A 288,358-nucleotide genomic window follows, 5' to 3' on the forward strand; every position below is an offset into this window, starting at 1 on the left:
GGAGCGAGCAGACGTGGCAGCAGAGGAAGGGGTCGAGGCAGCAGTATTCGCAGCCAGAGGCCAGTGCTCCCGGTGTCATCCAGCGGTCGTGTCTCCACCGACAACCCTGCCGTCATTGATTGGTTGGCTCGGTCGTCTTCCTCTTCCCAGGTCACCTCTGACACCTACAGCCAACGGTCGGTGGGTACGTCAGACACAACCGTTAGTTGGCATGGCCCGGGACCAAGCCCACTGAAATCACGTGTCCTCTACCTGCCCCTGTCCTTTGCTGTTCCCTCACCAAGCGAAGTATCGCATGCTGTGGGCTCAGCCCCACTGTACAGTGAGGAAGAGCTAACAGAGGGCGGTCAGGAACGGGGGGAGACATCGGCCTTTTCAGCAGCCAAGCGAACAAGTACTGGCGAGGAGAGTGGCTCGGTAGCCGGTCTAGAGACAGGTCTGTCTCCTGACCCAGACGCAGCCGAGGGGGCTAGTAGTGAGGCGGAGACCCTACTTGATGATGAGGAGGTTGATCGCACTTGGCAGCCTCGTCGTCATCAGGCAATTTCTTCCGCATCATCAGGAGAAGAGGGTGGCAGCTTGGCAGCGAGCAAAACAGTCGGTGGGTTGCCCAGGAGACAGCAGCAGGGTCGCATCAGTGTCAGTGGAGCCAAACGTCCACGGAGTAGAGCACCAGCTCCACTGCAGCCTACCACCACGGCCAGTAGTGGTGCCGGTGCGCACGGAGGAAGTAGCAGTCAGCCAGTGAAGAGTAGCGGGGGCAAAGTTTCCTACTCGGTGGTGTGGCAATTTTTCCTCAAGCCGCCCGAGGAAGTAAATGTAGCCGTATGTCGACTATGTGGCCAGAAATGCAAGCGTGGCCAGGGGGCCCATGTTGGGACTACAGCGTTGCGTCAGCATATGCAGCGTCACCATTCGGTGGCCTGGGAAAACCGTGATAAACATACGGCGGTTCTGCCTGCCCCAGCCCCCGCTCCATCACCCGCTCCGTTACTTGCTCCGTCACCCGACGTCGTCAATCGCCCTCTATCAGCCAGTCAAGGCTCCAACACCTCTGCTGAGGGGAGTTGTCGCTCATTGGCATCTTCCGCTCGTTCAGATGCTCCTTCTCCTGCTACTCCTCTTCTCGGATTCCGTCAACAGTCTTTCTTGGAATCCGTATCCAAGAGACAACAGTTTGCGAGCACGCACCCGACGGTGCAAAAGCTGAACGTCCTCCTGTCCAAGTTGCTGGTGCTGCAGTCCCTCCCTTTCCAACTGGTGGACTCAGCACCTTTCCGAGAAATGATGGCTTGTGCCGCGCCGCGGTGGAGAGTGCCAAGCCGTCATTTCTTTGCCCAAAAGGCAGTGCCAGCCCTGCATTCACATGTAGAAGAGATGGTGGGCCAGTCTTTGAGCATGTCGGTCTCTGCCAAAGTGCACGGCAGCGCCGACGTGTGGAGCTGTAACTACGGTCAGGGACAGTACATGTCATTTACGGCCCACTGGGTGAACGTGGTGCCGGCACAGCCGCACCAGCAACTTGGACAGGTCACGACGCTTTTGCCTCCACGTTTGCACGTCCTTGGTCCAGCAAGCATGTCCGCCTCTACCACCTCTTTTTCCGCCGTGTCCTCAGCCGCCACCCCCGTGCCAAGTCCCATTACCCGACCGGCATATCACATGTGCAGGGCGCAACGGTGTCACGCTGTGCTGCACCTGGTATGCCTTGGCGAACGTAGTCACACAGGGGAGGAACTGCTGAGTGTAATGAACAGAGAAATCGACAGATGGCTGTCTCCGCGCAAACTAAAAATCGGAACCATGTTGACTGACAACGGAAAGAACATGGTGTCTGCTCTGCGTCAAGGAAGGTTGTGCCATGCGCCATGCATGGCTCACGTGTTCAATCTGGTTGTCAAGCGGTTCCTAAAATCCACCATCCCACTGCAAGACATCCTTAAAATGTCACGTAAACTGTGCATGCATTTCAGCCATTCCTACACCGCAAAGAACACCCTCATTGAGCTGCAGCGGCAGAACGGAATTCCACAGCATCGCCTGATCTGCGACGTTGCAACAAGGTGGAATTCAACCCTACACATGTTAGACCGCCTTTACGAGCAGCGAAAGGCCATCACCGATTTCCTGATGTTACAAGCGGATAAAGGTACTCCCCTGTGTAACTTAGATGTCAGCCATTGGCAGCTCATGCGTGACACCTGCCGCTTGCTCAGGCCCTTTGAGGAGGCCACGCTATTCGTGAGTCGGCAGGACTATGGGATGAACGACGTCATTCCTCTGTTGCACGTCCTGGAACAAATGCTGTTAACAATGGCTGGTCAGGGTGCGGTAGACGTGGCGCACAGATCTCAACGCCACATGACCCCTGTGGGGGCAGGACAGGAAGAAGAGGAGGAGGTAGAGGAGGACATTTGTGCTCAGGAATTATTGAGTGAAATGGGTGGTTTTTCCACTCAGCGGACAGGAGTGGAGGAGCAGGAGCATCTGGTAGAGGAGGAGGAGGAGGAGACAGAGGACCCAGACGCACCGTGGCAGTATGCTGTGGAGATGGAGGCAGGGAGTCCCTCGCATTCCTTGGCACAAATGGCCCATAGCATGCTCGGTTGCTTGCGTAGCGACAGCCGAATAATAACCATCAGACAGAGGGATGACTTTTGGCTGTCCACCTTGTTGGACCCTCGCTACCGGTCCAAAATGGTGGCCTTTTTCACACCTGCTGAGAGGGAGGCCAAAATTACGTACTATAAAAACCACCTATGTAGTCAGTTGGTCTCTGCCTTTGTGCGCCATCGTCCATCCTCAGACACTGTGGGCCCTGTGCGCTCGCGTTCCGCTGGCATGGCAGCAGGGGAGGGGTGGGGTGGTAGGAGCAGTGGCAGCTCCACCAGCAGCGGCTGCCTCAGTCTGCAGTCGATGATGAGTAGCTTTCTTCACCAGCGCAGTGAGGAAACTACTAACCAGCCGCAGCAGCAGCAGCAGCATCAGGTGGACCTGGAGCAGGAGCTCAAACAACAGGCTTGGGCCTACTTGGACAGCACCCTGCCAACCGAGGTAGACAATCCCCTTGACTACTGGGCAACGAAACTTGACCTTTGGCCCCAACTAGCTGAATTTGCCCTTGAAAGGCTGTCATGCCCGGCCAGTAGCGTGGCATCGGAGCGCGTGTTTAGTGCGGCAGGAGGTATTGTAACTCCGCGGAGGACACGACTGTCCACCCAAAGTGTGGAGAGACTCACGTTTGTGAAAATGAATCAGGCGTGGATTAGTCTGGATTTCAAACCACCAGTTCCTGACACAACTGACTAAATCCGCCATGAATCATGCCTCAAACATGTGCCACTTTCAGGTCTCCTCACACTGCTGGTGTGTTGAATTTTTTGACATAGGGTGCTGGCAGATTACGGGCCTCCTATAGCTGCTGCCAGGCCCCTAATCTGCCATAGGCCCCTATATACCACCTCCTCCTGCTGCTGCCAGGTCCAGAGTCTCTCATGGGTCCCTGTACGGCCTCCCATTGCTGCTGTCTCCATCGCCACACTCTGCTGCCATGTGCCACTTTCAGGTCTCTTCACACTGCTGGTGTGTTAAATTTTTTGACATAGGGTGCAGGCAGATTACGGGCCTCACATAGCTGCTGCCAGGCCCCTAATCTGCCATGGGCCCCTATATACCACCTCCTCCTGCTGCTGCCAGGTCCAGAGTCTCTCATGGGTCCCTGTACGGCCTCCCATTGCTGCTGTCTCCATCGCCACACTCTGCTGCCATGTGCCACTTTCAGGTCTCTTCACACTGCTGGTGTGTTAAATTTTTTGACATAGGGTGCTGCAAGATAACGGGCCTCACATAGCTGCTGCCAGGCCCCTAATCAGCCATGGGCCCCTATACCGCCTCCTCCTGCTGCTGCCAGGTCCAGAGTCTCTCATGCCATGTGCCACTTTCAGGTCTCTTCACACTGCTGGTGTGTTAAATTTTTTGACATAGGGTGCAGGCAGATTACGGGCCTCACATAGCTGCTGCCAGGCCCCTAATCTGCCATAGGCCCCTATATACCGCCTCCTCATGCTGCTGCCAGGTCCAGAGTCTCTCATGGGTCCCTGTACGGCCTCCCATTGCTGCTTTCTCCATCGCCACACTCTGCTGCCATGTGCCACTTTCAGGTCTCTTCACACTGCTGGTGTGTTAAATTTTTTGACATAGGGTGCAGGCAGATTACGGGCCTCACATAGCTGCTGCCAGGCCCCTAATCTGCCATGGGCCCCTATATACCGCCTCCTCATGCTGCTGCCAAGTCCAGAGTCTGTCATGGTCCCTGTACGGCCTCCCATTGCTGCTGTCTCCATCGCCACACTCTGCTGCCATGTGCCACTTTCAGGTCTCTTCACACTGCTGGTGTGTTAAATTTTTTGACATAGGGTGCAGGCAGATTACGGGCCTCACATAGCTGCTGCCAGGCCCCTAATCTGCCATGGGCCCCTATATACCGCCTCCTCATGCTGCTGCCAAGTCCAGAGTCTGTCATGGTCCCTGTACGGCCTCCCATTGCTGCTGTCTCCATCGCCACACTCTGCTGCCATGTGCCACTTTCAGGTCTCTTCACACTGCTGGTGTGTTTAATTTTTTGACATAGGGTGCAGGCAGATTACGGGCCTCACATAGCTGCTGCCAGGCCCCTAATCTGCCATGGGCCCCTATATACCGCCTCCTCATGCTGCTGCCAAGTCCAGAGTCTGTCATGGTCCCTGTACGGCCTCCCATTGCTGCTGTCTCCATCGCCACACTCTGCTGCCATGTGCCACTTTCAGGTCTCTTCACACTGCTGGTGTGTTAAATTTTTTGACATAGGGTGCAGGCAGATTACGGGCCTCACATAGCTGCTGCCAGGCCCCTAATCTGCCATGGGCCCCTATATACCGCCTCCTCATGCTGCTGCCAAGTCCAGAGTCTGTCATGGTCCCTGTACGGCCTCCCATTGCTGCTGTCTCCATCGCCACACTCTGCTGCCATGTGCCACTTTCAGGTCTCTTCACACTGCTGGTGTGTTAAATTTTTTGACATAGGGTGCAGGCAGATTACGGGCCTCACATAGCTGCTGCCAGGCCCCTAATCTGCCATGGGCCCCTATATACCGCCTCCTCATGCTGCTGCCAAGTCCAGAGTCTGTCATGGTCCCTGTACGGCCTCCCATTGCTGCTGTCTCCATCGCCACACTCTGCCATGTGCCACTTTCAGGTCTCTTCACACTGCTGGTGTGTTTAATTTTTTGACATAGGGTGCAGGCAGATTACGGGCCTCACATAGCTGCTGCCAGGCCCCTAATCTGCCATGGGCCCCTATATACCGCCTCCTCATGCTGCTGCCAAGTCCAGAGTCTGTCATGGTCCCTGTACGGCCTCCCATTGCTGCTGTCTCCATCGCCACACTCTGCTGCCATGTGCCACTTTCAGGTCTCTTCACACTGCTGGTGTGTTAAATTTTTTGACATAGGGTGCAGGCAGATTACGGGCCTCACATAGCTGCTGCCAGGCCCCTAATCTGCCATGGGCCCCTATATACCGCCTCCTCATGCTGCTGCCAAGTCCAGAGTCTGTCATGGTCCCTGTACGGCCTCCCATTGCTGCTGTCTCCATCGCCACACTCTGCTGCCATGTGCCACTTTCAGGTCTCTTCACACTGCTGGTGTGTTTAATTTTTTGACATAGGGTGCAGGCAGATTACGGGCCTCACATAGCTGCTGCCAGGCCCCTAATCTGCCATGGGCCCCTATATACCGCCTCCTCATGCTGCTGCCAAGTCCAGAGTCTGTCATGGTCCCTGTACGGCCTCCCATTGCTGCTGTCTCCATCGCCACACTCTGCTGCCATGTGCCACTTTCAGGTCTCTTCACACTGCTGGTGTGTTAAATTTTTTGACATAGGGTGCAGGCAGATTACGGGCCTCACATAGCTGCTGCCAGGCCCCTAATCTGCCATGGGCCCCTATATACCGCCTCCTCATGCTGCTGCCAAGTCCAGAGTCTGTCATGGTCCCTGTACGGCCTCCCATTGCTGCTGTCTCCATCGCCACACTCTGCTGCCATGTGCCACTTTCAGGTCTCTTCACACTGCTGGTGTGTTAAATTTTTTGACATAGGGTGCAGGCAGATTACGGGCCTCACATAGCTGCTGCCAGGCCCCTAATCTGCCATGGGCCCCTATATACCGCCTCCTCATGCTGCTGCCAAGTCCAGAGTCTGTCATGGTCCCTGTACGGCCTCCCATTGCTGCTGTCTCCATCGCCACACTCTGCTGCCATGTGCCACTTTCAGGTCTCTTCACACTGCTGGTGTGTTAAATTTTTTGACATAGGGTGCAGGCAGATTACGGGCCTCACATAGCTGCTGCCAGGCCCCTAATCTGCCATAGGCCCCTATATACCGCCTCCTCATGCTGCTGCCAAGTCCAGAGTCTGTCATGGTCCCTGTACGGCCTCCCATTGCTGCTGTCTCCATCGCCACACTCTGCTGCCATGTGCCACTTTCAGGTCTCTTCACACTGCTGGTGTGTTAAATTTTTTGACATAGGGTGCAGGCAGATTACGGGCCTCACATAGCTGCTGCCAGGCCCCTAATCTGCCATAGGCCCCTATATACCGCCTCCTCATGCTGCTGCCAAGTCCAGAGTCTGTCATGGTCCCTGTACGGCCTCCCATTGCTGCTGTCTCCATCGCCACACTCTGCTGCCATGTGCCACTTTCAGGTCTCTTCACACTGCTGGTGTGTTAAATTTTTTGACATAGGGTGCAGGCAGATTACGGGCCTCACATAGCTGCTGCCAGGCCCCTAATCTGCCATGGGCCCCTATATACCACCTCCTCCTGCTGCTGCCAGGTCCAGAGTCTCTCATGGGTCCCTGTACGGCCTCCCATTGCTGCTGTCTCCATCGCCACACTCTGCTGCCATGTGCCACTTTCAGGTCTCTTCACACTGCTGGTGTGTTAAATTTTTTGACATAGGGTGCTGCAAGATAACGGGCCTCACATAGCTGCTGCCAGGCCCCTAATCAGCCATGGGCCCCTATACCGCCTCCTCCTGCTGCTGCCAGGTCCAGAGTCTCTCATGCCATGTGCCACTTTCAGGTCTCTTCACACTGCTGGTGTGTTTAATTTTTTGACATAGGGTGCAGGCAGATTACGGGCCTCACATAGCTGCTGCCAGGCCCCTAATCTGCCATGGGCCCCTATATACCGCCTCCTCATGCTGCTGCCAAGTCCAGAGTCTGTCATGGTCCCTGTACGGCCTCCCATTGCTGCTGTCTCCATCGCCACACTCTGCTGCCATGTGCCACTTTCAGGTCTCTTCACACTGCTGGTGTGTTAAATTTTTTGACATAGGGTGCAGGCAGATTACGGGCCTCACATAGCTGCTGCCAGGCCCCTAATCTGCCATGGGCCCCTATATACCGCCTCCTCATGCTGCTGCCAAGTCCAGAGTCTGTCATGGTCCCTGTACGGCCTCCCATTGCTGCTGTCTCCATCGCCACACTCTGCCATGTGCCACTTTCAGGTCTCTTCACACTGCTGGTGTGTTTAATTTTTTGACATAGGGTGCAGGCAGATTACGGGCCTCACATAGCTGCTGCCAGGCCCCTAATCTGCCATAGGCCCCTATATACCGCCTCCTCATGCTGCTGCCAGGTCCAGAGTCTCTCATGGGTCCCTGTACGGCCTCCCATTGCTGCTTTCTCCATCGCCACACTCTGCCATGTGCCACTTTCAGGTCTCCTCACACACTGCTGGTGTGTTGAATTTTTTGACATAGGGTGCTGGCAGATTACGGGCCTCCCATAGCTGCTGCCAGGCCCCTAATCTGCCATGGGCCCCTATATACCGCCTCCTCATGCTGCTGCCAAGTCCAGAGTCTGTCATGGGTCCCTGTACGGCCTCCCATTGCTGCTGTCTCCATCGCCACACTCTGCCATGTGCCACTTTCAGGTCTCCTCACACACTGCTGGTGTGTAGAATTTTTTGACATAGGGTGCTGGCAGATTACGGGCCTCCCATAGCTGCTGCCAGGCCCCTAATCTGCCATGGGCCCCTATATACCGCCTCCTCATGCTGCTGCCAAGTCCAGAGTCTGTCATGGGTCCCTGTACGGCCTCCCATTGCTGCTGTCTCCATCGCCACACTCTGCCATGTGCCACTTTCAGGTCTCCTCACACTGCTGGTGTGTTGAATTTTTTGACATAGGGTGCTGGCAGATTACGGGCCTCCTATAGCTGCTGCCAGGCCCCTAATCTGCCATGGGCCCCTATATACCGCCTCCTCATGCTGCTGCCAAGTTCAGAGTCTGTCATGGGTCCCTGTACGGCCTCCCATTGCTGCTGTCTCCATCGCCACACTCTGCCATGTGCCACTTTCAGGTCTCCTCACACTGCTGGTGTGTTGAATTTTTTGACATAGGGTGCTGGCAGATTACGGGCCTCCTATAGCTGCTGCCAGGCCCCTAATCTGCCATAAGCCCCTATATACCGCCTCCTCATGCTGCTGCCAAGTCCAGAGTCTGTCATGGGTCCCTGTACGGCCTCCCATTGCTGCTGTCTCCATCGCCACACTCTGCCATGTGCCACTTTCAGGTCTCCTCACACACTGCTGGTGTGTTGAATTTTTTGACATAGGGTGCTGGCAGATTACGGGCCTCCTATAGCTGCTGCCAGGCCCCTAATCTGCCGTAGGCCCCTATATACCGCCTCCTCATGCTGCTGCCAGGTCCAGAGTCTCTCATGGGTCCCTGTACGGCCTCCCATTGCTGCTGTCTCCATCGCCACACTCTGCCATGTGCCACTTTCAGGTCTCCTCACACTGCTGGTGTGTTCCATTTTTTGTCATAGGGTGCTGGCAGATTATGGGCCTCCCATAACTGCTGCCAGGCCCCTAATCTGCCATGGGCCCCTATACCGACTCCTCATGCTGTGACGTTGCAACAAGGTGGAATTCAACCCTACATATGTTAGACCGCCTTTACGAACAGCAAAAGGCCATCACAGATTTCCTGATGTTAAAAGCAGATAAAGGTACTCCCTGTGTAACTTAGATGTCAGCCATTGGCAGCTCATGCGTGACACCTGCGCTTGCTCAGGCCCTTTGAGGAGGCCACGCTATTCGTGAGTCGGCAGGACTATGGGATGAACGACGTCATTCCTCTGTTGCACGTCCTGGAACAAATGCTGTTAACAATGGCTGGTCAGGGTGCGGTAGACGTGGCGCACAGATCTCAACGCCACATGGCCCCTGTGGGGGCAGGACTGGAAGAAGAGGAGGAGGTAGAGGAGGACATTGGTGCTCAGGAATTATTGAGTGAAATGGGTGGTTTTTCCACTCAGCGGACAGGAGTGGAGGAGCAGGAGCATCTGGTAGAGGAGGAGGAAGAGGAGACAGAGGACCTAGACGCACCGTGGCAGTATGCTGTGGAGATGGAGGCAGGGAGTCCCTCGCATTCCTTGGCACAAATGGCCCATAGCATGCTCGCTTGCTTGCGTAGCGACAGCCGAATAATAACCATCAGACAGAGGGATGACTTTTGGCTGTCCACCTTGTTGGACCCTCGCTACCGTTCAAAAATGGTGGCCTTTTTCACACCTGCTGAGAGGGAGGCCAAAATAACGTACTATAAAAAACACCTATGTAGTCAGCTGGTCTCTGCCTGTCTGCGCCAACGTCCATCCTCAGACACTGTGGGCCCTGTGCGCTCGTGTTCCGCTGCCATGGCAGCAGGGGAGGGGTGGGGTGGTAGGAGCAGTGGCAGCTCCACCAGCAGCGGCTGCCTCAGTCTGCAGTCGATGATGAGTAGCTTTCTTCACCAGCGCAGTGAGGAAACTACTAACCAGCCGCAGCAGCAGCAGCAGCATCAGGTGGACCTGGAGCAGGACCTCAAACAACAGGCTTAGGCCTACTTGGACAGCACCCTGCCAACCGAGGTAGACAATCCCCTTGACTACTGGGCAACGAAACTTGACCTTTGGCCCCAACTAGCTGAATTTGCCCTTGAAAGGCTGTCATGCCCGGCCAGTAGCGTGGCATCGGAGCGCGTGTTTAGTGCGGCAGGAGGTATTGCAACTCCGCGGAGGACACGACTGTCCACCCAAAGTGTGGAGAGACTCACGTTTGTGAAAATGAATCAGGCGTGGATTAGTCTGGATTTCAAACCACCAGTTCCTGACACAACTGACTAAATCCGCCATGAATCATGCCCCAAACATGTGCCACTTTCAGGTCTCCTCACACTGCTGGTGTGTTCCATTTTTTGTCATAGGGTGCTGGCAGATTACGGGCCTCCCATAGCTGCTGCCAGGCCCCTAATCTGCCATGGGCCCCTATACCGCCTCCTCATGCTGCTGCCAAGTCCAGAGTCTCTCATGGGTCCCTGTACGGCCTCCCATTGCTGCTGCCTCCATCGCCACACTCTGCCATGTGCCACTTTCAGGTCTCCTCACACTGCTGGTGTGTTCCATTTTTTGTCATAGGGTGCTGGCAGATTACGGGCCTCCCATAGCTGCTGCCAGGCCCCTAATCTGCCATGGGCCCCTATACCGCCTCCTCATGCTGCTGCCAGGTCCAGAGTCTCTCATGGGTCCCTGTACGGCCTCCCATTGCTGCTGTCTCCATCGCCACACTCTGCCATGTGCCACTTTCAGGTCTCCTCACACTGCTGGTGGGTTCCATTTTTTGTCATAGGGTGCTGGCAGATTACGGGCCTCCCATAGCTGCTGCCAGGCCCGTAATCTGCCATGGGCCCCCGTACCGACTCCTCATGCTGCTGCCAGGCCCGTAATCTGTCATGGGCCACTGTTGTCGCTTGTTGGCATATTCCGCTCGTTCAGATGCTCCTTCTCCTGCTACTCCTCTTCACGGATTCCGTCAGCAGTCTTTCTTGGAATCCGTTTCCAAGAGACAACAGTTTGCGAGCACGCACCCGACGGTGCAGAAGCTGAACGTCCTCCTGTCCAAGTTGCTGCTGCCAGGCTCGTAATCTGTCATGCGCCCCTGTACCGCCTCCTCATGCTGCTGCCAGGTCCAGAGTGTGTCATGGGCCCCCGTACCGACTCCTCATGCTGCTGCCAGGCCCGTAATCTGTCATGGGCCCCTGTACCGCCTCCCCATGCTGCTGCCAGGTCCAGAGTGTGTCATGGGTCCCTGTACGGCCTCCCATTGCTGCTGCCAGGCCCGTAATCTGCCATGGGCCCCTGTACCGACTCCTCATGCTGCTGCCAGGCCCGTAATCTGTCATGGGCCCCTGTACCGCCTCCTCATGCTGCTGCCAGGTCCAGAGTGTGTCATGGGTCCCTGTACGGCCTCCCATTGCTGCTGTCTCTATCGCCACACTCTGCCATGTGCCACTTTCAGGTCTCCTCACACTGCTGGTGGTTTCCATTTTTGTCATAGGGTGCTGTATGGCCTCCCATTGCTGCTGCCTCCACCGCCACACTGTGGCTCCACACTCTGGTTTTGGCCCCGTGACTGCCCAAATGAGTGAAGTGTGCGGTGATTCTAAGATCGACGGCACTCATCTGCATGTCATACTGACTGACAGTATTATTTCTCTTCCCCAGCAGACTCCAAGGGCATTTAAATTAAAGGTACAGTGTTCTGCACTAATATTAAGTCTCTCTGAAGCCTAGAAACACCCTTTTTTAAGTTAAATTCACAGCGAATTTATTCGACTCGAATCGAATATTGTCCACGAATTCGCCGAATCAGTCGAATCGAATTTTTCATTTCTTCGCTCATCTCTACTGACAATAAATACAGTGATCAGTAATAATACTATACATTATCACTGTATTACTGACACCAATGCCTAACTATGTGTAATGTCTGTAACGTGTGCTAATTTTATTACTGTAAAATCGCTCTCTCTGTACAGAGCTCTGTGTTGTTTACCAACACAGAGCTCTGGGTTTGTTATTGCACACAGCTGATCAGCAGGTCCTGACTGTGATTCATTGGCCGGGACTTGTTGACAAGCTCCCGCTGTGTATAAGCACAGCAGTTGCCAGGCAGGAGCGCAAGTGCGCATGCCCTAAACCCCAGAAGCAGCGAGGTACAGTTATGTTGCTTTGCCTATAGTGGCCGCCCATACGCAGTACATTGCAGGCAGGCGGTCGCCAAGTCCTTAAGCTGCAAAACAGCACTTCTGTAACACACCTAGGTAAGACTTTCTCACTACCCATGCGCATTTGCAGATGTGCTGCAGGGCTCAGGCCAGAGTTCTGTAGTACAACGCATGTGCTGAGTTTCCTGCGCATGCGCTAAAGACTGTTACCAGTGAAGTCCAAATTCTTGTCTTTGCACATGTGCGGGAAATTCCTTGTGCATGCACAGACCCCCATGGGCACATCTGCACATGCACCATAATGGTGGTGCCCACGGTGGTGGAGCCAAGTGGAAGACGGACTGAAGTTCTGCTATAAGGCCATGTAACACCTTTTGTGGATAAATAAGGCATTTGTATAGATGGTGTGGGAACTCGCTTCAAAGTGGTAGAGCTTTTAAACGCACACAGCAACTCGCTTGCTTTTTTAAGGCCTTTTTTTAGCCCACTTTTATTTAAATGAAAGTTCAAAACAGAAGTTTCCCACACAGGGGTATCGATCATCCACAAAACAACGGTTCAGCCTCCTGGCTTATACTCAGCTTGCTGTCTGTCTCCTGCAGACTTCTTCAAGAATTATGGCTCATGCACACAGCTGGCCATTAGCACACAGCTAGTCTCTAGCAGCCCCTTGCTGCTTTTGGCTTCCACCTCTCCTAGGTGAAGCCCACCTGACTTCCAGGCAGTGCCCTCCTGTCTTCCAAGTGGAGCCCTCCTGACTCCTATCTGCCGGGGTGGAGCCCTCCTGACTCCTATCTGCCGGGGTGGAGCCCAGAACCCTGGTCCTGACTCTCTCTAAAGGCCTGCACACACCTGTGCAATCAGTCTCCTGGCCTATTCCAACACCTGGTCCCAGGATTGGAGATTTCATCCCTCCCAGATCTCTTTGAAATCTTCAGGCTCCAGATCCCAAAATGGACCTTACAAACAAAAGACGAAAGTGAAAAGCCGCTTTCCTCCATATCAAACACTTACCCTGGAGCCCCTCAACCTGCCTTGTTGAGAATCCTGGGTGACAGATTGCCACACTGTCACAATCGCTACACATCAGACCCAAACAAGGACCACAGAAAAGGAAAAGACAGGAAGCTTTTGTCCCATGGACAGTAAGGGCTCATGTACACTGCAGCTGATAAACTCACGTTTAGGAGCTTTTCTGCATTTTTTTCAGGAGCCCCTGAACTCTCCCTAATGTTTTCCTATGTGTCCATGTACACTATGTTGTTTACAGGCAGTTGAGTTTAGTCGTTTTTTTGAACGCACCAAACTTGCGTTCAGGAGTAGATTGTATCAGTGTTTCAAACGCTTGTAAACGCAGCTAACCGCGTTTAGAAGCGTTTTTTTAACTGTTCCATATCCAAATGCTGTCCAGAGCCTTATTTCCTCATCAGAAATGCATGCAAAGCGTTTCCCATGTATTCAAATGGACCGAGCACACCAGCGCAGTTCAAGGTTTTGGGATAAGGAAAAAATAGTAGAACGTGCTGCATTATGCTCATGATGGGATCCATAGTGAATACAACCAGAAAAGACAGGTCATCTCAACACATGCTGCTCTCTCTGCTTCTGCTCTCTTTATTTCTCTCAAGATGTCTGAAATAGTTATTTTTTTACTGTTTTTTAGTGCATTCTGGGCATTTTGGAACGTCTCCTGAGGTTATCCGTAACCTCTTGGATATGGCCGAACGCAAATGTGCGGCCTCCTGGCATCTGGGCCTAGACGCCGAGCGGCCGCACATTTGCGTTCTATTAAGAAAAAACATATGTGCCGAGAGCATGCGCCCTGCGCGCTCCCAGCACACATGTCTGATACTCATGGAAAGGTCCCAGTCTCCTCTTTCGATCGGGACCTTTCCCGATCATGTGACCGCCGTGACGACGTGTCACATGATCCCTAAACCCCGACCCACCTCCCGGCTTCTGAAACGCTTAAAGGGCCAGCGCCGGCGTGAAGGGGTTAAAAAACGCTTCTAAATGCTAACACACATAAACGCGGCATGCAAACGCGGCTAAACAGATGTTTTTTAACATACGCTTTCCATTGTTCAGAAGTGTTTTCCAAACGTCCCGTGTACATGAGCCCTTAGGCGGAATAATAATTCTATCACTTTTTTCTCGTCATGTAACTGAATCATTTCAGAATTACCATTCATCTTACAATAAACTGGTAGCTGCAACAGAGACTGTTACAGCAATACGTCGTGCAAAAATATTGTTTCCAGATGAAAACTGCTTCGTTTATTGTATATTTTTCTGCCCAAGACACACCAGTCAGGTCACCCACTTGCCATTAACAAAAATGGCGTCCGCCGCCCCGTTGCCAGCAGTTCAAATGGCCGCCCGCATACTTCTGTTCTTCCGGGTGTGCGGCGTTCTATCGCCAGTATGGAAGCGGCTACGGGGCATGTAGTGTCCCAGGCTATGTCCGAGCTGTCCTCCTGCCTCGGGCGCTCTATCGTCATTCCTCGTACCCCGGCCGGTTACGCGGAGCTCTTCCAGGCGGTGGTGGTATGGGCAGCACCGGGATCGGACCCGGTCAGTCAGCAGAAAACGTCTGACAGAGCAAGCGCTGCCGCCAGAGCGGTCCTCTGTGTGCTGGATGCTTTAAGAACCACATCACGTGACAACCTTACTACCGCAGGGGCGGGGTCGGCGTCTTTAGAGAAAACTGGGGACCAAATACTGAACAAGGAGGTGCAGCTTCAGAGTGGGAAAGGAAATGTTCCTGAATTGCCAGTGGATGTGGCTTCTAAACCTGATAAAGGAGCATGTAGTTCCTCTGGGAGTACATTGGATTCCTTGGGGGTGGGATCTGTGGATCTTCAGCGTGTCCTGGCCTGTGTTACCGCCCCGCTCCTCCTGCTGTGTGGGGCGCACATTCAGGAGAAACCATGGACGGATTCATGTTCCCGGTCTTTGGCTGAACAGTTGCTGCAGACATTACTGCAGATGTCGGACTGTGACTCTGTAGCTGACCTTCTGAAGGGACCCAATCGTCGCGAGCCAGACTATGTTATTTTCAGGGAGGCGTTGGGGCTTCTTGGACTGCGTCTACGCAAGTGAGATCTTGGTTGTGTAATGGCTGCCATTTTTATGGAGATTGTCCAAGTCTGGTCCTAATCCTGCGGACCTGCAGGAGGTGGCCAATGGCCTTACCGTATAGAAGAAATCTCATTTCTTCTTTTATCACAGTGTTCTGTACCCCAGGGACTACTTTGTCCCATCTTCCTGTTTGTGGTGGAACGCTAGCTTCATGATTGGACAGGGCGCCACCCTTCCTCCATGGCTGACCGACAACGTAGTTGGGCAAGGGAAAAGAAAATCTTGTCTTTAGATACGTTTTAAAGGAAAAGTCTATTTGTTTTAATTGCAGTCTTCTCTATGTTGTACTCTGTCCCATCTCTCTACCTGCCATGGAAGACTAACTGCATGGTTATGCAGGCCATACATGGTTCGAATTCCCAACGATTTTTCATCTGAAAATCGGAAACGTAGTTTGCTCGGTAATCCATTGGTGCCATCATTGATTTCAAAAATCAGCTGACCAAGTCATAAAGTTCACCTCATAAAACATACAAAACTTCTGTTCCTTCCAGGTCACGGCTTATGCACATATTTTTGGAAAAACGATCGTAGGATTTCACCATCATTGAGCTGAAAATCTGTCGTTTTTCACAAATTTTCCAACATGCCCGATCACCGAAAAGGGAAGGAACCACGAAAATCATCCGGTGCCATTGACTGACTAACAGCGCCAAAATTGGCTGATTATTCTTAGGTCTGATTTTCGGACAAAAATCGGTTGATTTTTGACCCATGTATGGACGGCCTTAGACGGGGTTCCCCCTCCACCTCCCACGGCTGTCCAACAACGCAGCTAGGAAGGAGACACCTGTCTCTGTCGCCAAGCACCAACAAGAGGAAAGCAGAGGCTGACATGATTCCCCCACCATCTTCCTTCCTCTTGCTGATGCTTGTTTTGGAAAGTACTTGGAGACAGACAGGTATCTCCTTGGTAGCTGTGTTGTCGGACAGCCTTGGAAGGTGGAGGTGGCACCTTGGCCAACTATGTAGTTAGGTTTCCATAGCATGTAGGAAGATGGGACAAATTGCTATATACAGAACACTAAAAAAAAAAAATTGAAAGAAAAGCAACTTCTTTAGGGCTCATCCACATTGGTGGTTTGGAGGGGAGGGGGAGGTGCTAAAATCCTTCCTTTGTGTCACACTTTTACCACCCTCCAATTGCTACCACCTTTAGGCTACGTTCACACTAGCTTTGTTGACAGGCGTTTGGGAAGCGTTAACGTTTCTCAAACACCTATGAAAATCCTGCACATGGCAGAACACAGTGCTGTTCACACTGAAGCGTTAGTGTTGCGTCCTGGCAAAACTGGCGCCTCATGTCGAGTCAAGAGGAGTTGAAGCCTCCCATTCAAGGCTATGGTGCCGCTCCTCAAATGCCTGGCAGGCGTTTGCGGTGCGCTTGCGACGCGTTTGAGAGTCGTTATTACCATTTAACTTAATTATAACTTAATTATAGGGGTTTGTGGTGCAGTTTTAACGTTTGGCAAACGCCTCAAAACCGCGCATAGGGCGTTTGATGAGTGTTAAAAACGCTTCCCAAACGCCTGTCAAACGCTATAGGGGCGTTTGGCAAGAGTTAGAAATAAAGACGAGTGTGAACGAGCCCTTAGTTGCAGAGGCAGCGGCTGGAAATGTACTCCAGGAATTCTGCCCGTCACTTTCAGCAGATGTGGCACCCATTGAACGTGACCCATTCAAGTGAAAGGGGCTGCTCTGCAACAATGAAATGCATGGGGTTGTGGCTTGCTAGTGTAGGGGTTAAAACAGGCGGTGAGGAGGCGATACAAAACTTCCTCACTGGCTGTGTCAAATGCTCTCTAAAGAGTGATCTGAATGCGGATTGATCATCAAAGAACACTGCAAGTTCGACCGAGTCTAGGTTCACACCTAAGTATTTTGCGGTGCGTTTTGCATTTTACAAAAACGTGCTACAGTTCATTTAACATGATTTTCTATGGGACAGGTTCACAGCTCCGTGGTTTCACCCAGTGCATTTTTTGGAAAGGGTCAGGGACTTTTTTTAAAAGCAAAATGTTACGTTTTGGTTCAATAGACTTCAGCGGAGACACTGCAGAAATGCATGTAGTGAGTTTTTTAATGCGTTTTGTGTTTTAATCTGCCCAGCAACAAGTTGTCAAAAAACCCCAAAACGCATCAAAAACACATGTGCAAAAACGCACCACAAAAAGCACTGCAGAAGCGGATCAAATGCAAACTACATAGGTGTGAACCTAGCCTAACAGTGTCTCTAGAAACAAGGCGGATTTTTTGGATATACTGTAGTAGGGAACAGTTAAAGCATCTGTGGTTATTTTTGTGAACTGTATCCTTTCTGGGGAAAATTGCCTTCCACTTCCTGGTTTACTCATTAGGCTGCGTTTTTAAGCCCCCCACCCTATTAAGCTGCAGAGACAGCCGGACAAGATTGTAAATGTACCTTTAAAAAAAAAAAAAAAAAATGGCCACAGGGAAACCGCATGTTCTTTTTTGACCATGCGGTTCCTGCACCTGCAATCGCACTGCAGGCTGAGATGCGTGGGGGGGTTCTATTCAGAATGAATGGCAGCCATGTGACTCTTGCAAGAGCAGCATGACTCAGCTATGGGGGAACCAATGTGATTCCTGCACCCGCAAACAGGACTGCCAGTGCGGGCTAGTGTGACCCTAGCCTTAGTCTAGGTTCACACTTATGCAGGTTGTGTTTGAGGCGTTTCTGCATTGCGTTTTTGCCACATTTTTCTTATGCGTTTTGTGTTTTTTTTTTTTTTTCATTTTTTAAAATATTTCTTATTGGCAGATTTAAAATGCAAAATGCAGCAAAAACGCAATTCATGCTTTTCTGACCCTTTCCAAAAACGCACCGGGTAAAAACGCGGAGATGTAAACCTGTCCCATAAGAAATCATGTAAATGGATTGTACTGCGTTTTCTGCAAAACTCGGCAGAGAACGCTTAGGTGTGAACCTAGGGATAGAGTGTGTTCATCAGGTGTCTCCATGTTCTGGTGACAACTTAAATTAGATTTTTTTCCATCACTTTCTGAGGTTGAATTTCCCCAGTGAGCCAGCAATACAAAACCCTGCAGGCATTCCCTCTCCACGCTATTGAAAACTAAAAAAAAACATTTTGCTTTAAAGTAGAAGGGTTAAACAATATACACCCCCCCCCCCCTCGCTTTCAGTGAGGAGGCAAATATACACATTCAGGATAATTCAAAGCGCACTATAACAGGTTAAAGGGAAATTCCACGTTTTGTCTAGAATTGAATATTCTTTAATGGGAGCTGAACTAGGAGGCTCTACCCCAAAAAGAAGGCATGCAGAATTCAAAGGAGGAGTCATCAGTACTGTCTGTATGCTCTCTGCAGTGATACAATAGTAACATCACCAGATCTTGCTTCATATCTCCTGAGACTAACAGTCATGGGCAGCAGTGCCTTAGATCTCACACTGCAGGTATTCAGCTATGAGTCTGTTGACACATGACTGTCTATGTACCTTCACATACCAGAAAGAGAGTTTTTTTTAGTTTTTTGTTTTTTTCTTTTAAGGAGGAATCCCAGACACAAGGCAGATGTTTAATTTTTCTTCTTGAGCACCATTATCTCATAACTTTCCCATAATATGGCAAATTGTCACTTTTTGAGCTTAGTTCTTATTTAACCACTTCAAGTCCGGACACTTTTACCCCCTTCCTGTCCAGGCCAATTTTCAACTTTCAGTGCTATCACAGTTTGACAATTACACGGTCATGCAACATTGTACCCATATGAATTTTTTAGCATTTTTTTGAGACAGAAACTTCATTTTGGTGGTATTTATTCACCACTGGGATTTTTATTTGTTTTGCTATATAAATGAAATAGTCCAAAAATTTCGGGGGAAAAAAAAGTTTTTCTTATAAAATTTTGCAAATAATCTTTCTTCATAAATCTTGGCCAAAATGTATTCCGTTATCTTTTTAGTAAAAAAAAAATAACACTAATTAGTTTATAACCAAAAGTTATAACAATTTTAATATATATACATATATATATATTTTAACATACTGTCACCCTAGCAGTACAGTAGTATAAGTACTACTTGTGGGGGGGTGATGATTTTTTTTTTTTTTTTTTTACACCCATAAAGGCTGTAAAAGCAATCATTTCTCCTTGTCTCTGACTGCATTCTTGCAGCCATTGAGAAATACTGTGAGAGCTGTGATTGGTCACAGCTTGTCACATGGTACAAGGCTGTTGTGAATAGCCTTGTACAATGTGAGCTCTGTGGCCATTCACAGATTTCACTAGTAGTAAGCAGTGATGTCAGGAAGTGACATCTTGCTTACTACTATTCATGTGATCACTGATTGGCCAATCGGTAATCACATGATCGGGACCTCACAAAGAGGTCCCGTACAGTGATCCTGACCGGAGGACACAGCGGGCACCGGATTGTGGTGCCACGCGTTCCCAGGGAGCGCGCACAGGTAAATGCGGGCGCTGTTTATGAATGGCAACCTGCTCCTGCATTGCTCCTGTCCAGCCATTTATGTACATGGGTCAGATGGGAAGTGGTTAATAAACTGCATAGCTAACAATTCAGGTAGTAAGAACTTGCTTTGTGGCCTTAAAGGAGAACAGTGGCCAAAGCTCTTTTGGCCCTTCTCCTCCTGTGGGTCACAGGAGTGCACTTAGTTCTGCACTCCTGTGACTTATTTTCAGCTGCCAGTAGGCAAAAGTCCGCTGTCAGCTGATGTCACTCTCACGCTCTGAATCGATTCTGACTTAAATGCCAGGATCCACCCAGATGCCTGGACCAGCAGCTGGATCAGCCTGTCAGCGAGCCATTGAGAGCCTGAGCCAGCCGCTCCCAATCCTTCCACAGTGCAGAGAGCCAATGCCTGATACCGTTGATTGCTCAGTTCTCGTTTTTATGCCTGGTATACATGTTATGTTTTTTTTTTTCATTCAACCCAGCGGGCTGAACGAAATAAAACTGAGAGATCGCTGTACTAAACAGGCAATGTCAGTACAGTAATCTCTCCTGCTATGCCTTTGTGTTCTTGAGGACAGATGCAGCATCTGCATCCACTTAGGTGTGTATAATTGATTTTTTTTGTTTTTGTTTTTTCAATTCCTGGACATCTTTTAATATTCTTGAAAAAAGTAATTTAACATTGTTGCATATTTAATTTTAGAGACACATGGGAATTACACCCAGATGCAAAGCTGGTCTTCTCCTGGATGCTGTATCAGGTTCCCCGACCTTGGCTTTCTGACTTCCTTGGTAGAGTTATGCCACCATCGCTCCTCTTCTCTGATGACTACAAGCCGGAGAACAAAGTGCTGGGAGTACAGTGCCTGCATCACATCATCAAGAATGTGGTAAGATGGCCATCAAATCATTGTACTGCAAATCATCATTGAGGAGATGCCTTTCAGCCTTTGTTATATTGAGGTTAATAAGAAATCCTTTTTGGATAAATGGCCTTGAACCTATTGTAAAAATTCAGGCCACGTTTCCTCGTTCCGGGCTGTCTTTGAGATCTGATGGGCATTATGGAAGGGCTTTGTTAGGTAATGAATTGGCTTCATAGAAAGCTCCATAGTTTCCCCTGATCTGCTGCCAGAGTATCCCCAAATCTATGTGTAACTTGTGAAAACCATTATAGGGCTCAGCTAATTTCTCCCCACCCCTTTAATGAAATACTGGGCCCTGGTGATTGACTGCTTGAACATCCAACACTGCATTATAGGGAGGCTGGAGTAGTGTTCCCCAGGTTCCTGCTATTTTGCCAATACTGCAGATGTAGGTTTGTTGTAAGTCCACACGAGTGGACTTTACCACTGGCAGTGTTTCAATGATAACATTAGAACTTTAGGGAGACCCTTTTTATTTGTTGCACTTTAAAAAAACAATTTTAGCAAATTTTTGCTTTGCATGGAGTATGAACAAGAAGCAAGTTGAACACCAGAGAAAAAAGAGGCAGACAGCAATTAAAACACGACAGCTGTTCTAACCCTCCCTCCTCTAACCTGAAAAGCCTGAGGAAATCAAGGGAAATTACTCCTTAGGTGGGACAAACTGCAGTATAAACTCCAGAGGTTCTAACCCCATCACACTCTATCCAAAGCTATCTTTTGTGTAGATTTAGGATGACTGGCATTTTGATGACAATTGTGTGTGGTGCTGCTTTAATGCCCTATATACTGAACAGTTGGTTCTGGCCAGCTCAGAGGATTGCTTTAAAAAAGGCCTGGATTCTTTCTTAGAAACACAGGATATACAGTTGTGGCCAAAATTATTCAACCCCCAATGCTGTAAAGGGGTTTAGGGACTATAGTGTACATTTGGAATTGTATTCAGAATCAAATCCTACAAGGACGTTGTAACTACCCAAATGCAACTAAAATGACATCAATTGTTTATGTAATACAGTAGTAAATGGTTCTTATGTGGTTTCTTCATTGCCACAATTATTCAACCCCTTAAAGACTACCACTCTGAAGAACAGAGGTTCATACAGGTGCTTTCCATCAGGTATTGAAAACACCTGTGGATGTCACCGAGCAGCAATCAAGCATAATAAGCACCAATTAGGCAGCTTTAAAATGACTGTGATACTCAGCTCCTTCTAGACATTTACTGGTGTGGTTACAAACATGGTGAAGGCAAGAGAATGGTCCAGGAAGACAAGAGAAGAGGTGATTTCTCTTCACAGGAAGGGCAATGGCTATAAGAAGATTGCAAAGATGTTAAACATACCAAGAGACACCTTAGGAAGCATCATTCGCAAATTCAAGGCAAAGGGCACTGTTGAAACGCTACCTGGTCGTGGCAGAAAGAAGATGCTGACTTCGACTGCTGTGCGCTACCTGAAGCGTAGAGTGGAGAGAAGTCCCCGTGTGACTGCTGAGGAACTGAGAAAAGATTTGTCAGATGTGGGTACAGAAGTTTCAGCCCAGACAATAAGACGCACACTGCGTAATGAAGGCCTCCGTGCCAGAACTCCCAGGCGTACCCCCTTGCTGTCTCCAAAGAATAAGAAGAGTCGACTGCAGTATGCCAAAAGCCATGTGGACAAACCACAAAAGTTGTGGGATAGTGTTCTGTGGACTGATGAAACAAAATTAGAACTGTTTGGGCCCATGGATCAACGCTATGTTTGGAGGAGGAAGAACAAGGCCTATGATGAAAAGAACACCTTGCCTACTGTGAAGCATGGTGGAGGGTCAATCATGCTTTGGGGCTGTTTTGCTTCTGCAGGTACAGGGAAGCTTCAGCGTGTGCAAGGTACCATGAATTCTCTTCAGTACCAGGAGATATTGGATGGAAACGTGATGCAGTCCGTCACACACCTGAGGCTTGGGAGACGTTGGACCTTTCAACAGGACAATGATCCCAAGCATACCTCCAAGTCCACTAGAGCATGGTTGCAGAGGAAAGGCTGGAACATTTTGGAGTGGCCATCGCAGTCACCAGACTTAAATCCGATTGAGAACCTCTGGTGGGACTTAAAGAAAGCAGTTGCAGTGCGCAAGCCTAAGAATGTGACTGAACTGGAGGCCTTTGCCCATGAAGAATGGGCGAAGATACCCGTAGATCGCTGCAAGACACTTGTGTCAAGCTATGCTTCACGTTTAAAAGCTGTTATAACTGTAAAAGGATGCTGTACTAAGTACTAAGATTGAATGTCACTTGGGGGTTGAATAAAACTGATAATGCTGTGAGCACAGAAAAGACATTTGTGGTTATTTCATTATAACTGTTATGTTATATTTGTCTGACCTACAAGTGCCTCTTTAATGTAAATGTAAGCAAGATGACTGAATGATCAAAAGCAATGTCAAACTGGCCAAAACACTCAATTTCAGTGGGGGTTGAATAATTTTGGCCACAACTGTACAGTCAGGTCCATAAATATTCGGACATCGACACAATTCTAACATTTTTGGCTCTATACACCACCACAATGGATTTGAAATGAAACGAACAAGATGTGCTTTAACTGCAGTCTGTCAGCTTTAATTTGAGGGTATTTACATCCAAATCAGGTGAACGGTGTAGGAATTACAACAGTTTGCATATGTGCCTCCCTCTTGTTAAGGGACAAAAAGTAATGGGACAATTGACTTCTCAGCTGTTCCATGGCCAGGTGCATGTTATTCCCTCATTATCCCAATTACAATGAGCAGATATAAGGTCCAGAGTTCATTTCAAGTGTGCTATTTGCATTTGGAATCTGTTGCTGTCAACTCTCAAGATGAGACCCAAAGAGCTGTCACTATCAGTGAAGCAAGCCATCATTAAGCTGAAAAAACAAAACAAACCCATCAGAGAAATAGCAAAAACATTAGGCGTGGCCAAAACAACTGTTTGGAACATTCTTAAAAAGAAGGAATGCATCGGTGAGCTCAGCAACACCAAAAGACCCGGAAGACCACGGAAAACAACTGTGGTGGATGACCGAAGAATTCTTTCCCTGGTGAAGAAAATACCCTTCACAACAGTTGGCCAGATCAAGAACACTCTCCAGGACTTAGGTGTATGTGTGTCAAAGTCAACAATCAAGAGAAGACTTCACCAGAGTGAATACAGAGGGTTCACCACAAGATGTAAACCATTGGTGAGCCTCAAAAACAGGAAGGCCAGATTAGAGTTTGCCAAACGACATCTAAAAAAGCCTTCACAGTTCTGGAACAACATCCTATGGACAGATGAGACCAAGATCAACTTGGACCAGAGTGATGGGAAGAGAAGAGTATGGAGAAGGAAAGGAACTGCTCATGATCCTAAGCATACCACCTCATCAGTGAAGCATGGTGGTGGTAGTGTCATGGTGTGGGCATGTATGGCTGCCAATTGAACTGCTTCTCTTGTATTTATTGATGATGTGACTGCTGACAAAAGCAGCAGGATGAATTCTGAAGTGTTTCGGGCAATATTATCTGCTCATATTCAGCCAAATGCTTCAGAACTCATTGGACGCCGCTTCACAGTGCAGATGGACAATGACCCAAAGCAGACTGCAAAAGCAACCAAAGAGTTTTTTTAAGGGAAAGAAGTGGAATGTTATGCAATGGCCAAGTCAATCACCTGACCTGAATCCGATTGAGCATGCATTTCACTTGCTGAAGACAAAACTGAAGGGAAAATGCCCCAAGAACAAGCAGGAACTGAAGACAGTTGCAGTAGAGGCCTGGCAGAGCATCACCAGGGATGAAACCCAGCGTCTGGTGATGTCTATGCGTTCCAGACTTCAGGCTGTAATTGACTGCAAAGGATTTGCAACCAAGTATTAAAAAGTGAAAGTTTGATTTATGATTATTATTCTGTCCCATTACTTTTGGTCCCTTAACAAGTGGGAGGCACATATGCAAACTGTTGTAATTCCTACACTGTTCACCTGATTTGGATGTAAATACCCTCAAATTAAAGCTGACAGTCTGCAGTTAAAGCACATCTTGTTCGTTTCATTTCAAATCCATTGTGGTGGTGTATAGGGACAAAAATGTTAGAATTGTGTCAATGTCTCAATATTTCTGGACCTGACTGTAACTGGATACTAACATTTATAGGTAAAGTTGATCCAGGGAATATCCGATTGCCTCTCGGGGGATCAGGAAGGAATTGTTTCCCTTGCAGGAGCAAATTGGATCATACTTTGCTGGGTTTTTTGCCTTCCTCTGGATCAACTGTGGGTATAGGATTATAACTTTTTTTTTTAGTTGAACTGGATGCACTTTTGTCTTTTTTCAGCCAGACTAACTATGTAACAGAAGTGTTATGCTGCAGAGAGCAAGCCATCTTAGATCATGCTCTTGTATTTTCAGTATAAGCAGGAAAAGTGGATTGCATCTACTGTGCTGGGCACCTATAGAAGTCCTTTAGTGCTAACTGTATGGTGCAAGCAGTAACTTCAGCACTTCACAGGAAAGAATAAAGGTAACTGCTGTAAACTGCCTCACAGGATTGAATGAATTAGCATTGCTAGTAGCTAAGGCCATTAGGTTGGATGTCAAGAGACATAAACAAAAAATTGACCAACCTACAGTGCCTTGAAAAACTGTTCATACCCCTTGACATTTTCCACATTTTGTCATGTTACAACCAAAAACATAAATGTTTTTTATTGGGATTTTATGTGATAGACCAACACAAAGTGGCACATAATTGTGAAGTGGAAGGAAAATGATAAATGGTTTTCAAAATTGTTTACAAATAAATATGTGAAAAGTGTGGAGTGCATTTGTATTCAGCCCCCCTGAGTCAATACTTTGTAGAATCACCTTTTGCTGCAATTACAGCTGTAAGTCTTTTTGGGGATGTCTCTACCAGCTTTGCACATCTAGAGAGTGAAACGTTTGCCATTCATCTTTGCAAAATAGCTCAAGCTCTGTCAGATTGGATGGAGAGCATCTGTGAACAGCAATTTTTAAGTCTTGCCATAGATCCTCAATTGGATTTAGGACTAGACTTTGACTGGGTCATTCTAACACATGAATATGCTTTGATCTAAACATTCCATTGTAGCTCTGGCTGTATGTTTAGGGTCGTTGTCCTGCTGGAAGGTGAACCTCCGCCCCAGTCTTAAGCCTTTTGCAGACTCTAGCAGGTTTTCTTCTAAGATTGCCTTGTATTTGGCTCCATCCATCTTCCCATCAACTCTGACCAGATTCCCTGTCCCTGCTGAATAAAAGTATCTCCACAACATGATGCTACCACCACCATGTTTCACGGCAGGGATGGTGTGTTCAGGGTGATGTGCAGTGTTAGTTTTCCGCCACACTTCGCATTTTGCTTTCAAGCCAAAACAATTAGTTTTGGTCTAATCTGACCAGAGCACCTTCTTCCACATGTTTGCTGTGTTCCCCACATGACTTCTCTCAAACTTATGGCTTTCTTTCAACAATGGCTTTCTTCTTGCCACTCTTACATAAAGGCCAGATTTGTGGAGTGCACGACTAATAGTTGTCCTGTGGACAGATTCTCTCATCTGAGCTGTGGATCTCTTCAGCTCCTCCAGAGTTCGCATGGGCCTCTTGGCTGCTTCTCTGATTAATGCTCTCCTCGCCCGGCCTGTCACTTTAGGTGGACGGTCATGTCTTGGTAGGTTTGCAGTTGTGTCATGCTATTTCCATTTTCGGATGATGAATTGAACAGTGCTCCGTAAGATGTTCAAAGCTTGGGATATCTTTTATAACCTAACCCTGCTTTAAACTTCTCCACAACTTTATCCCTGACCTGCCTGGTGTGTTCCTTAGCCTTCTTGATGCTGTTTGTTTACTAGTGTTTTCTAACAAACCTCTGAGGGCTTCACAGAACAGCTGTATTTATACTGAGACTAAATTACACAAGTGGATTCTATTTGCTAATAAGGTGAAGTCTGAAGGCAATTAGTTCCACTAGATTTTAGTTAGGGGTATCCAAGTAAAGGGGGCTGACTATAAATGCATGCCACACTTTTCACATATTTAATTGTAAAAAATTTTGAAAACAATTTGTTATTTTCACTTCACAACTATGTGCCACTTTGCGTTGGTCTATCACATAAAATTTACGTTTTTGATTGTAACATGACAAAATGTAGAAAATATCAAGGGGTATGAATGCTTTTTCAAGGCACTGTATCTTCATCCTTTTTTTTTTTTTTTCTTCTATTCATAGAGGCAATGGTAGCTTAAAGGCTACATTCACCTTTGTAATAAAATGTACTATGCAGTCCAGGGGCCTCAGTACTTTTAAAAACCACTACAGTTTAGAAAATTGGACCTTCGTTTAAATGCCATGTCTTATTGGCCAAGCTTCGCTTCCTCACAGCCTGGCCAAAAAAACTATCATTGGGAGCGATCCATCCTCATTCGGGACATACTGTGTGTTAGGCACACCCCCAGCATCACAAGAAGGAACACTCTCTCTCTTTTGAGACCAATGCATGTGGGGTACCGTCTCTGTCTCCTTGGGGACAGAGGGAGTACTCAAGGGAGAGTACTTGTTCCTGTTAGGCTGGTCAGCTGGGGGCGAGCTTAATGGTCAGAGCTTCCCAGCTTCTATTCCAGGAAAAGAGTGGACTAACAGGATGGTACTTTATTGGACAGGCTTGGGGAAGCAAAGATTGGCTTATAGGTATGGCATGTAAACTAAGCTAGATAATGTTTCTTACACTGCCTGGACCATTTAAATTCATTGTAATTTTTTTTTTTTTTTTTTTTAAGTTGAAATTAACTTTTATATGTATCTGATGTTGGTCTGAAGTGTCCTAGGTGCAGGTATACCTCTGCGCTGGCATACTCTAATGTCAAGTTAGTCCTGCTTATGGGGTTGGGCTGAATTCATAATCGATGTCTGTCTCCAGAATCAATAGACTACTTTTTCCAGTGAGATTTTGAATGTCATTATGAAGCTAATACACATATTTTGCTTTGTGTAGCCAGCAGCAGACTTGAGGCAGTACAATCGGGCAATGGTTGTTTATCATGCATTGCGTAACCACCTATATACAACAGAGGCTGAGGTTATTGAGGTAAGGAATTAAACTTTTTTTTTTTTCGTGCAAATTCTAAAAAGCAATTCTGTCCTCTGAAGCCTCCCCTCTTTTGCTTACTGACCTCTGATCCAAAAACCTATTCCAGTCAATTGAAAACTGTTATAAGCTCAAATGATGTTTGATATACTTTTCTGCCCTTGTCTAGTTCTTGTTTTTTTTTTTGTTTTCCCCCTTTTTTTTAACCACTTCCAACTTCGGACACTTTCACCCCATTCCAGTCCAGGCCACTTTTCAGCTTTTAGCACTGTCACACTTTGACAAATTTGCAAATAAATAATCTTTCTTCAGAAATCTTGGCCAAAATGTATTTTGCTACCTTTTTGGTAAAAAAAACCCCAAATCAATTTCTAGAAAAATAATTATAATTTTTTAAAAAAACCATTTTTTTACATTTTTGTTTCTTTAAGTTATTTTACGTCTTTTTTATTTTTACATACCTACACCCTAGCAGTATAGTGACACTGTACTACTTGAGAAGGGCGATCAAGATTTTTTTTTTTTTTTTTTTTTAACACTGTGATTGTTTTTACACCCATAAAAGCATTCCAGCAGCCATTGAGAAATGCTGTGAGAAGCTGTAATTGGTCACAGCTTATCACATGGTACAAGGCTGCTGTGAATGGCCTTGTATTATGTGACCTCTGTGATCATTCAGAGAATTCACAAGTAGTAAACAATGATGTCAGGATGTGACATTTTTACTACTGTTCATGTGATCACTGATTGGTCAATCAGTGATCACATGAATCCAGATCTCACACAGCGGCCCCATACAGTCCGGTTAACACAGTGGCCACAGATCGCGGTTCTGTGCGTTCCCATGGAGCATGCACAGGCAATGGATGTGGGGGGACGTTTAGAAAAGTCCTCCTGCATCGGCACTGCTCCTGTCTGACCGTTTATCGGCATGGGCCAGACGGGAAGAAGTTAAAGCTAACCTGTGGGACCCAATGACATTTCAAAGTGACAATTAACTAATCTTTTTAATCAATCTCTTCTAACTGGAGAAGTTTTCAGTAACTGATAGGGTGTGCATGTTACAGGTATAACATGTTCAGAAAGGTGAACTTGGCTTTTAAGGATGCCCTGTACAGCAACTGAGGATCTCTGAAACCTAGGGTCATCTGTTATGGACACAGCCGTGGTTCTTGACTCGGTGCCGCCTGCGTCTCATACCTGACTTTACTACCTGGGGCCCATGTGCTCAGAGCAGAAATATAATGCTGTGTTACCTTACTGGAATTAGAACTTTACCTACAATTCTGTAAAAAAAAAAAAAAAAAAAAAAAAATATATATATATATATATATATATATATATATATATATATATATATATATATATATATATATATATATACACAGTTGCAAGAAAAAGTATGTGAACCCCTTGGGATTACGTGGAGTTTTGCATGAATTGGGCATAAAATGTGCTCTGAACGTCATCTAAGTCACAACAACAGAAGAACACAGTCTGCTGAACATAATACTACACAAACATTAGATGTTGCCATGGTTTAATTGCACATAACATGTAAACATTCACAGTGCAGGGAGGAAAAAGTATGTGAAGCTTTGGACTTAATAACTGGTTGACCCTCCTTTGGCAGCAATAACCTCAACCAAATGTTTCCTGTAGTTGCAGATCAGACTTGTACAACGATCTGGAGTAATTTTGGACCACAAAACTGTTTCAGTGTAGCAATATTCTTGGGATGTCTGGTGTGAATCGCTCTCTTAAGGTCATGCCACAGCATTTCAATCGGGTTGAGGTCAGGACTCTGACTGGGCCACTCCAGAAGGCGTATTCTGTGCTGTTGCAGCCATTGTTTTGTTGAATTACTTGTATGCTTTGGGTCATTGTCCTGTTGCATCACCCATCCTCTGCGGAGCTTTAGTTGGCGGACAGATGGTCGTACGTTTTCCTGCAAAATGTCTTGATAAACTCTGGAATTCATTTTCCCATCAATGACAACAATCCGTCCAGGGCCTGAGGCAGCAAAGCAGCCCCAAACCATGATGCTCCCTCCGCCATGTTTTACGGTGGGGATGAGGTTTTGATGTTGGTGTGCTGTGCCTTTTTTTCTCCACACATAGTGTTGTGTGTTCTTCCCAAACAACTCAATCTTGGTTTCATCTGTCCACAGTATATTTTTCCAGTAGTGCTGTGGAACATCCAGGTACTCTTTTTCAAACTTCAAACGTGCTGCAATATTCTTTTTGGACAGCAATGGCTTCCTCCGTGGTGTCCTCCCATGTACTCCATTCTTGTTTAATGTTTTCCTTATTGTAGATTTGTCAACAAAAATGTTAGCATGTTCCAGAGATTTCTGTAGGTCTTTAGCTGACACTCTGGGATTCTTCTTTACCTCATGCAGCATTCTGCGCTGTGCTCTTGCAGTCATTTTTACAGGATGACCACGCCTAGGGAGAGTAGCAACAGTGCTAAACTTTCTCCATTTGTAGACAGTCTGTCTTACTGTGGACACATGAACATCAAGGCTTTTGGAGATACTTTTGTAACCCTTTCCAGCTTCATGCAAGTCAACAATTCTCGATCGTAGGTCTTCTGAGAGCTCTTTTCTGCGAGGCATGGTTCACATCAGACAGTGTTTCTTGAAACCAGTAAACCCAAAACAGGTGTGTGTTTTTTAAGGGCAGGACAGCTGTCAGCAACACATCCAATATCATCACACTGATTGGAGTCAAGGTTGGCTCACTCCTGGCTCCAATTAGCTCTGGGAGAAGTCATTAAGCTAGGGCCTCACATACTTTTTCCTCCCTGCACTGTGAATGTTTACATGTTATGTGCAATTAAACCATGGCAACATCTAATGTTTGTGTAGTATTATGTTCAGCAGACTGTGTTCTTCTATTGTTGTGACTTAGATGACGTTCAGAGCACATTTTATGCCCAATTCATGCAAAACTCCACGTAATCCCAAGGGGTTCACATACTTTTTCTTGCAACTGTATGTGTATATATATATATATATATATATATATATATATATCTCTATCAGGGAGTCTGGAACATATTATTTCAAATCTGGGATCTGAAACACACCATTTAAATACTCAAGTCCATGAACCATACCTGAGCTGCTTACCTGCAATCCTGTCATATGGATTACTAAGGATCAGAAGATAAGCGAGTAGAACAAAAAATTAGTCTGCAAAACCTTTTTTTTTTTTTTCTTTTTATCGCAGAGGTTTTATTGAGAAAAGACAAATATCAAACTGTTACAGATTCCAGAATAAGAACATTATGAACATACAGGAGATGGCACCATCATACAGCAAATCCACAGCACTGTATATAATCATATTAACATTTTCAGCACTATTCCTTAAATCCACACTGGTATCTGAGGGCAGCATAACATCAACTACTCATACATTCAGAGGATATATTCCACTGATTAGTTCACAATAGCCTGTCTAAAATTAGATCTGTCAGGGACAACCCAGGTGTGTCCAGCCCACGGGTACCATATGGTATGGAATTTACCATGGCACCCAATGTGTTGGTAAATATACTTTCCAAGACGTATTGTGTCGCCCATTTAAGTTACCCATTCTTCCAGCGTGGGTGGGTCAGCTGATTTCCAGTGTCTTACGGGCTATGGGCTTGAAAGAGAGCCCTAGCAATGCCTTGTTTTAGAGTCTACAAAACTTTGACAGGATTGTGGATAAGTGTTTTTGGTGTTACCTCTGCAATATGTGAATGAGTCCATTGTGGGCCTCTAATATAGTTCCACCAGTGTCCTGGACACGATTATTTTTTTGCTGGATTGGATCTTTCTACAAAATTGATGCTGACATATGTAAGTAATTCAGTTTTCTGTTGTATCAGGTAGTCCTGCCATGCCTGATGGACTTGTTTCCTGTCCTACACAAACCTCCACCAGCCATGGGCTTATTTCAGAAAGATGGAGAGAACCCGACAGACCAGGTGATGCAGCTGATCCTCACACACATGGAGATGGAGCATAAGATAGCCCTGCGGCGCCTGTATGCCCGCAACCTACCTGCCCTCCAAGAAAGGTTCATATACATGTTTACTTTGGAAAAGATTAAAGTAATGATACTGATAGTCACTCCACTGGCACAATACATCTGGGCTATAAACTTTTGGGAGAACCATATCTATGTGGGGGGAACCATATCCACGTGGGTGTTTGCTTTTATTTAGTAAAAGTTGAAATGCTGGTAAGTTGGTTGCCTAAGCAACCTAAGGAACTTTCTTCATAACATAGTTAGAGGTGCGTCTTATTATGGAGAAGGACAGTGGGAAGTCAGGGTAATTGCTCATTATTTATCTCAGTGCTGTTCTTTTCCAACATACAGCACTTTGCAATAACCATTACAGGAGTGCAGCTGAGCTGTGCTGTTCAGTGCTTATGGTCCATGTCCTCTAAAACGGCAGAGACTGCAAGTATTACGTTGATTGTGCAATTGTGACAGAGGGAGAGCTATATCTTGGAAAGAACAGCTTGGAGATAACTGTAATTAACATGTTAGTTGAATTGATAGCAAGGGATTTTAAGGCAAGTACACAAACCTTTTTTTTTTCTTCTAGCTTGGATAGAGTGGGAAAGGATTCTGTCTGTGGGAAATTCATTCTCTACTGCTACTGGTTGTGGTGACCATAGCCACCGGTATTGAAAGAGAAGGAAAATCTAACATTTTTGAGTTGTCCTATAAACAGTACTTTGGAGAGATGTCCTCCTACTTCCTGCTGTGCTTCTGGCTTAGGTAGTGTAAGAAAACCTCCCTGATGGGATATAGAGAGGATACAACCTGGGGTCTTAACTCTACTCTGTCTAAAACGTAGGAAAAAAAAACTTTGGCCTTTGCAGATCTTGCAACAAAATGCAAGGTCTACCTATTATGTCCAGCCATCCCCGTGTGTGTAAAAAAAAAAAAAAAAAAAACTCATGACAATATTTGTCGAAAACAAACATATATATATATATATATATATATATATATATATATATATATAGGTTTTATATTCCCTAATCCCTAACTTATGCTCATGGCTCCTAGGGGAGGAGAGCAATGCCCTTTTTCTGGAGAGGCCTGGGGGAATACAGCGCAGCCTATATTTTTTGATAGGATACTCCCCCAGTGTACTGAAGTGACTTGAGTTTTGGTGTGCACTGCATTCCCCAGAAATCTTCTGATGTCACAACATGGAAAACTGGGGCAAGGTGTGTGTGTGTAAAATCTAACCTCTTCTGAGTGTTTTAAAAAAAAAAAAAGGGGGGGGGGTGGAGATTGGTAATTATTGTGTACTGATTATGTTTTAGATCCGGGAAGGTTAAATTGCTATGTCTTACAGTTAGAATCTAGATAAACTTCAAAAAATACTGTTGAAACAGAATCTAGATCAATGTAGGGTTGATTTAATGTTAGAGAGAATTTTTTTATGTCTGGGGCATGGATGCACATTTTTGTGTATTTCTTTAGCACTGAAAGTTGTACACCAAAATATCCTGCACTGGTTCCTGATCCTGTTGGCGGAAAATAGCACACACCGGTCTGTAGTACCATTCAATTTGTGGTATTAGACATAAAAATGTAGTGCCAGTTATAACTATTTTCTTGCTGCAGAAACATTGAACCATCAAATGATTGCTGTATTGAGGGTAACCAGTCCTCAGGTGACTCACAAATCTTTCACTGTCAGAATTGGTGGCTATCACCTGTAGAAGATCATGGAAACTAATACTATATACACTGCTAAAAAAATGAAATGAACACTTTTTTTAATCAGAGTGTAGCATCAAGTCAGTTAAACTCCTGGGATATTGATCTGGTCAGTTAAGTAGCAGAGGGGGTTGTTAATCGGTTTCATCTGCTTTGGTGTTAATGAAATTAACAGGTGCACTAGATGGGCAACAATGAGACGACCCCTAAAACCGGAATGGTTTTAGAGGTGGAGGCCACTGACTTTTTTTTTCCCTACTCATCTTTTCTGACTGTTTTTCGCTTGTTTTGCATTTGGCTAGGGTCAGTGTCACTACTGGTAGCATGAGGCGATACCTGGACCCTACAGAGGTTGCACAGGCAGTCCAACTCCTCCAGGATGGCACATCAATACGTGCCATTTCCAGAATGTTTGCTGTGTCACCCAGCACAGTCTCAAGAGCATGGAGGAGATGCCAGGAGACAGGCAGTTACTCTAGGAGAGCTGGACAGGCCCGTGGAGGGTCTTTAACCCATCAGCAAGACCATTTGTGCAAGGAGGAACCAGATGAGCACTGCCAGAGTCCTACAAAATGACCTCCAGCAGGCCACTGGGGTGAATGACTCTGACCAAAAAATCAGAAACAGACTTCATGAGGGTTGCCTGAGGGCCCAACGTCCTCTAGTGGGCCCTGTGCTCACTGCCTGGCACCATAGAGCTTGACTGGCATTTGCCATTGAACACCAGAAATGGCAGGTCCACCAATGGCACCCTGTCCTTTTCACAGATAAGAGAATGTTCACCCTGAGCACGTGACAGACGTGAGTCTGGAGAAGCTGTGGAGAACGTTATACTGCCTGTAACATTGTTCAACATGACCGTTTTGGTGGTGGGTCAGTGATGCTCTGGGGAAGCATATCTATGGAGGGACGCACAGACCTCTACAGGCTAGACAATGGCACCCTGACTGCCATTATGTATCAGGATGAAATCCTTGGACCCATTGTCAGACCCTACGCTGATGCAGTGGGTCCTGGGTTCCTCCTAGAACACGACAATGCCCGGCCTCATGTGGTGAGAGTATGCAGGCAGTTCCTGGAGGATGAAGGAATTGATACCATTGAATGGCCCCCACGCTCGCCTGACCTAAATTCAGTGGAACACTTTTTGGGTTATCATGTTTCGGTCCATCCGATGTTGCCAGGTTGCACTTCAGACTGTCCAGGAGCTCAGTGATGCCCTGGTCCAGATCTGGGAGGAAATACCCCAGGACACCATCCATCGTCTCATTACGAGCATGCCTGACATTGCCAGGCATGCATACAAGCACGTGGAGGCCATACATACTACGGAGTACCATTTTGAGTTGCTGCAATGAAATTTCAGCAAAATAGACTAGCCTGCTGCATCATTTTTTCACTTTGATTTTTGGGGTGTTTTTGAATTCAGTCCTCTGTAGGTTGATCCTTTTCATTTCCATCAAACGATGGGGCATCATTACGTTCCTAACACATTACCCAGTCCATATCAGTAAGACATCCAGCATGATATTTTTCCCCATTGAGATCTGATGTGTTTTCAAAGTGTTCCTTTCATTTTTTGAGCAGTGTATTAAGATTATTATTAATAATGAGCAGATGTTTGCCCTCCTCCCTCCCCCTTGGATGCCAGTGCACACTAAGCCAGTCCTGGGCCCGCAGGCGGGCAAGCACAGCCCGGGGCACTTGGCGGGTGGGGGGAGGAGCTTCACACTGGGCGGGGGGGGTACTGAGGCTGGCTGGGTGGAAGCAATCAAATGCTTCCACCTGACAGGGCTAAAGGATAAAAATAATCTACCTGCCTGGAAACTACATGTCCCAGGTGTTTGGGTGATACAAATTCAACATCCCATGTATGTATGTATGTATAAAATAAAGTGTGTACATTTTCCCTCCTATTTCACACCTTTTTGTCTCTAATCTCACTTCTTCTTGCAGGCTAGGTGTAAGGGTAGTCCGCCACATGAAAAGGCTGCTGCGTGTCATAGTTGGTTATCTGGAGGTCTATGATGGACCAGAAGAAACTGTCCGGCTATGTATCCTGGATACCTTACAGGGGACCATCAAGTATGCATGGCCTAGGTGAGCTTATTGATGAGCTTGGCACCCTTTCAGAAAAACAAATAAAACCCTGCAAGGCAATGGCACAATGTATACATATCTCTAGTATGCTTTAGAACGAAGCCCTCAGTGGTGCACTGTTACTGCTGACAGGGCTTCCATCTTCCCCTGGTCTTCCTTCGGGGTTTACTGGCTCCAGTTCTTTGTTGAATGATGACACCACTCCCACACTGGAGTCACGGTTTATGGCACAGAGCTCTGAAGGGACGGTATATCCATGCATGCACTAGTGACATCACTGACTGCAGTGTGAATATCTCCTAAACACAGCATGTTTAGGAGATAATCACCCTATCTACAGGTAAGCCATATAATAGGCTTTTCTGTAGGTACAAGTTCAAAAGTGGTGTTTACTACAAAGCTGCTTCCCAGATTAAGGTGCCTACAGATCATTCACCCTAACTGGCAAGTTACATTCAGACTAGGGAATCTTCAAATGTTGGCAGGGCCCTCTCACCCTGGCTGATGGGGAAGGCTTGGGGAAAGGAGGGTGTTAATTGGTCAGGTTGAATTTTCTTTGCTTGTCTATTGTTCCCATTGAGCCATCTGGTTCCTGCAGCACACCCCCTGCTTCCCTCATAGGCACATACAAGCAGGTTATGGCACTGCAAATTTCATATTTGTAGGTGATATTTATTGAAAATTTTTAAAACCATCTAATGTCCTTAGGAAGCTTACAGCTTATCTCTGGTCTGCATTTAAAAAAAATGAAATGTGCGTATATATGAGCTATAATAGGAGTTTAGTCTAGAAGCATTCTTACCTTACTCCATGTTCCCGTGACAGCCAGAGGTCTGGTCTCCTCTCTCACCCCAGAATGTGAACAACCCTCAATATCATAATGCAGAACCAGCAGTGGTTTTTTATAATACAATATTCAATTTCTCTACAAAGTGGCCTTTTGCTTTCATCTTTCAATAACACACCCTTGTTTGTTTCCTAGAATCCCACCCAGAATACCACTGCTAGTGAAGGCACTACTGAAACTGATGTATGATGTCTCCGCTGACCCAGCCCAGCATTCTGAGCCAGTTCGGGAAGCTTTACTGCACAGTGCCACAGAGTGTCTGGTGCTTCTAGACTGTTGTTCCAACGGACAAGTCAAGGTGAGCTGGCAGACTACACATAGTTATGTCGTAAAGCTGGCTAAAAATAGAAACAGAAAAATTACGTCAAAAAAAGAACCGAGTGGTCCATCGTCATCCTTTTTTTTTTTTTTTTTTTTTTTTTTTTCTTTTTTTTCTCGTTAATGTTTTTGAGTATAGATCTATGTATGTCCCAAGCATGTTTGAAGCCATTTACTGTTGACTGGCTCACTACTTCTGATGGAAGTTTATTGCAAGCATCAACTACCCTTTCAGTAAAAAACTTTCTAAGATTAGTTTGGAACGTTCCTCTAGTTAGTTTGAGGTCCTGTCCCCGTGTTCTTGATCTTGGTTTTATATTGAAAATACTGCCCTCCTGAATGTTATTTACCCCCTTGATATATTTAAAGATTTCAATCATGTCTCCTCTTTCCCTTCTTTCCTCCAGACTACGTATTTGGTTCCTGAAGTTGCTCTTGATATGTTTTATCCCCCAGACCTTTTACTATTTTTGTTGAATAAGGAAAACTCTCAGAAGGGGAGCAATAGTTTTTATCCAGCCAAAACCCTTTTTTTTTTTTTTTTTTTCTAATTTTGAATAAAGTGGGTAAGGTTTATAAACTTCCACTGGATAATTAATCTGCGACTAAGACTATATCCAGTGTTGGGACAATGTCATCTGGCAGCCAAAACAAGGATTCCAACACACTCCCTGTTAAAAATTCACCCACCGACCCCTAAATTGTGACTGACGAGAGAAGGAGAGCAGTGAGAAATCTTGTGTTTTTTGAGCTGCAAAGTAAATTCTCACACACATGTACACACACAAAAAAAAATTTAGTGTGCGGCTTAAGATTTTAAAATTTTTTCTGGGCTGACTTTTTAACTACTCCTGTTTACTTAAAAAACATAGTAACCACTGTCTGGATTGTGGATCATAATGTGTATGGTTTTTATTTATTTTCCCCCATTTTCTGCAGACTGCACTGGAAGGAGTCAACACGATTTGTAAGGATCATGACATGGAGAAGTACATTAACAGAGTGCTACAGGATGCACACCAGTGACAAAAATAAACTTGGACTGATATTCTATTTTTTAAATACATGATTTCTTTATTGTCCTGTCAGTTGATTTTTTTTTTTTTTTCTTTCAAACCAAAATATTTGACACTTTGTAGTCACTGTCCCTAAAAATGGATTGTATTGTCACTTGTCATAGAATCACAGATGTAAGCACTAGTGACCTATTCCATTTCATAGCAATCTAAAGGTCTTCCTATCACTTGTCTCCTGAGAGCATGGACATTTTTTTTTCCCTCATTGCTTTTACTGGGAACACCGAGCTACATCTGGGTTATTAACATGCCTATAGGAGGTTGGATATGAAAACGTTGCTACTTTGTGTTAATCTCATGCATTAGGCACAGCATTTTCAGTCTATACAGCAAGCAGTGAAAGGACAAAGCTTGACTGGAACAACAAGAGTAGAAGGGGGGGCTAGAAACATTGGCAAGATCTGTGTCTTTCAGCAAATCAATAGCTAAATTCCAGGAACATTAGTAAATACAACATTGAAATAGATATTGGAGCTGTTTATGTGAAATGGTGTTTATATATCTGTACATCCAATTTTGTGATTTTGTTTTTTTTTTTTTTTTTTTTTTTTCACAGCAAGTCAGCTTTTTTCTGTTGTAGTTTAGTAACACAGACCCCTCCCTATAACTTTTCTGTGACTGGACAGTGTAAGATCAGCAGCACATTGATGAGATTATCTTTTGCTCTCCCCTCCTGCCAGCACAGGAATAGCGGGGGGACATTTCATTGGCTGCTAGCGCTGCCTCTCCCTCTATCAGTCTCAGTGCTGCTGTACGTTGGAAAAGTAGGCTGAAATCATGTCAAATTCAATAGACACAAGTTGCACTGAAACAAGAACTCCAGCCTTATGCCCTAGAACACACAATGAGAAAATAGGATGAAAAACAGCTCTTGGAGAAATCGGCTGATATCTGATCATTCGTACACCGCTTTTGAAAGACTATTATGACAGTTCATGAGAAATTATGCAAGCATGAAAATGTTTCTCGTACAATACCATAATAAACTATTTTTGTTTAATCTGTACAGTATTTGTCTGAAAAAATTGAGTAACCAAAACTGTGCATGCTTAGAAACGAAAGAATACATTACAGTACAATGCATTACATCACTTCCAAAGTTGTATTCTGTCATACCAGAACTTTCATAACTTTAGTAACCTCTTCATTTTCGATATGAGACTAACATGCAAAAAACAGACAATTATTTGTTCAATAATTTCATTGTGTGTGTGAGGCTTTAGCTGTTTCTCTTCCATTTGCTTCTCCCTCTGGTGTTTGGTGGAAAACTATACAGTGGGTATAGAAAAGAATTTCCCCTTTAAAATAATCACACTTTGTTGCTTTGCAGCCTGAAATGCAGACAAACACCATTTTTGTTTTATCCAGCTGTATTTACTCAATTTAGTGCAATTTATAACATCCAAGTGAAAGATATAACACCAATATGTCAGAAAAAAAAATGTAGACAAATCAAAAACAGAATCGTTGAGTTGGAAAAAAAGTTCACCCCCCTCCTAAAAATGACTTGTAAACTCAATCAGGTGTAGCCAATCATGTTCTCAATGCCACACAAAGCCATTTGACTTTCAGTTGTGATCAGCTGTGGTCATTTTGATTAGCTCAGCATGAAAAGAGCTTTCCTGGATAGTGCAACTGAAGCAAACAAATAACTACGGCTACGTTCACACTAGCCTTGTGTGCAGGCGGCAGAGAGGCGTTTGGGAAGCGTTTTTACCGCTTCCCAAACGCCTCTGCCAATTCTGCACATTACAGCACATGGTGCTGTTCTAACAGGAGCGTTTGCGTCGCGTCGCGGCAAAACGGATGCCTCTGGTCGAGTCAGGAGGCTTTGAAGCCTCCTATTCTCGTCTATGGTGCCGCTCCGCAAATGCCCGGCCGGCGTTTGCGGTGCGGTTGCGGGGCGTTTGCGGAGCGGTAACACCACTCAAATGCATTATAGGCGTTTGTGGGGCGTTATTAACGCTCGGCAAACGCCTAGCAACTGCCGCTAAACCGCGCATGCGGCGTTTGCGGAGCGTTTGCCGAGCGTTAAAAACGCTCCGCAAACACCGGACCAACGCTTGCCAAACGCTATAGGGGCGTTTGGCAAGCGTTGGCAAAACAGCCTAGTGTGAACGAGCCCTACGGGTGGCAAAGCGCTGTCAAAAGATCACTGGGATAAGGTTTTGGAAAGACACAAGTCAGGAGATGGATATAAAAAAAAATTCAAAGGCTTTATTAATGCCTAGAAGCACAGAGAAGTCTGTTATTAAGAAGTGGAAAGTATTTGGTACAACACAGACCAACCCTGGATCAGAACTTCACTCCAAACTGGATAAAAGAGCCAGGAAGAAACTGTTTAGAGAGCCTTATAGCAACTCTAAAGCAGTTGCAGGAATTTATGATAGAGTGGTCATTGTGTGCATGTGACAACAATATCACACATTCTTCACAGTTATGACTTGTATTGGAGGGTTGCAAGAAAAACCTACTCAAGAAAGGCCATATGCAGTCACGACTGAGCTTGGCCAAAACTCACCTAAAAGATTCTGAGGCCACATGGAAAATGGTGTTCTGGTCAGATGAGACGAAAATTTAATTATTTGACCAACACTAAACAATATGGTGGAAATCCAATACAGCTCACCATCCAAATAACAGCATTCCTACAATAAAGCATGGAGGTGGTAATATCCTGTTATGGGGGGGGGGGGGTTCTCGGCAGCAGGGACTGGAGCACTTGTCAGGATAGAAGGAAAAATGGATGGGGCAAAATACTGTCAAATTCTTGAGGAAAATCTGCCCTCTGCCAGAAAGTTGTCAGTGGGAAAAAGGTTTACCTTTTAACATTGACGCAAAACACACAACAAAAATGACCACACAGTGGTTGGAGGAGAAAAAGGTGAATGTCCTTGCATGGCCTAGTCAGTTCAGACGTAAACACCATTGAAAATCTGTGAAATGACTTGAAGACTGCAGTTTAACTGAACTTGAGCAGTTCTGCAGAGTGGGCAAATATTGCAAAGTCTAGATGTGTAAAGTTAGTAGAGACATACCTCAACAGATTAAAGGCTGGAATTAAAGCAAAAGGTGGGTCAACAAAATACTGACACAAGGGGGTGATCCTTTTTCCAACTTGGTGATTCTGTGTTTTAACTTTATTTTTTTTTCTGACATGTTGGTGTTCTAACTTTCACTTGGATGGTATAAGTAGCACTGAATGAATACAGCTGGATAAAACAAAAACTTTGCCTGTCTTCATTTCAGGCTGAAAAGCAAAGTGTGATCATTTTAAAGATGGGTAAATCTTTCCTATACTCACTGTAGTTCTATCCTTTCTTCCCCTTCATGCTGTATGTCTGAATTTTCATTTAACTACTTCACAACCATGCTATAGCCAAATGATGGCTACGGCGTGTTTGTCCAGTTCTGGGAGGACCTCATATGACATCCCCCTAGAATGCACCCTCCTGCGCACCCGCAGCAACGTCCACCCGGTGCTGTGTCCTACGGACACATCTGCTTACATGATGAGGAAAAAGGCCAATCAGAGCAGACTTTCACCACGTGATCAGCTGTGTCCAATGACACAGCAGATTACTAAGTAAATACAGTTGCTGGTTATCAGCAGCACTTTCCTCACACTGTTACAGCATGAGGAAAGTGCTGCCGATAACCAACAAATGTAACAGAGCAGATTGGCACTGAGCAGTGCTGTCAGTGCAGCATCATCAGTGCCTTCTCATCAATGCCCGCCAGTGTAGCCTATCTGTGCCACTTCATCAGTACCGCCTATCAGTGCAGCCCCATCAACACACATCAATGAAGGAGAAAAATTACCTGTTTGCAAAATTTTATAATAGAAACAAAGAAAAACTTTTTTTTTGTTCTTTATTTTGTTTATAGTACAAAAAAATAAAACGCCCAGTGGCTATTAAAAACCACCAAATGGGTACAGTGTTGCATGACCACGCAATTGACATTTAAAGTGTGAGAGTGCTGAAAGCTGAAAATTGGTCTGGACACGAAGGGAGTAAAAGTGCCTGGTAGGCAAGTGGTTAAAGGGCATTACAGCAGGCCCACTTCTTGTTGGTAGACACCCAGTCTCTCATAAGACTCATGGACTGTCTTAAGCTGTATATGACATACTTTCTTGTCTTTGGGGGGGTGGACATCACTGCTGCTGTGTCCTATGTGGTGCACAACTTCCATAGGGCCAGTTTCAACAAAAGTACTGCATAGCTTGCTTCCCCTGCTCACTGCATCATAGGGCTCGGAGACAGCAGCCTATATTGTACTATAAGTTTTGTTGCTCTTCATATATGAATGCCGGTTTGCTTATTCGTAAGTAGAGCTGTGTTGTTTTTTTTTCTTAATTGTGTTGGGTGATCATGTGGGCTATATAATCCACTTATACAGAGAAAATAAGGCGTATGGAACAGGAGCAGACTAGTGTCTATGTAGTTATTTGGATTGTAAAGACATGTAACACTTAGAATTACTGACCTACTATATTCAGGTTGAACTGGTGTCTTCAACTTTAACAGCTATGTACTATTCACATTTAGGGAAAGCTACAGTTGTGTTCAAAATAATAGCAGTGTGTTGAAAAAAGTGAATAAAGCTCAAAATCCTTCTAATAGCTTTTATTTCCATACACACAAATGCATTGGGAACACTACACATTCTATTCCAAATCAAAACATGAAGAAAAATATATCAAATTTGTGTTGTTCCTCTAAAGAAATTGAAGAAAAGTGAATATTAGACTGTTCAAAAAAATAGCAGTGTTTGTATTCTTCTTTACAAACTCAAACATTCACTATATAAACTGAAAAATGTTTGAAGATTTTGCTTTCCTTTGAATCACTTAATGAATATTTAGTTGTATAAGCACTGTTTCTGAGAACTGCTGTACATCTGTGTTGCATGGAGTCAACCAACTTCTGGCACCTGTGAACAGGTATTCCAGCCCAGGATGATTGGACTACATTCCACACTTCTTCTCTATTTCTTGGTTTTGCCTCAGAAACTGCATTTTTGATGTCACCCCACAAGTTTTCTATTGGATTAAGATCCGGGGATTGGGCTGGCCACTCCATAACGTCAATCTTGTTGGTCTGGAACCAAGATGTCGCACGTTTACTGGTGTGTTTGGGGTCGTTGTCTTGTTGGAACACCTATTTTAAGGGCATTTCCTCTTCAGCATAAGGCAGTATGACCTCTTCAAGTATTCTGATGTATTCAAACTGATCCATGATCCCTGGTATGCGATAAATAGGCCCAACACCGTAGTATGAGAAACATCCCCATATCATGATGCTTGCACAACCATGCTTCACTGTCTTCACAGTGTACTGTGGCTTGAATTCAGTGTTTGGGGGTCGTCTGACAAACTGTCTCCGGCCACTAGACCCAAAAAGAACAATCTTACTTTTATCAGTCCACAAAATGTTGCGCCATTTCTCTTTAGGCCAGTCAATGTGATCTTTGGCAAATTGTAACCTCTTCAGCACACGTCTTTTTTCCAACAGTGGGACTTTGCGGGGGCTTCTTGCAGATAGCTTGGCTTCACATAGGCGTCTTCTAATTGTAACAGTACTCACAGGTAACTTTAGACCTTCTTTGATCTTCCTGGAGCTGATTGTTGGCTGAGTCCTTGCCATTTTGGCTATTCTATCCATTCGAATGGTAGTTTTTCGCTTTCTTCCACGTCTTTCAGGTTTTGGTTGCCATTTTAAAGCATTTGTGATCATTTTAGCTGAGCAGCCTATCATTTTCTGTACTTCTTTTTATGTTTTCCCCTCTCCAATCAACTTTTTAATCAAGGTACGCTGTTCTTCTGAACAATGTCTGGGACGACCCATTTTCCACAGAATTTCAAAGCGAAATGTACTGTAACCAGCATGTACAACATTTGCTGCCTTCCTTCCTTTAAATAAGGGCAATAACTGCCACCTGTTTATCAAAGAATGAATGACCTCACTAATAGAACTCCACACTGCTATTATTTTGAACATGCCCCTTTCAATTAGTGATTCAATTACACAGAATCAGCAGCATGCATGTCATGACTGTTGGATTTCTATTACTCTACTACACCTGCTAGTAAATTATTTGCCATGTAGAAATACAGTCAGGTCCATAAATATTGGGACATCGACACAATTCTAACATTTATGGCTCTATACACCACCACAATGGATTTCAAATGAAACAAACAAGATGTGCTTTAACTGCAGACTGTCAGCTTTAATTTGAAGGTATTTACATCCAAATCAGGTGAACGGTGTAGGAATTACAACAGTTTGCATATGTGCCTCCCACTTGTTAAGGGACCAAAAGTAATGGGACAGAATAATAATCATAAATCAAACTTTCACTTTTTAATACTTGGTTGCAAATCCTTTGCAGTCAATTATAGCCTGAAGTCTGGAACGCATAGACATCACCAGATGCTAGGTTTCATCCCTGGTGATGCTCTGCCAGGCCTCTACTGCAACTATCTTCAGTTCCTGCTTGTTCTTGGGGCATTTTCCCTTCAGTTTTGTCTTCAGCAAGTGAAATGCATGCTCAATCGGATTCAGGTCAGGTGATTGACTTGGCCATTGCATAACATTCCACTTCTTTCCCTTAAAAAACTACAGGCCAAAGTAAAGCAAGATGATCATGTAACCTTTTTCTTTCCATTTTTAAGTACTTGCACCCATGCCAATTCTGACATTTCTCTCCTACATGTAAAAATAATCTTTTTTTTTTTTTTGCTAGATTACTTAGATCCTCTAAACTATATATATATATATATATATATATATATATATATATATATATATATATATATATACATAAATAAAAGAAATGCAGCGCTCATAAAAAGTGAGTAAATAATATTAAACACAGTCCGGTGAAAACAGTGCTCCTTGTTTCCCAGTGCAAATGGTAGAATTTCACACTAACCATAACGCGCATAGGTAATGCGCATGTGTATATATATATCCTGAAGATCCTCTCTCCACTTAGGTCTGGTCAGGTATATAGCTGGGAAAGATGGAGATCCTACGCCCTCATGTGGTGAGAAATAATCCGGCAGGTCAGAGCAGTAACGATCTGGATAAGCCTCCAAAGGAACTGGCACAGGAATCCCCAGGGCTGCAAGGATGGAAGAAGCTCCTCACAGGAGACATAGGGAAGCACTCATAGTGTAGTAGGTAAAACTTTTATTGAAAACAACACAGGTGCAGAATAAAGCATTGAATAGCCAAGTATGAGCAAACACACTGACCCTTTGGGAAGTCAAAATGGCCGCCGGGCCTCCTCGTGGCACCGGCGGCTTAGTGTCAACGGCGTCCTGGGTCCCATCTGACGCGTTTTGTGCGCATGCACTTCTTCAGAGGTGGAACATATGTGGAACATATGTTCCACCTCTGAAGAAGTGCGTGCGCACGAAACATATGTTCCACCTCTGAAGAAGTGCGTGCGCACGAAACATATGTTCCACCTCTGAAGAAGTGCGTGCGCACGAAAAGCGTCAGATGGGACCCAGGACGCCGTTGACACTAAGCCGCCGGTGCCACGAGGAGGCCCGGCGGCCATTTTGACTTCCCAAAGGGTCAGTGTGTTTGCTCATACTTGGCTATTCAATGCTTTATTCTGCACCTGTGTTGTTTTCAATAAAAGTTTTACCTACTACACTATGAGTGCTTCCCTATGTCTCCTGTGAGGAGCTTCTTCCATCCTTGCAGCCCTGGGGATTCCTGTGCCAGTTCCTTTGGAGGCTTATCCAGATCGTTACTGCTCTGACCTGCCGGATTATTTCTCACCACATGAGGGCGTAGGATCTCCATCTTTCCCAGCTATATACCTGACCAGACCTAAGTGGAGAGAGGATCTTCAGGATATATATATATATACACATGCGCATTACCTATGCACGTTCTGGTTAGTGTGAAATTCTACCATTTGCACTGGGAAACAAGGAGCACTGTTTTCACCAGACTGTGTTTAATATTATTTACTCACTTTTTATGAGCGCTGCATTTCTTTTATTTATGTATCTTGGGACTTTTATGTGTTTTCCTATAATGTTCAGCTGCTTTGCATTGTAGATGAGCGCTTACTATACACTATTATTATTCTCATATATATATATATATATATATTTTAATAAAATGGTGACTTGCAATTTTTTATGTCGCATGCGATCGGTACAGTTTTCGAAATACTGTTTTTTGGAAAAAATACACTTTAATAAATTTTAGTGCACACAAACACAATATTTACTCATTTTTTGGTAAACTATAAAAGATGATTTACCTTGCAAAGTGTTATTAAACCCTCAGTGTTTTTTTTGGATAACACAGTGAGCACAATAAAATACCATATTTTTCGCTCCATAAGACGCACCTGACCATAAGATGCACCTAGGTTTTAGAGGCAGAAAACAGGAAAAAAAAATTCTGAACTAATGGACTGCAGACATAGTACAGGAGATAACCAGAGACTGTGGACAGCACAGGGATGACCAGAGACTGCGGACAGTACAGGAGATGACTGCTGACCTTTGGGGAGCGGGTACCTGAATTTGACAGGTACCCGCTCTTACTTTGAGTTGTTCTTTGATCTTACCTGTTCCTCGATCCAGCCGCGCGCTGTCTTCCCGGCTTCTGTAATGGCGCTCGGCATTACAGCTGGGTGCCCAGTGTGCATGAGCGAGAAGCACTTGCGCTTTGTGTTTGGTCCGGCGGCTTCTGGGATCTGTCATGTGTCCCAGGTACCGCCTTACCATTCACAAAAAGCACCGCTTCTTGCGCATGCGCACTTGGCACCCGGCCGGCGCCCACACTACAGAAGCCGGGAAGACAGCGCGCCGCTGGATAGAGGAACAGGTAAGATCAAAGAACAACTCCGCGGAAGTAAGAGCGGGTACCTGTCAAATTCAGGTACCCGCTCCCCACCTCCCCAAAGGTCAGCAGTCATCTCCATAAGGTCCCGCTGCAGAGCTGAGCGGCCGGCCCGGTATTCTGACACGGCGGTGGAAATACCGGACCGGCCGCTCCATAAGATGCACTGACATTTTCCCCCTTTTTTTGGGGGGAAAAAAGTGTGTCTTATGCAGTGAAAAATACAGTACACATCCCCAGTAAACTATTTGTTAAAATTCCAACTAAGCACTTGCAGTTTAAACATTTCAAAGCTCCAGGCTCTTAATGCTGCTTCCCTGAATATTCAGTCTTCACTGGAAAAATTCAACAGTGGACAATGCACTTTATGGTCAGGCTGTTGCTATAGCTTGGAAAAGGGAGGAGCAGGGGAGTGCCTTGCGATTCTAGGCTATGGGCTTCTATTGATGAACATAGTGTAGGGAGACACAACTCTAGTCCCTGCATGCAAGGGTGGCTCCATTATATGCTATCAATGAACGGGAGCCACCCTGAAACAGGAAACCTGAGCCAGCAATCATGGCACCAGCTTAAAATGGAACATGGCAAGGATTAAAGAGATGCTTAAAAAACTGAGGGTGTATTATTACTTTAAAGTAAACCTTTCATGAGACACACACACACCGGCTGCCATTATCAGTCTCCCTCTGAAGATGCTAGTTGGCTGGAATCAGGAAGGTCACTTACCTGGAACAATATGCATATCCTGTAAATATCTTTTTTCATTTTGGTTCCAAGTAAGGGACCCAAATTATTGAAGCAAGAGAGCAAACAGGACAGCCAGGAAACTAGAATGCACAGAACGACAAGTAGCAAAGGTAGCCTCCATATCTTTCTCAGGAATGGTTTACTTTTAGGAAACCTGTAGTGGGAGAATATTGAGGATGCCAAGACTAACGTCAACTGATGAAAATTTGGCTGGCTGTCATTCTGATCCATGCCTTCAAAACCGTAAGTCACAGACCAGCAACAAATATGCATAGCAGGAGTTCCGATTTTATTTTGTCTTCGGCAGCGACTCAAAATACTGCAGCCAGAGCCACCCAGGCGACTAGTATTCTGAATAACAGATGGCAGTGTATGTCAGTGTTGTGCCTGCCACCAATGCAAAACAAATATTTTGGTTTGCATTATGACTAAGAAAATAAAGAATTCTAATCCACAGTTTTCACTAACAGCGGGAGAAAAGCCAATACCTGGGAGCCATGTCAGAAACTAATGATCATATACCGTATTTGCCGGCGTATAAGACGACTTTTGAACCCGTGAAAATCTTTTGAAAAGTCGGGGGTAGTCTTATACGCCGGTATACGGCGAGCCGGTGTCAGGGCGGCACTTTTTCGAGGGGCGGCGCCGCCCCCCCCCTCCTCCTCCAACGGACACCAAGTACAGGGGTGGGCAGAGGGGCTGCTGTACCTTACCTGGCTCCGGTCCCACGACGATCCGGTCCAGGAAGCGCGGCTGCTCCTTCTTTCAGTTCGGCCGCTCGATGGTCCCGCCGCCCGCTCGGCTCCGCCTCCTCACCGGTGATTGGGCGCCAGCACTGGAAAGGCACACAGGCGACCAATCATCGGCGAGGAGGCGGAGCCGAACGGCCCCGCGAAAATCAAGCGGCAGAACTGAAAGAAGGAGCAGCCGCTCCTCTCCCCCACTGACACTAACGATGGGGCACTATTCCTCCTCCACACTGACACCAACGATGAGGTACTGTTCCTCCCCCACTGACACCAACGATGGGGCACTATTCCTCCTCCCCACTGACACCAACGATGGGGCACTATTCCTGCCCCACTGACACCAACGATGGGGCACTTTTCTCCCCACTGATACCAATGATGGGGCACTATTCCTCCCCCACTGACACCAATGATGGGGCACTATTCCTCCCCCACTGACACCAACGATGGGGTACTATTCCTCCTCCCCACTGAAACCAACGCTGGGGCACTATTCCTTCTCTCCACTGACACCAATGATGGGGCACTATTCCTCCCCCCACTGACACCAATGATGGGGCACTATTCCTCCTCCCCACTGACACCAATGATGGTGTGCGTTGGAAGAGGGGTAGTCTTATACGGCGAGTATAGCTCAAACCCTATATTTTAACAGGAAAAGTAGGGGGTCGTCTTATACGCCCAGTCGTCTTATACGCCGGCAAATACGGTACTTTCCAGTAAAACATTGAGCCAAGAAAAACTTAGGATGAACAAGCTGCATGTAATCTGATTTTAAGAGTAGTTAAGGTAACAGTAGAGGAACTACCCTATAAAAGAAGAGGTCTATACCTAGTCTGAAGCTGCTTCAGTCCGATCACATGATCTGCTGTCAGCGCTGGCTTCAGTGTAGAGGAGAGACAACGAACACTGGAGCTGGAGCCCAATCACATGACCAGACAAGAGCAGCTTCAGAATAGGTAAGTACAGATATCTTTTCTTTTTCTACAGGGTAGACAGAATAATCTTATAATGGGATGAAAGTAGATTTAGCCATAGTGAGAATTTAACTGGAATTACACTTTAACCTTTAGCAGTGTAAACATTTTGAAACTGGTTTCTACAGAACTCCTCTATAGTAGGGTACTTGTAGCCATCATAGGGCCTGCATATATCCCTTTTCAACCGTTAGAGCTGCTGGAGTGCTCTAGACACTCATATATTATTATTATACATTATTTATATAGTGCCAAAAGATTTGCCCAGCGCTGTACATTATAGTGGTGGACAGTACATGAGACAATACAGTAACAAGACAAAACACGAGGGGTTCGAGGGCCCTACTCTTTCGAGCTTACAATCTAGGAGGGAGGGGATAGTAGTACAGGAGGAAGTGGCTGTGGGGGATGGAGTGGTAGGAGGAGTGTAGAGTTTAGATCGGCTGTATATACCCTGTTCCAAATTATTAAGCAAATTCTATTTAAGTGTCACAAAGATTAAATATTTTGTTTTTCAGTTTAACTCATGGATGGCATTGTGTCTCAGGGCTCTTTTGATCACTGAAAACAATCTCGGACACCTGTGATAATTAGATTGGCAGATGAGCCCAATTAAAAGGAAAAACTACTAAAGGAGGGTGTTCCACATTATTAAGCAGAGCACCATTTTCAAGCAATATGGGGAAGAAAAAGGATCTCTCTGCTGCCGAAAAGAGTGAAATAGTTCAATGCCTTGGACGAGGTATGAAAACATTAGATATTTCACGAAAACGTAACCGTGATCATCGCACTATTAAGAGATTTGTGGCTGATTCAGAGCACAGACGGGTTCGTGCAGATAAAGGCACATTGAGGAAGATTTCTGCCAGATCCATGCATCGGATCAAGAGAGCAGCTGCTAAAATACCATTACATAGCAGCAAACAGATATTTGAAGCTGCTGGTGCCTCTGGAGTCCCACGGCCATCAAGGTGTAGAGTCCTCCAGAGTCTTGCAACTGTGCATAAACCTTCTATTCGGCCACCACTAACCAATGCTAACAAATAGAAACGGCTGCATTGGGCAGAAAAATACATGAAGACTAATTTTCAAACAGTCCTGTTCGCTGATGAGTATCATGCAACCCTGGATGGTCCAGATGGATAGAGTAGTGGATGGTTGGTGGACGGCCACCCTGTTCCAACAAGGCTGCGACGTCAGCAAGGCGGTGGTGGAGTCATGTTTTGGGCCAGAATCATGGGAACAGAGCTGGTCGGCCCCTTTAGGGTCCCCGAGGGTGTAAGGATGTGGAGTTTATGACTGACCACTTTCTTCCCTGGTACAGAAGGAAGAACTATGCTTTCCATAATAAAATCATCTTCATGCATGACAATGCACCATCTCATGCTGCAAAGAATACCTCTGCATCAATGGCTGCTATGGGGATAAAAGGAGAGAAAGCCATGGTGTGGCCTCCATCCTCCCCTGACCTCAATCCTATTGGGAACCTTTGGAGCATCCTCAAGCAAAAGATCTATGAGGGTGGGAGGCAGTTTACATCCAAACAGCAGCTCTGGGAGGCTATTCTGACATCTTGCAAACAAATTCAAGCAGAAACTGTCCAAAAACTCACAAGTTCAATGACCTGTTAAAATGCTTAAAAAGTTAACATGTTGTTAAAAGTTTGATTGAAATAGCTTTTGATTTCAGTAAATATGCTGCAAACACAACAAATGACAATTTTCAGTTCTTTACAACCTATAAAGTGTTTTGAAACTTACTGTGCATAAATTTGGAACAGTGCATTATAAGTTTTTTGTTTAAAAAAAATACTGTTATTAGGAGGTTTGTTCAATAAAATGTGAATTGTACTCTTAATAGTTGATAACATGAGAATTATGCTGACTGTTAATTACATCAATTATTTAGGTAAATGAGAAAAATATAATTAGCATAATATTTTGGAACAGGGTGTATATTCAAATATATATTTTGGAAGTCAGCTCTTGGGCATTCAGGGGTTTATTTACTAAAGCTGGAGAGTCCAAAATCAGACTCCCTTCTGCATAGAAACCAATCAGCTTCTAACCTCAGCTTGTTCAATGAAGCTTTGGCAATGAAACCTGGAAGCTGATTGGTTTCTATGTAGAAGTGAGTCTGATTTTGCACTCTCCAGCTTTAGTAAATAAACCCCTCAATGTCTAATGAATGGCACATTAATCTAATGAGCTGATTCAGCGACTAATCTTAGGACCATGATTTGACTTGCCAGTGTTACCCCTGGTTCACATCTATGCGGCCGTGCGGGCCGCGTTTTGCACGGGCACAAGAGCCCATTTATTTGAATGGACTCCCGTGCCCGTGACACGCAGGGAAGAAGTCCCTGCACTTCTTTGGAAAACGCAGCCCGCCCGCGGGTCCGCATTTCTGTGCAGGTGGTGCAGCTGCATGGATTTTCGTGCGAATCCGCAGCGGCACCACCCACACAGATGTGAACCGAGGGTTAGTTGGCATTTGAATAATGAAACGCTCAAGATTTTGGGCCTCCAGTGGCACTCTAACAGAGAGATGTAAGCAATAACATCCTGACAGAACATTGCATAGGCATAACTGAGCACAGTAAAGTTAAAAGCATCAACAATTCATATTAAAAAATAAAATAAAATAAAAAGAAGACACTAAAGATAACTCCAGGGCGAGTCAACCCTTGGATCCAGTATGATCCACAGGGCAAGATATGGAAACGAATCTTTTTGTGGGTAAGGGGTTTATTTAGAAGAAAAAAAAGTTCAAAAGAAGTTACTAAAACAGTCCTGGTCAAGTGGATTTAATTTTCTGCTGTGGCTCAGTCTCTTGTTCATATTCTATTTCCACATAAGCTCTTTTCTTTTGCATTGGACCTTTCACAGGAATCTTGCCTTTCGACTTTCCTCTTGTATTCTTTGCCTTTTCATCCTCCTCCTCCAATCCCTCTTCTTCACTAGTTTCCTTTTCTTCATCGCTGCTGTCATCTAATTTGTCCATGTCCTGTTAACAAAAAAAAAAAAAAAATCAGATTCAAGAATTCTAATTTTTGCAGATGGCAAATCATTTACATTTATTTTCTAAAGCAGTGTTTCACATCCAGCTAGACCATATAAATATAAAGAGCACCCCTCAAATTATATATCCCGAGTTCAAACAGGCTTCAAAAGCTTTACATTTATGGTGGTTAAAGCAGAACTCCAGGCAAATATATATATATATATATATATATATATATATATATATATATATATATATATATATATATATATATATATCTAAAAAACAAAATACAGCCTGGTGACAGGGAGCTGACCTAGCTGTATCAGTAAACTGCAGTAGAGAGAAGTCAGATCACTAACTTTGCGGTGGTTGAAGAAATGCACATTTTTTTGGAAAAGAAAACCACTTCCACTTTGCCGATTCACACGTGTGTTCCAGATTTCAAGTGCAGATTGCAATTTACTTATTCAGCGGTTCAGGGCCCTTTTAAGACCGTGTTTTGTGACAAAGCTGCAGATTGTACTGTCTACAGGTTCAGAGCCAGTTTGGTTTTACAAGGCTTTTTTTTGGTTTTGCTGAGGTGGAGAAGAGGGGGGCAGGAGAGCAAACTGTGCCGAAACCTGATCCTGAAATGAAGTCCTGTTCACAATTGATGACGTGCGATTCAGAAGCAGTTCCCATATAAGTCAATAGCCTGTAATCCGCATCTGAACCGGACTACTCAGAAATCAAACAGGATTCTTTCAATCAGCACTGAATCCACACTGCCGGTGCACTGGACATACAGTTAGGTCCATATATATTTGGACACAGGCACAATTTTAGTTTTTTTTCAGGTATTTACCAAAGCATATTCAAGCTAGAGTTATATAATGGATATGGGCTGAAAGTTCACACTCTCAGGTTTAATTTGAGGGTATGTACATCCAAATTGGAGGAAGAGTTTAGGAATTACAGCTCTTAAAAGTAGCCGTACCCCCCTTTTTCAAGGGACCAAAAGTAATTGGACAATTGAATATAATTATTAAAAATGCACATTTTATTTATGTTTTGTTGAGAATCCTTTACTGGCCATGACTGCCTGAAGTCTGGAACCCATGGACATTACCAAGGACTGGGTTTCCTCCTTTCTGATGCTTTGCCAGGCTCTAACTGCAGCTCTTTGTTTGTGGGTCTTTCTGCCTTTAGTTTTGCCTTCAGCAAGTGAAATGCATGCTCAATTTGTTTGAGATCAGGTGATTGACTCGGCCATTGCAGAATATTCCACTTCCTTTCCTTCAAAAGCTCCTGGGTTGCTTTTGCAGTGTGTTTTGGATCATTGTCCATCTGTACTGTGAAGCGCCGTCCAATCAACAATCTGGGCTGACAGTATATCTCTAAGCACTGCAGAATTCATCCGGCTGCTTCTGTCTTCTGTCACATCATCAATAAACACCAGTGACCCAGTGCTACTGGAAGCCATGCATGCCCATGCCATCACACTGCCTCCACCATGTTGTACAGATGACATTGTGTGCTTTGGATCATGAGCTGTTCCAAGCCTTCTCCACACTTTTTTCTTCCCATCATTCTGGTACAGATTAATCTTAGTTTCATCCAAAGAATGCTTTTCCAGAACTGGTCTGGCTTTTTTTAGGTGTTTTTTGGCAAAGTCTAATCTGGCTTTTCTATTCTTTAGGCTTATGAATGGTTTGCACCTTGTGGTGAACCCTCTGTATTTGCTATCGTGAAGTCTTCTCTTGATTGTAGACTTTGACAATGATACACCCACCTCCTGGAGAGTGTCCTTCACTTGTCTGGGTGTTGTGAATGGGTTTTTCTTTACCATAAAGAGGATCCTGCGATCATCGACCACTGTTGTCTTCAGTGGACGTCCATGCCTTTTTATGTTGCTGAACTCACCAGTACTTTCTTCTTTCCTCAGAATGTACCAAACTGTTGATTTGGCCACTCCTAATGTTGCTGCTATCTCTCTGATGGATTTGTTTACTTTTTGAAGCCTTACAATGAACTGTTTCACTTACATGGACAGCTCCCTTGAACGTATGATGTAGGTTCACAGCAATAGATTCCAAATGCAAATACCACACTTACAGTCAGGTCCATAAATATTGGGACATCGACACAATTCTAACATTTTTGGCTGTATACACCACCACAATGGATTTGAAATGAAACGAACAAGATGTGCTTTAACTGCAGACTGTCAGCTTTAATTTGAGGGTATTTACATCCAAATCAGGTGAACGGTGTAGGAATTACAACAGTTTGCATATGTGCCTCCCACTTATTAAGGGACCAAAAGTAATGGGACAATTGGCTTCTCAGCTGTTCCATGGCCAGGTGTGTTATTCCCTCATTATCCCAATTACAATGAGCAGATAAAAGGTCCAGAGTTCATTTCAAGTGTGCTATTTGCATTTGGAATCTGTTGCTGTCAACTCTCAAGATGAGATCCAAAGAGCTGTCACTATCAGTGAAGCAAGCTATCATTAGGCTGAAAAAACAAAACAAACCCATCAGAGAGATAGCAAAAACATTAGGCATGGCCAAAACAACTGTTTGGAACATTCTTAAAAAGAACGAACGCACCGGTGAGCTCAGCAACACCAAAAGACCCGAAAGACCACGGAAAACAACTGTGGTGGATGACTGAAGAATTCTTTCCCTGGTGAAGAAAAACACCCTTCACAACAGTTGGCCAGATCAAGAACACTCTCCAGGAGGTAGGTGTATGTGTGTCAAAGTCAGCAATCAAGAGAACACTTCACCAGAGTGAATACAGAGGGTTCACCACAAGATGTAAACCATTGGTGAGCCTCAAAAACAGGAAGGCCAGATTAGAGTTTGCCAAAACGACATCTAAAAAAGCCTTCACAGTTCTGGAACAACATCCTATGGACAGATGAGACCAAGATCAACTTGTACCAGAGTGATGGGAAGAGAAGAGTATGGAGAAGGAAAGGAACTGCTCATGATCCTAAGCATACCACCTCATCAGTGAAGCATGGTGGTGGTAGTGTCATGGCGTGGGCATGTATGGCTGCCAATGGAACTGGTTCTCTTGAATTTATTGATGATGTGACTGCTGACAAAAGCAGCAGGATGAATTCTGAAGTGTTTCGGGCAATATTATCTGCTCATATTCAGCCAAATGCTTCACAACTCATTGGACGCTGCTTCACAGTGCAGATGGACAATGACCCAAAGCATACTGCAAAAGCAACCAAAGAGTTTTTGAAGGGAAAGAAGTGGAATGTTATGCAATGGCTAAGTCAATCACCTTATCTGAATCCCTTTGAGCATGCATTTCACTTGCTGAAGACAAAACTGAAGGGAAAATGCCCCAAGAACAAGCAGGAACTGAAGACAGTTGCAGGAGAGGCCTGGCAGAGCATCACCAGGGATGAAACCCAGCATCTGGTGATGTCTATGCGTTCCAGACTTCAGGCTGTAATTGGATTTGCAACCAAGTATTAAAAAGTGAAAGTTTGATTTATGATTAATATTCTGTCCCATTACTTTTGGTCCCTTAATAAGTGGGAGGCACATATGCAAACTGTTGCAATTCCTACACCGTTCACCTGATTTTTATGTAAATACACTCAAATTAAAGCTGACAGTCTGCAGTTAAAGCGCATCTTGTTCATTTCATTTCAAATCCATTGTGGTGGTGTATAGAGCCAAAAATGTTAGAATTGTGTCGATGTCCCAATATTTATGGACCTGACTGTAGAATCAACTCCAGACCTTTTACCTGCTTAATTGAAGAAATAACGAAGGAGTAGCCCACACCTGGCCATGAAACAGCTTTTGATTCAATTGTCCAATTACTTTTGGTCCCATGAAAAAGAGGGATGGCTAATTTTAAGAGCTGTAATTCCTAAAACCTTCCTCCAATTTGAATGTACATACCCTCAAATTAAACCTGAGAGTGTGCACTTTCAGCCCATATCCGTTATGTTTTGGTAAATAACTGAAAAAAATAAAATTGTGCCTGTTTCCAAATATATATGGATATAACTGTATGTGAGCAGGCACCAAAGAAAGCAATGTTACCTCACGTCATGCAGATTGAATGGGATTCAAACCGCATCCAATCTGCATATATGTGAACCGGCACTAATGGGAGTGTTCGATTTCACCAAGCTTCATACTGTGTTTTAACGCTGTACAGAAGCGAGGCTGAATGAAACTTCTACTGGAATCAGTAGCAAATCATCAAAATCCCTGCAGTTGTTTTAAGCATAAACAGTAACAATGAACTTTTCTTAATTGTTTTCTTTTGGTCCATTAAAAAATATCACTGAAAGGGGTTTGTTACATTGTTCTATAAGTACAAAAAAACAAAACAAAAAAACGGTTGATCCTTCCATAAATTCAGTGAGTGTGGAACTTCATGTGCTGAGTTTCTGCTGCGCTGTTATTAATTAGAATCGTTCCCAGCTATCTGAAGACTACAGAACACCTTCATCCTATGTTATGGAGAGGAGGTGTACTGTAGCACCATCTTAAAGGTGACAATGCTGCTCCTCTATTGATACAGTACATCGATTTAAAAAAACAAAACAAAACAGGGTCTTCTAGCAAATAGCACATCATAGGGTTTATCACCTAAGTAGCTAAACAGTTTCTATTTAAAGTGGAAGAAGAAAACCAGGGTGCAGTATATATACACACATGCCACACTCCAATTATAAGACTTTAAAACTTACTTCAAAATCACTGATGTCGCTTTCCTCCACATCTTCATCTTCCACAAACTCTCTCTTGCCACTCTCCTGAAAACAGGACAAAATATACAATGAAACCCAAGCGCTTTGAAGACAGAAGAATTGCAGAGTTAGACCCCTTGCAAATGGGGCCATCTAGGAGCTGTGAGTTCCCCCCAGAATTTTATTGCAACTGAATGGGACAGGTGTAGTGTCCAGTCCTGCTGCAGGCTGCCTATTAAAAGTCTATGCAGGCTGCAGTAGGACGGGACTCAATGCTGCATTGATTGGAACACATGTTTAGAGCCCTATGTATTCAGAGATAAAGGTCTTCGACAGGCTACAGTAGGGCTGGACGCTGCACTCTTCCCACCCGGGTGGCACTAAAATGCTAGAAGGGACGCACTGCTCCTTAAACAACTCTACATGCAAGGAGCCTTAAAAGACAGGAGTAAGGCCTTATTCACACTAGCACTGTGGAACCTTCATTTATATGCCTTTAGAGGATATTTATAAATGCATGTAATACATTTGCAATGGTGCCGTTCACACTGTGTTTATGCGCCTGTGTTTATGTGCAGTCAGGTTAGCTGCGTTTAGAGAAAATAGAATTCTGTGCATCCAGGATCCAATTGGACACTATAAATGAAGCAAAATGCATTTAAACGTGGATAAAACTGCTATAAAGCAGGAACATCTAAAATGCAGAAAAAAGTGATCTAGGAGGAATAAAAGTTGTTTATACTTCCCAGGTCAAAAGTATCCTGCATTTAGAAAAGCTAAAGTGTGAATGAAAAGGAAAGTTGCCTTCACAATAGGCTATGCTAACAAAATTAAAATATGGATGTGTACCTTTTTAAAGAAGACATTAATCCTTTATCTGTCGATTCCGTGCAAGGCCAGCATGGCAGGGAACATTGGGGATGTAAACAGGGTGCCATTAATGGACAGAATGCTCACATTTTTATATAACACACTATGCCAGTATATTATCTATTCAAGGGACATCTTTTTGTAATGTATACTTTGATTCAAAGTAGAACTATAGGAAAAACGTTTTTTTCTCATTCTGGATAAAGTAAGCGATGGTAAGAACCCGTGTCAGTTTTTTTGCCATCTGTGTCCTATTGGGGAGACTTAGATTCACATTCTGTCCCATAGCCAACACAGGAAGTGAAAGGAAATCCCCACAAACTAAAGGAATACCTTGGGCCCTCCAGGACCAGTGTTCCTACTGGACGATTTCCCCTCTATTACTGTTCTGGGGACAAACCAAATTTGGGATTTTTTTTTACTTTCAATGATAATCAGAAGACATAGAGAGGATGAATCTTCCTAACAGGGACACAGACAGCAATAAAAATCTGACAGATATTCTAACTGCTCTACACCCTATCTAAAACTAAAAAAGTTTTTCCTTTAGTGGTTTAAAAAATATAATATAGGGTATTTTCAGGAGGAAATGTTATGAAACTTGATTACAATCTTTACCTTTTTAAAGCTGTGATAAACTTTGACAAATTAAAACAAAAAAAAGAAGAACAAATTGGGCCAGAGGCGGTTTCAAGTAATAATGTGCTAGTATGCACTGATGTTTAAATGGCCAGGCAGCAATGACATCATTCCTGTGCATGCGCACGAGAGACATGGTCGTGGCACAGTGCTCTCAAAGGACGGCATACTCCAGTGTGCCATCCAATTCAAGCGCGGTGCATATGCGCCGATGACATTACCAGTCACTACAAATGTGAATATCTCCTAAAAGGTACACATTTAGGAGATGTTCACTGTACTTACGGGTAAGCCTTATTGGGACAACCTGTAGGACAAGTCAAAAAGCGGAGTTTACTACTGCCTAAAGCCTCTTGCATATGGACGTCATAATTTACTGATGTTTACTCAGGAACTTGTGCCGCTCATGTGCAAAGGTCCAAAAACTGGGTGTAAAAACCTAAAAGTAATGTGGAGTATAGTCGAGTTAAGGTGTGTAAGCATATAGATGAGTATAAACTAGTAAAATTCCTTGCTAGTATTGTATAAATGAGAAGATTTCTTCTGATGCCTGTGTGTAAGGGGCCAAAACAAGTAAACACGTGAGCAATTTACTGCACTCAAAATTTTTCATTTTTGTTTTACTGCACTGTACTTAAAGCTGTATTACTGATCTTATTTCAGCTGTGTGCATTGACCCATAGACAACAATGCATTTCATTTTAGATCAGTAAAAAACTTAGCATTTTTTACTCCAGTGTGCAATTAATAGGATTTGTGACTTTGTAACTAATGACCACTAGAGGGAGAACTGCATTTTTCTCAGCCTAGTTCACCCCCACTTACTTTTCAGCCCACAGGGGCCCCTGCAGACTATATTCTGTCTTGGTGTTTACCGAAGGCAGTAAATGGAAAAATGTCGTGGCTTGCAGAAGTTAATGATTTGGTTTATTTTGGTCACAATATCTTACTTTTTTCTGTGCTGTCCATTTCTGTTTCTCTATCTCTGATTTTTAACAAATGATTGTGCTAAAAGTAATATCAAATGTAGCCGCAGGGAGTACAAATATAAAAGATTTGACTTATATAGGGGCAGTGGTAGCAGTAGAGCAGTTTTGTGTAACCTGCAGGCTGAACCCTGACAGGGTTTTTCCCATTGGAGTCCGTGAGGAGCGATTTCCCACTGGAGTCTGTGGGAGGCAGTGTGTGAACCCAGGCACCAGGACGCAATTTCTAGTGGCCATGGCGAGCTGGGATTTGTTGAGCTCTGCATTATAAGGGGTTTTATATGTGCATAAGTGTGTTTCTGCAGTTACTTTCTACATGCATTCCCATTGTAACTAAATTAAAAAGAAGTGTACTCCAGCACATGGGGGTAATAAAGAGCAGTTAACATCCATTTAACATGACTGTATATGGCTGACATAAGTGGAAGTAAGCCATTTATGTTAGTTTTATTTAAAGATACATACTTCATCTTCTTCATTCTCCTCCTCTTCTTCTGAGGACTCAGATTCACTTGGTGCTTCCTGCTGCTCCAGAGCTTTGTCGAAGGCTTGGATGGGGAAGTTGTAAATGTCTCCATACTGTGGGGAGAGAAGAGAATCATTAGGTGACATGGCATCACTCAGGCAGAGTAGAATTATAATATATAGGAAGCAAGCTGCTATAGGAATATTCCACATCTGATCAAAAATTCACAGCATCACATTTCTAAATACAAGGTGTGTGTGTAAAATATACAATCTTGGCAGGGAAGCCACTAGACCTCTGAAGGTATGCTCTGGAAACTGACAACAAGCTGTTAGCAATAGATCCTTTAAGTTCTGTATGTTGCAAGATGGGGCCTCCATGGGTCAGACTTTTTTTTCCCAGCACACCCCCCAGATACACAATTGGAGTTAGATCTGGAGAATTTGAAGTCAACACTTCAAACTTCTCGTTGTGTTCCTTAAACTATTCTAGAACCATTTTTGCAGTGTGACAGTGCACATTATCCTGCTAAAAGAGGCCACTGCCATCAGGGAATACCATTTCCATGAAGGGGTGTACTTGGTCAGCAACAAAGTTTAGGTAGGTGGTACACGTCAATTAACATCCACATGAATGGCAGGACCCAAAGTTTCCCAGCTTCCCAGCAGCACATTGTCCAAACCATCACACTGCCTCTGCTGGCTTGCCTTCTTCCCATAATGCATCTTGATGTAATTTCTTCCCTAGGTGAAGCACCCAGACATCCACATGATTCATCAGAACAGGCCACCTTCCATTGCTCGGTGGTCCAGTTCTGATGCTCACATGCCCATTGTAGGCACTTTTGGCTGTGGGCACTGGTCAGCACGCATACCCTGACCAGTCTGCAGCTATACGGCCCCATACACAACGAACTGCGATGCCCATTTTTTCTGCTTTCAATGCATCAACGTCAGAGACAACATGTCTACTTGCTGTCCAATATATCCCATTGACTTTCAGATGCCATTCTAATAGGATTATAAATGTTGTTCACTTAACCTGTCGGTGATCATAAAGTTATGGCTGATCGGCGTACATACACATGCTTTTAGGGTGCATTTATTAAGCAGTACATGTGACATTTATCAAACATTCAGTGTAGGCGTATGTTCCTGGTGCATGTGCTTTAACTCCTTCACGCCTAATAGTAAAACAAATCTTAATGCCTAAACACAAGTTTGCAACGTTGACTTGTGTTAGTAAAACCGTACATATCACAACTACTTTGTACATCCAGGTGAATTATACATTGTTGTTTTCAGGACAAATTGGGCTTTCATTTGTTAGTATGTGGTAATGGATATCTCCTGAAATTTTTTCTTATCAAAAGGAAAACTGGCCCAAAATAGTAAAAGAAAACTACCATAACCTAACACCAAAGAACAACCCAAAATACATTTTTCAGCTCTTGGCGATCGTAGTGATACCATAGATGTGTATGTTATTTGTTGTATGTACCCGTAGTACAGCCCAGAAACAATAGTGCACATTTTGTTTTTTACCTAAAACACACTGACACCGATACCAATTAAAAAAAAACAAAAAAAAAAACCCTAACCTTTGACCGTGACCCAAACACTAACCCTGACACTGAACTAGATCAAACCTTGATCTAGGTATTTTTTTTTTAACAAAGTGACAGCCAATCAGAGGCTATCACAGTGATCATGTGACCCGGCATCGGGAGACTCGGGTCTTGATCGTTAGAACGGGACCCAGGGCTCTCAGTGACACCCTGGTCTTTGTGCTGGGGGGCGCACTGTGCGGCGCACTCCCAGCAAAAAGACAGGTATGTAAATATGCGGCCCCACAGAAAAAAGCCCAGTTCTGTGAGGCCACATATTTGTGTGACGTCGGTGTCAAGGGGTTAAGTTATAGTAATTGATTCACCTGCATTGAATGTTTGGTAAATGTCATATCCACTTCCCCAAAATTTGTCCCTTTGGAATTCTTACTGCAGCATCTACCTAAATTAATTTTGATGGTAATTTTCACAAGTTTCCTCTCCTTCATTTTTGTTATTGTAATAAGTATACAGATGTGTAGATTAGCCACTAGAGGAAGTGTTATGCTTTTATCAATGTGGCCAAAACATTGCCATCACAGGCTGTGTTCTCCAACACTGTAGTCCTCACTCAGAAGCTCCTGAGATGGATGCAAATCTCAGACAACTGTTTGTTTCTCAACATTTGTCTATTTGAACACAGTTACCACAAACAAGGCAAAGCAGTAGTTGTCCAAATTACATCACCACTTCAGGATATAGAACCTGATCATGAATAAAGCTTTCTTTAGGACATTTTATTTCTTACTATTTGGTATATAATATGGTTCATAAACTGACAAAAAGGTGGGTAACTCTTACTATACAACAATGATTTGTAGTCACTTCCCCAGAAAGTCAGCTGTTCCCCCAAGTAGTATATCTTACCGTTCCTTGTTTGAGACGCTCAAGCAGTTCTTTCTCTATAGCGTTGTCCAGCTGAGCAGCTACCAGGGCTTTTTCCTGTGATCAGAGAAAAAGGTATTATCATAAAGGTGTACAGTGATATCCACACATATAATAAAAGACAGCAACGATCATTCTTTAGCAGCAATTGAATAAATAATAATTTCTTAATGGACACATAACTGTATTGACAGGTATTTCTTATATCTATCTGAAGTTCAACTGACCTTTAATCAACTTCCCTAAAACGAATGAATGCTAAAAAAATAAATAAGACGCTTTTACTTTTGTTGCATAAACCAATGCTCCAGGATCCCATGGTGGTCAGATAGTCACACCAGTTCATTGCCTAAGCAGCTGGTCATGAAACCTCTGCTAAAAGGGATTTTTGTTTTCTATACCCACTGTATTTATTCAAACAGTGTTTACAGATCCATGTCAGTCTGAAGGAAATGTAGGATTTTAAACCACTTAAGCTCTGGAAAATTTTGACCAGGCCATTTTCTGCTATTTAGCACAGCGCTACTTTAGCTTGTAATCGAGCACTCATGCAGTGCTGTACCCAAACAAAATTTCCATCATTTGTTTCGCACAAATAGAATTTTCTTTTGCTGTTATTTGATCACCACTGAGTTTTTTATTTTTTGCAATATAAAACGAAAAAAGACCAAACATTTTGAATAAAAAAAAAAACTAAATTCTTACAAAAAAATGTATTCTCTTACATGTCTTACATCCCAATAAGCGTATATTGATGGGTTTGCATGAAAGTTATAGCACCTACAAACTATGGTATATATACTGGAAATTTTTTTTATACTACTAATGGTAGTGATCAGTGACTTATAATGGGACTGCGATAGTGCAGCGGACAATCTGACACTAGCTGACACTAGAGAGAATTGACTAACTGCCACTGACATCACAAGTGACATTAATACAGTGATCATTGATATTATATACTGTCACCGTATGAATGATGCTGGTTGGGAAGGGGTTAACATCTAGGGCTATCAAGGGGTTAAATGTGTGCCTAACTATGTGCAAAGTGGGCTGTTTATACTAAGCGACCTATCAGTTTCTCATTCCCTTGCAGGGATGAGAAACAGAGAGATTGTTCTCTCTGTTCTGAGCTCTGTGTTGATTGTCAAGCAAGGAGGTGAGTTGGCCAGGAGCAGATTCATCTTCACCTTAGTTAGAAAGTAGCTCCCAGGGCCACCCCCCCCCCAAAAAAAAAAACCCTTCATAACAACAAGGGGAAGGATTAGAATGATGCTAAATGCTAATCAAGTCTTTCTTTGGAATAAATGCTCACTTTCAATATAACAAGGCAACACTTTTATCTCCTTCTACTACATCATGGAAACTAAGTTTTTCACTTGTTCAAAGCTACCCTCCTACAACACTTTACAATATGTAGTAAAACAAAACATTTTCAATAATGAACTTACTTCTCTCCTCTTCTCTCTTCTTTCCACTTTCCGGCTTAGTGGGACTAGTTTCCTCCTGTAAGCAAAAATTAGAAAATTATAAAAACAACAATTCCACTATTGTGCTTTAGGACCAAAAAGTTCGATTTTCAGAGCACTGCATGTTATCAAGTTTCAATGCCTCTACATTACTCAAAATGGCTGCACTGGAACTAAAATTACTTTTGTATAAAAAAAAAAAAAAATCATGACAGACAGGATGTTTGTATAAAAGAAGAGAGATGGCATGTGTATGGCTCTTCTGTCACAGATGTTTCTCTCTGCCCATCAATGCTTTTTTTTAGGATTCTGTGCCAGGACAAAGTAATATCCAATGCAGATATGTGAGATTAACTTTATTCAGGCCCAGTCAGTCAATCAGGACGCCAAAAGACCCAGAACCCAGAGGACAATGGAGAGGAGAGCTGACAAGAGATAAGATTACCTTGCTAGGCAAGTGTGACATAATGTACTGATATGGTGCATACTAGCATAGAATAGAATGCTAATCCCTGTGTGTGACAAGCACCCATGTATTGTTTTAACAAACTTTAGCTTTCACTTACTGCCTCTTGAGAGTTAGTTTGCGGATGCGGATCAGGTACTGTGTAATCTTGGTAAATCTCTGTTTGCACTTATGTCTGATGAATCGTGGCCAGTAGATGAGGTTTTCATCTATCTGTTCCAGAGCCTGCTCATAGTTCTTGCTCAGTCGTACCTGCAATGAAAATGTATTTCGATGAGTGCCAAAAGAGACTCCATACAGGTCATTTTATGAGAATGTCAGGCTAAAAGACTTGTATACCAGTTGCCATAGAGAAGCAATGGTATGAAGATCAAAATGTCCCCCAGGTGACCTTTCACACACACACACGTCAAACCAACAGTAGTTAAAATACCACTATACATCTAAAGGTTCTCGGTTGTCAAGGTAATGGTTTAGCTCAGGGGCGTAGATAAGGAGGGGGCAGTGGGGTCTGAACCCCCCCCATTTATAGGGGTAGTCTGTACAAATCTCTCCCTCTCTCCCCAAATGTCAGGACAGTGCAAATCCCCCCCCCCCCCAAAATGTCAGGACGGTACAAATATCCCCCTAAATGTCAGGACGGTACAAATACCCCCCTAAATGTCAGGACGGTACAAATACCCCCCTAAATGTCAGGACGGTACAAATACCCCCCTAAATGTCAGGACGGTACAAATACCCCCCTAAATGTCAGGACGGTACAAATATCCCCCAAAATGTCAGGACCGTGCAAATATCCCCCAAAATGTCAGGACCGTGCAAATATCCCCCAAAATGTCAGGACCGTGCAAATATCCCCCAAATGTCAGGACAAATACCCCCCCAAATGTCAGGACAGGAGAAATACCCTCCAATGACCTCTTTTTGAAAAGTAGATAGTCTGAGGTAATTAGTAAGAGGCATGGCAAGTTTTTTGAATTTGTAATTTTTTTTTGTAACAAATTTTTGGAAAATGAAGACTTTAAAAAATAAAAACTGGTGTGGCTGTGATCAGGGATTCTGACTGGTGCCAGCACGTAAAAAATAAATACATAATGTATTTCAAATTTTTTTTAACAATTTTTTTTTAACACACTGTGACTAGAGCAATAATAATGAAATTGATTTAATCAATGTTTACTATTGTGGCTAGTTGTGACTGGCACTGTCTATACCATGTGATTGCTGCGACCAATCAGAGATCAACACAATAGTACACAATGGATGGCATGAATGAATGCCATCCATTGTGTATACCTGTCATATGATCTGCTGTGCTTGGTCACAGCGATTATATGGTATGGGCAGAGGCCAGTACACTGAGCGGTCATCCGCTGTGTCTGCTGGACAGAGCAGGTGACAGATCTCGCCGCAGCTGCGAGCTGAACTCCCCCCCACCCCACAAAAAAAAATTATCTACAGCCCTGGTTTAGCTAGTAGTAGTTAGTCACATTCAGCTGGACTTGTTTCGTTATATTTGAGATATTGGGGTTGATTTACTAAAACTGGAGAGTGCAAAATCTGGTGCAGCTGTACCTGGTAGCCAATCAGCTTCTAACTTCAGCTTGTTCAATAAGGCTTTGACAAAAAAACTGGAAGCTGACTGGTTTCTACCCAGAGCTGCACCAGATTTTTCACTCTCCTGTTTTAATAAATCAACCCCATTATGTAGCTTCAGTTCTACACGATACCACATCTTCAGTTCTAATGTCAGGTAAATACCCCAGCACATACATCAACTGGTAGCAAGGATACCTTAAAGTTCACTTAAAAAATAAGCCAATTTTTTTGCAGGTAAAAAAAAAAAAAAATGTGCATTTACTATTTGTTTTTCTTGGAGCCCAGAAAACATTCCAACAAAACCAGTGGTCAGCAGATTGCTGGTGCCATGCATCAAGGCTGGTGCCTCATACAGACAAGCAGATACAATATGACAAGAAGAATCAATGAACTGCCACAGCGCTGTGGAACTCATTGAGAACTACAAGCTGACAGCCACAAAAGGCTGCTGAGACTTGTAGTTCATTAATTCATAGAACTCTGTGAATGAATGACACGGTCAAGAAGGTGGAGCCCTGCACAACTGCAGTTTTCAAAAAGTGACAGCTAATAGGGAACTTCTCCAGGTACCGCTGTCACAGGGAAAGAGGACAGCGGGCGGCAACTGCAGCAGTGGGAACATGTTCACCCTAAAAACAGGTGGAACATGTAACATGTTCTCAAAGGTGAACTTATCCTTTAGTCTAATTACCAAGAAATGTGCCAAGGAAGATGCAGTTTGTCCAAGAACAGGATTGGAGGTGTAAAAAAGTTGTGGAACCATCCTGTTCTAGTTACATATTCCCAACCTTAGTGTCAAGAATCCTTCAATTCACAAATCCTGAAGATGTGAATTGTTGTCCAATTGACTCAGTAGAGATGTTACAATGCCATTGTATGAGGAATACAGAAGGTGACACATACCCTATTAATTAGAGCGCATTCATTGCCTAGCACATTTGAAAAAGTTTATGACTTTTGTGGATTAACGCACATAAAAGAAAACAGAAGAGAAAATGTATATTATCGTGAGGATGATTTCTGTCATCACAAAGTTCATTTACAGTCCACTAATGGCATTAAAGAAATACTATTAAATTGTTTGTGCTTAGTATTGGCTTCAACAACAGCTAACAGAGCATAGGGCTATAAAGAAAACCAACATCAGATATAACGATATATACATCAGTGGCTCATATAGTGAACTCGTTGGAGAATTATTCACCGAGGTCATCACAGAGGACAAGGGGGCACTCTTTACGTCTGGAGGAAAAGAAAATTGAATCTCCAAACACGGAAAGGTTTCTTCACAGTGAGAGCTGTGAAAATGTGGAATAGACTCCCTCAAGAGTTGGTTTTGGCCAGCTCAGTGGATTGCTTAAAAAAAAAGCCTGGATTCTTTCTTAGATACACAGAATATAACTGGTTACTAACATTTATAGGTAAAGTTGATCCAGGGAATATCCAGTTGCCTCTCGGGGGATCAGGGAGGAATTTTTTTTCTCCAGCAGGTGCAAATTGGATCATGCTTTGCTGGGGTTTTTTTTTTGCCTTTCTCTGGATCAACTGTGGGTATAGGATTATAACTTTTTTTTTTTTTTTTTTTAATGGTTGAACTGGATGGACATTTGTTTTTTTTCAACCAGACTATGTAACAGGTTCAGCTACAATAATCCTGAAGGAAAGTTTCCTGCATTCTGAAGGACATTCTGTTTCCACAAGGGGGAATGCTGGAATAGCTCAAACTTACTAATTTATAATAGGAAGGACAGTGCAGACAAGTTGTTATGGTAAAGTGGATATCAGGACATAGTATTAAAAAATCCAGTGTTGTCCAACATTCTGTAGTAAGCGGACAGCACACTGATATCCCAAGCAGTGTTATTGAGTTCAACTCTGCTGGATTACAGAACACCTCCCCAGTTTGGGTCCACAGGAAAAAGCCAGCACCGCAGCATGTCAGCACAAACGGGTAATCCTTTATTCAACCATAGTGGAGAGCAGCCAATAAAAAAAAACCTATGTATTTCAGCCCTTAGGCTGGCCATACATTATACAATTTTCCTTTAGATTTACCAAAATCATATAATGAGGTCAAACCTAAACACTTTCAAATTTGTAAGCAATCAAGCAGGTCCCTTTCACTACACAGTTGAAGTTAAATCTAAAGGAAATTGAATAAAAAAATTGTATAGTGTATGGCCAGCCATGATTAGGGCCAAAATGTGTTGGCTTTTTATTACCATCTATCCACTATGTATGAAAAAAGGATTACCCGTTTATGCTGACATGCTGGCTTTTTCCTGTGGACTGTATAGCTGTGATGGTTTCCAGGGACTTTCTAGCCTGAGCACCTTTTTCTTGGGCTGTGGATTGTTGAAAGGCTTCAGCTCTGTTCCACCTCCCCCTTTTGCTAAAGAAGTGCAGGGGTGTTCTATAGTCCACAGAGGAGATCTAAGGAAGGCTGACAAAACTGATTATTAGTTTACTGCAGAAGATAAATTGTTTAGACAGGTCACACCAGGATGTTAAAAGCGTACTGAATTTCTGGCAGGATCAACAGATATTCTGTAGTAAGCAGTCTGCTGCACTGATATGCCAAGCAGTGTTGTCAATCCTGTCTGAGTTTTCTTATGCTGGATTACAGAACACCCATCCCTCCAGATATCAAGACAAGGAAAGGAAAGAGGAGTTCTGTAGCCCAGCAGAGAAGACCCTGACAGGGCTGACAGCACTGACAATTAGTTGGATGCAGAAGAGGAATTGTTAATCAGGTCACTACAGAATGTTAAAAGCGTACTAGATTTCTGGCAGGATTACCAGATATTTTTCTGTACACGCAGCATTTAAGGAGAGATAAAATTTCCACGTAGTGCAGAGATATACAGCTTATGTTTTAATTGTTCAAAACCTGCATTTAAACCAGCAGGCATCTGCACTTACCCTCTCCCACATCCGTGCTGGGAATGCTGCTCTTTCTATTGTCTTCATGTACAAGTAGCAGATACCTAACAATAAAGAGAAACGAGTGAGAACTGATAAAGTCACAAAGCTGTGCTCAGAGGTAAAAACTGCACACAAGGGCAATTCACATACTCACCTTTTTCTTCTTTAATGGTGGCATACTGGCTGTTTGCGAGGGGACAGGAGGAGCGATTACACTGACCAGTTATGTTGTATTCATTCCGACAGAAATTTTGAGTCTTAGTCCTGAAAACGACATAAGAACCAAATAACAATGGTAAATTGTTCAGGCGCCATCTTGTTACAGCTCTACTCTTACTTGGAGTATTAAGGCAAATAAAAGGTCAAAAAGATGGCTGCACAAAAATGGATAGGTGGAGTAAGTGGTATTAAAGGACGTCTGTACCTTTCAACTGTGCAGCAGTCCTATTCATTCCTATAGGTAGCCATACTTATGGAATCCCCAGTGGCCTTGCAAAGCACAGCTCTCCCCATAGGTCTGAATAGGGCTGCGGCATGCATCCACAGGCTGAAGCGGACACCGCAAGTCTGTGCAGTGCTGATGGCTCTGCACAATGAAAACCAATGAAAACCACTGAATCATAGATGAAGGGTTCAGATGGGTTGAACTCAGTGAGAAGGGGGGGGAGGGGGGTCTGCATTAGGTAGAGGTACAACTTGAACCAAAGATGCAGTTGTCCTTTAAAGCTGTAAAGCTAAACTCCAGTTTTGTGTTTATTAATTGTAGTTTTTATATACAACCAGTGCAAATACCTAAATCTAACTTGGTACCAGCCCCTTGCAGTCCCTGTAGAGCAAAACGTTTAAAATTACGTCAAAGGCATCCACCTCTTGCCAGCCACACAATACACTGTTTCCATTGGTGTTATGTACACAATCACAGTACGCCCCCCAATGATGTTAAAGTTACTTGAATAATGCACCCTTAAAAGTTACAATTATAAATGGCTGCAGATTCAGAATAAAGTTAAAGTTTTTTAACCACTTGCCTACAGGGCACTTTTACCCATTTCCTGCCCAGGCCAATTTTCTGCTTTCAGCGCTGTCGCACTTTGATTGACAATTGCGTGGTCATGCAACACTGTACACAAATAACATTTTTATCATTTTGTTTTGGAGGCAGATAGAGCTTTCTTTTTGTTGGTATTTAATCACCTCTGGGTTTTTTATTTTTTTTGCTAAACAAACTAAAAAAAGACTGAAATTTTAGAAAAAAAATGTTTTCTTAGTTTATGTTATAAATAAGTATTTTTTCTGCTTCACTAATGTGCGCTAATGAGGTTGCAGTGATGGGCACTGATAGGCTGCACTGATGGGCATTGACAGGCAAAACTCATATATGGGCAGCACAGTGGTTAAATGGTTAGCACTTCCGCCTGGCAGTATTGGGTCGTTGGTTCGAATCCCAGCCATGGCACCACTTGCCTGGAGTTTGCATGTTCTCATTATGCCTGTGTGGTTTTCCTCCGGATACTCCGATTTCCTCCCACACTCCAAAGATATGTTGATAGGTTAATTGGATCCTGTCTAAATTGCCCTAATATGTGTGTATGTATGAATGTAAGTTAGGGACCTTAGATTGTACACCCCTTGAGGGTTAGGGACTGATATGAATGTACAATATATATGTTTAAAGCGCTGCGTAAATTGACGGTGCTATATAAGTACCTGAAATAAATAAATATATGGCACTGATAGGCGACACTGTGTGGCTCTGATGGGCAGCACTGGCTAGAACTGTTAGGTTACACTGAGAGGCAGCTCCGATAGGCACTGATATGTGGTATTGATGGGCACTGACAGGTGGCAGTTATGGGCACTAACAGGTGGCACAGATGGGGCTACACTGATGATCAGTGCCCTGTTTATCAGTGTAGATGTCCCTTCTGAGGAATGCCACTTACTGGCTATCCTCTCCTCATGCGCTGTCAGCGTGAGGAGAGGACTGTCAACAACCGGCATTTCCTATTTACATGTAAACAGCTGTGATTGGACACAGCTGATTACATGATACAGCCTATGTCATCGGCTCTTTACAGTGATCGGTGATCCGCTGTGTCCTAGGGACACAGCATACCACCGATCTCTGTGTGCCCCTGGGGGAGCACATGTGCAGCTGGCAAAGGGGGGGGGGGGGGGGGGGGGACGTCATCCCCGAATGAGAGAACCACCGCCCTCCCATCATTTCCTTATAGGGCGAGCGGGAAGCGGTTAAAGACTTTCAATTATAAAATTCAACTTTCTAAAGCCCAGAGTTTACCAAGTAGCCATCGCTGTGGATCAGATCCAAGTTTTCTGTCCTTTTACAAGTGTATATTAGATGTACCCCTTCACTGTACACAAGTATCTTCCAAGTAATCCCTGCCTGCTTTTAAAAGAAAACATGTCATGACAGAAACATGGATGCTGCTATTACTGACCCTTCTTTCTAAAATTGCTAATTTCTTGGCTGTTACCCTGCAGCTTTGCCTTCAGAATTTTAATCCACTGCCCGGGCAGGAGTATATAGTTTAGGAATTATGACTTTACTCAGACTTTTATCATCTTTGTTCCCCAGGTTTAGTGACCTGGAAACAGTTGATGATAGTGACTAAGCTAGGCAGACAGCATTTTCAGGAGAGTAATGGCAGTTCCCATTTTCTTGAGAACTGTACTTTAAAATGGAACTTCAGGAAAAAAAATGTGTTTAAAAAAAATGTTCAGTTAAACAAGTTGCCTCTATAAATGGTATTCCTTTGTCTTTAATGCTGCTGCGTACTGTAGAAATGAGTTTCATTCTGGCCAGATATTGCAGGCAGCACTCTGAATCCAGTGCTGTGATTGGCAGTTCAGGCTAGTGTAGAGTGTAGGGATCATGTCATCCATTTTCCCCTTCTTTTCCCCTCCTCCTTTCAAAACAGGCCTAGCATTTTTATTTTTCACAGAATACAAGGTGTCCTATGAATGGACGAGGAGAGAGGAGGGGTAGGTAACCACCAGGATGGGCCATTATCCATTAATAGAACACCTTGTATTCAGTGATCAGAGTGAAAAGTTTTTTTGAATGGAGCACCACTGAAGACATGGAATTATTATCATACATGGTAACCGATTTTTACAGAACATACGAAAAAAAAAAAAATCATTTTTTCCAGGAGTTCCACTTTGTATAGCAAAAATACTTTCCCTCTGTCCTTTGTGAGTTCTTTATGAACCACTTTAATAGCATGTCACTGACAATTGTGTGCTATATTATTTGATATCCAGAAATATCCGTTTCTGGATTATCATGCCAAAGTTTGACACAGAAACACATGGGTAATGGTGACATATTGGACGTGTCAACTAGGCTAACCTCAGACAATCCAACTCATCCCAGTCCTGTTTAAATGAAAGGCTGCAGAACCCCAGGGAATACCTACAGTACTTACTTTATCTTAAAGGAGCAAAACTGCTTATTTCCCACAATGTCCCAGATAACCTGCAGAATAAAAACAAATAACAAACATGAAAAACTTGCAGATAAAAGATTGCTTGTTTGGAAAAGAGATTATCATATACACCGTGTTCCAAATTATTATGCAAATTCTATTTAAGTGTCACAAAGTATAAATATATTGTTTTTCAGTTTAACTCATGGATGGCATTGTGTCTTACATTAAACAATTATCTTCCAATTTTCTGCCCAATTTCTTTTAGATTTACCTTCAACTGTGTAGTGCAAGGGCCTGCCTAATTGGATACAACTGAAAGTGTTGTTTAGGTTTGTCCTCCAATTATATGATTTTTGGTAAATCTAAACCAAAAATCTCCAGATAATTGTATAATGTATGGCCAGCCTAAAGGCTCTTTTGATCACTGAAAACAATCTCGGACACCTGTGATAATTAGATTGGCAGGTGAGCCCAATTTAAGTAAAAATTACTAAAGGAGGGTGTTCCACATTTTCAAGCAATATGGGGAAGAAAAAGGATCTCTGCTGCCGAAAAGAGTGAAATAGTTCAATGCCTTGGACGAGTTATGAAAACATTAAATATTTCAAGAAAACTTAAGCGTGATCATCGCACTATTAAGAGATTTGTGGCTGATTCAGAGCACAGACGGGTTCGTGCAGATAAAGGCACTTTGAGGAAGATTTCTGCCAGATCCATGCATCGGATCAAGAGAGCAGCTGCTAAAATACCATTACATAGCAGCAAACAGATATTTGAAGCTGCTGGTGCCTCTGGAGTCCCACGGACATCAAGGTATAGAGTCCTCTAGTCTTGCAACTGTGCATAAACCTTCTATTCGGCCACCACTAACCAATGCTCACACGCAGAAATGGCTGCATTGGGCAGAAAAATACATGAAGACTAATTTTCAAACAGTCCTGTTCACTGATGAGTGCCGTGCAACCCTGAATGGTCCAGATGGATAGAGTAGTGGATGGTTGGTGGACAGCCACCCTGTTCCAACAAGGCTGCGACGTCAGCAAGGCGGCGAAGTCATGTTTTGGGACGGAATCATGGGAACAAAGCTGGTCAGCCCCTTTAGGGTCCCCGAAGGTATAAAGATGACCTCTGCAAAGTATGTGGAATTTATGACTGACCATTTCTTCCCTGGTACAGAAGGAAGAACTATGCTTTCCGTAATAAAATCATCTTCATGCATGACAAAGCACCATCTCATGCTGCAAAGAATACGTCTGCATCAATGGCTGCTATGGGGATAAAAAGGAGAGAAAGTCATGGTGTGGCCTCCATCCTCCCCTGACCTCAATCCTATTGAGAACCTTTGGAGCATCCTCAAGCAAAAGATCTATGAGGGTGGGAGGCAGTGTACATCCAAACAGCAGCTCTGGGAGGCTATTCTGACATCTTGCAAACAAATTCAAGCAGAAACTGTCCAAAAACTCAAAAGTCCAATGGATGCAAGACTTGTGAGGCTGCTATCAAATAAGGGGTCCTATGTTAAAATGTAACGTGACCTGTTAAAATATTTAAAACGTTAAAATGTTGTTAAAAGTTTGATTGAATAGCTTTTGATTTCAGTAAATATGCTGCAAACACATCAAATGACAATTTTCAGTTCTGTACAACCTATAAAGTGTTTTGAAACTTACTGTTCGTAATAATTTGGAACAGTGCATTGTAAGTGGTTTATGTTTAAAAAAAATCCTGTTATTAGGAGGTTTGTTCAATAAAATGTGAATTGTACTCTTATTAGTTGATAACATGAGAATTATACTGACTGTTATTTACATCAATTATTTAGGTAAATGAGAAAAATATAATTTGCATAATAATTTGGAACAGGGTGTACACTCTTCAGCTCACCATATGTGGTTAAAAAATTTTTGGGTCAGTCAGCAGGGGTTAAAGTTTCTCTTTAACAATTTCAACATGGGGCCAATTCTGACACTTATCTCCCATGTAATTTAACCTGCATTTTCTTTTTTGCTAAAAAATTACTTAGAACCCCCAAACAGTATATGTATATTTTAAAGCAAAGAACCTAGAGAATAAAATGGTTGGTGTTGGCATTGTTTTGGAACAAATACACTTTCATAAATGTTATTGCACGCAAACACAATATGACACATAACGTTTTGGTAAAATCTAAAACACATTGTTATGCCTAGTAAATAAATACCAAACATGTTATGCTTTAAATTTGCGTACACCCGTAGAATGGCAACAAACTACAGTGCATTAAATTATCCCCAGGCGACACTTTAAAGGCCTTTACAGGTTACCAGTTTAGAGTTACACAGGAGGTCTGGTGCTAGAATTATTTCTCTCACTCTGATGTTCACAGCGAAACCTCGCATGCGTGGTGTGATCATGGTGTACATATGTGTGCAGGACCAATGCGTGTGTGGGACCAATTTAACATTTTTTAAAATCTTATATATATATTTTTGGTTATTTTTTTTTTTTATCACTTTTATTGCTATCACAAGGGATGACAACATTTCTTGTGATAGCATAGGCAGTAACAGGTCCTCTTTATAGAGATCCTGGGGTCTATGAGACCCCAGATCTCTCCTCTGGCCTTCAAAGCATCGGCTCAAACTAAGATCTGATGTCACACAGTGGAAGGAACAAGATCAGTTCCTCTCATTGTGTCCGGGGAAGCTGATGCTGCCAGTGGCATCCTTACCAGGCTGATTGGAAAGCTTGGTAAAGGTGGTGGCAGAAGGAGAGTTCACACCTATGCAGTTTGCATGTGATCCGTTTCTGCAGTGCTTTGTGCGGTGCGTTTTTGCATTTTTCTTCCCCAACTTGTTGCTGGGCAGATTAAAATGCAAAACACACTACATGCATTTCTGCAGCGTCTCCATTGAAGTCTATTGAACCAAAAAAGCAACATTTGCGTTTAAAAAAGTCCCTGACCCTTTACAAAAAATGCACCGGGTGAAAACACGGAGATGTGAACCTGTCCTAATGGAAATCATGTTAAATGGACTCCTGTGCATTTCTGCAAAACGCAAAGGAAAACACATAGGTGTGAACGTAGACCAAGTAAGGCTCCATTCACATTAGCACGTCTCCAAAGTGGTGCGACTTTGACCTGACTTTACATTCACTGGACTAACGTTGCATCAAACGTTGTGTCAAAGTAGTGCAGGAACTGCCTTGAAGTCACACAGATCTGAATGGTACTCAATGGTAAACATGGCTTGCAGCTTGTCATGCGGCAATGTCGCATGGCAAGTCGCACATGAGTGAATGGATTTTAGTGCTATATACCTGCTGGGATGACTTATGTATAGAATTGCCAGCAGTACAAAAAAAAAAAAAACAAACAAAACAGTACCAGGATCATGGTTGTAGCCTCAATACCATAATGTACAGGCATACTTCGGTTTATGAATTTAATTCGTTCTGTGGGACTTTTCGTATAGCGAAAAATTTGTAAATTGAAATGCTGTTTCCCATAGGAATGCATTAAAAACCAATTAATCCATTTCTGAGGTCAGAAAAAAGTAAACACTTCTAAAATGCCGCATGAGTGATTTTATCAAGTCATACGGTATTTTAGTAGTGACAACCATGTGTTGATGTTTCAGCAGTCAGCGGGGTTCCCCGCTGACAGCTGAATGTAAAAGAATTGCCACCAATTAAAAAAATAAATAAACGGCGTGGGGTCCCCCCTCCCATCCATACCAGACCCTTATCCGAGCATGCAGCCCGGCAGGTCAGAAAAGGGGGGGGTTCACAAGTGAAGGCCCCCCCTGTCCTGAATCATACCAGGCCACATGCCCTCAACATTGGGGGGGGGGGTGCTTTGGGGCATGTTGATGGGGACAAGGGCCTCTTCTCCACAACCCTGGCTGGTGGGGTTCTGCGGGCAGGGAGCTTATTGGAATCTGAAAGCCCCCTTTGACAAGGGGGCCCCCAGATCCCGCCCCCCTATGTATCATTGATGTTACATGGGGTGGGGTCACATGTGTGCTATCCCTGGGTGGCCCTGCCCCTTACCTACTTAAGACGTGTCAAACCACCAGCAGACAGACAACGGGAGCAATCGTCGGGGGTGGAGCCTGTTTTTTTTTTATTCTTTCTTTCAGGTCGGCGGCGGGCATCATGACTGACGTTGGATCTACTGCAGGGGACATTCTCTTAGTTTTTTCTTTTAACAAAGGACTTGTCATAGACAGTGTCCTGTCTTTTTTCACACTACCCTTTTTGTTTTTTGTGAATGAGTATGAGGACCATGTACCCCATACTCAATTACATAGGGGGCAGGATCTGGGGGCCCCCTTGTAAAAGGGGGCTTCCAGATTCTGAAAAGCCCCCTGCCCACAGACCCCCACAACCACCAGCCAGGGTTGTGGGGAAGAGACCCTTGTCCCCATCAACATGGGGACAAGGTGCTTTAGGGGGGGGGGGGAAGGGCCTGCCTCAAAGCACCACCCCATGTGGCCTGGTATGGTTCAGGAGAGAGGGCACTCACTCGCCCCCCCCTTTCCTGACCTGCATGCTCGGATAAGGGTCTGGTATGGATTTTGGGGGAACCCTCGCAACATTTTAAAAAAAATGTTGGCATGGGAGTTCCCCTCAAAATCAATACCAGAACTGAAGGGCTTGGTATGGATGGGAGGGGGGACCCCACGCCGTTTTTTTTTTATCATGGTTCCCTTTTTTAATGTAATTATTGCTTTTTTTTCTCTTCACTATAGCTCAGAAATTCAGCTGTTTCCCCCCAGCTTGTTAAAAGAAACAAAGTTTGCGTTAACTCCGGGAGGAAGCGACAGCTAATCCTGTGAGCTTTAGTGAAGAAAAAAAAAAGCCGGCAATTGCATTTAAAAATTGGCACGGATATACGTATTGCGAAAAAAATTCATAAAAATTTGTAAACCGAGGCATTATTTTCAATGGATTTTTGTTCGTAAACTGAAAATGATGTTAACCGAGGTGTTGGTAAACTGAGGTACACCTATATATGTATGTATGGCAGTATTGAGATGGTTAAGGGTCACCACACACATTACAATCTCTTGTAGATCTACTAACAAGTATATAGTACAAGGGTCTGCCTGATTGGATACAAAAAAAGAGTTTAGTGTCACTTTAAGTAGGAGACAGCCCCCTGTACCTTGTATTATACACTAGTTGTGGAACTCCCTAATTGTGAGCTATTGAGATCCTTCATATGACCAGCCAGTCCTAGAACCTGGACTAATGATAGAAGTCCCTGGTCACAGCCATCTCTAGATCACCCAGGATCAAAGCACGCTGTATAAACAGGACACTCAATCACACACCGATCACCGGTGTACAGACAGAACCAATCAAACCCTTAGTAAGAGTATCCAATACCCCTTATAACACCGTATTTTTCTAAAACCACAGCAATGACTGAACCTGACATGAATAACCCCCTGTACCAGGTCCTACGGCTTACATCGTCGTGCTGCATCCCGCCAGCCTCTCTCTACAGTCCTCCGGATCCGGAGCCACACTCACAACGCGTGCACAGCCTCAGCAGGCAGCCATCTACAAAGACAGAATCTCGCGAGAAGCGGCATCTCGAAACGTGACTTCCGCCAACGAGAAGCATTTCCATCACTTCCTACGTGGGCCACAAACGCTGATGCCCGGAATGGGGTGTGACTTCTGCTGATTTTCTACTGTGATTGGATAGTGTCTGTAAAGGTATTAGCATACATGAAAATCACATTCTAACGCTTGTTTCGTAAATGTGTTTTATGTACAGTTAATTATTTTCCTTTAATATATTTCCTGCGATAGTGGGAGAGCCTGAGAAGATAAAGGTGTAAGCAACTTATAAAAATGATTAGTATTGTAGAGGATGTAGTCGCACTAAGTTGGGTGAGGTGTGTCTGATAATTGGTCTTCGTCTGTCACGTGTTTTAGTTGATCCTTCTGGTTCATTGGTGTGATGAGTGGGTGTTCACACGGCTGTGTGATATGTGCCATCCCTTCTTGTTACGACTGGGCACATTACCCGTCTGATCCATGGCCAGCTTGATACATTGTGATCCTAATGATAAATTGTGAAGTGGTTGTTCTGTGGTTCTTGTAAAATTTGTTTCTCCATTAGTAATTGAGGGTTAAACAGCTTTAATATGTAAACTGCAAAAAAAAAAATCAAAGGAACACTTTGAAAGCACATCAGATCTCAATGATCTCAAAAATATCATGCTGGATATACTGATATGGACTGGGTAATGTGTTAGGAATGTAAGGATACCCCATCGTTTGATGGAAATGAAAATTATCAACCTACAGAGGACTGAATTCAAAGACACCGAATATCAAAGTGAAAAAATGATGCAGCAGGCTAGTCCATTTTGCTGAAATTTCATTGCATCAATTCAAAATGGTACTCAGTAGTTTGTATGACCCCCATGTGCTTGTATGCGTGCCTGATAACTTCGGGGCATGCTCCTAATGAGACGCGATGGATGGTGTCCTGGGGTGTTTCCTCCCAGATCTGGACCAGGGTATCACTGAGCTCCTGGACAGTCTGAGGTGCAACCTGGCAGCGGCGGATGGACTGAAACATGATATCCCAGAGGTGTTCTATTGGTTTAGGCTAGGCGAATGTGGGGGCCTTTTGGCTAAGATCAAGTGTAGTATCTGTTCTTATCAGTGTCCAGTGGGGGTGCTACCGGCCATTCTGGCTGTTGTATAGTACCCTCACTGGTATGATGGGGGTCCGGAAGGCTGGACCAGAGGGACAGAAACCAGGGAGCGCCATGATTCGTTCTGGGGCCTTGGGAGTAATTCCTCTGGGAAAGCTGGAAAGACCCAGTACCTCCTGGTTTGGACGGATCTACCTTGGTCTGGCCAGGGGCTGAGGACGCAAAAAGTCCGCAAACTCAGTGCCCCCTGGGGAAGACGCTCTCAGGGGTGCCACTAGTAACACCTGGGTGTGGGACCCCACAGTGTGAAGATGGCACATGGTCACTGTTTTTCACCTCTTTTTGCACAGCGCCCTAAGGACCAGGTCTTTTGGCTAAGTCCAGGGCAATTTTTGCTATGGGCCTCAGGGCCTGGTCTGTGCACAATTTGGCGCGGTACCACTTTTTTATTTTCTATTTATTTAATTTATTCACCTCCCACGTTTGTCACTTTTCTGTTGCTTATGTGTGTGTTTTTCACGGATGGAGGGTGTGGGTCCTCGGGCCTACCCTGAAGTCTAGGGGGAGGATGTGTGGCCTTTTGGTTCCTTCCTCCCCTGATCCCTAGGGGGTTTTCTCTTCGGGAGAACCCCCTGACCTAGTACTGGATGTCCGGCTTCGGCTGGGCATAAGGAACGGTGGTCCACCAGGCCTTTTGGCCAGGAGGACCAAATGGGAACCTTGTCCCTGTCAGGAGCTTCGTGCCCCGGGGGATCAGGGTAATGGTTCAACCCCTTCGGGGGTAGGACAAACACACCCCTAAGTGCACTTTTTCGTGTGGTGTTCGCACTTGCACTTTTTTTGTGATCACTTACGGGTTTTTCGTTGTAGTTTGCACATTTGCGGACTTAAAAAAAAAAAAAGAACGTGGGGGCCTTTTAATGGCATCAATTCCTTCATCCTCCAGGAACTGCCTGCATACTCTCGCTACATGAGGCCGGGCATTGTGGTGCACCAGGAGGAACCCAGGACCCACTGCACCAGCGTAGGGTCTAACAATGGGTCCAAGGATTTCATCCCGATACCTAATGGCAGTCAGTGTGCCATTGTCTAGCCTGTAGAGGTCTGTCCGTCCCTCCATGGATATGCCTCCCCAGACCATCACTGACCCACCATCACAATGGTCATGCTGAATGATGTTACAGGCAGCATAACGTTCTCCACGGCTTCTCCAGACACTTTCACATCTGTCACATGTGCTCAGGGTGAACCTGCTCTCATCTGTGAAAAGTACAGGGTGCCAGTGGCGGACCTGCCAATTCTGGTGTTCAATGGCAAATGCCATTTGAGCTCTATGGTGCCAGGCAGTGAGCACAGTATCGACTAGAGGACGTTGTCACGATCGCGGCATCAGACCCCAGACCTTCTCACCCAAACTTGTGACCAAAGGGCTAGACGATCTAAAACCGCGATGTGACGTGCGTAACAATGCCACGCCCAGCTGCACCCTGCACAACGATTTTCCAGCTAATGGATACAGATCGATGTACCGGCAGCCTGAGCGATTGTTACTGGGTAAGGTTAATTACGCAATTAACCCTTCACACTGCCACCACCCCCTTTTTGTACAGAGAAAGAGGAAACTCGGCTTTATCAGCTTTAACACTATAATGATTGAGATAATCGTCTGTATAAAACAGTCCACAGGCCAGTTATACAGAGGTTTAAACAACCACAGTAGCATCTCTTTAGAGGCAGGAATTCGTGAGTTGCAATACAGAGCTATAGAAACAGTTCAACACTTTCAGAAAGAAAGATTTATTACTAAAAGGTCAAACAGGAGCAATAAAAATATTTACAGAACAAAGATTTAACTAAGATATATATATATAAATATACAAAGAACTATAGCACAGCAAAGAGGTATCAGAGAGAGGTGAAAGGGTTAAAGTACTTGCCAAAGTCCTGGGTTAGCAGATCCAAGTTTCAGAGTAGAAGGGTGCTTTGATCTCCCTATGTTACGATGGAAAAAATGGGAGAATTCTTCAACTTCTTCTTCTCTTAGGCCTGACAGCCTGTTTTAAAGTCCCCAGCAGGGGGGTGGCTCTGCAGTCAAGGGCCAATCTTCACTTAGGGCGTAGAAATATGGGTGGATGCCTCAACTAGGGCAAAAATCTCCCATCACTCATATTTCCTATAACTTTTCATCTGCACAAGTGACAGTCCACCCGTGGATAGATTATTATGCAGACAAGTCTAAGAATTAATTAGATATGAATTAGGAAATTATATACTGCACAGTTCATTAGATCTATGTCTTGCTTCCCTGAGTGTCCGAGACAAGGCGAGTGACCCATCAAACTGTTCATCTGCTCATTGGCCATTTGACGAAGGGTCCAGTTTTTATGTATGTCTCTCATATTCCAAGATATGAGACATAGGGGAAAAATGGATTTACCAGAAGTTATCTGATTCTGTCACCTACACAGAGTTAGGTTTTATGAGGTTAGAATCTCTTTCAACTCCTGAGAAAGCTTGCCTTATCTCTTAGGAGGTGTTACAATTGGCAGGTTCTGTGGAGGCTCCAACTCTCTTTGGGGCTTTTACAGCTCCTATGACCCTCCTGTGACATTCCTAACTCACACACATACTGGCCACATGTTGCTGGGCCTCTCAGGAAGGGAGGGGGGAAGGAGAATAAGGGAGAAATGGATACTCTTACCAAAATGGAGTCTGCGTCCTTCACTGTGTGTTGCACACGTTTGCGACAGACGTCAGGCCCTCAGGTCACCCTCATGATGTCTGTTTATGATTGGTCAGAGACATTCACACCAGTGGCCTGCTCGTTTTGTAGGGCTCTGGCAGTGATCATTCTGTTCCTCCTTGCATAAAGGAGCAGATACCGGTCCTGCTGATGGGTTAAGGACCTTCTACAGCCCTGTCCAGCTCTCCTAGAGTAACTGCCTGTCTCCTGGAATCTCCTCCATGCTCTTGAGACTGTTCTGGGAGACACAGCAAACCTTCTGGCAATGGCACGTATTGATGTGCCATTCTGGAGGAGTTGGCCTGCCTGTGCAACCTCTGTAGGGTCCAGGTGTCACCTCATGCTACCAGTAGTGACACTGACCCTAGCCAAATGCAAAACTAGTGAAAAACAGTCAGAAAAGATGAGTAGCAAAAAAAAATGTCAGTGGCCTCCACCTGTAAAACCATTCCTGTTTTGGGGGTTGTCTCATTGTTGCCCATCTAGTGCACCTGTTGTTATTTCAAAGCAGCTGAAACTGATTAACAACCCCTTCTGCCAGATCAATATCCCAGGAGTTTAATTGACTTGATACTATAATGGTGTGAACCTCCTGCGCTTCTATTATGTTATGATGTACAGACAGGAAATGAACCAAGAGACAGGAAATTGTGGGTGAGGGGATTGTTGAGAGGAAATAGAAGAGACATTGCTGGAACTGGCAGGAGAGGAGCTGTATTTATGTCTTTTGAATTAGATATTGGCACACACCCCATACCTATACTTGGAGAGGAGCCACCATCATTGCGCCTACCCCAGAGAGGGAGATCGTTTTGCAGGGAGAGGTCTAACCAGCAGAAAAAAATATATGCTTGGAGGATCTGAGGGTGTGATCCCAAAAATGCTTTGATCCTTATGGGTCGAAGTTTTAAGGTGAGAGGCTAATCTTGCCATCTGTTGGATTTCGGCTTCACATCGCGGTTGTAGATCGGTTAGCCCTTCGGTCACGAGTTTGGTGAGAAGGTCTGGGGTCTGACGCCGCGATCGTGACATATTGTTGGCAGCGTACGTGGGATAGTTGCATTAGGAGCTTCAGTGCAGTGTTGAAAAATTGGCTCTGCACTGAAGGATTGTAACCTTTGTAGAAACAGTCCTTAGAAACAAGCGGTGCATACTTTTTATATATATATATATATATATATATATAGAGAGAGAGAGAGAGAGAGAGTCCCCATAGAGCAGGTGTCCACACCAGAGTGTCTCTCAGAGCATGGGTCCCCATCATAGAGCAGCTGTCCCCATCAGAGTGACCCCATAGAGCATGTGTCCCCATCAGAGTGCTCCCATCATCAGAGAGCAGGTGTCTCCCTCAGAGTGCCCCCATTCAGCAGGTGTCCCCATCAGAGTGCCCCCATCAGAGAGCAGGTGTCCCCATCAGAGTGACCCCATAGAGCAGGTGTTCCCATCAGAGAGCAGATGTCCCCATCAGAGTGCCCCCATAGAGCAGCTGTCCCCATTAGAGTGCCCCCTTCCATCAGGTGTTCCAATCAGAGTGACCCAATAAGAGAGCAGGTGTCCCCATAAGAGTGACCCCATACAGCAGGTGTCCCCATCAGTGTATCCCCATAGAGCAGGTGTCCCCATACAGCAGGTGTCCCCATCAGAGTGCCCCCCATCAGAGAGCAGTTTCATCATATTAGTTATATAATAATGATTTTTTTTCAGAATTTGTTTTGTATGTTCGGATTAGTTTCGTATATTTGTTGTTCTAAATTGATTTGTATTTTTGGAAGTTATTTCAGAAGATTCGCTATATTCATTTTAACGTGTTATTAAGTTATTTCAGGAGATTACATATGTACTCTGAGTCATCCCTGCTAGTCCAACCCACAAAGAGAAATATAATGAGTTAATTGGACGATCTTGACTAGAGTAATGAATGGAACAAAATTCATTTTGGATTCATTCGTTATGTAATGATTCAGAGATTCTGATGGATCCACCTCCATCCAACCCAAACACAATAAGGAATCTTCTTATTTCACTGTTACATAGTTAGTCTGGCTGAAAAAAGACAAAAGTCCATCCAATAATCCTACACCCACAGTTTATCCAGAGGAAGGCAAAAAACCCAGCAAAGAACGAAGCAATCTGCTCCCGCAGGGGAAAAAAATTCCTTCCTTGTCCACCGAAATGTTAGTAACCAGGTATATTCTGTGTATCTAGGAAGGAATCCAGGCCTTCTTTAAAGCAATCCACTGAGCTGGCCAGAACCAACTCTTGAGGGAGTCTATTCCACATTTTCACAGCTCTTAATGTGAAGAAACGTTTCCGTATTTGGAGAATACATTTCTTTTCCTCCAGATGTAAAGAGTGTCCCCTTGTCGTCTGTGATGACCTCAGGGTGAATAACTCAACACCGAGTTCACTATATGAACCACTGATGTATTTATACATGTTGATCATATCCCCCCTTAATCTCCTCTTCTCAAGAGAGAATACATTCAGTTCCTCTAATCTTTCCTCCTAGCTGATCTCCTCCATGCCTCTTATCAGTTTGGTTGCCCTTCTCTGTACTTTCTCCAGTTCCCCAATGTTCTTTTTGTGAATTGGTGCCCAAAACTGAACTGCATATTCCAGATGAGGTATTACTGTACAGGAGTAAAATTATATCTCTCTGGAGTCTATACCTCTTTTAATACAAGAGAGGATTTTGCTCGTTTTAGAAACCGCAGCTTGGCATTGCATGCCATTATTAAGCTTGTGATATACCAGAACTCCCAGATCCTTCTCCACCATTGATTCCCCCAGTTGTACCCCCCCCCCAGTATGTATGATACATGCATATTCTTAGCCCCCAAGTGCATAACCTTACATTTATCAACATTAAACCTCATTTGCCACATACAGTAGTTGCCCAATTAAACAGTGCATTGAGGTCAACTTGTAAATTGGAGACATCCTGTAAGGACAGTATTCCACTGCACAGCTTGGTGTGATCTGCAAAGACTGAAATGGGATTTTTAATCCCAGACCCTATATCATTTATAAATATATTAAACAGTAAGGGTCCCAACACTGAACCTTGGGGTACACCACTGACAACCCTAGACCATTCAGAGTATGAATCATTAACCACTACTCTCTGAATACGATCTTTTAGCCAGTTTTCTATCCATTTACATATAGATTTTTCCAAGCCTGTAGACTTTATCTTACACATTAGCTGTGTGTGGGGAACTGTGTCAAACGCTTTTACAAAATCCAAGTATACCATGTCCGCCGCCACCCCTCTGTCCAAGGTTTTGCTCACCTCATAAAAAGAAATCAGATTTGATTGACAACTTCTGTCTTTCATGTCAGTTGCTTAAAATATTTTTTTCCAGCAAGAACTCATCTATGTGGTCTTTTATTAAACTCTCCAGTATCATCCCAACTATAGAAGTTAAACTAACAGGTCTATAATTACTTGGTAAAGACTTTGACCCCTTTTTAAATATTGGCACCACATTGGCCTTATGCCAATCCAGTGGTATTATGCCAGTCTTTAAACAGTCTCTAAAAATGAGAAACAATGGCTTTGAAATGACAGAGCTCAATTCTTTAAGGACCTGTGGGTGTATGCCATACGGTCCAAGTACTTTATCCACCTTTATTCTGTCTAAATATTTCTGGATCATATAAATTGTGAGGCAATGTGGATCATCTGGAGCTGTGTCAATACCATGCCCATTATGGACAAGAGCTCCCCCATGCTCCTTTGTATACACAGAGCTGAAGAAGGTATTAAATAAATTTGCCTTCTCTTTGTCCCCAGTCACCCACTCTAGATTATATTGTAAAGGGCCTACATGCTCGGACCGGACCTTTCTACTATTAATATATTTGAAGACTTTTTTGGGGTTGGTCCTGCTCTTTTGCAATCTGTTGTTCGTTTTCAATTTTTCAATTTTCTTTTTGCATATTCTGTTATATTCTTTGTAATGTTTAAACGATGATAGCGTTCCTTCCTTTTTCTATTTAATAAAAGCTCTTTTCTTATTATCCATAACTTTTTTAACTTTGGCCATAAGGCACATAGGTTTGATTTTTAGCCTTTTAAGCTTGTTGCCCAAAGGAATATATTTTGCAATGTGTTCACATATAGTCTTTTTGAAGAATTCTCATTTCTGTGTTGTGTTCATTGATGCCAATATTCCCTCCCAGTTTAAGTTTTGGAGAGCAGCTCTCAGCCTTGGAAAATTAGCTTTCTTAAAGTTGAGCATTTTTTTTTTCCTGTATGTGCTTGTTGTTTACAGCTAACAATAAATGAAATCATGTTATGGTCACTGCTAACCAGATCTTCTTTTATATAGACATTCATAATAAGCTCTGCATGGTTTGAGATTACCAGGTCCAGCAAAGCATCATTCCTAGTTGGGGCCTCTCTGAACTGTACCATAAAATTGTCCTGTTTATTAATTTTTGCCCTTTAACTGTTCCTGCAGTACCATTACTCCAGTCAATATCCAGGTAGTTAAAATCCCCCATTATTATCACTGTCCCAGCCTTTGCAACCCCTTTTTCTGTGCTAGGAGCTGAGTCTCCACTTCCTCATTAACACTGGGAGGCCTATAACAAACTCCAGTGATTACATTTGTAGTACGCACCCCCATGTGCAGTTCCACTCATAATACATCAGCCTCATCACACTCTCCATCAACTAGGTCTACTTTCACACTTGCTCTGAGATCACTTCTCACATAGACAGACACCACCACCTTTCCTTTTTAACCCTGTCTCTTCAAAGAGAACATAGCCAGGAATATTAATGGCCCACTCATGTGGATAATGGAGCCAAGATTCAGCAATACCAATTAAATCATAGTTCTCTTCATGCACTAAAGCTTCCAACTCACCTATTTTGCTTGGCAGGCTTCTGGCATTGGTGAACAAACACTGACACTTTGTGCACACGTATTTTTCATATTTTTTATTTTGATACAAATGGTACCAATTCCAGTGGTTGTTTGTATCATGGGAACCTGTTTATCATCTGCCATAGCCCTCCCCCATCTTTCCCTATTCCACCCACCTATAAGTACTGACCCCTGTCTGGCCTGTCTACTCCGTAATAATCTAATTCTTCCTCCCCCCTCGATCCTAGTTTAAATACTCCTCCAGCTGTGATATAAACCTCTCCCCCAGCACAGCAGACCCCCTTCCATTTAAGTGCAAACCATCTCTAGCATATAGGTTGCACCCCAATGAAAAGGCAGCCCAGTGCTCTAGAAACCCAAATCCTTCCCTCTTACACCAGGTCTTTAGGCATGCATTCAGTTCTCTAATCTCTCCCTGTATTTCCTGAGTTGTACATGGCACAGCTAAAATTTCAGAGACTATCACCTTGAGGTCTTTCCTGGCACTGTTATACAGTACCTTATGTTATATTAGTGAACTAGAATAAACAAAATGGATCTGAATGAATTTGGATCATTTGTCATATTACATTATTTCAGATGCTTCAAACTTTAACAAAAGGCTCAAGCTGTTGCATCACATCACCCAAATGGCTGAAGACTGTTTTTGGAGTTTATTAACCAAATTGTGAACTGGACTTTTCTACATAATATATTTTATTCATGTTTTATATATGCACTTTATATTGTGGTATTTTTAGTTAGTATGATTTGTGATACATGTCAATGCATGTCATTTGTTTGCACATGAATTCATATTCCACTCTAAACTGTTAGGTGATATTGCACTGAACTTGGATTTGCACATTAACACGTCAGTAGTGTGTTTCTTTTGATTGTAATGTTTGAACGCATGTCAGTGCTGGCTGCAATCCATTTTTTTTGTGCTAATCAGTTGCACTATCACCGGGTAGTACTTTACCACCTTTCAAATGCTGGCTGAAGAGCAACATGAGCGTGGTTCACTCTTCAGAGCTAGTGTGACAAACCCTAAAGAAGCCAAAAGGGTTCTTAAAGTGAACCTCCTCTAACAAATTTTTTTTGTGCTTGGGGCTTGGGTGTCTTTTTCTGACAGGTACCCGCTACCACTTCTGCAATTCTTGCCTAAGCAGCAATTACAGTTAGGTCCATATATATTTGGACAAAGGCACAAGTTTAGATTTTTTCAGGTATTTACCAAAACATATTCAAGCTATAGGTCTATAATAGATATGGGCTGACAGTGTACGCTCTCAGGTTTAATTTGAGGGTATGTACATCCAAATTGGAGGAAGGGTTTAGGAATTACAGCTCTTAAGAATAGCCATCCCCTCTTTTTCAAGAGACCAAAAGTAATTGGACAAATTAATAAAAAGCTGGCCAGGTGTGGGTTACTACTTCGTTATTTCTTCATCAATTAAGCAGGTAAAAGGTCTGGAGCTGATTCTAAGTGTGGTATTTGCATTTGGAATCTATTGCTGTAAACCTACATCATGCGTTCAAAGGAACTGTCCTTGCAAGTGAAACAGGCCATTGTAAGGCTTCAAAAATGAAACAAATTCATCAGAGAGATAGCAGCAACATTAGGAGTGGCCAAATCAACAGTTTGGTACATTCTGAGGAAAGAAGAATGCACTGGTGAGTTCAGCAACATAAAAAGGCATGAACGTCCACGGAAGACAACAGTGGTGGATGATCGCAGGATCCTCTCTATGGTAAAGAAAAACCCATTCACAACATCCAGACAAGTGAAGGACACTCTCCAGGAGGTGGACGTATCATTGTCAAAGTCTGCAATCAAGAGAAGACTTCATGAGAGCAAATACAGAGGGTTCACCACAAGGTGCAAACCATTCATAAGCCTAAAGAATAGAAAAGCCAGATTAGACTTTGCCAAAAACATCTAAAAAAGCAAGACCAGTTCGGTAAAAGCATTCTTTGGACAGATGAAATGAAGATTAATCTGTACCAGAATGCTGGGAAGAAAAAGTGTGGAGAAGGCTTGGAACAGCTCATGATCCAAAGCACACAACGTCATCTGTAAAACATGGTGGAAGCAGTGTGATGGCATGGGCATGCATGGCTTCCAGTAGCACTGGGTCATTGGTGTTTATTGATGATGTGACAAAAGACAGAAGCAGCCGGATGATTTCTGCAGTGTTTAGAGATATACTGTCAGCCCAGATTCAGCCAAATATAGCAAAGTTGATTGGAAGGTGCTTCACAGTACAGATGGACAATGATCCAAAGCACACTGCAAAAGCAACCCAGGAACTTTTGAAGGAAAAGAAGTGGAATATTCTGCAATGGCCGAGTCAATCACCTGATCTCAACCCTATTGAGCATGTATTTCACTTGCTGAAGGCAAAACTAAAAGCAGAAAGACCCACAAACAAAGAACTGAAGACAGCTGCAGTTAGAGCCTGGAAATGCATCAGAAAGGAGGAAACCCAGTCTTTGGTAATGTCCATGGGTTCCAGATTTCAGGCAGTCATTGCCAATAAAGGTGTCAGGGACCGTGGGTCTCGCCGCAGTGCACAGGTCTGCGCATGCGCAGATTGCCTAGGCGCACCGCGGGAGCGCGCCTGGCACCAATGACGGTGCAGGGTGCACTATTTAAACTAGCCAGGCGGTGATCAGATTGCCGCAAGGTCTAGTTCCTGTTACCTGTGTTCCTGAAGTATGTTCCTAGTTGCCGACCCTGCCTGTCCTGATTCTTGCTGACCTTCTCCTGCTCTGATCCCTGGCTTGTCCCTGACTATTCCTCTGCCTGCTCCTATTATTATTGGTCCTCCTGTTGCTGAACCTTGGCTCGTGACCCTGTTACTCTTCGTCTACTGCTTGGTACCTATCTGCCTCCACCGTTACCGACCCGGCTAGTCTGACCACGCACACTCCTAACTGTCATCCATCCATCCCGCTCAGGACCTGGACCTGGCAGCCTCTTCACATCAGGCTCACCCCTGGCACATACCCTCAGCAGGACCCCTCTACCACAGTTGGGTGCACTCAGGGGCCGCGAACTGGTTTCAGTCTTGCACCAAGTCCATCCCCACCATCAGGGACTCTGGTGAAAAGGCAGACTGGGACTTAGTCCTGGGGAATCCCGTTCTGTGGATCACTAGCGATCACGCTGGGCAGTGCCTGACGAAAGGATTCTCAACAAAATATTAAAAATGAAAATTTTATTTATGATTATATTCATTTGTCCAATTACATTTGAGCTGAAAATGGAGGGACTGTGTATAAAAAAGGTTGCAGTTCCTAAAATTTGTACTTGATATTTATGTTCAACCCCTTGAATTAAACCTGAGAGTGTGCACTTTCAGCCCATATCCATTATATAGCTATAGATTGAATATGTTTAGGTAAATACATGGAAAAAACAAAAATTGTGCCTGTGACCAAATATATATGGACCTAACTGTATGTCAGTTTGATCCTCCACCCTTTTGTATTGTAACTGCTGAGATTTATTTTCTTAGCGTTTTCCTAGCACAGGGACGGAACAGGTCTTGTCATGTTTCACATGACTGTCATATTGACTGTCATATGCCTTTAAATGTTTTCTGTGTTTTGTCTTTGCTCCTCCCTTTCCTTTGGTTAGTTAATGTTGCATAAATAGCTCTTCCCTTTTCCCAGAGATGGATGGCAGCTAGCCTCATGGCATGAAGCAAGATACAGTACGTTCTTTTGACCTATGGAATTTCATTGTTGTAAGATTCAATCAGTTTATGGAATAAACTTCACAAAATCTACAAGATGTCATTCTCATTGAGTCACTGACTGTGGTATCCAATTGAGGTTGAAGTTATCGCTATCTCATCACAACTGTAAATTACAGAGATCACACTATCAATGCTTAGATTGGAGACACAGAACAGGTCTTGTACCAACAAGCAGTACCTGGGAAGTCTGGTTCCCCATCACTAGACACGTGCAATTTGTTTTGTTACAAAATGAAGTTCAGACTAAATTTTTGTTATTTGAAGATTCAGATGTATCTGAATCTCTGATTCACAATAGTAACGAATTTCAACAAATCTGAAATAGTAGGCTGACTGCCAACCTAAAGTCCACAGTACAGCAATGGCCAATGGTTGATGGATACCTGATGTTTTATAAAAGATAACCTGTCCAAACACACATTGGGGTGCCTACGCATGAAAATTATAACTGAAAACTAATGGCATGTAAGGGCTTTTAAAGCTCCGCCTACGGAAAGTTTTACATATCAAATTGTGTCATCAACAGAAAAATTAGTTTTGTTTTGGATTCATTCAATAAGTTAATAATTTTGTTTCATCATATTCATCAAGTTAGAATGATTAGTTTTTGGAATTTGTTTCATATATTTAGATTTTTTCATATATGTTATTTTCAAATCAATTCGAAATTTGAATTTCAGGAGATGGCTATATTCTTTCTATTTTATTCTTTTCTATATCAAATTCAAAATTAAAATTTCACAGCTATATTGTTTTTTTTTCTATTCTATTCTATTTGAAATTAAACTTTTGGAAGATGGCTATATTCAATTTTATTCAGTTCTATGCTATTCTTTTTTATATCAAATGTCAAATTTAGGAAGATGGCTATATTGTTTCTATTGTATTCCACTCTATTCTGTTCGAAATTCGAATTTTAGAAGACGGCTATATACTTTCTATTTTATTCTATTCTATTCAAAATTTGAATTTCAAATTTCAGAAGGTGGCTATATCCTTTCTATTTTATTCTATTCTATTTGAATTTCAGAAGACAGCTATATTCTTTATTTTTTATTCTATCCTATTTGAAATTAAAATTTTGGAAGACACCTATATTCTTTCTATTTTATTCTATTCAAATTTCAGAGGATGTCTATATTCTTTCTATTTTTATTATATTCTAAGCTATCCTATTTTTTCTATTCTATTCTTTTATTTTCTATTTTAATTCAATTCTTTTATTTTCTATTCTATTTTATTCTATTCTTTTATATTCTATTCCTTTCTACTCTTTTCTATTATTTTACTTTCCATTCTATATTATTCTCTTCTTTTTTATTCTAGTCTATTCTCTTTTGTTTTTTTCAGTTCTATTCTTGTATTCTATTGTATTCTATTCTATTTTATTCAGTTTTATTCTTTTGTATTGTATTGTATTGTATTGTATTCTAGTCTATTGAGCAGCCTAAGTAGGAATGATCACTTCTATATCCAATTTCAATATGTTTCCATTGTGAATTCAAATTCATTTTGAAATTCGGATAATTTCTTTCCCTAAAATGTATTTTTAATTCATCGAAATGTGTTACTATTGTGATTGGCCAATCAGTGATCACATGAATAGTAGTACACAAGATGTCACTTCCTGACATCATTGCTTACTCTTGCAAAATCTATGAATGATCACAGAGGTCACATGGTACAAGGTTATTCACAACAGACTTGTACAATGTGACAAGCAGTGACCAATCACAGCTCGCACAGTATGTCTCAATGACTGCAGGAATGCAGCCAGAGAGAAGGAGAAATGATTGCTTTTATAGCCTTTATGGATGTAAAAGCAATCAGTGTAGAAAAAGCAAAAAAAAAATCTTCATCACCCCCCACAAGTAGTACAGTATCACTATGGTGACACTGTACTGCTAGGGTGACAGTATGTCAAAAAAAAAACCCATCAATAATAATATAAAAAAATAAAATAAAAATAATTTTGAAAAATTATAGATTTTGGTTATAAACTAATTTGGGTTTTTTTTTTTTTTTTCACTAAAAAGATAGATGAATACATTTTGGCCAAGTTTTATAAAGAAAGATTATTTAGTTGCAAAATTTTATAGGAAAAAAACATTTTTTTAAAAACATTTTTGGACTTCTTAATTTATATAGAAAAAAAATAAAAATCCCAGTGGTGAATAAATACCACCAAAATAAAGTTTTATCTGTCTCAAAAAAACGCTAAAAAATATATATGGGTACAATGCTGCATGACCGCGCAATTGTCATTCAAAGTGTGATAGCACTGAAAGCTGAAAATTGGCCTGGGCAGGAAGGGGGTGAAAGTGTCCGGACTTGAAGTGGTTAAAAAGTCTCTGACTCTGAGAGATATAATGGTTGGGGAAGAATTAGGATCATATAGAGAGACGAAAGAAAAAAAGGGAGAAGTTTTCAATAAAATGGATAGATTACAAAATTACCAATTGAAACACTTTTTTGAGAGTCTCCCAAAGCCTATAAGAACTAGAAAAGAGTGGAATCCATTAGAGAGAATATTGGAGACACGGGGAAATGGGAGACACGGAATTGCAAAAATACACAAGATATTAATGGAACTAGACACTGACACAAAACTAATATACATAGAGAAATGGGAAAGAGATATGGAAAGAGAAATAGATGAGGAGGAGAAAAGGCAAATCCTTAGATTAATTCACGAAAACATTAGTATGAGGGAAGTAGAAATAAATTATAAGTGTTTGATGAGATGGCACATCACACCTAATGTAGAGTATAAATTGAATGGGGAATTTCACGGTTATGTTGCAGAGGTTGTGGAGAGGTGGGCACGTGGTATCATATATGGTGGGAGTGCTCAAGAATACAGGTGTTTTGGCGGAAAATAGTTTATTTAATAAGGAAAATCACAAAAATTAACATAGGACTAGACCCAGAGATATGTGTTCTCCATATCACAGAATTCCCAGTGAATATCCCAAGTTCTCGGGGATATGGAATTATTTGACCGCAGCGAAGAGCTTGATACCTAGGTTTTGGAAAAAAAAAGAGGTGCAAACTGAGGAGGATTGGATGGGCAGAATGAATCAGATCTGTGGGACAGAAAAACTGTATTACATGCATATAGATAAGATGGAGATGTATAATACAAAATGGAAAAAATGGGAAGAGTATAGAGAAAAAGTGAAATATATGAAGATATAATACCCCTAGAGATGGATTTAGAAATAATAGAAATGTATGGTGTAAAGGAGAAGAGAGAAAATGTAGAGTGGGAGAGGGAGGGGGGGCGGGAGGGGAGGGGGAGATTGAGGTGAGGGGGGAGGGGAAAGAGGGAGGGTGGAGGGGAGTGATTTAAATAAATTATGCAAATTGGAAGATATTGTTTGAATATCATTTTAATAGAAATGTCAATGTGATTTGTATTTGAACTGATAAACTAATAAATATTTATAATAAAAAGGAAAAAGTCTCTGACTCTTTCCAAAAATTGCACCCGGTGAAAATGCGGAGATGTGAACGTATCCCATAGGAAATCATGTTAAATGGACTTTAGTGCATTTCTGCAAAATGCAAAAGGCACCGCAAAACGCTTAGGTGTGAACCTAGCCTAAAACACCAAAAATTTAATTTAAACTGTAATACAAATGTAGACAGTATATAGTGTATATAAATATATGTCCAATCTTCAGTGCCTATGTATATTCAGTGTGCAAATCAATCCAACAGTGACACCAAATTATTATCATCCAAGTGATACAGTGACACACTCCACCCAGATCTGGGATTCCGTTGATGTCTTCTCCACTCTGACTCCACTCCCAATGTCACCAGTTGTGCCTTCACCTTATTAAATGGGTCCCAGTAATTCAGATTCAGATTCTGATCATCACAAAGGAAAATAGTTATGATACAATCAGGCTCCATGCATACTAGTGTTTTTTAAGCTCCTAGAAGCTGATATTAGCATTTTTTCTGCTCCTAGAAGCTAAATAGTGTTATTCTATGAGTCCATGCACACTGCTTTAGGCTATTAGAGTTTTTTGAGCTTCAGCATCTAGTAGTTTTTTGCAGCATTTTTCCAGCAGAAAAAAATGCTAAACGCCTCTAAAATGTTCCTAACAGCTTTCATCTAGCTTTTTTTCCCGACATGTACTCTAAAAACACTAATAAAACACTAAACGCTACTAAAAATTTCTCCAGAGCTTGCCTCATTCTCTGGAACTCTCTACCCAAATCTATCTGAATATCACCTACTCTGCCAACTTTTAGGTGATCTCTGAAAACCTATCTCTTCAGAAAAGCCTATCCTGCCTTCAGCTAATAACGGAATCTTTTATTCCTCCTATCAGTTCATCCCCCACAGCTATTACCTTTTGTACCACCTGCCCCTTCCTCTTAGATTGTAAACTCCCAGGATCAGGCCCTCCTAACCCTCGTATATTGAACTACAGTGGGGATTGAAAGTTTGGGCACCCCAGCTAAAAATTTGTATTAATGTGCATAAAGAAGCCAAGGAAAGATGGAAAAATCTCCAAAAGGCATCAAATTACAGATTAGACATTGTTATAATATGTCAACAAAAGTTAGATTTTATTTCCATCATTTACACTTTCAAAATAACAGAAAACAAAAAAATGGCGTCTGCAAAAGTTTGGGCACCCTGCAGAATTTATAGCATGCACTGCCCCCTTTGCAAAGCTGAGACCTGCCAGTGTCATGGATTGTTCTCAATCATCGTCTGGGAAGACCAGGTGATGTCAATCTCAAAGGTTTTAAATGCCCAGACTCATCTGACCTTGCCCCAACAATCAGCACCATGGGTTCTTCTAAGCAGTTGTCTAGAAAACTGAAACTGAAAATAGTTGACGCTCACAAAGCTGGAGAAGGCTATAAGAAGATAGCAAAGCGTTTTCAGATGTCAATATCCTCTGTTCGGAATGTAATTAAGAAATGGCAGCCATCAGGAACAGTGGAAGTTAAAGAAAGATCTGGAAGACCAAGAAAAATATCAGACAGAACAGCTCGCAGGATTGTGAGAAAAACAATTCAAAACCCACGTTTGACTGCACGATCCCTCCAGAAAGATCTGGCAGACACTGGAGTTGTGGTACACTATTCCACTATAAAGAGATACTTGTACAAATATGGTCTTCATGGAAGAGTCATCAGAAGAAAACCTCTTCTACGTCCTCACCACAAAAATCATCGTTTGAACTTTGCAAATGAGCATATAGACAAGCCTGATGCATTTTGGAAACAAGTTCTGTAGACCGATGAGGTTAAAATTGAACTTTTTGGCGGGAATGAGCAAAGGTACGTTTGGAGAAGAAGGGGCACAGAATTTAATGAAAAGAACCTCTGTCCAACTGTTAAGCATGGGGTTGGATCAATCATGCTTTGGGGTTGTGTTGCAGCCAGTGGCACAGGGAACATCTCATGAGTAGAAGGAAAAATGGATTCAATAAAATTTCAGCAAATTTTGGATGGTAACTTGATGCCATCTGTGAAAAAGCTGAAGTTAAAGAGAGGATGGCTTCTACAAATGGATAATGATCCTAAACACACCTCGAAATCCACGGGGGATTACATCAAGAGGCGTAAACTGAAGGTTTTGCCATGGCCTTCACAATCTCCTGACCTCAACATAATTGAAAATCTATGGATAGACCTTAAAAGAGCAGTGCGTGACAGACAGCCTAGAAATCTCAAAGAACTGGAAGACTTTTGTAAGGAAGAATGGGCAAAGATACCTCAAACAAGAATTGAAAGACTCTTGGCTGGCTACAAAAAGCGTTTACAAGCTGTGATACTTGCCAAAGGGGGCAGTACAAGATATTAACTCTGCAGGGTGCCCAAACTTTTGCAGATGCCATTTTTTTGTTTTCTGTTATTTTGAAAGTGTAAATGATGGAAATAAAATATAACTTTTGTTGACATATTATAGGAATGTCTAATCTGTAATTTGATGCCTTTTGGAGATTTTTCCATCTTTCCTTGGCTTCTTTATGTACATTAATACAAATTTTTAGCTTTGGTGCCCAAACTTTCGATCCCCGCTGTATATTGTTGCTGTATTGTCTCCCTTTATATTGTAAAGCGCTGAGCAAAATGTTGGCCCTATATAAATCCTGTATAATAATAATAATAATAATAATAATAAAAAACGCTGTTACCAGTGTTTCTTATCCAGCGTTTTTTGAGCTTAAAATAATGCTAGTGTGCATGGAGCCTTATACTCAATGAAGAACAAAGCTAAACAAAATAACATAAATCACCACTAACAACAAATGAATGTATACAATAACATGAACTGAAATGGAACACGTTAAAAACTAAATTAAATACTAAACTATAATAAAAATATCATCCTATTAAAGCACTACAATGAATAAATAGCAACAGCTGAAATAAGAAAAATAATTCATAGGTCCAGATAGCACTTATCCCCACCAAGGGATAAGGATCCCTCTCTTACTATACAGAAAAATGGGACAGTTGAGATTTGTGTTGACTCCAGTCTCCTGTATCTTGTACAATGCTGACCACAGACCCAGCCAGTCATTGCAGCTATGATTGTGTAATCTGTGCAAAAGTACAAAATGTTCAAAAAATCAAAAAGATTTTGTCCCCCCCCCCCCTTGAGGGGGTGGGTACTGGCTTCCTCTGTTCCACATCCATCCAACCACCATATGAAGAATGTGGATGGGATGGTGCAAGACGATTCTGGGTTGTACATTAGCACAATACAAGAATTGTCTCTGATAGATGCTGAATGCTCACACACAAAGGAGAACAGCGACCCCAGCCAGGATTCTGGAAGCTCTGACAACATCACAGACACATTTGTGTCCCAGTTATGTGACCTCCTTACACCGATGCTGTACTGGGTGAGAAGCAGATAGAACAGATGGTGGTATAGGAGGATCAGGGTGGCCGTCTGTGTGTAATCCTCTCCGACTCGCAAGGTAAGATATGTAATGACTCTTCCAACAAATCATAGAATATGAGAAATAATGTAACATTGGGGGAGATTTACTAAAACTGGAACACTCAGAATCTGGTAGAGCTGTGCATAGTAACCAATCAGCTTCTGCCTTCAGCTTGTTCAATTAAGCTTGGATACTAAAACCTGGAAGCTGATTGGATTCTGTGCAGAGCTGCCACAGATTTTGCACTCTCCATTTTTAGTAATATCCCCCATTGCAAATGTAATGTGTAACAGTGTACAGAACATCCTCCTCTGTGTTATGGGTCATCCAAGGCACTTACACTACATGGGAATTAACGTTACATTGTATATATAATATGTAACAGTGTATAGAACATCGTCCACTGTGTCATGGGTACTAACTGCATATGAGAATTAATGTTACATTGCATATACGCTATACTGACGAAGGTATTTGGACACCTCTCCAAATCATTGGATTCAGGTGTTCCAATCACCTCCATGGCCACAGGTGTATACAATCAAGCCCCTAGGCATGCAGACTACTTCTACAAACATTTGTGAAAGAATAGGTCGCTATCAGGAGCTCAGTGAATTCTAGCGTGGTGCCATGATAGGTTGCCACTTGTGCAATAAATCCATCCGTGAAATTTCCTTGTTACTAAATATTCCACGGTTAACTGTTAGTGGAATTATATCGAAGTGGAAGCAACTGGGAACAACAGCAACTCAGCCATGAAGTGGTAGGCCACGTAAAATTACAGCGCATGCTGAAGCGCACAGTGTGCAGAAGTCACCAACTATCTGCAGAGTCAATAGCTAAAGACCTCCAAACTTTGTGTGGCCTTCAGATTAGCACAACAGTGCATAGAGAGCTTAATGGAATGGGTTTTCATGGCTGAGCAGCTGCATCCAAGCCTTACATCACCAAGTGCAATGCAAAACACCAGATGCAGTGGCATAGAGCACACCGTCACTGGACTCTAGAGCAGTGGAGACGTGTTCTCTGGAGTGATGAATCATGCTTATCCGTCTGGCAATCCGATGGACATATCTGGGTTTGGCGGTTGCCAGGAGGACAGTACTTACCTGACTGCATTGTGCCAAGTGCAAAGTTTGGTGGAGGGGAGATTATGGTGTGGGGTTGTTTTTCAGGGTTGGGCTTGGCTCCTTAGTTCCAGTGAAGGGAACTCTTAAGGCGTCAGCATACCAAGACATTTTGGACAATTTCCTGTTCCCAACTTTGTGGGAAGAGTTTTGGGGTGGCCCCTTCCTGTTCCGACATGACCGTGCACCAGTGCACAAAGCAAGGTCCATAAGACATGGATGAACAAGTTTGGGGTGGGGGAACTTGACTGGCCTGACCTCAACTGATAGAACACCTTTGGGATGAATTAGAGCGGAGACTGTGAGCCAGGCCTTCTCGTCCAACATCAGGGCCTGACCTCACAAATGCGCTTCTGGAGGAATGGTCAAACATTCCCATAGACACACTCCTAAACCTTGTGGACAGCCTTCCCAGAAGAGTTGTAGCTGTTATAGCTGCAAAGGGTGGGCCAACTCAATACTGAACCCTACGGACTAAGACTGGGATGCCATTAAAATTCATGTGTGTGTAAAGGCAGGCGTCCCAGTATTTTTGGCAATATAGAGTATAATATGTGTATAAAACATCCTCCTGTGTCTGTGTCATCGGTCATCCGGTGCCCTTACACCACATAGGAAATAATGTTACATTATATATGCAATATGTAACAGTGTATAGAACATCCTTCTCTGTCTGTGTCTTGGGCCATTGGGACACCAGCAGTATATGGGAAAGTTGTTTTTTTTAGTTTTACGGGTTCTTTTTTTAGAATGTTTTGTACTGCTATCTGGAGCTCCTTTAGGGATTTCCCCTCATTTCCTGTCCTGGTGACATTTTTATCACCAACAGCAGCATAGAGAGAAATAAAAATGCTTTACCTAAAGTTATACTCCAGGTAGATATAAAAGATTCAAATGAATGCAACTCTGTAATCATGAATACATCATTAAATAGAGGCAGTGTATGTACCTGAATGTGTCTTGGTATCAGCCTCTTTCAGTCCCTGAACAGCAGAGCTCAATCTGGAAGTGGGAAAAGTAGCACAAGAAGACCATTAGTTGTGCTGCAGGGTTTATGTACTAACAATAAAGAGCCCGTACGAAAGAGACAAACTAATCAATGTGCTGCTCACTACTCAATCACAGGCTGGGGTGACCTGGGCTCAGAGGAAGCAGGTTGAATGATGCTGGCCATCAGACTAAGGACTTCTATTTGCTGAAAAGAACTACAGCAGGGGAAATATCTGGATTGAAGATTAATATGCAGAAAAAGCTGGTTTGGTTATTTAATATTTTAATGGGCTGTTCATTTTTGTCTTGTTCCTGTTGGCTGGACTCCAGCTATCATTTAGATAAAATGAATTTTACATAGCTCAGCCCCAGACTTATCTAATTGGACATTTTAAATGGTCTTAAAAGTCCAGATGATCTGAATGCCTTTCTGATGGAGTCGTGCTCCCAGGGGAAGATTATCTTCTGTGCACAGTTGTGTTCCTGCTGTGAGTGGATATAATCAAGGACAGCCCAAATAATCAGCAGTAGAGAAAGAGCAGAATATGTTCATATATATATGGAACTCACACACAAGGTGGCATGGTTTAAAACTACATGTCCCATTAAGACTGGCCTGTCCACAGGGTGACAACGCTGCTGAGTGATTTCACAGCAGAATGAAGAATGTTGTCACTCTTTGAAGTGGTACAATAACATATTTACTGGCAAGACCAGCAAGTAATAACACTGTGTTATGGAGCGGAGGGGCTCTTGAGTTCTCAGTGCTGACAAGCTGCATTTTATGTATCATTTTGGTCATAGTTACACTTTATAGTGCCAGTCCACTGGCAACAGCTCTCCCAGTGTTTGGTGCACGTCCAGTGATTTCTATTTTTTTTCGGGGACTTCAGTGGGGTTTTGCGGAGCTCTGCAATCATTGGAATTTCTCTGTTACATTGAATACATTGTTCCTATGTATCCGCTGGTTGCTGGTAGAAGTGCAGAGAGCAACATCTGTCTGACATTCCCAGGAAGTTATCCATTCTAGCTTCTGGCAGATTTTTTGTTTTTCAGAGACAAGAAATCCCTTGTGGCTTTGCAGTTTTACATAATGTACAAAACGTATTATTGCATAGGAGAGCAGCTTGGCCTCAGGATCATTTAACAGAATGAACAAAAGACAACAAAAAGATACAAAACAACGACAAAAAGATAGAAAAAAAATGCATACAAAAACAACAGAAGACAAAATAAATAAAAAGATGCAAAAAATAACAAAAAATATACAAAAAGTTACAAAAACAACAACATGGAGTGGTTCCAAACTGATTAGTGCTGACATTGTGTTTTTCAGATGACCGGAGGGACAGCAAGAGAGGCCAGCCTTGTCCAGCAGACCTTTGCTCTGCTGCAGAAGAATATTCTGGTACAATGGAGGCGGTTGGGACATGTAGTGCTGGTAGGTGAACCGTGACCGGGGGCAATCCTGTGGGTGTTTGTTGGAAGGGCCGTTAAGGGAGATAATAATTTCAGTTGCTGCTGTTGACATTTCCTTTTCTACAATAAATTTATAAGGAGCTCTGTTATTCGATCTTTAATTTTAGTGACTGGGTCACCTTTATGGCATTAAAGCACAACTCCAGCCAAAACTTTATTTTACTTCCAGTTGAATTGATAGGATTAAACTTCTGTTGTCTTTTTTTTTTGCACTTTATGTCCATATTAGCGACAGTTCCCCTTACTTCCTGTCTTGGTGACAACAAGGCAAGAGAGGACAGAGTGCTGGTGTCACTGGGACAGGAGGACAGAGCAACAAAGGCTGAATGATATCACTACCTGCTTGATGGTTTTGTTGCTGTCTCTGTCCCTCATCACTTCCCACCCATGTGACACCCTGTCCCCAGGACAGGAAGTTGTCAATATATCCCGATATAGGGACACAGGAATAAACACTTTTTTACCCACTGCTGCTGCTACAGTTTGATGTTCTTCTTGGTCCAAATCCTTTCTGTAAATCTCTTTCTTTATGATCAAAGGTTTTCAATCCATCAAATCGTGGTTTAATACAGACTGTCCTTATGAAGAGTGTAATGTTCCAAAAAGTGCTGGATTTCCACATCTGCCATAAACACAGCAGTAATTTAAATCCATCTGCTAGCCTTTTGCTATTGAGGTGCTATTGGGTGCATAAGAAACCAACAGAGGTTTCAACCTCCAATCATCTCTCTGTGCAAAACTAAATAAAAGATTTTGGCTGGAGTTCAGTTTTAGTAATCCAGAGAGCCAGTCCCATGTCATCCAACAGTATGGATTCCTCCAGTTAAGAGCCCCTTTATCTAACCCAAAATTTCCTGTAGTAGAAGAGAGGTCAGGAGATGTTTATCTCTATGAAGTGTCTGTGATGTCACAGTGTTCTCCTAGTGATGGTGGTGAACCCATGATTGGTTTTGCAGGAGTGGCTCCAGCATTTGGCATGGATCTTCATGCTGTTCTTAATACTGGCTATTAGAGACAGTCCAAGGCCAAGTGCGTACTCACCGGCCGAGGTCCTGGGGCGTCTGGATGAATTCAGCAACAAAACTTTTCCAGTTGGCTACATCTCTACAATCCCAGCCATCCGGGACATAATGCAGAGGGTCAGCAGAAGCACCATCATCCCAAGTAAGATCATCTGTAGGCCAAGCATGGTGCTCCTCTCCGTTGAATGAGGAGTGTATGGGGGTCACCAGAGGGCCTGACTGCTTTATAAAATCTTTTAGTTCCCGTTCAAGTGTTATGTGTGTATGAAGCTGGAGTACCCTGAGAACTACCCCCGCTAATAAATGAATGAAAATGACAAAAGCCCTTATTCCCCCTTCTAGAAATATCAGTGCAAGAATTTCAAAATACTTTCGACCTTGTGGACGTAGTTGATGAGAACATCACTGTTGGTGTGGAATTTGAGAACGAGTTTACATATTTTATCAGATATCATCTGTACACCATTCCGAACCCCAATGACTACCTGGCTGATAAAGGTAAGAGAGCATCTAGACGATTTTTTCGAATGCAACGTTTTTTGAAAAATACACTTTTTAATGCACAATAACACAATATATTGCTCAATTGTTTGATAAAATATAAAAGATGATGTTATGCTGAGTAAATGGATACCAAACATGACATGGTTTAAAATTGCACATGCCTGTACAACAGCGACAAATTACGTACATTTGTAAAATCCATAGACGATGCTTTAAAAGCCTTTACAGGTCACTACTTTTGATTTACACAAGAGGTCTAGTGCTAGAATTACTGCCTTCAATCTGACATTCATGGTGATACCTCACATGAATGTTGCAATCTCTGTTTACATTCTGCCATGGTACCGCTGCTTGTGTTTGCCTTTGATCGCAAGCACGGGGATGGGGGTGAATTTTTTTTTATTATTTATTTTGCTTTTTTAATTATTTTTACACTCTCCCTTTAATTTTTTTTTTGATCATTTTTATTGTTATCACAAGGAATGTAAATATCCCCTGTGATAGCAATAAAAAGTGACAGGTAGTCTTTTCTGAGAAATCTGGGGTCTATTAGATTCTAGATCTCTCCTCTGCCCTTAAAGCATCTGATCACACAGAGATTGGTGTGATAAGATGCTTTCCTAATGTTAAAATGGCATTGTTTATATCTTATGAAACGGATATGATGAAATGCTCATAGCTTCTGGTCTCTTAGACCATAGAGATGATTGGAGGCATAACAGTCTCCGATCAGTTTTATTGTCAGCCAGTGGAACCACTGGCTGCATTTTATGGTTCCTCTGTGGGACAGGAGAGCCCAAAAAAAAACCTTGAAAGGCCGCGAAAGGGGTGGGGGAGTTCCTTTCTGCTGCTTGTAAAAGCAATTCAGTGGCTAATTAGCAGCTAGGATTGTTTTTACATGAAAGTTAACCACCAGATGAAAAAAATTATACCTGGATGATGCCTGTAGCTGCAGTCATCATCCCGCTATAACTACTCAAAGTCCAGCGACAAACCAGTACATTGCTGGTCTATGTTGGGCATATATGTAACAGCAGAGAACATGGGCATTCAGGTCTGTGGACCAATATGACCGCAATTCATTCTTTTTTGTAAGGCCCAAAAAAGTTTTAAATTCAGAAACTGTGATAGGTTTCCATGCAAATTATCTGGCAAGAGCTGAATTTGGGTGGGCAGCGATGAATTGTGCATATAAATTGGCTTGGCCCACAATCAATTGATACAAGTCTTCCGTGAAAAACAGTGCAGGGGCTAAACGTTAGTGCTGGCCACGAACGGGGCTGATCCTGCTAACACTGCATTTTTGGGGACACTATACAAAGCAAGCACTAGTATAGTTCTGTTTGTGATCAATATATTGATACGTACAAACACTATACTAGTAATGGCGGTGATCAGCAACCTATAGCGTGAGTGCGATAGTGTGCGGGCAATCTAACGCTAGCTGACCCTGGCTGGGAGGGGCGCTAACTGACCCTGATGCAATCTGATGTCGCTAGTGGCAGTAATACAGTGAAAAATTCTATATACTGACACTGTACTAATGGCACTGGTTAGGTGATGGAGTGATCAAAGGGTTAATAGTGTGACCAAAGGGTTAAATGTGCTAATCTAACGTGTGTGTAAAATGTGCTTTTACTCAGTGCAGTGTTCGTTCTTCTCTCTCTGGAAAGCATAGGGGGCAATGGGGGAGCGCATGCACACTCCGAAATAGAAAGTGACGTAAGATTATTTCACTTTGCCCAGGCCTGCCGCTTTCCTGCACATTGTTGGTGGGTGGCAAGTAGTAAAAAAAATAAATACATTTCTATCAATAATTTTTGAAACATTTTTAGTTTTTTTTTAAACATTATTTTTCTTTGTTTTTTAATTATTAAAAAAAATACTTTCATCTGAGTAGTGCAATGTTACCATAGTAACATTGTACTACTCTGGATGGTGATCAGGGTTTTTTTTATAAGGGCTCGTTCACACTTGACTTTATTTCTAACTCTTGCCAAACGCCCCTATAGCATTTGACAAGCATTAGACAGGTGTTTGTAAAGTGTTTTTAACGCTCTGCAAACGCTCCAAAAACGCCCAATGCACGGTTTTGAAGCGGTTGGTAGGCATTTGCCGTGCGTTAAAACCCCACAACAAACTCATATAATGAAGTTTAAATGGTGTTAACGCTCTGCAAATGCCTCGCAACCGCACCGCAAACGCCGGCCAGGCGTTTGCGGAGGGGCACCATAGACTTGAATGGGAGGCTTTAACTCCTCCTGACTCGACCAGAGGGGTCCGTTTTGCCACGACGCGATGCGACACTAACGCTTCTGTATGAACAGCACTATGTGCTGCAGTATTTTCAGAGGCATTTGAGTAGCGTTAAAAACGCTTCCCAAACGCCTGTCTGACGCCTGCTGACAGAGCTAGTGTGAACATAACCTAACACTTTGCATTGCATGAGCAATGACGTTCATTAATCTGCAATGCAAAGCTAGCTTTGAACTGTCATGAATGTGTTACGTTCAGGACAGTTCAATATAATAATGATCTTTGATTGGTTCCAGCTGGTCACATAGTACAGAGTGGTGCTGTGATTGGCCCCATTTGTTATGTGAGAGCTGTGGACCAATCACAGCTCTCCAGGAACAGAAGCAAAGCTTTTAAGAGTCAGATTGAGTCATAAAAGCTTTGTTGTCATTGTGGTCATGTGATTGCATAGCGATCACGTGATCATTGGGTCCCGATTCCAGGGATTCTCATTCCGCTGTGTTGGTCCTGCAGCTGTTTCCCGTTCACAGTACATTGTGGGCAGGCGGCCCGAAAGTGGTTAAACATGGCGCTACTGACTCACTGCACCCAGCCTGCCGAAAACGTCCAAGCCCAGTCAGCTTTGGAACTCTCATCTTTTTTATGGACTACTGAAAATCCTGGTGTCACCCCTCTAGTGGGAGTCACGCAGGTGCGGTCCGCACCCCCTGCACCCCCACAGCAATGCCACTGCTTGTACACAAATGGCAGTTTATGGAAGGAAGATCTCACCCCCTGGTACTGCGAAATATCTTCCGTACCAGGGGGTTAAAAATTATATGTATATATATATATATATATATATACATATACAGAGTGGATATAAAAAGTCTACACACCCCTGCTAAAATGTCAGGTTTCTGTGATGTTAAAAAATGAGACAAAGATAAATCATTTCAGAACTTTTTCCACCTTTAATGTGACCTATAAATTGTACAACTCAGTTGAAAAACAAACTGGGGAAGTAAACATCAAAAACTAAAATAATGTGGTTGCATAAGTGTGCACACCCTCTTATAACTGGGGATATAGCTGTGTTCAGAATTAAGCAATCACATTAAAAATCATGTTAAATAGGAGTCAGTACACACCTGCTATCATTTAAAGTGCCTCTGATTAACCCCAAATAAAGCTCAGCTGTTCTAGGAGGTCTTATCTAACATTTTCATAGTCGCATCCTACAGCAAAAGCCTTTTTATATCCACTGTATATATATATATATATATATATATATATATATATATATATATATATATATATATATACACACACACACACACACAGTACCTTGAAAAAGTATTCCCACCCCTTGAAATTTTCTACATTTTGTCATGTTATAACCAAAAATGTAAATGTATTTAATTGGGATTTTATGTGATAGACCAACACGCAATGGCACATTATTGTGAAGTGGAAGGAAAATGATAAATGGTTTTAAAAATGTGAAAAGTGTGATGTGCATTTGTATTCAGCCCCCCTGAGTCAATACTTTGTAGAACCACCTTTCACTGCAATTACAACTGCAAGGTTTTTTGGGGATGTCTCTACCAGCTTTGCACATTGAGAGCAAAACTTTTGCCCATTCTTCTTTGCAAAATAGCTCAAGCTCTGTCAGATTGGATGGAGAGCATCTGTGAACAGCAATTTTCAAATCTTGCCACAGAATCTCAGTTGGATTTAAGTGTGGAATTTGAGAGCGCCATTCTAACACATGAATATGCTTTGATCTAAAGCATTCCATTGTAGCTCTAGCTGTATGTTTAGGGTCCTTGTCCTTCTAGAAGGCTTCTAGCAGGACAATGACCCTAAACAGCCAGAGCTACAATGGAATGTTTAGTCCAAAGCATATTCATGTATTAAAATGGCTCCAGTCTCAAGTCTTTTGCAGACTCTAATAGGTTTTCTTCTAAGATTGCCCTGTATTTGGCTCAATCCATTTTCCCATCAACTCTGACCAGCTTCCCTGTCCCTGCTGAAGAAAAGTATCCCCTCGACATGATGCTACCACCACGTTTCACGGTGGGGATGGTATATTCATGGTGTTAGGTACCTACCGGTGGTAGCCTCTAGCGTTCCACAGTTCGGAATCCCCCAAGGCGTGGAATCTAAGTCCCAACCTGCTTGTTCACCAGGGCCCCTGATGGTGGGGATGGACTTGGAGCAGGCCGAGACCAGGTCGCGGCCCCTGGGTTCACCCAGCTGCGGTAGAAGCACCACTAGAGGTGTATAGCAGGTGAGAGCCTGATGTGAGGAGATAACAAGGGCAGCGTCAGGCAGGCCGGGTTGGTAATGGTGGTGGCAGAATGGTACAAAATCAGTAAGCAGAAGGATAAACAGGTCACAGGCCGGGTTCGGTAACGGGAGATCAGAACGTGCAGGGTTAAGCAGGAGAATGGTCAGACAAGCCAGGGATCAGAACAGGAGACAGACAGCAAATCAGGGTCAGGCAGGGTCGACAACAAGACAATCTACAATACAGGAACTCAGGATACAGGTACTGTAAGACCATATGGCAACTAGACACAGCCCTGACCTGTTTTAAATAGGGTGCCCTGCACCCTGATTGGTACCAGGCGCGCGTCCGCGATCACGAGTGCGCATGTGCGAGCGCCGCTGCAATCGCGGGTGCCTAGGTCCCAATGCTCGCATGCTAGTGCGGCCGGGCACACCGCACATGCGCAAACCCGTGCGCGACCGCAGCCAGCTCTGGGGTCCCTGACATTGCCCCCCCCCTTACGGGCAGCCTCCGGATGCCCGCCCCGATTCCTCCTTTGAGGCTGGTTACGAAGGAATTCCTGCATCAATCTGGGAGCATGGACATTCTGAGCAGGTTCCCACGAATTCTCTTCTGGCCCATAGCCTTTCCACTTAATCAGGTATTGCACTTGACCACCCCTTTTCCTGCAATCCAAAATTGCCTCTACCTCGAATTCTTCCTCCCCGTTGATATCTATGGCCTCTGGAGGTCTAAAAAGGGGTCTGGAACTGAGAGAAATAGAGTTATGCAGAGTGGGTGCACAGGGCATTCCCAGCTACACTTTTTTTAGTTAGTATAGTTCATTACTTCACATGGAATGCACGGTGTCAGATTACCATGCGAAAGAAAGTCCTCCCTGTTGAGGTGGTGGTGCATGATATTCTGGGTGAGGTTGGGAAGATTTGGGGTCTTGAGAAAGGCAGGGAGTCTGGATAAGGGCATGGAGGAATATCAGACCTGCCTTTTGGTGAACTGTCCATCCCTGGGTGAGGGGCTCTTTTTTTATGCTGTTCTTTTCACTCCCTTAGTTTTTGTTTGTTAAGATCTTCTTTTTGAAGAAGGGCTACATACATAATGGGGGCCGGTTGTTTCTTGACCTCTCAGGTTTGATGTCTGGTGTAATGATCTGAGTTGTAGTAAGATTTATTTCCCCCAGTATTGACATGTTAATTTCTGAGAGGTTTGCTTTTGTCTGACATTATTTATTTTTGTATATTCTGTATATTATTTTATGTTTATTGATTGCAAGACTTTTAATAAAAAAAAATTGGGAAGAATGCTGCTTACATCGGTGTCCAGTGGGAAGAATGCTCCTTATATTGGTGGTCATTGGGAAGAATGCTCCTGATATTGGTGGTCAATGGGAAGAATGCTCCTTACATGGTGTCCATTGGGAAGAATGCTCCTTTTATTGGTGGTCAGTGGGAAGAATGCTCTTTATATTGGTGGTCAGTGGGAAGAATGCTCCTTATATTGGTGGTCAGTGGAAAGAACGCTCCTTATATTGGTGGTAAGTGGGAAGAATGCCCCTTACATTGGTGGTCAGTCCGAAGAATGCTCCTTACATTGGTGATCAGTGGTATGGATGCCCCTTACAATGGTGGCCAGTGGGAAGAATACACCTTACAATGGTGGTCAGTTGGAAATTATGCTGCCCTTCTAGACATCTAGAAAGTTTCATTGTCACTGACAGGGATGCATAAAAGAAGCACTACTGATTTAACTCTTTTTGTCTTTGCTCTCCCTCCCTGTGTGTTCCTTTAGGTTACTGTGAAAATTCAGAATATAGATGCCGTCCTCTGGAGTACTGGAAATTGGGGTTCATCTCTCTACAAGCTAGTATTGACTCTGCCATTGTAGAGGTGAGCAAAAGACCATTAATGTCCCGTCACCATTCATTATATAGACAGCTGTTTGACCACTGGACCTGAAAGATCCTGAGGGGTAAATTGAATAAAAAATAAATCTGCTCCGCCCAATGGCCGAAAGAAGGAAGTTTTGTTATCTAATTTACACCTCAGGATCTTTCCGTTTCTATTTGTTCAGAATACGATTTCATCAGCATTTGTAAGCCCCGATGAAAGGGGAGGATTTGACTTCCCTGAAACATGTTGATTCTATACGGAACAAAACTTCTAATGACAATCCTTTCTGGACTTTATACAACTGGTCTGGCACTTTCCTCTTTGTAAGGCTCCTATTGCTCTCTGGATCCCTGGAGATTCAGCCAATCCAATTTGCAGAGCTATTTGTCCTGTGAAACTGCGTGTAGATTAGTTAAGAATGAATAACATTCAACCTGGAGAGGAAATAGCCTAATAACATTGGATTTTGCCCCCATTCTCACAGATGCAGTTTCAGAGTTACTAGATCCTTAAAAACACTCCAGCGTTCGATTCAAGGTGCTCCAAAGGGTACTTAGGTGTACAATGCTTCCTCAGGCGCAGCCCTCTACAGATCGTGAAATCTTCAGTTAACTGCAAAAAACACATACAAGAGGACACAAACTCGTTGTGCATTACCAAATAATTTATTGATGCCCCAAAGACAGATGGATACTCACAAAAGATTAAAAACAGCAGGCATATAACAAGAACACTTTAGCCTTGGGTAGTAAGTCCAATCATAGGACCATCTGATTGAAAAACTAACCCGATTTAGGGGGTCTAGCTCTCCTTCAGATCTGACTGTCAGCACTGAAGAAGGGGGCTAGACTCCCGAAATGCATTAGCTTTCCAATCAGATAGTCCAATGACAGGACTTACCGCCTAAGGTTGACATATTCATGTTACAGTATGTGCCTGCTGTTTTTAGTCTTTTTTGAGTATCCATCTGTCTTTGTGGATTCAATAAATTGTTTGGTGGTAAGGCACGAGGAGTTTGCACCCTCTTGTATGTGTTTTATGTAGTTTCACAGGGTGAGTAGCTCTGCATTTTTTTAAAATAAGTACAGTTCTATATATGTCCAGATGATAATTGTCACAGGGACAGAAATTGAAGGGAGATTCTTCCAATGAAAACACTTGTTCTAGTGACAAATGTCCAAAAGGTGGGATTTCCATTTTTTCTGGGAGTGTATCACTTTCCAAAGAAATAGATGATACAAGCTTGATATGGTATGTTTCTCTTACTCCCTTTACTACCTTTTATTTAACTGTCTCCCGCCCACCATATAAGGAAATGACAGGAGCAGGGCGATTCCCTTGTTCTGGGAAGACGTTATATTCCTCCTACTCTAAACGCGAGTGAGCGCCCCCGAGGGCACGCAGCACAGCAATCGGTGGTGAGCTGTGTCCCTGAAACAGCGGATCACCGATCAGCAGAAAGAGCTGATGACTTCGGCTCTGTCATGTGATCAGCTATGTCCAATCACAGTTGATCGCATGTAAAAAAAGGAAATGCCGGTAATCGTCATTCCTCAGAGGGTACATCTACACTGATCATCAGGGCACTGATGATCAGTGCCGACCCATTAGTACCACCTGTAAGTGTCCATCAATTCCACCTGTCAGTGCCCATCAATGCCACCTGTTAGTTCCCATCAGTGCACATCAATGCCACATATCAGTGCCTACCAGTGCACATCAATGCCATATATCAGTGCCCATCTGAGCTGCCTTTCAGTGCCACCTATCAGTGCCAGTCAGTGCCACCTATGAGTGCTGCCAATCAGAGCTGCCTATCAGTGCCAGCCAGTGTCACCTATCAGTGCCACCTATCAGTGCCACCTATCAGTGCCCCCTATCAGTGCCATATATGAGTACTGCCTTTTTAGTGCCTATCAGTGATGTCTGTCAATGCCCACCAGTGATGCCTGTCAATTCCCATCCGTGCCAGCTACCAGTGCCTCCTCATCAGTGCCCATCACTGCAGCCTCATTAGCGCACATCATTGAAGGCGAAAAATTACTCATTTACAAAATTTTATAACAGATACTAAGAAAAAACTTTTTCCCTCAAAATGTTCAGTTGTTTTTGGTTTGCTTAGCAAGAAATTAAACCCAGCGGTGATTAAATACCACTAAAAGAAAGCTCTATCTATCTCAAAAAAATTGATACAAATTTTATGAGTACAGTGTTGCATGACCATGCAATTGTCATTCAAAGTGTGACAGCACTGAAAGCTGAAAATTGGCCTGGGCAGGAAGGGGGTATAAGTGCCCAATAGGCAAGTTGTTAAACCACTTGTGTCAAACATAAGGCCCACTGGCTGAATTTGGCATGCCAGTTCATTTCATGTGGCCCTCACACCTCTTCTGCAGCTGCAGCACCTCCTTGTCTCAGCAGTCGGCAGCAGAGAGGAGAACAGGACAGGTCTGCCAAATCGTGTGCTTCTCCATGCAGCTGCGGAGAGGTTTGTCTTTGCTCCCCCATCTCAGCAGTCGGCAGCAGAGAGGAGGACAGAACTCTTCCCACAGATCCTGTGCCTCCCTGTGCAATTGCAGCACCCACTCATCTCTGCCTCCCTTGGTGTCAGCATGCAACAGCCTCTGGCAGCCCTCCTCTGGTTCTCCTCCAGACCCTGCACTTTTGCGTGCCAGCTCTGCCCCTAACTTCTTCCCAGCAGAAGCACAAGATAAGGGACATACATTGTGATGTAAGGGAGGGTGAAGGACTCTTGACTTCTGATGGTGGGGGGACACTTGACATCTGATGTAAGGGGGGTGGGGTGCTCTGTGCATCTAGTCTTACAGATACAATAGGCCTTTTGAGGACAACCATAATTCTGATGTGGCTCGTGATAAAAATGAGTTTGACACCCCTGCTTTAAACAGAAAAATATTATAAAAAAAACAATAAAAACATAAGAATTATCCAACTTAAAAAAAATATTGAATTAATCTGAAAAAACAATATTTTGCAGAGGAACACCAAGCAGTCGCTATGGGATGGGATGGCGGCCACAGAGGTGGTGAAGATGAAAGCCGTGGACTACACAGAGAGGACAGTTCTGTACATGGGCATTTTCATGTATGGAATGAGCATGTGCTTCATCACTCTGTCGTATCTCATGACGCTTCAGATTACCCGGGAGAGGAGGAAAACCAGAGAGCTGATGAGGATGATGGGACTGAAGGATCTAGCATTTTGGTGAGTGGCGTTGGCCAACCCAAAGTAATGTATTCTTGATTGGAATCCTTAATGGAAAATAAAGATCTCAGGGAAGGTGTCAATAGTGTAGGAGATGAGGCAGGCCAGTGACAGTGGTTGCACTACTGATTTTGGGAAACGTGCAGCATGATGAGGGGTCACAGGTATGGCTGCCATTCTGCTGACAGGTAAAATGGTCCTCATTGGTTGGAGTTTTCCAACCTTAGAAGATCTCCAATATGATGCCATCATCTTGTATTTCAGGTTGTCTTGGGGGTTGCTGTATACCGTCAGTGCCATCATCATCGCCACCCTCATGGCTCTGGTTGCCACCACTTACATATTTGTGCAGAGTTCCTTTGGAGTTATTTTTCTTCTCTTCTGCCTCTACGGCATAGCAACGGTAAGTCTGGATGATGTGTTTGCACAAATGAACATCACGTTATTCCTATATCCACATTCAATAAATCTCATAAAAGCTTTAATATGTTAATGTATTTTCAAAAGTTATTTTCAAAATCCTGTCAAAAAGGTCCTTGTTCAGGCACTTCCAGTAATGGGATGACAACACTCTGACTCAAGTGGAGACTACAAGTAACTATTTCAATAGACATTATACAGGCATGGTCAAGTGTTGTCACTCTCAGGAAACCTGCCCTGAGAAATGCCATGCCACCACCCCTGAAGTGCACACAGACAGAAAGTGGCTGGAGGTATCCAGAGCTAGGACGGAATATAGGTTGACAGAGAGATTTTAGAAATCACAGTTGCTTATGATACGCAGTGCACAGAGCAAATTACATGTCATCCAGTTGCAGCATACATCACATAACTCCTTTTCATGAACCGAATTCCTCCTCACTATTTAATCTTTCACCCTCTCCCCCCCAGGTCTGCTTTAACTGCATGCTGAGCACCCTCTTCAGGAAGCACCGTCTGACAGCAATTCTGGGTTTTTTCCTCACTCTCTTCCTAGCCGCACTGGGCCTCCTACCGCTGGTGAACGCCATGCCCAAATCTCTGGAAGTTTTTCTGAGCATTTTCCACCCCTTCTCCTTTGCCGTTGGGATGGTGGAGGTAATACCTTATTATTAGGAGCTGTTTTCGGCACCCCTTACAGTTACCAGTCACCAAGCACCGGCGCAGTTATATGACAGGAATAAGAGTACATGGTATGCTCAGCTAAACCTGAAAGTACTGATTTTCTTCATTTGGCAGCTCATTGGAACCTCAGAGGCGTGAACCAGTTCTTCAGGGTGTAGGCAGGTGAATTTAACCACTATACCACTAGGTGGTCCTGTATCAGAATAATGTCTGGTACAGCAGATAGTGAAAATAGGTGGTAGGCCTATTTTAGGTAGAACCCTCCCAGAGGTGATTTCAGGGTTGAGTCAGCACCCATATACCGTATAAGCTAGGTGGGGAGGTACACAGAGTGTCTTGGGGCATGGAAGCCAGACACTCCACATTTGTCAGAATGTAACCAACACATGTGAGCACTGGACAGGGCAAGGGGCTGGGTGGAGTGCACCTGTATGCAGGAGGAGCCCACTGTAGATATTTTATCCCTTAAGGAGGTAGGGGCTAGGGAAGATTGCAAAAAGCTTTCTAGGCCAGGCTGGAGATCCCTGTATGAGACTGGAGGGTTCTCGGGAGAGGTGTAACCAGTTGGGAGGTGTCTACAGATAGCTCAGTCCTGGGATTACTTATGACCCTGGGCAGAGGAGAGACTAAAGGAAGATGGCTGTGAGGTGCTGCAAGTGCTTTGACATGTGACTACTGCAGACCATCCACTTTATGTGAATGACTGTGTACATCTAATTACTCTGGAATATATGTCCTTGTGATGTGACTGTCTTGCCATTCCCTGAATAACACCACTAAAGTGCAGTGAAGCTAACAACCGTGTGGACACTCCTTCTGATATAAAGGTCTATTTATGAGAATGTTGTGAGAAGGCCTATTGTGAGTAGCAGGGAACAAGATGGTGGAAGAGTTGGCCTCTGCAGGAAGGATCATGTTCTAGTAGGGCTACAGCAGCAGGCTGGGCCTTGGGCACCATAACTAGCCAACCACACGGTTCCTCTTACAAGGGATTGCCATTAATGTGAACCTGTTGTCCTGCACTGCATGGACAAAGAACTTATTTGCTTTAAATACACTTCAGCAAACACCTGTGATGCTTGACATGGACTCTTGTATTGTTGGCAAAGTTGGCATGATGTGTCCATTCATTTTGGCTTCTCTGTATTTTTAGAGCATGCACATGGCAAATGACCTTCAAGGGACCTACTTCTCGGACATCAGTGGTGATTCCTCCCACATACTCTCCAGTGCCATCTACCTGACTCTAGACTCAGTGCTTTATATCATCCTCACTCTCTATTTTGACAAGATTATTCCAGGTGAGGACAAATGGCTGCTTATCATTTAATGGTGGACCAAAGTATTCCAATAACAAAATGTGTTAAGTGGAGCACACATATGGGAATACCAATTGTGTCCAAGCCTCAAATATAAGAATGCAAGCTATTGCATTGACTTGTCTTGGTCACTGAGATGCCAATCATATGATGTAATATTATACACTCTGGTATAAAAGCCTCTGCAAAAGTAACACTATAGCCATCTTTATTTTGTTCTCATGGCCTTGATCAGACTTGTCTTCTTTTGATGGCAGATAAACACGGAGTGAGACATGAGCCACTGTTCTGCCTGAGACCTTCATTCTGGTCAAAGAAGAAGATGTCCCCTGTACCACTAAGAGAAGGAGAGCGCATAGAGAAGGACTTGGGGGACTATGTGGAAAAAGTTCCCATTGAGTTACTGGGAAAAGAAGCGATCAGGTACTGATGTTCAAGGTGGTCGACTTCTGTCCTTTATAGAAAACACACAGTAAGCACCTTAAATTAAAGAGAGCCCAATACCTGATTTTTAAATCATGGTAAGGATGAGGTCCTTTGTTACCCCAAAAATGTGATTTGGCCATGCTAAAAGAGTATTCTGTTGATTCATGTGGAGCCACCTTTCTCAATCTTTTACCCCAGTGGAACCCTTGACATTTGTTGGGGGTTATTAGAGAACCCCTGCTATAATTAATTTTTTTGGTGGTCATTGGAAAGAAAGCCCAACATTGGTGGTCAGAATGCCAAAAAAAATCTAAAAAGATCATTGGTGCCTTGGCACTAGCTCTGTTGATTGGTGTTGGCCCTGGAATTATGTAGGTACCATAAGCAGGAAGGTCAACCAGCCACAGCTCTGGGAACCCTTAAAAACCTGTGGAGGAACTCTGGTTTACATTAGTTGATGTCAATTATTTATTATAGTGTCAGGCACAAACTCTGTTGAGTGGTTTTAGCCTTGGAACTGTGAAGACCCCATCAGTTGAGACTTGGGAGGTCAACCAGCCACAGCTCAAGGAACCCCTAGAAACCTCTGGAGAAACTCTGGTTGAGAATGGTTGATCTAAATTATGTTTATGATCAGTTTATGATTATGATCAGTTCATACAACATGTCCAAGGTCTGTTTTGTGTAATGTCCTCTAAATCATCATCTTGTCCCTTCATACAGGATAAGTAATGTAAAGAAAATGTACAACGGCAAAGACAAGAAGACAGAGGCTCTACGAGGTGATCCAGTTCTTAACATGTTCACTTCTATTGTCTGTAATACAGATTACTTTCTATACTACTATATAATAGATAAAAAATTTGTTCTTCAATCCCGGCATAGAAAAATATTTCATCCTATTGACACCTGCTGTGTAGCTGAATGCTTCTTAATACACACTTCTCACCATTCTCATTCACCTTTCCAACCGCTCCATTTCCGCCACCCTCCTCTGCCAATCCCTCCACTGGCTTCCGATTGCGCAACGGATCAAATTCAAAATCCTAACTCTGACGTACAAAGCTGTCCACCATACTGCCCCGAACTACATCACTGACCTAATATCCAAGTACCACCCAGCACACACACTCCGCTCCTCACAAGACCTCCTTCTCTCTAGTTCCCTGGTCTCCTCCTCCCATGCCCGCCTCCAGGACTTCTCCAGGGTGTCACCCATCCTCTGGAACTCCCTGCCCCAACCCATCAGATTATCACCTACTCTCCTCTCCTTTGGGCGCACCCTGAAAACCCACCTCTTCAGGGAAGCCTACCCCACCCCCTGCTAACTTGCCAACCTCCTCCACTCTTTCTACCACCCCATCCCCCACAGCTATCTCCTCCTGTGCCACCATCCCCTCCCTCCTAGATTGTAAGCTCGAAAGAGCAGGGCCCTAGATCCCCTCATGTTTTGCATTGTATTGTTGTTGGTCTGTCACATGTTCTGTCCCCCTTTGTAATGTACAGCGCTGAGCGAACTATTGGCGCTTTATAAATACTGTATAATAGTAATATAATAAAGCCAAGGAAAAGCTGTCTGTCCTTCTGAGGAATTGCTATTTAGAAGACAGTGGGTATACAAACATTCATAGCCAACACTTAAGCTAAGCTTAATCATTGTGAACATAATGCATATCAGAATAAAAAGATTAAGGGGTCAATTATTTATTTAAAAAAATGTGTATGAACATCTAAAGGATTCTCTCAGCTGTCACAAATAATCCCCATATTTTGCCATATATGTTTAATCTCATGATTGCCAGGTCCATCTAGTGGCCATGGTGTATTAATTCTCTGAATGAGGTATTACAGGAAAATAACCCATTATGGCCACTAGATGGAGCGGAAGAAAATAGGAAATACACATATTAGGCGAATTATAGGGACTATTCGTTATGGCTATAAGAATGTTTAAGGCATTCGAACAGCAGGGTTATTTTTTTATAAATAGATCCCTTTAAGAGTAAGGCTACCCAAGAAGTTGGGAAAGGATCAGTATACTTTCAGACAAAGGATACTCATTCTTTTAATGTAAAGAGACACATTGTTGCATTCCACCATTTTTCATGTTTGTGATGGAAGTGTAATCCTATATTGTGTAGCCATGCATTGATCATTGAATTGTTTTACCGCTAGGTCTGAATCTGGACATCTATGAGGGGCAGATCACAGCATTACTCGGTCACAGTGGAGCTGGAAAAACAACACTACTGAATATACTCAGTGGGATGTGCGGAGCCACAAGCGGTGAGATTTTCCTCTATATGTTTTACCTATCTACAGTGAGGAACAGAAGTATTTGAACATCCTGCAATTTTGCAAGTTCTCCCACTTAGAAATCATGGAGGGGTCTGAAATTCACATTGTAGGTGAGAGACAGAGTTTTAAAAAAAAATTCAGGAAATCACATTGTATGATTTTTAAAGAATTTATTTGTCTTGACCTGCTGAACAAAAGTATTTGAACACCTAAGAAACAGCAGGAATTCTGGCTCTCAAAGACCTGTTACTGTGCCTTTAAAAAGTCCACCTCTACTCCACTCATTAATCTAACTTAGTAGCACCTGTCTGAGCTCTTTAAAGACACCTGTCCACCCCACAGTCAGTTAGACACCAACTACTACCATGGGCAAGACCAAAGAGCTGTCAAAAGACAGCAGAGACAAAATTGTGGACCTCCACAAGGCTGGAAAGGGCTACAGGGCAATTGCCAAACAGCTTGGTGAAAATAGATCAACTGTTGGAGCAATTGTTAGAAAATGGAAGAGGCTAAAGACGACTGTCAGTCTCCCTCGGACTGGGGCTCCATGCAAGATCTCACCTCCTGGGGTATCACTGATGATAAGAAAGGTGAGGAATCAGCCCAGAACGACAAGGGAGGAGCTGGTCAATGACATGAAGAGAGCTGGGATCACAGTTTCAAAGGTCACTGTTGGTAGAATACTACACCGTCATGGTTTCAAATCATGCATTGCACGGAAGGTTCCCCTGCTCAAGTCATCACATGTCCAGGCCCGTCTGAAGTTTGCCAATGACCATCTGGATGATCCAGAGGAGGCATGGGAGAAAGTCATGTGGTCAGATGAGACCAAAGTAGAACTTTTTGGTCTAAACTTCACTCGTCGTGTTTGGAGGAAAAAGGGTGAGTTGCATCCCAAGAACACCATCCCTACTGTGAAGCATGGGGTTGGTAACATCATGCTTTGGGGGTGCTTTTCTGTGAAGGGGACAGGACGGCTGCACTGTATTAAGGAGAGGATGAATGGGGCCATTTATTGTGAGATTTTGAGTAACAACCTCCTTCCCTCAGTCAGAGCATTGAAGATGGGTCGTGGCTGGGTCTTCCAACATGACAACGACCCGAAGCACATAGCCAGGATAACCAAGGAGTGGCTCCGTAAGAAGCATATCAAGGTTCTGGAGTGGCCTAGCCAGTCTCTAGACCTATATCCAATAGAACATCTTTGGAGGGAGCTGAAACTCCGTGTTGCTCAGTGACAGCCTCGAAACCTGACAGATCTAAAGGAGTTCTGTGTGGAGGAGTGGGCCAAAATCCCTGTTGCAGTGTGTGCAAACCTGGTCAAGAACTACAGGAAATGTTTGACCTCTGTAATTGCAAACAAAGGCTTCTGTACCAAATATTAACACTGATTTTCTCAGGTGTTCAAATACTTATGTTTAGCAGTGCAAGGCAAATAAATTCTTTAAAAATCATATAATGTGATTTCCTGAATTTTTTTTTAATTCTGTCTCTCAGAGTGGGAATGCACCTACAATGTGAATTTCAGACCCCTCCATGATTTCTAAGTGGGAGAACTTGCAAATCGCAGGGTGTTCAAATACTTCTGTTCCTCACTGTATATAAAAATACATAAGCATGACCTGAACAGTCTGCATCCTGGGCCACGTTGCAGGTTATTGCTGCATAGGAATTATAAGTGAGCAGCCTCAACAAGCTGTGGGAGCTGGCAGCCTCCTATTGCTTTCAATGGGGCTGCCTCTCACAGCTAGTCAACGGGACCCCCTGCTGGGGTTCTTGCATGTAAATGTGGTTGGGCACATTTGCATCTCAAGTGTGAATGTGGCCTAACATTAAAATAGCGGACCCATTACAGTTTCTATAGCTCTTCTTTTATAGAGCTTCAAAGAGCCTTAAGTCTGACAACACTTTTGGAAACATCTAAGAAATGAACACCATGCTGCTGCTGAACAGAATGAGCAGTGGTGTCATTATCTTGTGCATTATGGGAGTGACGTCTAATCTGCTGATAGGACCATAATCAACCCCTGCAATACAGATGGAGGCTCAAATATATATTTTGTTCGAAGATGACCTTTAACCTCTTTCCTACTCACTGTAGGATCTTCCAACATCTATGACCATCCTCTATCAGACCTCAGTCTTCGCCAGGAGATTCAGAGAAAGATTGGTTTTTGTCCGCAATTTGATGTCAACTTTGAGCTTTTAACAGTGAAGGAGAACTTGAAGGTTTTTGCTCAGATTAAAGGAGTTCATAGAAGTAAAGTTAAATCCGAGGTACATACCAATGTGGATATGCAGATATGAATCAACCATAGACATCTTGAAATGGAAAATTTGAATTTTTGCTGATCAGATTTATTTTATAGGTAGAAAAGGTCCTTTGTGACCTGGACATAGATAACATTCAAGACCTGAGAGCCAATAAACTGAGTGGCGGTCAGAGGAGGAAGCTGACACTGGCGATTGCACTATTAGGAGACCCCGAGGTAATCTTTTCAGGAAAAAAAAAAACTCATTGTAAAAACCAGCTTAAATGGTAGACCATTAAGGGTGCAGTTACTGGAATAAAATGGTTATAAAGCTCTGAAATTAAAAATGTACAAAGCATATATTTCTATAGTGTGTATTTGCTTCTATCCAAAGCATCAAGTGTGATTTCTCGCTATCTGCATAAGTAAAATCTAACCGTGTATGCCAACACCAACACACAGCAGGTGATTGACAGCCTCAGCTGTACATTTTTCCTTATGAGACTGTGTAGAGGGGATGTGTCCATTCCCTCCACTCAGGTCTCAAAATACACTCAGCTTGCTGTTCTCTGCTGGGCCGTGTGTGACATCAGATACCCACCCCCTGCCTTCTGAAGCTCAGAAATGTTATGTAAAATGTGTTTTTTAGGAGGCTGTAGAGAAGTCAGCAGATAAACAGGTACTACTTATGTAGGAGGATTTGTCTCTGTGTATCAACTGAGGACAGTCACTTCACTGGATATATGTAAGGGTTTACAACCACTTTAGTTCCTATTTTTAAGACCTTTTCTTGGCCACTTTAAAACAAAGCTGAAGTTCAACACAAGGGTTACCCATGCAGGGTTAGTTTTAGCACCAACAAAGAAATACACATTCTTACTCCTGGCCAGAGATCTCCTCTGTCCACCAGGGTAGAGTCCTCCACTCACCTAGACTGCTGGTGGATCTATGTTGGTCTTGTTCCCCTTCCAAGTCTCTACGAAGCCAGGACCCAAACCAAGTTTTACCAATCTCTGAAGAAACATAAAATCCAGTTTACCTTATATGACATAAGCACCATGGTGCCCCTCAACCTGTCTGGATGATAACCATGGGAGATACAAAATCCTTTTCACACTGTGGCAGGGCACAGCACTGTCACAATATATATTTTTTAAAATGTTTACATACAGTGGCTATTTATCTAGTAAACTAGCTGATACAATTGTTCTGTGCATATGGCACAAATTTTGAATGTTCTATTATTTCCTCTACAGGTCAAATGTTGTTCATTCATAAAAAGAGAGTGGTTAGGGAAAGCACTGCATTATAGCCACTACATGGAGCTTATCATTCAGCTTATCTAGTGGTCATAATGTGGTATTTGGATCCTCATTTCTCTAAAATTCTGGAGCACATAGAGTGTTAAAATTATTAATACATAAAGTGAAAATAACTTGGCTTCACTGAAGTTCTCTTTAATTGCTGGTATGCAACACACATATTCACAAATATCTCTTCTATTTCTAAAACTACCCCTCCTTTTAGATTCTGTTGCTCGATGAACCGACAGCTGGCCTTGACCCGTTCTCCAGGCATCGTGTGTGGTCTATTCTCAAAGAGCGCAAAGTTGGCCACGTCACCTTATTCAGCACGCAGTTCATGGATGAAGCCGACATCCTTGCGGGTGCGGTGCTCAAAGGTTTTTGTGTCCACCTTTATGTTGTAATTTTCACGATAAACATACTTTTTAAAAATGTACTGAAGACAACTCATGTCCCTTTTTATAGCCAAATAAATGGTCTGTGTCCAAATATTATGAAGCCAATTAGCATGGTTCTATCTGCTGGAAAAGTTCACATGACTAAGCATTTTTCCTTTAAATTTGTGACCTTAGCTATCATTTGTCTAGGGATACAACAAAGAGTGGCTTTTCAAAGACAAATCTCTGTAACCAGATGCATCCAATTTAGTTTATCCCAACTCTCAGACTTGCATGTCACAGCATACAAAATGTTTAAACTTGTTGTAAATTCTTATCGATGTCTGACTCTTATCTTCTAATTTGGTTTCAGACCGTAAGGCTGTGCTCTCTAACGGGAGGCTGAAATGTGTTGGGAGCTCTTTTTTCCTAAAGCGAAAATGGGGCATCGGCTATCATTTGAGGTGAACAAGGAGACCCAAACCTGCATATAATGCTTTCAGATTTGCAGGTGATGTAGCTGGTGTAATAAGTATTGGATTCACCAAACAATTTCTCCAACATTTAGAATGTAGTGCAAACACAAAGTTCCTTTATACCTGAAAATTCAAGGAAGGGTAAGGATTCACCAAACAACTCCTCTAACATCTAGACTGTGCTGCTTACACAAAGGGCTTAATGCCTAAACATCACAAAATGGTTATTATTCACCAAACAACTCTTCTAGCATTCAAACTGTGGCGCAAACACAAAGGGTCTCACACCTAAACTTTCAAGAAGGGTTAAGAGTCACAAAACAACTCCTCTAACATCTAGAATGTGGTGCAAATACAAAAGGTCTCATATTTGAGATTTCTAGGAAGAGTTAAGGTTTACCAAACAACTCCTCTAACATCTAGACTTTGGTGCTTACACAAAGGGCTTCTTGCCTAAACTACATGGAAGGATTAGGGTTCACCAACAACTCCTCTAACATCCAGACTGTAGAGCAAACGCAAAGGGCCTTAAACGTGAACCTACAAGGAAAGGTAAGGATTCACCAAACAACTTCTCTAGCATCTAGACTTTCATGCTTACACAAAGGGCTTCATACATAAACTACACAGAAGAGGTAGGATTCACCAACAACTCCTTTAACATCTAGACCGTGGTGCAAATGCAAAGAGCATCATATCTGAACCATTAGGAAGGGAAACTACTTTTCCAACAACTAGACTGTGATGCACACACACAAAAACACTCATATACAAACCTTCAAGAAAGCTTTAGTTGCCTGGAGGCACCAGGTCCTAAACTACACTACAAGTATAGCAGACATAGCCTATGAAAATGTGGAAACTTTGATGCTGTGGGTCAGTGTGGCTAATACAGAGCGAAATAAAAACCCCTTTGGTCATTTTGACACACACTAACCATTCACCATTGTTGTGTCATTAAACTGTAATCGCTGCTATCGTGTTTGGCCCTTTTTAAGACTAAGTCTCACATTTGCAGCTTCAAATGAATATAAGGCTGGCCCATTTGAAGGATCCATGTCCCTCAAAAGTGTGGAGAATGTTTTAGTGATAAATTTTACCTAATAGTGCTATACTTACTTTGTCTTTTTTGGGTAACCAGGATGCAGGTGACATCACCATGTGACACAGAAGCCATCACATTGCTCATAAAGCAGCATGTCTTCAGTGCCAAACTTAGCACACAGAATGTGGAGGATTTGACTTTCACCCTGCCATTCGAGAACATGGATGCCTTCCCAGGTACAGGGCGTATGTCTTGGTATGGAAAGCATACAATTGAAGTCTTTTGGGTATTAATTTGGAGTGGATTAATAGAATAACAGGGAAACTGAAGCAGGGAGTGCATGGACCAGGAGCATTGAGCTAAGGGTACTGCAATGTTCCTGCCATAAGATCTGTATGTCAGAAAAGACAGCATAGGGGTAAATGTAATTTACTGATTACAATAATCTTTTTTTCAAATTCACAGAAAAATGGTGCACAAAAATAAAAACCTGTAAGTGAACAAAAAAAGTGCTTGTGACCACACACACACAAAAAAAACTTAAGGGTGTGCTTTTCTTCTATCCGAGGGTAGGACCCTTACCCAGAGCCCATGGGGCACATGGCTCCTGACAGGGACAAAGTTATGAATATGGTCCACCTAGCCAAAAGGCCTGGCAGACCCCCTCCTTGTGGTCAGCCAAAGCCGACCACCGAGTACTAGGTTGAGAGGCTCTCCCAAAGAGAGACCCGTGCCAGGATCCAGGAAGGAAGGAACCGGATGGTCACACATCCCTCCCCCTAGACTTCAAGGCAGGCCCAAGGGCCCACACCCTCCATGCAGTGAAAAAAACACACACAAAAGTGAAAAAGTGGCAAACACATGGAGAGAAAAAATAAATAAATAAATAAGTGGCTATGCAATTGTGCTAGGCCCTGAGGCCTGGTAACAATAATTTGCCCAGGCTTAGCCAAAAGCTCAATCTCATAGAGTCGCAGTTCAGAAAAAAGTTTTGCTTGAAGTTCTCCTTTACGTTTGAACTATTTGTTTGCAGCTCTGTTCTCTGACCTGGAGGGACATGTGGGACGAGACATTGTAAGTTACGGTGTCTCTATTACTACTCTGGATGATGTGTTCCTGAAACTGGAAGGAGAGGCTGAGATTGAAAAAGGAGGTGAGGTATAATTTTTATATGTTTTAATACTCCAGCAGTTCTAAGATCTGAACTTATGAAAATGTTTGGGTACTTCTTAGATGTGGTGGCTATTTTCTTTAAAGTTGCCAGCTCACTGGATTTCTGGCAGGATCAACTGATTTATTTTTCACTTATCAAACAGATACTGTTCATATTAAAAAAACACACTTTCAATGGCATAAGTATATAACAAACCAAAAGGAGCCAAATAAGAGAAGTTTATTGTTAGGGTTTACATTTACCTTTTAACTGGATTCCAAGGCTAAGCTTGAGGTCAAAATTGCTACCAATATAGTAATAAGGACTATATGAGCAAGCAGGGGCAGACTGACAACTCATGGGGCCCCCGGGCAATAGGGGATCATGGGGCCCCTGAGTCCTCACCCAAACCCCAAAAAGCCTATGAAAAAGCCAATGAAAGGTACCAGGGGCTTCTCATGGGGCCCCCTACTGAGCCCGGGCCCTCGGGCAGTGCCCGAGTGCTCAAATGGTAAGTCCGCCCCTGTGAGCAAGGCGACTAATGACAATAAAATGGGCCAAAACAAGATCTTTGCAATTAAAGCTTTGTTTTCTGTGTTCAGCACACCAAATTATAATTTTCTCATCTTGAATTATCAGATTATGGCGTTTTTGCCCATGAGCAAAATGAAGAAGAGGATCACTTCTCTTCGGAGCCGGAGGATTCGATCCTTCTGATGTCAGACTCCGGTACACCCACCATCAGTGGACTGGCATTGTGGAGACAACAGGTTTTGGCTGTGGCGAGGATCCGATACTTGAAGCTCATCCATGACATGAAAGGCATTCGATCCATGTAGGTGATGTAATCAGTTTCTGGTAATATATGGTGCAGTGGGAACAGGGTACAATATAGAAAGCTTATCCATGTCTAAAATTCCACACATTGATATGAAGTGCTACCAGATGGCGATAGACATTTTTTTTACTGTGCATGCTTTCTTAACATAAACATAGCTTTGTCAGGCAAAGGCAAAAATTCTAGGTCAGCTCCATCAAAAACTGACAACATAGTGTATGTAGAAAACACCAGGTTTCTCCACAGGAACCTTTGTTGAGGTTTGTACAGAGAACACCTGACTTGCAGTCAGTGCTCCAATTCATCCCAGAGGAGTTCAGTAGGGTTGAGGTCAGAGCTGTATGTAGGCCCTCAAGGTTATTCACACCATATTGGTTAAACCATGTCTTTATGGAGCTGGCCTTGTGCACAGGAAACCTGGCTTCCATTGACATTCCAATTCATCCCAAACGTGTTCAGTAGGGTTGAGGTAAGGGCTCTGTGCAGGACCCTCAAGTTCCTCCAAACCAAACTGATCAAACCATGTCTTTATTGTGCTGGTTTTGTACATGGAGCACAGTCATGGTGAAATAGAAAAGGGTCTTCTCCAAACTATTTCCACAATGCTAAAAGAGCAAGATCATCCACAATGTCTATTATGATGTAGTATTAACAGGACCATGAACCTGAATTCTATCATTTGGAGGGGTGACCCTATGCCTTTGACCATATAGAGTATGTTACACCTAATATATATACTACTTTTATGTAATCTGATGGGTGGAGTTGGGTCACTGGGTCTTCAAGTAGCAGTTTACTGCCAACCACAGATGTCAGATGCAATGTAGGAATGAACATAAGTTGTCCTTAATCTAATATGCATGTACATGCCATATTGAATTTCAGACTTCTTCTTTTGGTACTGTTCATCCTTCCCCTGGTTACCTTCACCATAGTGATGAACAGTTCACACTCCATAAACACCTGGGAACTGACTCCACACCTTTACTTTCGAAGACCCGGAGAACGGAATCACAGATATTACTCCAATCTTCTGCTCGTCAACACCACTGGTACAAGACAAAAAGGGTCCATCATTTTTAATTATCAACACTGTAAGCTTAAAAATTCCATTTGGCATATTAAAAATATTCTCAGTCTTAAAGCAGAACTAAAGCAGCAAGGGGTTCCCAGAGCATTTACAATATAGTGCAAGTATGTTGCAGATTATAGTGACCTAGATTTGCTGGTTGATGCTCCACCTTGTTGCTGCCATCTTCTTATAGTCATCTCCTGCCCTAGCATCTTCTTTCTTCCACCACTAGTGGGCCGCTGATGAAGGAACTCCAGTTCCTGTCACCCAGCTCCATTCTCTCATCTTATATATTCTGAGAACGTACACTGTACTGTTCATGCACATCACATTCTATTCATCACACATCTCTACCAAAAAAACTCTACTCTTTTGGGTCTTTTTATCAAAAGTTTACTGTGCATTCGCACAACCTTCAAACGTCATGATTGTCATCAATGTTTAGTGGCCATAATGCAGTATTTTCCTGAGATTCCCCATTTAGGAAATTACAGCATTATGGCCACTAGATGGAGCTGTCATTCATAGGAAATAGATCTATTACTTACATTATGGCATGAATTACTAATTACCAAGTTAACAATACCACCAAAGTTATAAGCAGCTTGCAGTAGTCAATGCATGTCTTGTACAGTACTGCTGTGATCTATAGGCGTAAAATCTGCAAAAATGTTACCAATGAGTAAAACAAATTTCCAGCGATAGGATTCAACCCTTCAACCACCTGAGAATGTTTTTATTATTAACCTGTACATGTCAACAATTAACTTGTGCATGTCACTAGGGTTCCTTTTACCTAAATCATAGCCTTCCATTATGGTGACTTACGGTATATCTCCACATAGGTCTCCCCATTGAAAAATTTCTTCATAGTGTCATGGCGCAAGATATTGCCGTGGATGTTGTGGATGGTCCGTATGATGAAAATACTACAGCCTACAATGGCGCTATAGAGATCACACAAGACAATGATAAGGTAATGGAACTTTCTTACAAAGTAACATTTGTCTACCACTGAGGATACTAAAAATAACAGGAGAAGTCCCCTACCATTTTCCTGATGCATACAGCACTTATAAATCACTACTGACAATACTAATAACATTATCACTAGTCTCTGAACCAAAAAAATCTTGCTATGCATGTGTTATACAGTATATGGTCATAGTATGTGTAACTTTGCTATCTCACCTATATGACCTTGTTGGACATCCCGTTTCAAAACCATGGCCGGCAATAGACAATTGCCCCACCCCATACATCTATTCATACATCCATTAATGTGGAGTTGCCCCCTCCACCCATGGCCATTAAAATGGAGTTGCCCTCTTTGTGGCTATAGCAACCTCCACTCTTTTGTGAACGCTTTCCACAAGATTTTGGAGAGCATCTATGGGAATTTGTGTCTATTTGTAAGATCAGGTACTGATGCTGGATGAGAAGATCTGGCTTGCCATCAGTATTCCAATTCATCCCAAAGGTGTTTAGTAGGTTTGAGGTCAGGGCGCTGTGCAGGACACTCATGTTTCTTCACACCAAACTGGTCAAACCCTGCAGAGTTATTCCACATTTGTATCTATAACAGCCTCAACACTTCTGGGAAGGCTTTCCACAAGTTTTTGGAGGGTATCTGTGGGGATTTGTGTTAATTTGTGAAGTCAGGTACTGATGTTGGATGAGAAGACCTGGCTCATAATCCATGAGCTGGTTTATTCCAAAGGTGTTCTGTACGGTCAGAGCTCTGTAAACAAATCTCATGTTCCTCCACACCAAACTGGTCAAACTATGCAGAGTTATCTCTTCTTTGTGTCTATAAGAGCCTCCACTCTTCTTGAGGTCAAGAAGAGTGGAGGCTCTTGTGAGGTCAGGTATGAATGTTGAATGAGAAGACCTGTCTCACAATCTAATTCATCCTAAAGGTATTCAGTGGGGCTGAGGTCAGGGGTTGATCCAGGACACCTGAGTTCCTCCACACCAAACTGTTCAAACCATGTCTTTATGGAGCTTGCTTTGTACACAGGGGTACAATCATGGTGGAACAGTAAAGGGTCTTTCCCAAAGTGTTACCACAAGGTTGAAAGATCACAGTTGTCTACAATGTCTTTGTATGATGCAGTATTAACAGGACCCTTCACTGGAGACACCTGAACTCCATCATCTGGAGAGGAGAGTGGCCACAGCACACAGCTCTGAAGGAGTATGCCTTTCCTTTAGAGCGCATGCGCTGGTTATGTCACCAGCTGCTACTCTGTACAATATCTCCTAAACGTTAAACGCTTAGGAGATATTAATTTTACCTACAGGTAAGTTTTATTATAAGCTTACCTGTAGGTAAAAATACAAATGAGAGTTATGTTAAAGAAAATATGTTCCATATTAGTTTTGGATGGAGTAGGTATGGGTTAGAGCCTCTGTCAGGTTGTGATGTTGTTCCCATTGAGTAAATTCACCCTTTCTATTCTGAAAGACAGTGAGGAAAAATCTCCCCAGCAGGATACAGACAGCAAAAGATAACTTAATGTGGGTTTTAATGCTTTCCTACCCCTTCCAAGACCTTCCAAGACTACAGCACTGCTTTGCTATACATACTATACTTTAAATCCAATCTTATTGGATGGAAATACATGAAATGATGAAATAAGTTTATTTGACCTTGACCTATACTGTTCCTAGACTTGATTTCCAGTATTGGATCACATTAAGCAGATGGTTAGTACTTCACATGTGACGAGTCCAAAAAAAAATACTGTTTAATATATAATTTATTTTGTATGGCATCACTTTTCTGGCTTTATTTTTTAGGGTTATGGGTACAGAATAATTGGAAACCCCCGAGCACAGAATAGTCTCCCGGTATTGGTTAATATTATCAGTAACGCCTTTATGAGGGTCTATAACTCCACAGAGAGGATCAGGATGTGGAATGACCCCATCTTGCCTGTGAGTACTCATCTGTCTGTTCCTGGTTTACTTTTTTGTCACGTCATGAAGTTATTTAAGCGCATGGTGCTTGTGTCATTGTTCAGTGAATCGTGAATTGTAAAAAGTGGCTTGTTCGGTAAACACTCATAACCTCTCATGCACACTTTACGTTTTTACAGCTGCTGTTTTTGGCTCTTGACATTTTTTTTCTACAGTTAGTAAACCCCCCAGCATGTTATCTTATGTGTCCATGCACACATAGACTGCAATGTGTGGCTGGGACATTTTTTGGCTAGAGAGAAAATCCAGGATTAGTGGATTTCTAAAGGAGTTTTGTAGCTGTAAAAATGCTCTAATGCTGAAAAACGCTGAAAAACACAGCACCACGCTGTAAAATGCTCCAGCGTTTTTGGACATTTTTTTTAACCAATAAAACACTAAAAAAATAATACGTGGGAAAAACGCTAATCGCAGCTAAACACCAATGCAAAAACGCTGAAAGAAGCTGAAAAACTCATGTTTTTAATGTAACGTTACACAGCTAACGTTACCAGCATTATCAAAATGTCCAGTGTGCATGAGGGCTTAGGCTCAATTCTCAAAGCTTTGCACAAGGGTAAGGATCTCTATTTTCAGCCATGTGACTGTCACTTTCTGTCTCATTGGACATGATCTGATGAGCTGAAAATAACTGTAATTTTCTGTTTCATTCGACAAGCAGTAGCTGAAAATAACTGTCTTTTTTAAAATTTAAATAAGGATCCTTATCCTGGAGTTTTAGGACCTGTTTACATCTGCACTATATTGCGCTCAATTCTCTGGTTGTAGAGGCGGGGAATGGCAGAGGGAGTCATTAGTTAAAGCAGTTGCTTGTTAATTATGGTGCAGTTTATAATTTTAGCATGATTGCGACCAATGTGGCAGATTTATTACAAGGTGATTGGGCAGACAAACAGAGATTTGGGGCCTATTTTCTTTCATTTGCTTTGCTGGACATAGGAATCAGGAATACTCTCTGTGCTGTGTCTGTCACAGACACTGCATAGTTCAATCAGCAGGTCATTCCTACTTAACAAAGAGCTTGCTCTCTTTTTTGTTACTTAGGCTCAGGATCAACTCCATTGTCTCAGGTTAGAAGAGTGGCATAAGCATAAAGCCTGCAGCACCCTTTGTTAATTCCCACCATCGTGTCCAATTTTATTATGCATATTTGAATACAGACAATAGATCTCTAGTTATATTTTCATTGCACTAGTTCCTGAAAAAAAACTGTTATATTGAGGGTCTGCAGCAACAACTAACTGGTATCAACACAGAAGAAAGTATAAGTTACAACATACTATGGGAGTCTATTCATTAAAAATGTACCGTATAAATGCCACAAACCATTACGAAAAATCCCTGTAAATTTTCTAATATTCTTTGCTGGGCAGCCCTGTTCAGTTTTTAGAAGGGATAATGGCTCCTCTTCCTACTTATTCCTATGGATGAGCTGAATGGCTGGAGGCCACCATGAGTAGGATTCACCCCTAAGAATGAATGGGGCCCCCCATGCATATTGAAAAAAGGAGCCAGGGCATTTATGTTGCACAGGCTGTGGTGAAGGGACAGGACAACACAGTGGAGACTGCTGAAACAGAGAGGAAGGTAGGTATCTAACTTATAGTTATTCTTGGAAAATATTTTTGTTTGCTTTCTAATAAAAAAAATAAATTTATCCATGTAACAATTTTTCTTTCTGTCACCAGGACTACAGGGATCATTACGTGATGTTCTACGTGGGATTTGTGTGTATGATATATGCGTCCGGACTTGCCCCCCACTTTGCAATGACCAGCATGCAGGATATGAAGGTTCGTATACAGTTGCAAGAAAAAGTATGTGAACCCCTTGGGATTACGTGGAGTTTTGCATGAATTGGGCATAAAATTTGCTCTGAACGTCATCTAAGTCACAACAATAGAAGAACACAGTCTGCTGAACATAATACTACACAAACATTAGATGTTGCCATGGTTTAATTGCACATAACATGTAAACATTCACAGTGCAGGGAGGAAAAAGTATGTGAGGCCCTAGCTTAATGACTTCTCCCAGAGCTAATCGGAGCCAGGAGTGAGCCAACCTTGACTCCAATCAGTGTGATGATATTGGATGTGTTGCTGACAGCTGTCCTGCCCTTAAAAAACACACACCTGTTTTGGGTTTACTGGTTTCAAGAAGCACTGTCTGATGTGAACCATGCCTCGCAGAAAAGAGCTCTCAGAAGACCTCGATCAATAATTGTTGACTTGCATGAAGCTGGAAAGGGTTACAAAAGTATCTCCAAAAGCCTTGATGTTCATGTGTCCATGGTAAGACAGACTGTCTACAAATGGAGAAAGTTTAGCACTGTTGCTACTCTCCCTAGTCGTGGTCGTCCTGTAAAAATGACTGCAAGAGCACAGCGCAGAATGCTGCATGAGGTAAAGAAGAATCCCAGAGTGTCAGCTAAAGACCTACAGAAATCTCTGGCACATGCTAACATTTTTGTTGACACATCTACAATAAGGAAAACATTAAACAAGAATGGAGTACATGGGAGGACACCACGGAGGAAGCCATTGCTGTCCAAAAAGAATATTGCAGCACGTTTGAAGTTTGCAAAAGAGCACCTGGATGTTCCACAGCACTACTGGCAAAATATACTGTGGACAGATGAAACCAAGATTGAGTTGTTTGGGAAGAACACACAACACTATGTGTGGAGAAAAAAAGGCACAGCACACCAACATCAAAACCTCATCCCCACTGTAAAACATGGCGGAGGGAGCATCATGGTTTGGGGCTGCTTTGCTGCCTCAGGGCCTGGACGGATTGTTGTCATTGATGGGAAAATGAATTCCAGAGTTTATCAAGACATTTTGCAGGAAAACATACGACCATCTGTCTGCCAACTGAAGCTCTGCAGAGGATGGGTGATGCAACAGGACAATGACCCAAAGCATACAAGTAATTCAACAAAACAATGGCTGCAACAGCACAGAATACGCCTTCTGGAGTGGCCCAGTCAGAGTCCTGACCTCAACCTGATTGAAATGCTGTGGCATGACCTTAAGAGAGCGATTCACACCAGACATCCCAAGAATATTGCTACACTGAAACAGTTTTGTGAAGAGGAGTGGTCCAAAATTACTCCAGATCGTTGTGCAGGTCTGATCTGCAACTACAGGAAACGTTTTGTTGAGGTTATTGCTGCCAAAGGAGGGTCAACCCGTTATTAAGTCCAAAGGTTCACATACTTTTTCCTCCCTGCACTGTGAATGTTTGCATGTTATGTGCAATTAAACCATGGCAACATCTAATGTTTGTGTAGTATTATGTTCAGCAGACTGTGTTCTTCTATTGTTGTGACTTAGATGACGTTCAGAGCACATTTTATGCCCAATTCATGCAAAACTCCACGTAATTCCAAGGGGTTCACATACTTTTTCTTGCAACTGTAGGCTATGGGACTTTATTTTGTGTTTTGTGATTTAGACTTAGAGTGGACATCTACTTTGGAAGCCCAAAAAAAGGTAGGGGAGGGCAAAGAACTAGTCTAGTCACCAGTAATAACTGTGGACCTCCGGCAGCTGATCTTTTCTCTACTACTGACTTACCGTGCCCTTTTCTGCACTCTCTTTTCTGTGTCTCTGTGTGGAGGCGGTCATGTTTGCAAAGACAGCACTTTGCTTTCTTATGTCACAGCTACCCCCAGATGATTGGTAGTCCGGCCCAGACTGGGACAAAAAATAGGCCTGAGCAGTCCAAAGCTCGGGGACCCTTTCCTTGGACCCCGGTGGCGGAACACCAGGGCCTGGTTGCAATAGCAACCTTTGCGACCCTGCTAGTTCTGCCACTAGTGTCAGTAGGTTTTTATTTGTATTTATTTTTTACAATTTTATTTTTTTTTTTTGCATTTTTTGTAGGAGAGAAAGGAAAGAAAGAAAGAAAGGAAGGAGGGAAAGAAAGGAAGAGGGAAATAAAGAAGGGAGGAGGGAAACAGGAAAGAGAGAAAGAAAGACGTATAGAAGGAGGGAAAGAAAGATAGGAGTGAAAGAAAGAAAGGAGAGAAACAGGAGAGAGAAAGAGAGACGTATAGAAAGAAAGAAGAAAGGAGGGAAAGAAGGAAGGAGGGAAAGAAAGAGGGAAATAAGGAAGGCGGGAAAGAAGGAAGGAGAGAAAGAAAGAAGGAAGGAAAGAGGGAAAGAAAGAAGGTGGGAAAGAAGCAAAGAGGGAAAGAAGGAAGGCGGGAAAGAAGCAAGGAGGGAATGAAGGAATAAAAGGTCATCCAGTGTAACTTAGGGTGTGGTTGCCATCATCCCTATTTCCATAATAGAGAGAATTATATCTTACATTTTGTGGGATTTTAAAGGCAACTTTAGAATGTATACAAAACAATCAATTATTTAATAGATTGACATTTTATTTGACACATTGATACATATCGAATAAACAACACATATTTCACCAATAAACTACAACAATTCTTGACAACATGTTTGCTTCACAGCATTTGTAGTTATTACAATAAATGACTAATGATATCCCTTAAAGCCGATTTCCATCTTGCAACCTCAGTTTTGGACTACAAGTGCATTCAGCCTAAGTCCAACACGTTTCGAATACCTTAGTACAGATTCTTCCTCAGGGAAAGGATACCACTCAAAAACAATAATTGTCAGTAATTAATCCTTTATACATATTTCTCTATAGTTGAAAAATTGAAAGACCAACCATATAATATGTGTGACTTACATACCACCAAAATTAGTCAAAAGAAGATGCTTTACTGTGTTTGGAAAATAAGTCTCCCCCATAGGATGAGGCCATCGTTTGACATGCAGGAACCACAGGTGCCACATCACAGACACTGTTGTAACACAGCATATATCAGTTAATATAATACCATGTATAATGATATCTTAAAAGTATAACAAGGTATCAAGCGTATCATGGAAAGTTATTTTCCTTTTATAAGTCTACTTTGTCCTATATTAATAGGGACAAAAGATTTTTAAATCCTCATAATATATATCTTATTACCAGATATGTAAATTACAAACGGATACTTGGCTAATTTCAATGTCCCTCCACAATTAGAGATACACTCTCAGCAGCAACAGAAAAGGATGATAAGTTGAATATCTAAGCTACATTAATTCAAAGATTTTTCAATATAGACATTCAAGATGGTCACTTACATTCTTACAACTCGCCATGAACTGCATAAAAATATAGTGCTGTATAGACTGGACATCCAAAGCACAGTCCTGTTGTTCGGACTAAACTTGGTGGGTTAACACCAAAGGGTCAGGACCGGGCATCGTGCACGCAATTCCTCCTGTGACCAAACTCAATATTAGAAGCTGCATCAAATAATGGTAATAGAGGCTTTTTATATGTTACAGCTTGAATAGGGTGTATGTGTTTCCCCTCTCATATGCGGATGATATCCGCTGGAGGGGAAGATGGCGCCTATCATGTGGTTCCCGGCGTTCAACACAACTGCGCAGGCACAATCGCTTCATACGCATTGACGTCACATCCAGCCCAGGAATAACTTATTCCCAGGGACCAGGTGGGCGCCATGTGGGAGACACCGCCGACACGGAACAGCACAGACCATACCTAAAGCGCAAGCAGGCAGAAGGAAATCTGCCCATCGCTCCACAAGGCCACAAAGAGAGCTCCCCCACCGCATAACCGGACTGAGGGACCCTTTCGTGCTGGGCATCCCAACACAAAACCGCATCCAAGGGGCAGACACAGATTCCAGCACAGGAAGCATGTACAATAATCTTAAACATAACAAAAAAAAACCCAAATAATCCAGACAGTATAATGAACATTTATCTAGAAGAGAGGAAATGCAATAAAGTAGCAATATAATCAGGACAACTCTGCAGCAGATACAAAATGGGGAAAATCTCCCCTAGTGAGGAGAATTAATTGGATCACTTGATGAGAATTCATGAAAGATATTTAAGTTTGTCTTGCCAGTAGTAAAGCCCTCTAAAAAGGGTCTGTAACTTTCAGATTCATTTAGACCAGGATGGTGAGTGGCATCCAGGCCCCTAATCCAGCGCATTTCTTGCTAGAGTAGTGCTTTTTTCCAGTCGCCTCCCCTAGTGGGAATGTGTATCCTATCTAGAGGTCAGAAAATAACTTTAGGAATTCTATATTTCTAGTTATAGGTATGAAGTTGCAGGAATTGGAATTACATAGTTAGTCTGGCTGAAAAAATACAAAAGTCCATCCAGTTCAACCATTAAAAAAAAACAGTTATAATCCTATACCCACAGTTGATCCAGAGGAAGGCAAAAAAAAAACCCAGCAAAGCATGATCGAATTTGCTCCTGCAGGGAAAAAAATTCCTTCCTGATCCCCCGAAAGGCAATCGGATATTCCCTGGATCAACTTTACCTATAAATGTTAGTATCCAGTTATATTCTGTGTATCTAGGAAAGAATCCAGGCCTTTTTTAAAGCAATCCACTGAGCTGGCCAGAACCAACTCTTGAGGGAGTCTATTCCACATTTTCACAGCTCCCACTTTGAAGAAACCTTTCCATGTTTGGAGTTTAAATTTCTTTTTCCTCCAGATGTAAAGAGGGCCCCCTTGTCCTCTGTGATGACCTCAGGGTGAATAACTCTACACCGAGTTCACTATATGAACCACATGTGTTTATACATGTTGATCATATCCCCCCTTAATCTCCTCTTCTCCAGAGATAATTAATTCAGTTCCTCTAATCTTTCCTCATAGCTGAGCTCCTCCATGCCTCTTATCAGATTGGTTGCCCTTCTCTATACTTTCTCCAGTTCCTCAATGTTCTTTTTTGTGAATTTGTGCCCAAAACTGAACTGCATATTTCAAATGAGGTATTACTAATGATTTGTACAGGGGTAAAATAATATCTCTCTCTCTTGAGTCTATACCTTACATTTATCAACATTAAACCTCATTTACAACATAGTTGCCAAATTAAACAGTGCATTGAGGTCGGCTTGTAAATTGAAGACATCCTGTAAGGACGTTATTCCACTGCACAGCTTGATGTCATCTGCAAAGACTGAAATGGTATTTTTAATCCCAGACCCTATATCGTTTATAAATATATTAAAAAGTAAGGGTCCCAACACTGAACCTTGGGGTACACCACTGACAACCCTAGACCATTCAGAGTATGAATCATTAACCACTACTCTTTGAATGCGATCTTTAAGCCAGTTTTCTACCCATTTACATACAGATTTTTCCAAGCTTGTAGACTTTACCTTACACATTAGCCATGTGTGGGGAACTGTGTCAAACGCTTTTACAAAATCCAAGTATACCATGTCCACCGCCACCCCTCTGTCCAAGGTTTTGCTCACCTCATAAAAAGAAATCAGATTTGTTTGACAATTTCTATCTTTCATGAATCCATGCTGTCTGCTGCTTAAAATATTTTTTTCCAGCAAGAACTCATCTGTGCGGTCTTTTATTAAACTCTCCAGTATCTTCCAAACTATAGAAGTTAAACTAACAGGTCTATAATTACTTGGTAAAGATTTTGACCCCTTTTTAAATATTGGGACCACATTGGCCTAACGCCAATCCAGTAGTACTATGCCAGTCATTAAAGAGTCCCTAAAAATGAGAAACAATGGCTTTGAAATGACAGAGCTCAATTCTTTAAGGACCGGTGGGTGTATGCCATCCGGTCCATGTGCTTTATTTACCTTTATTCTGTCTAAATATTTTTGTATCATATCAATTGTGAGCCAATGTGGATCATCTGGGGCTGTGTCAATATCATCCCCATTATGGAAAAGAGCTCCCCCATGCTCCTTTGTATACACAGAGCTGAAGAAGATATTTAATAAATTTGCCTTCTCTTTGTCCCCAGTCACTCACTCTAGATTATTTTGTAAAGGGCCTACATGCTCGGACCAGACCTTTTTACTATAAATATATTTGTGAACTTTAGCAACATGTATGTCCAAGGGTAGATAAAGATTCCATATTCTCATAGCATGAATGTGCTTATAAATACATTTCCAAAATTCTTGACGTGAAAGAAAGAGAAAAAGAGATGTATTGAAGGAGGGAAAGCAAGAAGGAAAGAGGGAAAGAAGGAAGGAGGGAAAGAAGGAAGGAGGGGAAGAAGGAGAAAAAGAAAGAAAGAAAGAAAGAAAGAAAGAAAGAAAGAAAGAAAGAAAGAAAGAAAGAAAGAAAGAAAGAAAGAAAGAAAGGAGGGAAACAGGAGAGAGAGAGAAATAAAAAGAGATGTATAGAAGGAAAGATAGAAAGAAGGAAAAAAAGAAGGAAGGAGGAAAAGAGAGAAGGAATGAAGGAGGGAAACAGGAGACAGAGAGAGAAAGAAAGAAACACAGAAGGCAGGAAAGAAAGAAAGAAAGAAACACAGAAGGCAGGAAAGAAAGAAAGAAAGAGAAAGAAAGAAAGGAGAAAAACAGGAGATGGAGAGAAAGAATGAGAGAAAGAAGGAAAGAAAGAAATGTGAGAAACAGGAGACAGCGAAAGAAAGGAGAGAAACAGGAGAGAGAGAGAAGGGGGAGAGAAGACGCAAGGCTGGTGGGGAGTGTGGGTGGGGCACAGGAGAGGGCGGGAGGAGGAGGGGCAGAACCAGCTGTGTCACTTCTCTCCCATCTGTGGTGGACGGGGAACTGTCAGCACTGGACACAGCTTACATATGACAGATCCCCTGCAGTGCTGGAGGAGATGAGGGTGGGAGGGGAAGGCGGGGGTGGGGGGGTGGCCACAGGGGAGCATACAGGAGCTGACCGCATGCTGGAGATGGATAGAGAGGTGGCTGGGCGGCACATAGAGGAACCGAGAAATGCAAGGTCCTCTCTGTACTGCCTGGCCCACTCTTCAATCCAGGCGGCCCAGGCCCACCGGGCAAATGCCCGGTGTGACCTATGGCCAGTCCGGGCTTGTTGGTAGTTATCTGATGATTGCACAGATCACAGAATGTGATCACAGAATCCTCTCCAGCAAGGAGAACAATGAGCCAAACAGTAGTGACATGACCAAATATCAATCCAAATCCCTTGAGGCTACCAGGCTTGGAAAAAGGAAGATTTTTGCATTGTAGGTCCTCAGGAACAGTTGCCTCTCCAGCAAGCAGAACAGTGAGCAGCAATATAGGGACATCAGCAAATCTTCTGAGACTACCAGGCTTAGAAGCAGGGAGATCCTTGCACTGCAGCTCCTCAGGTACAGCTTCCTTCTCCAGCAAAGAGAACCGTCAGTAGCATAGCAGTGACACCACCAAATCTCATCCCAAATCTCTTGAGACTTCCAGGCTTAGAAGCAGGGAGATCCTTGCACTGTAGGTCCTCAGGTACAACATCCTCCCTAGCAAGGAGAACAGGGAGCAGCAGAGTAGTGACATAATTAAATTTCACTCCAAATCTCTTGAGACTAATAGGCTTGAAAGCAAGGAGATCCTTGCACTGCAGGTCCTCAGCTACAGCTTCTTCTCCAGCAATGAGAACATCAAAATAGAGACATCACCAAATCTCACTCTAAATCCCCTGAGGCTACTAGGCATGGAATCAGAAAGATTCTTGCACTGCAGGTCCTCATGAACAGGAGCCACTCCAGCAAGGAGAATGGTGAACAGCATTGTAGTGACATCAGCAAATCTCACTTAAAATCTCCTGGCTTAAAAGCAGCGATATCCTTGCACTGCAGATCCTCGGGTAGCAGTGCTTTAGCTGATCTCTCACTGCAGATTTACAGCCATGAGGCTGCAGAACAGAAGTGCCTAGGAACAGGAAGTGCTCTGCTAGTTTTCTGAAGAAACAGAAGACAAAGGATAGTTTTTTCAGGGTACTGTTTAAACACAAAAAGAATTTCTCTAAATTTTTTAAATATTCACATTTTAAGTCCAGGTTCACTTTAACTTTTAAATATGTGTCAGTATGTTTTCCAGAATGTTTCCAACTGACTAACTAATTTTTTTTTTTTTTTTTTTTTAAGTCCGCAAACGTGCAACTATAACGAAAAACCCGTAAGTGTTTCACAAAAAAGTGCAAGTGCAAAAACACCACACAAAAAGTGCACTTAGGGGTGTGCTGTGTCCTACCCCTAAAGGGGCTTGGACCGCTTACCCTGATCCCCCGGGGCACGAAGCTCCTGACGGGGACAAGGTTCCCACTTGGTCCTCCTGGCCAAAAGGCCTGGTGGACCACCGTTCCCTATGCCCAGCCGAAGCCGGACATTCAGTACTAGGCAAGGGGACTCTCCCGAAAAAGAGTCCTCTAGGGATCAGGGGAGGAAGGAACCGTATGGCCACACATCCTCCCCCTAGACTTCAGGGTAGGCCCGAGGACCCACACCCTCCATCCGTGAAAAACACACACATAAGGCAAAGAAAAAAGTGACAAACGTGGGAGTGCATAATAAATAAATAAGGTAAAGTAAATAAAATAAAAAAAATGGTACCGTACCGAAATGTGCACAGACCAGGCCCTGAGGCCCGTAGCAAAAATTGCCCTGGACTTAGCCAAAAGACCTGGTCCTTAGGGCGCTGTGCAAAAAGAGGTGAAAAACAGTGGCCATGTGTCATCTTCACACCGTGGGGTCCCACACCCAAGTGTTACTAGTGACACCCCTGAGAGCGTCTTCCCCAGGGGGCACTGAGTTTGCAGACTTTTTGCATCCCCAGCCCCTGGCCAGACCAAGGTAGATCCGTCCAAATCAGGAGGTACTGGGTCTTTCCAGTCTTCCCAGAGGAATTACTCCCGGGGCCCCAGCTTAACTCGTGGCGCTCCCCGGTTTCTGTCCCTCCGGTACTAGCCTTCCGGACCCCCATCATACCAGTGAGGGTACTATACAACAACCATCCCCGCAAAGCTAGAATGGTCGGGAGCACCCCCACTGGACACTGATAAGAACAGATACTACACTTGATCTTAGCCAAAAGGCCTGGGACTGACAATCAACCCCAGCCTAACCTGATGGGGAGGAACTGCTATCAGGTTTATTTGCCAAAGGAGAATTACCTTCACTTCCTATCTTGCTGAGAGCAAAATAAGAATTATGGGAATGGGTGTTATCAGATCGGAAGGGGTTACAGACATGCTATCCCTCCCACACTGCAAAAAAAGTTTTTTTTTTTTTTTTCATTATCACCTGCTTCAATTTTGGAGCTTTCTCCTCATGTTGTCACCAGGAAAGGAAGTGAGGAAAAACCTTGCCCCTTGGTGCCTGAAAGAACCAACAGAATCTGACAGAAATTGGTCAATGGAGCTCAGCTGTTGGTGAAGTCTACAGAATATGGTCCAGTTAGATTATATAATTTTCTCTCTGTTGGCTGTGATCACACCCACTGATTCTTTCTCCTTCCAGATCAAAGCTCGTTCCCAGCTGCGTATTTCTGGCCTTTTCCCATCGGCATACTGGTTTGGCCAAGCCCTGGTGGACATCTCCCTTTCTTGGCTACTCCTTTTCCTGATGGTCGCCATCGTGTTTGCTTTCAGCCATTCTGTCTATCTGTCGTTCTTCAATGCAGTGCTGCTTGTGAGTATCATCATTCAGCATTTAGCAGATTCTTTGAAATCTGAACTGTAATGTAAATCCTAACTGGATTTTCATTTTGAATCAGCAGAACACATTCCAGGTACAACAAAACAAAACGTACGCCAAGTCTTACAGTTGGTTTTCTTTAGAAGTCAGCCACAACCTGAGTAGAAAAACCTGTCCCCTGTCAGCAGCTTCAGAGAAGGACCCTTGCTTTCTGTGTGGAAGCAGTTGTCTCTCTGTAGAGGTCCAGCTATCCCCCTACTGAGTTATAGCCAGAACTCTCCAATCAGCAAGAAGTATGAGCTTTTCTGATTCCACAGCTATAGGTGTGCCACAGCAGGGGTCATGTTCAGGGGCGGACTGACCATTTGGAAACTTGGGCACTGCTCAAGGGCCCAGGGTCAGTGGGAGGCCCCATGAGATGCCCCTGGTACCTTTTTCATTGGCTTTTTTGAGTTTGGGCAAGGACACAGGGGCCCCATGATCCCCTATTGCCTGGGGGCCCCATGAGTTGTCAGTCCGCCCCTGGTCATATTGGTTCTCTCCAGGGAGACCTTGCTAACACACATTGTTCAGACATGGTCTATTGTTGTCACCTTCAGGAAGCCAATCCAAAGCAATGATGTCATCACTGGGACTCAGTGCTTGTTGCAGTGCAGGCAAACCATGGCTGGTGGAAAGGGCTGGCAGTGTGTTGTGCATAGCTTTATGAAAACACCATAGTAAACTGGCTCAGTACGCCTCTCAAGAGCCCTCAGTCCTGAAGCAAGCAGTGGGCTTGATCATGGGAGGAGTCAGTCTGGAAGAGTGAGAATACATATGCATTTGAATACAGACCACCATAGGTATTGCCCACATGTGATTCTGAGCCTCCATTAATGAAAGAACTGCAGCTTCTAATGCACATTGTGAGAAGCTCACAGTGTGCACTGCAATCAGAGTAAGCAATTTCAGTCTAAGTACAACTGTGCAAGACTGAAGGGAAGGCCGATTACAATAACCTCATGACAATTCTACATTTGTCCAATGTGTGTAGATTAGGCAAATGTTTGTTACATGAAAATTATGTTTTTGATTTGCAGATTGTGGAAATTTTGGGTTATGGCATGGCCATGGTCCTCTATGTTTACTTAATCACATTCGTGTTTGGGAAGAGGAAGATTCATCAGGACCGATGGTCCTTCTTCTTTATTTTGGTAAGTTGATGACATTGTTTTCAGTGGCTCACTTGGGCTGTTTCATATTTAAGGAAGGCTGCACATTGGGGAGCATTTTAAGCGATAGATTTGTTACAGCATTTTATACGCATCTGTAGACGGCAATAAAAACTCACTGGAATTGGGTGGTGGAGCTCTTGGAGGTTCCAAATAAATGACTGTGCGGCAGCTTTTTACTTCCCAGTGGAGCCTCAACTGGGTCCCAAAAGGAGTCAAAGGATGACACAGCCAAGCTGTAAAGATTGATCTAGATATGAATGTTGTAAAGGGGTCTATCAGGAGTTGACATCCGACATGTTCCGGACAGAATTCCTCCTTCATCAGGGCTGGGATGTATTGTGTAAGGGGAATCTGGACAGGTTAATGTTGGAGTTTTTTTCTTCTTAAGCTCAGGTTAGAAACTAAGCTGAGCCATCTTCAGCCATCACGATTAATTCACCCAGGATGATGTAGCTGTTGCGCATGAGGCGTTAATTTATCTCTGTACCAAGGCATGCCAAGAATGTTCAGTAAGCTGCACAGATGCACTCAGATGAAATACTGTTGGCAGGCAGAAGTGGAGCTTTATACTGCAGAAGAGACATACAGTATCTCACAGAAGCGAGTACACCCCTCACATTTTTGTAAATATTTTATTATATCTTTTCATGTGACAACACTGAAGAAATGACACTTTGCTACAATGTAAAGTAGTGAGTGTACAGCTTGTATAACAGTGTAAATTGGCTGTCCCCTCAAAATAACTCAACACACAGCCATTAATGTTTAAACCGCAGGCAACAAAAGTAAGTACACCCATAAGTGAAAATGTCCCAATTAGGCCCAGTTAGCCATTTTTCCCCCCCGGTGTCATGTGATTCATTAGTGTTACAAGATCTCATGTGTTTATGGGGAGCAGGTGTGCTAAATTTGGTGTTATCGCTCTCACTCTCTCACACTGGTCACTGGAAGTTCAACATGGCACCTCATGGCAAAGAACTCTGATGATCTGAAAAAAAGTATTGTTGCTCTACATAAGATGGCCTAGGCTATAAGAAGATTACCAAGACCCTGAAACTGAGCTTCAGCACGGTGTTCAAGATCATACAGCGGTTTAACAGGACAGGTTCCACTCAGAAAACGCTTCGCCATGGTCAACCAAAGACGTTGTGTGCATGTGCTCTGCGTCATATCCAGAGGTTGTCTTTGGGAAATAGACGTATGAGTGCTGCCAGCATTGCTGCAGAAGTTGAAGGGGTGGGGGGTCAGTCTGTCAGTGCTCAGACCATACACCGCACACTGCATCAAATTGGTCTGCATGGCTCTCGTCCCAGAAGGAAGCCTCTTCTATAGATGATGCACAAGAAAGCTTGCAAACAGTTTGCTGAAGATAAGCAGACTAAGGACATGGATTACTGGAACCATGTCCTGTGGTCTGATGAGACCAAGATAAACTGATTTGGTTCAGATGGTGTCAAGCGTGTGTGGCAGCAGCCAGGTGAGGAGTACAAAGACAAGTGTGTCTTGCCTACAGTCAAGCATGGTGGTGGGAGTGGCATGGTCTGGGGCTTCATGAGAGCTCCAAGCACTGGGGAGCTACAGTTCATTGAGAGAACCATGAATGCCAACATGTACTGTGACATACTGAAGCAGAGCATGATCCCCTCCCTTCGGAGACTGGGCTGCAGGGCAGTATTGCAACATAACAACCCCAAACACACCTCAAAGATGATCACTGCCTTGCTAAAGAAGCTGAGGGTAAAAGTGATGGACTGGCCAAGCATGTCTCCAGACCTAAACCCTATTCAGCATCTGTGGGGCATCCCCAAATGGAAGGTGGAGGAGCGCAAGGCCTCTAACATTCACCAGCTTTGTGATGTTGTCATGGAAGTGGAAGAGGACTCCAGTGGCAACCTGTGAAGCTCTGGTGAACTCCATGCCCAAGAGGGTTAAGGCAGTGCTGGAAAATAATGATGGCTGCACAAAATATTGACACTTTGGGCCCAATTTGGACATTTTCACTTAGGGGTGTACTCAATTTTGTTGCCAGCGATTTAGACATTAATGGTTGTGTGTTGAGTTATTTTGAGGGGACAGCAAATTTACATTGTTATACAAGCTGTACACTCACTACTTTACATTGCAGAAAAGTGTTATTTCTTCAGTGTTGTCACATAAAAAGATAGAATAAAATATTTACAAAAATGTAAGGGATGTATTCACTTCTGTGATATACAGTACATGGGGCTCATTTACACTGGAAGCCAGGGGAAAATTAGGTGGTAAAAGCAGGCAGTTGAGCAATGGTTTAACCACACCCTGACCACCCACCCTAAATGAAGCAGTGCAGCTGCTCAGAATGATCAAGTGAATGGGGCCATGCCGTAGCTGCCTTGCAACTGTGGACAATGCATTTAGTAAAGGCGAAGTGGTTTGGCATTCTTGGGGTTAAAGCAAGTAGAAGATATATTGGGGGAAATTTACTAAAACTGGAGAGTGCAAAATCAAATGCAGCTCTGCATAGAAACCAATCAGCTTCCAGGTTTTATTGCTAAAGTCTAATTGAACAAGCTGAAGTTAGAAGCTGATTGGTTACCATGCACAGCTGCGCATGATTTTGAGCGCTCTTGAGAATATAGCTACAATGTGAATGAGATTTGAGGCACTCCTGGCACCGATGGTGTGGTTGCTGTCATAAGCCGTGAAACAAATTCACAAAAGCCGTGCAACACTTTAATTAGAAATACTGACAAGTTTTTTACAAAATCCACAATTTTATTGTCTGTTGGTATTAGTGTGACAGATTCAACAAAGTGCATCGCCATATTGGATCTAAGAAACGTGGAATATAGCAAAACTTCTTTCATGCTGGTGGTAATTGCGTGGACTTGTTCTTCCAAGCTTGTAAAGCAATTAAATAGTAATACGCTATATTAAATAATATTATATAATATATATATATACATACACACACAGTGTGTGTGTAGATATATATATATATATAAAAATATATAAAATGTATTTATTTTACACTGTGTCTTTTATCTCTATCTAAAAGGAAAACCATGATCCTAGGTTTGTCCCCTGTTGCTTTTTGATATTATTGTGGCCGAATTTCTGGCGTCAGGTTATCTGGATTTCTCGTCTCTTGCAGTCCTCCCTCGTCCCGCCAATATTCAGTGCGTTTCAAATCTTCATTGCCTTGCCAGAAGAATTATGTTTCATCTACTTAATCTTAGTGCCGCCCAGCAATTTGATGGCGTTTTTGATTGGAATGGTGAGTTTTGGTTTGTGGGCCTTTTATCTCACACATTATTACAGTAAAACATGTCATTCAATTGATGTGCCAGCAAAATTAAAGAAAGAAAAAAAAAGCTGTCTTCTTTACATTCAGAAAAGTAATTGGGGCTGGTGTTCCAAGGAAACCATATCTCATAACTCAGAGCAGGCAGGTTCTTTGAGAAGGTCTAAACTTAAGAGGGTGCATTTACCGGTATATGAAAATTTGCAAAGCTATTTGTCCATCAAAATGTAATTCAAATTCGCTCAAATCGAGTTTCCATGCTATATTCTATGCAGATCGAATGTATAAATAGGGAAAATACTGTATTTAATACTGATTATTTTTTATGATAGTCAGCGCTATTTAGTAGCCATACTGCATTATGTAAGATCAACTAAAGAAAATTATTGTGAGCTGCTGCAAACACCCAAATACGTTCCCACAAAACAATCAAATAAATATATAACTTGGTGCTGCGGTATTCCCTCAACACAAGTATATTCAAATGCCAATACAGGTGAAAAGTAAATAAATCAGATCCCAAAGAACCTGTTAATCTTCATAACAACCATTTATACTCATGTTATTGATTGGTGTAGAAGTAAAAAACACTTAACCAAATAAAAGTATACTGTATAATAATAAAGTAAACACCCGGCTGAGCGCCACCTTAAATAGTGACACTAATGAATATATGATGTGAATATATCAAAATGCACATGTATAAACATAATACATTTAAAAAAAAAAAAAAATAAAATTAATAATTCCAGTGAACACTTGGCTGAGCACCACCCTAAATGGTGACACTTATAAATATGCAATGTGAATAAAAAAAGTGCACATGTGTGAACATAATCATTTTCAAAAAATAATAAAATACATAAATATTCTTAGTAAACACCCAGCTGAGCACCACACCACAACCAAGTCATGTAGTAAATGGGTATTGAGTACAATAATAATATGTATTCAAAATTATAATGTTCAAACAGTCTGTAAACCAAAATCTTCTGATCGTTATATAAATTCACCAGTTTGAACTTTATTATTTTGAATATATATTGGGACTTTATTGCACTTACAATACCCATTTACTAACATCACTTGGTTGCGGTTTGGTGCTCAGCTAGGTGTTTACTAAAAATTATTTAGGAATTTTGTTGTCTAGGGTGACACTCAGCCGGGTGTTTAAAGGAATTATTATTTAAAATTTTTTGTATTATGTTTATACATGTGCACTTTGATATATTCACGTCATATATTCATTAGTGTCACTATTTAGGGTGCTGCTCAGCTGGGTGTTTACTTTATTATTTTACAATATATTATTTATTTGGTTAAGTGTTTTTTACTTCTACATTTATAACTAATATGACTCTACATGGTTGTTATAAAGATTAGGAGGTTTTTGGGGATTTGATTTATTTACTTTTCACCTGTGTTGGACTTTATATATACTTATTTTCAGGGAGTTCTTCAGATCTCAATGGGGAAAAATATAATGCTGGATATCTATACTGATATGGACTGGGTAATGTGTTAGGAATGTAAGGATGCCCCATTGTTTGATGGAAATGAAAATGATCAACCTACAGAGGACTGAATTCAAAGACACCCCGAAAATCAAAGTGAAAAAATTATGCAGCAGACTAGTCTATTTTGCTGAAATTTCATTGCAGCAACTCAAAATGGTACTCAGTAGTTTGTATGCCCCCCACATGCTTGTATGCATGCCTGACAACATCAAGGCATGCTCCTAATGAGACGACAGATGGTGTCTTTGTGTATTCCCTCCCAGATCTGGACCAGGGCATCACTGAGCTCCTGGACAGTCTGGCGGCGTCAGATGGACCAAAACATGATATCCCAGAAGTGTTTTATTGGATTTAGGTGAGGCGAGCATGGGTGCCATTTAATGGCATCAATTCCTTCATCCTCCAGGAACTGCCTGCATACTCTCGCCACATGAAGCTGAGCATTGTCGTGTACCAGGAGGAACCTGGGACCCACTGCACCAGTGTAGGGTCTCACAATGGGTCCAAGGATTTCATCCCGATACCTATTAGCACTCAGGGTGCCATTGTCTATCCTGTAGAGGTCTGTGCGTCCCTCCATGGAGATGCCTCCCCAGACCATCACTGACACACCACCAAAACAGTCATGCTGAACAATGTTACAGGCAGCATAACGTTCTCCACGTCTTCTCCAGACTCTTTCACATCAGTCACATGTGCGCAGTGTGAACCTGCTCTCATCTGTGAAAAGCACAGGGCACCAGTGGCGGACCTGCCAATTCTGGTGTTCGATGGCAAATGCTGATTCTGTGGTGCTGGGCAGTGAGCACAGGTCAGACTAGAGGACATCGGGCCCTCAGGCCTGAAGTCTGTTTCTGATTGTTTGGTCGTAGACAGTCACACCAGTGACCTGCTGGAGGTCATTTTGTAGGGCTCTGACAGTGCTCATCCTGTTCCTCCTTGCACAAAGGAGCAGATACCGGTCCTGCTGATGGGTTAAGGACCTTCTACGACCCTGTCCAACTCTGCTTGAGTAACTGCCTGTCTCCTGGAATCTCCTCCATGCTCTTGAGACTGTGCTGGGAGACACAGTAAACCTTCTGGCAATGGCACGTATTGATGTGCCATCCTGGAGGAGTTGGACAACCTGTGCAACCTCTGTAGGATCCAGGTATCACCTCAAGCTATAAGTAGTGACACTGACCCTAGCCAAATGCAAATTTAGTGAAAAACAGTCAGAAAAGATGAGTAGGGACAGAAAATGTCAGTGGCCTTCACCTGTAAAACCATTCCTGTTTTGGGCGTTGTCTCATTGTTGCCCATCTAGTGCACCTGTTGTTATTTCATTAACACCAAAGCAGCTGAAACTGATTAACAATCCCATCTGCTACTTAACTGACTAGATCAATATTCCAGGAGTTTAATTGACTTGATGCTATACTCTGATTAAAAAGTGTTTCTTTCATTTTTTTGAGCAGTGTATTTATATGATTGTTTTGTGGGGACATACTGCATTAGGGCCACTAGATGGTGATCAGGAGCATATTTACTTCTTATTATAGTCAGCCCTATCTAGTGATCATACTGAATTAAAACCACTAAACCACACTGACTATAATAGGAAATAAGTTTGCTTCTCAGCATCACCTAGTGGTATTTCAGCATCCACACATTTGAATTGCAGAGAACATAGATGGAAATATGATTTGTATAGAATGAATTTACATGCAGTTTTGATGGACATCCAATGGATGGTCCCTTTTGTGGTGACAAGTAAAAATGTTGAATTTCCTATTACTTCCTTTCTCAGTGACAGTGGTCACCAGGACAAATAGAGAGGGTGAAACTCCCCGACAGGGATATAAAGAAAACTTGATAGTGTTTCTTAAAATTCCCCGTTAAACATTTTTGGTTAGAGACCCACTTTAACCAAGGTTTCTGATTGGGTGACTTGTTTCTTTTGGTGTACTCTAGTATAGTAATGACATTGGAGATCTTGTATAATGCAATGATATGATATTCTCTTCCTAGGTTTACCTTCATGAATCTTATGACTCTTTTCTGCCAACTGTGTGTGGCCACTTGGTGATTGTAAGTAAAGGAATGCTCCGATCAAAATGAAAACACCTTATGAAGCTTAGATAGACCAGAGGCATTCTACGCACCATTGGTGTCAGTGAACGCAGTAATAATCCCCAACATTGCTGTCAGCTTCTGCAATAACTCAAAGCATTGTTGCCAGTTTTCGCATTAATGTATTAGTGTCAGTGAATGCAATAATAACCCCCAGAACTGGTATCAGTTAACACAATAATAACCCTCAATAGGTGCCTTGTACGCAATAATAATTCCCAGCATTGGTGTCAGTGAATGCATTAGGACCCAAACATTAGTGTCAGTTCCTGCCTTTATAACCCCAAGCATTGATGCCAGTACGCGCAATAATAACCCCAGCATTGTATTAGTGAACGCAATAATAACCCTTAGCATTGGTGCCAGCTTCTGAATTAACAACCCCCAGCATTCCTGTTAGTTTGCCGCAATAATCCCCAGCATTGTTGCCAGTTTCTTTAATAATAACCCTCAATATTGGTATCAGTAGCAGCAATAATAACCCCCAACATTGGTGTTATTAGCAGCAATAATAACCCCTAACATTGGTGCCAGTTTCTGCAATAATAACACCTATATTGGTGTCAGTTTCTGCAAAAATAACTTCCAGCATTGTTGTCAGTAGCAGCAATAATAACTCCTGTGTTGGTGCCAGTTTCTGCAATATTAACCCCCCAAAATTGGTGTCAATTTTTGCAAAAATAATCCCCAACGTTGATGTCAGTGAATGCAATAATCACCAGCACTGGTGTCAGTAAACGAAAATATAGCCCCCAACATTGGTGACAGTTTCTGCAATAATAACCCCCAGCATTAGTGTCAGCTTCCACAATAAAAGCCCCAGATTTGGTGTCAGTAGCAGCAATAATAACACCCAGTATTGGTGCCAGTTTCTGCAATAATAACCCACAGAATAGGAGTCAGTTTCTGCAATAAAAATCCCCAACACTGGAGCCAGTTTCTGCAATAATAACTCCCAAAATTGGTGTCAATAGAAGCAATAAGAACCCCCAGCACTGGTGTCAGTTTCCGCAATAATAACCCCCCAATATTGGTGCCAGTTTCTGCAATAATAACCGCCAGCATTAGTGCTAATTTCTGCAATAATAACCCCCAGAATTGGTGTCAGTTTCTGTGATAATATCCCCCAACATTAGTGTCAGGTTCCACAATCAAAGCCCCATGATTGGTTCAGTAGCAACAATAATAACTCCAAGAATTGTCAATTTCTGCAATAAAAATCCCCAGCATTGGAGCCAATTACAGCAATAATAACCCCCCAAATTGGTGTCAAGAGCAGCATTTGTTAGGAATATGAATCTATGCTGGCCATCTCCATGCAAACATCCAGTTTCAAAGTACTTTGGGAATAATGCAAATCAGATACCTAGATGTGTGATGCAAAATTTGACTTCTTTTTTATTGATCAAGCTTTAAGTAATAAATGATAACATTGCATATGTCAGGCGGTTTCCATAAAGCACCAATCAGAATACAGAATAGAAATTTCAGTAAACCACTAAATGGTGTGACATAACAAAAATGCAACAGGGTAGTAACTTCTGCAATTTCTCAAAACAAGAAATATGTGCATAGATAACAGCATTCAAATCCCACGGGAACATCTTGTATATAAAATAAACCAGTTAGTAGGCACAAAGCAAAAGTTAGTTAACTACAAACCCTTTCAGCATTGGTGTCAGTTTCCGCAATAATAACCCCAATATTGGTGTCAGTTTCTGAAAAAATAATCCCTAATATTGGTGCCGGTTTCTACAACAATAACTCCCAGCTAGCATTGGTGCCAGTTTCTGAATGCTGTGTAAAGTGACCCATGCAGATAGTCTGCAAGTGTCATTGAGTAATATAATGTAACAATGTTACATTGCATTTACGTATTTAGTTACTACATACAGTATACAGTATGTACTTGTATTTATTCATATGTAGACAAAAGGTGTGGATTTTGATCTGCATTTGAAATAAGTTTAGATAACCTTACGTAAAGTAAAACTAAATTATTCTTTTAATAAAATGTATTCCAATGTAACCCCTTGTTAACTCTTACTTAATCCTAGTTAGTCATAATGTACTACTCTCTCTCATTCTCCCTTTTAGTTGTTTTTTTTTCTGTGGATTTTTTTTAATCTCTAGGTTTTTTTTTTACAACCAATCATTATAATTCATTTATTTATTTCAGTGTTGTATAAAAATGCACAAAATTTAAAAAAAATGTTCTTTTTCATTTTGCAGTTACTTTGTCATGCTTTTGTGCCAGAAACATAATTTTAGAGTCACTCTAAACATGACAGATTATAGATTACAATTTGAACTTTTTTACAGTAATTTGTTTTTTAAATTAACACTTGTGAATACTACTTTATAGATGGCATAGAAATTAAAATGATTTTTGCAAGACAATAATTCCAAAAGAGAGACATTTTTTCACCCAAATTAATGTATGTATTGAAGTACTTTTTTAACCTAAAAAAATGACACAGTTCTTGCTAAATTAACATGTCCATAGTGGAACATTTAAAATTGCTCTGTTCATAGTTACATAGTTACATAGTCTGGCTGAAAAAAGACAAAACTCCATCCAGTTCAACCATAAAAAAAAAGTTATAATCCTATACCCATAGTTGATCCAAAGGAAGGCAAAAAACAACCCAGCAAAGCATGATCCAATTTTCTCCTGCTGGGAAAGAATATTCCTTCCTGATCCCCCGAGAGACAATCGGATATTCCCTGGATCAATTTTACCTATAAATGTTAGTATCCAGTTATATTCTGTGTATCTAAGAAAGAATCTAGGCCTTTTTTGAAGCAATCCACTGAGCTGGCCAGAACCAACTCTTGAGGGAGTTTATTCCACATTTTCACAGCTCTCACTGTGAAGAAACCTTTCCGTGTTTGGAGATTAAATTTCTTTTCCTCCAGACATAAAGAGTGCCCCCTTGTCCACTGTGATGACCTCAGGGTGAATAGCTCTACACCGAGTTCACTATATGAACCACTGATGTATTTATACATATTTATTTATATTTATGTTGATCATATCCCCCCTTAATCTCCTCTTCTCAAGAGACAATAAATCCAGTTCCTCTAATCTTTCCTCATAGCGGAGCTCCTCCATGCCTTGTATCAGTTTTGTTGCCCTTCTCTGTACTGTCTCCAGTTCCCCAATGTTCTTTTTGTGAATTGGGACCCAAAACTGAACCGCATATTCCAGATGAGGTCTCACTAATGATTTGTACAGGGGTAATATGATATCTCTCTCTCTCTGGAGTCTATACCTCTTTTACTACAAGAGATGATTTTGCTCGCTTTAGAAACTGCAGCTTGGCATTGCATGCCATTATTAAGCTTGTGATCTACCAGAACTCCCAGATCCTTCTCCACCATTGATTCCCCCAGTGGTCCCCCCCCAGTATGTATGATGCATGCATATTGTTAGCCCTCAAGTGCATAACCTTACATTTATCAACATTAAACCTCATTTGCCACATAGTTGCCCAATTAAACAGTGCATTGAGGTCGGCTTGTAAGTTGAAGACATCCTGTAAGGACATTATTCCACTGCACAGCTTGGTGTCATCTGCAAAGACTGAAATGGGATTCTTAATCTCAGACCCTATATTGTTTATAACTATATTAAAAAGTAAGGGTCCCAACACTGAACCTTGGGGCACACTACTGACAACCCTAGACCATTCAGAGTATGAATCATTAACCACTACTCTTTGAATACGATCTTTTACCCAGTTTTCTATCCATTTACATACAGATTTTTCCAAGCCCGTAGACTTTACCTTACACATTAGCCGTGTGTGGGGAACTGTGCCAAACGCTTTTGCAAAATCCAAGTATACCACGTCCACCGCCACCCCTCTGTCCAAGGTTTTGCTCACCTGCTCATAAAGAGAAATCAGATTTGTTTGACAACTTCTGTCTTTCATGAATCCATGCTGTCTGTTGCTTAAAATATTTTTTTCCAGCAAGAACTCATCTATGTCGTCTTTTATTAAACTCTCCAGTATCTTCCCAACTATGGACGTTAAACTAAAAGGTCTATAATTACTTGGTAAAGATTTTGTCCCCTTTTTAAATATTGGCACCACATTGGCCTTACGCCAATCCAGTGATACTATGCCAGTCATTAAAGAGTCCCTAAAAATTAGAACCAATGGCTTTGAAATGACAGAGCTCAATTCTTTAAGGATGGGTGTATGCCATCCGGTCCAGGTGCTTTATTCACCTTTATACTGTCTAAATATTTTTGGATCATATCAATTGTGAGCCAATGTGGATCATCTGGAGCTGTGTCAATACCATCCCATTATGGACAAGAGCTGCCCCATGCTCCTTTGTATACACAGAGCTGAAGAAGATATTAAATAAATTTGCCTTCTCTTTGTCCCCAGTCACCCACTCTAGATTATTTTGTGCCATAGGGGGTGTACAGGTTTAAGAACTGAAATGCATAGAGGACCACAAATCAGCAATGTCATGTGTTCGAATTGTGACAATTTCCACTTCTTCACAGAAGTCAGGCTTCTGATTTTCTCTGCTTCCTCTTCAGCCGTATGCACACACTATTATATTCTGGGGCCTCCTATGGTTTTTGGAATGGTGGATTGGAACCGGAAGTTTAAAACAAGATCCAGTATTCAGGTGGGTTAGTGAACAATTTGCATCACAGTGGCAATCATTTAGCTATTTATATAGATATGATTGGGGCTATAACCACCTAGTTGAACAAATATAAAGCAAAACTCACAGTAAACAGTCCACAAGTGGGTGCTGACCTCAATGTGGACTCACCTCTTGGTTTTGAAAATGTCAGACATTTACTTTCCTGGGCCAGAACTAGTAATACAATGTATATGTTGGGCTGGTGGCCCCAAGTGGAGATGCTTCACCATTCAGACATTGGGACCAGCAGTTAGTGATACATGCTGGGTACTGGAGATGAGCAAACTTCGGAAAAGTTTGATTAGTTGTGGTTCAGCCAAACCTTTAAAAAATTCATGCATCAAAATTGGGAAATTGCAAACCCAAAGTCCTTTAAAAGTTGAAGGTAATCTGAACCATGCTCCAAGACAGTGGGTATCACAGAGCAGCAAATTACAAAAAATAGGGCTGAATAGCTTGGAAAATTGAACTGATGGCAGGCAAGCTAAGGGAGGTCAGGCAATAGCAGAAGCAGACATAGAAACAGCCTTTGGAGCAGCCTTTGGCCTCTTTCCCCCAGAAGCCCTTTGGGAATCCAAACCCTCAAAAATAATTTATATGTCACTCTGGACCCCAAATTCAAAACATTTGATCAGAATCTAAGTTAATCCAAATTTCATGTTCAACTCTGTAATATAGCTACCTGCTCTTCGTTCACACCTGGGATTGCCACTCTTGGCAGAGGAAAGTCTTCCAGATCCAATTTTCGTTTATGAGGCCAAATGCCAATAGCTACAATGGGAGCAAATGCTGAAAGATGTGAAAAAGTGTATCAGAAAAAAAACACATTCTTTAGAAACATCCACCTCTCACCATGCCCACCAGTCACTGTGGCACTGTGGCACATTTTGCATGGTATTCACTTTCTTTAGCCTACAGAAATCCAACACTACCAAGAAGGGGCCATTATACTGAGTTTTCCCTCCAAGCCAAAGGTGTCCTGTTCTCTACTGCATGAAGACATTAGTCTAGGCCCCAAATGTTGAGTGTAGTCTGTGTCATAGTACTTGGCCTGTGTGTAGTATGTAGACTTTGTATTCTGCCATTTGTTAGCCTCCCTAGCGGTCTGATTATGTCCATATTTCTGTGCTCAAAGCGGTAAATTTTTTTTGCATGGAAATACGTATTTTTGTTATTGTAGGCCTGTAATTTTTAGGAATATCTCACTGAAATCTGTCTGAACAAGAGTCTAGTAAACATCCCGGTTATGTTAAAATTTGAAAGACGAAATCATAAATTAAAGTTTAATAAATAATCATTAAAAAAATATAATAATAATAAATGTAATTAAATAATATAATCAAACCAAAAACACTGAAATTTGAAATATAGCGCCACATCACTGGGCAAAGTCGCAAAATCGTTTTCAGTGTCTGATGACGAATTTCCCCACGAATCATTATCACTCAATTCTGCAAGTAGTTCTAATTTACTATCGCTGTTCTCTAGCTGGTCTAAAACCGCTTTTGACCTAAAGGGACGCTTTTTGGACGCCATGGACATTTCTCAGTTTCCAGACAGAACAGTAAAAATGCAGGCAGGGCACAGGACAAAGCACTAGGGACAAAATGTATGTGAAATGGTTTGATACAGTAATGTTTTACTATGCGATTTTAGTGAATGGCACTTTTACAACTTTCAAATTTCCCACCAGTTCCTTCCCTCGTACGTCCTGACGTCGCAGGGAACGGAACCCAGAAGGGCATCCGCCGGAGGACATTGCAGGGGACACTGAAGGGGGGACATCGCGGGAGCGAAGGACAAGGTAAGTGAAAAAGAGATCCCGGAGCAACGCTGCAAGGTATTCCCAAGTGTAGCTCGGGGTTACCGCTTGTGGTGCTAAAACTTTACCCCGAGCTACACTCGGGAATACCGCCAGGGGAGTTAAAAATAACCATTCACCTGTAAACTACATTTTACTGACATATTGTAATATTGTAAGTGATTTACTCTACCTAGCATGTACTTTTGTCTATTTCTGATACAACTCACTTGTATTTTGTATATGTTTCATATGCCGTTTACAACATAACATTATTAGCTAGTGTACATTCTTTCTTTTAATTTTTATATAGGGGAATAGATGAATTACTGCTAGAACAGCCCACTCTGGGGGTTATTTACCAAGACTGAAACGTGGACAATGTGGTGCAACTCTGCAAAGAAACCAATCAGCTTCCAGGTTTTAGTGTGAAGGCCTAATTGAACAAGCTGAAGTTGGATGCTGATTGGCTACTATGCACAGCTGCACCAGATTCTGAGTGGACCAGTTTTAGTAAATCTACCCTTATGATTCTGACACTTTCCTCTCTTCATTCAGATTCATGAAGAGAGAACATCCATTTACCCAGAATCCTGAGCAGCTGGATAATGCTGATGAGGAGGTCCTTGCTGAGAAAGAAAGGGTTAACACTTTGAAGACAACAGATCAGGAGGAGGAGGTAACATATGTATATGCAGTGGTGAATGAGACAGAAACGCCTGCACTACCTATAAGAGTGGGTAACTGAAGTAAATTAAAAATTAAAAACAAAAATAGAAATGGTGTATAACAATATAGCTGCTGCTATCATTAAATTGTGTTCCCACAATCAGATGTAAACTATATACAGCGAGGAGCAGACATATTTGAACACCCTGCGATTTTGCAAGTTCTCCCACTTAGAAATCATGGAGGGGTCTGAAATTCACATTGTAGGTGCATTCCCACTCTGAGAGACAGAATTAAAAAAAAAATTCAGGAAATCACATTGTATGATTTTTAAAGAATGTATTTGTCTTGCACTGCTGAACAGAAGTATTTGAACACCTGAGAAAATCAGTGGTAATATTTGGTACAGAAGCTCTTATTTGCAATTACAGAGGTCAAACATTTCCTGTAGTTCTTGACCAGGTTTGCACACACTGCAACAGGGATTTTGGCCTACTCCTCCACACAGATCTCCTCTAGATCTGTCAGGTTTTGGGGCTGTCGCTGAGCAACACGGAGTTTCAGCTCCCTCCAAAGATGTTTTATTGGATTTAGGTCTGGAGACTGGCTAGGCCACTCCAGAACCTTGATATGCTTCTTACGGAGCCACTCCTTGGTTAACCTGGCTGTGTGCTTCAGGTCATTGTCATGTTGGAAGACCCAGCCACAACCCATCTTCAATGCTCTGACTGAGGGAAGTTGCTCAAAATCTCACAATAAATGGTCCCATTCATCCTTTCCTTAATACAGTGTAGTCGTCCTGTCCCCTTCGCAGAAAAGCACCCCCAAAGCATGATGTTAGCACCCCCATGCTTCACAGTAGGGATGGTGTTCTTGGGATGCAACTCATCCTTCTTTTTCCTCCAAACACGACGAGTGAAGTTTAGACCAAAAAGTTCTACTTTGGTCTCATCTGACCACATGACTTTCTCCCATGCCTCCTCTGGATCATCCAGACGGTCATTGGCAAACGTTAGACGGGCCTGGACATGTGATGACTTGAGCAGGGGAACCTTCCGTGCAATGCATGATTTGAAACCATGACGGCGTAGTGTTCTACCGACAGTGACCTTTGAAACTGTGGTCCCAGCTCTCTTCATGTCATTGACCAGCTTCTCCCTTGTAGTTCTGGGCTGATTCCTCACCTTTCTTATCATCAGTGATATCCCACGAGGTGAGATCTTGCATGGAGCCCCAGTCCGAGGGAGACTGACAGTCATCTTTAGCCTCTTCCATTTTCTAACAATTGCTCCAATAGTTGATCTATTTTCACCAAGTTGCTTGGCAATTGCCCCGTAGCCCTTTCCAGCCTTGTGGAGGTCCACAATTTTGTCTCTGGTGTCTTTTGACAGCTCTTTGGTCTTGCCCATGGTAGTAGTTGGTGTCTGACTGACTGTGGGGTGGACAGGTGTCTTTAAAGAGCTCAGACAGGTGCTACTAAGTTAGATTAATGAGTGGAGTAGAGGTGGACTTTTTAAAGGCACAGTAACAGGTCTTTGAGAGCCAAAATTCTTGCTGTTTCTTAGGTGTTCAAATACTTACTGTATGTTCAGCAGTGCAAGACAAATAAATTCTTTAATAATCATACAATGTGATTTCCTGATTTTTTTTTTTAAATTCTGTCTCTCAGAGTGGGAATGCACCTACAATGTGAATTTTAGACCCCTCCATGATTTCTAAGTGGGAAAACTTGCAAAATCGCAGGGAGTTCAAATACTTCTGTTCCTCACTGTATATAAGCAAGTGATGCTGCGCTGCTAAATAAATGAACATAACAAAACAAAGAAAATAATATTCCTTAATTCAAATGTCCATACAAATGAAATAATCAATAACAATCAATAAAGCTTTTCCAATTATTCCTGTGTTTTCTTCATGTGCTAATATCCCAAACACCATCAAGTGAAGTAACATATATCACGTGGCTTGTGTCACCTCAGTGCTCACAGAACTCTCACCTCAGAGCAATGAAAGTGAGTTTTGTAATATCAAATTGGTATCACATTCTTCACTTTTCCAATCAACAGCCATTTGGTGGTAGTTAGACACTTTTGGATTTTCAATAGTGTGCCAATCCAGGGCTAGGGATCGGACTCTTTAAGAGTAGTGGAGGTAATAGATTTTTATCGATTCTCGTCTTCCCAAAGCCACGCCCCTTACGCATTGCATCATATAAAGGGGACTGCGCTGTAAAGGGGCACTGTAATCAATACAGTGCAGTCCCCTTTATATCACAGTGCCCCTTTTATGTTACAGTGTGGAGGACCGACTCCGTGAATATTCCGTCACCAACTGCCCCCGCGAATGCCCTTGCACCCGCCTCCCCGGAAATTGGCTGCTCAGTCTAAAATGCCCGGGTCTATTTTTTGTCCCAGCCCTGGCCTGGTTGTCTGCCATCTTGATTAATGGTCTCTGGACTGGCCTGCGACACGTGCGCTGCCTATTAGCAATAAGACACACCTTCCACTTCCTAATGTATGTAGTACCACCACACTAGCATCCCTTTTTTACCTGTTTGACTTGAACATCCCTTGTACATCACACTCCTGTATATAAATTTCACATCTTGCCCTGCACAAAATCTGAAACTTTGAATCAGGCTGGTAGTGTGGATGGCTGTCCTGCTGTCTGACCAGAGAGGAGGTGGTGAATGAATGACTGTAGTCAGTCTCTGGTCATTTCTTTGTCAGATTATACAGAATACCCTGTCTGTTAGTGCTGTGTTGATGTAGGGGGAAATCTACAAAGGGCACTCTATGGACCAGCCTTTCTACTACACAGGAACCTTCACATGAATTTCCAGGTCTCAGGGAACCCCTGATAAAATGAATTAATCTGGGATCAGTTGGAAGAAATTCAGTGTTGGTTTTGCCAAGCAATATCAGTCCCAGAATCATGCAGGCACCATCAAATGTGAGGTCAATTAGTCACAGCTCAAATAACCCTTAACAACCTCTGAGGAACCCAGGTTGAAAATGGCTGCTCTAGCTTGACCAAAAAGTTTATTTCTGCAGGAAATAATATTAACAGATGTTACATATTTTGGCAACTTTGTAGCAGTCACTCTTCTTGTATTGGCCCATTTTTGACATTTTGTATCAACAACAAATGTCACGACAATCAGATGAACTTCAAAATTAAATTACTTATTTAATGTGTGTTGTTACTCTTAAAGAGGCCAACCATCCTTGTGGACAGTTTGCGAAAAGAGTTTAATGAGAAGTCAGGCATCTGCAGACTCTTCCGGAAGAAGAGAACAGCCATCAGTCACACCTCATTCTGTGTCAAGAAAGGTCAGTTCCTGTTCATTTCTGTTTCTTTTAATGACATTGGCCAGAGGATGTGAGGAAGGAAAGAACAAATGTGTGGTTGGAAATGTTCACAACAACCTCTATGACCCCATTTTATTTACCCTGAAAGCAGAAGAGGGATCACATGATAGACAGATCTGCTTGTCAGATGTAAAGGATCTGTTATCGTTTTCCAAGTTTAAACATCACAACATGTTTCAGATTTAAGTTTAGAATAACTGAGGAACTTTAACCCCATTTTTTCCAGGGCAGCATGAGTCTGATTGGTTGCTATGAGAAAAACAGTCAGTCCTTCTTTAAGAGATTTATAAAAATCAATGTATCATTTGTATCTGTTTTCCTCATTTGAAGGTGAAGTCCTGGGACTTCTGGGCCCCAATGGAGCCGGGAAGACCACATCTGTGCTGATTCTGGCAGGGGAGATGAAGCCATCTGCTGGACAGGTGAGCCCTGAAAGAGGTAAAATGTGGAAGACTTCAGAGCTCATGTATAGGGGTGCTTGAAGAACATCTTGCCTCACTATGGTTATGGTGAGACTAAGGCAAAAGGTTTCCTAGAAAATAATTCACCACTAAAAAGCAATCAACAGAACATTACTGAGTGTTACCAATGCATCTAGAGGCAAGAAAACAATTAAAACATCTGAGAACCCCTGTAATTTAAATACTCCTTTCATAAAAAGGTTAATGACCCCTTGTACTGTAGATGGCAGGTTGCACAAATGAGATTCACCTAATCACATTTCCTTCCCAGTTTTATGATGCTCCTGATTCCTGGGTGGTCTTGAGAAAATGTCCAGCTTGGCATTCTTTTAAACCACCTTCTTGACTGCTCCTACAGGTGGTGCTGGGCAATACAGTAGACCCCCATAGGACTGAAGACTCTGCAGCGCTGGGCTACTGCCCCCAACACAACCCCCTGTGGCCCAACCTCACCGTAAAGGAACATCTGGAGATCTACGCCGCTGTCAAGGGCATGAATAAAGAAGACGCAGACCGTGCTGTCAAACGGTAAGTTAATTATTACTCCAAATCTTCCTCAATATGCAGACCAGTAACTGTCTGGCTCTGCTTCCTCTGCTCTCCTCCATATTGTTTGGCCTTGATATTCCCACCTATTGTTGTAGTGGCTTCACCATTATGCTTTTTAGGTTGTGGTAGAAAACAGGACAAGCCATCTGTGTACAAGCTTCACGTTAAAGTAATTTCCTCTCTCTCTACATCTTAATAAAAGTCACAGGTTAATTAATCCTAACTAGAGTGTTCCTCTCATTATGTCCCCATACTTTGGCCTGCAGGGTGAGTGATGCTCTGGAGATGAAGGACCATCTGAACAAACCTGCCAGGAAGTTGTCAGCCGGGGTCTCCAGAAAGGTGCGTTGTTTTCCTTCCTATGATGTCAGCATGCTCAATTGAGTAGATGTGCTCAGAAATTCAGGATATCTGAAAGGATCTGCAGATCTAGCTAGGACCATACTCTCAGAGATCCAAACTTCACCGTGGGCTCCCTTCACAAAGCAGTATTTTTTCTTTAAAATTTGAGGTAAAATACCTCATAGCATTTCTTAAAAAGTTTTTTAGCATTCACTAAAAATGCTAAGATTGCATAAGTTATTTTACGAAGTTATACGGTATTTTAATAGTGAAAACATGAGGCAAAGTACCGCCTGGCGGTAGCCGGCATATTTATTAACAGTAGTAAATACCACGTTGTTAACCACTTCCAGTCTGGACACTTTTACCCCCTTCCTGTCCAGGCCAATTTTCAGCTTTCAGCGCTATCACACTTTGAATGACAATTGCGTGGTCATGCAACGCTGTACCCATATGCATTTTTTAGCATTTTTTGAGACAGATAAAGCTTTATTTTGGTGGTATTTATTCACCACTGGGATTTTTTTTTTTGGCTATGTAAATGTATGACGTTTATCTTTTTAGTAAAAAAAAAATAACCCAAATTAGTGTATAACCAAAAATTATAATTTTTAAACATTTGTTTTTACATTTTCTTTAATTTTTTTATATTATTTATGTTTTTTTTTTTTACATACTGTCACCCTAGCAGTACAGTGGTCACCATGTACTACTTGTGGGGGTGATGAAGATTTTTTTTTTTTTTTTTTTACACTGATTGCTTTTACACCCATAAAGGCTGTAAAAGCAATCATTTCTCCTCTCTAGCTGGATTCTTGCAGCCATTGAGAACTACTGTGTGAGCTGCGGTTGGTCACAGCTTGTCACATGGTACAAGGCTGTTGTGAATAGCCTTGTACCATGTGACTTCTGTGATCATTCACAGATTTCACACGTAGTAAGCAATGATGTCAGAAGTGACATCTTGCTTACTACTCTGCATGTGATCACTGATTGGCCAATCAGTGATCACATGATCGGGACCTCGCACAGAGGCCCCGTCCGACTATCGGTGTTCCACTGTGTCCAGAGAACACAGCAAGCATCGGATCGCAGTGCTGCGCACTCCCAGGGAGCGTGCACAAGCAGGGTGTGGTGAGGCCGTTTATAAATGGCCAACCGACCCTGCACTGCCACCGTCTGGCCATTTATATACAAGTGGTTAAGGAGCTGTCCTTAACAACCAGTAACTGTCATGGTTGTTAAGGAATGGGCAGCCTCGTCCTTAACAACCGATGAGTCGTCAGCTAAATGTAAACAAAATTTTGCTGGCAATTAAAAAGTACGGGAAAAAACAGTGTGAGGGCCTTTAGGGTCTGGTATGGATTTTAAGGGTAACCCCACTCCAAAATTAAAGAAAAGGAGCGGAACAGTATAGTGAATTGTCAGTTTTAGAGTCATGTGCGGTATTTAGGCAAAATGTATCTGGACACCTAAATACCGCATGCGAGTTCCTTTTGTGAATAGAGCTCTGTGTCTTAAATAATTGGCTTGGCTTTTCCAATCTCTGTCAATTCTCTCCTTTTGAAAATCATTGAATGTGGCTGGAGCTGTAAAGGTCAAATTGAAGAGAACTAAGGCTTTTCTCCTACTCCTAATCCAGGAGCTTATCAATAATTTTATGATAACTGTTAATGTAGGTGTCTATAAGTCACCAATCATTATCCTGCATGCCCATAAATGTATTCATTTTATCACCTTTGCTAATATCTGTAATTATTCTGTACATGTAACGTAACTGAGACTTGCTATCTTCTGGTGGCATGATCAGTTAGAATGGTCAGGTTCCAAAGAATTGCAAATGCATTCCTGGTGAGGAAACCACCACATATCTCCTCACAAATTCATACAGTTATCGTAAATGTTAAGTATCAATAATGTTACCAATTTTGTATTGTCTAAGCCAACATAGTAGAAGCCAGAATTGGCCTTTTAGATCTGTGTTGTGTCTTTAGGTGTGTTTTGCCATCAGTATGTTGGGTAATCCCACCATTGTTCTTCTGGATGAACCTTCAACTGGTCTGGATCCAAAAGGACAACAAAGACTTTGGTGAGTTTTGTCTCAAGTTGATCAAGAAGCTAATACCTTAAAGCTATTTTTCATCCTTCCAATCTCCGCTTTTTTTTTTTTAACCTTTAGCTTAATAGTGGTGAGATCGACACATTTTAGATACTCACCCACCCAGCGGATCCTGCACTGTACAGTGGAGATTCTCCTCTTTTCTGACAGCACTCAGCCCCATGCTGCCATGTTTTGCTCTGATGTCATTGAGAGACTGCTAGCTGTTCCTGGTTCCGCTGGCAAGTCTCTTGACGATGCCCCACCAGGCCGACCCCTCCTCTTTTATTTAGTGAAATGCTTTGACTACTGGTATATGTGATTTTCATGAAACAGGGCATGTCATTCTCCTGGGCGAATGACATTTGGGGGGGGGGGGGGGGGCGGGGGGGCTGAGGGTTAGGGCCAGACAAATTCATTTAAAAAGTGGTGAAGGGGAAGCATGATGCAACAGGGGGTGAAGATCTGCTTTAAAGGGGTTGTCTGCTTTTTACTGCAACCTGATGCAGGGACTTAATGGTGTCAGCACTCTTCCCTGGACACAGCAAGGCCAAGCCTGATCCATGTTGATGTATTTGTTCTCACATAGTCACAAGTGTATTGATTGAGGTTTTTTGGTGCCACATGACCTTCTGATGTCAACCTGAGAAGAAGAAATGAGATCTTGTAGTCACGTCTGTCTTCTCCATTTACAGCATTGATTTAAAGTGTTACTAAACCCACAACAGTAAAATCAGTCTGTATATGCAGTAAAGCATGCTTGTTATACTCACTGTGGAACCTAAGGGGTTAATCCTCTGCATTGTGTAAAAAGGCTGTTTGATCCTGTCTTCTCTGCCCCTCCTCTTGTTGAAATGACCACCTGATACAGACGGAATCCGTAGTCACATGCACATGCTCAGTTTGGTGTATATTGCTAGAGGTTTTATTTTTCTTGGGAGAGTGCATGCAATCAGCACAGGGCCAATCAGCATTGTCCAAACAGAGGGTCAAGGGTTTCACATCCTGGTAGAGTAGGAGGAAAACACCTCCTACAAGCTTTAACCAGTGCTCCGCTGAAGTCACAAGACTGCTCTAACTGCTGATGAGAAAAGGCATTTAGCAGTTTATATTTACTAAAATAATTGCATTTCCATGTTGTGTGTATTGTAGGAGACCAGATATAGTGATTGCAGGGTCCTGGGTTTAGTAACGTTTTAAATACTACAACACATGCACTATAGTTGGAGCTTTTGTGACAGTAGGCAGGTGAAATCACCTGGTTGTGTCCTGGATGGACGATACATTTGTCCAAGGTATAGACTCTGTGGATTTGTTACACTAGGGGGAAGTCCTGAGTCCTGCAGCACTGAGGTAATGAGCCCAGCTGAAGGTAGTGGGCTCAGTAAAGCCATTATAAAACTTCCCAGCCTGCTTAGGGAGTTGCTCCATCCTGGAGCCAGATCTGTGCCTGAACTGACTGGGGAGCAGCATCCTATCTGTGTGCAGTGAGACAAAAGCCTGTGTGGCTAAGCCTCCAACTAACAGGGACTAGGTAAAGCATCAGGCTGTACCTAGTGGATAGCTAGGGAAGTCATTTGTACAGTAAGTAGCCAAGTTGGCCAGGATTTGATTTGATGTTTCTTTTTCGTTTGACGGTTTCCTGTAAATATTGTAAATAAACTGCACCTTTTTGTTTTTCACCTCCACGGTTGTTGTGCTGTGCCTGTGTTTTTGTGGTGTGCACCCATCCAGGGGGTCACACACACCCGCTGCCGAGCGAACCCCGTTACACTTTATATACAAAAGTACAACAGCTTAGGCTTTTCTTGTGTATTTAAGGAGAGCCATCCGAGCCGCCTTCAAGAACAGGGAAAGGGGCGCCATCCTGACCACACACTATATGGAGGAGGCTGAGGCTGTGTGCGACCGCGTGGCAATAATGGTGTCAGGAAAACTCAGGTAAGAAAAAAACAACACCAGGAAAGAAAGTCAAGTGAAACTTTTAAGAAGCCAGTAATCCATTGAGGGAGTTTCTTGCATGGTTTCTGGAACATTTATCCAGTATATCCAGTATCATCCTGTAAAACTCAAAAATGTCATGGTAGGGACATTATTAACAATATTGTAATACAGTATTTCTTAGGTTTGGTATCACGGATGTTGAAAATGGAGACCTCTTTGCAGATGTGTTCCTCCTTATTGTGGCCAAATAAAGAAGTTTTATATTTTGGCATCAAAGCAGATTTTGGAATGCATTTAATAAAAGAAATGCTAATAACACAGAAAAGGTTATACTAGAATATAGTAATTTTATGGTCTATTTGTTGTCATTTAGTATTATTATTTTGATTTCAAAGTTGAGAAAACCATTGGTATGGCACATTATGGAAACTCCGTTCTCCTTATTTATTCTTCTTCTGGAATGCATTCAAGTGTATGTATAGCTACACATTTTATTTTATTGTTTTATATAGTAAGGAAAGGTTAAAGCCTCTGACAGGTTATTGTTTTGCTGTCTGTATTCTGCTAGGGAGATTTCCCTTCACTTTCTGTTTTGGAGACTCAACTGGAAGTGAGAGGAAGTCTCCCCAAAGTGATGAGGATACCCCATCTAGACAGTTGTCACTAAAACATTTGTCCCCACCAAAAGATTTGCCCTCATCTCAAAATTCTAAAATGTAGGATTTCCTCTTACTTTCTGTAGTGATGGCAAAGGTCAACAGGACAAACGGAAGGGTGAATCTCCACAGAAAACAATACAAATTTGGTGGAGGGTCTAATCCTTCCATCCAGAATTTAAAAAAAAAGTTTTTCCTGTATGTGTGTACATTAAGTGTTTAAATATTTCACAGCATTTCTCTCCTAGGTGTATCGGATCCATCCAGCATCTGAAAAGCAAATTTGGTAAAGGTTATCTCCTGGAGATCAAACTAAAGGACACCCAGCAGGTAGATGTGATCCACCAGGAGGTCCTCCGCCTCTTCCCACAAGCCACCAGGCAGGACAGGTAAAGCAGCTCAGTCTCAGGAAGATTCCAAGACCTCCAGTAATGATTGATCATTCTATCCCCATTATTGACAGATTTGTGGGTCCCCTGTAATAATTGATCCTCAGAATTACCATATCCTTAGATGATAGATTCCTAAATCTCTGGTTATGACAGAGCCACACATAGTAAGGAACCCTTAGATCCCAGCAACTACAGGCCACAAGTGTAACAGAGAACTTTGAAGATCTTCCAGGTCCCTTTAATACTAACTCCCCAGGGTCCATGTACAGGCAGATCTGTAAGTAAACAAGGTAAGTTCTCCTCCATCTGATTCTTAAACCAAATAGTTCTGTTTCAAATGCCACTATAGCATTGACATACCTTCTTAGACCTAGTCTGACCGGACAGTATGGTCACCTGCTGACATGGCACCAACCACAGGCAGCTTAACTCTTTAATAAGACACAGAAGTTAAAACCAATGCTATTTTACGTCAGCTAAATACAGTTCAGAGAATGTTTTTCGAGTCTTTTGACATATGAAAAGACAATAACTTTCATAAGCCCTGTCTCTGTGAAGTACTAACGCTGACTGAGAGAACATGGAAGAAATAGGGATGGTCTAGCTAGGAGTGAACTAACTATCACTAAACAGGAGGGGAGGGCAGATGGAGATGCCAGAATCACATAGTAAACAAGTTATAAAGGCCCAAACCTTCCACTAGATGTTAGCATAGTACAAACCAATAATCTGATGCAGTTCACTATAACACATGAAAGTGGAGCAGAGCACAAATACTGCATGTCTGTGATGGATGACAGGTGACCCTTACTTTATAAATTTGTTGGGTTTAGTGATTGGATGTTTCCATTGAATGCCTGTCTTTACCCTGCAGGTTCTCTTCCATGTTGGTCTATAAGATCCCAATGGATAACGTACAGTCTCTGTCACAGGCCTTCCTATACTTGGAAAATGGTAAGATTATGCAGCTTGTAATGGAACTGAAGATGAATGTTAATGAACTAACAGGATGTTAATAAGGTCAGTGATCTTTGTATATTTTCTTTACACAGCTAAACAAACTTACAACATTGAAGAATACAGCTTCTCCCAGTCCACCCTCGAGCAGGTAATGGCACTTATATCCAATGAACATGGATACACGTGGTTATACAATCTCTACTTTTTTGCAGTTTTTTTTTTTTATGTAGGCTTGCTTATACTCTGAGATTTCCAGTAAGGGTCTCAGGGGACAGCAGGGTGAAGGAAAAAACAGGTTGATCTTTACTAACTTGCTTGATTTTCCTGGCCATGTTCATGAATCTTAGGTATTTTAAGAAGGTGCTTAGTCTTTTTCTATTATTTGATTACTAACAGGTTTTCCTTGAGTTGGCCAAAGAACAGGAGAAGGAAGACTTCCACTTGGATTCCTCATTCCGATGGAAACAACTGAGGAGTGAAGAGATTTAACATTGTCTATGATGGGATTATTATTATGTGCCTTGTGTGCAGCTAAACTTTCCGCCATAGAAGTTCCACAGAGATGGATATTGTGGGGAAGCTGATCTCAAGTCACCTGACCAGCGAGGAATACATGACAATTGTCGAAGGCTTCCTTTTAGTATTCTTAAAAAGAAGACTAACAATTATGTGTGCCTGTATACAGTATATACTGAAATATCAGCTGTGAGAATATGTAACCACAGAGAGGGAGAGAGAGTGGAGCTGTATTTTTATGCCAAGTAAACTTTCATCTCAAACCCCTTTATTAACAGAGTTATATTGCAGCTTTTTGAGCTGTGTTTCAGGGGTCTGTTTATAAAAAAAAACATTTGAATAGCAATTCATCCAGAAAATCTGCATTCTGTGTGAATTGGGCAAAAATTTATGTTCTTATCTGAACAAATGTTATTTTATAATGGGTAGTAAAATACCACATTATGACCATTAGATGGAGCTGAAGAGCATAGGAAATACATCTTTTTAACAAGAGATACAATGTAACAATTTTATAGAACACTACAGGGGACTAACAAATAAATGTAACAATTTACTGATCCTCATCAAGGCTAGGTTCACATATGTTCAGGTGGTGCCACTGCGGATCCGCACAAAAATCCATGCAGCCGCACCACCCGCACAGAAGAATGCGGATCTGTGGGCGGGTGCCATTAATTGTAATGGCACGCCGCCCACACTGGAAATCGCAACTGTACTGGGAATCGAGCTTCCTGTGCGGGCTACATTTTCAGAAGAAGTACATGGACTCCTTCCCTCTGTGTCCCGGGGCACGGGAGTCTGTTTGCGGACCGCAGGAACATATATGTGTGAATCAGGGGTTGCCAATAGTTAAAGTGTTACTAAACCCAGGACCCTGCATTCACTATATCTGGTCTTCCACAGTACACATAACATGGAAATGCAATTATTTTAGTAAATATAAACTACTAAATGCCTTTTCTTATCAGCAGTTAGAGTAGTCTTATAACTAATATCAGTGTCCAGCAGAGCACTGGTTAAAGCTTGTAGGAGTAGTTTTCATTCTGCTATAAGAGGATGCAGAACCCCTTACCTCTTTCTGGACAGTGCGGATTGGATCTGTGCTGATCACATACACTCTCCCAAGGAAAAAAAAAACTCTCTAGCAATGCATACCAAACTGAGCATGTGCAGCTTGCCCCCAAGTCTTGGTTGTAGCAGCAGAAGGATTGGGGACAGTAGAAGTAGAGGATCAAACATCCTTTTTACACTATACAGAGGATTAACCCCTTAGGTTCCACAGTGAGTATAACAGGCATGCTTTACTGCATATACAGACTGACTTTACTGTTGTGGGTTTAGAAACACTTTAAGTCAATGCTGTAAATGGAGGAGACAGACATGACTACAAGATCTCATTTCTTCTTCTAAAGAAGAAACAGTAACACTTTTAAATGTATCTTCTAATTCCCTCCAGTGTTCTCCAGAATTGTTATGTTGTATCTCTTGCTACAAATTCAGCTTCATATAGTGACCATATTGCAGTATTTTACTGCCCTCCAAAATAAAAGAACATTCACTGAGAAGAGAAAATAATCTAATAAACTTTCATTTTTGTCCAATTCACACAATACATGTACATGCAAAATTGCTAGATAAATGACTATGTACATTTTTAAAAAAATAAATAGAGCCCTAGGTGTTTATATTGCTTACATTCAGTTACTCTACATTTATAAAAGTCATGCAAGGTTTTCTTTCTTGGGGGGTGGACACACAAAAAAATTGATTTGTGGGTGTTTTTTATGGAGGGTAAACCTGACAAAAATGTTAAAACCTTTTCTATAATTTTGTATACACTATATCAATTTTATTATATAAATACAACTCTAAACATATTGTCCTAGTTCCCCCAATAACAGGGACACCATGGCAGACACCCAAATACTGCTAACAATAAATATACATTTCCTCGGTTTATTTTTTTTTAGTTCTTGAGTATCATTGTACAAGTATATTGTAAAATAAAAAAAATTTTTTTTTTCAATATTGTTCTCCTACTGCTTCCTATATAAACTAAAACATATCGACTGCATGCAGAGATACCCCACATGTCAGCGTTAACCTTTTCCAGTGCAGCAGACAATGGCCAGAAATGATGGAGCACATTCAGGTTTCCTTGCGCAGAATGGAAAGGACTACAATTTGGAAGAACCATTATATTGTTTGACTTTTGTTTATTTATTTCAGGTACTTATATAGCACTGTCAATGTATGCAGCGCTTTTACATATATATATATACAGTATTTAGTGAGCCACCAATTGTGCAAGTTCTCCCACTTAAAAAGATGAGAGAGGCCTGTAATTGGCATCATAGGTAGACCTCAACTATGAGAGACAAAATGAGAAAAAAAATCCAGACAGACAATCACATTGGCTGATTTTGAAAGAATTTATTTGCAAATTATGGTGGAAAATAAGTATTTGGTCACCTACAAACAAGCAAGATTTCTGGCTGTCAGAGACCTGTACCTTCTTCTTTAAGAGGCTCCTCTGTCCTGCACTCATTACCTGTATCAATGGCACCTGTTTGAACTTGTTATCAGTATAAAAGACACCTGTCCACAACCTCAAACAGTCACACTCCAAACTCCACTATGGTGAAGACCAAAGAGCTGTCGAGGGACACCAGAAACAAAATTGTAGACCTGCACCAGGCTGGGAAGACTGAATCTGCAATAGGCAAGCAGCTTGGTGTGAACAAATCAACTGTGGGAGCAATAATTAGAAAATGGAAGACATACAAGACCACTGATAATCTTCCTCGATCTGGGGCTCCCCGTGGGGTCAAAATGATCACAAGAACAGTGAGCAAAAATCACAGGACCACACGGGGAGACCTAGTGAATGACCTGCAGAGAGCTGGGACCAACGTAACAAAGGCTACCATCAGTAACACACTACTCCACCAGGGACTCAGATCCTGCAGTGCCAGACGTGTCCCCCTGCTTAAGCTAGTACATGTCCGGGCCCGTCTGAAGTTTGCTAGAGAGCATTTGGATGATCCAGAAGAGGATTGGGAGAATGTCATATGGTAAGGTGAAACCAAAATAGAACTGTTTGGTAGAAACACAAATTGTCGTGTTTGGAGGAGAGAGAATGCTGAGTTGCATCCAAAGAACACCATACCTACTGTGAAGCATGGGGGTGGCAACATCATGCTTTGGGGCTGTTTCTCCACAAAGGGACCAGGACGACTGATCCATGTACAGGACAGAATGAATGGGGCCATGCATTGTGAGATTTTGAGTGCAAACCTCCTTCCATCAGCAAGGGCATTGAAGATGAAACGTGGCTGGGTCTTCCAACATGACAATGATCCCAAACATACCGCCCGGGCAACTAAGGAGTGGCTTCGTAAGAAGCATTTTAAGGTCCTGGAGTGGCCTAGCCAGTCTCCAGATCTCAACCCCATAGAAAACCTTTGGAAGGAGTTGAAAGTCCGTGTTGCCCAGCGACAGCCCGAAAACATCACTGCTCTAGAGGAGATCTGCATGGAGAAATGGGCCAACATACCAGCAACAGTGTGTGCCAACCTTGTGAAGACTTACAGGAAATGTTTGACCTCTGTCATTACCAACAAAGGATATATAACAAAGTATTGAGATGAACTTTTGATATTGACCAAATACTTATTTTCCACCATAATTTGCAAATAAATTCTTTCCAAATCAGCCAATGTGATTGTCTGGAATTTTTTTTCTCATTTTGTCTCTCATAGTTGAGGTCTACCTATGATGCCAATTACAGGCCTCTCTCATCTTTTTAAGTGGGAGAACTTGCACAATTGGTGGCTGACTAAATACTTTTTTGCCCCACTGTATATATATTGTACATTCACATCAGTCCCTAACACTCAATGGGCGTACAATCTAAGGCCCCTAACTTACATTCATACATACACATACTAGGGCCAATTTAGACAGGATCCAATTAACCTACCAGCATGTCTTTGGTGTGTAAGAGAAAACCAGAGTACCCGGAGGAAACCCATGCAGGCACAGGGAAAACATGTAAACTCCAGGCAGGTGGTGCCGTGGTTGGGATTTTAACCAACAACCCTAGTACTGCCAAGCAGAAGTGATAACCATTTAGCCACTGTGCTGACATTTGATTAAACATTGCTAGTAACATACAATCATTTCAATATATAGTTGACTAGGTTTAATAATAATCTCATTTATAAGAAAAAATGGGTATTCACATTTTCATTTTTCTAAGCATGCCAAACAGTATGAATAGCCAATACTAACACAAAGCAGACTGCTGAATTACTCTAAACCTGCACTTTCCCAGAATCCCTGTTCAAGAAAAAAAGTTAACTTTTTACAATATTCATCTCTACCTTCCTAGTAACCAAAAGAATGTTCAATGCTTCATGGACAATTATAAAAGGTGAGTGTTATTTTGCAGATAACTTTCCAGGTCTGGTGTCAGATTTCCAATCCACTTATGCCAAATGGGTCCAATAAATTGTCGAAATCACTGACTGTGTGTCTTTTCCTTTATTCACCTTTGCTTCCCAAATATCTTCAGCTCATTACATGTGAAACCCAACAGAAACTATAGTGTAGTATTTTATAAATACAGTAAATCGAAACAAACATAACTATATTGTGCTCACATGTGAATACACCAACATCACTGCACCACCAGTGATAAAGTGCTCCACCCGCCATTTGTGCAACCTCTTAACAAGTAATCAAATTAAAGCTGCATATCATTCCATTTGAGATAGGTGAGTGGTTCGATATCTTTTGGTGTTTCTCCACTCAGTATAACAAAATGGATCCTTTAAGGTACAGGGTATGGTATTCTAGGACTCTCTCTCAGTTTTCAGTCAGATTTTCTATCCATTCATGCCAAATGAGTCCAATAAACTATCAAAATAACTTCTGCTTTATTCACCTTTGCTTCCCATACATATTCAACTCTTCACATGTGAAACCCCCAAAAAATACATATAGTGCAGTACAGGGGTAGGCAACATTTTGAGCATAGTGTGCCAAAATTGTTTATCAAAGAAACTGAGAGTGCCAGCTACATAAAATAATGCCAACTTCATACAATTTCTGCACATTCTTTCCTCAGATCATCCTGATTCCTGTACCGTCACACCTCAAATCAGTCCCAATTCCTGTACATTCACACCTCAGTTCACCACAATTCCTGCACATTCGCCCTTCAGATCACCCCAATTCCTGCACCTTCACCCCTCAGATCAGTCCCAATTCCTGCACATTCACAAGTCATATTGGCCCCAATTTCTGTACCTTCACACCTCAGATCACCCCGGTTCCTGCACATTCACCCCTCAGATCACCCCATTTCCTGTACCTTCTCACTTCAAATCATCCCCATTTCTTGCACGTTCAGACCTCAAATCAGCACCAGTTCCTGCACCTTCACATCTTAGACCAGCCTCAATTCCTGCACATTCACCCCTCCGATCAACCCAATTTGTGCACCTTCACAGCTCAGTTCACCCCAATTCCTGTACCTTCATAAATGGTGAATGCTTGTGAGCTATTATGAAATGAGGTGTTCAATATGTGACTTTAGATGTCCTTATTTCTCACGTGAGGTTCGCTGGCACTTGCACTGACTCATATGCTAGTGTATATATAATATTTTCAAAATAGATAGTGCCGCGCTCCCATGTACCAATATGTATATCTTATACTTTCAAAGTGCTAATGAATAGCTTTCAAGATACTGCATGTATCAAACAATTATTACTAGTGACTCAAAACATCATTGTGAATATTAATCTTCATGCAAGTGACATTAATAACTGATAATCCTAAGGTGATAGTGCCTATTAAAGTACAGTGATATACAAATCAGAAATACTCCTCTATTCTACTGTGATCCTTATATTTATATTGTGCAAACACATATATATTATGTGCACGTGCTTATGATATATTCAATAAAAAAAAAAAAAAAAAAAAAAAAAAAAAAAAAAAAAAAAGTCTTTCAAAATAAATGTGCAGGTGGATTCTTTGTTCCCTCTCGCCGAGTGCTTAATGGTCTCCCTATGTGCTCACCTCTATATTTGCCTGAATAAATCCAGGCAAATACACTTTTTATCCTTCCAGGATAGATGGGATGGAATGATGCTCTTGAATTATCTCAGAAGGTGGATGTGGATTTATATTTGTTCTCCTGTAGCTGCTCATGAGTGGGTATACTGACCATCTCTCTGAGGATCTCCCAATTCCCCTCCTGGGGCTGTTTCCTTTTCCAGTCCTCCTTATATCAGCTCAAAGGGTGTTGTTCAATTGAGAAAGGAAGACAAACAGACCATAGTGTCTTATCCTTGTGCAAAAAGGGGGTTTATTGCTGCCAGTTGCACAGTAGTATACAATTGTAGTCCAGCATAAATGTGCTCTGCCTCTGTTCCTGCAGTGCTGTCTACCTGTGTCTGTATTCAGATCACCGAGCCTCTCCAGTGCAATGTCGTGACGTCAGAGCCCCTCCCCTACGCGTATCGTCACAGGGTCACGTGACTTCATCAGGGGGAATCATTCCCCCTGATGAAGTCACGTGACCCTGTGACGATACGCGTAGGGGAGGGGCTCTGACGTCACGACATTGCACTGGAGAGGCTCGGTGATCTGAATACAGACACAGGTAGACAGCACTGCAGGAACAGAGGCAGAGCACATTTATGCTGGACTACAATTGTATACTACTGTGCAACTGGCAGCAATAAACCCCCTTTTTGCACAAGGATAAGACACTATGGTCTGTTTGTCTTCCTTTCTCAATTGAACAACACCCTTTGAGCTGATATAAGGAGGACTGGAAAAGGAAACAGCCCCAGGAGGGGAATTGGGAGATCCTCAGAGAGATGGTCAGTATACCCACTCATGAGCAGCTACAGGAGAACAAATATAAATCCACATCCACCTTCTGAGATAATTCAAGAGCATCATTCCATCCCATCTATCCTGGAAGGATAAAAAGTGTATTTGCCTGGATTTATTCAGGCAAATATAGAGGTGAGCACATAGGGAGACCATTAAGCACTCGGCGAGAGGGAACAAAGAATCCACCTGCACATTTATTTTGAAAGACTTTTTTTTTTTTTTTTTTTTTTTTTTATTGAATATATCATAAGCACGTGCACATAATATATATGTGTTTGCACAATATAAATATAAGGATCACAGTAGAATAGAGGAGTATTTCTGATTTGTATATCACTGTACTTTAATAGGCACTATCACCTTAGGATTATCAGTTATTAATGTCACTTGCATGAAGATTAATATTCACAATGATGTTTTGAGTCACTAGTAATAATTGTTTGATACATGCAGTATCTTGAAAGCTATTCATTAGCACTTTGAAAGTATAAGATATACATATTGGTACATGGGAGCGCGGCACTATCTATTTTGAAAATCCTGTACCTTCATACCTCACATCACTCCAATTCCTGCACCTTCATACCTTAGTTCACCCCATTTCCTGCACCATCAACACCTCAGATCAGACCCAGTTCCTGCACCATCACACCTCAGATCAGCTCCAGTTTTGCACTTTCAAACCTCAGATCAGAAACAATTCCTGCACCTTCACACCTCAGATCATCTCCAGTTTCTGCACCTGCAAACCTCAGATTAGTCCCAATTCCTGCACCTTCACACCTCCATTCCGCCCAATTCCTGCACCTTCCCACCTCAGATCACCCCAATTTTTGCACCTTCACACCTCAGTTCACCCAAATTCCTTTACCTGCACACCTCAAATCATCCACAATTCCTACCCCATCACAACTCAGATCCCCCCAATTGCTCCACAACTCAGATCCCCCCAATTGCTCCACAACCCAGATCACCCCAATTTCGCCAGTTCCCAATAGCTGGTTAATTACCAGTGCAAAATGAGAGCAGGTAGCTTAGCGCGTCCAGCTCTGATGAACAGCTGGCCTTGATCCCTTCTGTGTAGTAAGCTTGTTTTGCGTGGTGTCTATTAAAGGCTCTTTCAGTAAAACCCAAAGAAACTTAGACCTCTGTAGTGTAATAATGTGCTTTACTAAACAGAAATTCATAGCATTAAAAGTGTAACAAGATATGCCTACAAAATGTGCAAGCTATCTTCCTAGCAAACAAGCAGGTACATTATGTATGCAATAACTACATTAACATAATGGAAAAGTATACCTTATGGCGCAGCTCCAAGCTATGGATGGAAGGAAAAGGATCACCGCAATAGGAAGTAAGAAGAGGGGAGCAAGAGTCCAAGCAAGAGTCCAAGCAATTCCAGCATCAGCCAGTGTAAGTGAAGGGATGGACTCTGCTCAACTGACCTAGGAGTCCAATGTTAAGGAATAGCTTCAGCTGCCATATTAGCCACTCCCACTGATGCTTTTGACCCCACCCACCGGGGGCTTGGTCACAGAGGTAGTGAGGATGTAAGAATCCAGGAAACATATATGCATTATTGGCCATGAAAAAAGAATCAGGTGTGTATATGTGATGATAAGGCGTTTGGAAAACAGAAAGTAGACAAGAGAAACTGAATAGTAATGCTGAAATACAAGAGAAGAGAAAGAAAGAGAGAGAGAAAGAGAAAAAATATATATATAAGAAAATAAAAAAAACTATAAAAGATATATCATGAATGGGAAAAAAGAAAAAAAAATCAGTCTCTAAAATTAAGCTTTATTCTGAAAAAGGTAAACATGGGTAAGAATAAAGAAACAATTATGTTTAATGTACATGTGTGAAAAATAAAAATTGTCATAAAATTAGGATTTTTGGAACTCTTTAATCCTCATCAGAGACATCATGCAAGACAATGGAGAGAGGGAAGGGGGAAGGCCTAACTATAGGAATTATCGAATGTTCTGAAAATAGTGACAACTAAAGAGAATGACAACATCAAGTGGAAAGAAAAACATTACTTATCATCTGGGTAAAATATTATTCAGGAAAGTGGGTAATATTCCACTCAAAGTTTAATCCCTTGGGTATCTGGGTGTCAAGTTTAAAGATCCAAAAAAGTTCTCTTTTGCAAAGGAGAGAATCGGTGCATTCTATGATTTTCACCCTTAATATATAATATACTAAACAGTTACTCAACTTGGGCTCTCCTGGTGATAGAATCTTCTCATGGTTCCTTCTGCTGTGCTGTGATTGGACACATCACATGGTAAAGCACCATGTGATCACCCAGACACAGTAGTAATGTGATCCGTGTCCAGGGGATCACATGGTATTTTACCATATGATTGCTGTGTGCAATCAAAGCAATCACATAGTAAATACTAGAAAGGTAATGTGTTCCGCTGTGTTCTGGCGACATATTGGTCGTCGGGCTCCCGAGTGCATGCTCTGTGAGCCGCACAGGAGTTGCCGATGCAGGCTTATGTACAGGTACATTAGCCTGCATCAGCAAAGCTGCCCATCTATAGTCTATGGGAAGAGGTTAAGACACAGGCTATGGTAAGCTAAGCCTCTCTTCCAGTCTTCAGCCTCCCCATAGATCAATTGTTAAAGGGCATGCAGAAAGCTAAAACAACTTTATTCACTGTTAATATCCTTACATGTAAGAATATATACAGACATCCAACAATCAAAATGGCCACCTAGAAGCTACCAGTTTTTCTTATTCTTTTATTTAAACCTTCTTAAAAAAAATAAAATAAAATTGAAAAAAAAAAATAAAAAAAAAAATATATATATATATATATATATATTGTGGGAACTCGCTTCAACGTGGTAGACGCACACAGCTACTCGCTTTCTTTTTCAGGGCCTTTTTAGCCCACTTTTATTTAAATGAAAATGTCCCATAACATAATGCTTCCCACGCAGGGGTATCCACCAACAAAACAAAGATTCAGCCTCCTGGCTTACACACCGTTCAATGTCTGTCTCCTGCAGACTCTTCCCAAATTATAGCCACTAGCACACAGCTAGTCTGGCTTCCACCTGACTCCAAGGCAGAGACCTCCCGTCTGCCAGGGTGGAGCCCTGCTGACTCCTAGCTGCCGGGGTGGAGCCCAGAACCCTGGTCCTGACCCTACAAAAGAGCCGCGCACACCTGTGCAATCAGTGTAATGGCCATTCCCAAAACCTGGTCCCAGGATTGGAGATTTCATCCCTCCCAGATCTCTTTGAAATCTCCAGGCTCCAGATCCCAAAACAGACCTTACAAACAAAGGAGGAAAGTGAAAAGCCACTTTCCTCCGTATCAAACACTTACGCTGGAGCCCCTCAACCTGCCTTGTTGAGAATCCAGGGTGACAGATCGCCACACTGTCACATATCCCCCCCCTTTGTTTTGATCCCGTAGGGGGCAGAACACACCACTTATACCTTCTGGCACCTCTTTGCCAGCTCTCATTTACAGGGGTCCAATCTGGTCTAACCATACCTTTCCTAAAGGGGAACTCTACCCAATGATTCCTTTGGTGTCTCTCCCCAAGCCCCATTGTCACTCTGCTATGGGCTCTACTCAGACTTTCCCTATTCTTTTTCCGGGTGCATTTCCATAAAAACTTTCTCTCCTGAGATCTTAACGGGGTCCCCCTGGCCTTTTTACCGACCTTTCTGCCCTTTTGCTTCAGGTGATCAGGTTTCCTAATACCTTTCTCAGTATTACTGTCCCAAGGCTGTAGGGGAACTATTTCTACTGTATTTGTACCAGGACCACCCCTCCTATTTCTGGTACCATTGGATATCAAACCTGCATGACTCGTCACCACAACATTCAGTTTACCATGAACAGATATATACCAGTCAATATTACACCTCTCAATATCTTTTCCAGCATTTGTTAGGACAGTGTCTGGAGAGGGCACACACACCATAGGGCAGCCATCACCCACGTGAACCTCACAAAATGCCACTTCACCTGGTGTCATGCACTCTGCAAGCAGCTGTCCAACCATTTTAACTTTTCCTACACCACTTGGATCTGTATCCAAATCCGGTACAGATGAGCTCTCTTTTGATCTATTTTGCCAGTTTTCACATACCATTTCTCCCTGTATTTCAGGTGTCTTATCAGAACTGCTACATAAACCTCTTTTTGGCCCAATGACCCTGATTTCTTGATGCATATCCGTTTGAGCCCTGGTCAGGATCTCTGCTGTTCTCTGGTCCATGCTCGGCCCTTCCATCTCATGTGGTTTGTCCACTGTTGCAGTAAACACACCCTTCACTGACAGCTGACCCGCACCAGCCTGGACCATAGCAGCAGAAATGCTTCCCACCTGGCTGTTAGGAGGTGAAACCTTTTTTGACTTATTTTCCATTTCTCCAAAACTTCTCTCAAATACATTGATAGGTAGTCCAGCAGCATACCCTGATACAACTTTTAACACCATCAACAAATTCAGAAATAAACAACTTTGTTTCCCTTTGATCTGTACAGCCAGCCATTCGGTGCTCCACCTAGTGGTACTCCGCAGTACCAGACCATCCGACTGTGGCGGAGACACCCCAGTATACATTGGTTGTACATTCCAAAGTTCAAGCATCTCCTTTAATACTTTGGTTACAACCCAACCGCTTGACTCTAAACCTAAGACCTTCCTGACCATATTTAGGGCACTGGGAATGCTGAGAGACTCACCTGCTGAGACTTGAGAAGTTGAAATTTTTAAAGGAACCTCCTCCAAGCTGGAGATAACCACAGCCTGGTGCTCCACCAGAGCGCTGCCATGTGCTGGGCTCACTCTCAACATCTCAGACTCAGCATCCACAAGCTGCTCCTGATCATTCCCAGTGACAACATTATTTTGACACTCCATGCCAACATCACTTTTGTGGGTCACAGACAAAGTCTCTGCTGTATACACGCCCTTATCTATAGGCCGTTCTATAGATCCTCCAATTGGCACAGCAGAAACAGTGTCCACATTTTTTTGTATAAAAGCCTCATCTAACAACGAGATTAGCCTTTTACCCCAACTATCCCAGTCCATTGTATATGTGCTCAATTCGCCAGTGCTCCTCAGCACCGATCCATCCGCCCAAGGAGACACACAAGAATAGACGGGCTTAGTTGCAGATCCATTGCACAAATCACTCTGGATCACATCAGACTTAGGTAACACCTGTTTTCCAACTGCAGGTTGCAATACCTCACATCCACCACTTTGCTCTGGTGGTGCTTCCTGAATTACACACACATTTGCATTTTTGCCAGGCTGCATTAACCCGCTGTTCACCTGAACACTTTCAGTAATATTAGGCTGCAGCAACACACTCCTATGACAAGGTGCAGTTCCACTCTGCTCCACCAGAGTGACATCGCAGTTGTCCAGGGCAACCTCCGGCTCCAATACACGGAGACCCCTAGAGATGTCTAAGGACACCTGTGCTGTCTTACCACCAGTTGCTATGGGAAACGACCCATCTTTAATTACCGCTTTTGCACTGCAAGAGCTCAGGGTTTTCCCAACAGCAGAACATTTCACATCAACATTAGCATTTTTAGCTCTTGTGGGCTGTACTATCCCACTACCAACCTGTGACTGGCACACATTAGTGACATCACTTCCTTTTTGAGAGCCATGCACAGGTTTTACTTTAATTCCTACCTCCCCACTGTACAAGGCACTGCACAGGAAAAAATCACTTTCAAAAGCACGTTCAGTGGCCCAACTAACTGGGGTCACTCCTACATCAGAATGGACAGTCTCATAACCAGTCCTTCTCAACATGACAGTCCCAGCCATGGTTTTATCACACACGGTCTTACCCACCACAGTTGTAGGTGTTGCCATCTTCATTTGAGTGCGTCGTCTCATAAACACATCCTCAACTGCACTTTCCTTGGCAACGTTTCCTTTGCCCCAAGGTGAAGTAACAGACGCCCTCATAGGCTCCATGGACTCTCTGACACCCCCTGCAGGCCCAACAGAAACTTCCTCCCTGTTGCCAGAGGTGGTTGTTGACATTTTAAAACCAGAATCTGGGCTTGCAGTTGTCGACATTTGCCCAATATCAGCAGTATTCCAGAGTGTAGGACAGGAAAAGATCCCATGACCCCACTGACCACATTCCAGGCAGGGTACATTTCCACTCTTATCTTTGTTGGGACACTGAGCCACATCTTCAATGCAGCTCCTCCTTCCAGGCACTACTTTTTCTCCAGTCGCCATGGGAGATTGCACTCTCCAAGCAGAACTTTGCTGGCTCTTTCCATCACGCTGTATTGGCTCCTCTTGATACCACTTGCCATGATCCTTGTGCGACATGACACCCCATACACAGACAGCCCGACTGGCCTCCTCTGTGTTGCTATGGGCCTTCACTCTTGGTCCTGGCCTCTGGTCAGTCCCTCTCCTTGCACATAGCATACGCTTCTCTCTGCTGGACCAACTCTCAAGCCGTGACACATTCACATTTTTCACAACAGCTACTGGTTTAACTGCAGCAGTGTTGCCAGGGGCAACAACACCCCTCTCCCAGGTACGGACATCCTGCAGCTCTCTCCTTGCACTGAAGGTTGGCTTGCTTTCCTCTGTAGGTTGGTTCAATGCTGCCAGGTGCCGCTTGCACCAGTCCACAGCAGACTCACCCGCATCTAAATTTCCCGGCTTGGCTGGGGCATGCGGTGTATAACCCCCTAGCCACAGGGCTCTATCTCTCGCTTCAGCAAACATTGCTTCCTTTTTCTGTTTTGACCGCCCCATCTTTTCAGTCATGCACACAGCAGTGTGTTACACAGTTCAGCAACACCATTGAACACTGTCTCTTTAAGGCAAAGTCCTTTTCACTAGCAGGTTCTCCTCACCTGCACACACAGATAGTGCAGACTTATGCACCAAACAGTTCATATAACTGATGAACTTACTTCAATCGCCGGGATCTCCAATTCTGCCCGCATCCTCCACCATATGTGGGAACTCGCTTCAACGTGGTAGACGCACACAGCTACTCGCTTTCTTTTTCAGGGCCTTTTTAGCCCACTTTTATTTAAATGAAAATGTCCCATAACATAATGCTTCCCACGCAGGGGTATCCACCAACAAAACAAAGATTCAGCCTCCTGGCTTACACACCGTTCAATGTCTGTCTCCTGCAGACTCTTCCCAAATTATAGCCACTAGCACACAGCTAGTCTGGCTTCCACCTGACTCCAAGGCAGAGACCTCCCGTCTGCCAGGGTGGAGCCCTGCTGACTCCTAGCTGCCGGGGTGGAGCCCAGAACCCTGGTCCTGACCCTACAAAAGAGCCGCGCACACCTGTGCAATCAGTGTAATGGCCATTCCCAAAACCTGGTCCCAGGATTGGAGATTTCATCCCTCCCAGATCTCTTTGAAATCTCCAGGCTCCAGATCCCAAAACAGACCTTACAAACAAAGGAGGAAAGTGAAAAGCCACTTTCCTCCGTATCAAACACTTACCCTGGAGCCCCTCAACCTGCCTTGTTGAGAATCCAGGGTGACAGATCGCCACACTGTCACAATATATATATATATATATAAAAACTAAATTTTATTTGATATATTTAATCTTTAATCAACACAAAATGTTTTTCCACTCCACAATACAGTGGATATAAAATGTCTACACACCCCTGTTAAAATGTCAGGGTTCTGTGATGTACAAAAATGAGACAAAGATAAATCATTTCAGAACTTTTTCTAGCTTTGATGTTACCTATAAACTGTACAACTCAAATGAAAAACAAACTGAAATCTTTTAGGGGAGGGGGGGAAGTAAACATAAAAAACTAAAATAATGTGGTTGCATAAGTGTGCACAACCTCTTATAACTGGGGTTGTAGCTGTGTTCAGAATTATGAAATCACATTACAAATCATGTTAAATTGGAGCCAGTATACACCTACCATCATTTAAAGTGCCCCTGAGTAACCCCAAATAAAGTTCAGCTGTTCTAGTAGGTCTTTCCTGACATTTTCTTAGTCGCATTCTACATCAAAAGCCATGATCCTCAAAGAGCTTCCAAGGCATCAGAGGGATCTCATTGTTAAAAGGCATCAGTCAGAAGAAGGGTACAAAAAAATGTTCAAGGCATTAGATATATCATGGAACACAGTGAAGACAGTCATCATGAAGTGGAGAAAATATGTGACATTACCAAAAACTGGATGTCCCTCCAAAATTGATGCAAAGACGAGAAGAAAACTGGTCTGGAAGGCTGCCAAAAGGCCTACAGCAACATTAAAGGAGCTGCAGGAATATCTGGCAAGTACTGTCTGTGTGGTACATGTGACAACAATCTTCCTTATTCTTCATATGTTTGGGCTATGGGGTAGAATGGCAAGATGGAAGACTTTTCTTACATCCAAGCCTAGCTACATTTTGCAAAAACACATCTGAAGTCTCTCAAAAGCATGTGGGAAAATGTGTTATGGTCTGATGAAACCAAGGTTGAACTTTGTGGCCATAGTTCCAAAAGATATGTTTGGCACAAAAACAACACTGCACATCACCAAAAGACCACCATACACACAGTGAAGCATGGTGGTGGCAGCATCATGGTTTGGGGCTGTTTTTCTTCATCTGGAACTGGGGCCTTAGTCAAGCTAGAGAGAACAGTTCCAAATACCAGTCAATATTGGCACAAAACCTTCAGGCTTCTGCTAGAAAGCTGAACATGAAGAGGAACTTCATCTTTCAGCATGACAATGACCCAAAGCATACATCCAAATCAACACAGGAATGGCATCACCAGAAGAAGTTTTGGAATGGCCCAGCCAGAGCCCAGACCTGAATCCGATAATCTGTGGGGTGATCTGAAGAGGGCTGTGCACAGGAGCTGTCCTCACAATCTGACAGATGTGGAGTGTTTTTGCAAGGAAGAGTGGGCAAATATTGCCAAGTCAAGATGTGCCATGCTGAGACTCATACCCAAACCTGAAACCTGCCATTTTAACAAGGGTGTGTAGATTTTTATTTCCACTGTATATACATTGCTCAAAAAAATTAAAGGAACACGTATCATCAGAGTATAGAATCAAGTCAATTAAACTCCTGTGATATTGATCTGGTCAGTTAAGTAGCAGAGGGAGTTGTTAATCAGTTTCAGCTGCTTTGGTGTTAATGAAATAACAACAGGAGCACTAGATGGGCAACAATGAGTTGACGATCAAAACAGAAATGGTTTTACAGGTGGAGGCCACTGACATTTTTTTCAATACTCATCTTTTCTGACTGTTTTCACTAGTTTTGCAGTTGGCTAGGATCAGTGTCACTACTGGTAGCATGAGGAGATACCTGGACCCCACAGAGGTTGCACAGGCAGTCCAACTCCTCCAGGATGGCACATTAATATGTGCCATTGCCAGAAGGTTTACTGTGTCTCCCAGCACAGTCTCAAGCACATGAACGAGATTCCAGGAGACAGGCAGTTAATCTAGGAGAGCTGGACAGGGCCGTAGAATATCCTTAACTCATAAACAGGACCGATATCTGCTCTTTTGTTCAAGGAGGAACAGGATGAGCACTGCCAGAACTTTACAAAATGACCTCCAGCAGGTCACTGGTGTGAATGTCTCTGACCAGTCAGAAACAGACTTCCTGAGGGCCCAACATCCTCTAGTGGGCCCTGTGCTCATTGCCCAGCACCATAGAGCTTGATTGACATTTGCCATTGAACCCCAGAATTGACCACTGGCGCCCTGTACTTTTCAGAGATGAGAGCAGGTTCACCCTGAGCACATGTGTCAGACGTGAAAGGGTCTGGAGAAGCTGTGGAGAATGTTATGCTGCCTGTAAAATCGTTCAGCATGACTGCTTGGATGGTGGGTCAGTGATGGTCTGGGGAGACATATCCATGGAGGGATGCATAGACCTCTACAGGCGAGACAATGGCACCCTGACTGCCATTAGGTATTGGGATGAAATCCTTGGACCCATCGTTAGACCCTGTGCTGGTACAGTGGGTCTCAGGTTCCTCCTGGTGCACCACAATGCCTGGCCTCATGTGGCAAGAGTATGCAGGCAGTTCCTGGAGGATGAAGGAATTGATACCATTGAATGGCCCCCACGCTAGCCTGACCTAAATCCTCTGAGATATCATGTTTTGGTCCCCCTGACACTGCCAGGTTGCACCTCAGACTGTCCAAGAGCTCAGTGATGCCCTGGTCCAGATCTGGGAGGAAATACCCCAAGACACCATGGGGTTTATTTACTAAAGCTGGAGAGTCCAAAATCAGACTCCCTTCTGCATAGAAACCAATCAGCTTCCAGGTTTCATTGCCAAAGCTTCATTGAACAAGCTGAGGTTAGAAGCTGATTGGTTTCTATGCAGAAGGGAGTCTGATTTTGGACTCTCCAGCTTTAGTAAATAAACCCCCATCTGTCATCTCATTAGGAGCATGCCCCAACGTTGTCAGGCATGCATACAAGCACGTGGGGGCCATACAAACTACTGAGTACCATTTTGAGTTGCTGCAATGAAATTTCAGCAAAATGGACTAGCCTGCTGCATCACTTTTATTTTTGGGGTGTCTTTGAATTCAGTCCTCTTTAGGTTGATAATTTTCATTTGCATCAAACGATGAGGTATCCTTACGTTCCTAACATATTACCCAGTCCATATCAGTATAGCTATCCAGTATGATATTTTTCCCCATTGAGATCTGATGTGTTTACAAAGTGTTCCTTTAATTTTTTTGGAGCAGTGTGTGTATATATATATATATATATATATATATAAAACAAAACACATAATCCCTCCACCATAAACTTTCCTTAAACTCACCTTCCCATAGACATTACGCAACTTCACTTTCCTTCCAGTGCTGTGCTGTACTTACCCTAAAATGAAGAAAACACAAATTAGTAATAAACAGTCACAGGTCACACCGCTGTGATTTAAAATTGAGTGAGTTGTGTGAAATTATAGTGCAATTTCAGGTGCTAGTTCTGAAGACTTTATTGCTACTTGTGAATATTTTCAACGATTTCTTGTCATTTGCAGTGCAATTTCCATTATATTCTATATATGTGAAATCGCAACAAACCTGCAGAAAAATTAATGCAATAACTACTTTAGAAACCACAAATGTTAAAACACTGCCATTCACTAGATGCAATTTCAATTCCCGCATAACACCAGTATGACAGAGAACCTAAATACACTCATATGCAAAACAATAATTTCCCAAAATCCATAGCTTTACCCTATATACATATTAACAGCTCTCTGCCCAAAAATATATCCAGAAGCTTCCAGTATCTAATCTCTTTTTTTTTTTGATTGAAAAGATACTTTTATTACAGAAGCATCAAAAACAACATGATACTTGTAATCGGGGTACATCTCACCCTGTACTGCGATGCAGCGCACCACATTGCAATACAGTTCCAAGCATACAATAAATACATTCAGAAATAAATACATTCGCTCAGCGGTATGATGCCTGACGTGATGTGTGTGGAGGACGAATCTCCAGACCAACACGTCATGCATAACGCCGCTTACCCCAAAAACCGTAGCATCCTAATACACAATACGTTTTCCTAATGTCACAAAATCATGCAAAAACGAAAACCGAACGTTACAGTCTACAATAGGCATCGGGTGTGTGGGGGGGGGGGGGAAGGGGGAAAAAAGGGGGAAACACAGGCCCGAAGCTTTATTGAAGGGACAAAGACACGCAAGGGGGAGTAGGGGGAAGGGGGAATCTTCAGACGTCCTCTTCCTCCTTAAAGTCCATCAAGGTATAGTCTCTGAGCAGACTGAGGATCAGTCTGCGACAGTCCTCAATGGACATCCTCTCCCGCTGGTGGATGAGGCGCTTTCTGGCACACCATAAAGCGTCCTTAAAACAACACAGCACCCGCCAGGCGCCGTCAATGTCCTCCAGAGAAAAAGTCCCACAGAATAGTCCATTCAACACCCCAAAGTGAGTGATGGCTGTCTGTGGTACAAAGTCCTTGAGTTCAGGTTCCAGGGCCCCCAACAGGGCCTGAGCAAATGAGCACTCCCAGAAAACGTGGTGAGACGTTTCCTCATGGATGATGCAAAAGGGGCAGTGTCTGTATCTGCTCAGGTTCCTGGCATGCATAAATGTCCTGAGAGGCAACCCCCCTTGGATTGCCATCCATGCCAGGTCTTTGTGCCTGTTGGTGAGAATGTTGGAAGAAACATTCCTCCAGACCACCTTGCAGGTGTCTGAATGCAGGCCTGGAACCGACTCCAAAATGTCGCTTGCTCTGATCAGCTTGTAAATGGTCTTTGGTTTCCACAAGTCAGGCTTGACTCCCTGCAGCCCCTGCTCCCTGATGAACTTGAAGGTATCCAAGTAGTACCAAGGGGAGTCCCAGTTGTAGGTAATGGAACTGTCCCAAGTGTCCCATCCGAGGGACCTCCAGAGAGGCAACAGGAAGAAGCGAGACATTGCGTTCCCGCCAGAGTCCATAATCCGTTTGGGCAAAGTTCTGCGGATGCAGTTGCAAGCAGAGAACACCCTCAGTTGGGTGGCGATGTCGGGCACGCCCTTACCGCCCTTGAGGGGTTCCTTGAACATGACTGCCCGCTTCACTCTGTCCATCTTGGAGCCCCAGATGAAGTGAAACACCGCCCTGGTGATGGCCTTACAGGTGTTGACCCGTGGGGGCCAGGCCTGGGCGAGGTACTGCAACACAGGGAGAATCTCGCTGCAGAGTACCAGTGTCTTGCCTTCGATGGTGAGGTCTCTGAGACTCCAAAGTCCAAATTTCAGCCGCATTTTAGCCAGTCTCTCCTCCCAAGACTTCAGGGCTGCGCCCTCGGCACCAAACCAAACTCCCAAAATTTTCATGAAGTCTGTCTTGATGCCAAAGGGCATGGATGCAGAAGAAGGCAGGAACCACTTTCCGAAGAGCATGACTTCTGACTTCCCGCAGTTGACCTTTGCCCCCGAAGCTTGGCCGAAGTCCTCGCAGGTCTGGACGAGCAGGTCGATGGAGCGCTGGTTGGCACAGAACACCGTCACGTCGCCCATGTAGAGCGAGCACTTCACTTCCCGTCTGTCTGGTCCTGGTGCGGTGATTCCCCCGATCTCTGGATTCCGTCTGATGCATTCGGCGAAGAGCTCTATACAGCAAACAAAAAGCAGAGGTGAAAGAGGGCAGCCTTGTCTGACCCCGGAGAGGACCGGGAAGGGGTCAGTTTTTCAGCCGTTCACCTGCACGGAACTGCAAATCTCGTTATACATAATATCCACATACGAACAAAACATTTCCCCGAGACCAAACCTGCGCAGGGCTCTGCACATAAACCTATGGGAGACACGGTCAAAGGCCTTTTCCTGATCAAGACTGACACGGCGGTCCTTGATGTATTGGACCGTGTCCCGGACAAGCGCTAGGCTGTCCGCAATCCTGCGGCCAGGAATGCCGCAAGTCTGATCCGGGTGGATGATCTGTCCGATGACAGCCTTCAGCCTGTTCGCCATGACTTTGGCGAGGATCTTGCAGTCCACATTCAGGAGAGAGATGGGACGCCAATTTTTCAAGTCACATCTCTCCCCCTTACGCTTGTACAGGATCGTGATCATCCCCTCCCTCAACGAAGGAGGCATCTTGCCCTCCACCACCATCTCCTCGTACAGCTCGAGCAGGTCCGGGCCCACGAGGTCCCACAGCGCTACGTAGAGCTCTACTGGGAGACCGTCGCAGCCCGGGGTCCTGCCCCGCCTAAAGGATTTAGCGGCAGAGTGCAGCTCCTCCAACGTCAAGGGGGCGTTGGTGGCCGACAAACCTGCAGGATCAATAGCGTTAGAGATACCTGACAAGAACCTGTCGGCCGCTTCCGTGTTTGTTTCTTTGGGGGAGTAGAGGTCGGAGTAGTAGTTGCTGACCACTTCCATCACGGCCTCCTTCCCTTCTGGAGTGTTCCAGTCTTGTCGCGCAGCTCAGACAGGGGTGTGTGTCCTGAGTGGAGTTTCCTGAAAAAGAAAGAGTTACACTTCTCACCTTTCTCTAGATGCTCCACCTTGGCACGGAAGACAATGTGCCTGGATTCTTCCTCAAAGTGCTTTTTCAAGCTCTTCTTGGTGTCCTCCAGGTCTTGCCTCACGTCCCAGCCACAGTGATAAGGTCCTGCAGGGACTGCAGCTGACGCTGCAGCCTCCTGAGTTCCCTCCTCCTGGCACACACTTGCTGGCGTCCCCTGGCCTGAAAGAAGCTGCGCAGCTTGACTTTCACGAACTCCCACCAGTCGCTTACCTTGGGAAAGAAAGACTTCTCCTCTCGCCAGGCACCGTAGGTTTCCCTGAGCTCCTCTAGCAGTTCCTCATCGTCCAGCAGGGTGCAATTCAGCTTCCAGGAGCCTGGGCCCGGGGCAAAGCCCTCTCCCAGGTCACCTTGAAAGTGAATGGCCCTGTGGTCAGAGAAAAAGCAGGGAACCATGGAGAACCCGCGGTGCCTGACTGCCCTGGAGGTGAGCACAAAGTCAATCCTGGAACGCACAGATCCGTCGGGGCGGCTCCATGAGTAGTTCACAGAACTGCGCCCCACGGATCCCACTGCGTCCTGCAGGGAAGCCTCCGCAATCACCTCCCGGAGCAGCTTCGAGGTGGCATCGAGTTTAGCGTACATGCTGGAGCTGTGCCCATCCTCCTCTATCGGACAGTTAAAATCACCGCCGATTACTACTGTTCTCGTGACGAGTTGCGTCCGCAGGGTTTGGAAACGTTCCAGCCGCGCGTTCTTCTCCGGGGAGGCGTACACGTTGATGAGCCTAACGGGCTCTCCCGCCCACGAGCCGTCTATGACCAAAAGGCGGCCACAGACGAGCTCATGGACGGAGTCAACAGTGAAACGTCCTCCCCTGATAAGAACCGCTACCCCTGCGGACTTGCAATCGCCACCCCCAGACCAGTAGGAGGGACCGTGGGTCCACTGGGAGGACAAATGAGTGTACCTCCTCAGAGGGGGAAGTGCGCACTCCAGAAGCATGTAGACATCACTCTGCTGTCTGGAAAGAAAGGTCAGCACAGTCTGCCTCCTAGACACATCCTTGATGCTCCTCACATTAATGGAAAAGATAGAGATCTCAGCCATCATGGGAAAGAGATGAAGGGGTTAGTTGGCAGGGGCTGTGCTTAACTCCCCTGGAGAGGGGGGGCGACCTCTGCGGCCTGGCCAGGGTCCTGGCTCAGTCCGATCTGGTTGAGGACCTCGTTGAGGACCTCATCGAAGTCGGTGGAGAGATCTGGCCCCGACCGGGTCAGAGCCATCTCTTCTTCCACCTCTTCCTCCAGTGTGCCGAGGTCCTCCCCCACGGGGTCGGGACCTGCAGCATCCTGGAGGACAGCAGGCTGTTTGGTGGCGGAGGAGGAGTCCTCCACCGCCGGGCTAGCCTGCTCCTTCTTCCGCTTCCTGATCCCGCCGCAGAGCTGCTGACGGGGGTGGCAGGGGGAAGGGGCAGGTAATCCTCCTATGAGGACAGGTCAGGGGGGGGTGGAACCAGGCTCGGGAGGGGTGGGGCAGGGGGGCAAGGGGCGGGGGGGGGGGGGGGCAGGAGGGCCAGGGGCGGGGGGGGGGCAGGAGGGCCAGGGGCGGGGGGGGGCAGGAGGGCCAGGGACAGGGGGACCAGGGTCCGGGGGGGCAGCCTCCGACACCGGAGGGGTAGGGGGGGGCTGGGGTGGGGGGAGGGGGGGTCCTCTTACCTGGGTCCTTCTGAGGCTTCTGTGGCGCTGGTTTGGCAGCAGGGCCCTTGCTCAGGGCCCCAGCGTACGTCCTGCTTCTCTCTGGGCAGTCCCTGTAGACGTGCTCTGACCGTCAACAGAGGTTGCAGGTTCTGGACCTCGGGCAATCCTTGGTCTCGTGACCTGCAGACCGGCAGAACCTACATGAAAGCACATGGCAATCCTTACCCTCGTGCCCCGGCTGTCCGCACCTGCGGCATGACTGGGGTTGATCTGGGTAATGTAGGAGTCCTGCTGACGCTCCCAGGGAGAAGCACTGTTGCAGGTGTTGGAGATCTCCAGCGGGACGGTCTCTCAGCAATCTGCAAAACACAGCCCACTTACCTGTCCAGAAGCCGTTGGCGTCTAGTATCCGGACTGGGTCCTTCAACACGACGCAAAACCTTTGGAGATAGGTGGCGATGTCTCTTCCAGGGACGTGAGGGTTCCTCATGGACACCGTGATCCGCCTTTCGTCCCTTTGAATGGGAGAATTCGCAATAAACTTGCGGAAAAGGGAATCGGGCCCAGAGGTCTTCACTGTCTCCCAGTACCTTCTGCAGACCTGTAATGATGCAAAAGTTATGAAGAAAATACCTTTCATGAAGGACTGCACCGACAGGGTCTCTGCCTTGCTAAATCCTTGTTCAAGGATCATCTTCTTGCCGAAGACTTCCGGGGTCATGTCCGGGACACTGCCTTCCACTTCTTTCAGCCGCAGCACGACTGTCTGCTTCATCCAGGGCTCCAGGGGGGGAGACCGTCTGCAGGGCCGGAGCGTTCTGAGGTGGAGGCGGAGGGGGCTTCTCCCGGGGTCTTGGCAGGGGCGGCGGTCAGCGGCTTCTTGGTGGTTTGCTTCTTCCCCATCTTGTCGCAGAGGAGCTCTCAGGAGGGCTTCCCAGAGATCTTCAGCGGATTCCTTCTCCTTCTTCTTCCTCGGCGGCTTCACTCTTGCTTAGCCTTTGAAAAGGCTATTGAGTGTCTACTGCCCGGAGGTAGTAACGCAGAGTGAACAAGGGGGGGGGGGGAGATCACAAACTCGTTCTGTGTGGGGGCTAAGCCTCAAACCCAATAGCAGCAAGCAGGTGAAACCAAATTTAATCGACGATCCTACCAGGCCGAGTAGAGGGCACCCCACACAGACCAAAAGGCTGGGATAGATGCAAGTGGTTCTCAACGTCCTAGCTGGAAGCAGGGACACCCCTAAAGGCAAGGTCAATTTTTTTTAATTCTTTTATTTAAAATTTGTACGTAAAAACATAAAAACATAAATTCTAAAGTACATATCAAACAAAAACACCATAATACATAGCAAACAAAAGGACCATCTTTACATCAGATACAAAACATGTTCCAACATTTACATATCCCCTCCCACAAGGGAAAAAAAAAAAAAAAAAAAAAAACTCCCCTTTATTTTACATACATACAAAAAAAACCCAAACCACAAAACCCCAAACCATCACCATACATCATCACATCCCCTTTCCCCCCCTCCTCCCACCTCCCTCTCCCATTATAATACAACATAATCACATAACCAACGACCCACAAAGGACCCAAAAAGAACATATTTACATAATCCCGCCTATACCATCCTCCCCCTTCATACATATGCAAATCCCAACCACCAAGCCCAAAACATACCAAACAAAAATACAAGACATCCAAAAAAAAAAAAAAAAAACCCAAATTACCCCGTTTTCACATAACTTCCCTCCCTCCTCCCATCCACCCTCCACATCCCACAGAATCCCCACACAAATATATACACAAAAAACCAAGAAAAGCAACTGTACAAAACACTTCAGAAAAGTATCCTATGTACACCAGTTCCTCCACTCCTGAGTCTTCCAGATGACTTTTGCTTCAGTTTCTCCACGCTTTTTAAAATCGAAGTAAGCATAGTTATAAATCCGTCCACGGACCATGGCCGCACAATTTTTCACGTCCACTCTCTCTTGTCTGAAAATCAAAATATTACGCACATCCCACAAGCATTCTTTCACACAATTCACAATAATCCACAAAACTCTTTCCTCCTCCCTCCCCACATTACATAACCCGTACAAAACCATTTCATATGTCACTCTCACCACCCCAGTCAGCCCTTCCACCATTTTTTCCATTTTCTTCCATACCTTTCTAGCAAAACTACATTCCCAAAAAGCATGCGCCACCCTTTCAATCCTTCCACACCCCTCCCTCGGACATACTTCACTATCAACCAATCTTCTTCTCCTCTGAAACTCTCTCGTGGGTAAACATCCATGCACACTCATCCATGCAATATCTTTATGTCTATTATCCAAACATTTACACGCTACCTTCTTCCATACCTTTTCACTCTGCACCACATTCAACCCATTAATTCCTTCCAATTCTTCCCTCTCATCCAACACTTTCATCACTTTCCTACTCTCACACCACTTTTCACGCGTTACCTCTTGCAATTCATACCTTCTTACACACCTCTCTATCCTCACATAAAACCACGGCGCATGAAAACAAACTGGCTTCCTCAAATCCACCTCATACAACTTACATCTTCTTAACACTCCCCCCCCAGCATACCTTACCATACAACCTGCCAAATTTTCTTTCCCACTCAACCTTACACACATACTTACATACTTTATCACCAGAAATCTCTCAATATTTATCATTCCTTTTCCACCATTCGTCACGCTCTTCATCACTTTCACTCTCCGCAATTTCTCCATCTTTGACGACCAGAAAAACACATAACACATTCTTATCACTTGCTTCAAAACTCGATCCGGGGCTGGAAACACATAATACAAAAACAATAACATAGGCAACACAACAGATCTCACAATAACCACCTTCCCTTCCAAAGTTAAAGTCCTAATAGACCAAAAATTAATTTTTTTCCTCATTCTCACCAACACATCCTGCCAACTCTCTCTCCCATACAAATCACCATCAAACTTAACACCCAACACCCTTACCCCCCCCCACACATAACTTCCATCCACATTGTTCACGCTCCCTCCATTCACCAAACAACTTACACTCACTTTTCTCCATATTCACACTGAAACCACTTGCCATACAAAAAATCCCTATCAACAATTTCACTCTCTTCAGACTTGCTACATTTCTACACACCACCGTCACATCATCCATATATCCAATCACCTTCAAACTCTTCCCACTACTACCAGGCACCTCCACCCCTCTCACACATTTATCTTTAACTAACATCCTTATTAATGGCTCTATCACACACACAAAAAGCACGGGCGACAATGGGCAGCCCTGCCTCACCCCAGATTCAATCCCTATCTCTTCCGTCAAACATCCATTCACCAATACCTTGCTCACCATCCCTCTATATAAAGACTTCACCCATCCTATCAATCTTTCAGGCATCCCCATTTTCTCCAGCACCTTAAACATAAACTCATGCGAAACTCTATCATATGCCTTTACTGCTAACACAGCCACCTCTTGCTTTCTTTCCTTACATAACCACAACACGTCTCGCAAACTCACCAAACTCTCCCCAATCGACCTTTCTGGCACCGCACACACCTGCTCCTCTCCCACCAACTTCTCCACAACCATACGTATCCTATTCGCCAACATTTTCGCCACAATCTTATAATCCACATTCAACAAAGATATTGGTCTCCAATTTTTTAGGTCTTTTTTATCCCCCTTCTTATACAGTAATACAATCACACTCTCAGCCATCGATCTCGCCATTCTTCCTTCCACCAAAACTTTCTCAATCACCTCATACACACACTCCCCAATCGTTTTCCAAAACATACTATAAAATTCAACAGGCAATCCATCACTCCCCGGCGTCTTCCCTTTCTTCATACTTTTCATACATTCTTCCACCTCCTCCTTCCTCACATCCTCAACTAACCATTCCTTATCTTCCACCTCCAAACATCCCCCGACCTCATTCAGAACTTCACTTTCAATTCTTTCATCCCTCCTCTTCTCAGAAAATAAATTTTTATAAAACTTCCAAACCTCTCTACCCATCTTTTCATTTTCTTTCACCTCACACCCATTCTCATCCAACACTCCAGACATCTCCACTTTCCCACCATACACCTTCTTAAAGAAAAAACTCGTACACTTCTCATCCTTTTCTTTCACCACCATTCTCGCTTGTGACACAATCTCTCTCCCTCTCCGCTCCAAAAACATTCTCAACTTCTCTCTTGCTTCCACCAATTCAGTCCCTACATTCTCACCCCACTCTCGCAATTCTTCCAAATATCTCAATCTTTTTTGCCACCATTCATACGTTTCTCTTTCTTTCTTTGCTTTCTCACACCCTTTTTTTTATAAAAAATACTTTCGTCCTCACTTTCACCCATTCCCACCATTCCACCACATTCTTAAAATCATTCCTCCTCCTTTTCAGTTTTTCAAACAATACCACATATTCATTTTGAATCCTTTCATCCTCCAACAACTCCACATTCAACTTCCATACTCCCTTCCCAGACATTACCTCAGACTTCATACTTACAACACATTCAATCCGGCCATGGTCCGTGAAGGCCTCCCTCCGAACCACATAGGACCCCACTCCTAAATTTTTTGATAGAAAACAAAAGTCAATCCTTGACTGCAACTTCCCCCTATCTGAAAAATATGTACACCCCCCTCCCTCACCCACATCCCTTAAACCAAAAATTTTTAGAATATCCCCCAAATCCTTCCCTGATTTATCCAGCCCGCCACCACTTCCACCACCACCACCCCCACACCTATCACCCGCATGCAATATACAATTAAAATCCCCCAAAATAATAGTAGGATCCCTCCCTCCCAGAAACAATTTCATTTTACAGAATAACTCCACCCTCCCTTTCCTATCAGTAGGTGCATAAACACAAAAAATTTTAAACAAAACCCCCCCGTACTCACAGAACACCACTAAACACCTTCCCACCTCCACCTCCACCCTCCTTAACACTTTAATGTTTGAGTTTTTAAACAAAATCCCAACCCCACTAGATTTCTTTTGGTCCAAAGACCATATGGCTTCCCCATAGGTCCATTTGGCCACCGACGGCTCCTCCTGCATGTTGCAGTCCTGCACACAAAGGATATCTATATTGTATCCGGCAAAAATTTGAAAAATCGCCGCTCTCCTGTGTACAGATCCGATGCTTCTTACATTCCAGGAGGATAGCCTCAGTTGCATAGTTTATGTGTAGAAAGGATCACTCTTCTCATCATCTTTTACTCGCCTTCCCTCTGGCTTTCGCGCTCCGAAGCCTAGGCCCCTCCTCTGACCTGACACCGGGCATCTCTAATCTCTCAGCCTCTGTTTTCCTGACCTTCTCCCCAGGCTCCGTTTTCCCACACCCCATCACCTCCTGCAGACAGGCTGCCTGACCAGTGCTTGTGCAGGCCTGGGATGAGTCAGACTCGATCGCTAGCTCTGACCCCCCTGGGGCCGGGCTGTCTGGGAAGACATCAATCACTTGAGAGGGAGCGACAGGCCCCGCGGCCTCCATTTTTCTCTTTAAGGAGAGTTGCTCCACCTCCATCCCAGCAACTTCCTCCTCATCAGTCTCCGCCACATCCTTCAACACTTCCCCCTCCACCATCAAGCTTTCAGGGACATCCTCCCCTATTCCGGGAGAAGCCCCCTCTAAGCCTCCGGCCTCAACAGGGGAGGGGCCTGACTCACCCTCCGTAGGTAGGCAAACCTCCGTTCGCCCCACCTCTTCCTCGGGTAGCCTTCCGGTCCCCTCTAGGATGGGTGGATTCTGTCCAGGGGCCGCCCCCATTGTCACCTCCGCATAGGACAGTGTCCCCGGCCCAGTTCTAACGCCCTCCACCTCAACCACCTCCGCCGTGGTTTTTGGTACCTTGGGACACTGCCTTGCCAGATGGTCACAACTGCCACATATGTGGCACTTCCTCCTCTCCGCACACTCAGATGTCTTGTGTCCCTGCTGAAAGCAGTTACGACACACCAGCCCGGCCTCGCACTGGTCCTTGGTGTGACCGAAGGCAAAGCACTGCCTGCAGAAGCGGGGCTGCCCTGGATACCACAAGTATCCCCTGTTGCTGCCAATGGAGAAGGTCTGAGGGGGGTGGCATACGCCTCCTGCACCCCCCAAGTCAGGCTTGAAGATGACCCAAAACTTCCGGTGCCCATTAAACGTGCCCAGCACATTAGTCTGTTTCACACCTGCTGATACAGACACGCAGTACCTCATGAGGAAAGCCCGAATCTCCTCATCTCTCACAAAGGGGTTAAATATATGAACAGTTATTGGCACCCGTACCTTCGTCTCACTGCTCATGACCGTGATACCTTCCAGTATGTCCTCACCTTCTTTCTCGCCCATCCGTAGCAACACTGTCTGCAAATCTTCCCTCTTCCAGAATGTAACATCATACAAGCCAGTACTGGGGAAACATTGCATGCAAAAGATAGATTCTCTCGCCATACCTAGACAGCCTTCAATCAATTCCTTCTGAATGAAGTACAAACCGACATTCCTTCGTCTAGGCTCGGCCACCACCAGCCTCAAGGTATTAGGTGCATCCGGAGCACCTGACACCATACCTGCAGTCCGCCTACCGCCAACCCACCACCAGTCACCCTAGGGAGACTGGTGGGGGCGATCGCAACTCGTTGCCTGGGGACTAAGCCTTAGGCCAATAGCAGCAAGGGGGGGCCCTCCGAAAAGGGACACTCCCCCCAAGGCCGACCCTTGGGTTCTCCAGGCACCTTCTGGCCAAGAAACAAGGATCCGAAACTACACTTGATCTTAGCCAAAAGGCCGAGAAGCGATCTCTCTCAGCAATCATTCTTCCAGGCACAGCACATGCTTGCTCTTCACCCACCAGTATCTAATCTCTATCCTTGATAGAGTTTGCCCATAGACTTACTTGCAAGAATCACTTTTTTTTCTTTTTTTTTTTTTTTTTTTTGTAGCTAACTTCCACCCTTAGTTCATTTAAGTAAGTGAGATTAATGTACAAGATCATTCTTTTATCGTAATGCAGTGGTTTAAACAACTATAAGTATGGTTGCTCCTGAAGATGTTACACAACTCCACCATTACAAAAGACAATAATTTAAAAATAAATTTGTTTAAACCAACCCTACAGAAAAAAAAATCATATAAAACAATTGATTTACATAAATTTACATAAATGCAAAACACTTTATTATCCTTAGTGGCCCACAAGAATAATTACTGGGCAATGATAAAATACATAGAGCTACATAATAGTGAGATAAATATTACTCCCCCTAACTTTTAGACCCTTCTGGTCTATTGTTCTGTGGGATAGACACAATTAAAGGATACTCTATATACGATTATAGGACATGAAGATGCTGTAAATGCAGTATGCTGGGGCTTGAGTGAATATAGTGAATTGTCCTGGACACAAAGGAAGTTCCTAATGGAATGTCTTGATTATAGTTTGTCCCACAATTATTTCTGGCATGCCAAAAAGTTTTTTCAACAGATAAAGGGAGTAGCCATGAGAGCAAGGAATGCTCCCAGTGTGGCAAATTTATTTATGGCAAATTGGGAGGAAGAAACTATTTATCAACACTACCCTGAACAACTCATACTGTTTAAAAGATTTATTGATGATGTGTTAGTAGTATGGAAAGGGAGTAAGGAATCCTTACAGATATTTCTCCAATCATTGAATAACAATGATAGGAATATTGTATTTTCTTGGGAAATAAGTAATGTGTCCATTAACTTTTTAGATTTAAATATTAAGACTGAGGAATTGGGACTTACTACTAAAACCTTTTTCAAGGAGGTGGACCGGAATGGGTATATCCCTCTGGATAGCTGCCACTATCCCCCCCTGGCTTTTAAACATTCCCAGGGGCCAGTTCGTGCATTTACGGAGAAATTGCACGTTGGAAGTAGATTATGAAGAACAGGTTAAAATAATTGGTGAACGGTTTGAGAAAAAAGGTTGCAGATCAACACATATTAAGAATGAGATAAAGAACATTGGAGAAATGGATAAATCATTGATGTTGACTGATAGAGTGAAGGATATGAACATGAATGATCAAGTAGCCATAATTTTAGATTTTAATATTCATTATAAAAAAGTTGAAAGAATTTTTAAAAAACATTGGCCAGTGTTGAAAGCAGATACTATTTTAAATAAAATTTTATTGGAACGTCCCACTTTTATTTATCGGAAGGCACCTACAATTAGGAATAAAGTGGTAAAAAATGTGGTGGACCCACCAGGAAATAAAAAAAAGGAGTAACATTCCTAGACCAGAAGGGTTTTTTTCCCTGTAGGAATTGTCTTGCTTGTAGAGAGACCAAAGGGCATAATAAAATGATGTCCTCCTTTATAGCCTATTCCACGGGACGAGAATTCCCAATTCGTGATTTTATTTCATGTAGGACGGAGGGGGTTATCTATGGTCTGGAGTGCGCATGTGGCCTCCAATATGTGGGCAGGACTAAGAGACCACTTTGGAAGCGATTACGTGAACATGTGCAGAACATTAAAAACGGTTTTCCCAAGCACAATGTGTCTAGGCACTTTTTGACGCATCACAATAAAGATCCCTCCACATTAAAATTTTGGGGTATTGAAAAGTTTAAAGGTCACTGGAGGGGACTCAATAAAGTGCGTTCCCTTAGCCAGGTTGAGTCCAAGTTTATTTATGAGATGCGAACGCAGACCCCGAGGGGTCTAAACGTGGATTTTGACTTGAATTGTTTTTTAACCACTTGAGCCCCAGAGGATTTACCCCCCTTAATGACCAGGCCTTTTTTTGCTGTTTGGCGCTGCACTAATTCAAATGATAATTGCGCGGTCATGCAATGCTGTACCCAAACAAAATTTACGTCCTTTTCTTCACACAAATGGAGCTTTCTTTTGGTGGTATTTGATCACCTGTGCGCTTTTTATTTTCGGCGCTATAAACAAAAAAATCACGAAAATCTTGAAAAAAAACCAATTTTTTCTACTTTCAGCTATAAAAAATATATCGTAAACTCAAAGTTAGTCATAAATTTAAGCCAAAATGTATTCTGCTACATGTTTTTGGTAAAAAAAATCCCAAGAAGTGTATATTGATTGCTTTGTGTGAACGTTATAGCGTCTACAAACTATGGTATAGATACTGTAATTTATGCCTTTTTTTGCTATACAGCGCTGCACTAATTCAAATGATAATTGCGCGGTCATGCAATGCTGTACCTAATCGAAATTTACGTCCTTTTTTTCACACAAATAGAGCTTTCTTTTGGTGGTATTTGATCACCTGTGCGCTTTTTATTTTTGGCGCTATAAACAAAAAAACACGAAAATCTTGAAAAAAAAACAATTTTTTCTACTTTCAGCTATAAAAAATATATCGTAAACTCAAAGTTAGTCATAAATTTCAGCCAAAATGTATTCTGCTACATGTTTTTGGTAAAAAAAATCCCAATAAGTGTATATTGATTGCTTTGTGTGAACGTTATAGCGTCTACAAACTATGGTATAGATACTGTAATTTATGCCTTTTTTTGCTATACAGCGCTGCACTAATTCAAATGATAATTGCGCGGTCATGCAATGCTGTACCCAAACAAAATTTACGTCCTTTTCTTCACACAAATAGAGCTTTCTTTTGGTGGTATTTGATCACCTGTGCGCTTTTTATTTTCGGCGCTATAAACAAAAAAAACACGAAAATCTTGAAAAAAAACCAATTTTTTCTACTTTCAGCTATAAAAAATATATCGTAAACTCAAAGTTAGTCATAAATTTCAGCCAAAATGTATTCTGCTACATGTTTTTGGTAAAAAAAATCCCAAGAAGTGTATATTGATTGCTTTGTGTGAACGTTATAGCGTCTACAAACTATGGTATAGATACTGTAATTTATGCCTTTTTTTGCTATACAGCGCTGCACTAATTCAAATGATAATTGCGCGGTCATGCAATGCTGTACCCAATCGAAATTTACGTCCTTTTTTTCACACAAATAGAGCTTTCTTTTGGTGGTATTTGATCACCTGTGCGCTTTTTATTTTTGGCGCTATAAACAAAAAAACACGAAAATCTTGAAAAAAAAACAATTTTTTCTACTTTCAGCTATAAAAAATATATCGTAAACTCAAAGTTAGTCATAAATTTCAGCCAAAATGTATTCTGCTACATGTTTTTGGTAAAAAAAATCCCAATAAGTGTATATTGATTGCTTTGTGTGAACGTTATAGCGTCTACAAACTATGGTATAGATACTGTAATTTATGCCTTTTTTTGCTATACAGCGCTGCACTAATTCAAATGATAATTGCGCGGTCATGCAATGCTGTACCCAATCGAAATTTACGTCCTTTTTTTCACACAAATAGAGCTTTCTTTTGGTGGTATTTGATCACCTGTGCGCTTTTTATTTTTGGCGCTATAAACAAAAAAACACGAAAATCTTGAAAAAAAAACAATTTTTTCTACTTTCAGCTATAAAAAATATATCGTAAACTCAAAGTTAGTCATAAATTTCAGCCAAAATGTATTCTGCTACATGTTTTTGGTAAAAAAAATCCCAATAAGTGTATATTGATTGCTTTGTGTGAACGTTATAGCGTCTACAAACTATGGTATAGATACTGTAATTTATGCCTTTTTTTGCTATACAGCGCTGCACTAATTCAAATGATAATTGCGCGGTCATGCAATGCTGTACCCAAACAAAATTTACGTCCTTTTCTTCACACAAATGGAGCTTTCTTTTGGTGGTATTTGATCACCTGTGCGCTTTTTATTTTCGGCGCTATAAACAAAAAAAACACGAAAATCTTGAAAAAAAACCAATTTTTTCTACTTTCAGCTATAAAAAATATATCGTAAACTCAAAGTTAGTCATAAATTTCAGCCAAAATGTATTCTGCTACATGTTTTTGGTAAAAAAAATCCCAAGAAGTGTATATTGATTGCTTTGTGTGAACGTTATAGCGTCTACAAACTATGGTATAGATACTGTAATTTATGCCTTTTTTTGCTATACAGCGCTGCACTAATTCAAATGATAATTGCGCGGTCATGCAATGCTGTACCCAATCGAAATTTACGTCCTTTTTTTCACACAAATAGAGCTTTCTTTTGGTGGTATTTGATCACCTGTGCGCTTTTTATTTTTGGCGCTATAAACAAAAAAACACGAAAATCTTGAAAAAAAAACAATTTTTTCTACTTTCAGCTATAAAAAATATATCGTAAACTCAAAGTTAGTCATAAATTTCAGCCAAAATGTATTCTGCTACATGTTTTTGGTAAAAAAAATCCCAATAAGTGTATATTGATTGCTTTGTGTGAACGTTATAGCGTCTACAAACTATGGTATAGATACTGTAATTTATGCCTTTTTTTGCTATACAGCGCTGCACTAATTCAAATGATAATTGCGCGGTCATGCAATGCTGTACCCAATCGAAATTTACGTCCTTTTTTTCACACAAATAGAGCTTTCTTTTGGTGGTATTTGATCACCTGTGCGCTTTTTATTTTTGGCGCTATAAACAAAAAAACACGAAAATCTTGAAAAAAAAACAATTTTTTCTACTTTCAGCTATAAAAAATATATCGTAAACTCAAAGTTAGTCATAAATTTAAGCCAAAATGTATTCTGCTACATGTTTTTGGTAAAAAAAATCCCAATAAGTGTATATTGATTGCTTTGTGTGAAAGTTATAGCGTCTACAAACTATGGTATAGATAATTTGAAATTTACACAGCTTTTACTTTCTGACCGCCCATCACATCTCTTGAGGTGCTAAAATACCAGGATAGAACAAACACCCCCAAATGACCCCTTTTTGGAAAGCAAATCTCAGGGAGGGGGAGGGGGGGCCATTTTCTCCCGCTGCTTGTAAAGGCAATTCTGCAGCTAATTAACCACTAGGAATGCTTTTACATGAAAGCCCATTTCCGGCTGAAAAAAATAAAACCAGGATGATGCCTGCAGCTGCAGGCATCACCCTGGTATAACCATTCAAAGTCCAGTGATGTACCAGTACGTCACTGGTCCTTGTTGGGTGTATATGCTATGTTCTTTTTTTCTTTATGCAGCCTGTGGGCTGAATGAAAAAAAAGAGAAGAAATCTCTGCCAGAAAAAGTGTGTGGTATGCCCACCATTAGAAACCTCCCTCAATCCACCCACTTCTAATGGTGGGCACATATGAAATGTGCCAACAAATATAAAATATATATGCCGAAGCATGGGGGCCATCCACCCACTGGCCACCCCAGGCCCCCATGCTTTGGCATATATTTTCTTTTTTTTAACTGCGGATGAAAAATCTCATCCGACAGCACTGCACACACCTACTTATGTCTATTCTGAAAGCAAGACCCTGTTGCTGTCAGAATAAACAGGTCAGTGCTGCAGTTTGACGTTCCTGCAAAAAAATCAACAATGGTTAACAATAAAACATAAACTCAATAAAACAACTTTATAAGGAAAAGTGTGTGGTGGTATGCCCACCATTAGAAACCTCCCTCAATCCACCCACTTCTAATGGTGGGCACACATGAAATGTGCCAACAAATATAAAATATATATGCCGAAGCATAGGGGCCATCCACCCACAGGCCACCCCAGGCCCCCATGCTTTGGCATATATTCTGTTTTTTATAACTGCGGATGAAAAATCTCATCCAACAGCGCTGCTCACGCTGACTTATGTCTATTCTGAGAGCAAGTTCCTGTTGCTGTCAGAATAAACAGGTCAGCGCTGCAGCTGAAAGCATTCCTGCAAACAGAAATGGTTAACAATAAAACAACAATAAACCAGTGAAAGTCGAACAATCACAAAAATGACAACAACAAAAAAAACTATAACTATTTTTGGTTTTTACATTTTTTATTTTTTTGGGGGGTATTTGTACTTTTATTTATTTTTTTTATTTTTTTTAACTTTTTTTTCCAAACTTCAAACATTTAAACAGCTGGTAGGGTCTCTCCAAATGCGATAGCCAGTTTCCTGACTACCGAACATCTTTTGAGACCCTGTGTAAATGTGCCCTGATCTGTGCCGTGCTGTACCCTATACTAATAGTTCACTAGTGTATGGTAGAGGCGGAAGCAGGGCTTGATGCAGAGGCCAGGTTGGCCAGGACAGGAGGGACAACAATAGCGGCTGTCACGCCTAATTCCACGTTTGCTGCAGACACGACATCTTTTTTGGGGTCTTCTTTGGGTTGGGGTACCAGGAATGGTATCGAGAAAATGTCTCTCATGCAGACGGCTAACTGCATCTGGGAGAGGGATTTGGGGCACAGCACCTTCTGGATACAAAAGGGCCCTGATGTTCTCTAACTGGAAATTTAGGTATGATCCACTATGTCCAGTTGCTTTATAGAGAACAAAAGCATTATATAGAGCCAATTGAAATAAATAAACTGACACTTTTATGTACCAGCGTTTGGATTTTCGGGAAACTAAATACGGCTGCATCATCTGGTCATTGAAGTCCACCCCTCCCATGTTAAGGTTATAATCGTGGACACAGAGGGGCTTCTCAACAACACCAGTTGCCGTGGTAATTTGGACGGTCGTATCTGCATGAATGGAAGACAGGAGGTAAACATCCCGTTTGTCCTTCCACTTCACTGCGAGCAATTCTTCATTTCTCAAGCAGGCTTTTTCCCCCTTTTTAAGACGGGTATTTACAAGCCGTTGGGGGAAGCCTCGGCGATTAGATCGCACAGTGCCACATGTGCAAATTCCCAAATTGAACAAATGTCTAAATAGTGGCACGCTTGAATAAAAATTGTCCACGTATAAGTGGTACCCCATGTGGAAATAGGATGACGCCAAGTCCCAAACTATCTTGCCACTGCTCCCCATGTAGTCTGGGCATCCGGGGGGCTCCAAGTAACTATCTTTTCCCTCGTAAATCCGAAACTTACATGTATAGCCTGTTGCCCTCTCACAGGTCTTATACATCTTGATCCCATATCTGGCACGCTTGCTGGGGAGATATTGTTTGATTACAAGGCGGCCAGAATATTGAATGAGGGACTCATCGATGCAGATGTTTTTCTGGGGAGTATACACATCTGCAAATTTTTGGTTAAAGTGATTTACGAGGGGCCGAATTTTGTGGAGCCGGTCAAATTCAGGGTCACCCCGAGGAAGACTGAGTGAGTTGTCGTAGAAGTGCATAAAACGCATTATACTCTCATATCTATGCCTGGCCATGGCAGCAGAGAACACGGGCATGTGAACAAGAGGGTCGGTGGACCAATACAACCGCAATTGATTTTTATCATTAATGCCCATGTTGAGGGTTAGGCCCAAAAAAACTTTAAATTCGGAAACCGTAATGGGTTTCCATGCGAATGGTCTGGCAAGGTTTGAATTTGGGTTGGCGGCGATAAATTGGCGTGCATATAAATTGCTTTGATCCACAATCAATGCATAAAGATCTTCTGTGAAAAACAGCTCAAAAAAATTAAGGGGAGTATTTAAATTTGCTGTTTCCACCTGAATTCCGGGTTGGGCAGTGAATGGGGGAAGTACGGGTGCTGCAGAATTTGTGGGCTGCCAATCGGGATTTGCAAGCACATCCGGAAGGACACTAGGGGCTCTACGGGCCTGTCTGCGAATTCTTGGTGGCCGCGGGACACTACTTGTGCTCGCCACCGCACCAGCTTGTACTGCACTTATGGGACTCGCCACGTCACCAAGTGATACTGCAGTGCTGGTATGCCTACGACCAGGACGTACTAGGCCGCTGGTGCTCGCCAGTTCACCAAAAGATACTGCGGCACTAGTACTGGCACTCTGCTGCATATGAGAGTCATCATGCATTTGTACCACCTCAGCAACCTGTGAATGGGATCGGGTACGCCTGACCTTAGCAGGGACCACTTCCTCGTCGCCTGAGCTAGCTGTCAGGGTGCCGCTGCTGTCTATAGGTTCGTATTCTGAGCCTGATTCTGCCAGTGAGTCTTCCCCTTCGCTCTCACTTGACATGCTCAGAATCCTATAGGCCTCTTCACTAGTGTACCTTTGCTTAGACATTTTGGACACTAAATTTACAGGTACCTAGTGCGACTCACGGGAAAAAGAGCGCCTGGCTGTCAGGGACTGCTTGAACCGCTACAAAAAATTTACCGACAAGTGCTAACAGATATCAGGCCTGATTCTGTGAACACTGCGGTTTTGTGTGTAATATGTATCAAGTGACAGTTATCTACTGACACTGCACTTGCCGGGGGAGAAGGGGGGGCGTAGGGGCTAAACGCAGGTGCTGGCAGGTGTTGGGGCTGATCCCGCTAACACTGCGTTTTTGGGGATACTAAAGTAATGTGAATGCTGGTATAGCGCTGATCTGATCAAAGATATTGATCCAATCAGACACTATACTAGCAATGAAGGTTTAGCGTGCAAGTAAGCGTGTTCCTGGCAATCAAGGGGTCAAATGTGATTATCTGTGTACTAGCGGGCAAACTGGTGCTATCTGGGAGGGGCACTAACACTATTGGAAGTCGCTAGCGACACTGATACAGTGATCAGTAAAAATTGGTTCACTGAGCAGTGACACTGGTGACAGGGCAGTGAAGGGGTCAACTCAGGGGGGAGGGGGGGGGGGCGATCAAGGGGTTAGACGGGATCACTGGTGTATTAGCGGGCAATCTGGCGCTATCTGGGAGGGGCGCTAACACTAACGGAAGTCGCCAGCGACACTGATACAGTGATCAGTAAAAATTGGTTCACTGATCAGTGACACTGGTGACAGGGCAGTGAAGGGGTCAACTCGGGGAGGGGGGGGGGGGGGCGATCAAGGGGTTAGACGGGACTACTGGTGTATTAGCGGGCAATCTGGCGCTATCTGGGAGGGGCGCTAACACTAACGGAAGTCGCCAGCGACACTAATACAGTGATCAGTAAAAATTGGTTCACTGATCAGTGACACTGGTGAGAGGGCAGTGAAGGGGTCAACTCAGGGGGGAGGGGGGGGGGCGATCAAGGGGTTAGACGGGATCACTGGTGTATTAGCGGGCAATCTGGCGCTATCTGGGAGGGGCGCTAACACTAACGGAAGTCGCCAGCGACACTGATACAGTGATCAGTAAAAATTGGTTCACTGATCAGTGACACTGGTGACAGGGCAGTGAAGGGGTCAACTCGGGGAGGGGGGGGGGCGATCAAGGGGTTAGACGGGACTACAGGTGTATTAGCGGGCAATCTGGCGCTATCTGGGAGGGGCGCTAACACTAACGGAAGTCGCCAGCGACACTAATACAGTGATCAGTAAAAATTGGTTCACTGATCAGTGACACTGGTGAGAGGGCAGTGAAGGGGTCAACTCAGGGGGGGGGGGCGATCAAGGGGTTAGACGGGACTACTGGTGTATTAGTGGGCAATCTGGCGCTATCTGGGAGGGGCGCTAACACTATCGGAAGTCGCCAGCGACACTGATACAGTGATCAGTAAAAATCGCTTCACTGATCAGTGACACTGGTGACAGGGCAGTTAAGGGGTTAACTGGGGGGGTGGGGGGGGAAATTAAGGGGTTAAATGGCTTTATTGGTGTACTGGGGGGCAAACTGGCGCTATCTGGGAGGGGCGCTAGCACTATTGGAAGTCGCCAGCGACACTGATACAGTGATCAATAAAAATCGCTTCACTGATCAGGTACACTGGTGACAGGGCAGTGAAGGGTTAACTGGGGGGGGGCAATCAGGGGGTTAAATGTGTCCTAGAGTGTGTTCTAACTGTTAGTGTAGTGTTTTACTCACGTTTAAATGTCTCTTCTTCTCTGTCTGGAACGGAATGTGTCCAGGGAGAGAAGAATGACATCATATCCTGCCCTGTGTAAATATCAACACAGGACAGGATAGGACAGGGACCGATCATCCGATTTCAGCCAGAAATCACTGGCTGAAATCTAATGATTGATCCCTCCTGGATCGAATCGGATCACCCGCGGGTCGGCGGGCGCGCGCGCGCGCGCCCCCTGCCCGCGAAAGTGTCGGGAGCGCGGAACCCGTTTTTAAACGTGGTTTTGCGCTCCACTGCCGCCCTGCACACGTATAAACACAGTGGCAGGGCGGCAAGCGGTTAAGTGATTTTTGATAATGATTATTGTTCATCTGTATATTTTATGGGATTTTAATATATATTTTATTTATAGTATCCTGGTAGATATTAGTGATTTATTAATTAATAGTGATTATGTTTATGTTGTGAACCTTTGGTATGGGTGTCTGTATGGCTGATAGGTTCCCTCCCTAATAGGTTCCATTTTATTCATCTTATTAGGGTTTAATAAATGTGAGTTAGAGAATAGTTTTAATAAATTTTATTAATAAAAAAACTTTTTTTTTAGATATATATGTATAATTATAATTTTAGTACTTTAGTGAGCCTTTATATGAGGATTTTTAATCTATATGCTCTATTTAATTTTATCCACTAGATGGCTCACTTTCATTTGTAAGGGTACTCTCCACCTAAGAATGCTTTTATTTAATAAAAATATATTTTTTTGGAGTATTATATATTTTGTCTATGTACTCCTATTTATAATTTGATTTTATTCCCCCTGGAGTATTCTAGTCACATGCACTTTAGCGCTGATAACATCTATTGAGTGTAGGAGATACTGACTTTTAAATATGGGTATCAGAGGTATTATTCCTCCTTATACAGGTCAGTGTCTGCAGGCATGAGCGGATAACTGGCTCCTTTAAAATGGTCGCCGGAGATCCGCCTCCGGGTGATTATTGGTGCAAACTCTCCTACATAACGAAGTTCTGTCCTTTATGGGCGTTACCCTGATGAAGTCACGTGCTGAGCGTGACGCAACGCGTCGGTACATGGGGAGGAGCTTCCGTTAACGTGGTGACGTCATTTCCGGCGTGGGGGCCATATTGGATCACCCTGTGTATTACCCATGCAGTACACCCATAGCATGTGGTAGGAGGCTGGATTATTCGTTATTAATGTGAGTGGAACTCTATTTTTATCTATCTATCTATCGCTTAATAAAACTGGTTGCACTATGGAGGGTCTCTGTTTGTGTTTCATTATGACCCTGGGAGGAGCTGGCTGCTAATCTGGTGGATGCTGGAGGTGGAAGGCGATACCCAGAGAGGAATCCATTCTGATAGGATCGTTTGATCCTTAAAGCGTGCTGGCCCTTTGGGGTCTAAGTAAGGAGGTGAGGGGGCATTTTGGCCATTAAAGGATTGGCACGTGTGAATCACGCACACTGCACATTACTTTTGCATGAAGAGTGGAGTGTGAAGACCACCATAAAGCATTGCATCATCATTATTATTATCAATTGTTTGGACTTTTCTTGCAACTGAATATTGGTTCACCTTTTTTGAGTCAATCATGACATTAGTAATGTGTAGTATGAAGAGTTAAATGTACTGGCACTGGAAACTAATGCTTTAGTGACCTTGGCAGTTAATTTACCCCTTTATGAATGAGGTTAATAAACATTGCCACTGGCCACTAATGCAGCATAAAGTGGTTCATCGACACTGCCACTGCCCACCAATAAGAAGAGTAGTTTAAAACACTACTACTGACCAACAGTGCAAAAAGGTTAAAGTAGAATTCCAGCCTAAACTAACTAGCATAAAGAACGCTCCCTCTGCTCTCCTAACACCTATTCATTAACCCACCAGCTCAAGCCAGTGGACTATACAGAGGCAGCACCAACAATGACTTTTATTACAGAAGCATCAAAAACAACATGATACTTGTAATCGGGGTACATCTCACCCTGTACTGCGACGCAGCGCACCACATTGCAATACAGTTCCAAGCATACGATAAATACATTCAGAAATAAATACATTCGCTCAGCGGTATGATGCCTGACGTGATGTGCGTGGAGGATGAACCCCCAGACCAACACGTCATGCATAACGCCGCTTACCCTGAAACCATAGCATCCTGATACACAGTACATTTTTCTAACATTACTAAGTCATGCAAAAACGAAAGCCGGAGTTTAGGATCTACAATATGCATCGGGTGTGTGGGGGGGAGGGGAGAAAAGGGGGAAACACAGGCCCGAAGCTTTATTGAAGGGACAAAGACACGCAAGGGGGCGTAGGGGGAAGGGGAGATCTTCAGACGTCCTCTTCCTCCTTAAAGTCCATCAAGGTATAGTCTCTGAGCAGACTGAGGATCAGTCTGCGACAGTCCTCAATGGACATCCTCTCCCGCTGGTGGATGAGGCGCTTCCTGGCGCACCATAAAGCGTCCTTAAAGCAACACAGCACCCGCCAGGCGCCGTCAATGTCCTCCAGAGAAAAAGTTCCACAGAACAGTCCATTCAACACCCCAAAGTGAGTGATGGCTGTCTGTGGTACAAAGTCTTTGAGTTCAGGTTCCAGGGCCCCCAACAGGGCCTGAGCAAATGAGCACTCCCAGAAAACGTGGTGAGACGTTTCCTCATGGATGATGCAGAAGGGGCAGTGTCTGTATCTGCTCAGGTTCCTGGCATGCATAAATGTCCTGAGAGGCAACCCCCCTTGGATTGCCATCCATGCCAGGTCTTTGTGCCTGTTGGTGAGAATGTTTGAAGAAACATTCCTCCAGACCACCTTGCAGGTGTCTGAAGGCAGGCCTGGAACCGACTCCAAAATGTCGCTTGCTCTGATGAGCTTGTAAATGGTCTTTGGTTTCCACAAGTCAGGCTTGACTCCCTGCAGCCCCTGCTCCTTGATGAACTTGAAGGTATCCAAGTAGCACCAAGGGGCATCCCAGTTGTAGGGGATTGAACTGTCCCAATTGTCCCATCCGAGGGACCTCCAGAGAGGCAACAAGAAGAAGCGAGACATTGCGTTCCCGCCAGAGTCCATAATCCTTTTGGGCAAAGTTCTGCGGATGCAGTTGCAAGCAAAGAACACCCTCAGTTGGGTGGCGATGTCAGGCACGCCCTTACCGCCCTTGAGGGGTTCCTTGAACATGACTGCCCGCTTCACTCTGTCCATCTTGGAGCCCCAGATGAAGTGAAACACCGCCCTGGTGATGGCCTTACAGGTGTTGACCCGTGGGGGCCAGGCCTGGGCGAGGTACTGCAACACAGGGAGAATCTCGCTGCGGAGTACCAGTGTCTTCCCTTCGATGGTGAGGTCTCTGAGGCTCCAAAGTCCAAATTTCTGCCGCATTTTAGCCAGTCTCTCCTCCCAAGACTTCAGAGCTGCGCCCTCGGCACCAAACCAAACTCCCAAAATTTTCATGAAGTCTGTCTTGATGCCAAAGGGCATGGATGCAGAAGAAGGCAGGAACCACTTTCCGAAGAGCATGACTTCCGACTTCCCGCAGTTGACCTTTGCCCCCGAAGCTTGGACGAAGTCCTCGCAGGTCTGGACGAGTAGGTCGATGGAGCGCTGGTTGGCACAGAACACCGTCACGTCGTCCATGTAGAGCGAGCACTTCACTTCCCGTCTGTCTGGTCCCGGTGCGGTGATTCCCCCGATCTCTGGATTCCGTCTGATGCATTCAGCGAAGAGCTCTACTGTGACATGGAACCCTATGGGTGACATCCTAGGCTTTCCCAGCCATTGTCAAGTGTTCTCTCCTCTCCAGCTCCTGCTTAGGTTTCCTCATGCCATCCTTTTTATTGGGGTCTTGCTAGTTAATTTCTTTTATAAAAAAAGGATGCAGCACCCTGGTGATATTTAATATCTTCCCCATTGCTTAGGCAGATCTCCACCTCTCAAAGGTTGCCTATCCCTGCTCTAAGTTATCAAGACTGGAGCACAACTGATGTTTTGGCCTTAACAAGCAAAACAATTAACATAATAGGTTTCTATGGAAATTATCTCTACTTTTGCTCTAGAATTGTATGTTTCAGTTTTCCCTGTTCCTACACAGAGATAGGAAGGTTGCAACACCCCCAGTTCCTCTACACAGCTCCTGAGCTTCATTGCACCTCTTATGACAGTGCTTCTCCAATGGCACAACAATGTCCCTAAGAGCCTCACATTTTAGATTGTGCATGTCATTTAATATAGCACAATCCTTATGGGAATATGATTTTGTATCTCCCTATTCTGAATCAGGGGTCCTTGGAAGTGGGTTGTGACAGCTGGCAGCTATATGTGATCCTTCTGGTTCTATGGAATGATGAGTGGGTAGTCACATGGCTATGTGAGATGTGCACCACCATTTGTTACGACTGAGCACATCACCCTTCTGACCTAGAAATACCAAAATTCTTTTTTGTTAAATGTAGTAATCTGTTAGAAAACAAGTATGATGATTATTTTCTATAATAGCTAAAATATATTTCTACTATTATGGATGTTTTTTTCTCATAATGTCAGTAGGTCTTCTGATCTAGATAAGATTTGACCTGTTAAATGCAGTAGCTAGAATAGCATCAAATCATTGTTCTTTTGGATGGACTATGGCTCGTCAAATCAGTGATTTCACCTTATCAGCAAATGTTCTGTAACACATGGGCTGTGTAGAAGGGAGATCTGTAGTTAGGTATAAGTAGCATGAGATGAGATCTCAATTATTGGAAGAAGATTGGTAAGACGTAGTGGAAATCTATGTGACTTCAGTCATTTCATTCAAAGATAGGCTTATGAAGCCTAAGTTATACCACCAAATCTAATACACGCTCCAGTGTTCATGTAAATTTCATCTTAGACAGACTCCACTCTGTTTTTCACTCCTTGGCCAGAAGGTCGACTTCTACCCTGTCCTGTGGCTATGTCCTCGGATACAATCGTTTTGGTTACAAATATGTGGATTTCTTGAAATAGCCTTAGGTTTTCCAAATATCCAGTGTCCTAAGCTCTATCTGTTAGAGGATCTCCCAGTGAGTTCACGATCCAAGTATCATATATTTCTGTGCAAGATTATTCTGGTCACCTGGAAGAGATCCCTCCCACCAATCCTTTTAGAATGGAAGAACCCAATCAATGCAGCCCTTCCACTTTACCAACTTACCTATGCAACTAGGGGCTCTCCTAAACAATTTGAATAAATACAGGGTACCTGGACTAATTAACTTCCTACTGTTTAGTCCACATGGGATCCATATCGACCACAGTGTTATACAATAAAATTCATTTGAGTGTTTTCCAACTTTGTGACTCATAAAAGGGTTTCAGTTTGAAGGCGTATGCAATGTACACTGCTCGAAAAAATTAAAGGAACACTTTTTAATCAGAATATAGCATCAAGTCAATTAAACTCCTGGAATATTGATCTGGTCAGTTAAGTAGCAGAGGGGGTTGGTAATCAGTTTCAGTTCCTTTGGTGTTAATGAAATTAACAACAGGTGCACTAGATGGGCAACAATGAGATGACCCCCAAAAGAGGAATGGTTTTACAGGTGGAGGCCACTGACATTTTTTCCCTACTCATCTTTCTGTTTTTCACTAGCTTTGCATTTGGCTAGGGTCAGTGTCACTACTAGTAACATGAGGCGATACTTGGACCCTACAGAGGTTGCACAGGCAGTCTAACTCCTCCAGGATGGCACATCAATATGTGCCATTGCCAGAAGGTTTGTTGTGTTTCCCAGCACAGTCTCAAGAGCATGAAGGAGATTCAAGAGACAGGCAGTTACTCTGGGAGAGCTGGAGAGGGCCATAGAAGGTCCTTATCCCATCAGCAAGACTGGTATCTGCTCCTTTGTGCAAGGAGGAACAGGATGAGCACTGCCATAGCCCTACAAAATGACCTCCTGGTGTGAACGTCTCTGTCCAAATAATCAGAAACAGACTTATGAGGGTGGCCTGAGGGCCCGACATCCTTTAGGGGGCCCTGTGCTTACTGGCTTATTACCTGGCACCACAGAGCTTGATTAGCAGGCCCGCCACTGGCACTCTGTGCTTTTCGCAGATGAGAGCAGGTTCACCTTTAAGGTTTCTTAGCTGTTGCTCGGAAAGTCAAAGTTTCAGCTCCCTCCATAAATTTTCTATAAGATTAAGGTCTAGAGACTAGCTAGGCCACTCCATGACTTTAATGTGCTTCTTCTTGAGCCACTCCTTTGTTGCCTTGGTGGTATGATTTGGGTCATTGTTATGCTGGAAGACTTATCGTCAGTGGTCTGGATGATGGAAGAAGGTTCTATAATACATGGCCCTGTCCATTGGCTCCTCAATGTGGAAAAGTCAGTCTGTAGCTTTAGTAGAAAAACAACCCCAAAGCATAATGTTACCACCTCCATGCTTGATTGTAGGGAAGGTGTTCTTCGGGTCATAGTCAGCATTTTTCTTCCTCTAAACACAGTGAGTCAACTTAGTGTCAAAGAGCTCAATTTTGATCTCATCTGACCAAAGCACTTTCTTTAAATCCTTCTCTGAATCATTTAGATGTTCATTGGCAAACTTCAGATGGGCCTGTACATGTGCCTTCTTGAGTAGGGACCTTGTAGACACTGCAGGATTTCAATCCATGGCGGCATCTTGGTTTGTTTTGTAACTGTGGCTCCAACTGCCTTGAGATCATTCACAAGCTCCTCCCATGTAGTTCTGGGCTGATCCCTCACTTTTCTCATGATCATCCTTACCCCATGAGGCGAAATCTTGAATGGAGCTCCAGACCGAGGGCGATTGATGTTTATTTTGTATTTCTTCAATTTGCAAATTATCACTCCCAACAGTTGTCTCTTTCTCACCAAGTTTCTTGCTGATGGTCTAGTTGCCCATTCCAGCCTTGTGCAGGTCTACACTCTGATGTCCTTTGACAGCTCTTTAGTCTTGATCATGAAGAGGAGGAACAAAAATGTTCTGTAGACAGGTGTCTTTTATACACATAATGAGTTATTGTTAGGAGTATCTTCTTAAATTGACAGGAGTAATCTGTGTACCACATCAGCACATATCCAAGCTGTGGGAGCCAGAATTATTGTTGGTTGGTAGGGGATCAAATACTTACTGTATACACACACACTTCAATAAGTGTGATAATACTACAATTTTTTATTTTTTTTTTATTTCAATAAATTTTTATTGAGAGTTTTGGAAACATAACAAATGATGTTATACAGTTCAACAGGAAATGTCGTAATACAATATAGACAAGAGAGTTCTATCCCTCCAGTTATTGGGGGATGTGGTAGGGTTTTATAAGACAACATAATCAGATAATACTACAATTTTTAAGAAGTAGATGGTTGGATGTATCAGTTGTTGGATTATTCCACGCTTTGCCAGATTCATCTGTCCATAACCACAGGTAATCGCTGGGTGTGTAGATACATGCCAATAGCAGCGGACAGCTGCAGCACCTATCAGCCTATGATTGCTTTGTATAGGCTGAGCAGCCACAGCTGTTTGCACACGCCTGTGATTTCATCCACAAGAATCTGCAAGTGAGAAAGGCGTCTCATATTTCTCCTGTATTCACCTTTGCTTCTTTGCAATTAAAGGAGTAGCACTCACCCCCCTAAAAGGCCTGCTGAGTAGTCCCAAGGTTCTTTTCCCAAACAAGTCTATCAGCGGCCAGGCACACAGTCTCAGTCAGTCTTCTGGCTCAATGAATAGTCTAAGGGTATCCTTTGTTAATGCTTTATTAGAAGTGGAACTTGGACAGGGTGCAGGGCAACTGTGGGGTATAACAGTCCTTGCAGCAGCAACTAAGGGACCGAGCTACACTAGAACACCATAGAAAATGTGAGCAAGAACTGGCACCGATGTTCAAGGGATAGTGGCAGCACAGTCACTAAGATTTTACACACAGGTTTGTACTCACAATTGTCCCTGAAAACTTGGATGCCTCCTTCGAAAACCAGCCAAACATTTCTCCCGTGATCTCTCCAGACCAGATCCCCAGTGAAATCCTTCAATTAGTTCCAGTAGAATAGGCCCTCCAGCTCTAACACAGCTGGGACTTTGATGAGCACTAGAACAGGCCCCTCAGCTTTAGCATAGCTGAGACCTCAATGAGCATGGTAAGAAGCACAGCTGGATTGCCCAGACGTGCAGCAGACTCCCAGGCTGGGAACTTATCCTGAGCAAGAACCTCCCTGAGCCTGGTCTCAAACGGTTTAGTCATTCCCCCAGTCACCTACTGGGTACCAGGGATTGGCTGGGACCACATAAAAATTCAGGCTTTGAATTTTACTCTCCCAGCCCACTACATTCCAGACACATCTAGAAGGCAGGAGGAAGCAGCCAAACCCACAGCCTGTGAAACCCAGAACAGCCCAAAGTCATCACAAACTGCACCATTGATTAAAGGGGAGCCAAGAGAACTAAATTTAAATAACCTAATTAGTGACCTGTCTACAGTAGGTGAGTGCTACAAAGGCCAAAACTAATTAACCGCTTGCACGCCGCACTATAGCAGAAATACTGCCATAGGGCGGCAGTGCTGTGCAAAATCAGCGACCTCAGCTGTTGATCACTGGGTCCCAGCCGGTCATTCCCTGCTGGCACCTGCGATTGCCGAGTATCACTGATGGGGGAGAGGTTTGTATGTAAACAATACAGATTTCTCCCCTGTCAGCTCTTGCACTCTGCTTCGTATTGCTCTGCATAGCAAAGCAATGTGCTTACACAATAAAACACACACACAGTACACAGTAAAACAGCACATAGTTAACCCTTTGAGCGCCCCAGATGTTAACCCTTTCCTGCCGAGTGTCATTAGTACAGTGTCAGTGATTTTTATTAGCCCTGATCACTGTATTAGTGTCATTGGGATGTCAGTGGTAGTTAGTTCCCCCCAGTGTCAGAATGCCCACCGCAGTCCCGCTATAAGTCGCTGATCACCACCATTACCAGCTTATATATATATATATATATATATATATATATATATATATATAAACATTATATACAAATTCCAGTACATATATTTCCATTTGTAAACACTATAACTTTCACGTAAACCAATTAATTTACACATATTGGGATTTTTTTTCAGCAAAGACATGAAGCAAAATACATTGGCCTAAATTTTTGCTGAAATTTGATTTTTTAAATTTGTTTACTGGACATGTTTAATAGCAAAATGTCAACAATATTGTTTTTTTTTCTCAAAATTGTCAGTCTTTTTTTGTTTATAGCGCAAAAAATAAAAAGGTGCACAGGTGATCAAATATCACCAAAAGAAAGCTCCAGTTGTGGGAAAAAAGGATATCAATTTCATTTGGGTGTAGCGTTGCATGACCGCGCAATTGTCAATTAAAGTAACGCAGTGTCGTATCGCAAAAAAATGGCCTGGTCAGGAAGGGGGTAAATTCTCTGGAGGGCAAGTGGTTGAAGGGACCCTATACCCATTAAACAAAAATAAGCTACCATGACCTCCAAGATAGGCTAACATGAACTACATTATAGCCCTTTGGAACTACTGTATACATATATGGTACATGTATAATATTAATATATATATATATATATGTGTGTATAGTACATAACCCCAATTGGACGCTTCTGAGGCAGGTATTTTACTTTGTGATAGGTTCCATTTCTGACCATGATCTCATTTTGTTTACTGTGTTATCAAAATAGGGTGTTAAAAAAAATCGATGATAAGAAATGCTAAATCAAATACAACCACTAGATGGCAGCAAATTTTCAAAACACATTTAACTATGGGACCATAAGTAAAAAGGCTCATAATTCATACTCATCATACACAACAGCTTGCAATCAATTTATAACCATGACACTCGAAATTTATAGAAACATGCAAAGAACATTTAAAAAATGAATTAAATATCAAACACCAAAAATGAATGCATGCATATATATTAGATTGTTTACTCATTAAGGGTTGGGGACTGATATATATATATATATATATATATTTTTTTTTTTTTTGTATGTGTGTGCGTGTGTGCAAAGCGCTGCACAAATTGACGAATAACATACTCCCAAGTGTGTATATATATATATATATATACAGAGCCTGCATTCAGAGTTCTTCTCAAGATTAGAATCATTTGCATGCAAATTGCTAACAACACTTGTATGTTTTTAATGTACACTACTCAAAAAAAATTAAAGGAACACTTTTTAATCAGAGTATAGCATCAAGTCAATTAAACTCCTGGGATATTGATCTGGTCAGTTAAGTAGCAGAGGGGGTTGGTAATCAGTTTGAACTGCTTTGGTGTTGAATGAAATTAACAACAGGTGCACCAGATGGGCAACAGTGAGATAATCCCCAACACAGGAATGGGTTTGCAGGTGGAGGCCACTGACATTTTTTCCCTACTCATCTTTTCTGACTTTCTTTCACTAGTTTTGCATTTGGCTAGGGTCAGTGTCACTACTGATAGCATGAGGTGATACCTGGACCCTACAGAGGTTGCACAGGCTGTCCAACTCCTCCAGGATGGCACATCAATACATGCCATTGCCAGAAGTATTGCTGTGTATCCCAGCACAGCCTCAAGAGCATGGAGGAGATTCCAGGAGACAGGCAGTTACTCTAGGAGAGCTGGACAGGGCTGTAGAAGGTCCTTAATCCATCAGCAGGACCAGTATTTGCTCCTTTTTGCAAGGAGGAACAGGAACAGGATGAGCACTGCCAGAGCCCTACAAAATGACCTCCAGCAGGCCACTGGTGTGATTGTCTCTGACCAAACAATCAGAAACAGACTTCATGAGGGTGGCCTGAGGGCCTTACATCCTCTAGTGGGCCCTGTGCTCACTGCCTGGCATCACAGAGCTCAATTAGCATTCGTCATTGAGCAACAGAAGTGGCAAGTCTGCCACTGGTGGCCTGCGTCTTTCACAGATGAGAGCAGGTTCACCCTGAGCACATGTGACGGACGTGAAAGGGTTTGGAGAAGCCGTGGAGAACGTTATGGTGCCTGTATCAAACATTCAGCATGACCATTTATTTGGTGGGTCAGTGATGGTCTGGAGAGGCATGTCCTTTTGAGGTACGCGCAGGCCTCTACAGACTAGACAATAGCACCCTGACTGCCAAAAAAGGGCAGCATGTCCTTGAAATGTTGGTGTACCTACTGACTTAAGTAAACAGGCATCTTGAAAGTTCCATCGGAGTACTGGCTTTTGTGTATGTTTGAATCTGCATTGTGTCACTGTTTAGCCAAGCACCCACTCCTATAGACAGGTTAGATGAGGTTTTTGCAGTGTGCTTTGATGGACTACAAGTATGGTTAGAACCCCTGCCATGATAGTCCCTTTTGCATGGACATTTTGTCATGGGCTTGTAGCTCAATCTTGTCTTTTGGGATGACAGTAGGGCAGTATGTAGAAATCACAGAACTCCCACAGAATAATTTTGATGGTACCCCTATCAATTTCAGGAGATATACTACACCCATATGCACCACCCTCTAGTGTGCTACTAGGGTTAGTGTGGGTAAATCTATTATGGTATAATGCATGGTAATTGTGTGAGTCTGTAATTAGGTCTGGTTACTGCAGGTCAGACTGGGTGATTCAGCAGGGTGGGCCACTATCGCCTCCACCTGGTTCTGTAGGACCATGGAAGCTTCGAGAAGCCAGTGGGAGGGAGGGGTGGTGACCTAATCTACATGTTTATGGGAGCCTGGCCAATCCCAGGTTTGAAGGCCCTGGTAGTATGTGATGGCTAACCCATAAATATGAGAAAGCCATGCCAGCAGAGGAGTCGGGTGGAAAATGGAGTACTGATGGTGGTCTGGGAGGACTCCCCTAGGTCTAAAGGGGGCTAGTCCTCCAGGCTGGGCTTGGGCTGGCTCCGGAAGGTCCATTCAGCATCACGGTGTAAACATGATTATTGCCTGGGAGCAAGGAGGACAGAGTGAGTACATCAGCACTACCAGGGATTTATAAGGGGAAAGACTGTCAAATGTAGCAAGGTTTCAAAGAACAACGATGTGCTTAAACCATTATTCTTGTCCTGGGAGATCTTCAGAGCAGCCAGGAGGGCTTGTGATGTTCGCAGGCTGTGGAGCTGGGAGCAGTTCTACAGGGGAGAGAAAATACTTCTGCATGTAGTTTGCAACAATCTGTGCTAACTTTCAGAGGAGCTGAGAGTCCCTCGCCCATAGGGGGCTTTTGCTATTGATCCATGAAGACTGACTGCATTCAAAGAGAAGAACAGACCAGGATTTGTTTTTGTACATAGGAAGGAAGTTGTCCCTTTGCATTCATTCAGTCAAGTTGGGCATCCCATAATCCCTATTACCCTACCCAAGTTATTTCCCCTAATAATGTAACAAAAACCAAGCTCATGGCCCGATGCTGCTTTCACCTAGGTGAATATGTATGTTTGTTTAAAACCCTTTACTTCTCTTTGAAAGTATATGTAAACTCTAAATCTGTTTATCATTATGTTTGGCATCTTGTGTCACTGTATACAGTTTTCTAAACCAAATCAGTTTTGGTTTAGAGTTTCTGGCGATCCATTGCAATCTGACAACACAAAGCCACTTCCTCTCAATTAGAACTAAGGTTATCAGCCTGCTTATCATGCTCCATCACTTGTCTGTTGGGCTAACTATAGACAGCCCATAGGTCAACTGAAGGATCTTGCATGGTAGGCTGGCAACACTGCAGCCAATAAAAAGACAATGGCTTTGGTGGCTAAGGCGCTTCTAGGTCTTTTGGCTTGATCAAGTGACTTCTGTGTGTCGACTGAATTTTGGGGAACAGCAGGCTGGGCTTTGTGCCCTTGCTAGAGAGCGCTTTTGCATTTTGGGGCCCCCCCGGATGCTGATGGCTGGGAGTGACTGAGGTTTCTCAGTGAAGAGAAAGCTTATTTCTGCCTGCGATGGAGAGTGGCAGATATACATCAGCGGCCCACGAGGTGCGCTTTTAGAATGCAATAAAGGTGTAGGTATTGCAGATGGATGTGGAAGATGATCTGGCGAAAAAAGTTATGGAGGACCTGCTCTCCCTATATGTTGTGGATGGTAAGGAATTGCTGTATATGGCTGAGTATCAGAATCAGGAGGTTGTGGAAATTGTGTTCAAAGATCATCAAAAGCACTGCTGGTTTCAGAGAGAGTGGGATGATAAAATGGAATGCCCTGGGATAGAGAACTATAAGATTGCGTTCCTCCATAGGAGCTCCTGGAAAATGCTGACGGTTATCATATATAACCTTTTTGTTACTATTGAAGAGGTGGCAGAATTCCTGAAGATAGAATGTGAGACGGTGGAATCTGTCAACTTGATCTACAACAGTGTTGGGGTATGGTCTGGAAAGAGGTTGTATAGAGCTCGAGCACATACAACAGACCTTCCAGATTGGGCGGAATGGAGGCTTCCTGAAGTATTCAGGGATGCCAGCATACTGTTGGAAATGTGGGGAAATGGGGCATGTGACCAAAGACTGCAACCTGCTGGTGAAATGCCAGAATTGTGGTGGATTGGGACATGTGGCAGATCAGTGTGAAGCCCCTAAGGAGTGCACCCATTGTAAGGGTATGGATTACCTCTATGTGGACTGTCCAGCAAGAGTAAAAACCTTTTTAGAAAAAGTTGTGGGGATCAGGAGAGTGCAGAGAAACCTCCCTGAAGATGAGGACGTACTGCGGCAGGTGGAGGAGATGGAAAAGGAGATAGAGAAGGAGGAGAGGTGGAGTGTGGGAGAGAAATGTGGTGGTGAGGAAAAGATGAAGGTGGTGTTGGAAACTAGCATGACTGCACCAAACAGTGAAGGAGTGGAGTTGGTGAGTCTGGATGTAGTGCCGGAAAGCAGCAAATTTGTGCAAACGAAGGAATTAGAGGAAGTGGAGGTGGTGGTGGGGCCAACACAAGAGCCACTGGAGGAGCCAAGTGTGGAAATGGAGTGCCAGAAAGTGAAGGAGTGGAGACAGCAAGAAGATTTAGAGGTGGATAGTAAGATGGCGATATCTTCCAGGGTTCGGGTTCCCTGGATTCCTTCTCATGGACGGTGGACCTGGCGCAGGAGGAAGAAGAAGGAGAAGCCGTACTTTCGGATAAGGTGATGGAGAGAAAATCTCTTGATGTGAAGAAGTTTGAACCAGGGTAAGATTGCTGAAATGACGGTGTAGAAAACTGTTCCACCTTTGATGTATCTGAAGGTCGCATCTCTTAACATGAGATCAATTTTGAGTGCCAGGAGAAGAGTGGCTTTTTTGAGTTTCTTTCCAATATTCAGGCGAATATTATTTTGCTGCAAGAGTTCGGGATTCATTTTTGCTTATCTTATGAAGAGTTTGAGAAGGACTAGACCTTCGGCCTTTGATTGTGGTCTAGTGAGAACGAGACCAAGAACTCTGGAGTAAGCGTACTGGTGAAGTTGACCCAGGTGGAGGTAATCTCGGTGACTCATATCGAGCCAGGCAGAGCAATGTTCATTAAAGCTTCCTTTTTGGGGAAGGTCGTAAGAGTTTTTAATTTATATGGCTCTGTCTGGAAGAATGAACGCTTTGAGTTATTGGAAAAGATTAAGTTGTTTTTAGTTTGTTTGGAGTCAGTGGTTTTGATAAGATTTTTTAACTGCGTTTTGCAGAAGGAGGATAGAGGTGGAGACTATACATTAGACAAGTCTTCCAAACTTTTGAATGAGATCTATGAAGACCTTCATTTGTGTGATGTGTTGACAATGGTAGAGAATGAGACAAGTTTACATGGCATAGTGCAAATATGAAATCAAGGATTGTTCATTGCCTGGTATCAGAAAGTTTAAAACCAGTAAGCTGGGAGTTGCAGGAGAACTTGTTCTCAGACCACTCACTAGTGTTGGTTTGTTTAGAGGTGGAAGGATGTGTTACAGTGCAAAGAGGGTTGTGGAAACTTAATGTACTCTTGTTGGATGATGAGATGGTATGTGAGACGTTTAGGGGGTTATATGGGAAGTGGAGGGAAAGAAAAACAACTGTGTGGAAAAATGGTGGGAATGGTGTAAGAGGTGATGTAAGGATTTTTTTTGTAGAATGGGTGTTAACCAGAAGAGGGAGATGTGGAAACATTACGATGTGTTGAATGTAAGGTGGCAGGGTTTGTTAAGATTGAGAGAGTTGGGGGTGGATGTGAGTGAGGAAATGGATGAGGTGAGAAAGAAGAAGTGTAAATGGATTAATGATAGAGGGAGAGGAATTATTTACAGGGCAAACGTTGAAGCGTTTGAACAGAATGAGAGGTGTACTTGTTTTTTCTTTAAGAAGTGTGTGCAGAAAGGGTTGTAATTGGTGAAATGGATGGTTGTAAAGAGTTGAATGGGATGCTGGATAAAGTTGTTCTTTTTTATCAAAATTTATTTGGGAAAAAGGAGATTGATGCTTCCTTTTATAATGATTTGTTATATAATTTAGAACGGAAGTTGGATGTGTGTAGGTATGAGGAATTAACTGGGAGAGTGACATGTGAGGAGTTGGAGGTGACTGTTAAAAATATGGCAAAAGGGAAAACACCAGGTGGTGGTGGGTTAGGCTTGGAATTTTATTTAACCTTCTGGGAAGTGGTGAAGAATGATTTGTGTGAACTAGTGAATGCAGTGTTTGAGAGGGGTGTATTGAGTGAGTCGCAAAAGGAGGGAGTTGTGACTTTGATTTTTAAGAAGAGTGAGAGGTCAGATATTTGTAATTATAGGCCTATTACGTTGTTAAATGTTGATTACAAAATTGTTGTAAAATTGTTGGCCAATAGAATGAACAGAGTGATTAATTGTATGATTGGAGTCAAGTTTGTGCAGTGCCTGGGCGGAGTGTATGGGAAACTTTGATTTTATTAAGAGATGTGTTGAATGATGTGATAATTAGGAATCAAAAGGTTGCTTTAGTGTCTTTTGATTTTGAGAAGGCTTATGACCGGGTTAGCCATCATATCATGTTTTTAGTTTTAGAAAGAATGGGGTTTCCAGCTGAGTTTATTAGAATGTTGAATGTTTTATATAAGGTTGTGTGTTGGAGAGTGATTGTGAATGGAGCCTTGACTGGGAGAATTGGGACCCTCTCTGGGGTGAGACAGGGATGCCCTTTGTCTCCATTACTTTTCATTTGCTGTATTGAACATTTAGTGAGAGGGCTGTGTAGGGAGAAAGTGATCTGTGGAATTACAATACTGGGCTGTGGGGGGCGAGGGGTCAAGGCTTTGGCTTACAACGATGATGTAGTGGTTGTGTGTGTAGATTTGAGGGCGGTGAAGAGGGCTGTGTTTGTGGCAGAGTGTTTTTGTGGTGCTTCTGATTTTAAGATTAATTTGGATAAAAGTGTGCGCTGTGGTTTTGGTGAGTGGAATGTGTGTGAGTTATTGAACATTAAAAGTGTTAAGGACCAGATTAAAGTGTTGGGTATTATTTTTTACCAAAGGATTAGTGGGATGCAGAGCTGGGAGGAGGTTTTTGGGAAAATTCAAAAGAAAGTGTCCTTTTGGAAACTGCAGAAATTAACATTGGTGGGAAAAAACTCTTGGTTAAAATGGTTATATTGCCTTTGGTTTGGTTTATTTCCCGAAAGAGTACGTGTTTAAAAGAATAATTTAATAATTATTTTTGTTTATTTGGGGAGGGGGATGCCGGATGTGAAGTTATTCTTGAGTATAAGATATTTGGGGATGGTCGTGAGAGTGAGTGGGATGGATACTTTGGTTGGGAATATGGTGAGATATACTGGGGGAAGGTTGCTAAGGAAATATATTTGGTTGAGTAAGAGTCTGAACAAACCTTGTACTGATGTGCTAAGTTGTAATTATAAATTGCTGTATCGAGTTGTGGAGTTATATGGAGTGCGAGATTGTGATGTGAGTGAGTGAAAAAATCCGAAGAGTGTAATTCAGAAGGTAAGGAGTGACCATTGTGTTGTGCGGGAGGAAAGGTTCCAAGAGACCATATTGAAGGAAATTTTAAATATGGTGACTAACAAAAAATTAACTAACAGCCAGAAGGATCTTGGTTGGCAGGTAGTTCATGATTGTGTGCCTGTCAAACATTTCCAGCACAGAAGAGGTTTGATAAGATTGGCCCGTTGTTCAAGACATCCCTGTGCGAGTGATGAGAACGCAATGCATCTAGTTTGGAATTGCGAGTTTGCACAGGAATTCTGGAGGAAGGTGGGAGGGATGTTGAGGGTGGTGACAGGTATGGGTAGTTTGAGTTATGATAGAGTGGCATATGGAATTATTTTGGGTCTGTTTTTTGGGAAAAAAATAATGACATGGCAAATAATAAGTGCAGGAAAGGAAGTGTTATGGAAGTGTAGATGTTTGTTGGTTTGTAAAAGGGAACTAATAAGAGTGGATGATGCTTTTAAATTATTATTGTAAGAGGTGTACTTGTACAGTTTGTTGGATCTAAAGTAGAGAGGTGAGCATGCGAAGAGTGAGTGGAAGATGGGTCAGTGGAGATTTTTTAGGTAAGAGATTTATTGTGATATGATGTTGTTAAAATTTGTTGTAAGTTTGAGTGAATGCCAAATATATGATGCAACATAAGGAGTGCTACTTTGAAGTCTTTCTGGCGCTGAGCAAAATTATTGTGCTGATATTTGGAGGGAAAAAAAATCTGTTCTTATCAGTGCCCAGTAGGAGTGCTCTGCCGTCATTCTTGCTTTTAGGAATGGCTTGCTGTATAGTACCCCTGCTGGTATGATGGGGGCTCTGAAGGTTAGTACCGGCTGGAAGACAAACCAGGCTGTTGGGGCCCGGAAGTAATTCCCCCGGGAAAACTGGAGGGGCCCTGTTCCACCTAACTTGAATGTGCCTACCTTGTCTGGCCAGGGAGGCAGAGAGTCCACGGAGCAGTGCCCCCTGGGAGTGGTCATCTCGGGGGTGCTCTTAGTAACACATGGAGGTGAGATCCCAAGTGTGAAAAGTGCACATGGTCACTGTTCTAAACACTTTTTCTGCACTGCGCCTTTTAGGGCTAGGCCTTTTGGCTAAGTCCAGGGCAATTTTTTTGCCTCAGGGCCTAGCCAGTGCACAATTGTACGGCCACTTATTTATTTATTTATTCATTTATTTTTCCCCTCACTGTTTTGTCACCTTTCACTTCTGTGTGTTTTTATTTCTCATTAGGGATGGAGGGTGTGGATCCTCGGCCTGCTCTGAAGTCTAGGGGGAGGTTCCTTTCTCTCCTGGTCCTGGGGTGGGTGGTGGCTTGGTTGCTCTTCGGGAGAGCTCCTTGGGTTTGGGGGCTAAAATGGTAATTAACCACTTCAATACCGGGCATTTTCACCCCCGTCCTGCCCAGGCCAATTTTCATCTTTCACTGTTGTCGCAACTTTGAATGCAACATTGTGCTAATTTTTTTAACACCAATAGAGCTTTCTTTTGGTGGTATTTAATCACCACTGAGTTTGCTAATAAAACAAAAAAAACAAACTTTTGAAAAAAAAACTCCTTTTTCGTTTTTGTTATAAAAGTTTGCAAATAAATAACATTTCTTCATAAATTTAGGTGAAAATGTATTCTGCTACATTTCTTTGTTGAAAATACACCACAATAGTGTATACTATTTAGTCTGTAGGAAAGTATATTATAGAGTCCACAAAACATGGTATATACAGTATATCTGACAACCGATCACTCAATGCACTGACGGTCAATCTCATTTCTTGAGGCCCGAAAACACCAGCATAGTACAAATACCCCTCAAATTACCCATGTCTGGAAAATAGACAGTCCAATGTATTTAGTAAAAGGCACGGTGAGTTTTTTGGAGGTTGTAATTTTTTTTGTTAAAATTTTTTGGAAAATGCAAAAATTAAAAAAAAAATCAACATATTTTTTTTTTACATATTGTCACCAGTCCAGTAAAACATGATTATATAACTGGTATGGCGGTGATCAGGGACACTGACTGGTGACAGTATGAAAAAAAATAATTTAATTTTTATTTTTTTGTAAATTTTTCAATTTTGTTTTTATTTTTTATTACATAATTTTTTTTCTTTTTTTACTATGACCAAAGCAATAAATTTTTTTTTACACATTATGATTGCTAATACCAATGTATTTAATTGATATTTGCAATAATTGTTACTGAATGAAACTAATGCATTCAGTCTTGTGATTAGCTGTGATTGGGCAAAACTCATCACATGATACGGATGATCTGTGATTGGCCCTGTCTGTACCATGTGACTGCTTTGATCAATCACAGCTAACAACACAATTGTCTACAATGAATGGCATGACAGGAAGTCATCCATTGCATACAATCGACATGTGATCTGCTGTGAATGGTCACAGCGGTCACATGACCCTGACAATGGGCTGATGTAGTGATATGTCATTGGCTGTGTCCCGTGGACAGATGTTGCTGCTGCGCGGCCCCATGACCGTGCGAACGGCTGCTTTTGAAAGGATGTCATATGACGCCCAGTCACAATAGCGTGTCCCGCCCAGCCGTCAATCTGCTATAGACCGGGCGGGAAGGTGTTATAGAATGTGATACATTTTTTGCATAATTCTTTTATAGCAATGGAATGCCCCCCCCTTTGTCGCTAGCCCCATTGCAGCTTCATGGGTTGCCACAAGTTTTATCATTATTATGCAGGATTTATATAGCGCCAACAGTTTCATTACAAAATGAAGGCAGACATTACAGCTACAATACAATTTGGTACAAGAGGAAACAGAGGGCCCTGCTCGTTAGAGCTTACAATCTAGGAGGAAGGGTTGAGTTATACAAACGGTAATAGCTGTGGGGGATGAGCTGATGGAGGAAGTAAAAAGCAGTTTACTAGTTAGAAGCAGGAGAGGCTTCTTTAAAGAGAAAGGGTTTTCAGGGATTGTCTAAGGGTGGATAGATTAGTAGATAGTTGGACAGATTGGGGTAGGGAGTTCCATAGAATGGGAGAAGCTTGGGAAAAGTCTTGGAGGCTAGCATAGGAGGAGGTGACAGGGGAACTAGAGAGCAGAAGGTCTTGGGAGGATTGAAGAGAGTGGTTTGGTTGATATTTTGAGACCAGGTTGGTGATGTAGCTGGGAGCAGATGGCTTTGTAAGTTGTGGTTAGTATTTTGAATCTTATTCGTTGGGCGAGTGGAAGCCAGCGGAGGGATTGGCAGAGAGGGGTAGCAAACAGTGAACGGTTGGTAAGGTGGATGAGCCTGGCAGCAGTATTCATGATGGACTGGAGGGGGGATAGCCTGTGTAAAGGTAAGCCAATGAGGAGGGAATTGCAGTAATTATAGTTACACCATTGGATGGCAGCATAATACATTTCAATTATAATATCTTTACTGCTGGATGTAAAACTCTTTGTGCAATTCACAATATCTAATGTGTAGGGATAATTTTATTATATAGTATAGAGTGACTTAGGAAAAATGCTGCATTAACTTAAACAAGACATAGGCTTCAATATTGGAAAAAGATCTCAGCAGTCAGCAGAACCAACAAAGAACACCACAAAGCTATTTCATAATCGTATTAAAAAATAAAGCAAACACACAATCCGAATGAGGCTGAATGTTTGACAGTGTTTACATGGAATTTCACTTAACACAGCAAAAGAAACAAAGGCTAGAGGGCCCCAGTTCACTTTGGAGTATACAGTCAGTAATATTAATACAAATTATTTTAATGCCTAAGTGAATAAAATATGGCTTTATCTAAACACAATCTGTAAAGTGTTAAAGCAGTCCTAACGGATTTCTAACACTTTGCCAAAAACAGCATCCAGACCCATGCCTGTTGTCTGTATGCTTGTTGTGGCTAGCAGGTTTCATTATGTAACAGCAACAATCACTAGACAATAGCATCACAGCTAAAGACAGCTTAAAGGGTAAGTCCACTTTCATTTAAAAAAAAATGCCCAGTGTGCATGGAGCCTTACTCTGAAGTCGTCATGCACACTGGGTGTTTTTACAGCGACTGTTTTTGGCTTTTGGCATTTTTTTCTACAGCCAGTAAACTCCCCAGCATGTTATCCTATGTGTCCATGTACACATAGGCCTTAATCAGTGTTTTTTGGCTGGAAGAAACCCCCAAAACGAATTGGTTTCCAGAGTTGTTTTAGCTGGAAAAACGCTCTAACGCTAGTAAACGTGGAAAAATGCAGTAAAACGTGGTAAACCGGCGTTTCTGGGCTTTTTTGAGAAAAGATTTAATTTTTCTGTCTATAAAACGCAAACGGTAAAAAAAAGCTAATGCAAAAATTCTAAAAAGTGCAGAAAAACTTGCGATTTTAACGTGACTTTTTACAGCTAACGCTACTGGTGTTTTTAAAACGCCCAGTGTGCATGAGGACTTAACATTAACAAAAATAGCTGTAGACCTGCATCAAAGCTGCACTACATGAACAGAACTGTTATACTTTCCTACTAACCAAGGCACACCCATCCAAAGTTGCATCAAAGTTGCATATGAGTCGCATCAAAGTTGAATATGTCCAAAGTTGCATTAAAATCGCACCAAAGTCAATACTTTCCTATTGGCAAAAAACCCACTGCAAAACGTATAAAAAAATGCATGATCAAATGTGCAAAACACACTGTGAAATTGTACAATCCGCAATCTGCATAGATCTGAACCTAGCCATACTGACCCCCAATGTAATGGTAAACCTCTCATACTAACCACCATTGTAATGGGTAACCTCTTCTACTGACCACTAATGTAATGGGTAACCTCTTCTACTGACCACCATTGTAATGGTAACCTCTGCTACTGACCACCATTGTAATGGTAACCTCTGCTACTGACTACCATTGTAATGGGTAACCTCTTCTACTGACCACTAATGTAATGAGTAACCTCTTCTACTGACCACTAATGTAATGGGTAACCTCTTCTACTGACCACCATTGTAACGGTAACCTCTTCTACTGACCACCATTGTAATGGTAACCTCTTCTACTGACCACCATTGTAATGGGTAACCTCTTCTACTGACCACTAATGTAATGGGTAACCTCTTCTACTGACCACTAATGTAATGGGTAACCTCTTCTACTGACCACCATTGTAATGGGTAACCTCTTCTACTGACCACCAATGTAATGGGTAACCTCTTCTACTGACCACCAATGTAATGGTAAACCTCGCCTTCTGACCACCATTGTAATGGGTGTCTTGGAAATTCGCTTTAACGAATTTCTCCTTACCGTGAGTACTCGCAGTTGGATGCGCAGAAATCCCCCATAAAGCTGTGCGAATCTCGCTTACCACAACTGCAGCTAAACTACACAATTCCTGCCCATCCAACTACTTTAGCTTCTGTTGAAATGTGGGTGTTTGGAGCTCCCTATACCTGGAAATGATCACACGACACCTTCAGGTTGATGGTTGAATTCACATAAAAAAACTGGCTTCAGACTCAGCCCCCGGTTTTATTACAAACACACACGCCCCCCCACATGAATAAAGTCAATCCCCTCCCACCGAACAATGCAATGGGGAGTGCCTATACACAGGATATACATTCCGATTGGAGCATAGCCTTTCCTATTATCTATCACTGGTCCTCCCCCATGAGCCTTCTGAGGTCAGCAGACTTCCTCCCCTTCCCCCCATGAGCCCTCCGTGGAGAGCATATCTCCTCCCCTTCCTCCCATGAGCCCTCTGTGGAGAGCATATCTCCTCCCCTTCCCCCCATGAGCCCTCTATGGAGAGCATATTTCTTGTTCCAGCTCCTAGCAGTATGTTCATTCTCTGTACAAGCATCCCCCAGGCTAAATACCAGTCTGTACCCATGTGGGCCCGATACGATCTTTATTAAAACACATCCATCCGGATACAGTTTCAGGTTGGTAATGGGTTGTAAGATATGCATAAGCCTACACGCGGAGTTCGTACCGCTTGGCGCCTTGCGTTATGAAGTCCATGTGGTACTATGCTGCTGATATGTGGATACAGGCCCGCGGTCTACCGCCAGCAGCATTCGCATCGAATGCCGTGGTGGTATACACGCCGATCTATAAGCGCAGATCTACCATCTCATCCATTACCGAGCTGAGTACTGTAATACATACATTGTACATGCGCATGGCCCAATTGCAGCCTTCAGAGTTTTAATTAAGCCACACGAGAGACATATGAATAACACTCATATATGACACATTTAAAGTTCGACCAACAATACAAAATTTCCATGACATTCCCTCCTGTTTTATCATATTCTCCTCGTGTCCCTTCTTGATCTTCTTCAGCTTGATGGGTGTAGTCTCAAAACCTCAAAGAGTTCCTGTAGTTGTCCCTGAGAATAAAGCTCCACGGGGTACCTGAAACAACAAGACCCGACGCAGACTCGACGCAAACAGGCTTGATTGAAGCAATGATCCTCAGGAGCGTTGGAACCTTCACTACAGGAAGGTTCTTGCAAAAACCACAAACAGACTTGTAGTATGAATAAGGCTTGTGATCCCACGGTGGTGTCAGGAATGGACTGGCCAGCTATGGTGGGACTCACCTGCCTTTTGATCTGCAGTACCAGGGCTGGCCAGCGGGTGTTCCCAGCAATCAGAGACTCAACTTTGCAGCCAGCTAACACCTGTAACTGATTATGCTGGGGTATTTAAGGGATGGCCAGACCCACAGACTCTGCCTTGGTGTGTGTTTGTCCTGGGCCCTGTATCCTGTTTCTGTCCTGCATCCTGTTTCTGAACCGCTGCTGACTTCTCCTGCTCTGATCCCGGCTCGCTCCTGACCATCCCTCTGTCTGACCCTCTGTACCACGCTGCTTGCTACCTGTTCTGATCCCTGGCTTGTGACCCTGACCAATCTCCGCTTGCTCCCCCTGTACCTACCTGCCCTATTGATATTGACCCGGCCTGCCTGACGACGCTTGCTTGTTTGTACTGTTATCTGTGGGTGGTTGGTTTGGTTTGTTTGCACTGTATTATGTTTTAGTATTGCACTGCGTTTATGTTTGTATTGTTAGTGTTAATAAATTATATTGTTTATAACATATCTGAGGTCTGCGTTTCCCTGCGTCAGTCACACATCTCTGGTCACACCTGGGAGCCCTGACATTACACCAAGGCCAATCCTGACCAGAAGTGGCTGCACAGGGAAGCCATCTTGGCTTGTTGATGGGAAGGATGGATCTGGATGAGGTTGAGTATTTATCTCTGCTAGTGCTTGATGACAGAGAGTATGCTTATCAGACTCTGAAGGAGTATCCCCGGGATGAACTGCTAGAATGTATACGGCTCGCTCATGTTCTAGTAGATCAGGGCACAGATTTCTCTATGGTGCAGCCATTGATTCAGGTTTGTGTTGAGTTGGTTTCATCTGGTTCCCCCGAATGCAGGGATGAATTTTTGCCACCATTTAGTGCAGACCAGGTTGAGTCCCTGGTGTGGTTATTAGAGGATGATGTGGGTTACTTTCTGGAGCGTTATTCCACATGTTCACCACAGACACTAAGAGATTGTATAAACGCAGTGCAGTCATTGACCAGACAGGCTTTGTGTAAGCTCAGCTTTGTTCAACCCCTACTGCAGACATGGACAGACTTGTTGCACCCAGCCTCAGTCAGCTTACAAAAACCCAGTCCTGCTTCTAACTCTTCTCCTGTATTCCCACCAGCTCCTCCAGTTACAGCCCAGTATACTTGGCTATCTACCGCATGTCAGTACCCTGTTCCCACTCGCTGCACCTATCCTGCCTTTAACCCTGTAAAAAAGCCCTCTGTAGCAACTGCTCCCTCTCCTGTTCCATCCTCCAGTTTTTCTCTGTCTCCAGCTGCTCCATTCGTTTGCAGACCTGCGTTTACTTGCAGTGCTCCAGTAGTTAAAACCAGAAAAAAGCGAAAATTCTTTCCAACCAATACCATCCTGCCAGTATCCAAACCAGTGAGCCTGCCTTCCGTGGTTCAGCCTGAAGCCTCTCCTCAGCCGGATGCCTCTCCTCAGCCGGATGCCTCTCCTCAGCCTGATGCCTCTCCTCAGCCTGAAGCCTCTCCTCAGCCTGAAGCCTCTCCTCAGCCTGAAGCCTCTACTCAGCCTGATGCCTGCATTCAGCCTGATGCCGCTACTCAGCATGATGAACTGATCCAGTCCGACGATCCTATTAGGCCAGTTGACTCGATGCCCGCTGTTGATCCAGATGATCCGGTACCTGATCCAGTGCCCGCTGTCGTGCCAATTGACTCAGAGCCCGCTGTCATACCTGGTGACCCGGTGCCCACTGCCTTGCCAGATGACGCGGTGCCCGCTGGCAAGCCAAATGACCTGATGCCTGGTGACCCAGTGCCCGCTGTCATACCTGATGACCCGGTGCCCACTGTCGTGCCTGTTGACTCGGAGCCCACTGTCTTGCCAGACGACTCGGTGCCCGCTGTTCCGCCAGTCGACTCGGTGCCCGCAGTCTTGCCAGACGACTCGGTGCCCGCAGTCTTGCCAGACGACTCGGTGCCCGCAGTCTTGCCAGACGACTCGGTGCCCGCAGTCTTGCCAGACGACTCGGTGCCCGCAGCCTTGCCAGACGACTCGGTGCCCGCAGTCCCGCCAGTTGACTCGATGCCCGCTGTTCCGCCAGTTGACTCGGTGCCCGCAGTCTTGCCAGACGACTCGGTGCCCGCAGTCTTGTCAGACGACTCAGTGCCCGCTGTTCCGCCAGTTGACTCGGTGCCCGCAGTCTTGCCAGACGACTCGGTGCCCGCAGTCTTGCCAGACGACTCGGTGCCCGCAGTCTTGCCAGACGACTCGGTGGCCGCAGTCTTGCCAGACGACTCGGTGCCCGCTGTTCCGCCAGTTGACTCGATGCCCGCTGTTCCGCCAGTTGACTTGGTGCCCGCAGTCTTGCCAGACGACTCGGTGCCCGCAGTCTTGCCAGACGACTCGGTGCCCGCAGTCTTGTCAGACGACTCAGTGCCCGCTGTTCTGCCAGTTGACTCGATGCCCGCAGTCTTGCCAGTTGACTCGGTGCCCGCAGTCTTGCCAGACGACTCGGTGCCCGCAGTCTTGCCAGACGACTCGGTGCCCGCAGTCTTGCCAGACGACTTGGTGCCCGCAGTCTTGCCAGACGACTCGGTGCCCGCAGTCTTGCCAGACGACTCGGTGCCTGCTGTTCCGCCAGTTGACTCGGTGCCCGCAGTCTTGCCAGACGACTCGGTGCCCGCAGTCTTGCCAGACGACTCGGTGCCCGCAGTCTTGCCAGACGACTCGGTGCCCGCAGTCTTGCCAGACAACTCGGTGCCCGCAGTCTTGCCAGACGACTCGGTGCCCGCTGTTCCGCCAGTTGACTCTATGCCCGCTGTTCCGCCAGTTGACTCGGTGCCCGCAGTCTTGCCAGACGACTCGGTGCCCACTGTCGTGCCTGGTGACTCAGTGCCCGCCGCTTCGTCTGGGGGCCGAGACCTGTTGCTCCGCCTGAGGGCCCGAGACCTGTCGCTCCATCTGGGGGTCTGGTGCCCGCCGCTCCGCCTGAGGGCCCGAGACCTGTAGCTCCGCCTGGGGGTCCGGCGCCCGCCGCACCGCCTGGGGGCCCGATGCCTGCCGCTCCGCCTGGGGGCCCGATGCCTGTCGCCCCGCCTGGGGGCCCGATGCCTGTCGCCCCGCCTGGGGGCCCGATGCCTGTCGCCCCGCCTGGGGGCCCGATGCCTGTCGCCCCGCCTGGGGGTCCGATGCCTGTCGCCCCGCCTGGGGGTCCGATGCCTGTCGCCCCGCCTGGGGGTCCGATGCCTGTCGCTCCGCCTGAGGGCCCGAGACCTGTCGCTCCTTCTGGGGGTCCGGCGCCCGCCGCTCCGCCTGAGGGCCCGAGACCTGTAGTTCTGCCTGTGGGTCCGGCGCCCGCCGCTCCGCCTGGGGGTCCGAGGCCTGTCGCCCCGCCTGGGGGTCCGATGCCTGTCGCCCCGCCTGGGGGTCCGATGCCTGTCGCCCCGCCTGGGGGTCCGATGCCTGTCGCCCCGCCTGGGGGTCCGATGCCTGTCGCCCCGCCTGGGGGTCCGATGCCTGTCGCCCCGCCAGGGGGTCCGAGACCTGTCGCTCCTTCTGGGGGTCCGGCGCCCGCCGCTCCGCCTGAGGGCCCGAGACCTGTAGTTCCGCCTGGGGGTCCGGCGCCCGCCGCTCCGCCTGGGGGTCCGATGCCTGTCGCCCCGCCTGGGGGTCCGATGCCTGTCGCCCCGCCTGGGGGTCCGATGCCTGTCGCCCCGCCTGGGGGTCCGATGCCTGTTGCCCCGCCTGGGGGCCCGAGGCCTGTCGCTCCATCTGGGGGTCCGGCGCCCGCCGCTCCGCCTGAGGGCCCGAGACCTGTAGTTCCGCCTGGGGGTCCGGCGCCCGCCGCTCCGCCTGGGGGCCCGAGGCCTGTCGCCCCGCCTGGGGGTCCGAGACCTGTAGTTCCGCCTGGGGGTCCGGCGCCCGCCGCTCCGCCTGGGGGCCCGAGGCCTGTCGCCCCGCCCGGGGGCCCGGTGCCTGTCGCCCCGCCCGGGGGCCCGGTGCCTGTCGCCCCGCCCGGGGGCCCGGTGCCTGTCGCCCCGCCCGGGGGCCCGGTGCCTGTCGCTCCGCCTGGTGGCCCGCTGCCTGCTGCTTCGCCTGGTAGCCCGATGTGCCTCTGCCCGGAGTCCGGCCCGATGTGTTTCTGCCCGGAGTCCAGCCCGGTGTGCCTCTGCCCGGTGTGCCTCTGCCCGGAGTCCAGCCCGATGTGCCTCTGCCCGGAGTCCAGCCCGATGTGCCTCTGCCCGGAGTCCAGCCCGATGTGCCTCTGCCCGGAGTCCAGCCCGATGTGCCTCTGCCCGGTGTACCGCTGCCCGGAGTCCTGCCCGGTGTGCCAGTCTTTGATATCCCGCCAGTTACCAGACCCGGGCGGTGGAACATTTTTCCCAGCTAGGACTGTTTGGAGCGTCCTGAGGCCGCTCCTTGAGGGGGGGGTACTGTCAGGAATGGACTGGCCAGCTATGGTGGGACTCACCTGCCTTTTGATCTGCAGTACCAGGGCTGGCCAGCGGGTGTTCCCAGCAATCAGAGACTCAACTTTGCAGCCAGCTAACACCTGTAACTGATTATGCTGGGGTATTTAAGGGATGGCCAGACCCACAGACTCTGCCTTGGTGTGTGTTTGTCCTGGGCCCTGTATCCTGTTTCTGTCCTGCATCCTGTTTCTGTCCTGCATCCTGTTTCTGAACCGCTGCTGACTTCTCCTGCTCGCTCCTGACCATCCCTCTGTCTGACCCTCTGTACCACGCTGCTTGCTACCTGTTCTGATCCCTGGCTTGTGACCCTGACCAATCTCCGCTTGCTCCCCCTGTACCTACCTGCCCTATTGATATTGACCCGGCCTGCCTGACGACGCTTGCTTGTTTGTACTGTTATCTGTGGGTGGTTTGGTTTGGTTTGTTTGCACTGTATTATGTTTTAGTATTGCACTGCGTTTATGTTTGTATTGTTAGTGTTAATAAATTATATTGTTTATAACATATCTGAGGTCTGCGTTTCCCTGCGTCAGTCACACATCTCTGGTCACACCTGGGAGCCCTGACAGGTGGTCTGGGGAGATCCAGCAACAGATTCTCAAATTGCCCCTGCAGACGGGGCCACACAAGGCTGGCCTCGACCCAGACAGTTTTCCAAATCGCAGACACAAACCATGATGAGGCTTGAAGCTTGCTTGGAGGTCTTGGAGAATGTGGTCTTCAGGGAGATAAATTAGAGGGAAGCCATGACATAATCTGTAGAGAAGGTGGTTGGTTGGTGAGGTCTTCCTCCGATCAGTGGTTGGAGTGGGATCCCAGGAGCGGGCATGGAGATGTGGTCGTCTGCCCGAGCTTGGTTTACACGGTCGATGAGGCAACAGGAACATCTCACCGCGGCATATAAGAGGCAGAGGAAAAAGAGAAGCATCAGGACATACACTCCCACTTCCTTCAACCAAGATCCGATGGAGAACAGGAAATCTCCCAATCCTCCCAAACCCTTGAACGGATTCCAACCCTCACTAGCTATAGCTCTAGCTTTTCCCTGTAGTTCACTAACTTTGTCCATATGGGCCTGGACCTTGTCATCGGTGTCTTCTATCCAAGTACAACAATCCTCTCCGATGAACTCACAGAACCCCCCTTTGGCGGCTAAAAGATAATCAAGGGCCATCTTCTCCTGAAGCACTAAAATTCCCATCTGCCGTTCTTCTTGGGCAATTTCTCTGACAGCCTCTACGGTCTCGTTAAACATACTATCCACGATGACAGAAAAATTGTTCAGGCGCTTCATAAGTTCTATTCCCCATCCTGTCCATGAGGGGAACCAAGCCCATGCCTGGTCGCCCTCAGAGAACAGCTCCCTGCGAACTCTCCCTGCCATCCTTACCTTCTTGTGGACCATCAACTCTTCATGATCCATCACTACATAGGATGCGGGGACTAGCTTTATGAGGGCACACGAACCTTTCGCGTTCTGGGGAAATGTTCTATAGGCTGCCGAACCACACAGAAAATAGTATGGACCTGTCAGAGCAGAGCAGGAGGAGTTCCTCGTTCGGCCTCTGGCACTGAGCAACAGTTGCACAGACAGGGGGATTGCTCCCTCAGTCTGCACATCACATCCGTCCTTCCAACACACGTGGTCTGGTCGGTCAGTGTGGTTACTCAGAAGGGAAGTCTGGTTAGTCAGATTGACAGTTATACCTCCCTCACAGGTGGTAGTCCCAACAAACTTGTTACCTGTGCCAAAGCTGATGTTAAAGCACACCTGAGGGCTGCCTAGCTGTCCAGTTACCCATAATGGACTGACGAGGGCCCTACAGGAGCTAGAGCTAATATTGGTGCTAAAACTGATGTTACCTGCTAAAAATGTGTCATTAAGTTCTACCGACAAATGTCTCTGTGGGGGCTGACCAGGGGTCCCTTGCTTTTTCATGCCGACGCGGATGTCATATAGGGCATGAACAGCGGCCATTGCGGACATGTGATGACTGGGTGGGGGCTTAGAGCATACCCAACAGTTGGTTTTGTTGGCGGTTCTGGCTAAACGCAGATGCATTTTAAATAAAAGGTTGGGGTATCTGCCGTCTTTTCCTCCGTTCACACACATGTAAGACATACAAACAAAAAGAAAAAGGAAAATGACACCCCTCATTCTCTGGTGTAGCTGAAAAGCTTCTTGCAGTGGCTTGCGTGCACCCAGTTGTCTCGTCCCTCGAGCTTGAGTGAGGTAGGTGTCGTCAGCTGGACTTGGTATGGTCCGGTGAACCGTGGCTCGAGTCCGGTTCTTTGATGTTTCTTTAGGACGACCCAATCACCTGGCTCAATAGAAAGAACACCTGTTATTGCATTTGGATCGGGGAGTGATTTGCGAACCCGATGGTGTATCTTCTGCAGCTCCCGTTGCAGAGATTGCACGTAACCTGTAAGCTGTGAATGCAAAGACGACAACTGTTGAGGAAAGTACAACCCTGTTTTGGGAGGTCCCCCAAACAACACCTCGTAGGGTGACAGCCCATGTAGTTGCCGAGGGGCATTCCGGATGGAATAGGGGGCAATGGGGAGTCACTCAGGCCAAGGTTTTTGGGTATCGACCATGATGTTGGAGATCCTGTTTTTAAGGATTCCGTTAAGACGCTCAACCTTACCGCTACTCTCGGGGTGATATGGGGTGTGTCGCCGCTGACTCCAGTTCCACCAAAGAAATGCAGTCGTGTCCTTTGGAAGAGAGGTTAGTAGTGGACAAAGAAGACATGTTAGCAGAAGAGGTGTTAGTATTGTTAGTCGTGTTGCAAAATTCAGCACTGTCGTTGCTGTCCTCCCCCCCCTTCTCATCTTCCGACACAGGAAGAAGAGAAGCTGGGTTAAGAATAGTGCATCGTTTGATAGTGAGGTTAGTAGGGGTTAGGAGGGCTTTCCCCTGAGAGAGGTACCTTGCCTTGGATGTCCTGTTTTCGCAAGACCGTTCTTGCTGCACTGATGTCGGTGAGGCAAGGGAGGGGATATTTTAATTCCTCTAGAAAAAGATGGATCTGGGCCGACACCGATTTGTCAACTTTCTATGAGGATTCATAGGAGTTACTTACCATGGTGGTCACTGGGGCGGAGGACTCATCAGGAATGAACTGCCACTGACCTTTAGGTAATTGGGGACAGCTCCTCCTCATGTGCCCCGTTTGGTGGCACTGAAAACACCTGGGAGGGGGCCTATCCTTCCTGTGACCCAGATCCCTTGGTTTTTCGTGTAGGGTCTGGGACATAAGAACTTTGGCCTTGTCCTCTTTTCTTCTATCCATTTCCCTCTCTATTGCCGCAAGAGTGGAAAGGATAGCAGGGATAGACATCTCATTATATTCGGGTCGGGCCAGAACCAGCCTTTCCCGAATTTTAGTATCGATGCCTTCCAAAAATTTGGCCCGCAACAGAATGTGCGTCGCGGTCACCTTTACCCCTTCAGTTGGAGCATCAGGTCCAACTTCCAGATCCGCATCCAGTGCCGTCTGTTTGAGACGGCGCCAGAAGCAGGCGCTTTCCTCATTAGGACCCTGGGTGAGCTTCATCATGTCCGTAGTAGAGGTAGCACCATACATTTCTGGAAGCTTTGCCTTTAGCTGTGTACAGAACTCTTTGCCCCCTGAAGTTATCTCCTCATGAGTGGTTATAGAGCACCCTGCAATCACTGTACTGGCCACTTCCATGCCCACCTTTGCCCGCAGGATCTGCGCACAATCTGACCCACTCATACCATAGCTGAACTGGTTTTGTCCAAACATTCGAGCAAATCCTCTCGGATTGACTCGATAGTCCGGGAGCTCAGCCAGAATAGTGCGGATCTCTGCCGGGGTGAAGGGGACATGCCAAACTACCCGTTCCCCTAAAGTCCGTTCCCCCTGTGCATTGGGAGGACCTTCAAATTGCTGCACCCTGACTGGATAGGCCTCAGTCCGGGAAGAGTGCAAGGGCTGGCCCAGCTTCATCGGTGGACTTAGATTAACCACCTCGCTTATTGCACCTTCAGATTTGAGGTCCCTCAGATCAGGGTATAGCTGGGGGGCAGGGGTCTGATCAGTGGTTCGTAGCGCTTTGATGCAATCCGCCCTGTTTCTTAACCGGGTGTCTATTCCCCTTGATTCACAGATAGTCTGCAAATCGGTTGTTGAGAAGGCTTCATAGTTGGAAACAGAAGGAGCTGGGGTGAAGCAGGGAGAAGGGAGAGGTAGAGGCTGAGGCATAGATACAGAAGACACGGAAGGTACGTCAAGAGTGACGTCACTAACAGAAGAGACAGGTGCAGTTATACTTATCTCAGCCACTGTTTGTTGTTCGGGAACCCCAGCAGACCCTGATCCTGCCTGCCTTAGTAGAGTCAGCCCTGAAAGAGCTTCCTCCACCTCTGACACCGGATCCTCCTGTTTTATTCCCTCTAGAGGCCAGGTATACATCACCTGGTTCTTCTGGACAGACACCAGTTTATGTATGCCCTGCTTCCCTAATTGGATTGACCTGTGAAGCCATAGCTGTACGATCTCTAGTTCTGACGCCTGCATCCGTGGTTCAAATTCAGAGATTAATTTTTCCCACCTCCATGCGTCAAATGTACCTTCCCGGGGAATTTCCCATCTGGTACCCTTCGACCATTTATTCCACCTTTTGAGTGGTTCTGTAGACTTCCCCCCAAACTCACCTTCATCAGTTGTGCAGCTGTCCTTACCCTGAAGAGGGCTGGTTCCCCCTCTCTCTTCATGGACTGACTACTGCCCATCGTGACTAGTCACTGGTATATATCCCGTGTCCGGGTACCTGTTTACCCCCTGGAGCACTCGGTGGGATCCTACCGAGAGGCCTGATTCCACCACTTTCCCAGCACAGCGTAATTTATGTGATTCTTATCGATCACCCGAAGCGCATCAAGTGGCGGTCAGACTGAGAGCACCCCTCCCACTCCCACAGCGCAATTTATGTGATCCTGACCACCCAAAGTGTTTGTGGTAACCAGGCTAAGCATTACACTTCCCTGGACCGCCCACTCGCACAGCGCAATTTATGTGGTTCTCATCACCCACTGTGTTTGGCAGGCCACACCGCACAATGATGAAAGTGGCTTTTCTCTCCCTGCACACAGTAGCTAACACAAGTCAAAACAAAAAGAGGGGTTCTTGGATGTTACTTCGGGGTCACTGGTTGGCCGGAAACCTGCTAACTGACCTTTAGGAAATTTGTGTAAAGAAAAAAAACTTTCCTAATAAAAAACTGCGCCAAAAGTAACCTTGTTGCTGACGAAAAATCACTCATACCAGCACCGCTAAACGATCTGCGCTACACACGCAATCTTCACTGCAACCACCTAAAACCGTTTACACAAAAAGTCTGCTTGATGCGAAACACGCAACGCAGCAGCTTTAAAACAAACCTGCTTTACAATAAAGAACTACTTTTAACAAGAAAAACACAAGAAAAACATAATCACTATACAAGAAATCTATGTGCAAAAACCCAGACGTCACCATGCTCACTAAATGTGGAACACGTGAGGGGAAAACTTGCTTAACACACTTTAAATTGGCCGGCAATACGCAAATTTAAAGCTAAAATCAAACAACTTAAACTGTAAAAATTTGGATTAAAAAACACAAAATGGGTCAAATGCATATAGGAAACTTCATGCACATTGCATAGAGATTACTGCACATGTGGTAGTCAACAAAATGGCCACCAACAGGGAACACATGGCAGTCAACAAAATGGCCACCAATCAGAGAAAGCACATGTGGTTAGTCAAGAAAATGACCCCCCACAGAGGAGCACATGGTAGACACTAGAATGGCCCCCCACAGAGGAGCACATGGGAACACTAGCCTCATAAATTGCCTCTAACCTCTTACATAAAACAGACTTTTGGACAGAACATACACTGGACAATTACACAACAATATACAGCACACATACAACACAATTTGGCACAATCACAGAACAGACATAAAACATCAACATATCACACTAACATGCACATGTAACAGAAAGGACCCCCTGCTGCATGCTTGCTGGGAGCAGTAGTACCACAAAACACTGCACAGACTACATACACACAAAGATCTTACAACAGTTAACAATTAACCTAAACCTTTCAGCACTGTAATAATTACCTCACGTGTAGGGGGGGTAGAGCAATCACCACAGTACCTACAACCAACAAATACTTACCTAACACTATGCAACAACTTTTACCCGCTAAAACATATACCAGTTTAATTCTTGGTTGGAAGATTTTTAAACTTGACCAAATCCAGCCAACCAAACCCACCCCTCTGCTGCTCTCAGCAGAGACAAACCCTTGTCTTTCACCCACAGATCAAGATTTTAGGACAAAACTAGGTCCTTGCTAAGCAGTAATTCTTGTTAGCTAACAGAGAGCGAAATCAGCCACACGAACGCACAAAAAGCGATCCTCTTAATGGCAGAGAGACCTGAAATGTGCCGGCATACTTTTTGCTAGTTCATGATGGCTCATTCCCCCCTCGTACTCGGTTAGCTATCCCAGAATACGCGTTAGTATCCACCAGGCTCGCCAAACTGTCTTGGAAATTTGCTTTACCGAATTTCTCCTTACCGTGAGTACTCGCAGTTGGATGCACAGAAATCCCCCATAAAGCTGTGCGAATCTCGCTTACCACAACTGCAGCTAAACTACACGATTCCTGCCCATCCAACTACTTTAGCTTCTGTTGAAATGTGGGTGTTTGGAGCTCCCTATACCTGGAAATGATCACACGACACCTTCAGGTTGATGGTTGAATTCACATAAAAAAACTGGCTTCAGACTCAGCCCCCGGTTTTATTACAAACACACACGCCCCCCCACATGAATAAAGTCAATCCCCTCCCACCGAACAATGCAATGGGGAGTGCCTATACACAGGATATACATTCCGATTGGAGCATAGCCTTTCCTATTATCTATCACTGGTCCTCCCCCATGAGCCTTCTGAGGTCAGCAGACTTCCTCCCCTTCCCCCCATGAGTCCTCCGTGGAGAGCATATCTCCTCCCCTTCCTCCCATGAGCCCTCTGTGGAGAGCATATCTCCTCCCCTTCCCCCCATGAGCCCTCTATGGAGAGCATATTTCTTGTTCCAGCTCCTAGCAGTATGTTCATTCTCTGTACAAGCATCCCCCAGGCTAAATACCAGTCTGTACCCGGATGGGCCCGATACGATCTTTATTAAAACACATCCATCCGGATACAGTTTCAGGTTGGTAATGGGTTGTAAGATATGCATAAGCCTACACGCGGAGTTCGTACCGCTTGGCGCCTTGCGTTAGGAAAGTCCATGTGGTACTATGCTGCTGATATGTGGATACAGGCCCGCGGTCTACCGCCAGCGGCATTCACATCGAATGCCGTGGTGGTATACACGCCGGTCTATAAGCGCAGATCTGCCATCTCATCCATTACCGAGCTGAGTACTGTAATACATACATTGTACATGCGCATGGCCCAATTGCAGCCTTCAGAGCTTTAATTAAGCCACACGAGAGACATATGAATAACACTCATATATGACACATTTAAAGTTCGACCAACAATACAAAATTTCCATGACATGGGTAACCTCTTCTACTGACCACTAATGTAATGGGTAACCTCTTCTACTGACCACTATTGTAATGGGTAACCTCTTCTACTGACCACCATTGTAATGGGTAACCTCTTCTACTGACCACCATTGTAATGGGTAACCTCTTCTACTGACCACTAATGTAATGGGTAACCTCTTCTACTGACCACTAATGTAATGGGTAACCTCTTCTACTGACCACCATTGTAATGGGTAACCTCTTCTACTGACCACCAATGTAATGGTAAACCTCGCCTTCTGACCACCATTGTAATGGGTAACCTCTTCTACTGACCACTAATGTAATGGGTAACCTCTTCTACTGACCACTATTGTAATGGTAACCTCTTCTACTGACCCCCATTGTAATGGGTAACCTCTTCTACTGACCACTAATGTAATGGGTAACCTCTTCTACTGACCACCATTGTAATGGTAACCTCTTCTACTGACCACCATTGTAACGGTAACCTCTTCTACTGACCACCAATGTAATGGGTAACCTCTTCTACTGACCACCAATGTAATGGGTAACCTCTTCTACTGACGACCAATGTAATGGGTAACCTCTTCTACTGACCACCAATGTAATGGGTAACCTCTTCTACTGACCACCATTGTAATGGGTAACCTCTTCTACTGACCACCATTGTAATGGGTAACCTCTTCTACTGACCATCAATGTAATGGGGAACCTCTTCTACTGACCATCTATGTAATGGGTTACTTCTTCTACTGACCATCAATGTAAAAGGGAACCTCTCTTACTGACCACCAATGTATAGGCAAACTTCTTCTACTGAACAACATGTAAAGGTAAACCTCTTCTACTAACCGCCAATGTAAAGGGGAACCTCTCCTACTGAGCGCCAATGTAAAGGGGAACCTCTCCTACTGAGCACCAATGTAAATGTAAACCTCTCCCACTTACCACCAATGTAATGCGTAATCTTTCTTACGGACCACCAGTGTAATGAGTAATCTCTCCTACTGTCCACCAATGTAATGGATAACTTCTCCTACAGGTCAACAATTTATTGAGTAACCTTTACTACTGACCACTAGTGTAAAGGTACATCTCTTCTATGACTACCAATGTAAAGGAAAACCTCTTCTATGGACCACCAATGTAAAGGTAAACTTTTTTAAATTTTAATTGTAAAGGAGCACTTTTCCACCAACCTCCTTTGTAAAATAAGCACAATCCCACTGAAGACAACAAATGAAAAGGGCTTGTCCCCACTAACCACCAATATACAGTAAAGGCCCACTACAATGTTTACTGTCTGCATTTATTTGATAATTTTCTATCTTTTTAAATTATTATTTTTTATAATTTTGGTGCATAGTTAATACTGAAAATAATATTTTTGTATATGAAGGAGATGGGAGGGTTCACATTTTTCTTTCCTTTGTAATTATATCTACAATTTACCGATCTCACTAATATGCCTGACACCTGTAGATTATTTGAAGGGTTTCTACATGGTAGAGAAAGGCTGCTCTGGATGTTCTTGATCTTGTTCTATAAAAAATTTGTATTAAAATCTAGTTCAATTCGTTTTTGTTGCTTCATTTGATACATTTTGTTTCTGTTCTGGCAATCTTCTTGTGTCAGCTTTACTGTTTTCTTTATTGCTCCTGTAGTCAGATTATGATACTTATTTTCCTTATTTTTGGCATAATATTTTAGCTTGTACAGGGGTTGGACAAAAAAATGGAAACACTTCATGATTTGCAGGTTTGACAGTGACGATATGTTTCACATTGTAAGCAGAAGTGATGTAACATTCTTTTGCTTCCGCTGTGTGATGAGACACCTAGCTAACAGGTGGGAAACCTTACTTTAGTCATTCACTGTGTGCGCTGCTAGTAATACGGAGTCATGTCAGAGCTTACCGAGCTTCAAAGAGGGCAAATTGTTGGTGCTTGCTTAGCTGGTTCCTCTGTGACTGAAGTTGCCAATTTATTTGTGTTGCGAGATACAGTATCAAAGGTTATGATGGCATATACAGTTTCAGGGAAAATGTCGTCTGCTGGGCATAAGCGCGGTCAACATGGTCAACTGACCAAAAGAGACAAAAGGATATTGTGCAGGACTGTGACCCAGAATAAGAAAACAACTGCCGCAAAAGTGACTGCAGAGCTCAATTGCAGTCTTCAAAGTACCGTATTTTTTGCTCCATAAGACGCACTTTTTTCCCCCCAAAAAAGGGGGGAAAATGTCAGTGCGTCTTATGGAGCGAATGTAAAGCGGCTGGTCCGGTATTTCTGCCGCCACCATGTCAGAATACCGGGCTGGTCGCTCAGCTCTTCTCTCCTACAGGACCTTACCTGTTCCTCGCTCCAGCGCTGCAGTCTTCCCTCGCTGGCTTCTGTGACAGCCGAGTGCCCACTGTGCATGCGCGAGAACAGGAGTAGGAGTCTGTCTTGTGCTCATAACAGGTCCTCATAGTATGCGATGACATTGGAAAGCGTTCATACAGAGTAAAAGTGTCAGCTAGAAGGAAGCCAGTGGTAAGGTATTACTTTTTATTCCTACACCCTAACATAAATGAGCAATTGGGTGGGGGAGTGTTTTTTATGCTGCCTAGAAGTGGGCTTTAAATACTACAAAAAAATAAAGGAAAGTTGCTGATTTGCAACAAGTATGCAAATCATGAGTTCCAACTTTACTTTTTGCATATTTGTTTGAACTTGGTAGAGACGCAAGGATGAGGATAACAGATATTGGAGCTGCTCCTTTAGGCTAGGTTCACACTTCCCAAAATCGCTTGTTCCTGACCTGTAGACAAAACATACTGTTCTTTAGATCTGTAGTAGATATTTAGATCTAGTAGATCTGTCACATACCGACAAAACATGCGAATGGGGCCACAGCGCCATATGATTCAGTGTGGTACAACTCTAAAAAAAAGGTCTAGGACTTTTTTTTACCTGTGTTTGAAATGAATGGGCTGCCCTACCTGCAGAATTGTTTCACTGATGTAAACACAGCCTTAAAGTGCTCTAATGCCTATGAGATAGGAGGAGCAGAAGGCTCTGTCTGTGACCCATGTCAAAGAGTTTAGCTGAACTGGGCAGCACAGTGGCCCAGTAATTGGAATTTCCACCTTGAGGCACTAGGGTCCTCAGTTCGATTGTTGGTCAGGATACTCCCTACATGGAGTCTCGATGTTTCTCCTGTGCTTGTGTGGATTTTCTCTCACACTCCAAACACATGGTGGTAAGTTAGTTAGCTCCTGTCCAAACATGGTCCTTGTATGATATTCTACTGATCACACCCAAGATAGCTGCTTCACCATCTGCTTTGAGTCCCCAGCTAGTAAAGGGCTTTAGAAATATTTATCAATAAAACAAGGGACGCAGACTTCAATGGAGAAATAGCAAAACTCAAGACCATGAAAACGATAAATAGCGAGTCTAGGTTGCACCATTTTCCATTCAATAATTTTTATTGGATTTTCAGTATTTTTAAAGTACAAGTACAGTGTCAATAACATAATAGCACATAAACAGAATTGAAACTTCAAACAAAAGTTGATAGCGATCATGTACAAAAGGAATGTAATTAAAACAGGTAACGTTCAGAACAATTTATCAGAAAATGAGAATAAAGCAAACATTATTGTGTCAGTTGGTTAGCCAGTGTATGGCAATAACATATATAAAACGTCTCATAGATTGTAGGGCAGCCCTGTGGGAGAGATGAGAAGTAGAAATCAAAGGAGAAGAGAGAGAAAAAGAGAAAGAAAAAGATAGAGGCAGAATAAGAAGGATGGACATCTAGAGCATCTGAATTCTACTTGACAGGTTAAACAGATTAAAGGGAAGTAAAGTTGTTCACTGAAATCTCAGGATGGGCATGTTGGATCCATGGAGTCCAGGTTTTAAGAAATCTCTCATGGGTGTCAGAAAGGATACTAGACAATTTCTCATTTATTTGGAAAAAGTCTAACCAGCGATGAACTTCTGTAAAGGGCACAAACTGCTGTTTCCAAGCTTTCGCTATAGTTTGTTTGGCTGCCAATAGTACATGGGTGGCCAATTTAAATTCATGTTTAGTCATGCTCAGAGGTTTTAATTGTAAAAGAGTGTACCAAGGGTCTCTCGGAATGATGGGGCACTATTCCTCACACTGACACTAATGATGGGAAACTATTCCTCCCACTGATACCAATGATGGTGCCCCATCATTAGTGTCAGTGTGAGGAATAGTACTCCATCATTAGTGTCAGTGGGAAGAATCGTGCTCCATCATTGGTGTCAGTGGGAGGAATCGTGCCCCATCATTGGTGTCAGTGGGAGGAACCGGGCCCCATCATTGGTGTCAGGGGGAGGAATCGTGCCCCATCATTGGTATCAGTGGGAGGAAGTGCCCCATCATTAGTGTCAGTGGGAGGAATAGTGCCCCATCATTGGTGTCAGTGGGAGGAATAGTGCCCCATCATTGGTGTCAGTGGGAGGCATAGTGCCTCATCATTGGTGTCAGTGGGAGGCATAGTGCCCCATCATTGGTGTTAGTGGGAGGAATAGTGCCCCATCATTGGTGTCAGTGGGAGGCATAGTGCCCCATTATTGATGTCAGTGGGAGGCATAGTGCCCCATCATTGGTGTCAGTGGGAGGAATCGTGCCCCATCATTGGTGTCAGGGGAAGGAATAGTGCCCCATCATTGGTATCAGTGGGAGGAATAGTGCCCCATCTTTGGTGTCAGTGGGAAGACGTGCCCCATCATTGGTGTCAGTGGGAGGAGTAGTGCCCCATCATTGGTGTCAGTGGGAGGCATAGTGCCCCATTATTGGTGTCAGGGGGAGGAATAGTGTCCCATCATTGGTGTCAGTGGTACGAATTTGCCCCCTGACACCAATGAGGTAGCACTATTCCTCCCACACTGACACTAATGATGGGGCACTATTACTCCCACTGACACCAATTATACTTACATCGCTGTGCTGACCCCTGCTCCAGCCCGGGCTCCCTCCTTCAGGCACAGACAGTTACCCATCAGCTGTCTTCCTTCTCCAGCTGCTCTTCTCCTCTTCACCGGCTCCAGCTGTTCCAGCTGCTCCCTCACTCAATCTTTAATCTTTGCGCTGCCGCTCAGCTCCTCCTCTCCAAGCTCCGCCTCCTCGCCTGTGATTTGCCGCCTGTATGCCTTTTTTGAGCTACAGATCTGGCGGCCAATCACCAGCAAGGAGGCGGAGCTTGCAGAGGAAGGTACAGGCTGCCATAGGCTGCCGTGCCGCCCCCCCCCCCCTGAAAAGTGCCACCCTAGGCAAATGCCTTGTTTGCCTCGCGGCAAATACATCCCTGGTGGGGAGAGCAGGCCGCTAGTGTATTTTGTAGAATTCCATATATGTAGTGAGTGGGTCATTAGAGGGCTGATGGATATGGGTCTAGATTTCAGCGAGAGCCATAGGAGTGAAGAATGGGAAATCGGGTGGCAAGAGAGTGCTTCTATAGTTACACATATGGAGGCTTGTTGTGCTGCATTTAATGAAATTAAGGGTGTGATTTGAGCCGCCGCATAGTACTTGGGGAAATTAGGGACTCCCAAACCTCCCTGTTTCTGATGTGTGAGCATGGTATATTTAGTGATCAGAGATCTTTTGTTGGCCCAAATAAAGTGTAAAACATGATTTTGAAAAGATTTCAGGGAGTAAAAGGGGATTGGGACAGGAAGTGTGTAAAATAGATACAAAAGTTTAGGAAGACTGGTCATTTTTACAGCATTTATTCTGTCCATCCACGAGAGAGGTTGGCATAACCAGGTTATGAGTAAGGTTTTGAGGTATAATTAGCCTCATAGAGAGTGTAGTATGAGTTTGTAAGGTTAATCCCAAGGTATTCTAAGTGCACGTGGTGCCAGGTAAAGTTGTATTTCAGTTTTAATAAATTGACGTCTGTCAAGGGAAGGGAAATATTAAGGGCCAAGGATTTGTCTTCATTAACTATGAGACCCGTAATGTTGGAAAATTTAGATAGAATGGAAAAAAGTATAGGTAGAGAGGTGTGTGGTTGGGTCAGAGTCAAAAGAAGGTCATTGGCAAATGCGCTAACTTTAAAGTTCTGATGGGCAATCGTAACGCCTTTGATGTCTGGAGTATTTCTTATAAGCTGAAATAAGGTTTCCGGGGCTAGAACACAAAGTATCGGGGAGAGAAGGCATCCATGGAGTGTTCCTGTATGAATAGGGAAGGTGGAGGATTGTTTGGAAAGGTAGCGAACTGTAGTAGAGGGACCGCGATAGAGAGCCTTCTCCCAGGACTGAAGGTGGGTGGGAACCCCCATTTTTCTAGAGCATAGTACATGTATTCCCAGGAAAGTGAGTCGAATGCTTTATGAATGTCTAGACTCAGAATCATGCCAGGAGATTTGTGCTGTTGTAGCAAGTGAATTATGTGAATAACCTTGCGGGTATTATCTGAAGCCTGTCAGAGGGGTATTAAGCCCCCTTGGTCTTTGTGAATGTCAGTGAATTTTTTATAGTATAATGCTGAAAAACAATCAGGTCCAGGGCTTTCTTGCATCCTGAGCATTTCTTTTCAAATCGTTTTTATTAGATTTTTGATAAACAAATATAACAGTGCAGGTTCAGAGTAGAAAATAGGTACAACTTTTCCATAGCACCATGACATACGTACATTCGTAAAATTGCGATGAAAAACAAAATTGGCTCATCGGTCATGACCAATATAAGCATAAATTAGCAAGTGTAGCAAATATAGACAGTTATGCTTCCAATCCGAATGATCATAAGAAAACAAAACACACTGTATGTGCATAGCGCTTTGCTAATTGTACTCACATTAGACCCGGAAAAACAGGTCCACCTGAACCCAACCTCCAAAAAGTATACACAGAGATGACATGAGAAAGAGAAGGAATAAAGCAAAACCAAGATAGGATGGAAAATAAAGGAAGGGAAAGGAGGATTGAAGAAAAAGCAAAGAAGAAAACAGAGCGCTCATATTATTAGTTATGATTACCTCGCATTCAATTCTATACAGTAATATTAAATGGCATAGATATTTCTTTCCAACGGGACCACTTCGCATCAAACTTCTCCATAGATTGATGACTAATCGCCAGGGCCCTCTCACACACATAGTGTGTCTGTACTCTTTGAATCACTTCTGAAATGGAAGGAGAATGTGTCGATTTCCATCTACTAGTAATAGCCAATCTAGCAGCAATAAGGATGTGACCTATTATTGTTCTGTATTTACCAGGGAAAAGGTTTAAAGTAAGGTTCAGTAGGGCCAAGGAAGGTGCCTGACACCTTTGAAATAAGTACGAAGATGTCCCGCCAGAATAATTGCAAACAAGGACACTTCCACAAAATGTGAAGTATGTTCCCCTCTCCGCCACAATTCCTCCAGCATAATGATGATGTATTGGGGTACATTTTAGATAATTTGTATGGGGTAAAGTAGCTACGGCGCAATATCTTCAGGGAACAATCCCAATTATTAGTAAACTTGGTAACACTCAAACTACTGCTCAAGGCGTTCTCCCACTCATCTCTTGTAAAGGATTTTTGTAGATCCCTTTCCCACCTACTTACGCTATTTAACGTAGAGAGATCATGATCATAATGTAAGAGTTTATAAAACTTGGAGATTCCTTTATTCGTTCGAACAGGGTTCGTTATAGTGTGCCATAGTTTGGAGTCTATCTCTAGCCATGTGTTTAAACCAGTACCATGGAATCCCTTGATCTGCAGAAAAGGGTGCAAACCTTTGCTCGGAACGGGTTATCCTATGTCAGCAAATGTATTGTACCCTAGGTCCCTTAATGGATTAGTATTAAGGTTTGGGATGAGGTGTTCATATGCAGAGAGTGGGATATTAATTTGAAGTTTGGGAGAAGAGTCGGGCAGTGAGTTCAAGCCTATTATCCAAGCTTCCAATGTTGTGGTAATAGATGGTAAAAATGTAGTTAAAATTTTGGGTGAGACCGATCTAGCTAGGAGTAGGGCCCGTAGGTCTTTATTAGGGATCACATTCTGTTCTATTTGCACCCATAATTTGTCTGTAGGGACAAACCATTCCGGAAGTTGGTCTAAGACTGTTGCATAATAATACACAGGTAAAACAGGCAGACCCATTCCTCCTTTCGATTTGTGTTTGGTAAGGGCCAGGAACGGGATCCGCGGTTTCTTCCCTTTCCAGATAAATCTTTTTATGGCCACCTCTAATTTATGGAAAAAGGCTCGGGGAATGAGGATTGGGATCGTTCTGAAATAATACAATATCTTGGGAAAGATTAACATCTTAAATGCTGCTATTCTTCCTATCAACGATGTTTTGAATTTGTCAAGCCTCTGCATCTCTATCAAGGTGGATTGGTACAGTTTTTCAAAGTTATTTTTGAAAGTATGGGAGGACGGGGCAGATATGCAAATACCAAGGTAGTCTAATTTCTTATTGGACCATTGATAAGGAAATTTTTCCTTGAGGGAACACAGGGGACCTTTCATTATTGCAATTGGGAGGGCACAGGATTTGGTGATGCTGAGTTTATAATAAGATACTTCGCTAAAAGACTGCAGGGAAGCTGAAATTTCTGTGAGGGACTGCATTGGATCAGTAACAGTAAGGATTACATCGTCCGCAAACAGTCCAATTTTATAAGAGGTGGACACTACTTGGATACCTGATATCCGTGGGTTGGTTCTGATCTCAGTCGCTAGGGGTTCCATCACCAACGAAAAAAATGATGGGAGATAAAGGGCAGCCCTGTCTCGTACCGTTGGTAATATTAAAAGGAGCAGATAGGGCATTAGACGTGAATACCTGGGCGGAGGGAACAGTATATAATGCCATGATGGCAATATAAAGCCAATGATCCCAAATTTGGTTAGGGTAGCATCCAAATATTGCCAGTGAACCCTGTCAAATGCCTTCTCGGGATCCAATGCCAAGAACACAGCTTGAAGTCCCCTTGACTCAACTAAGTGCAACAGGTTGAGTATCCTACGGGTGCCATCCGCGGCCTGTCAGACTTTTACAAACCCCACCTGGTCAGCCTGAATGAGAAGGGGGGTAATATTTAATAGACGATTAGCTAAGATTTTAGCATATATTTTAAGATCTGTGTTTAAAAGTGAGACTGGCCTAAAATTTTGAGGGCAGTCAGGGGCTTTCCCTGGTTTGGGCAGAGTAACTATAATAGCCTTTAACATCTCAGATGGGAATGTGGATTTGAGCACTGCTTCATCGTAAATTCTTTTGAGGTGGGGTACTAGGATGGATTGGAACTCCTGATAGTATTCTGCTGTGAAGCCATCCGCCCCTGGGGATTTCCCTTTATGCAAGGCCTTAATAGCCGTACTTATCTCGCTTTCCAATATGGGTTGATTGAGCCCTTCCAATTTCTGACTTGATAATTTAGGCAATGATAATTTGTCTAAAAATTTATGGATAAGTTCTGGGGTAGGTAGAGGAGTGGTAGGGTCCTCTTTAAGGTTATATAGTTGGGAATAATAAGAGCGGAACGCAGCCGCTATTTTATTGGGTTGGTACGTAGGTTTAGTCAATATAGGATCCACAATTGACGTTAATTTAGATTTAGACTGTCTGATGGCAAAATATCTCGCGAGCATCTTACCCGCTTTATTCCCTTGTGTATAAAAAGTAGTTTTAGCTTTTTTCAAGTTTATAGCATGTCGCCATGACATAAGGGTCCTAAGTTCAGGTCTAGTTTTTTGGAGGTCCTGCAGAACACTGGGAGATAAGGATTGTTTATGGAGATGTTCTAGTCTAGCTATCCTGTCAACCGTTTCCGAAAGGGTGTTGATCATATCCCGCCTTGCCTGTGAAGCCAATTTCAAGAGAAGACCTCTGCAATATGCTTTATGGGCGCACCATATTCTGAATACATTCCTAGTAGGAGAAGAATTGATATCAAAGAATTCCTGTAAAGCTGTAGTGAGAGTGGAGCGAAAAGCAGGGTTATAATACATAGAAACATTATTACATCACAGGAACACTGGAGAAAATTTTAACGACTCCTCAATACTCAGAGTGATAGGTGAGTGATCCGACCATGTCATTGGATGAATTTCTGCACTTTAGACATTTTGTAATAGTTGAATATCTGTCAAGAAGAAGTCTATTCTTGAGTAGGTGTTGTGGGGTGCAGAGTAATGCATATAGTCCCTTTCAGAAGCGTGTAGACATCTCCATGGGTTCTACAAGTTAGCCTCAGAAAGCACATTAGCAAGAGAATGCCTCAGGTTTCTAGAGGAGTGTGAAACATCAAAATAGTTATTTATGATAGTGTTAAAGTCTCCACAGAGAAGCAGGAAGCCTTTCTGGATTTTTGCCACTTTTTTCCTCAGGGAGTTTAGAAAGTGGATCTGATTCACATTGGGGGCGTATAGATTGACAATGGCATAAGTAATATTATTCATTTCACAGACAATAATTAGGTATCTACCTTTGCTATCAGATTCTTGGGATAGCAACGAAAATGTGACAGAATTACGAATGGCTATAAGGACGCCACATTTCTTATCCGGGCCATTGGAGATATATACGTGTGGGAACGAATGATGTGAACAGTGTGGAGCTTTAGTAGAGGCGAAATGTGTTTCCTGGACGCAAATCACATCACCAGCCAGCGGTTGTGCCTCTCTCCACATAAAATGGCCTTTGAACGGGCTGTTAAGGCCATGAGCGTTCATAGAAACTATTTTCAGGACCATGGTGGATGTAGGATAAATGATGAAGGGTTGCCCTCAAGTGGTGTAAGTAAAAATTGCATAATGAAAGAAGTGTTCCAGGTGGATAGGCTTACTGTATGCGTGGGGGTCCAGCGAGGAGTAAAAAATTGTTTCTTCATATGGGGGGAGAAGAACGATATGGTATGTTCCCATATTTTGCTAGTACCAATGCTCTGTGAGAGAAAGGTTGAAAAGGAAGAGGAAAAAAAATAGAAAAGAACAAAAGATAACATTCAACAAATAACTTTGTGTGAACTTAATCACTATAACGGTTGGGGGTTCAATGCCGAGATGCGCAGCTTAATGGTTGGCTGCCCAAGCGCTCAGCGGGTAGGCAACAAAGAACTAGGAGGCATGGGAGAATGATTGGCGTGGTATATCATCCCGCTACTTGTTCCCAATCGGGGGTTATTTTCCTGGGAAAAGCTTTGGTGGGCGCTGGTTTGTCATCTGCTGGCAGGAGGCCCCACTTTCTAGCTAGGTGGAATCCTTCCGCTTCAGATTTGACCGTTATCACACAGTTGTCTTTAGTGATAAGCAGTTTGGTAGGAAAGCCCCACTGGTATCTGATATTGTTGTTTTGTAGCAATTTCGTAAGGGAGAGCAGTTTTTGCGGGCTAGTATGGTATGTTGGGAAAGATCAGTGAATAAGGAGATCCCAGTGTAAGGGTCTGGGAGCGGGTTATTTTTCTGAGCAAATAGCATTAGTTCCTCTTTAACGTGGTAAAAGTGGATTCTCGCTATAGTGTCTCTTGGAATATGATCAGGAAGAAATGAGGGTTTTGGCAGTTTATGGGCCCTGTCCACTATTATTTCTCTATTCGGGGTATGAGGTAGCAGTGCAAAGATCATTTGTTGTATATATTTGCGTAGATCTGCAGCAGGAACATTTTCGCCAATACCCCTGAATTTTACATTATTCCTGCAGGAATGGTCCTCCAGGTCCGCCAATTTTGCCTTTAAAGCTGTCAGGTCGTCTTCTGCTTCATTATGTGCATCAACTAATTCGTTGTGAGCTTTAGCAAATTCATCCATTTTAGTTTCCACGTGTGTTACCCGTTCTCCTAGACATTCAATATCCTTGTTAACTTGCAATACAAAGCTCATCATGTCTTTATGCAAGGAGCCTTTAAGTGTAATCAACATAACTTTCATTACTGCTGCAGTAAGGGGTAGGGACTCTGCAGGGTAGTCTTCCAGATGTTCCACAAACTCAGTAGTGGAGTTGTTTAAAAGTGAATTTTGATGTTCACCCCCAGGATGTGCCTCTAAAGAGCAGCGTTGCCTGTGTTTCTGCGGGCTGTTTGTGGGAGAGGACCCTGCAGAGCCTGCAGTCGCTGCTGGGCTGGATGTGTGCAGGGGAGAGATTTGGCCATCCCCCCCTCACGTGTCCCTGTAGCTCGGGAGAGGGACAGTGACCAGCGCCACATTGAGGGGAGGGGCGTCCCGCTGGAGTGAAGAACTCCGTTAATTTGCAGGGCCCCTCCTTATTCTTCCTCTTCCCCATTGTGCCTCCCTGATGCCCCCCTCTTTTCAAGGGCTTACTGTGTAGTTGGTGGGTGTCCCCGCTGACACACGTTGCTGTGCTGGGCTGCGGACCTCGGCGGCTCCCGGAGCTCTCTTACAGAGCTTCCTTCTCCTTCCGCGGTCGGCCATGCCCCCCCGCGTCCTGAAGATTTCTATTGCGGCAAGGACCTCTGAGACAGTAATATCAGCTTTTAGTTAGTCCAATATAGAGGTGGATAATTTGGGGAGGTGGATATCCCGGAAGACGTCATCTGCCAGTTAATGAGGAGAGGTAGCGGGGACTGATAGATATAGTGTGGACAAAACTGTAGTGAAGGTGCCCACAATTTTGGAGGGATTAGCTGTGGTGGTTTTATTTGGGAGGCATAGCCTAATTGGATTGGTATTGCGGGTGTGGGCTTTAAGAAGATTGGGTAACATCGGGCCTGCTTTGTTCATGCAAGTGTAATATTTATGTCTGGACCATCTGAGTTGTTTTTTAAAGCTTTATCATCTAGAAGGAGGTTTAGTTCCACTCTGGTGGTTTGGTTGTTTTCGCAGGGAGGAGGAGGGGGATTGTTTAAACTGGATTTCTATTTGTGTTAAGCAGGAAGAAAAAAGAGTAACTGTATAGTGCCTGTCTTTTTCTGTGAAAGGCGATTTGTATTAGCTTCCTTATAAGTGTGAGTTTATGTGCTTCCCACAAAATTATTGGAGTTGAGGCTGATCCAGTATTGTCTGTAAAGTAGATGGAAATAGATTCACGTTTGATCCCCAGCTCTGTATCAAAGGAGAGAATGGAGTCATTAAGACACCAGGAGTAGTCTTGAGTAATGGAAGCTAGTGATCTGCAAGTGAGTAAGAGAGTGGTCAGACCATGATGTGGACAGTATCTTAACATTAAAAACATCAAGGAGGAAAGCTTGGGGGATGAGAAAATGATCTATACGAGTATGGCAGTTATGAGGTTCCGAGTAGTATGTGAAAGACCGTGCTTGAGGATTGAACTCTCTCCAGGCGTCCACCATTACGTGTTTAGATAAAAGATCTGCAAATTTCTTTGTTTGTGAAGCCACCTCGGTGGAATCTCGGTGAGGGTCAATTGGAGGAGAATGATCCAATTGTGTGTTCAACACTAAATTACTGTCGCCCGTCATGATCAAGGTGCCAAGAAGAAAAAAAAGGGGGGGAAAAAACTCTTTCTTACGGTCTAAGAGGGAAATGTTAATGTCGATATATTTGGATTCAAGTATTTGGTAAGACAGATTCCATTAGAAGGCGTGTCGGCTCTTGAATAGGAGGGCCCTTTCTAGGGTATAATGTTCCAAAGTTGGGATGCAGGCATATCAGTCCTCTTTTGGAATTTCTGGTTGGGGGGTCAATTTGTGTTGTCTCATAGCTGGTTATCATCTGGGAGGGAGAGGTTCCCATAGAGGAGTGAGGCGGGGAGATTTTCAGAGGGGGGGTCTACGACACCTGTGGACCTGTGGAGGATGAAGCTGTTGTCTGGTGAGAACTTCTTGAGCTTCATCGGATATGGAAAATGCGTGAGAGTGACCCTGAAAGGTAGTTTTATATATATTACACACAATACAATATACTACAAGTTTGAATGGATAATTCCAGTGGTACTTAATGCGATGGCTTTGTAGTGCCTCGGCTTCAGTTCTCTGTGTCTTTGAAGTGTTTGTGGGGCTAGGTCAGAGAATATTTGGTATTTATGGGATTGAAAGGTCAGGTCTGTTTTTGACCAGGCTACTTGCATGACCGCCTCTTTGGTTTTGTAAAAAGTAGGTTTGATGATAATATCGCGAGGGACACCATCAGGTCTTTTCAGGCCCAGGTCTCTGCGGATTCTGTCAAATTGTAATCCTTCAATGGGGATGCCTGGGATGACCTCTTGTAGCAATGTCGTAACCGTGGAAGTCAAGTCTTCTATAGATTCCGTGAGGCCTCTGATCGGAAATTTCCTCTCTTGCTGCAGTTCTCCAAATCTTCACATTTCTGTAGGGCAGAGCAGAGGTCTAGTTTAATTGTATCAATGTTTTGTTCATGATTGTCAATCACCAGAATAGCATCGTCCATTTTATGTTCAAGATCATTAATACGGGATCCTATGTCCTTGATTTCACGTGTTATCTTAGTGGTGAGTTGTTCTGTGGCTGTGTTCAATTCCTTTTGGAGAAGAAGTTTGAAGTTCTCGAGCAACGCTGAATCGCGGACCGTCGTTTCAGAGGGCTGTTGATTTTGGGTCGCTGGAAGAACGTCATGGAAGAGTTGTCAAACAGGGGTTCAGACTCCTGGGAAAGAAATGGATATTCATGTGAAGGTTGAGGGGAAGATGATTTGGCTTGAGATCGTTTAGCAAGATTAGTGGAAGTTTTAGAGGAGCTCACCATTGATTCAGTTGGCTTGTCTGGGATAGCTGGAGTATTTTTCCGCATGATCCCTATGGTAGGATCACTCCTCGATAGGCCGCGTGGTATGGCGGAAGAAGCTGTGCAGGATCTCCTCCTGAAGGCCCTCAGGTGTCAGGGAGGAAGAGAAAGAGAAAAAAAAAATAGAAAAAAAAGGAAAGGGGGGTCACAGTAATTGGTATGTTGTTGACCCTCTCTTGTATAGCCAGTGGGGCCCCCTCTCAGGAATGTTGGCCCTCATTCTGGGCTATGAGCTTGTAAGCCACTGGAGGCCTTCCAGGCCACTCGAGGCCTACCAGGCTGCTGGAGGTCAAGGAGCCTGGGGCTGGATTTGATGCGCCCACCTGGAGGTGGGATCTGTCAGGGATGCGGGTGTGACCAGAAATGTGTGTACTGACACAGGGAAACGCAGGCTTCAGACATGGTATAAATAAGACAATTTATTAAGACTAACAATACAAATATAAACGCAGTGCACCAAACCCCAAGCTAACACAAATACATACAACAAGGTGAAACAAACCCAAACCTAAACTGATATAGATACACAGGTACATACACATATAGAGCACAACGTAGTCAGGCAGGCCGGGTCGATAACTATCGGGCAGGTAGGTACAGGAGGAGCAGGCGGAGAGAATGGTCAGGGTCACAAGCCAGGGATCAAACAGGAGAAGTCAGCAGAGGTCAGGATCAGGCAGGGTCGGCAACAAGTCAGGCAGAAACAGGAACAGGAACAGGAATTCAGGTTACAAGGTACAGGGGCCCATGGAAATACACACACCAAGGCACAGACTGCAGGTCTGGCCATCCCTTAAATACACCACCTGCAATCAGCCCCAGGTGATGGCTAATTGCCGAAGTGAACCTCTGGTTGTTGAGAGCACCCGCTGCCCATCCCTGGTACTGCAGCCCACAAGGCAGGTGAGTCCCACCACTATTGGCAAGTCCATTCCTGACAGGATCATGGTACCGTTATTGTCAGCCACTCGCTTTCACAGAGTAGGCGGCAGTGGGGTCTAGATCCCAGGAGGGGAGGGCGCCAGGCCGCATTGGGTGGCTTATCGCAGCCCTGAGGAGAGCAGGCTGGAGGGTCATGCACTAGCCGCGGGGTGACAGCGGCCTTCCTTCACTTGTGGGCCCTGGGGGGAATGATGCTGGTGTGCGGGTGCTTCCTGGACCCTGCTCGGTCTTGCTTGATCTATAGGGTCACGGGAGCAGGGGGAGACAATTTCAGGTGAGCAGGCTCCCCTCTGATGTAAATGGCATAGGGTGTGTGCCTGAAAGGTGGAGAGTCGAGCTAAGGAGCAGCCATTACACTCTCCTGCTCAACAGCACCCCCAAATTGCACCAATTTCATATGCTTCTGGACCAACTCAAGCAAATGTAACACTTTTATTAATAGACACTGCTTATACTTTCTAATGGATTTCACAATGAGATACTCAGCACACACATTATTTCAAATACATGTCAGCATTTATTTACATAAAGCTTAAACTAATTATGATGCATGCACAGAAATATAACAAAATGTACCCTAATTGTACAAAGTAAAAGCACAATAAATCGCATGGGACCTTCTTTTCCAATCTAATAATGGCTGTTTGCTGAGTCGGCATGGCAGTGGAACACTTGGCAAAAGCTGACACATTAATGAAGAGGAATGGCATCATTTGCTGAGGAGACCACCAGGTCTTCTAAGGTTATTCTCTGGTTTAGACTTGTGGTTTTTGCTGGAATAAGCCAGCTACACATTGACAGATGAACTGAAGTGATCCTATGGCCTAATGCAGATTCCTTCATGGTGACATCATGGCTGCAAAATGGATAATTAGTGTTCCTGAAACTGCGGAAATAGTGCTATGCTGACCCTCGCTGACTCATGCTGAATAGGGGATTTACCTGTCCTCTTCAATGTCATTGCATATCAAGTTATGAGTGTGCACTTACATGGTGTCATTCCCACTGACAAAAAAGTCAGTGTAACACAGACATAAAATCAGATATTCTCCAAAATAATTTACTGAAGGATATCACCAGCTAATCACAAAGTGAAATCGCATACAGCATATAGGGTTTATTTTACCTGCCACAAAATCAGTGAAACAATCTTAAAGCTCAACCCTAGGCAATGATACTAGGACGAGTTCGTCCAGCACCCATGGCAAGGAAGAGGAACTGTACCTTCCTTTCCCACTGCTAGCGCATGACGTAGAATGGGTGTAAATCCCTGCACTCATTGTGCACCCCTCCATGCTCCAGCTGCCAATGGTTGGCATAGTGTGCGCACAGCGTGGACTATCTCCTGCCTGCCAGATGGGATGCTTTTGTGCATGTGCAGTGTACTTTTCAGAGAATGGACCATGGTCTAACAGCAGTAGCCATCAAATCAGATGTAAGGCTGAGGCCCGCTTGTTGCGTTCAGCTGTTTGAAAGGCCAGGACAAGGAAGGGCATGAGGGGCAGCTGCCCCAGGGCAAAGGGTGGGGTGGGGGGGTTTGATGCCCTGCACTCATGCTCCTGATCAGTGGCTGGCAACCAATGGACCTCAGCTTTATATCTGCTTTAATGGCTACTACTGTCACACGACGGTCTAACATACCTACTCTCTGTCTGAAAAGCAGTGAGTGGTTGTGCTGGACCATGGACCACAGTGTGACAGCAGTAGCCATCAAAGCAAACATAACGCTGAGGCCCCCTGGTTGCCAACCACTGATCAGGAGCATGTGTGTAGCGCACAACTCCTTACCCCCTCCCCTTTTGCGCTGGGGTGACTGCCCCTATGCCCTTTCTTGTCCTGGTCCTGCTAGGAGAACAGCTGGATACACATATATGTGAGTTGTTGATTTTGCCAAAAAGATTTGTATATTTCTTCATCTAGTACACATTTTTTTCCAAGCACTCCTGCAGCTAGTCGCTGACCTAACTTTTCTCTTCTACAGTTAAGCAACACAGCCAGATGACCCCTGCTGCGCTATACTGATGGAGTATAGGTTTGATAATTCTTGGCATTCTCATAGGCCAGTGAGACAGCCCATTATATTGCTGAGCCAACTGAAATGGATTGGGGTTGGGAGAGAGCTAGCAAGCTCAGTCTAGGAAATTGAGCTTTCCCCTATCAGGGCGGCCTAGAATTTGGAAACATTGGGGCACCTCTAGGTGCCAGCAAGTCATTTTTCTTATTAAAGTGGCAAAGCTGTGGTTGCTTATAATAAGGGTGGGATGGGCAGCTGTCTTCACTCCATGGCATTTCATAGTAAAAGCATGTAAACTCTTTACAGGGAATATGCTATACACATTCTTTAACTTCTGCAACTAGCTTTCTTATGTAGCACTACCCCATTAGGAGTTGCTGAAGATTTGGGTCCCCCTGTGAGCTGGTTTAGATAGGTGGCTGCCTTCAGGCTTTCTGCTGGGCTGGCTCCTTTCCTGGCTCCACAGGTAGTCCTCCCTCTGGAGACTGGTAAGGTTGAGTGATCTTCCTGTTCCAGTCCCAGCCTGTATGTAGGACCCTTCCCACTGGGCCCCCTCCCAGGCTCCTGCATCACATCCTCTCTCACATCATCCACCCAAACTCTCCCGCTGCTGAGCAGGCTCAGTTATACTTAAGGGCTGTCTTGACCCCATGCCAAGCCTTCTGCCTGGCGATTGGTCAAGGTCGCCCAAGTATGCAGATTAGCATCACCTCACCCCTGCCCACTGCTTCTAGAATCTTCTCCAAAATTCCAGAGCAGGGTGAGGTATCAAAGAACTGATCTGTAGAGCCTCTCAGCCCTGACCCAAATTTGACCCTACTGACTATTCCAAGGCTGCTGCTCAGCCGTTCTAACTAATTATTAGCAACTAGCTCCCCCTGGTTATCTAGAGGGGCACTACACTTATACAGATCCTTCCACTTCGTACTGTTTAAGGGTCCATTGTTTTTCCACAGGGATGTTATCATGCTTTAATGCAAGTGCATTAAGTTTCACTTTAATGTGTGCTTTGGTAAGGCAATTGATTCATGGTGTTGGCAGCGCACAGAAATAGCCCAAAATTAGACATAACCCTTGTGCTGTAATGTAGTAAAGGTGCATTGCCCAATACTGTAACAGTGTATTGGGTTCATTTTACCATGCATTACTGCAATACAACAATGTGTAGGGGGCTTAAAAGTTACTCTAGATGATACAGTTCCACTTTTGATGCAGTACACATTTAAAGTTTCTTCTCAAGAACACTGCAAAGTACTCTGAACCCATCATTTCAGTCTTATATTTCTGGTGTAATTGCCATTGACTTTGAAAGGGCCCCCTCTTTCTGGGTTGTGATAATTGACCCTTTATAATCTAACAATGAAGATTTTCTTTGGGCTACAAAGTCCATAAACTAGAACTTAGAGAGAGATTTGGTAACTGAATGCAGGGCCGGTGCTAGGGGGGTCCTGGGGTGGAGCTTACTGGGCAGGGGAACTGTACACAATGAAAGGGGGGAGGGGTAACAATAGTTTGTTCTGAGATGAGTGATTTGTGAATGGGGATGATTGGGGGGGGGGGGGATTTGTGCTAGGAGAAGGAATAGGGGGGTATGTGCTAGTAGTAGGAGGGAGGTTTTGGGGGGGGGGGAGGATTTGTAATAGAAGGGGGGGATTTGGGTAAAGTGGGAGGATTTCATGCTGGGAAGGGTAATTTGGAGGGATTTTAGCTAGTGGAGGGAATTTGTGTTGGGGGGGATTGTGCTAAGAGGGGGGATTTGTGCTAAGAGGGGGGATTTGGGTGGGGAGGAAGGATTTGTGCTGGGAAGGGTAATTTGAAGGGGGTTTTGCTAGGAGGCGGGATTGGGGGATTTATGCTAGGAGACAGGATTGGGGAGATTTATGCTAGGAGGGAGGATTTGTGGGAAATGATTCGTGCTAGGGTAGAAAATTTGAAGGGAAAGAGTATGTGTGCTAGCAGGGGTGAATTAGAACTAAAGGTGAATTTTTTTTTTTGGGGGGGGGGGGAGCAAGTAGCTGGTCTTGCCTAGGGCACAAAATAGTCTAGCACCGGCCCTGGCTGAATGCTACAAACATAAAACATTGCAATTAATCCACCAACCAAAAACTTGCATGGGTGGCAGGCAGAGAGAGAGGGAAATTCACCAAGTGTACAAACAAATAAATTAAAAAACTCATCATGGGCCCTATCAGTCATCAAAGAGGGCCTGTCTTGTCTGATTCTAGTTTAAAATCTTAGGTTTTAGTAGCATACATTTACAAAGATATGCAGAATTTTCAAAACTGCATCAACTGCAAATGTGTAACTATAGTTTGAAAACTGAGCTTGTAACAAGCCTGATTATTTGTTACTATGTCCTGAGCTGTTTTGCTGTTTTAGCACACCTCTAGACCTCAATATGAGCCGAACCTTAAAAGAAAGGATGGCTACTGACATTAATGAGCTGGCACAGGAACAATGCGTCTGCCTCTTCTAACAATAGGGTTTTCCTCTGGCTGCTGTCTTCTACACTTCCCACTCGTCTTGGTGACAGGGAGACGACTTACGCAATGATGTGACATAATAGCCCTGTGTAATGTACAGTACATGGTGTTATTGTAATGACAAGGTTGTATATATTACCCTTCCTGTCTCCTGGATCCCACCTAAAGCATCTTTAGCTACATAATGCTGCAAATATGCCCACATAGTCATCCAATTTATTACAGATGTTTATATAAAGTGTTTCTCGCTAATTTGTAACACAGAAATGCAAGAGTAAAATATTTTCAGTGTCTATCTATCTATCTATCTATCTATCTATCTATCTATCTATCTATCTATCTATCTATCCATCTATCTATAGTATAACAATATTAGTAGCATAGCTGAACAAAGAGGGACAATTGAGGAGGATAGAGGGACAGAGGAATTTGGTTTTCAATGGAGTACTATTGGGACCTATACTACTTCTCTCTCTCTCTCTCTCTCTCTCTCTCTCTCTCTCTCTCTATCTATCTATCTATCTATCTATCTATCTATCTATCTATCTATCTATCTATCTATCTCTCTATCTATCTCTCTATCTATCTCTCTATCTACTGTATCAATTTATCCTTCATCTTCATATTTACTATAGTTAGTTATTTATCACACTGACAATTTATACAGCACTTTACATACTGTTCATCCACATCAGTCCATTCCCTCAAAGAGCTCACAATCTAATATCCCTAACCTCACATGCATACATACACATACTAGGACCAATTGACCTACCACCATGTCTATGAAGTATGGATGGAAGCTATAGAGCTTGGAGGAAACCCTTGCAAGTAGAGAAGGAAGGTGTAAGCTCTTCATAGGTAGTGTCATGGTTGGGATTTGGATCAAGGACTGTAGTGCTGCATGGCATACAAGATAACAACTATGCTACTGTTCTTGTTTTGTGTTTGTTTTGCTTGAATGGTTGTATGTGATGTAGCAAAGCTGACTTGGCACACTCATGATTACTAAGAAACAGCGTCACATATGCACTCACTGGCCACTTTATTAGGTACAACTTGCTAGTGCCAAGAAAACATCAACCACACCATTACACCACCACCACCAGGCTGAACCGTTGATACAAGGTAGGATGGAGGACTCTACGCCTTGATGTCCGGATCCATGCTTTCATGTTGTTTATGCAAAATTCTGACCTTACCATCTGAATGTTGCAGCATCCAGTCTGCACATTCTCCTGTGACATCAACAAGACATTTTTGTCCACACAACTGCCACTCACTGGATATTTTCTGTACATTCTCTGTAAACCCTAGAGATGGTTGTGCACGAAAATCCCAGTAGATCAACAGTTTTTTAAATACTCAGACCAGTCCGTCTGGTACCAACCATGCCACATTCAAAGTCACCTAAATCCCCTTTCTTCCCCATTCTGATGCTCAGTTTGAACGTCAGCAAGTCGTCTTCATCATGTCTATGTGCCTAAATGTATTGAGTTGCTGCCATGTGATTGACTGATTAGCAATTTGTGTTACCAAGCAATTGATCAGGTGTAGCTAATACACCCTGTTCCAAACTATTATGCAAATTCTATTTAAGTGTCACAAAGATTAAATATTTTGTTTTTCAGTTTAACTCATGGATGGCATTGTGTGTCAGGGCTCTTTTGATCACTGAAAACAATCTCGGACACCTGTGATAATTAGATTGGCCGGTGAGCTCAATTTAAGGAAAAACTACTAAAGGAGGGTGTTCCACATTATTAAGCAGAGCACCATTTTCAAGCAATGTGGGGAAGAAAAAGGATCTCTCTGCTGCCAAAAAGAGTGAAATAGTTCAATGCCTTTGACGAGGTATGAAAACATTAGATATTTCAGGAAAACTTAAGCGTGATCATTGCACTATTAAGAGATTTGTGACTGATTCAGAGCACAGACGGGTTTGTGCAGATAAAGGCACATTGAGGAAGATTTCTGCCAGATCCATGCATCGGATCAAGAGAGCAGCTGCTAAAATACCATTACATAGCAGCAAACTGATATTTGAAGCTGCTGGTGCCTCTGGAGTCCTCCAGAGTCTTGCAACTGTGCATAAACCTTCTATTCGACCACCACTAACCAATGCCCACAAGCAGAAATGGCTGCATTGGGGAGAAAAATACATGAAGACTAATTTTCAAACAGTCCTGTTCACTGATGAGTGCCGTGCAACCCTGGATGGTCAATATGGATGGAGTAGTGGATGGTTGGTGGACGGCCACCCTGTTTCAACAAGGCTGCGATGTCAGCAAGGCGGTGGTGGAGTCATGTTTTGGACTGGAATCATGGGAAAAGAGCTGGTCGGCCCCTTTAGGGTCCCCGAAGGTGTAAAGATGACCTCTGCAAAGTATGTGGAGTTTATGACTGACCACTTTCTTCCCTGGTGCAGAAGGAAGAACTATGCTTTCTATAATAAAATCATCTTCATGCATGACAATGCACCATCTCATGCTGCAAAGAATACCTCTGCATCAATGGCTACTATGGGGATAAAAGGAGAGAAAGTCATGGTGTGGCCTCCATCCTCCCCTGACCTTAATCCTATTGAGAACCTTTGGAGCATCTTCAAGCAAAAGATCTATGAGGGTGGGAGGAAGTTTACATTCAAACAGCAGCTCTGGGAGGCTATTCTGACATCTTGCAAACAAATTCATGCAGAAACTGTCCAAAAACTCACAGGCTCAATGGATGCAAGACTTGTGAAGCTGCTATCAAATAAGAGGTCCTATGTTAAAATGTAACATGACCTGTTAAAATATTTAAAAAGTTAAAATGTTGTTAAAAGTTTGATTGAAAAAGCTTTTTATTTCAGTAAATATGCTGCAAACACAACAAATGACAATTTTCAGTTCTTTACAACCTATAAAGTGTTTTGAAACTTACTGTGCGTAATAATTTGGAACAGTGCATTGTAAGTTTTTTATGTTTAAAAAAAATACTGTTATCATTAAGAGGTTTGTTCAATAAAATTTGAACTCTTAATAGTTGATAATTATGCTGACTGTTATTTACATCAATTATTTAGGTAAATGAGAAAAATATAATTTGCATAATCATTTGGAACAGGGTGTAAAGTGGCTGGTGAGTGTAAATATGTCTGCAGAGGTCTTTTAGACCTATTAATAATAACCAACCTACAGCACATTTCCCAACTTTCTAAGATGAGAAAGAGGGAAACTGTTTAGCACAAAGTATGTGTGCAAATTACACCCTCCACAACCATGCCCCAGGTATGTAGGCCACAAAGAACTATTCTGCAATAAATGATTCTTAACCACTTCAAGTCCGCACACTTTTACCCCCTTCCTGTCCTGGCCAATTTTCAGCTTTCAGCGCTATCACACTTTGAATAACAATTGCGCGGTCATGCAACACTTTACTTTGATGGTATTTATTCACCACTGAAATTTTTGTTTTTTTGCTATATAAATGAAAAAGTCCAAACATTTTGAAAAAAAAAGTGTTTTTCTTATAAATTTTGCAAATAAATAATCTTTCTTCATAAATCTTGGCCAATATGTATTCATCTATCTTTCTAGTAAAAAAAAAAAACAAACTCAAATTAGTTTATAACCAAAAATTATAATTTTTCAAAACATTTTTATTTTATTTTTTTTATATTATTATTTGGTTTTTTTTTTGGTTTTTTTTTTAACATACTGTCACCCTAGCAGTACAGTGTCACCATAGTGAAACTATACTACTTGTGGGGAGTGATGAAGATTTTTTTTTTTTTTTTTACACTGATTACTTTTACGCTCATAAAGGCTGTAAAAGCAATCATTTCTCCTTCTTTCTGGCTGGCATTCTTGCAGCCATTGAGAAATACTGTGAAAGCTGTGATTGGTCACAGCTTGTCACATGGTACAAGGCTGTTATGAATAGCCTTGTACCATGTGACCTCTGTGATCATTCACAGATTTCACTAGTAGTAAGCAATAATGTCAGGAAGTGACATTTTGCTTACTACTGTTCATGTGATCACTGATTGGCCAATCAGTGATCACATGATTAGGAGCTCACACAGAGGTCCCGTACAGCGATCGGTGTTCCGCTGTGTCCGGAGGGAGCGCGCACAGGCGGGGAGCGGGGAGGACGTTTATAAATGCTCACCCGCTCCTGCAATGTCAATCCTCACCCCTAAGCATAAACGATGTGGTCATCAGAATCTATGTTTAAAAGAGAAGCATGGCTAAAGCTTTATGGCCATGCTTCTTTTCTGGATCACAGAAGTGTACTTACTTTTGTTCTCTTGTGACCCAGAGTCAGCTGAAAGTAGGCTGTTCCCCACTATCAGCTGACAACTCATAGCTGCTTCAGGTTCTGGAAGAATCCCAACCATATTGTAGGGATCCACGTAGCTACCAGATTGACAGCTGGCTCTGGCCAGGCAGCTTCACCTGCACCCTCTCTATCCTGCCTTTCCAGTGCTCACTAGAGGGGCAGAAGGGACCAAGAACTGAGCGATCAGCAGTTATGTGTTCGCTCAGCTCTGACGCTGAAGGGACCAAGAACTGAGCGATCAGCAGTTATGTGTCCGCTCAGCTCTGATGCTGAGAGCCAACGTGGGACAGCTGCAGCATTGGATCGATGCTGCATCATGGAGGCGAGTATATATGTTTGTTTTTTTATATAGCCCATACTTCTCCTTTAAATTCATTGCAACTCATACAAATGTTGGTCTGCATATGGGCACCATTTGATGTAGCTCTAAGTTACAGTCACAAACTAGCCTGAAATGTTTTAGAAATAATTTTTAGTCTGCTATTATGTGGTTTAATCTGTACAAGAAGTCTTAGATGTGGCGTTACAAAAGCACGTACAACGCATAAATCTGTCTTTTGTCTTGTGTTTTTGTAAAGAACATTAAACAGTGAACAAAGGAGGCAGATTGCACAATAAGGGATTTATTTTCAAAATTGGTGTTCTAAGACAATCAACATCAGCCAAATCAATTAATTACTTCATTGTCCACGTCAATTACAATACAAGTGCTACAAAAGTTTTAGCTTTCCAATGTTTTTCATAGCTATCTCTGGCCAGAAAGCAACATTTTTGCTCTCGTCAATATAAGTAGAATTTTCTCTGCAACCACCAGCAAAGATACTGTAATGACTGAAATGTAGTTCAAAGCAGCCCACAGAGTTTAGATGGCATTCTGGGCAAAGATATTTTGTTTATTTATTACAGGTACTTATATAGCGCTTTCAATTTACACAGTGCTTTACATATATATTACATTCACACCAGTCCCTAACCCTCAAGAGGCGTGCAATCTAAACTCCCTAACCTACATTCATACATACACATACTGAGGCCAATTTAGACAGGATCCAATTAACCTACCAGCATGTCTTTGGAGTGTGGGAGGAAACTAGAGTACCCGGAGAAAACCCACGCAGGCAAAGGGAAAACATGCAAACTCCAGGCAGGTGGTGCCGTGGTTGGGATTCAAACCAGTGATCCTAGTACTGCCAGGTGGAAGTGCTAACCATTTAGCCACTATGCTACCCGTTTATGGTGATAAGCAAATTTTACAAAAGACCAAGAATATTTACTCAACGGAGGATTTGGAGAATAGCAGACCAAGGCCATATCATCCATAAGGCCATATAGGCAGCAACCAAGGGCCTGGTGGATGTCTAGAAGTCCCAGCTACAATCTTCTAGCTCCTGCAGTAAACCAAGGGGAATATCACAACTAACCAAAGTGCTCCTGTGTGTCACTTCACAAGGGAGGATGTGCTGTACTTGTAAGCATTTGGTGAGGTAATGCAAACAAGTTGGCTTCCCTGTGCTTATAGCAATCCTTATCAATATTGCTGGAAGAGATTGGGGTTGGAAAGGTGCCTAGGGCCCAATTTTTCATTATTCTATCTCTGACACAGGTATCAAGGTATCAACAATAGCAAATGGTTGTGTTTATAGGGGTGTGGATGGGCTTTAGGCTTGTGTCTATGGGAAAATGCAGCTTGCTTTCAGATGCATTTAGTTTGCATTTGAAACCAGTATCAGATGCTTTTGAGATCTTATAACCTGCATTTGACTTATTTATAAGCTGCATCAACCTCCTTCTAGATTCTTGCATTCCCATAGACTTTTATGGAAAAAGAAGCGATGTGATGAGAACAAAAGCCCATCCTCCCAGGCACTATTTTGATATGTTAGAATAGACTTCCAAAGGAAGTCAGCTTAGCAGGTTGCCTCAAAAAAGGACTAGATATTTTTCTAAATGTCCAATCTATAACTGGATTTTAATATATACAAGTATATATGAAAATACACTGTATATTGTTGATCCAGAACTATCCTTTGAGGATCGAAAAGGAAATTTTTTTTCCCTTTTAACACATATTAGACCAAGTTTAAAATGGATTGTGCCTTCCAAAGGATCAACCGTGTGTTCAGAATTACTAGGGTGCAACATTTTAATGCATTTAATTTTGAGCTCAGTGGACATGCTTTTTTTCGACCCAACTATGTAACTGTGATATAAGAAACTAATGAGCGATTTGAATGGGTCAACCCTTTAAAATAGTCTCTTTTTCCTTGCAAGTTTTTCTTCTCTTCAAAAATGGGATCTGATGTTTGCCAATGTCTGATGAACCAACTTCTGACAAATTCTTAGGCAACTCTAGTGCCTTACAGCATTACTTTTCCATCTGTTGTCGGAGCCTCAGCATTATACCAGCAGAAACAAGACCATTATCCCTTCTATATTCTGATCATTTGACCTCTGAGGTCCCTTAGCGTGACTGGAAGACACTATAAGATCAGTCTCCAAGAGGAGAGGGGGTCACAAACAGCGTGAGCCAGTTCCTGTCCTCTGATGTTATCAGTAGCATTTCCACCCCTACTAATTACAGATAATAATGAAGGGCTCACAAAGCAAAACAGGAAAACAATAAAAAAAACTAAGCAAACCCCTTTTTGGGGAGGGGTGGGCAGAGAGAGCATGAGAGTTAGATACATTTCTACAGTATATATTTTAAATTGCAAAGTTCACAGTTGTAGTGCTCACCTCCGCAGGGGCTACTGAATGCATGCCCAGGGTTCTTTTGCCGGTAGCTGCCCTGCAGCCATGCACACAGTCACAGTCACTCCTTTGGCTCAAAGAACAGTCTAGGGGTATGCTTTTCTAATGCTTTAGTGTAAAACTTGGATAGATTCTGGAATATGCAGTTCTGTTTTGGGCACCAGTTCACAAAAAGAATATTGGGGAACTGGAAAAAGTGAATAGAATGACAACCAAACTGATAAGTGGCATGGAGGAACTCAGCTATGAGGAAAGATTAGAGGGACTGAATTTATATTCTCTTGAGAAGAGGAGATTAAGGGGGGATATGATCAACATGTATAAATACATCAGTGGTCTATATAGTGAACTTGGTGTAGAGTTACTCACTTTAAGGTCATCACAGAGGACAAATGGGGCACTCTTTACATCTGGAGGAAAAAAGATTTAATCTCCAAATATGACAAAGGCTTCTTCACACTAAGAGTGGTTAAAATGTGGAATAGACTCCCTCAAGTGCTGGTTCTGGCCAGCTCAGTAGATTGTTTTAAAAAAGGTCTGGATTTTTTCCTAATACAACTGGATACTAAGATTTATAGGTAAAATTGATCCAGGGAATATCCGATTGCCTCTTGAAAGATCAGTAAGGAATTTTTTCCCTTGCTGGAGCAAATCGGATTAAACTTTATTGGGGTTTTTTGCCTTCCTCTGGATCAACTGGATATGGGATTGTATAATTTTTTCCCCCTGTTTTTAATGGTTGAACTCAATGGACTTCATCCAGACTGACTATGTACCTGTAGGATACTCCAATAACTCTTAGTAATGAACTTGAGGACACTAAACTTTCTCTCAGTAAGGTGAGTAAGGGTCCTTGCTTACAGCAAATGTTGGACAAAGCTTTCCAGGAACACTTTAGTAGTAAATTTCCTTTAAGTACAACTGACTATTGCAAGAGATTTAGCAGCAGCAGTAATGCAAGTAAAAGTCCTTGATCACAGCAAAGTAGTGGACTGAGCTTTGTAGTAGCAACTTGCCTACTAGGAACTTTTACCCCTTCCCGTCCATGTCAATTTTCAGCTTTCAGAGCTATTGCACTTTGAATGACAGTTGTGTGGTTGCACCAATATGTGGCACTGATAGGCACTGATAAGCATTGATAGGTGGCACTGATGAGCACTGATAGGCGGAACTAAGGGGCACCGATAGTCATTGATAGGTGTCACTGATGGGAACTGATAGCCGGCACTGATGGGGACTGATAGCCTGCACTTATGGGTACTGACAGCCAGCACTGATGGGCAATGATGGAGCTATAATGATCATCAGGCCATTGATGATCAGTGCTCTGATGATCAGTGTAGATGTCCCCTCTGAGAAATGCGGCTTACTGGCTCTCCTCGCATTTCCTATTTACACTGTTATCAGCTGTGATTGGACACAGCTAATCACATGGCAAAAGGCAGCTCTTATTGGCCCTTTACCTGGAAACATGATCAGCTAAGTCCCAGGGGGTGTGCGGGTGGTGTGGTTCTGGGATGATGTTTCTTGGACCCCCTCCTAGAACTAGCTGACCGTGCTGTAGCCATCTTTTGGCTATAGTGCAGTTGGGAACTGGTTAGACTTTCTCTTAAGGATCTGAGTAGAGTCCTTTCAGAAGCAGTTAATCGAGCTCTTCGGGACATCAGACATAATGTGCCCTTTGAACAAATCTGACTCTAGCATAAAAGGGATGGCCACAGCACACAGTCTCAGGGATCTCTCACACACCGGTCTGTACTCACTAATGTCCTTGGATGATTGGTTGCCTCCTTTCAATATCTTCTAGACATGTTTCCAATGATACCAGACTAGAAAAGCAACATGGAGTATTTTTAGTTACTAGGGGCAATGTCTCTACTTTGCTTGCCATACATTTTATTCATTACCCCCTGACTAATCCTGTTTTTGGTCTTATTCTTATTTTACCAAGGAACACATTTACAGGGATGATTTTAACATGTTTTTCTAACAACACTACAACATCCTTTTGTGATTGTGCTGGTGACTGTACCAAAAGTCAGTGGGAATAAAGGTGTACAAAAGATCTTCTAATTTGAAAAACGAGATGGTCTTCATGTAGATCTTTGTTTAAATTTTAGGGAGTTTTTATTAGACCTCAGGCTCTCTATTCTTGCATTTGATTCCAAAACAGATTTTTTTGCAGGGCCCCTAAACTATTCCTGATTCTTGGGTACCACTAGCAGTGCCTGTTTCCCAGTTCTCTTCAGAGAATGATGGGTGAAATAACTAGGGTGCATCCAAAGTGATACCTGTGGCTTGACTTATGGGTAATGGATGACTATGTGATTAGGAGTAGTGACCACTGTCACCAATGCTGGGGGTTATTATTGTGACCACTGACACCAATGCCGGGGGTTATTACTGCTGCTACTGACAACATAGGTCCCCTTTCCTTTCACTTTCTCATCAGTGTACCCCCCTTCCCTATTTTGTCTAAAACAGCAAAGCAAAGAGGAAAAGGTGCCAACTAAAAGCCATACGCTATGTGAAGTGATATTCAATTTATTGGTTAAGCCCACAAATTTCCGCGGGGCATTTTTCTCCTCAGTACCTTCAAGGAATTCCTCCTAAGTATTTTCAAATGTTGGCAACTATGATTTACTTTAATCCCATTGATACCAATGATAGAACTGATTTTTGCACTTACTAACCAGCAATGTAAGGGGAAATGTTCCATACTTCTTACCCCTACACTCTCTGATTATGTTGTATATTACATGTTCCTGTTCAAAGTGTTTATTTTCTTAACAGTTGCTGGATGCTAAGTAAAGGGGGCCTTGTCAGCTATGCTAACAGAACCCCATGATTTCTAATGTGGAATAGTCCGCTGTTCCTACTCTGAGATATCGAATGTCGACAACAAGGTGAAAGATAATATTCTTTTTTTTATATGCAGAGACTAAAATGTTTCATAGAGCAATAAACGCTAATGTGTTTCAGATGCTAAGGTCTTTCTTTGGCTGCAACAAGTTTTTTGCTCTTTGGAATATTTTACTCTCTGCATATAGTAAAGAATTTTATTTTTCACCTTGTTGCCAAAATTCAATATCTTGGATGTTATATATGGGCAGGTGGAGTCTGCTGGTCTGACACAGTGAAATGAGCTTTAGCGTGAGAATTGCATGATCAGATTGTAGCACCCAGCCTTTGTTAACTGTTCCTACTCTGCACTTTGTTTAAATACTCTGTAGCTTCACACACACCTTTCAGCATTTGAGGGTGCATAGAATCATTTAACAGGAGGCTGCAATTCACCCAGAAGCCTTCTGGCTGCATGGCATTACCAATGCTTACAAAAAGATTAAGCAGTCCTGTTGACTTTAGCACAGTTGCAGTATTTTATGCATACAATAGCAGTTCACCTATTTATTTAACTTGTCACATGGTATGACCTTGTTGAATGGCCTTCTCTATAGTTTAGCCATCAAGCAAATGATTCCATTGTATTTAATTGGCTTTCATTTAATTTCCCTTTGCTCTCTGTCTGTCTCTCGCTCTCACCGCAATTTTGTATCTCGGTGTTGCAGGTTCAATGCATTTTCTCCTGACCTTGGCGCTGCCCAGCAATGTCTGGCCCAGCGTTTGTCTTTTCCTGCCCATAAGGTGGAAAGGGAATGAGGGGAGAGGTGCTGGTAGTTCCCAGAAGCAGGATGAATATGTTTACTAGGGAACTTCTTTAATCTTTGCATGCAGTTGGCAGAGTGAAATTCCAAAGGGGATGCCAGCACAGTCTAATCAGGATGCATCATATGGGAGGAATGTAAACATGGCACCAATTAGAATCTCTCCTCAAACTTATATAATAGTTAGGTCATTGCTTATATATAGCGTTGCTTACTGTCACTACTGAACTCTCTATGGCTATGCTATCACTCTGCCATATTCTGTAATATATATCTATACTGGATGGATTATGCACCTCTTTATATGTTGTTCTAATTTCTCAGAACCCAATAAAAAAAATTGATAATTGAGTCATCATGGGTTGGTGCCCATGTTATTGTTGCATATACTAGCTGAATATAGAAGATCAGCACTTTAACCTATTTTATATAGGCAAGATGTAGCAAGTTTCAAATATAACGTTGACCTTCCTATGACGGACAGTGGCGAGCTAGGACACAAGGTGCATGGGTCTTCTCAATGACATGTACTGACATTAATATGCAGAGCTTATTTACTACATATTTCTAATGTTTAGTTGTGAAGATACTTTTTTTACTTTTCTGTACTTATAACGTATTATTTAACCTTAATAAATATTGGCTTATAAAAAAGGTTTTCAAATATAACCATTTGGATTCTTTCACAGGGAGCGGACCCGTTTAGCAGATCCACTTGCTCAGAGGAGAATCTCAGATCTCAGATCGGATGTCGGCAGGTGTAAACGGACACGTGTCTGTTTACACCCACCGCTCCATAGAGGAAAATGGAGGTTCCGATCGGGTCCGCCTGAAAAACGTGCAGGCAGACCCGATCAAAAAGTCTGTGTGAAAGAGCCCTTCGTGCGTTGGCTTTCTTCTACTGTCCTGTCAGGTTTCTTCCAGGCCAAAGCTGTCTACAGAAAATATCTCCAGCATCTCTCTAGATGTGTATCCTCACAGTCCTGAATCTCCTGCATTGATGTGCAGGGATCAGGCACAACTGATGGATACAAAGGATGCTTTCCTTCTCATAATAACACATTGAAATCTTACTGCCTATCTTACCACTTTATCCAGAATTCTATTGCTTTTTTTTGGTGGTATTTAATCACCACTGGGTGTTTTATTTTTTGCACTATAAACAAAAAAAGAGCAAAAAATTAAAAAACAATTTTGCATACAGGTAATTTTTCTCCTTCACTGATGTGTGTTGATGAGGCTGCACTGATAGGCAGCACTGATGGGCACTGATGAGGTGGCACGGATAGGCAGCACTAATGAGCACTGATAGGCTGCACTGATGAGGTGGCACTGGTGGGCATTGATGATGAGACACTGAAGCTGCTGCACTGATATGCAGCAATGATGGTTACTGATAGGTCTGCACTGATAGGCGGCACTGATGGATGACACTGACGGGCTGTACTGACTGATGGCACTGGCTGACAGCACTGACTGAAGGCACTGCTGGGCACTAATGGGTGGCACTGCTGGGCGGCACTGATGGATGGCACTGATGAGCGCCACTGCAGGGCGCTAATGATCAGTGCCCTGATGATCAGTGCCAATCTTCTCTGTGACAGTTGCCGGTTATCAGCAGTACTTTCCTCACGCTGTCACGCAGCGTGAGGAAAATGCTGCCGATAACCGACAACTGTATTTACTCTTGATCTTCCTTTTACCTCATCACTTGATCAGTTATGTTCGTAGGACTCAGCGATCACGGAGATTGCCGGGTGTGCATTGCTGGGGGCACGCGGGAGGGCTTGTTCTGGGAGGACATCATCTGACACCCTCCCAGAACTGGACAACAGTGCTGTAGCCATCATTCGGCTATAGCGTGGTTAGCAAGTGTGGTTAGCATCAGTTTAGTGTTGACCACCAAGGACAGTATCACTCTCGCTCTGGCGTGCACGACTATACTGAATATGTGTGGTGCAATAGTTGTTTTCATGCATGTGCACACCTGAGAGACATTTGCATTAAGATGTGCATATACACTATATTGCCAAAAGTATTGGAACTCCTACCTTTACACACACATGAACTTTGATGGTATCCCAGTCTTAGTCCGTAGGATTCAATATTGAATTGGCCCGCCTTTTGCAGCTAAAACCACTTTAATTCTTCTGAGAAGGCTGTCCACAAGGTTTAGGAGTGTGTCTATGGGAATGTTTGACATTCTTCCAGAAGCGCATTTGTGAGGTCAGGCACTGATGTTGGATGAGAAGGCCTGGCTAACAGTTTCTGCACTAATTCATATCAAAGGTGTTCTACTGGGCTGAGGTCAGGACTCTGTGCAGGCCAGTCAAGTTCTTCCACCCCAAACTTCTCATCCATGTCTTTACAGACCTTGCTTTGTGCACTGGTGTGCAGTCATGTTGGAACAAGAAGGGGCCATCCCCAAACTGTTCCCACAAAGTTGGGAGCATGAAATTGTCCAAAATGTCTCGGTATGCTGAAGCCTTAAGAGTTCCCTTCACTGGAACTAAGGGACCAAGCCCAACCCCTGAAAAACAACCTCACACCATAATCCCCCCCCTAACGTTACACTTTGCACAATGCAGTCATGAAAGTACCATTCTGCTGGGAACCGCCAAACCCAGACACATCCATTGGATTGCCAGACAGAGAAACATGATTTGTCACTCCAGAGAACACGTCTCCACTGCTCTAGAGTCCAGTGGAGGCATGCTTTACAAAACTGCATCTGCCGCTTTGCATTGCAGTTGGTGATGTAAGGCTTGGATGCAGCTGCTTGGCCATGGAAACCCATTTCATGGAGCTCTCTAAGCACCAGTGTACTAATCTGAAGGTCACACGAAGTTTGAAGGTCTTTAGCTATTGACTCTGCAGACAATTGGCAAATTCTGCGCACTGTGCGCTAACCCCGCTCTGTCATTTTTACATGGCCTACCACTTTGTGGCTGAGTTGCTGTTGTTCCCAGTTGCTTTCACTTTGTCATAATACCACCAACAGTTGACCGTGGAATATTTAGTAGCAAGTAAATTTCACGGATGGACTTACTGCCCAGGTGGCAACCTATCACGGTACCACCCTTGAATTCACTGAGCTCCTGAGAGCGACCCATTCTTTCACAAATGTTTGTAGAAGCAGTCTGCATGCCTAGGTGCTTGATTTTATACACCTGTGGCCATGGAGGTGATTGGAACACTTGAATCCAATGATATGAAGGAGTGTCCCAACACTTTTTGCAATATAGTATATGTAGGCACTGGGAGGTTTATTTTTTTCATTTGTTTTTATTAAACTTTTAAAAATGTTTTCCTTTTTTTGTAAACTGTATTGCTTTCAAAAGAGAGTTGACAAGCCCCCTATGTGATTGAGTACTGCACGTGACAGGTTCTCTTTAAGAAGACATCAGGAGTCTATTCGATCTCTAATATCAATCCTGCAGAAGCTAAATGAGCACTGTGTCCATGTATGGCCAGACTAAAGGGTCAAAGTCTTTGGTGTAATTTTGTTACATAGTAGCTCTGGCAATGATCTGATATTGGTGGAATACCCTCACCAAATATAGCAACAACGTCCTGATTTTAGAAGTTGTTTATCTTTCATGAAAAGTTAGGGCATTCGGGGACAATTAATACAATATTAGTTTCTCTCGGAATCCCTAAATATGTTCACTTTTTATGGAGAAGGAGTATGTATATTCCAAATATACAAATGTTATTTTTGATGGATGTGAAAGGACTGATAGTAGATGGTAAACAGACCTCAGAAATCCCCAACAGAATAGCCTAAAAAACAGCCAATGGATATAATATTTAAACATGTTTTTTTTCTCCAGAAATAGACAAAAATAATTTGTACAATATTTTTTTCTGAAATTCTTTCCTTCAGCCACATGAAAGAAAGAACATTTTTTTTGTCAAAAATAGTTTTTCCTTGTATGGCGCAAAACCGCTGTAGTCCGATAGACAAGGAAGTACCGTAATTGGCTTTTTATTCTAAAGAACACTGTGGCTTTGAAGAAAACAATTAGAGGTATATCTATGCCTTCCTTGGGCCAAAGCCTAACTCTCAACATATGGAAGTTATTTCCTGAGCTAGGAATGTTCTGTAAATTCACTGCCATGAAGCAATAGCTTGACCAGTTCTCTGAGGTCAACATCTGATAATGAATATATAGTATATATAGTACACTTCCTCCTAAAAAAATAATTACACCTTTTGGAAAAAATAATAAATGCACACATTTTTTCTAAAAAACCCAAAATGTGCATTTAATATTTTTGCATGTGAGCCAGCAAAGGATTGAACTCACGATCAGTGGATGATGGGTGCAATGCTCTGGCTCCTGTAGACTGTTCCTCCAGCCCCTGATCCATTTGGAGGTACGGACCTTCAGCTATGATGATGGAAGAAGTATCAATGGACTACAAGTGTGGCGATGTCACTCTTCCATTGATATCTACAGTCACTCTTTTGTGGTGGCAGTTGAGACCTGTAGTTTTTTTCATTCACAGCTTCCTGTGAATGAATGATGTAGCCATGCACAGCCACACTGATTTCAAACATGATAGGAGCTGGCGGGGAGAAGAGCCTAGCAATCCTATAGATTGTGGGCAGGTTTAGGGGTGGGGGCTATACATACTGACTACGTTTCATTTTGCACCCTAAGCATACAGTAGGTGTATCGTGAAACTAGGGTTGAAAAAACTAATCAATAATTATAATCGATTATGGAAATAGTTTCTATTTTCATTATTGATTAGTTCATCAGCTGATTAGTTTGCCTGCATATAGAATGCATTATTTATTTACGTATAAGTATACACAGTGCAGCGCATATAGAGCTCAGTACACCGTCCATACATGTCAGTAAGTGCCTGAGAAATTGTGAATGTGAGAGGAGCAATGCCTCATGGGAAATGTAATCCTGGGAAGGAGAAGGTAGTGATTTAAAGTTTTTTAAAGGCAGAAGTGTTTTAGCTATAAGAGCATTCTATACTATACTTTGGGTCTGGTTATAGGGGGACTCTTAAGGCAGGAGGAGCCAGAAGTGCCAGCGGGGAACCCCAGAAGAGGAGGTTTGGGGCTGCTCTGTGCACAATCATTACACAGAGCAGGTAAGTATAACATATTTATTATTAAATAAAAATCCAACATTTACAATCACTTTAAGGGCTCTGTGCAGGGAAGATCAGCATCTAAACCCACAGAAGCTGGAGGCTGATAGACTGGAGGTAAATGATGGCAATACAATTACATTTACAGTAAAAATTTACCAGTGTTGTGCAGCTTATATCCATGCAAAAATAGTCTCAGCCTTTAGTATTACTTTAACTACTTTCTGACCAGGCTATAGCTGAAAGACGGCTACACGCGTTCAGCTGGTACTGGGAGGGTGTCTACTGACGTCCTCCCAGAACCCACACCCCCCCTCCATCGGGAATGCTCCAATCACAGCTGATCACTGTGTAAATAGCACTGTGACAGCGTGAGGGGAAGAGAGACGGTAATGGGCGATTCTCATAGGAACATCTAAAGTGATAATCAAGGCACAGATCGTCAGTGCCTTAATTATCAGTGCAGTCCCATAAGCGCCAATCAGTGCCCATCAGTGCCACCTAGCAATGCCTCCTCATCAGTTCTGCCTATCAGTGCCTATCAGTGCCGCCTCTCAGTGCCTATCAGTGCCCATAAGTTCTGGCCTGCGCAGGGCACTCATTATATAGCTTCATGCCTGACTCCCAATTAAAATGCCCTGTATATCCTACTTCTGAGTATATTTATCATTATATACATGATATCAGATATATACAGTATATAGATACACAACAGGTAAAATAAGTATTGAACGCATCTTCATTTTTCTCAGTGTAAGGGCATGTCGGACCTTTTCCAGAGAGATCAATGCTTGCACATGGAGACCAAGGGTTTCACTGCTGGAGCTTGCTGGCAGGGGAAAGGCTTTTTTATTTAGGCAACGGCAGCCTTCTAAAGAAAATGGTTTTGATGCATCTGGAATGTATATAGCTTATCTAAACTGAAGGTTCATTTGGACATTAAAACCCAACTCCAGGCACCTTTTTTTGTTATACTTTCCACTCTTTAATATTTTCTACAAATTCTGTTTAGTCAGTAAGGGTTTGCCTCCTTGTATAGTTGCCTGTAAGCTACATTGAGATGCTCCTGGAAAGTACAGCGGGAGCCTTGCTTTCAGCTCCCTGCCACATCAGAAAGGTATCTATGATAGAGACCAGTTCTTGTATTGTGCCTCCACCTTCTCCCTATCCATTGCCATCAACAAAGCACAGCCATACAATTATCACAGAGAGCATATTAATGCAGCTCACAGACAACTTAGCAAATAAGGCCCATAACTCATCCAACACCATTTACAGATGTAAATATTACAGGATAAAGAAGTTGTTCTACTCCACGTTCATGTCTTTTATTGAGCTGCATGAGGCTGCCTTTTTTGTAGTATGTTGGAAAACACCAAAATCACATTAGTAAACAAGCTGCAGCAGCCCAAAACCACCACTAGATGCTGCAGCTTGTTTACTAATGTGATTTTGGTGTTTTCCTCTGTCCTCCCATCCTGTTTAGGGCTAGTTAGTTTAGTCTTAGCTAAACCTTCCCTGATTTTTCCATGTTCCCTCAGTCAGTGTTAGTTATTCACAGAGACAGAGCTCAGGAAAGCCTTTGTCTTCTTACACTTTAGAAGATTGGAAAAACATCTTTTGTACTGCAGTTAACTGAAGTAAAATTGTGTTGGTTTCGACTTTTGTGTCTTATTGAAGAGTTAAGTTGCCAAGTCAGCAGGTGACCATGTTGTCTGGACAGACTAAGTATAAGGAGGTGTGTCAATGCATAAAACGACATTTGAAACAGATAAGAATTGTAAAAATCAAGGTAACCGGAGTTGGGTTTTAACATTTTCTTAATGGATGCCTAGAATTCACCGTATTTGTTAAAACTGTCAGTAAAATAGCATACGTATTCCATGTTTGTTATGACTGCATAGATCCCACATGTATCTCTGGAAAAGAACATATCACTTAGATTTTTTTTCTTTTTAAAGTAAATGTTTATGTAAGGCATTAGGCATAATTATGTATGTTTGCTGCTTGATAGCTATATCTGAAACCAGCCACTGTAACCTCATTTATGAAAAATCAACCTACATCCAGAAAATTCAGGGACCACGTCACAAGCATAAATTGATTTACAAACGATTAGCTGCCTGCTTCTTTTTCCCCTAAAAGCTTCCATTTTCCCCAGGGCTTTGATAACTACTAGTGATAAAAAAGGCCATTGACGGCAATGCAGAAATGCTGGAAAATTGTGTTTTAATAACCTACTTCCTACCTCATCAGTCATAACCTGCGAGGGAATGACTGATGTGGAAAGTACATATTAGGTTTTATTCCACTGGTCTTCTCAAGAAGTGGTTCCGTGACCTGCTGCTTAATACAGACATGTAGAAAGTCATTTGTGCTTTGCTTTAATGCATCATGGGGTTCTGTGGATAGAACACAGCATATAAACACTCAGGCAATGTACGTAGTCTATGATTTCATTGTGGTGGTCAGAGTGAAACTTTCTACTTTCCACATCTAATAGGTGTTTTCTTTAGATCACCACCTGGTAAAACTCAGAGACTGGAGGTTTTCAGCACTTGGCCATGTCAGATGTGAAATACACACACTATATTGCCAAAAGTATTGGGACACCCCTCCAAATCATTAGATTCAGGTGTTCCAATCACCTCCATGGCCACAGGTGTATAAAATAAAGCACCTAGACATGCAGCCTACTACAGACTACAAAGAATGGGTTGCTCTCAGGAGCTCAGTGATTTCAAGCATGGTACCGTGATAGGTTGCTGCCTGTGCAATAAGTCCATCCGTGAAATTTCCTTGCTACTAAATATTCCACGGTCAACTGTTAGTGGCATTATAACAAAGTGGAAGCAACTGAGAACAATAGCCAGGATGTGGTAGGCCACGTAAAAGGACAGAGTGGGGTCAGCACTGAAGCGCACAGTGCGCAGAAGTCGCCAACTGTCTGCAGAGTCAATAGCCAAAGAACTCCAAACTTCATGTGGCCTTCAGATTAGCACAACAACAGTGTGTAGAGAGCTGGGAATGGGTTTTTGAATGGCCGAGCAGCTGCATCCAAGCCTTACATCACCAAGTGCAATGCAAAGCATCGGATGCAGTTTTGTAAAGCACGCCGCTACTGGACACTAGAGCAGTGGAGACATGTTCTCTGGAGTGAGGAATCGTGCTTCTCTGTCTGGTAATCTGATGGACATATCTGGGTTTGGCAGTTGCCAGGAGAACTTACCTGACTGCATTGTGCCAAGTGTAAAGTTTGGTGGAGGGGGGATTATGGTGTGGGGTTGTTTCTCAGGGGTTGGGCTTGGCCCCTTAGTTCCAGTGAAGGGAACTCTTAAGGCATCGGCATACCAAGACATTTTGGACAATTTCATGCTCCCAAACTTTGTGGCAACAGTTAGGGGATTGCCCCTTTGTGTTCTAACATGACTGCACACCAGTGTACAGAGCAAGGTCCATAAAGACATGGATGAGCAAGTTTGGGGTGGAGGAACTTGACTAGCCTGCACAGAGTCCTGACCGCAACCAGATGGAACACCTTTGGGATGAATTAGAGCGGAGACTGCGAGCCAGGCCTTCTCGTCTGACATCAGTGTCTGACCTCACAAATGTGCTCCTGGAAGAATGGGCAAACATTCCCATAGACTCACTCCTAAACCTTGTGGGCAGCCTTCCCAGAAGAGTTGAAGCTGTTATATAGCTGCAAAGGGTGGGCTGACTCAATATAGAACCCTATGGATTAAGACTAGGGTACCATATAAGTTCATATGCGTGTAAAGGTAGGCGTCCCAATACTTTTGGCAATATAGTGTATATGTAGACTATATTGCCTGTTAAAGACTTGTAAATCTATGTAACCAGTTGTCCAGCAGACAGAAAAATCCTTGACCATACTTTTCTTCACTGTAGTTAGAGCAGTACAGCTTGGTCAAGGATAGTTTTTGGACAACGAAGGAGAAGCATCTTAATGATGAAGCCATCAATGGGCTCTAGTCATAAAGCTCCATTTATTAGAGTCCCAATACTGTGCATGGCAGTAAAGCCTCACTGGAATAAATTGCTGCTATGTCTTCCACATTGAATTCCGATCAATGGTTGATATCAAGAGTAGATTTGATCTTGAAATTCGGGTGACATTTAAGTCAGACTAAATTCAATTAAAACGGATGATGTTCTGTTTCAAAAGCTTCTTTATGCATTGACATACTATCTTAGACTCAGTTCATCCAGACAGTATGGTCATCTGCTGGCTTGGCAAACATCCACAGGCAGCTTAAGGGACCCTTTCTCATGGGGTGGACTCTTGCTCAGTGGAAGGTGTGTTCGCTGATCCCCACTGAGCAGTTGAATGGCTGGTCTATGTCCACTCTGCTTATGCATAACAGACACAGCCCTCTCTCCTCTATGGGTGCTGGGGTGGAAACAGTTTAGGCAACACAGTGGCTAAATGGTTAGCACTTCTGCCTAGTCATACTATGGTCATTGGTTCAAATCCCAACCACAGCACCACCTACCTGGAGTTTGCATATTCTCCCTGTTCCTGCGTGGGTTTCCTCCAGGTACTCCGGTTTCCTCCCACACTCCAAAGACATGCTGGTAGGTTAATTGGATCCTGTCTAAATTGTCCCTAGCATGTGTATGTATGAATGTAAGTTAGGGACCTTAGATTGTACACCCCTTGAGGGTTAGGGACTGATGTGAATTTACAATATATATGTAAAGCACTGTGTAAAATGACAGTGTTATATAAGTACCTGAAATAAATAAATATATGTGGGGAGGGGGAGGGATTGTGGGGCAGGATATGTAAATATTGCAGTTAGTTGTTTGTATAGAATTTTGTGTGGAACTTTGTAAAACTTTTTTGATGTTGAATTGTAAAAATGGAAATTTTGTTTTTACTTGATACTTTTAAATAAAAGAATGAAAAAAAAAAGAAAGATACTAATACTTAAGTAAAGCAATAATAAAGCATTATAAATAAAAGCCATACTAAGGAATCTTTTATTTGGCATGTAATAATTAGAAGCCTATTAGCAGGAGCATTCCAATTTGTCAACTCTTCACACAAACAGACCTTTTTTATTTTAGCATAATCAGCCTTTTATTGAACTGTCTGTTTCTATGGACTTTGGTGTACAAACAAGGACATACTAGCCAAAAAGATCCTATTTTCAGATAAAAGGAACATATGATTTATGGCACTGTTCAGCTATTTATACATTGCATTGGCACAAGCAGTAGCTGCAAATGATTTACATTCAAACCACATGGCTGTAATAAAAATGTGCAAGATTTTCTGCTAATGAAAGCCAAGTTCAAGGAATCTGGAACTTTCAGTGTTCAAAGAAAATACGTTCTGTAATCTTTTTCTGGTTTCACAGGTAGACTGACCTACTGGTGTGTAGGGGGAGATGAATTGGGAAGGACCGTCCTTTGTCGGCTATAAATACCTTCTGTCCATTGATAATCGAGAAAATAGAATATATGATTCTCCCTTTTCACCCTTCATACTTTGTAGACTGATTTGCAAAGGTAGAATATCATTGCAATGTTTCCTGCACTATATATGGGACAGGCATTTGGCTGTCATGGAGGAAAATCAAATGCTTATAATTGTAATCTTTGAATTTTTGCATGGAATAAAATTAATGATACCTTTACTACCTTCCGCCCGCCATATAGTACAATGACGGGCGCAAGGTGGTTCTCTCATTCTGATAGGACTTCATATGATATCCTTCCATTCTCACCACGCATGCGTGGCTCAGGGACACAGCGGATCACGGAAAGAGCCGAAGATGTCGGCTCGGTCATGTGATCAGCTGTGTCCAATCACAGCTGATCACATGTAAACACGGAAATGCCGGTTATCGGCATTTCTCTCCTCTTGAGCTGTCAGGCTGACAGCTCGAGAGGAGAGGAGAGCCGGTAATCGGCTTTCCGCGGAGGGGACATGTACACTGATCATCAGCGCACTGATGATCAGTGGGCCCTGAGGATCAGTGTGGCCCCAGAAGTGCCAGCTGTCAGTGTCCATCAGTGCCAGCAGTCAGTGCCACCTGCCAGTGCCCATCAGTGCCACATCAATGCCACATATCAGTGCATACTAGTGCACATCAATGCCACATATATGTGCCCATCTGAGCTGCCTTTCAATGTCACCCATCAGTGGCAGTCAGTGCCACCTATCAGTACTGCCAATCAGTGCCACCTATCAGTGCCAGTCAGTGTTGCCTATCAGTGCACATCAGTGCCACCTATCAGTGCCAGTCAGTACCACCTATCATTGCCAGTCAGTGCCGCCTAACAGTGCCAGTCAGTGCTGCCTAACAGTGCCAGTCAGTGCCGCCTGTCAGTGCCACCTATCAGTGCCGCCTATCAGTGTCATGTATCAGTGCTGCCTTTCAGTGCCCATCAGTGATGCCTGTCAATGCCCATCAGTGCAACCTACCAGTGCCTCCTCATCAGTGCCCATCAGTGCCACCTATCAGTGTCCATCAGTGCAGCCTATCAATGCCCATCACTGCAACCGCATTAGTGCACATCAATGAAGGAGAAAAATCACTTATTTACAAAATTGTATAACAAAAACTAAGAAAAAACTTTTTTTTTCAAAATTTTCAGTGGTTTTTGGTTTGTTTAAGAAAAAATAAAAATCCCAGAGGTGATTAAATAACACCAAAAGAAAGCTCTATCTGTCTCAAAAAAATGATAAAAATTTCATATGGGTACAGTGTTGCATGACCACGCAATTGTCATTGAAAGTGTGACAGCGCTCAAAGCTGGAAATTGGCCTGGGCAGGAAGGGGGTATAAGTGCCCTGTAGGCTAGTGGTTAAAGCGGCGGTCCAGTCAAAATAAAGAAAAAAAAAAAAACAGCAGTGACAAAAACTGACATTTAAAAAACACTCACCTATCCATCGATCCTGCAGTGTCCTCACTTTGGCTGTGATAGCTTGCGGTTTTACAGCTGGGTGCCCACTGTGCATGCAAAAGTTGAGCTGCGCTTTGTGAATAGTCCTGTAGTCTTCTTGGACCTGTCACGTGTGCCAGAAAACTACAGGGAGGGGGGGGGGAAGGACAATTTCCACTTCCGATCGCCTAGGCAATCACAGTGGAAGTGGGAGCGGGTACCTGTCAATTTCAGGTACCCCCTCCCCTCCGCTCCCCAAAGGTGCCAATCCTTAACCACTTGAATGATGGCTACAGCACGGTTACCCAGTTCTGGGAGGGTGTCATATGACATTCTCCCTGAATCTGCCCCCTCCCTCGCACCCCCTGGGGTGCGCAACTATGATCTCCTTGTGTTCTACGGACACAGTTGATCAAGTGATGAGGCAAAAGGCCAATCACAGGGATCTTTTACCACATGATCAGCTGTGTCCAATGACACAGCAGATCACAGAGTAAATACAGTTGCCGATTATCGATACTGATCATCAATGCCCTGCAGTGCCCCTCAGCAGTGCCCAGCAGTGCTCATCAGTGCCTCCCACCAGTGCCCATCAGTGCCACCCATCAGTGCCCCCCAGCAGTGCCACCCATCAGTGCTGCCCAGCAGTTGTACCCAGCAGTGCCACCAGTCAGTGCCATCAGTTAGTGCTGCCAGTCAGGGCTGTCAGTCAGTGCCGTCAGTCAGTGCCGCCTGTCAGTGTTGCCCATCAGTGCCACCAATCAGTACCCATCAGTGCCGCCTATCAGTGCTCAACAGTGCCGCCTATCAGTGACCATCATTACAGCATATCAGTGCAGCAGCATCAGTGCTTCCTCATCAATGCCCACCAGTGCCGCCTCATCAGTGCAGCCTATCAGTGCCCATCAGTGTTGCCTTTCCGTGCCACCTCATCAGTGCCCATCAGTGCTGCCTATCAGTGCAACCTCATCAACGCACATCAGTGAAGGAAAAATTACCTGTTTGCAAAATTTTATAATAGAAACAAAGAAAAACATTTTCTTTTTCCAATTTTTTGCTCTTTTTATGTTTATAGTGCAAAAACTAAAACACCCAGCGGCGATTAAATACCACCAAAAGAAAGCTCTATTTGTGTGAAAAAAATTATAAAAATTTCACATGGGCACAATGTTGCATGACCACGCAATTGTCATTCAAAGTGCAACAGCAGTGGAAGCTGAAAATTGGCCTGGGCACGAAGGGGGTATAAGTGCTCTTAGGCAAGTGGTTAACAGGGGGCAGGGGCTGAAGCCTTTAACATGGCACTTCCCCTTTTGGGTGGAGCTGCGCTTTAATGACTCTTAACTGTAAAAACCTATAATTTGGTTCACAGACACCTCTCCCAGCATGGCTGAAACCAAATGTATGAATGGGTTATAATCAAACTGCTTAAAGGGAATGTATAATGAGTAGACATGTGCAATTTGTTTCGATATGAATCGCAATTTGGACAAAATTTTCATTATTCTGAGATTCAGGTGTATTCTAATTTCTGAATTACAATAGTATTGAATTTAAATATTTCTAAAATAACAAAACAAAATTCTGTCCGAAATAACAAATTATTCAAATTCGAATTGAATTTGAATCGCATTTGAAACAAATTCAAAAACAATTTCAAAATGTAAACATATTGCTGATTTTTGGTGATTTCCTTTAAAGACTGTGTGTAATAGTGTTAGAATTAAGCCGTCTTCCAAAATTTGAATTTCGAAAAGAATAGAATAGCATAAAGCAGCATAGAATAGAAAATAAAAGAATAAAATGTAATAGAAAATAAAGAAATATAATAGAGAAGAATAGAATAGCATATATATCTGGGCAGCACAGTGGCTAAATGGTTAGCACTTCCGCCTGGCAGTACTAGGGTAGTTGGCTCGAATCCCACCCACGGCACCACCTGCCTGGAGTTTGCATGTTCTCACTGTGCCTGTGTGGGTTTTCTCCGGGTACTCTAGTTTCCTCCCACACTCCAAAGACATGCTGGTAGGTTAATTGGCTCCTGTCTAAATTGGCCCTAGTATGTGTATGTATGAATGTGACTTAGGAACCTTAGATTGTACACCCCATGAGGGTTAGGGACTGATGTAAATGTACAATATATATGTAAAAGCACTGCGTAAATTGATGGCGCTATATAAGTACCTAAAATAAATATATAAAATATTTAGAAAATTCGAATTTCAAATAGAATAGAATAAAATGGAAAGAATATAGCTGAATTCTGAAATTCTAATTTCAAATAGAATAAAAAACTAGAATAAAACAGAATAGAACACAAAAGCATAGAATAGAAAATAAAGGACTAGAATAGAAAAAAATGTAAAATATTAGAAATGAATAGAATAGAAAATAAAATAATAGAATATAAAAAATGAATAAAACAGATGAGAAAAAATGGAATAGTATAGAATAGAATAAACTGGAAAGATTATTGTTGTCTTCTGAAGTTCGAATTTTGAAAAGAATTGAATATAATAAAACAGAAAAGAATTGAATAGAAAATAAAATAATAGAATAGAAAATAAGAGAAAAGAACAGAATTGGAAATAAATGAATAGAAAAGAATAGAAAATAAAATAATAGAATAACATACAAAAAATACAGTGCTCAAAGACGCAATCTGAACACACATATGTGAATGAACCAAGGGAATGGCACCTCCTTCTCCCTGTCTGCCTTTTAAGTACGGTCTAAGTAGTTTTAAAGCAGAGGAAGAAAATAAAAAGGTTGCATCTTGTACTGTTTTTTTTTTCTACTTTTTCAAATAAAAGATTTTAAAAAAAAACAAAGGAGAGAGTCTGAAGGAAAGCAACTTCTGCTGTTCCCGCTCCTTGAATTGTGTCTTATAAATGCACCTGTATTAAATGTTAATTTGCAAAACAAATATTTTGCATATATAGTAAAAAATATATGTCAAACATCAACTTAAAGCATACAAAGCATTCTGTGAATGGAGAAGAGGGGAGGGGGGCAGATAAACAACAGTATGACTGAAAGTGTAGTGAAAGCTACACCTCGTGGCATGAATTTTTACATCAGAGCAATGTAACATATGTTACACTCATTGGTTTGATGCGCTGCTATTTATTCTGAATGATACCCCAACATATGATTCTAGCGCACCTGCATTGCATATGCTGCATACACAATTTGGGGTCCATTGTAGTGTGTTAAACAGGAAAGCCTTAACACGAAGCACATCAACACGAATGGGCCCTTTATCAAATTCCTCATAAAGTTAATCAATGCATACTAACACTGGGAAATTTGTTCTGGCAACTACAGGGGTATTAAACTCAGAAACAAGTATGTAATATACTGCAATTTACCAATCCTTAAATGGAGTGCTGCATTATTTTTTGTTTTGTTTTTTTGCTTTTTTCACTTTTACGTTGTATTTTTCCTATAACAACAGTGCGAATGGTTACAAACATTTTTTCCTGTTTGGAAGCTTTGCTCTTTTCTGGTGAAACAAGGAGGGTTACATGAATTGCCTGAAATGCTGAGCTGCAGTGACCATTTAGGGAAGACCATAGACCATGAACAATGCTCAGCTATGTAGTGTATTCAACCATGGAGGCAGCTATTATAAGTGAGCTGATGTGTATACTGGATGGATTATGATTCGCCATAGGAGAATGGGCTACTGTGCATCCTGGGACAACAAGGGCCTGCTGGGAGGAACGGATACTTGTGGGGGATGTAGTCCCTAGACAGACTGAGGCTGGGATTCGTCATAGGAGAACACAGAGGATGGGCTACTATGCAGCCTGGGACAACAATGGCCTG

At 43.4% G+C, this 288,358-nt stretch overlaps 4 protein-coding genes and 2 non-coding genes across 7 annotated transcripts; 4 read left to right on the forward strand and 2 right to left on the reverse strand.

Moving 5' to 3' along the window:
* Positions 1 to 14,463: 14,463 nt before the first annotated feature.
* Positions 14,464 to 38,805, forward strand: TTI2 (TELO2 interacting protein 2). Its single transcript, XM_089658726.1, has 7 exons — positions 14,464 to 15,186; positions 20,395 to 20,581; positions 27,628 to 27,720; positions 31,600 to 31,790; positions 35,415 to 35,558; positions 36,541 to 36,703; positions 37,663 to 38,805. Exons 1-7 carry the CDS (start codon positions 14,513 to 14,515, stop codon positions 37,747 to 37,749), a joined length of 1,539 nt encoding a protein of 512 aa, XP_089514852.1. The 5' UTR covers positions 14,464 to 14,512; the 3' UTR covers positions 37,750 to 38,805.
* A 13,078-nt stretch (positions 38,806 to 51,883) lies between these two features.
* On the reverse strand, positions 51,884 to 77,833 carry MAK16 (MAK16 homolog). The gene is made up of 10 exons (XM_089658729.1): positions 77,697 to 77,833; positions 72,236 to 72,285; positions 68,941 to 69,050; positions 68,784 to 68,848; positions 64,363 to 64,514; positions 63,779 to 63,833; positions 62,310 to 62,384; positions 59,836 to 59,949; positions 56,876 to 56,941; positions 51,884 to 52,160 (listed from the first exon to the last, which is right to left on the reverse strand). The coding sequence occupies exons 1-10, from the start codon at positions 77,709 to 77,711 to the stop codon at positions 51,951 to 51,953; spliced, it is 912 nt and encodes a 303-aa protein (XP_089514855.1). The 5' UTR covers positions 77,712 to 77,833; the 3' UTR covers positions 51,884 to 51,950.
* Positions 77,819 to 168,713, forward strand: LOC149440366 (ABC-type organic anion transporter ABCA8-like). Of its 2 annotated transcripts, none has more exons than XM_089658728.1 (39): positions 77,819 to 77,947; positions 100,667 to 100,771; positions 101,766 to 101,973; positions 102,174 to 102,329; positions 108,652 to 108,749; positions 111,751 to 111,977; positions 112,242 to 112,380; positions 112,869 to 113,054; positions 114,235 to 114,382; positions 114,658 to 114,823; positions 115,550 to 115,608; positions 117,002 to 117,112; positions 119,226 to 119,401; positions 119,494 to 119,613; positions 120,904 to 121,042; positions 121,431 to 121,521; positions 122,675 to 122,814; positions 123,612 to 123,731; positions 124,371 to 124,566; positions 125,455 to 125,621; positions 126,487 to 126,617; positions 128,444 to 128,581; positions 130,312 to 130,416; positions 139,949 to 140,119; positions 141,205 to 141,318; positions 144,473 to 144,595; positions 148,150 to 148,209; positions 152,813 to 152,904; positions 155,285 to 155,405; positions 158,610 to 158,727; positions 159,097 to 159,188; positions 159,586 to 159,755; positions 160,043 to 160,118; positions 162,113 to 162,207; positions 164,038 to 164,157; positions 165,065 to 165,205; positions 166,083 to 166,162; positions 166,261 to 166,316; positions 166,565 to 168,713. In XM_089658728.1, exons 2-39 carry the CDS (start codon positions 100,667 to 100,669, stop codon positions 166,655 to 166,657), a joined length of 4,848 nt encoding a protein of 1,615 aa, XP_089514854.1. In that variant the 5' UTR covers positions 77,819 to 77,947; the 3' UTR covers positions 166,658 to 168,713. The 2 variants fall into 2 exon arrangements, with proteins under 2 accessions (XP_089514854.1, XP_089514853.1); XM_089658727.1 differs by lacking the exon at positions 77,819 to 77,947 and adding an exon at positions 97,056 to 97,249.
* Positions 78,173 to 78,270, forward strand: LOC149440367 (small nucleolar RNA U13). Its single transcript, XR_016307662.1, has one exon. It is a non-coding gene; the product is annotated as a small nucleolar RNA U13 (small nucleolar RNA).
* Positions 168,714 to 185,268: 16,555 nt separating the features above from the next.
* LOC149440368 (uncharacterized) lies at positions 185,269 to 186,805 on the reverse strand. Its single transcript, XM_089658762.1, has one exon. The coding sequence runs from the start codon at positions 186,654 to 186,656 to the stop codon at positions 185,358 to 185,360; it is 1,299 nt and encodes a 432-aa protein (XP_089514888.1). The 5' UTR covers positions 186,657 to 186,805; the 3' UTR covers positions 185,269 to 185,357.
* Positions 186,806 to 210,438: 23,633 nt separating this feature from the next.
* Positions 210,439 to 210,535, forward strand: LOC149440369 (small nucleolar RNA U13). Its single transcript, XR_016307664.1, has one exon. It is a non-coding gene; the product is annotated as a small nucleolar RNA U13 (small nucleolar RNA).
* Positions 210,536 to 288,358: the final 77,823 nt, after the last annotated feature.

This window comes from Staurois parvus, unplaced genomic scaffold (genome assembly GCF_062004578.1).
Source record: "Staurois parvus isolate SC_StPar_1 unplaced genomic scaffold, SC_StPar_1.0 ptg001090l, whole genome shotgun sequence".
Taxonomy (NCBI): Eukaryota; Metazoa; Chordata; class Amphibia; order Anura; family Ranidae; genus Staurois; species Staurois parvus.

What these genes read in the sequence shown, in the direction of transcription:
- TTI2 (XM_089658726.1), top strand. Translation starts at nt 14,513, where the DNA reads ATGGAAGCGGCTACGGGGCATGTAGTGTCCCAGGCTATGTCCGAGCTG. An exon ending in ATCACATCATCAAGAATGTG is followed by an intron (nt 20,582 to 27,627) that starts GTAAGATGGCCA and finishes TGCTTTGTGTAG; the next exon opens with CCAGCAGCAGACTTGAGGCA. An exon ending in CAGAGGCTGAGGTTATTGAG is followed by an intron (nt 27,721 to 31,599) that starts GTAAGGAATTAA and finishes CTGTTGTATCAG; the next exon opens with GTAGTCCTGCCATGCCTGAT.
- MAK16 (XM_089658729.1), bottom strand. An exon ending in AGGAGAATGAAGAAGATGAA is followed by an intron (nt 56,942 to 59,835) that starts GTATGTATCTTT and finishes TCCTGTTTTCAG; the next exon opens with GAGAGTGGCAAGAGAGAGTT. An exon ending in GCGACATCAGTGATTTTGAA is followed by an intron (nt 52,161 to 56,875) that starts GTAAGTTTTAAA and finishes TTTTGTTAACAG; the next exon opens with GACATGGACAAATTAGATGA.
- LOC149440368 (XM_089658762.1), bottom strand. Translation starts at nt 186,656, where the DNA reads ATGGGCGACGTGACGGTGTTCTGTGCCAACCAGCGCTCCATCGACCTG.
- LOC149440366 (XM_089658728.1), top strand. Translation starts at nt 100,667, where the DNA reads ATGACCGGAGGGACAGCAAGAGAGGCCAGCCTTGTCCAGCAGACCTTT. An exon ending in TGAAGCCGACATCCTTGCGG is followed by an intron (nt 121,043 to 121,430) that starts GTGCGGTGCTCA and finishes ATTTGGTTTCAG; the next exon opens with ACCGTAAGGCTGTGCTCTCT. An exon ending in TCTGCTCGTCAACACCACTG is followed by an intron (nt 125,622 to 126,486) that starts GTACAAGACAAA and finishes ATCTCCACATAG; the next exon opens with GTCTCCCCATTGAAAAATTT.